The 288,358-nt window shown below is 34.1% G+C and overlaps 21 protein-coding genes, 1 long non-coding RNA gene and 2 other non-coding genes across 42 annotated transcripts; 19 read left to right on the top strand and 5 right to left on the bottom strand.

The window, feature by feature from the left end:
• Positions 1 to 23,145: 23,145 nt before the first annotated feature.
• Positions 23,146 to 29,384, bottom strand: LOC127071907 (histidine-rich glycoprotein-like). The gene is made up of 6 exons (XM_051011718.1): positions 29,071 to 29,384; positions 27,734 to 27,800; positions 27,403 to 27,624; positions 27,122 to 27,280; positions 23,450 to 23,674; positions 23,146 to 23,374 (listed from the first exon to the last, which is right to left on the bottom strand). Exons 1-6 carry the CDS (start codon positions 29,089 to 29,091, stop codon positions 23,199 to 23,201), a joined length of 870 nt encoding a protein of 289 aa, XP_050867675.1. The 5' UTR covers positions 29,092 to 29,384; the 3' UTR covers positions 23,146 to 23,198.
• Positions 29,385 to 31,038: 1,654 nt separating this feature from the next.
• On the bottom strand, positions 31,039 to 43,620 carry LOC127071774 (D-beta-hydroxybutyrate dehydrogenase, mitochondrial). Of its 3 annotated transcripts, none has more exons than XM_051011415.1 (6): positions 42,952 to 43,620; positions 34,848 to 35,068; positions 33,235 to 33,463; positions 32,277 to 32,429; positions 31,736 to 31,943; positions 31,039 to 31,361 (listed from the first exon to the last, which is right to left on the bottom strand). In XM_051011415.1, the coding sequence occupies exons 2-6, from the start codon at positions 35,052 to 35,054 to the stop codon at positions 31,205 to 31,207; spliced, it is 954 nt and encodes a 317-aa protein (XP_050867372.1). In that variant the 5' UTR covers positions 35,055 to 35,068; positions 42,952 to 43,620; the 3' UTR covers positions 31,039 to 31,204. The 3 variants fall into 3 exon arrangements, with proteins under 3 accessions (XP_050867372.1, XP_050867373.1, XP_050867374.1); XM_051011416.1 differs by having other exon boundaries at positions 43,331 to 43,619; XM_051011417.1 differs by lacking the exon at positions 42,952 to 43,620 and adding an exon at positions 34,195 to 34,310 and having other exon boundaries at positions 34,848 to 34,979.
• Positions 43,621 to 44,973: 1,353 nt separating this feature from the next.
• LOC127071777 (tRNA N(3)-methylcytidine methyltransferase METTL6) lies at positions 44,974 to 49,082 on the top strand. Of its 4 annotated transcripts, none has more exons than XM_051011421.1 (8): positions 44,983 to 46,142; positions 46,215 to 46,360; positions 46,431 to 46,574; positions 46,654 to 46,830; positions 47,024 to 47,087; positions 47,277 to 47,343; positions 47,548 to 47,609; positions 48,944 to 49,082. In XM_051011421.1, exons 1-4 carry the CDS (start codon positions 45,771 to 45,773, stop codon positions 46,808 to 46,810), a joined length of 819 nt encoding a protein of 272 aa, XP_050867378.1. In that variant the 5' UTR covers positions 44,983 to 45,770; the 3' UTR covers positions 46,811 to 46,830; positions 47,024 to 47,087; positions 47,277 to 47,343; positions 47,548 to 47,609; positions 48,944 to 49,082. The 4 variants fall into 4 exon arrangements, with proteins under 4 accessions (XP_050867379.1, XP_050867378.1, XP_050867377.1 ...); XM_051011420.1 differs by having other exon boundaries at positions 48,903 to 49,050; XM_051011419.1 differs by lacking the exon at positions 48,944 to 49,082 and adding an exon at positions 47,809 to 48,762.
• LOC127071917 (small nucleolar RNA snR60/Z15/Z230/Z193/J17) lies at positions 46,870 to 46,950 on the top strand. Its single transcript, XR_007785272.1, has one exon. It is a non-coding gene; the product is annotated as a small nucleolar RNA snR60/Z15/Z230/Z193/J17 (small nucleolar RNA).
• LOC127071916 (small nucleolar RNA snR60/Z15/Z230/Z193/J17) lies at positions 47,131 to 47,214 on the top strand. Its single transcript, XR_007785271.1, has one exon. It is a non-coding gene; the product is annotated as a small nucleolar RNA snR60/Z15/Z230/Z193/J17 (small nucleolar RNA).
• A 232-nt stretch (positions 49,083 to 49,314) lies between the features above and the next one.
• Positions 49,315 to 50,752, top strand: LOC127071784 (uncharacterized). The gene is made up of 2 exons (XM_051011433.1): positions 49,315 to 49,463; positions 50,125 to 50,752. Exons 1-2 carry the CDS (start codon positions 49,449 to 49,451, stop codon positions 50,503 to 50,505), a joined length of 396 nt encoding a protein of 131 aa, XP_050867390.1. The 5' UTR covers positions 49,315 to 49,448; the 3' UTR covers positions 50,506 to 50,752.
• Positions 50,753 to 50,904: 152 nt separating this feature from the next.
• LOC127071769 (uncharacterized) lies at positions 50,905 to 57,236 on the top strand. Of its 2 annotated transcripts, XM_051011407.1 has the most exons (4): positions 50,905 to 52,649; positions 52,855 to 53,944; positions 54,023 to 54,543; positions 54,659 to 57,236. In XM_051011407.1, the coding sequence occupies exons 1-4, from the start codon at positions 52,620 to 52,622 to the stop codon at positions 54,845 to 54,847; spliced, it is 1,830 nt and encodes a 609-aa protein (XP_050867364.1). In that variant the 5' UTR covers positions 50,905 to 52,619; the 3' UTR covers positions 54,848 to 57,236. The 2 variants fall into 2 exon arrangements, with proteins under 2 accessions (XP_050867364.1, XP_050867363.1); XM_051011406.1 differs by having other exon boundaries at positions 54,023 to 57,236.
• Positions 57,237 to 57,372: 136 nt separating this feature from the next.
• LOC127071771 (hornerin-like) lies at positions 57,373 to 63,078 on the top strand. Of its 3 annotated transcripts, none has more exons than XM_051011411.1 (5): positions 57,373 to 58,589; positions 58,924 to 59,112; positions 59,195 to 59,435; positions 59,656 to 60,148; positions 60,206 to 63,078. In XM_051011411.1, the coding sequence occupies exons 3-5, from the start codon at positions 59,424 to 59,426 to the stop codon at positions 61,144 to 61,146; spliced, it is 1,446 nt and encodes a 481-aa protein (XP_050867368.1). In that variant the 5' UTR covers positions 57,373 to 58,589; positions 58,924 to 59,112; positions 59,195 to 59,423; the 3' UTR covers positions 61,147 to 63,078. The 3 variants fall into 3 exon arrangements, with proteins under 3 accessions (XP_050867368.1, XP_050867369.1, XP_050867366.1); XM_051011412.1 differs by having other exon boundaries at positions 59,656 to 60,121; positions 60,206 to 62,861; XM_051011409.1 differs by having other exon boundaries at positions 59,656 to 63,078.
• A 124-nt stretch (positions 63,079 to 63,202) lies between these two features.
• LOC127071770 (uncharacterized) lies at positions 63,203 to 67,507 on the top strand. Its single transcript, XM_051011408.1, has 2 exons — positions 63,203 to 64,881; positions 65,112 to 67,507. The coding sequence occupies exons 1-2, from the start codon at positions 64,870 to 64,872 to the stop codon at positions 66,744 to 66,746; spliced, it is 1,647 nt and encodes a 548-aa protein (XP_050867365.1). The 5' UTR covers positions 63,203 to 64,869; the 3' UTR covers positions 66,747 to 67,507.
• Positions 67,508 to 70,463: 2,956 nt separating this feature from the next.
• On the top strand, positions 70,464 to 75,214 carry LOC127071772 (myb-like protein AA). Its single transcript, XM_051011413.1, has 7 exons — positions 70,464 to 71,538; positions 72,204 to 72,401; positions 72,476 to 72,722; positions 72,795 to 73,048; positions 73,617 to 74,042; positions 74,381 to 74,583; positions 74,755 to 75,214. The coding sequence occupies exons 1-7, from the start codon at positions 71,536 to 71,538 to the stop codon at positions 74,840 to 74,842; spliced, it is 1,419 nt and encodes a 472-aa protein (XP_050867370.1). The 5' UTR covers positions 70,464 to 71,535; the 3' UTR covers positions 74,843 to 75,214.
• Positions 75,215 to 76,666: 1,452 nt separating this feature from the next.
• LOC127071766 (uncharacterized) lies at positions 76,667 to 83,070 on the top strand. The gene is made up of 3 exons (XM_051011395.1): positions 76,667 to 76,805; positions 78,585 to 80,427; positions 80,500 to 83,070. The coding sequence occupies exons 1-3, from the start codon at positions 76,785 to 76,787 to the stop codon at positions 81,120 to 81,122; spliced, it is 2,487 nt and encodes an 828-aa protein (XP_050867352.1). The 5' UTR covers positions 76,667 to 76,784; the 3' UTR covers positions 81,123 to 83,070.
• A 150-nt stretch (positions 83,071 to 83,220) lies between these two features.
• On the top strand, positions 83,221 to 89,154 carry LOC127071764 (putative uncharacterized protein DDB_G0282133). The gene is made up of 2 exons (XM_051011391.1): positions 83,221 to 83,382; positions 84,429 to 89,154. The coding sequence occupies exons 1-2, from the start codon at positions 83,368 to 83,370 to the stop codon at positions 88,743 to 88,745; spliced, it is 4,332 nt and encodes a 1,443-aa protein (XP_050867348.1). The 5' UTR covers positions 83,221 to 83,367; the 3' UTR covers positions 88,746 to 89,154.
• An 876-nt stretch (positions 89,155 to 90,030) lies between these two features.
• LOC127071906 (uncharacterized) lies at positions 90,031 to 92,514 on the top strand. The gene is made up of 4 exons (XM_051011717.1): positions 90,031 to 90,084; positions 90,235 to 91,447; positions 91,530 to 91,985; positions 92,206 to 92,514. The coding sequence occupies exons 1-4, from the start codon at positions 90,031 to 90,033 to the stop codon at positions 92,499 to 92,501; spliced, it is 2,019 nt and encodes a 672-aa protein (XP_050867674.1). The 3' UTR covers positions 92,502 to 92,514.
• A 633-nt stretch (positions 92,515 to 93,147) lies between these two features.
• LOC127071778 (tol-Pal system protein TolA-like) lies at positions 93,148 to 94,530 on the top strand. The gene is made up of 5 exons (XM_051011424.1): positions 93,148 to 93,269; positions 93,373 to 93,612; positions 93,713 to 93,909; positions 93,988 to 94,225; positions 94,342 to 94,530. Exons 1-5 carry the CDS (start codon positions 93,252 to 93,254, stop codon positions 94,432 to 94,434), a joined length of 786 nt encoding a protein of 261 aa, XP_050867381.1. The 5' UTR covers positions 93,148 to 93,251; the 3' UTR covers positions 94,435 to 94,530.
• A 2,140-nt stretch (positions 94,531 to 96,670) lies between these two features.
• On the top strand, positions 96,671 to 98,222 carry LOC127071780 (uncharacterized). The gene is made up of 4 exons (XM_051011426.1): positions 96,671 to 96,761; positions 97,181 to 97,245; positions 97,368 to 97,627; positions 97,906 to 98,222. The coding sequence occupies exons 1-4, from the start codon at positions 96,744 to 96,746 to the stop codon at positions 98,220 to 98,222; spliced, it is 660 nt and encodes a 219-aa protein (XP_050867383.1). The 5' UTR covers positions 96,671 to 96,743.
• A 2,280-nt stretch (positions 98,223 to 100,502) lies between these two features.
• Positions 100,503 to 101,778, top strand: LOC127071779 (uncharacterized). The gene is made up of 3 exons (XM_051011425.1): positions 100,503 to 100,568; positions 100,918 to 101,329; positions 101,403 to 101,778. The coding sequence occupies exons 1-3, from the start codon at positions 100,557 to 100,559 to the stop codon at positions 101,702 to 101,704; spliced, it is 726 nt and encodes a 241-aa protein (XP_050867382.1). The 5' UTR covers positions 100,503 to 100,556; the 3' UTR covers positions 101,705 to 101,778.
• A 1,463-nt stretch (positions 101,779 to 103,241) lies between these two features.
• On the top strand, positions 103,242 to 104,551 carry LOC127071905 (uncharacterized). The gene is made up of 5 exons (XM_051011716.1): positions 103,242 to 103,250; positions 103,666 to 103,852; positions 103,920 to 104,027; positions 104,160 to 104,269; positions 104,363 to 104,551. The coding sequence occupies exons 1-5, from the start codon at positions 103,242 to 103,244 to the stop codon at positions 104,549 to 104,551; spliced, it is 603 nt and encodes a 200-aa protein (XP_050867673.1).
• A 4,209-nt stretch (positions 104,552 to 108,760) lies between these two features.
• Positions 108,761 to 109,702, top strand: LOC127071904 (uncharacterized). Its single transcript, XM_051011715.1, has 4 exons — positions 108,761 to 108,772; positions 108,937 to 109,063; positions 109,151 to 109,320; positions 109,562 to 109,702. Exons 1-4 carry the CDS (start codon positions 108,761 to 108,763, stop codon positions 109,700 to 109,702), a joined length of 450 nt encoding a protein of 149 aa, XP_050867672.1.
• Positions 109,703 to 111,060: 1,358 nt separating this feature from the next.
• LOC127071785 (MAGE-like protein 2) lies at positions 111,061 to 112,791 on the top strand. The gene is made up of 2 exons (XM_051011434.1): positions 111,061 to 112,236; positions 112,428 to 112,791. The coding sequence occupies exons 1-2, from the start codon at positions 111,967 to 111,969 to the stop codon at positions 112,569 to 112,571; spliced, it is 414 nt and encodes a 137-aa protein (XP_050867391.1). The 5' UTR covers positions 111,061 to 111,966; the 3' UTR covers positions 112,572 to 112,791.
• Positions 112,792 to 113,756: 965 nt separating this feature from the next.
• On the top strand, positions 113,757 to 115,118 carry LOC127071903 (uncharacterized). Its single transcript, XM_051011714.1, has 3 exons — positions 113,757 to 113,824; positions 114,086 to 114,629; positions 114,708 to 115,118. Exons 1-3 carry the CDS (start codon positions 113,810 to 113,812, stop codon positions 114,884 to 114,886), a joined length of 738 nt encoding a protein of 245 aa, XP_050867671.1. The 5' UTR covers positions 113,757 to 113,809; the 3' UTR covers positions 114,887 to 115,118.
• A 609-nt stretch (positions 115,119 to 115,727) lies between these two features.
• Positions 115,728 to 116,675, top strand: LOC127071781 (uncharacterized). Its single transcript, XM_051011427.1, has 3 exons — positions 115,728 to 115,900; positions 116,093 to 116,363; positions 116,475 to 116,675. The coding sequence occupies exons 1-3, from the start codon at positions 115,889 to 115,891 to the stop codon at positions 116,597 to 116,599; spliced, it is 408 nt and encodes a 135-aa protein (XP_050867384.1). The 5' UTR covers positions 115,728 to 115,888; the 3' UTR covers positions 116,600 to 116,675.
• On the bottom strand, positions 116,664 to 133,279 carry LOC127071765 (1-phosphatidylinositol 4,5-bisphosphate phosphodiesterase-like). 3 transcript variants are annotated; one of them, XM_051011393.1, is made up of 20 exons: positions 132,892 to 133,278; positions 126,662 to 126,716; positions 124,491 to 124,722; positions 124,242 to 124,301; positions 123,945 to 124,082; positions 123,317 to 123,396; positions 122,730 to 122,865; positions 122,387 to 122,487; positions 122,083 to 122,249; positions 121,628 to 121,838; positions 121,282 to 121,540; positions 120,873 to 121,073; positions 120,557 to 120,764; positions 120,312 to 120,469; positions 120,012 to 120,218; positions 119,541 to 119,913; positions 119,325 to 119,477; positions 119,049 to 119,226; positions 118,476 to 118,938; positions 116,664 to 118,302 (listed from the first exon to the last, which is right to left on the bottom strand). In XM_051011393.1, the coding sequence occupies exons 3-20, from the start codon at positions 124,659 to 124,661 to the stop codon at positions 118,234 to 118,236; spliced, it is 3,333 nt and encodes a 1,110-aa protein (XP_050867350.1). In that variant the 5' UTR covers positions 124,662 to 124,722; positions 126,662 to 126,716; positions 132,892 to 133,278; the 3' UTR covers positions 116,664 to 118,233. The 3 variants fall into 3 exon arrangements, with proteins under 3 accessions (XP_050867350.1, XP_050867351.1, XP_050867349.1); XM_051011394.1 differs by having other exon boundaries at positions 118,488 to 118,938; XM_051011392.1 differs by having other exon boundaries at positions 118,488 to 118,938; positions 120,312 to 120,764; positions 132,892 to 133,279.
• A 27,060-nt stretch (positions 133,280 to 160,339) lies between these two features.
• Positions 160,340 to 285,731, bottom strand: LOC127071768 (dopamine D2-like receptor). Of its 9 annotated transcripts, none has more exons than XM_051011398.1 (10): positions 285,426 to 285,731; positions 284,924 to 285,111; positions 283,897 to 284,818; positions 277,806 to 278,907; positions 173,291 to 173,403; positions 170,781 to 171,033; positions 170,289 to 170,389; positions 167,115 to 167,309; positions 165,016 to 165,512; positions 160,340 to 164,731 (listed from the first exon to the last, which is right to left on the bottom strand). In XM_051011398.1, exons 4-10 carry the CDS (start codon positions 278,670 to 278,672, stop codon positions 164,523 to 164,525), a joined length of 2,235 nt encoding a protein of 744 aa, XP_050867355.1. In that variant the 5' UTR covers positions 278,673 to 278,907; positions 283,897 to 284,818; positions 284,924 to 285,111; positions 285,426 to 285,731; the 3' UTR covers positions 160,340 to 164,522. The 9 variants fall into 9 exon arrangements, with proteins under 9 accessions (XP_050867355.1, XP_050867356.1, XP_050867357.1 ...); XM_051011399.1 differs by having other exon boundaries at positions 283,897 to 284,567; XM_051011400.1 differs by having other exon boundaries at positions 284,924 to 285,043.
• LOC127071788 (uncharacterized) lies at positions 215,770 to 253,258 on the bottom strand. The gene is made up of 3 exons (XR_007785223.1): positions 252,901 to 253,258; positions 217,287 to 217,437; positions 215,770 to 216,446 (listed from the first exon to the last, which is right to left on the bottom strand). It is a non-coding gene; the product is annotated as an uncharacterized LOC127071788 (long non-coding RNA).
• Positions 285,732 to 288,358: the final 2,627 nt, after the last annotated feature.

The raw sequence follows: 288,358 nt of genomic DNA, 5'->3' as shown, positions 1-288,358 counted from the left end.
AGGAAGATTCGTACTTTGTAATCTCAATTCTAAACGAAAGAGTACTACGTAGGTATTTATATACGTGTGTATGTATGTATGTATGTATGTATGTATCTCTATGTTCATGTATATACTATTGTATAGAGCTTTATAGAATCTGAAGACAAGACGAAAGGTCGATTATAATAACTCATAGCAGACGAGCATAGTAGCATTCGTTGGTCGCATAGAAATCTAGGACACAAACTCCCACACACTATATTTTCTCCTTTCTCTCTCACGCATACGCTCGTGCATTCGCACAAACAAAGAAAACGTATACATCTTGTCTGAAACGATTTTCCGTAGTAAATACAACGAAGGTATTATCTACATAATGATAATGTTGTAGCGACATTGACGTTTAAGCCCGTTAAATAGGCTTTGACTAAACGTTTGGAAAACGGAAAGCTGCTGAACGAGGACTCTCATCAAACGGTGAATTAAATCCGATTTAAACGGTAAATATTCTCTCCTTGATGGTTCGAGAAGACTATCAATCTTACGAGAACGTATTTCACTGTTTCAAATGGTAAGATCGTATTTTGAACGCGGATAGATACTTGGAAGATTCGTTAAGGGAACCCCGTTATTTTGGCTAGACGTTTTCCCGAAGAAGAACGGAAAGCTTTAAGATAGAATAAGGGCAAACACATCGGCGATGCGGCAAACGCCGATGCGGGGTTGGAGCTAATGCGTTAAGTTAAACTTACTTGAAAAGCACTCGGAACTTTGACTCATAAATAATCGTGGATTTTCTTTTTCTCTTTCTTTCTTTTTTTCTTTTCCTTTTTTCCTCCTTTTTTTCTCTCAAACCTTTCAAAGCTGTCGTATTGCGTTATCGTTAAAGATTGCTAGGTTCATTGTCTATCGTAATATTTTATTAAACGCGTTAGATCCATTCGTACGTTCTTTTCGAGAGCATCGAAATACTTCTCGTCTTACGTTGCATCTACGTTGACTGCACGCTTCGATTTCGTCGAAAAAATTTTAAAGAAATTGTTTCCCTTCTTTCTTTCTTTCTTTCCGAAACGCTAAAGAACGTTCGAATAATCTCGCGCAAACTATCTTCGCGCTGTAAAGTTGGTCGATGTAAATAGGTTAAAAAGAAAAATGAAAAGAAGATCAATCCGATTGGAAATTGCTTTTCTTTATTATCGTGCACTTTTATTTTCTACAAATCTCTAATCTTTCTGATCGAATGGAACTCAATCATGATTGAAATGGCAAACCGCGATATTACGTCCTTCACCCTCTACTTTTATTATATTCTCGCGATACCACAAGTTCCTTCGATATACAATGTTTATCGTTTCTGTCCGTTAATTGCATCGATAACTTTATCGACGTGTTCTCCGTTCGTCTCATAATAAACTAATTTCCATTTTCCATTCCACTTTTTTCTCGCAAAGATAAAACATTTCGATACTACTTTTTATACTCTTTGATTTTATTCCTTTCAAAGGTAAAGTTTTAATGCAATCGCATCAGAAATTATTCCGTAATCAATATTCTTTCTTACTTCACATGTTCGTCTCGGTGAGGGGCAAAAAAAAAAAAAAAGAAACGAAAAAAAAAAGTAAAAAAGAAAAAGATAGAAAAAGAAATGGGCTTGCTTTTATCCGTTCTCCTTGATTTTCTTCGTAAAAATCTTCAAAGATATTCATTCAACGTTTACGACTGTGTGATACGACTTGATAAAGCAATAAAGAAAATATGTAAAAGATACTTTTAGAATTCGGTCATCGTGCCCTTTGATATTTTACAAACGATTCACCTATCTACGTTCATAAATACGTACATGCATACATACATACATACATAGATACATACGCCAGTACATACATGCATGCATAAATAGAAAAAACATGAGTATCATGAAAGGAAGGACATTTTTTCCTGCTGGATAAAAAAAAAAAAAAAGAAAAAAGAAGAGGAGAAAAGGGAAAACGTTTTCTTTTGCTATACCGTACGCGTATTGGATATTCCCGGAGGACTCTTGCAAGTTGCAACGAACAGCGAAACGTTTGAGATCATCGTACCGGAAGTACAAAGCGCATGTGGCACAAGACCAATAGGAAGAAGAGAGGAAAAGAAAGAGAAAAAGAGAAAAAAATAAAGAGAGAGAAAGGAAAAGAGGAAGATGGAGAGGGAAAAAGAAAGAGTGCGAGAGAAAGAAAGAGTGGTCTCCTTAGTGGTATGAACATCGTACGCGTGACTGGAGTACCTCAACCGAGTTGGAAAGGAATTATGCTCGTGCCAAAGGTATAATATTAACGTAAACACGAAACGAAAGAAGGAAAAACTTCGTCTGCCACGTACATATATATATATACATATGTACGCATGTATGTATGTATATAGTAAGTCATTAAACTTCATCACGACATATAATTATAAAAAATAACAAGAAATATTCCGAGATAAGAAGAAACCAAAAGTATATACTTTAACGTCTGGACATTTTATTTAAACCAAACTGTTATTACATTAATTCAGTCTCACGAAAAGCATTCCCGTCTGGTATAACGGAAATTTTATAAAGTGGCTTTTCTTCGATAAGTAGAAAATAATGAATGATGACAAAAGGGAATACCTACTGAAAGTGTGGAATAAGAATATGGAGTAGAGTCTAACAATAAGTACGAGATAACTTCATTAGATTCTGAATATGAAAAGACTATAAGAGAAATATGAATTTTCATATTAAGCTCGAACAGTTCCATTTTAAATACATAATGTAATTCTCGCGTAATGCCGACCAATAAGAAGAAAATTCTCTTTCCGTTTCCCTTCTAATGTTATGTCAATTAACGAAGGAAGTTTGGCTAGCAAGAAAAAGAGAGAGAGAAAGTATGAATGAAAGAGTATTATGCATTATAGAAAGCCACTAATACCAGTCAGTTTTAAAATTTTCTCAAGCTACAAACGTCGAAAAAAAAAACTTGTAATGAATTTCTTACACGTTTGAAATTTATTCTCTTTATAATGAAAATTATATACCGACTTTGTATCTTTCTTTTTACATCGTATATTATTTTCTTTCTGACTTATAATTTGAAGATAACCAGAAAGATGTTACAAAAAGGTTTACAACGATTTTTCTATAGTACAATCGTGGAATGAGAATAAAAACGGATTTCCCAGAGGCGGTTTACTTATGCACTTGTCCCCTCACAAGTGTGCCAGTCACGTGCGCGCAGTTTGCGAACTTTAGTATACATTTGCGTTACCACTATTTCCTCGCGGACGTTTACGTTTCTACGCGGTTGAAACTCACGCGGGAAATGGAATACGGAAACGTCCAATGAATTCTTTCCACTTGTACGTTTTGCCAAAAGGAAAGGGAAATGCGTTCCAAATACTTTCTTCGAATTATACTGTTCTTTACGATTTGTACATCTTTTGATTTATTTACACGATCTTACTTTCTCCAATTCGAATTCATAGATAAATATCATACTTAAATTTCATTTGTTGTTTACGACGATACATATATTTTATTAAAAAAAAAAGAAGAAAGAAGAAGAAAAGATTTAAACAAAATAAAAGATATATGTCGGATCTTACGTAGATATTACCTTACGTTCGACTAAATAATATTCTTATAAGTCAGCAAAAGCAATGATAGATATCTTTCTAATATTGCGGGCTGAAAAATCTATCTTCGATAGAATCGGAAATTTATAGTTATCGAAAATCGCCATATGAATTTTCGCGGAAAGGTATATGTATATGTGTGTGTATATATATATATATATATATATATATATATATAGACATAATATATATATATATAGACAGGTAATATAAAATCCATGTATTTCAGAAGAATATAAGAATTGGAAAAACCTGAAGAAAGGGTGGATATCTATCTATCCGCCTATGCAGAAATTACATATTTTCGATGTAACATATCTCGCGATACTGCGATATAATGATACGTCAAAGAGTTATGGGAGTCTTTAAAAAAGAAAAAGAAGAAAACAGGGTGGGAGCGTTGACAAAAGAACGAAATATCGCGAATAGTCACGAAAGAACTTTGAATCTTGAAGATTTAATCAAATAGATGCTGAGATACCGTATACGACGTAATATCATGAATGTTTGATATTTGATTGGACCTAGAAGAACGGTATATTGATCTAATTCGTGAGATAAAAGACAGTTGATGTCAAACGTATTCCAAAATAAAAAAAGAAAAAAGTAGAAAAGAATGTACAGCTCGAACATATCTAACCAAAAGCGATGAAATCGTTAAACTTTTAATTATCTTCTTTTTATTAGCAGATCGTAATGAAACTCGAACAGAAATAGTCCGGATTTTCTCGGAACACGCTTCGCATCGTGCCCTTTCCTCGATGTCATACCACCCCACAAACTTCCTCTTTTCTCTCTTTTCATCTTTTATTTCTTGTCTCTCTCTTTCTTTCATTCTCTCTCTCTCCGTCCTTCTTTCGTTTATTCGATTTAATCCCCCAATATCTCACCGATCCACCTTCGATTTCTGATAGAAGTTTCGTCTACTCGTTTGAACCTTCTCTCTTTCTCTCTGTATTTTTTGTTTATTTCTTTTTCGTTCCTCTTCTTTTTCTTGTTTGTTCTTTCCTTTTGGTTTCCATTTTTTTTTCTTGCTTTACTTTTTCCTCATTTTTAAGCTCCCTGTCGAAAAATGCATCGTCGAAAGCACGAAACGATCGTTAGTAACGACTAATGAAATAATGAGCCGCCGTATGCACTTGCGTGGCAATTAGTATTAACCGTTGGAAGGTTCTCTTACGAGAACGTATCACTGACGTGACTTCCTCTTCCTCTCTCTCTCTCTCTCTCTCTCTCTATGCCCGTTCCTCTTTGAAAATAATTTAAAATATTTCGAACATCGTGTTACGTGAGCAAAAAGGATGAGAAAAGTCAATTAATTACTAACGTTAACTACCTGAAATTTGTTCCCGAGGGTAAAGCGATAATGCTATTCTCATTTTTACTTCGTTATATCTGATATAACATGAACATTTTTAATAAATATACTAATCCGTATTTTGCTAGAGATTTCAAAATGAAGAATATTATTACCTCCAAAGTCTTCAAATTCCTTTCTCCGTTTTATTAAAACTTCTCTGTTAGAAAAACAAGTATAAAACTTTATTCGGGTATGTCCAAACTTAATGAATAGAACACTCTCTTGTACTCTGACAATCTTTCAGTGATGACGAATAAATAAAATGTTAAGTTAAACAAAGCGACGTTGTGGAAAATGTTGAATCGTTTTCTCTTTTTGCCGTTTCGTCTGTCCACGTACGTATTCACGTACGCTATTCAACAGAGTTTAGTTTTCATTAAGCGATGTATTAAAATTATTTGACGTAGCAAAATTTTTTTATAAAAATGATATTCGTTTGATGTATTTTCCGTGATATTTTATCTCGTATTTCTTTATTCGAATTCACATAACTACGTAAAAGAATATAATAAACAATGTAGCAAACTACGCAAAGGAGATAATTTTGCACAATCCTTCTTACTCGCTTAACTATATCTAATAATAATAATACTTCAATAGAGAAAGGAGAACACAATACATTTTGAAGCTTCATTCAAGGCTCCTTTACCTTTCTATAAGGGCTTTGCTACGATTTGTAGTACGATAAGTGAAAATTAGAACGGAGAAACTCTTGGCGTGTTGTTGAAAATTTCACGACAAAAAGCATTTGAGGTATTGTTCGTAAAAGTAGGAATTTCGCGAGGTATGGTAACTCGTCGATTTCCACGTCTTTGGGTATAAGAATGAAAAGCGACAATTATCCAACATTGAATGACAAACTTGGATAACCTACTGAGTTGTTCCATTTGGTTGTTAATAACCTAAATGGTAAGAAAATGCTAGGTCGTTGTTATTGTTTGGAAAATTAGTATGTGGATATAACAAGCCACAGGAGTATGAAATGTCAGCGTAAATTCATCTGATAATAATGGCATCGAAGTCATACAATCGATAGTAAGCTCTTTGCTTATGTAGATAGGTACTGTGTAAGATAACAAGAGATGGAAGGGTGATCGATATATCGAAGCTCCGTTATAGCGAGCTGCCAACATCGTCGATTCCAGCTGTTGTTACTGTTGTACGGTTTAGTCGGTCTTCCCTTGATACGTTCAACGGACACACTTGCTGTTATAGTACGTGCGTGTGTGCGTGCGCATACTCGTGCGCATACTCGTGCGCTCGCGCGCACGGCTTAACGGCAGGCTTTTCATTAGGACGCGTGATTGATGATCCTCTATCGTACCGTGATATTATTTTGAGTAGGTGTGCGTACTACCAAGGTAGAAGCAAGCTCCCATTATCTGTCCTTTTAGTATAGAACAGAATCCTCTTTATCTTCGACCTACGAAAATTTCCTCCACCCCTTCCTTCCCTCCCTCTCACCCCGTTGCTTCCACCTTCTACCCGATCTTAACCATCTATTCTATTTTAACAGCCATTAGAAACCTCTTCTATTCATTTTTCCCTTTTCTTTTCTTCTTTCTCTCTTTTTCTATCTTTGCCAAAGCATCGGAACGTTTCGTTTGCATTTACGTTCGAACAATCAACACTGATGGAAGATACTTGAAAAAGGAATGGAAATATACTATTCACCGAACGTTGAAAATATCTACTTTTGATCCTGCTGATGGAAATGCAAGTATAATTCGTTTTCGTACCCGTCTATCCAATTTGCCTTTCGTTATTTATAACTCGCTTCGTATCGATATATTCATTTTTTAAGTTAGCTCGTACGAATTCATTGACCTTGGATAATAACATTAGAGAAAAAAGAAAAGATCGATGGATAAATGATTGAGTAAACTTGAACGACTGCCAAGCTCGTCGTAACTCTTAGCTTTTGTGATTGATTCCAAGACTTTATTCTAGCTCTTGGGATATGTGGAATCAAGCGTAAAAGTAGGAATGCTCGTTTAAAGAAATAGTACGGAAGTAAATTTATTTCTTCGACTATAAATCAAAATGATCGGCCGTGGATAAGAATTGAACGAGTTTTCGAAGGGGAATAACGTTAACCAAGTAACTTGCCGATTTATATGGTTAAGATAATATCTTAATCTCGACGAAAATGTTCTTGTAACATTTTCTTCCCTCGTTTTGATTCTCTAACGTTATTCTCTTGATTCGAAAATTTGTCTTATTCTTATCTAGAAAATTCGTGCTACGACTATCTTGCTAGGAAGAGGAAACGGACCGAAGTTTTACGCGCGAAAGCAAACGAAGTGGAATCGATCCGTTTCATGTTCGATAGGTCCAATGATGGACTCCTTACGTGCTTTACTAGATCGGAAATAAATCGGCCTGATACGAAAGTTCGAACGAACTTTACAATTCGAGCGTGCAACGGCTTTCAAATTAATTTTTCTTTTCAAATCCAATTTTTTTCTCTCTCTCTTTTTTATTATTATTTATTTTTTTCTTTTCCTTTATTTTACTCTTTGACGTAATAACGTGGAAAGGCCAACTAAAATTCCTTCGGTTACATGCTCGAATTATTCCCATGCATGGTCCTATCCCTCAAATGTTAGGTGCACCAACGGAAATTTGTAAAAGCCAAGGATAACTGGTTGCTGTCGAAAACAAGACCGAAAGCTCGTACGGTGGTTTAGCCAGGAAAGCCTTATGAAAGTGGATTCTCCGTGGGTAATCGGCTGTATGATTTATAGCAACCCAAAAGGTCTACCTTCATTTCTGGAATAGTCTAAGCCTTACCGATCCTAATAGGAGTCAATCGAATTCTCTTATAAGAATTCAATCGTTAAATTTGTTAGAATTTATTTTCGGAAAGCTAGTAGAATTCGTTAACTGACTTAACGCGATTTCATATCCTCAGATCTTTCTCTTTGTTTGTTTCTCTTTTTTGCTTCTTTAAATAAATTTTCGACAGTGAGTTCACGAAAGTCGTTCAAGAGTTATAATTTCTTTGCTAAGCTATTCATGATTTTAGATAGGAATTGAAGAGAGATACGAATGATGACAATACGGGTTGTTCAATAACGAAAGTCTGTCCAGCGATAGGATCGAAGGGCTCGAAGAACGATTTTTCAGAACGTCGACATTGAACGAGGACCGAACCTTTTAGCACGTCAATGTAAGAGTCGTCAAGTATATTCGACAGGGAGGCCGAGAACTCAGAGGCTCTCTCTCTCTCTCTCTTTCTTTTTTTTCTCTGTCTCTCAAAGTCCTGATGTATGGCAGCCTTGAAGTATGACTTTCGAAGCTCTCAGCCCAGAATCCGTTACTTCTCTAAAACTCGAAAGAGAGTTCGAGACTTCGCGAAAGACTTTTAGGTAGATACTCGTCTCTCTGCTAGCTTTATTATTACTTTATTTCCTATCTCCGTTTGTTTCCTCTCTTTTTCTTACTCTCATAGTTTCACAAATTTTCGTCTAGTACGAATGGTATCTCTAGACGAAATGGTATCTAGAGATCGATGGATCACAGTCTAGAAACAAAATGGATATTCTCGAAAATCTTTCCTTCAAACTTCGCGAACTTTAGTTTCGTACGATAAATTGTCCTTTAATGAAATAACATTTGTTTCTCTCGGAGGAATAATTTTTCTATCCAAGCGAATGCACCAGCTGTGTGATTCAACGTTGCAAATGTGTTCGAACTTTTTTGAGAGAGGGAGAAAAAGAGAGAGAGAGAGAGGGAAAGAATAGTGGTTAACCACGGAAAAGAAAGAAGGATATTCAACATTCTCAAAATAAAAGTTCCCGATTTTTCCAGGCAATTAGGAGTAAGATCGTATTTCTTTGAAAGAAAATAACATTTTCTCTTAGAAGGTATACTGTAATACTTTTCTTTATTTTCCTCTTTCCCTTTAAATCTTTGGATTTGACCTCCGACTGTTTAAACATCGATTTTACGATCTATGTGTTAGGGAGAGCTAAGACGAAATTTTTTCTCTTTATATATATATATATTTTTTTTTATATTACATATACGGTGGTCATTTTAACGCAAACCTCATTTTTACAAAAATCCGATTAAAAAAGTTCATGAATGAGAATTTAACAATTTATAACCGGCAATAAATTACAATAACAATAATTGGCAATATACTTTTTCTCTGTTCTTTTTTTTTTTTTTTTAACAAGAGCAAAATCAGCCAGACTTTTTAAAATGAAAATATTGTGATTTATAAAAGATCATGATAACTGTTACGAGGACCAACCTGTACATAATAAGCGTATATATTTATCTCTTGAAAAGTTCTCGAAATCTCGTCGAGAGATTTTATCCTTTTCATCGTCTTAGCGATCCGCTTGATTCGTTGAGAGTATCTCTAAATAAAAATACCTCTCATACGTTTGTTACTCTTTTTCTCCCGTTTTCTCGAAAACTAACAACAGTAGCGAACGGTACTTTTGTTCTTGGATATCTCGAGATTGTCCGTTGATTCGAAACCCCTTGAAAAATAGAAATGTAATATTTCGTTATTACGTTGGAAATTTTTTTCCAGGATTTCAATGCTACTAATGTTTGTTTCAAATAAAATTGTTTAAAATAGTTTCGTCGGTTTTTTCTTCGTCGTCGATAAATATTAAGCTCTGTCGAGCGATTACAATAGTAACAACGATTCGATTGAAACTGCTAGGAGCAAAAAGGGAACGGAGAAAAAGCAAGCATCGTACTACTTTTAGATATTTACTTGATATTAATAACGTTTTATATCGTATCGAATCGATTTACGAAACGGTGTTGAAACAGTAGCCGAACACAGTGTCCAGAGAAATACCGGTAGGAGTTAGTCCGATAACACTTGGCTATTATCGAGTGGTAATTGAATGGAAGATTAGAGTAATGGAAACGACGCAGGGTGTGTTACGATCGAAGCGACGCGATGAAGTGGTTTGTCTCGGTAAACTAGAATCGAGTATCGCTCAGAGGAGAGACGTAGCGATCGTTTCGATCGTATGTTTACGTTTACATTTACATTTTAATCTGCCGAATTAGTGTCGGATTAGTTCCTTACTCGCGTTAAGTGTCGATCGATCGAGTAGGATCTAGTATCAGGATAAAAAAAAAGTCTCCGAAAAAACGTTTTTATCATCGACAAAAAAGGAAGAAGAAAAACAAGAAGAAAAAAGAAAACAAAACAAAAAACCAGAATATTTCCAGGATAATTCCTCTGATTCTTTCAAGAAATAGAGTTAACGTTGTGCAATTTCGTTTGGATAAATCGTCAGTCAGCAAACGGATACGAATTAGCCTTCGCAATGGCAAATCTATGAATAATTCATATCCGCAATTTTCTTTGTTTCCATCTTCATCATTCTCCGGTCGAGTATCGATCCGTAGGAGAATTACGATCGATCCAATCCAATCCTCGCCATCTCTTCCCAACCCTCTTCATCGCCACTTGCTTCCTTTTTTCTTTTTGTCTCCTTTTTTCTCTCTTTCGCTTTCGCAATATCGTCGATTAATCGTCGTAATGTAACCTGAATTCTGGAAGATACGAACGAAAAAATGCTAAATAAGAAAAAGAAGTGTAAAAAGAGAAAGAGAGAGAGAGAGAGAGAGAGAGAAGAAACGAAGGAAAAACTGATGAGAAAATTACTTTTTAAACCGCGCTCGTCTTTCGCGCGGCAACTCGTTAGAAGCAATTGCAGTTCTTCTATCCTTACCTCCTCCTTTCCTTTCTATACATCTACTTCCTTCTTACATTTCGATTTCTTCCATCTCCTCTTAGTCTTCCAACTCTGGATTGGATCAATTCCATCCACGGAATACCACTTCTCACGTTTTCTAAGTATTTCATTTCCTAACTTTCCTCATCACTTTATTACATATTAGTTCGTTTACATTCGAACACGTATCTCAAGATATTCTCCGATGGATGATCAATTCTTACGATAAACTTTTGAAATAGTCAATTGATTCGATATCGTCGTGTTCGATAGAGTTTCTTTAAAGATAATATATACAGTGTTTATATACGTATGTATATTTATATATAGTAAACGTAGTCGTACGTTGAATTGAAGAATTATGCATTAATATCTATAAGGTTTTATTTCGATCGTTCATAAATTTCAAGTCACGTAGAAGGAATTATAAACTTAAAAGAACTTGAGAGAGAGAGAGAGAGACAGAAAGAACGCATATTTTTGGCATCGTGAAAAATGTTCGCGAAGCTTCATTCGTCGAATTCTAAATGAAAGATTCCTAGGATGAGCCGCTTTATCTCAGATACTCATTCTAACTACCAACGTATTCCGCTATCACCACTTATCCTTTGGTAAATTTCCAAACTTTCAACTTTTGCGAGAGACTCGCATGGAGTCGGCAAAGCGACTATCCAACTGCGGATTCTAACCGCAAATTACGCCATTCCACATTTCCTCAGGCTTCTCTCCTTGTTAGTCTTCTTACTCGTCTGGCAAAGCTCTTCTCGGTGATATGCTGAAATAAATCGGCATTTTAGTTAGTAAAAGTGTTACATCTATTTCTAATTTCTTAAAATTTATCTTTCGCTTTAGATTCTTTTTTTTGTTTTATAATTAACGAGTAGATAATCACGATGTCGAATATACGAGGAAATTTTTTATTTCAAGTAAATTAGAAAGATTTTTACGAAAAGAAAAAATCTTAAATTGATATAATTCGACATGATACAAAATACAAGAGGCATTAACAATAAGTCAAAGTGGAAAAAATATCGCGAGATAAAAGATTAGTTTCAAAGTTTCTCATCAAAAGAGCAATGTAGTAAAGCAATGTCGTAACAGTGCGAGGAATTTTGCTTTGAGAAAAGGTAGAAATTTAATAGGAATTAATTTGTTTCAATATACCGAGTGTTATACAAAGATACGACGGAGATACACGAAAATGCTTTCAGGCAAATGAAAAATAGGTGAGGTAACTATTTTTCGTAGTACGCTTGGTTTTTCCATTCAAGAAAAGCTTTAAAATCAAATGTGAAGCACGGGTTTAATATAACTGTACTTGAAAAGATATTACTTATTTTCTGAAGGACAATGCAAAGTACATATCGTAGTATTTTTTTATTTTCAACAATTCGATTCGATTAAACAAAAAACATTTTTTATGAATATTAATTCGATTAAATCTTTATTTATATTATTATTTGCCTGAAGCGATATAATTAAATTATAAAAGTCAATAAAACCTATTTGCTTGCAACTTTTAAACACAAAAGAAAAGAAAATTCCGATTTCGTGTTATTTAACAACTCGCACATTATTAACGCATTAATACGATTTGTTTTCTACCTTATTTAATTTTTGCTCCTTTCCTTCTTTTTATTAAAATCAAAAGTAAAAACAGTATTTTGGGATAATACGGAATACGAAAATTAAAACACAAAAGAGAGTCCAAATTACGAAACAAATCGTTAATTCCGTTGCATGAAAAAAAAATATACGCTATTTTTATGAGTTTAAAATAATCCTATGACCCTTGGAAATTCTTAAAAAGAATTCCAAACTAATTGCAAGCGAAAATAAAATTGTTCAATGTCGATGAACGACCGATTGAAATATAAATAGGGAAAAATTCCGTGACCCGAATAAAATCTAGTAAAAGATGCATCCACCCAATAAAATTCTATTTCTTTTTTCCTTTTTCCCTTTTTTTTCTCTAGACCCAAGTCTCACGTCGGCTTAATAAATATTGCAAGAGATAAGAGGCGTCGATAAAATTGGAACGTTGGCTCTCGTTCCCACGAAGAACGCGACGTTCCTTCGAAGTTCCACCATCGAACGTCGTTCCCTTGCATGTCGTTAGTCACAGTCTGAGAAGGAGCGGAAGGATACGGAGATTATGGCCTGCTGTTTGAAAAAACTTGACGTGCAACACCTTCCATGAGAGGGTATGTAGGTATGTGTGTATATGTGAGAGAGAGAGAGAGAGAGAAAAAAATTGAAATCGAATGGAGGCGGAGTCACGCAGGGGGTGTAAGACGACGTGATAAATGACGAATTGGATCTTTTAACGAGCCTAACGTGGCCGCTTTCAACGGTGCCGTTGAAAATTTCTTATCTTGACGTTTCTATGGTGGCGAGTTTGAAATCGATATTTCATTGTTAAATCAGATTGTTTCGTAGGAATATCTGTATCTTGTTATATGTTTTTCCAAAGAATTGAACACGCACACACGTAAATAGGGATGTAGTATTGAAAGGGCACATTGAATATTTCTTATCTCGAATGCTTTTTTTATCGGAACGACGTACTGAAATCTAAATGTCGATAAGACTCTTACAAATATGTATGTGTATTTTATTATTACCAATCGATATTCGTATAGAGAAGATTACGAAGAAAGGGGATTAGTAAAGAAAGAGAGAAAAAGAAAATCGTTGTAAAAAAGTTTCAAAGTACGAAAAGAAATTGTTATTACAAAACAAAGAAGCTTTGAAAACGTTTTATCATAACAGATTTGTTGATGTACATTATATCGAAGCATCTTCGTATGTTATCCGATTGCTTTCTTCACACTAGTATTTATATTTCATTATTACCGAGGGATCTTCAAAAATGAAATAACAAACAAAACAAAGGAAAGAATGACGACGTAAAAAAGGAAGAAAGTACTTAAAAAAACGATAACAAACAAAAACAAAAGGAAAGATCAGAAAAAATGGCGAAAAAAAAAAGAAAAGAAAAGAGACGAAAACAAAAACAAGAACAAAGAAGAGAAGATAAGATAAGAAAAAAATTATGCAAAATTTTTCTCTCAAATGGAATGACGTTGGAGAAAGAGAAGATTAATAAGTATCTTCCTCCGGACTTCTTAAATCCACCGTTTGAAACATAGCTACATATAGTGGTGCGATCACGATAAGGAAATTTCGGCCTGTAAATCTGCGGAAATCCCAGGGCGCGTGGCAGAAAGAGAGAGAGGGAGAGAGAGAGAGAGAGAGAGAGAGAGAGAGAGAGAGAGAGAAATGAAGAGAGTAGGAGTAGGAGAATAGGAGTGTGAGAGAAAGAGAGAGAGAGTTGGAGGGAGTCTACGCTCTCGCGGGAGTGTTTATCCAACGGGTGAGCTGCCTGAATCCAAGCACGAGTATAAGACGATCCGGTGGTGAAGAGAGTAGAGGGGAGAAGTGGTGCAGGCCTTATCTCCTATCGGATATCCGTGGAGTTCGGTGGCCAGGCTTGGCTAGCGGCCAAAATGGTAATGCAAACCTTGCAGCAGCCACAACGCTTGGGCTTCGACCGAATCACATTTCCCTGGTATTCACTTTTCGCTTTTCCTCTCAGCTCCTTCCTTCTGCACTGGTAACTAGGGCACGCGTGAGAGAGACAGAGAGAGAGAGAGTAAAGAGAGAGAAAAAAGAGAGAGGAAAAAGAGAGAGAAAGAAAAAGAGTAGAGAAGATTGAAAGAAGAAGAAAAAAAGAGCACCGTCGATGGCGGCGCATCCCATTCGTTCGGTCTCCGCGTGATAGCAAAAAGCATCCTTTTCACCCCGTTAATCATGCCGAAGGTAACGTGACGATCGATCGAAATCTCGACTAAATATCCGAGGAAACGAACGATTATTTTTTTAATATCAATAAAATAAACGAATTATATATTGCAAATTCAATATAGATTGATTATCGAGAGAACGTTCTATTAATATTTTAACAATTGGTCAAAATTGTCTGATTAACGAATATATTTATGTATGATGTACATATGCATATATGTGTGTGTGTGTGTGTGTGTGTGTATATATATATATATATATATATATATATATATATATATACCTATGTATTCCGCAAGCGCACAGATACAGATATGTTCGTGCGTATTTCGTTAACCGTATTCAATGGTCAGTGCTCGACGGATTTGAAAGAGATCGTAATTTGGAACAGGAACTTGTACACAAGGTCTTTCATTTTTTTCCCTCGAGAATCGAAAGTCGTATCTAGTGGCGATTCGAAGTACCTACCGTTCGTTACAAGCGTAAAAGCTAATGGCACGTGATCCGTACTGCTGGCTAACGGACGTACAAACGCTAAAAATCATGCCCAAATGAAAATGGTCGGCCGTCAATACGCGAATAACGCGAGAACTTTATTAACTCGCACTCGAGAGAAAATCGACAATGCTCTCTCTCTCTCTTTTTCTCTCTTTCTCTTTTTCTCTCTCTCTCACATGTACAAACATATACACGCACATATACATTATTTTCTGCCTATGCATTCGTATGACGCATACGCTGGCTCGATGCTATTTGATCCGAGCGAGGCTGCGTTTTTATTTCGAATTTCGAGAGTCGTCGATATCGCAATAATATCGCTTCGATGGCAGGCACCGGTAAATGGAAAAGAAATGGCAATTTTATTTGAAAAACTCATAAAACTCCTCAGTGCGAGCAATCCATAATATAAATATATTTCTCTATGTTGATCACTCTATGCTTTTCTACCAAAAAAAGAAAAGAGAGAGAGAGAAAATTAAAAAATTGATAAATTAATAAATTTATTATATGTCGAAAACAAAGAGAGGAAAAAAGAGGCAGAAAAACAGAGAGAAAGAGGGAGAGAGAAAGAGAGAAGATAAAATTGATCGATCCTTGCTAATACCTGCTAATCTTTATATTTAACTATATAAATTTATTTCAAAAGTATTATATTTCTTAGCCTTGCCTTTATTTTCATTTTCGAAGGATACTTTTATTCCCGCTAAAGGTACCCTTAAAAAGTATCTATTTTTCAAACATGATCTTCGCAAACGTTTTTCCAAAAATTCGAAAGAGTAAATCTCGTTAAAGGGAAAAAAAGAAAAATTTACCATAAAAAAGCCCTTGATTAGAAAAAAATGGACAAAAAATGCTGAGAATTCCACAGTGTAAATTCTGACAAACGCATAAACGATAGAAACCCCTTAAGCGAGATAATTCATTATTCACCATACATATCTCTCTACATTGATCACATCCTACGAGAGAAAAAAAGAATTTAAAAGATCTAAATAAACTTAACAAATTTAAATAACGAATTTAGAAGTAAGAGAGAAGAAAAGAGAGGGGACAAAAAAGAAAAAAAAAGAGAGAAAAAAGAGATAGAGAGAGAGAGAGAGAGAAAGAGAGAGAAAGCGTAAGATCGATAGATCTCTCACTTATACCCTTAATCCTCGTGGAAAAGCAAAAGGAGTCGGTGTCGTTGGAAAGAATGGAGTGGCAGGACGGAAATCGAGACCGAGGAAAGCGATCGTCGCGCGAAGTCTATATAGTGTTTGGAAAGTCGATAGAAACGGCTCCGGGAGAAAGAAAGAGGCGATAATTCGAGGATAGTGGAAAGGGTTGAGGGTAAGAAGAAAAGATAGTAGTAGTACTAGAAATAGTAGTAGTAGTAGTAGTAATAGTAATAGTAATAGTAAAACGCAAGGGTGGCGATGTCACACGTCAGAGGGTTCGCGTATACCTACGTTAGGATTTTTCGTATAAGACGACGAGTTGCTACGGTGCTCTTTCGACCGTCGACAGATGTATCTTGGCACGATACCAAGACTCTAATGGTATCCGGCAGCAACCGGGAGGAGGAACGGAATGGAGAGTATCGTCGAAATTATCGTTGCTCGAAGGACTTACTGGTGTGATAGCTACAGAACCGCCTGGCACCTTAACGACACGAGCGAGAAAGAATACGTACTTTTACTATCTCGTTCTCTCTCTCTCTCTCTCTCTCTCTCTCTTTTTTTGTCATTTTTTGCTCTTCTTTCTCTCTTTTTTTTTCCTTTTCTTTTTTTTCTCATCTTCATCTTTTCATTTCTTATCGAAAAATAAGACTTAATAAGAGCTGAGAAAAACTAGTCTTATTTTCTTTCTTCGATAACCCCAACGAATATCCGTTTAGTTAATAGAAATCGTCACGCGAATTGATTTTCTATATGAAAGAAATAATATTGTATGTATGTATGTATGTCGATTGGTCTTTCTTTACGATCCGGACACGTGTACTTACCAGCTTTTAACGATACTAAACGATACGAGGGAACGATAAGAAATCTCTCTAGAATATAGTCATTAAAAATGAAACAACCCCTCGACGATGGCTCAGCGAAATTCCAAAGAAGATGAGCACCATGGAAGATTTCGAAGCGAAATTTTATATTAGAGGGAAAGAAGAAAAAAAGGGGAAAGGAAGAAAAAAGAAAAGGAAAAAAAAGAAGAGGCAGGAAAAAAGAAAAGTATACGAAACTAGAGATTCTACGCGAAGTCTTCTTGTTTTATTATCCTTCTTTGTAAGTTTTCAAGTTTTACCATACGCGATTGCGTCTCTTTCAGAAAAGATCGGCGATGTCTCCCTTCCTTTTTCTCTTTCTTTCTTTCTTTCTTTCTTTCTTTCTTTCTTTCTTTCTTTTTCTTTCTCACAGAACTGCGGACACAAAGTGAAAGAAACAGACAGAAATGATCTTTTGTCGCGAGATAAACGGACCTAGCTACTTTCCTCAAGAGAACGACGAAGTTCCTTTATCGCGAGCACGAAAACAAATTTGTCAGCGCCAGATCGTAGTTTCCTACTGTCGTTTCACATTTCGAAGAAACGTCGAATAGGCGTAACTTTTTCTCTGTAACTTACTTTCTGTACTTTCTTGTATCATTCCGTGTATATACGTGTAGTGACTTAGTGAAACAAATGACGAGGGTGTATGAATATAAAAAAAAGAAAGATATTAGAACGTACGTATGTGTAATAAAAATGAAAGATGAATTTTTAGTCAGCGCTTATCATCGTCGGAGATTAGAGAATTGAGAGAAATACGAAATTGGAACAAGTTGAGCTTAAAAGTAAATATACATACATGCATAGATAATCTATGCATGTTTTAATATTCAATCTGAACAAGTTGATAATGATCTATGTTCCTTTAAAATATATAATAAATAATAAATATATGATACATTAACTATTCTTTCTTCGTCGTATCGAATACGTTAAAAATATGTGATCTTATTTCATACAAGTTCGAATTTCCTAAAGTTATTTAATCCGATGATCGAGAAAGTTTGCAAGGTACACCGTAAAGTACTCTTCCGCGGCTCTTACAAATACGTTTACGCAGGCAAAAGTTTCATCCCTTTTTTTCTCTCTCTCTCTCTCTCTTTCTCTCTCTCTCTCTCTCTCTCTCTCTCTCTTCCTTCTTCTCTTCTTCTTCTCTTCTTCTTCTTCTTCTTCCTCTTCTTCTTCTTCTTCTAAAAGCTTCACGGTGAAACGGGTTTTGGGTGAGGTAACGATTTTCTTCGATCCATGGATACACTTTGTTTTCTCAGAATGCAGTCCGACCGGCTAAAAGTTTCAAACTAGTTCGTTGTAAAGTTTCCGGCTGGGATAACGATCGACTCCAAGAGCCAAGGTTCTCTTTTATTAGAGGATCTCACGGTGGACGTAAAGTAGCACGCTCGCGAACTCCAATCGGACGGAAATCATGAATCTCTCTTATTAACCTAATTCTCTTAAGTTCTCTGACGTGGTATATATATATATATACATACATTAGTTATTATCATTGTTGTTATTATTTCGGTTAAGCCATGATCGCGTTTTCTTCCCTCGAGTGTTGCGAGTCTTTCTAAAAAGATCGCGTGACGCTTGGAAACCTTACAATTTTTCCTCTAATTCCTTTAACATTATCCTCCCATTGTAGTTTAGAGACAGATAGACACACACACACATACACACACAGAGAGAGAGAGAATGAATGAGAGACCGAAAGGAATAAAGAGAAAGATAGAGAAATAGATTCAAGTAGGAGTAAATAAGATGAAAGAAACTGTGAGAGTTTATTCCTCACACTTTCTACGTGCTTTAGACGTTTCGAACAAAATCCCGAGAATATAAGTTCCATGTTAGCTCGTCCGATAGTCCATTATTTCGCTCTGTCGGGCACGGAGCTGCAAAGGAGCACCGCCATCGCATTTCAAATCAGTACGGATATCCTCGTCTGGAGATGTTCGTCGGACGAACGAGAATCAAAGAGAAAGAGCAAGAGAACGATGGTAAAGAGAGAAGGATAGAAAGAGAGAGAAAGATAAAGATAGAGTGAGAGTGAGAGTGAGAACGAAAGAGAAAGAAAATGATGGAAGAGAGAGAGAGAGAGAGAGAAAGAGAGAGAGAGAGGCCAAGAGAGGTCCGCGAGTTTGGAATGCCTTGACAAAAAGACCATTATAAATTCCATTAATACCCCTTTCTCTCGCCCCTCTCTTGTGCATTCGAACGCTCCGGACTTTAATTATCCCGAGGGGACAGTCCGTCGACTTTCCATCCATCGCACCGAGTAAAGCGAAATGGAACGTTGAATTAAATAAGACTGGGTAAAGCGATTCTGAAGAATTCAAAAGTCTCGGCTCGTTTTTTTATTTACTTCTCCATTTTTTGTCCTTCTTAATTCTTTCTTTCGTATCTTGGTGGGATTTTTTTTCAATTATTGACTAGTAAACAACGATTTTTCATTGAGGATCGAGAGCGTCTTCGAATTCTCATCCGTTGTTTGTTCGTCACCATAGAGATCCTATTATTTTTTTTATTAAATTCTCGTTCGTTTACGTTGAGAATGTTCCCTAATCAATTACCAGCAATATATCTTTTAACCTCACGATATATTAGAAATATTTATCTTATATACGTCGATTTAACTACAAATTGGACGTAAAAAGGATCGAACCCTAAATAATTCATCCCTTTCAAGCTGTTACTACTGAAGTTAATGGTTGTTAGGATATCGCGTGCGAGATCGATTGATGGACAAGACTAGCAGAAGGTAGAGATATGTGTAGGTAGTAGACGGAAGTTAGTTGGTGTAAGGACGGAAGGAAATAGAGAGGAAGTTTCAACGATGACCGAAATAAACGGACGCGCCGATAAAATTACTATCGTCTCTCTCTCTCTCTCTCTCTCTCTCTCTCAGTCTGTCTCTCTATCTCACCCTCTCCCTCTCCTTCTCACTCTTTCAGACTCCTATAAAAGAGGAGCAATTTCGGGATCGTGTGTTTTTCTACACTGAGACGGTGTAGATGCTTTCATTTATCACTCTCCTCTTCTCCAGACGCAGAGAGACAGAGAGAGAGAGAGAGAGAGAGAGTTGGGGAGGGGGAAGATATGGTGGCAGCTGAAAGGTTGTGGAATTCTTTTTCGTCGTACGTGAGAACGTGTGAATGAACGTCGCGAGTGCTTGTTAGTAGTGTATGTGTTTATAAGAGAGGAAGAAAGAGGGAAGGAGAAAAAGAGATAAAGAGAGAGAGAAGGAGAGAGAGATAGATAGATCGGCCGACAGATAGATAAAGAACTTTATTAGGTACTCCAGACTAACGTAATCGTTAGGAGCTATGAAAAATATGATTGATTATGGTGGAAAGATGAATCGAGTTAAGCGAAGAACAGTATGAATGTGTTAACTTATCTGAAATAAGATATGCGATCCTTGTAATAAGTTGATGTTATTTCGTTGTTGTAATTAATGATGAAATTTAATATCAAAACGGATAAGAGAAAAAAAGAAAGAGAAGTAAATGATTTATTCTTAAGGAACTTAATTTAAATCGTATATAACAGACGTTCTGACGTTCGCGAATCGTTTCTAGTTTTTCTTTGATTTCTTATTCACGAAGAAAAAGCGAGGAAGTAATTTGTGGAAAATCCTTGAAAGTAGTTAAGTATCTATGTATTAGGCATTGGAACGCATGCGTATTGTAGATATGATCACGAGACTACGTCGTTGGTTCGCGAAAAGCTCGATTTTGAAACGATAAGGTAAATCGACGTTCCGTAAATTCGAGGTGAACGCATAGTGGGAAGCATAGGTGGGATAGGAGCGGTAGAGGGTATAAAATTGATATGAAAATATTAAATACAATGATACACGATACGAACGTAACGATAGAGAATTCATTTTATCGGTGGACATGTCGAAAAGCGTGAGCCATAAAAAAAGTTAGATACATTTTATTGAACGACAAAAGCAAATATCAAGAGACTACGATTTTTAATGGTCAGACATTTTTATTATTTTCTAATAAATCTTCGTTTGCCCCATTCTGACAGTTTCATATAAAGAGATCGAAAGAATGTTTATTAAAACACAAAAAAGAAATTACTATCAATAGGAAGGATTATTAAAAATTAATTTTCTATTGAATGTGATTCAATAGAAACTTGCTGAATGTCGGATTTTAATTACATTCGCTTTCATGGTCTTAGTAAGTAGCTTCCAATGAATGAAAGGGATGGAATTAGTTACAGAAGAAGTCACACGTTCTTGTAGATAAATATTTATTCTTCAAGGAGGTAATATATTGTATAGGTAACCCTCGAGAGATCCTTAGGGTTCGTTTATCAAAGCCACCTCTCAAGGATCTGCTTTTACCGATAACATCCAATACCGAACAAAGCATTTTCGTTGATTAGTTTCGTTGCTTAGTCGTCGTGAACAATATCTATGGAGTAGTTTCCTTTGCTACCAAGTCAAAGTCATCGTTCTATCGAATCAAACAAATCGTTTTAAAAAATAGAAAGGATAAGTACTAATAGTTATTTCTTTTCAATTACTTGTATTCCTTTCTGAAGTAGCCAGACTCATTCTCAATGGATAACGGATGAATCCCTTCGGTTACCTTTTATGTCACCATTTTTATTACCAATACTCTCTTCTACCTTCTATTATTGCATCGTCATCCTCACTGTTAAGACCATTATCGTATAGCTGTGTTACTGATGTCCCATCATATAAGAAATGTGAAGAGCCGAAAGGGATGATAAAAAGAGAGAAATAAATAGAACGTATGCTCACAAAAGATGAAGAAAAAAAAAAAGAAAGAGGAAAATAAGAAACCGAGCCAGTTATTTCCAAATTCAATGAATTCGAAAATATCATCTTTTCGAAATAAAATTATATCAGAGAAATTCGTGTAAATAGAACAAAAGTTATTAGTAATTTTTTTAATAGACTTGTATCGACGAATTGCAAAATTCGAATAACGATCTTTTCGAGGTAATGCTGCTTGTAAAAAAAAAGTAAATTGAAATTGTTCGTATTAAAAGAAAAAAAATATATATATATTAATCTATTGATAATTAAATCGGTAGAATCGTTGCTTTTATCAAAGTAGTGCATGAATAGTATCTCTATAGTACGTATTTCGAGATCCATCAGGAGTGTTCGTTAATCCTATAACGAAAGGTTTCACTTCGGCCCGATGTTCCGCGTCCACGAGAGAAATTCAATTTCTACTGTCCCCATACGGAAGATAGGAGGTTGCCCTGACCCGAATACGTGACCTAATACATCCGAACGGACTTACAATGTGCTTCACCTATTTTCTTTTCTTTCTTTTCGATCGAGTTTACCAAAGCGCACGCAACTTTTTCAGAAAATTTATTTCACGTTAAAGCTACTTTCCCATAGTAATCGATGATAGTTAATAAATCCTTCTACGATATATATCGTATACGTTAGAGTGTATCAATACAGAAGGGAGAAAGAGAGAGAGAGAGAGAGAAATAGGATTTTATCGAACAATATCCGAATGTTTAGACGAGATAGAGAAAGAAAAGAGAGCGACCTTTTACGCTGAATTTCAGAATTACCGACCCTTTTTCATCCAACTGCGATAAAGTCTGAGAAATTTATTGAAACGACACCGCGACGCATCGGCCTGTCCGATGTGTACGCGTCGTGATCGATAGAAATACTAGTGATGCTATATTTTTCTCTTCGATACCTTGACTACGCTGGTATTGAGATCGTTACGGGTACCATATTTTTGCAGATTCATCGTGGGACGTCGATCGTTTTTCTCTGAAATCACGGATGCGATTTTCTAGTCGGACTAAAAAAAAAAGAGTAAAAAGAAAGAAAAAAAGAAAGAAAGAAAAAAAAAGAAGAGAAAGAAAGAAACTTTGTTCGGTCTCTCATAAGATTCGGTATTTCGTGCGGTATTGTTTTCCATTAGAAAAAAAATCCGGATAAATCGGGACAGTTGAGTTTTAATTTGAATAACATATTAATTCTACGTCATATTTAACAATTATATAAGAATGTTTAATGTTAATTGCAATATTTAACAATTAAAATAAGAAGAAAGATTAAATCTAATAAATGTAGAATACTTTAAATAACGTTATATCATATTCCGTTCTTTTACTTTTTTTAACTTGGTTAATATTATTACTGACGTTAATATCCGTAACCGTGTTCATGACCATGACCACCATAAGTACCACCTTCGTGATTATTGCCACCAGTGTTGTGAACATGAGCGAAAAATCCTCCGTGAGGATCAGAATGATACTTAACGATTCTCGTATTACCACCTGGTTCTTTGATCGTATATTCGCCGATTACGTCTTTACCTGTTAAACGTATAGATCTTTTATAGATCTTGCCGTCAGAATAATATAAAATAATAGCCCTATAGAAATCATTACCGTCTCTGTGTTCTTTCTGTCCGTGATAATCCGCAGTATGATGATCCTCAATGCCATAAGAGAACTCGTATTTCGGATGAGCAACATAATCTATATGATGGCCGTGTTTACCATGAGATATAACTTCTTGACCAGGTCCTTTTACGGGTCCATAGAAATGTACGAAACTATGTGCGTGTCCGGGAAAAGCATTGCTGATCCCAACAAAGGCAAGAATGCCAAGAACTATAACAAACTATGGACGAAGATTGTTAAGTTATGTAGACGGCAACGTCAAATTTGATGAAATTGTTGTTCCTCGAAAATGTTGAAAATTGTTCGGATCCAACCAAGTCAAAACTTAAGTATAATATAAATTGTTAACGCATACTTGCTCGTTTACAAGTTCTACAAGAAACAAACGATCGTGAGAACTTAGACTTTAATTTATTTTTCTTTTGTATAAAGTATCAAATAGTAATAAATAATAAATGTGTTTTTCTTTGCACTTTGAAATTCTCAGGACGTCCAAGCGGTTAACTTAAATTCGTAAAATCTATTTAAGCGGACAAATGAACTCGTTAAACGTTATCGAGGAATAATAATTCATTAAGACAAAATTGTTCAACTACGAACCTTGAAAGCCATGTTGATTACCGATGTCGAGTAGGTCCCTAAACGTTGAATGATACGTTCGTCGATAATTCCGAGACTTTATATACCGTGTCCTGTCACCCGAGAGTTTCGACATTACGTCGCTATTTAACTATCGACAAAACGATGTATACACAATAATAGTATTGACTATTGCCGGTATGACATCGAAGTAGAAACGAAGAAGAAGAAAAAGAAGAAGAAAAAGAAAAAAACGAGATCATGGTACAGTCTACTTTCCTATGCATAAACCCGTCGCATTCCATCTATGGAAGAACATAATCGATTTTGCGCATATGGCCGGGCCAAATGGAATTTCAATTTGTGCCTTTCGATCGATACTCTCTTATACGCTCGGGCCCGAGACTTCTTGTTCTTCTATCGTAGTTCGAATAAAAACCACCGTGAATATTGAACCAAATAATGAAACTTTAGAAAGAAGAATCACGATCAAATCTTCATTTAAATACATTCCATAATGATCTTTATCTAATATCGTCGTATCGTTTCTCTTTTGACGTCGATTTAGAGAAAAAGAAGAAAAAAAAAAGAAGAAAAACTAAAAGAAAAAATACAACGAAGAAATTGATGCGTGGAATTCAAAAAATGACGAGAAGGAAAAGCGAAAAAAAGGAAAATACAATTAAATCCGGGTATACGTGTGAGCTTTTGCGCGTAAGTGTGAAATTTAGAAATTCCGAGGGAAAAAAATGCATGCTATTACGAAGCTGTCAACTTTGTTAACATTCCAACGAGAAAACGAGTTAAGACTCACTAGGGAGCATCTTCCTTCATTTTTTATCATTTTCATCGAATATTTAACAACGTCAGCAACAGCACCCAACAACGACAATGGCCAACGACTACGTCTACGGTGTCGATCCTCTTTACTTTTCGAAGTTGAACTTTTATTTTATTAATAGATATTTCCTTCCCTCGTGTCATACTCGTTTGATTAGTTCAGTGAACATGGTCTATCCCCATAGGAACATTTCTTTTTAATAATGCAACGATTTCTAAGTTCTATTAAGATAAACTGAAAACTATATGCATATAAGTGAAGTAAGGACTCGAAGAAAGTTTGACGTAATGTAACCACTTAATCTATTCAAGTCTGATCAATATTACCTATAATTAATTTTAATCGAGAAAGTTCTCCCCTCTGCAACTGAATTTTATTCCGATATGTGTGTGTGTGTGTGTGTATTAAGGCGTAAGGTATCTTTTAAAAAAATTAAAAAACTTTGGATATTACGATCGGTTTACAACCACGACGCGTTTCACCTTAATTTTCTCCCAACATAGAGAAACGTAAATATACACAACTTCGTACGATATAATCAACGAACGCGTAAATTTTCCGATTTACTAAGTGCACTCTGGTAGAGTGCATTTATCCAGACCGCCAAAATTCAGTATATCCCTCCTTTCGACGTCTCTAATGCAGATAGAACTATAAGTCATGATCGACTTGGTAAACTTGAGAGATTACGTAGATTGAAATGGAATCTCGAAATTTTCTTTGGAAAACGTGGGATATATTCCTAACGGTCTATTCGTATCCATTCGTTTGCTTTGCTTTACAGTCAACGACCTTATCGATCCAAAGCGTGCGTGGGCGTTACGTAACTCAGCTTCCATTCGTAAAATTGTAAAATCGTAAAATCGTATGCGGTTGACGGTACGAGCAAGATTCTTTTTATTAGAGAAAGAAAAAGAGAGAAAGAGAAAGAGAGAGAGAGAGAAAGAGAGAGAGAGAACGATAGAGTAGCTATAGAAGGATGCTGCGAATACTAGGAATAAGAAGACGAGGCAGCAAGTCTCTCAAGCAGAGACAATTTCATCACGCTCGACGATGCGCGAGAAATGCAGCGAATGCCGTGGCACATCGTGATTCTCGTTGCATCGACGTACGACGGGTTGCCATTCTCGATCGTTGCCCCTTTTCTCACTTTTATTCTATTTTTCGAGAAGTAACCGACTCGATCTGTGATCCGACTAATACGATTCTGCTCCACTTCCATTTTTCTATTTCGTCGTTGGTTGATATTAATTCTTCTTCTCCACCTCCTTCTCCTCCTCCTCCTCCTCCTCTTCCTCCTCCTCCTTCTACTTCTTCTTCTTCTTCTTCTTCTTCCTTTTCGGTTTTTTTTTTTTTCATTTTAATTCCACTCAAGGATCATCCTGGACCAGGGCTTAACTCGATTCCTCTCTCGTTAGACGTTGGATTGCTTTCCCCGGAAGAAGGTACCATCAGAGTTTCGTTGGCTATTTTCATCGAGTTTGTTTTGAGAGATAGTCTTCACCGTAGGACCAAAGTTTGTCGTCCTCATTCGATGGTCCGTTAGTTTTCTAATCCCGATGGTGAGTTTATTTGAGAACGGAAGTTTACTTTCGAAGTTTCTATAGATCACGGCCGTATAGATTATTTCATTCGTCGAACACTATTTTTGCATTTAGTCAATGATCCATGAGAGAAACGATTGCGGATTTTACAGATACTTTTTAGACGACACTTTTGCAATTGTTTCGCCAGAAACGATTTGTCGTTTTTAGGTGAGTAATCAAAGTGACACGATCCCTTTGCCGACTCGAAAGGATTTTCAAGGAATCATGGAAAAGGTGATCTGCGGAAATACCTTCTCGTTCTATGACAGAGGAAAGACAATCGGACAATTTGTCGCATTTTGTCAGCAAAATATCGGTCGAAAGAAGAGCTTACTTCATTGGAATTCGGTCTGGGATTCGTTGCACACCGTTCCCGTTGCAACGTGAGTAGCCAACAGATTGCGACGTTTCCTACCGAGAAAGGAAAGACGAATGATCTTCGGATTCGTCTACGAGGGAGATAAATCGTACAAAGAAATCTCTAAATTTGAAAAGAGAGAGAGAGAGAGAGAGAGAGAGAGAGAGAGAGAAATCGTTTTTACTCTATTAATAAATTAACATCCATGAGATATCATTAAATCAACAAAGACAATTTATTCCGACATATTAATTTACATCGAAAGTAATCAATAATTCAAGTCATCATTGATCATCGGTGTTTGTGTCCACCATAAGTACCACCGGAATGATCGTTTCCACCATGATTGTGAACTTCAGCAAAGAATCCACCATGAGGATCAGAATGATACTTGACAACTCTAACGTTACCGCCGGGTTCGTGTAGTTGGTATTCTCCTTCCACTTTCTTTCCTGTTATTGAAGTCATATTTTTATTACAGAAGAAAAAAGAAAGAGAAAAAGAAGAAACGATAAAACTTTCGATATACAGTATTTTTACGATACTGAAACGATAAACAACTCATCGTACGTACCATCCCTATGCTCGCTCTGATCATGATGATCCTTCGTATGATGATCTACAACTCCATAAGAGAATTTGTATTTTGGATGAGCTCTATAATCATGGTAATGATCACCATGCTTGTCCTTCCACGTTATCTCATCGTGATGACCCACTACCGGTCCGATAAAATGTTGATACGAATGGGCATGTCCATGGGAATCGCCATGATCTCCTCCCTTCTCCCCGTCGTCTGTTTGTCATTTCATATAAATATTACATATATGAAAATTGAAAATCATATTACAATTTTCTTTGTTCTCTCTCTCTCTCTTTCTCTCTTTTTTTATTCCTGATCGTACCATCGTGATGAACCTTCGGAACAGCCGCGACTACTGCGAATAAAAGACACAAGCACAGCATCGACATCTGCAAATACAAAAAATTAATGACAATAATAACAAACAATATAAAAAAGGATATCGTATTAATTATCGATTAAAAAAAAAAAAAAAAAAAACAAGAAGAGGACGAAGAGAACCAAAGAAAAACACTTCGGTAAAAGAAAAAGAAAAAAAAAAGAAAAAAGGAAAAAAAAGAAAAAATAAGAAAGAAAAAGAAAAGGAAAAAGAGAAAGGAAAAAGAGAAGAAAATCGTAACGAGTGGGAAGAAAATTTTGCATCTTCCTCTCTCTCCCTCTTGGAAATTAATTTTCATCAGGCAAGTCCGAGCTGTTAGGTATCGCGGTAATATGTAACAGAAAATTGCAAAGGATCTGGCGACGGCGGCTATGGGGCGATGGCGCGGCGACGACGTAGTCGTAGTCGCCATTATTCTTTCGCACGAATACGCGGCCACCGCGGAACGAAGTTGCGGAGACGCTTTTACAGCGCACATAAAGACCTCTAAAACACGCTGCGCTCGTACTTTACGGTCACGACTCCGCGTAATACTTTGTTCAGCGTTGGTACTCACGATTCGTTCTATGGAAACGGAGGAATGGGGAATGGTGAATGGGTAAGGGGGAAGAAAGGGGGTAGAAAGAAAGAGAAAAAGAAAGAAAGGAAGTAAGGAAGTAAGTAAGTAAGTAAAGAAGGAAGGGTGAAGAGGGGTTTCGAAAGAGAATTGGGATAGAAGGACGAAGGGAATAAGGACGATCCAGGAACGTCTTTTTATCGACGAGAAGAATTTTGCCCCAAGAGTAACTCTCGAAATCGAGATCGGTTCGTGGGCATTAAGCCCGACCTCATCTCCCCGATTTTCTTCTTTCTCTATTTTCGCATAGAGAATTTTTATCCTTTTCGGATTATTCTCTACCGCAAATTGTCTGCCCTTCCCTAGTCTAGGGACGAATCGCTTGTAGAATATTAATACGAATTTCTCTTAGTTTTCTTTTTCTTTTTTTCTCGAGACAGTAGATATAAGAGAAGTTCTTTATGGGATCCAATTTTTTTTCCTTCTCTTGCTATCATAACGCGTCGTATTTAATTAATGTCGGTGCGCGAAATAAAACTTCTTTTTTCTTTTTATTTCAATCGAACGTATCGCAATACATAAAATATGAAATTTTCACATCCAGCAATGGTACCTTCTCTTTTCTTTTCTTTTTGGTTCAAACGAATTTCGAATAATCTCTTTCGTCGTATAATGTTTTGCTTTTTGTTTGAAACGATCGCACGTTTCGAACGTTCGAACATACCTTTAGTTTGGTAAAGTCCATGAGTACTTCACTCACGAAAATCGACGATGAACTGTTTCTCCAGAACGAGAAGCGTGTTCGTTTTATAGCGACCCGAACTGACTGTTCCACTATAAACCACTAATTCGTTTGTTATACCCTGCGATCGGTTTCGGTGGTGCACACACAAGTAAGAAGAGGCGGGCCTGGTCTCTCGTACTAGTCGTTCGAATGATACTAATTCCACTAAAAGCACCGTTACGATCTCAATTTTCGTCATCGCCAGACACGAGCTGGTATATACCGCGACTTCATTTATAAAGAAAATTCCAAACCTTTTTTTTTTATTTTTTACGATACGCTCGATAGGATACCTAAAGAGAAGAGTAACGTACAGTTTATAACACCCGTTTTAATCAGCGAATCGATCGATCGATCGATCGTTTTATATCGTTAGAAAATAATGAAACAAGAAACGCGAACGAATTTGCATGTAATATGAATCTAGATTATAACGTTGTCTCTCGATCCTAAATCGAGAGGACAAATCGATCGTCCCTTACTTACTTTTAATAATTTTATTTTTATTCTAATGTTCATTATTGCGAAACAAAGGAGATGGGAATTTCATATTTCTCGAATTCGTGCCAACTGTTCGTTCTCGAAAACAGGAAACAAATCAATGTGTTTACATCCTGTCTCGACTCGTCGACTCACCATTCTCTATTTATCTCTCTTTCTCTATCTATCTATCTATCCGTCTATCTATCTTTTACTTTTCCCATCGACAAAAGATTATAACGTTAAAAATATCAACGAGTTATAAGTGAGAACACGTCGATATTTTTTCATTTGAAAAATCTCTCCCAGATTCCGATATAGTTATCTGATTATAACACTCTAGTTTATCGTATGACTTTTATTACAAACCATTCCCAATCCCAGAAATTATTTCAATCTAGAGGGACTACATAGTACTATGTATTTATATCATACTTTACCCGACGAAATTCGATGATAAATGTTAACGCCATAATATTAACGATGCGGAAACTGGCCTTTGTCACGAATAAAGCGGGATATCGTTACCGATACCCTTTAAATCGCTTTGACCTTTCAATTTTTTTTTTTCTTTTATTTTTTCGCGATCGTTTTAATCGTAATAATTATTGAAACGTATTTCGTCTGTTCCGATAAGCATATGTTTTATTCGACTACGTGCGATTTCATATCGTCGTCATTTATTTCTCATTTTTACATTCTTTTTTTTTCTTTCTTTTCTTTCCTTTGTTTTGTTTTATTTCTTTATTTTATTTTTTTTTCTCTTCATTATGACAGAAACATTCGCTTGATTATTTCGTAATGTAAATAAATCAAGTCGTATAAATAACCAATGTATAATCATATAGAAAAAGATGATGTTTTTAATGGGAAAGAAAAAAGATGTTACACAGATTTTCATCGTTGCCTTTTTATTATTGTTACATGGGCTACAAAACAAAAGTCGACGTTCTCACGTTACAAGAGCATTATGAATGTTCTTGTCACTTTTATTTCGTTAAAGTGACATAATCTTCGTGTTGCGCACTACGTCCGATTCTTATCCAGATTTTCTTATTTCAACGACAGAGAAAGTTTTAAACGAACTTTTTACTTCCTTCTACTATTTGTCAAGTGTACTTATATTTTTCTATCATCATCGACAGTTGAAAAACTATTTCGCGATAATTACGACATGGACCTCGATAAATAGACAAGTGAAATAAACAAAAGAACATTTTAACAAACTGTATGTATGTATGTGTGTGTGTGTGTGGGCACGTGTGTGTGTTACTTTTAAATATTACAGACACGTGTCTAGTGCAGATTTCACCGTATAGTAACGTCTGCGTGAAGAATATATAGTAAAGAAAAATTGTAGGAACGTGACAGGAGAGTAAAGAAGTTATAAAAACAACAGCGGGAGAGAGAGGAAGAAAAAGGAATAACTTTCTATGCTAGACATTTTTATTCTAAATTGTTTACAAAACTGTACAAATCGTTATTTAACAGTACTACAAAATTTACAGTCTATCGCTTTCATCTTGCGTAGAGAGAAAGAAATAGAAAAGATAGATCTTATATAAATAAAAACATTTCTTTCTTATTATAATATTTATCGCCAGAACAATTTGGTCTTTAAGCTCATATCGTACGAACTTAATGGACAGGGTGTCGTTAAGGCAGGTATTAGAGAGTTTTGAACCGAGTAATTCGATAAAGGTGCGATCCACGTTCCCTCGGAAGACGTAACACCCGATTCGACGTCGACCCTGTAAAAGAAGAAAAAAATAATGAAATAAAAAATTAAAGAGAGAGAGAGAGAGAAAGAAGGAAATGGGAAAGAAAAAGAAGGAGAAACAGGAAACATGATCTCATTAATATCATGACGTAAAAGAAATAAAAATGAGAGCAAAGATCTTTCCGATATAAACTAAATTATTATCATTATTATTATTATTACTATTATTATTATGATTATTTTTATTATTGATATTATTATTATTATTATTATTATTATTATTATTATTATTATTATTATTATTATTATTATTATTATTATTATTACTATAGTTTGCTTTTCGGAAAAATTCATATACTCGATATATGTTTGTATCTATGTAGATAATACTTGAGAAAGACTCACGTCTTGAGAACAGGCGATGCATAAAGGACGAGGGGATTCACGGGTGGTGGTTTGAGAAGCACGACGTCAACACCCGAAGAATGTAATTCGCTCTTTAATGCCGTAGCAGCCCCTTCCACAGCTTTACGAGAAGCAGTGAATGCTACCAACCCTGTTCCGGCTTTGCTAGCGTAGCTCGTCTCGGAATCACCCAGGAGAACGATGCGACCTTGCAAGTAAATATTCATTATGTTAATATGTCGTGCGCAACGAATAACCTATATCTATCTATATATATATATATATCAACGTATGTATGTATGTACAGATACATAGATCGTTGTTGTTCTTTCTTCGTTTTGGTTGAACGAGTAAATGAGAATCGTAAATAAGAATATCGTGCAAACGAGAAAAGAAAAAGAATGAGAAAGAAAGAGAGAGAGAGAGAGAAAGAGAGAGAATAATTGTAATATTGAGAACACGAAAAAAAAAGCAAAAGCTTATAGACGAATGACCTGATATTAAAAGCTCATGCCTAGTAAGTAGGGTAAACTGTAATAACCTCTTTTAACGCGCAGAAGAGGGATAAACACTCTGGCCGTTCTAAGGGGTGCGACCAGATTGTGTCGCAGCATAGATTCCCACGCTGAACTGGTTTGCTTTTCTATAGAACCCGGTAACGCCAAGCCACCGGTATGTATCACTGCCCAGAGACCTGGATCATAGTAGATTTAAGGCATTAATAAACTTCAAACTGTCTCTTATTCGTTAACGAAGAAAAAGTCTCGATTATTTTAATTTTTTACGAGGATTCTCTTGATTTTTCTTTTTTCTTTCTTTTTTTTCTTCGTCGATTAGAATACCGAGAGAGAGCGACAGAGAGAGAAAGGGAAACGAAATAGTACTCGGTGATTCAGTCGACAGACGCGCATTTCGACTTCGTTAGTTCCTCATTTTCTTTACCTTTTTTTTTTATTTTTTTTTTTCTTTCCCTTTTATTATTTCTACTGCGAACTTCAGGTCGTTCGACTAACGAGGTACTCCTTCTAAGCATGGAATCGAGAGAGAGAGAGAGAGAGGATGGGGGAGAAAGAGAGAGAGAGAGAAACGCTTTTTTATAAATAGTTTCATAATTAAGCAGATCAAACGAAATGTTCGTTTATGAATTACGAATTAGTTAATAAGACTTGTATTCTTCCCTCGACCTAAATAATAGTACACATAATAATACACGTCCAGTCTCTCCCTCGAGTATCATTATAAATTTCATCTTAATTAAGGTTCTTTATCAATATTTCAAATGATTCGTCACGGTGTAGTTTATCTTTTTGATTAAGTAATTTTTGAAAGTAACTATTAATAATTTAAAAAGATAATTACATATATATATTTTTTTTATCAGTTTTAAGTGAACTTTATGAAAGAGAAAAAGAAAGAAAAAGAAAAAGAAAGAGATTGCAGGAAAGCTATTCAATGACTAATTATAAAAAATAATATTAAATTGGAATCAAAACGCTTGCCATCTTCTCCAGCTGGAAGTTTCGCTCTGACGGCGTCCAAGGAAGCATGTAGACTGTCTTCCCTAGTTGGATCTAACTCCAATGGCACGATTTGTCCTCGAGTACGAAGTTGAATCTTATCGTTACTCGCGTCATTATTGTCCATTTCTTTTTCACGTTCTTGTTCTACCGCCTTTAAAATTTTTATGGATGGTGAATTTTCCAATGGATTTGGTAGACCAGCGAATACCTGAAATTTTTCAAGAATAGTTTCATCGAACGATTATCTTAATTTATTATTTATAACGAAATACGAACATTACATCGAACTTAGTACATTCGTAAACTGTTAAAAGTACAAGGACAAAAGCTTTCATAAAAAGAAATATTCCTCATCCCATCGTATCACCAAGATGCGAAAACTAAAGTTCGTATTAATTCGAAAGATCTAAATTCTAACGTTCTCACCAAGCTCGAGGACAATTACTTGCAACTTTGGCGACGTAGAACACGAGCGTTAATTATGCTAGAATCGTACGCTCGAGCTTTCTCACCTTGAATTTATCCTCCTTAGTCGTAGGGATAAATTATGAGCAATTCGTGGACTCTTGTTATCGTAAATCAAATTCAATGTGGGGAGTCGAAGTTACATGAAGTATTTCATTCGTAGAAATGGTGTAACTGTGTATATATATATATATATATATATATATATATATATATATACAATATAAAGAAAGTGAAATTTATTTACTACGTGAAAGGGTAGAAATAAATCGATATCATTATTTTCCTTCTCGTAATATACTGAAGTTAATTTCGAAGGAAGAAAGATGGTAACTAATTGAAATATTCACGTACACAAGGATAACGAGAAAAGACGTTGGATTAGACAGGATTCGAAGTAATTTAATATTAATCAACATAAAACGATTACTTTCGATGGATTAAATCTAATTACGGTGAGATAAAAATTTTTACCTTCGTAAATTTAATTGACATATTTTAAATTTCTGGCCAATATTTATTTTCCTTTTCTTCTTCTTTTTCTCTAAATCCTTCATTTCTTCTATTCAAATAAAATTATATCGATGAATCTTAAAAAGAAATGGAAAACGAATGAAAAAGAAAATATTTGACGAAATCGATAAAACAACGTGTACATTCGCAAGGAATTATAATACATACACACATCTGCCACGCAGATTCTAGCTGATAGTTAAAGTTAGGCTATTTTGCATGTATTTTACTTGGAAACTCACGTTACTACTCGTGAACGGTCCTTTCTCATTTAGACTCGTTCAACTTCGATCAACTCGCTTGGAGTTCAATTATCCAACACGATTCTCTAATTATTCAATATATTCCATTGGATGCGTATAATACCTATAGTTCTCTTCTGCTCTAAGAGATTGAAATTATATAACACAAGTAGGAAGAGAAGTTTTCGTGAATTTCATTTGAAATATTCATATTATATATATATATATATATATATATATATATATATATATATATATATATATTCAAATCCAACTTGAGAGCAGAGATTTTATAGTTCAACCAAGTATCACGATCTTGGTGTAACGTCAAGGTAATTTACATTGAACGCACGAGTACACGAGTATTATTACCTTGTAACCGGCTTCAGAGAGTGCAAGGGCAATCTGTAGACCCACGCACGTATCGCAGTTGGTTACGAGTACGTGACGTTTGTTTCGCAACTCGTATTCGTCTCCGGCATTTCTTGATTGTCGCATCAGATAAGCAAGTAGTGCAGCAGCTATAGAGCAAAGGGCTAAAATCTGAAGTGCCAAGATGGCGCCGGTTTCGACGTCCATCGCGATCTTATAATCTGTAAAAAAAAAAAGAGAAAAGAATAAACAAGAAAAGAAAAGAAAAGAAAACGAACGAACAAACAAACAAACAAACAAACAAACGAAAAAAAGAGAAAACAATCTTTCTTTTTCTTTTAAGAAATCTTTCGAAAGTATTGAAGGAACGAAGGGAATTCTTTGGAGAAATCGAGGTGAGCCGAGACTTGAGCCGAGACGTTGTCGATAAGTCGATCCTCGAATTTCCACGCCGCTGCCATTGCAGTTGCAGTTGCCGTTGCCGTTGCCGCCGTTCGTGCGCTTCGACGACTCGAGAAATGCACCGAAGAATTCGTTTTCTCGTGAAAAGTGAACGGGAGAGCCAGCGTCCTTTCTAAAAGCGTATCTTTCTGAGCATAACGAGGCTCAGCCGATCGACGACTCAGTCTAGCAACATTCTCGATTCTTCTCTCGATCCTTCTTACGTCGTACGGATCTCCTTCTTGAGATTATTCTCTTTTGAGATGGATACGTCGGAAAAATTGTCAGAGAAATAAAGAGATGGGGAAAAGAGAGAGAAAGACAGAGAGAGAGAGAGAGCGCGTAAAAATACGAACGAAAATCACATGGTCGAACGATTTAATAGATTTTCGGATCGTGTTGCGGTTAATGTGCTGAATTGATTAGCCGAAGGACGTTCTCACAGTAAAGGTATAAAGAGGTCTTCGTCCTTTCGTCTTCTCCGAAAGGTATATTCACCATTGAAAATTCGACAGTGGAATTTTGATTCCGGACGAAAAGTGAGAAAGAGAGCAAGTTGAAATCTCGTCGAGTGATCGACGACCATTTTCTCGATGTATATTCGATCGAGTGCATCTACTTTCAAATCACCCGTCCGTTTCTCGTGTCGATAATTTCATTCTCTTCTTTGTTGACTTTTCTACGGGGGAAAAAAATAAGGGAAGAAAGAAGAAAAAAGAAAAGGTAGAAAAAAGTTTGAGAAAAAGGAAAAAAGAAAAGAAAAAGAAGGGAAAAGGAAAAAACTAAAAGAAGAATCGAACTGGTTTCGTCGATTTTCCATGGACATTCTTGTGCCTTTTCTTTTTTTTTTTTTTCTTTTTTTTCTGTGTTTTTTTTTTTTTTACACGATAACATCGTGAATCGTTTTACCCGGCGAAACGTACCAAATGCATAGGGCGTTGACGTGCTTCGAGATTATCGAATTTGCGGAATATCTTCGGTTTCCGGTACATCGATCACGAGGGATAGCGACGTGGAAAAGCGAGAAACAATTTTGTTCGATGTCTTCGAAAGGATTGCTCGTTCCGATTAAAAAGAATATCTTCTGAAATGTTATACCAAATAGTTTTGTTCGATCAACCATAAAACGAGATACCTTGTTTAATTTTTCGAAATTTTACCTATTACTTTCAATATCGTTTTTTAGTAGTAATTCTATGTTATTAATCGATTGAAATGAAAATATTTATTTATCGTTAATCGTATAATAGAAAATTTCATTTAAAATCGAAGAGAACGGTTGTTTCCATTTCTTTTTTTCTTTTCTTTTCCTTTTTTCTTTTTTTTTTAACGTACAACAAAATATCGATTCAACGATAATTATACTCGGTGTAACGATAATACCACCAATGATGTCGCTTCTTTCAAGATCAATGATTAATAACGTGTCGAGGTAATAGTCCGGTATTAGCAAACGATGTTAATCGACGGTGAGAAATTTAATAGATTATTATCCAACCATATACCCCTCAACCTTACACACGCACACACACATATACACACACAAAATGCGGTAGTTATTAATATCGATAAGAAGTTGTAATCGATAGATCGAAAGTCTCGGGAAATGATCGACGATACGTAGTAAATGAGAATGGGGGAACGAGTCGAGTAAGGTTCTTAGTGAAAGTAGAAAAAAAAAAAAGTAAAATAAAAAAGAAAGAAAAAAGAAGAGTATGAACAGCCAGTGAAATTATTTTTCTATCGATTAATTGAATTTATCAATCGATAGAAACGTCTGTCGTGTCGTATTGGCACGAAGAAAACAAAACAAAAAATAAATAGAAAAAATAGAGAGAAAAATTAAAAATAGAAAGAAAAAAAATTCAAAGAGAAAAGATCGTCGTGGAACAAACAAAATTGAGCTTCATGGATTTTAACTTTAACAGGAGAACGCGTTTACTACAAATTGTCGCTTTGCCTTTTACAGAAAGAAAATTGACACGAATAAAGCGTTACCGGTATTTAATACGTTTCACTGGACACACCCGTAAACGAGATAGATATCGCCGTGGTACTCGACTACAAACGAAACCGCGTGAGCACCTGCCATCAAACCTCTTTGCGTGAAGAGTCGGACGCATACGGGCTACGCGCTTCGACGACCACAGTTAACTTTCTCTGGAATGTTGTTGCATCCAAAAGAAACCAAAGCGATACATGCTCGATCGTCTTCCCGACATCTTTTTATCTGCTTTTTTTCTTTTTTCTTTTTTTCTCTTTTCCTTTTTTTTTTCGTTTCTCTTTCCTCTTTACGCACCGTCAATCTGTTTTTCACTTCGAAAATTTCTTTATAATCAATTTGTATTACGCAATTAACGCGATTAATAATTATTTCTTAGATAATTGTTTCATCTATATTGATTATAAATGTTGATTTTATTTAAGGAAAGAATATCTTTTATAAAAACACTTGAATTTCATTCGTATTTAATTCGATTTTATTTTTATGCTATTATTATTATTATTTTTTTTTCTTTTTAATGAAATTTAGAGCGCCCGATATTAGTCGAGCTAGTACGTAAAGTATTAGAAGAGATTTCTAATGTGATAATAATTATGTTTCTATCTTTAAAATCTCGACTTAATAATCAAGCTGTATGACGGATTGCATAATCAACGTAATTAATATTATGTCGTAATTATTAGATATACCAAAAATTTCTGTTCATTGTATCTAAAAACTTTAATTTCATATAATTCATACAATAAAATTTCGATCTGATATATAACACGAATTTTAACGAAGTTACATTAGAGTATATTTTTTAAAGTAATGATTTACGTTATTATTATTATTATTATTATTATTATTATTATTATTATTATTATTATTATTATTATTATTATTATTATCGTCTCATAATTCATAAATTATTATCAGAAAAGAAAATAGGAAATAAAAGTACGATAGAATAAAGTTTCAATGAAAAATAACGTTTCAAGGTAAATGAGTGGCAATAAGAAATGATTGCGTAACCAAGCGTCTATGTCATCTCTCTAATCTCTGGTAAAGAGGCCACGTGACTAGACAAGAGTAGTATCGTGGTATAGATCGATCATCGAACAACGTTATGCGTGTTGTAGGCGTATGACGAAGTGGCTTCCTTTCCTATTCACCGAAGTGCACTTCCAGTTCTCCATGCATACGGAATCGCAAAAGTTTATTCACCCGTGCCAATTTCGAAAGGTATGGCTATATTACAGCAATGAGTTTTAGTAGGCGTTTTGATTCGTTCAAAGTATTCCAGTGACGACCTTAGACAACTGTTAGCTACTCATTTCTGAAGCGGATTTCTTCGTCGAGTTGGAAAGGCCACATTAACGGTTACTCGTTTCCAACAACTTGAACAGTTCTTTAAATATTATAGTACTAACAGCTGTTATACGAATTAATGAATGAATTATTTCTATAACTTATATATTTTTAAAGCAAATCTAATAACTATTACTTAAATATTTCAATCTACATAATCCGTTCCTATCTCTGAATTCGCAGAATTATTTAAATTTATTATTACGTTTAACTTTGAATTCGTGCATTCGTGCTTTTGTTGAAACTTGAAAGCATTTTGAATGATTGAGTTTCTCCAGAGGCATGAACATTTCGAAATTCGGAGAGGCACATCTTCTCGAATGTCGTTTACATTAAATTCATTTACTTCTTGAATGTTATATTAAATATTTCAACGTCAATTTAATCGAGAGAATTATTAGCAATAAACGCGATTTGGATCGTTGCAAATCGAGAAAGAATTTATTCTAATGATAATGGAAGGTTAATAAATATTCTACTCTACATATTTTCTCTTAGAAAAATCTTTTTTTTTCTCTTTTCTATCTTATTTTCTTTTTTTTTTCTTTTTCCTTTCATAATCTCTCTCCTCGATGTTATTTGCTCTTAGGCAAGAGAAATAGTTTTACATAATGCGTCGTCCTTCAATCAGAAACAACGTGATCATTTTGATGCAAAGCAATTCACGATGGTTCGCAATTTTCAATTTCTGATTTCTCTATCTTCTGTTATATTCAGAAAATTTGATATATACAAATATATATGTGTGTGTGTGTGTATATATATATATGAAAAAGGAAGGAGGAAGGAAGAAGACTCTACTAAGGGACAGAATATTTTGAAAATATTCCAAGTACAAGTGGATGAGCGTTCCTTTTACGAATACGTATATTTTATCATTCGTTGGTAGATGCTTAGGGGGCACAGAGCAAATGTTATTAAAGAGCATTACCGTCGCAAATATTGAGCGTTGTAGGAGCACCAGCGAGGAAACGAGCGAGTGTAAGCACTTAAATTACATTATGCTGAATTACCTCGGCCGTTCGTACGTATTCTGCCATGAAATTAACGGACTTCTTTTTCAATTCCGTACTAAGTAAAACCGCGGAAATGCATTCCGAGCTTTAACGGAGTCCGTTGATCAACCACGCGTTTCTTTTCGGCGTCGATTGTAAAAACTGGCCTTTCTAATTCCAAGTACCCCGATGGTATCTGCCTAACTATAATACTTTCGACTTTCCCAAACAGAGTATTTCCATTTGATGATAAGATTAATCCCTCTTAAATTTTGTTCGGACTCGAACGTTTCAAAAACGCGAGAGTTTTGGGAAATCTTTATCCTTAAAAATGAATCAGATTGAATAACGAGACGGCAAGTTTCAAATTAAATTTAAAACACGGAGATAGGCCTGGTCATTAAAGAAATTAATGCAAATCGCTAAGAATGGAAATAAAGATAACAAAATGACTGGAATTATCATCATCGGACAAATTTTATTTCGTAAGAAGAAATAAAATTTGATTTTATGGAATGAAATATTAATATTATGATAAAGATAAAATTATTTTTAATGAGACGAAAGAAAGAAGAAGAAGAAGCAGAAGAAATTTCTCAAAAAACGGAGAAAAGGAAAAAGAAAAAGAATAAAGAAAATAAAAACGACGGATTAACGTCAAATAAATTCGTTCTGCTGGAGAAATATTCTACGAAGTGAAAAAAATAAATTGCAGAATGAAATGTCAAGACATATAATAAAATAAATGTCAGAATATTGGGCGTTAAAAAAAAAAAAAAAAAAAAAAAGAGAAAGAAAAAGAAAATATCTTGTTTGCGAAGGATAGACGCGTGAAAAAAATATGAGGGAACATAATTAATATATGACGAAAGTATTTATCTAAGATACGAAAGAAAAATCGTTTCGTGGAACATATTAAATTTTTTTTTCCTGAACGGATCGATTCGAAGGTCAGACATTGAAGAGGCCCGACGTAATCGTTGGGAAGAATCGGGAACGCGTAAAAGAGAGTCGCTAGGTTCCGCTCAGAAGTGTACGGTACCGTTGTTGGCTGTTTCTGACCGCGAGTGACCGCGTGTAAAAGGTAAACAGTGCCGATAGAAGGTGTGTCGGTAAGAATTATTTGCATTATAGTTTGGCCATTCGAACGCGATGGACTTCAACGAAATAGCTTTCACGAGACTTATAGAGCTACGTCTACTTTTCTTTTTTTTTCTATTTCTCTTTTTTTTTTTTCTCTTTTTCATTCGCATTAGTTACCCGTACATTACTCGTAGATACATAACTATCTGCTATATGTATATATATATGTACTACATACGTGTCACTTTCACGTATTTTCTCACGCGTGTTTCTCGTTCTCTTAACGAGATAGATAGGCAACACTTCTCAAGAAAGAGACGCTCAAAGTCGCGAAAATTCTTTCAACATGAAAATCGCTCGGGGGCGTTCGACCTACTTGCTCATCGAGACGCGATCTTTATCATTTGAAATCCTTCGTGAAGCGAAGAAAGTTCTATCCGATCGAAAACGACTCTGATCGGAGAAAAGTACTAGCAGTAAAGATAAATGAGTTTTAAAAAATCAAGATAGAAAGATAGAAAGAAAGAGAAAGAGAGAGAGAGAGAGATAGATAGATAGATAGAGAAAGAGAAATTGTCAGAATGGCAAAAGTGGTCTCAGTTCGGTAGAAACTCGATTTTATCGAAATTATGCAAGCACGTTTAACCACCGTTTGATCTATCTTCTATCGAAGTACACTTAGTATTTAACCATTCGAAGAACTAAACCACGTCGAGGTGACGATATTGGCTCGCTTGAAATCGCTTAGAAAGTTCGAAAGAATTCAACCACTTTTCTTTCTAATCTAGAATGGTCGGAGAGAAGAAGCGAACGGTTTAACAAAAACGCTTTTCTCCATTAATCTTGAAAGCCTAAAAGAAAAAGAGGAAAGGAGAGAGAAAGAAAGAGAGAGAGAGAGAGAGGAGAAAAAGGGAGAGAGAGAGGGGGGATTCGTCACCAACGGAACTTTAGTATAGCTGTAGGGTATTTAAAAACGCATGAATGAACGAAACCAACGTTATTTACAGGTCTCTCCTCTATTCGTAACCAAAATGGCAGAAGAATTTTGAGTGCGCGAGAGTTCGTAGAAGGTATGCCGACTAGCGTTCATTTGCATGAACGATTCCTTTGTCTCGATTTCTTGCCAAGAAAGCTTCGTCCGTTTCCGCTTTGAAACCTTCGATTATACCTACTGGCGAAGCGCGACCAAGTACTTACTAACATACCACGAAAGTACATTCTACCAAGGATCTTTTAGATCGATTAATCCTCTCTGTCGAGCTTTTTCTCGTACCTAAAGTTACCGTGAAAAAGCAGTGGTATTTACGTTAAAGCGTCGACAAGATCGTTAAACTTCCTTGAACTTTCGTATATCTATTTTATTTTTATAAATTTTATTCCTGTTTTTTTTTTTCTCTTTTTTTTTCTTTTGCCTTTTCTTATTTTACTTCGTTTCAGCGAGAATTTATGAAAGAGAATGAAAGAAAAACGCATTTCGTGTCGTTTGAAATTTGAAAGGCGACAGGTGATTCTCTCCTACGTTAATTCGTGCTCCGATTAACAAGTAATAATTTTGAACGTTCCTATTGAGTAATCAGGGATGTATCTAAAACTCGTTAGAAAATAATATTAATTCATAGTGACCCACGGAAATTAATCTTTTTGGATCTCCATTGTTTTTAAACGCGTCGTAAATCAATTGTATGAATCTACATACGTCGCGTTATCACTGTAACGCGTCAGGCATCGTTACACGCGACGAACAAGCTTTGTACTTTCGGTTCCGGTTTACGATTCTTTCACGATACGATCCTCACTACGTGATAAACGCATATTTCCGCGAATAACAGTCCTACGAATTCTCCTCTTTTCTTTCAAACAATTCTGTTCTCGTAATAGCAGCCAATTTCAGAAAGAAGAGAGAGAAAAAAAGAAGGAATAAAAAAGGTTTAACAAATCCAGTCGAGATAGTCCCACGTGAAAATTACATTGCGTGTATCCATACATATCTAGCAACGTAAGCTATTCTAAAGAGACGATTATACGCGTTCCACTTACTATACGTTACAGCACAAACATGCCCGCATAATGAACCGAAGACTCAATTCATTTCAATAATAATATAACGATAGCTACGTGTCGTTGCGATGGGAACGATAAAGGGGAAAAAAGAGAAAGAAAAGAATACAAAATTAAATAAATACATTTTCCAGTGATATCGAATAAAAGGAAAATCAGTTTGAGGACTCACCTGTGAGTAGATGAAGTTGAGGTCAACAATGTCGCGACGACGATCCAAAGAAGAAAAAAAAACAAGAGGAGGAGGAGGAGGAGGAAGAGGAAAAAGAAGAAGAACAAAAAGAAGAAGAAAAAAAAGAAGAACAAGAACAAAAAGAACAAAAAGAAGAGGAGGAGGAGGAGAAGGAGAAGGAGGAGGAGGAGGAGGAGGAAGAGAAACAGATGGAAAAAAAAGAAGAATAGGAAGAAGAGGGAGAAGACGAAGAGGATGAAGAAAAAACAGAAGAAGAAAAAAACAAAACGATGATGAGATGAAACGTAGTACTCGCGAATTCGTACTGTGAGAGTTACGCTGAGAGCGGCGAGCCGCAGCGGGCCGCGTGCGCGTTTACCTGCTACACAACCGGCTTTCGAGAATTCCCGGTTGGAATGACCACGAGGAGGAACGGCGCGAACAGAGTAGACCTCTTCGAGCTTCGCGTGCCTACCTCGAGCCGCGAGTCGAGCTAGCCCGGCCCGGGGAAGGCATTCCGCGGCATCTTCGCACTCGCCGCCACTCGAGCCTCCACTAGTCACGTGGCTTGACTACGCCCAGATTGCTTCTCTCGTTTCTCTTTTGCGACTTTCAACAAAGATTCCTCCTTTCTTTCCTTCTGCCTCTCTCTCTCTCTCTCTCTCTCTCTGTTTTTTTCTCTTTCTTTTTTTCTCTTTTTCTGTCTCTCTCTCTCTCTCTTTCTCTCTCTCTCTCTCTCTTCTTTCTTCTTTTTATCTATTCTGACTCGTTCTACTCGTTCAATAATATATTTCTTTCAATCAGTAAATCTTTCCGCACTGTTAAAGGTTTCTTTGATGATTGGCATGAAAAGAGAGAAGACTATAATACCGTATTACTTTACGGTTCTAATCATTTTACGTTATATATCTATATTCTTTAGAATGAGTTTACAGACTTTTATGCGTGTTTATATATATATAAATTTCTTTTAACGTAATGAAAAATATATTATATTAACAAATGCGTCGTGGAAATATTCGTAAAATAATTGTCGTAAAATACGAAGTATGACTGAGCTAATGGAAAATCCTAGCTTTGACCTTTGGTTAAGCTTTTAATCTCTCTTGGAAGCCAAAAATCTTTGTGTTGTATTATTGAAAGGGAGACGTGTGCTTTTTTTTCCTGTTCTTTTCTATTCTTTTTCTTTTTTTTTTTTTTGGAAGTTTCTATGCTTTTATCATTCTCATTCAGTTTATTCGAGGATTATTACGTGATCTTTCGTGACAACGTAATACCAATCTTCTTTATTCTCCCAACGTGTTATGAAATGATTTGTAAGATAGATCGACGCTTCCCCTTTACAATACTTTATGCGATAGAAACTGTGGGATTTTCCTTGGAATACGATGCACACTCTGAAATCCATTCGATATTAATGACTGAATCTTATGAAACTTCTTTTTCTTTTCTTCTTTTCCTTTTTCTTCTTCTTCTTTCCTTTCTTCATTTCGTTCAATTAATCGGTTCTCTTGGCTTAACATCAAGGATTCGACATAACTAATCGCAATTTCCAATGACCTACTAACTCGGTTGGCGATTAATTTTTTTATCGACCTTGTCGCAGTACTTAGACCATCCTGCGCTTGAACGGAGATAGAACAGAAGTGACGAGTGCAAACCGTTTTAGTAGAATCTTTGTGAGTTTTAATCTGAGTTCTACATTTCCGAGCTACTTTTTTTTTTCAAGAAATCTGAAGTTCACGAATATTTATTTATTCATATAAGAGAGAGAAAAAGAGAGAGAGAAAGGAAGAGGGAAGTCTTTAAAGTATAGAAGTAGTTTACGGATTACGTCAGCTTAATAGAATCTCGCAAGTCTTATGGAAGAAATGCGCAATACATTTGCATACTTATTTTGCACTACTCGTGGCCTAAATCTGTGTTGTCTATCCTTTTATATTATCGAACTTTATATATGTATATATATATATATATATATATATATATATATTGCACATTTATATATACTCATATATATATATATACACATGTGCAATCTCGGTAACAAACTTGACTACGAAATTTTAGTCACGACTAACCCCTTTCAATACTGTGTCATTGTGAGTACTATATAGAGAAAGAAAATATTTGTTTCGTGCGGGAGCTGCATATTAAAGCATCGAATAAGTCCACTCGCGGAATTCATACTAACGAGCGCAACCACCTTACCTATATGTCCTCTATAACTCCGTAAGAGATACGCGTTAGTTAAAAAAAAGGCATTTGAAAATTTCTCGATCATATTTCTCATACCGATAGAATCGAAAAGAAAAAAAGCAAAACAATATAATCAAGCTTTAATCTCGACGCTTGATCAACAAATTTTATTTTCATGTTAAAAACTTTACTATTGTGATATATGACATTTGAAATAAAAAGTATTTCCTTTTTCGTTTGATTGTAATGTCGTATAAACTCAGTAAGTTGTAATAATTTATCGCAATTAATGTTTTCAAAGGAACAAATACGATGTTATTACGTTTAAGTGTAGTTGAAATTACGCGCGTTATGAATTTGGTTGATTAGTGGCAGCACCGTCGGTAGCCCCCCGACACTAGCGCCATCATAAGAAACGTAACAGCATTAAAGAAATCGTTCACTTCCTTTTCGAGCGTCAAGGTGAGAAGTTTTATCTTTATTTTTGTTTTATATCCTTGAACTGGTATCAATGATTCGTTTCACATTAAAAAAAGGATCCAATAGAGAATTCAAAGAATTATTTAGTATTTTTTCGTTGCTTTATAAATTCCATCATTGGTTCGACGAATTTAGTGAGAATGACTGAATCAAATTCGAATATTTTAACGGGCCACGTGGCGAAACGTCTTACACAAGAAGAAATCGATAAAATGAAAGCTCAAAATTCCCGAATGGTATCGGAATTTCGAGCTAATCAACTCGAGAGAGAAGCTAAAAAACATTGGGATCTTTTTTACAAACGAAATACAACTAGATTTTTTAAAGATCGTCATTGGACGACGAGAGAATTCAACGAATTGTTGGGTTTGGGTTCGATTGAGAATGAAAACGTTCTTTTGGAGATCGGCTGTGGAGTAGGCAATTTGATTTATCCTTTGTTAGAAGATGGATTGAAATTTAAAAAGATATTCGCTTGCGATTTGTCCACGAATGCGATAGAATTAATGAAGGTAGGAATTTTTATAAAAAAATACTTCACAACTTTTTTTCTTATTAGATATAAATATCATTTTTGTTTGCAGAGTCACTCGTTGTATGATTCTGAAAAAATGAAGGCTTTTCGAACAGATATTACAACAGATAATTGTTTCTTTGAAGTCGATCGTCCAGTTAATGCAGCAACATTGATTTTTGTTCTATCGGCTATACACCCTCAAAAATTTAAAATGTAAGTTATGCCATTTTGCATTTTTATATGATTAAAAATGCTTTTTCCATATTTTTGTAAATATTTCAAGTGTTGCGCAAAATATTTATAACGTACTCGATACCGGAGGGATATTGCTTTTCCGAGATTACGGTTTATACGATATGGCTCAATTGAGATTCAAACCTGGTCATAAAATTGCAGAGAATTTTTATATGCGTCTAGATGGAACGAGGTAAATAATTTTTTTTTAAGCTTATCTATTTCAAACATTCTACGGGTTAATATAGTTCCTATTTTATTTTATCGTACAGAACATATTATTTTTCGATAGAAGAAATATCTGAGATTTTTAAATCTGTCGGTTTTGAAATTTCAACATGTGAATACGTACAAAGAAGGACTGTGAATTTTAAAGAGAATATTGACGTTCCCAGAATTTTCGTACAAGCAAAATTGAAGAAAATTTGAGAGAGATTGTTATTATAAAGGTACCGTAATATATTTTAAATAATAATTTATTTTTTAAATATCCGTATCTTCATGATGATCTCATAGTTCAACTGAGACTTAATGAAGCTCGTTTCTTTCGCTCCTATCTGATACGTAATAAACTTATATTATCGTAAGCAACAATATCTTAAAAGTGACGTATTAATATGAAATATTTTTTACATTTTAAAGGGTCTATGGATGATCGTGGGGAACAAACCTGGCTTTATTAGAAGTTTAATTCTAATAATTTTTTGTAAGTCATTTTTTTCATGGATTAAAATATTTTTTATTGTTTTTTTATGTTCATGATGAACTCATAGTTCAACTGATATAAATTGAAGACCAAAATATTAGTTTTTCGCTCCTATCTGAAATAATCTCTATTTCTAAGTCAAATGAAAAATATTGTATGGACAACATTCATTATAAAATTTTATTTCAGGTCATTTGACGGAAGTATAGTTTAATAACATTCCATGTATCTTCACAAATAATTTTAGTAATATTATGTAAGTATTTATGAAATTAATTTTTTAATTCATAAGAAAAGTCATATCTTATTAAATTCTATTTTATGATGAGAATTTATAAATGCATTTTGAAATAGTAATGATATGCATTTTTCGTCACTACCGCTGAAAATAAAGTTCTATAGAATAAAGTAAAAACCTTTGAGAAACCATGACATTTATTGCATTTTTTATTTATTACAGGAGGAATAATAATTGATTTAATTTTTCAATCGATATTAAACGTAGGAAAGCAAACATCTAATGTAAGTTATCTATATGATTAATTTTTTTGTTACTATATAATAAGTAAACAAAGTATGATGAGAAATTGATTTTACTATTATGAAATTTTTCATGATTTTCTATTAGCTCTAGCTGAATATTACATAGAATTATGTTAATTACCTTATGACATATGATTTAATGAAAGAGTAATATAATTGTTTTTTTTTTTTTTTTTAGATTTACAATATAGATTTACTCTCGGAAAGAAGATTATTTTATTTCAAGGATTACATTTTTATAAATATGCTTTTATGATGTATTAAATATGACTAAAACGCATCGTTTTAGGTCACGATTTAAAGAAAGAATAAAACGTTATAAAAAATGTTTTTTGAAAATATATAATAAATAAAAGTTTCAAATGTATTTAATAGCAGAACTGCATATATATATATATATACTCACACATACATACAACCTTTTCATTACTCAATATAATATACAGTTAAAAGTTTAAAATTTTTTCAATAAAGAGGAGTTAAGCTACAGTCAGTAAAATTTTATTTTTAAGCATTTTATACGTGTTTTTTCGCTCGTTTTAGCGAATGCGTAAATAACGCGTTATTTTTGTGGAATCCGGGTATTAATTTTATGTGAAACTTTTTCGCTGAAATAATATAAATAACTATGTATATGTATATATATATATATATATGTATGATCTCATTAATCTCGATCTAAAATGACAAAAGAATTTAAATTGGTCTAAAACTATTTTGTTTATCGACGAAATTCGGCGAGAAATAAAGAATTCAGATTTTTACGATTACAGCGAAGAAAGCAAGATTGTGTGTGTGTGTGTGTGTGTGTGTGTGTATATATATATATAAAATAGATTGAAAAGCAATTTATTAAAATCATTTCATTTACATATAAGATCTTGTAACAAGACTGGTCCTACGATCTTGACATTATAACATTCGAACGAGTTTAATTTATTTTAAAAGTTATTCAATAAATAAGAAAATCCTTTTAATTTACATATTGAACAGGAGAACGAAAAATATCGAGTGCATAATTTGAAAACATTCCAGTTAATTTATTCGTTGAATTTAACAAAGTTCTCCAAGAAGATACATATATATATATACACAAATTTGGTAAAAGGATTGATCTTTCTGGATCTTTCCACTCGTTAATCTTTTTCAAAATTAAAGAAGAAAGAGAAAAGATCCTTTTACAAAATCTACAAAAATCGGATAAACAAATGATATTAGATAATTTGACAAAGACGTCATTTATGTTTATCGTCTTATGTTTATCGTTTGCAGAGTTCAGAGAACTTGAATTACAATAAAATCCTTGTGCGTAGGATCATCATTACGTGGGTATTGTAAAACGCTTTCCTCTGTATTTGGCCGAACGCCAAGGTCTCTCCTTTGAACAGTGTATCTCGCAACACGTGTATGTATGCCTTTGTACATGGGATGACTATGGAATCGTCGATAGGACACCATGATACCTTCGTTGGGATATGAAGAAAAAAAAGAAGTACGTACACGCAAATGTACGCACTAACGTATTGTTAGCCCATAGTTTCATGAGCGTAAACAATAGAACACTACCACGAGTAACCCTATCCTAAAGCGAGGACACCTTTATGCTTACGATATATTACATTAAACAAAGTTACGATAGGCATGCAGACATCTCACATCACGAACGATTCGTGCGTCCTCGTGCATTGATCAATCCGCGTATGACGTGGACAGGATGATCCGATCGAAGGTATATAAAGCTATCCACCAAAATGCAAGAGTATCATTCGGTCCCTGTACATCACAGCAGCCGATTCCTAAATCCTCAACGTAGACATCATGCAATATTTCGCCGTAAGTATCTCGGCATATCAATTTATATATCGAATAATTTAACTAAGTAATATCTTTTAATAGTAATGATATTTTTAATATTACTAATTAATATTGTTAAATATTATTATTAGTAATTTCTATATTAGTTATAACTGATCGACACAATGTTAATCTTATGGAAATATTCTACTCATCGAATGAGTAGTTATCGTCCAATGGTATTCAAAGATGATTTATAAAAGATTTCGATTAAGATTTAAACGGATAGAAAAATTAGATAAATTAATTAAATATTAATAAGCTTTGAACTTTTTTTTTCTTTTATGTGTTAGTTTACTTAAATACATTTTTATATATCGTTTATTATCCTTTAAGGTAGATTCCTCTTTATTGGAGATATTTATCTAAATCGATCGAGAATATAATAAACGATATATAGAAACGTATGATTTTTTATTTTTATTTAAAGATCAGACGGAACTTGAATTAAAGACAAATCTAATATACATATACGTAAGTATCTTTTGCAAGTGACGGATGATGTATTTCAACTTGTTTCTTTTTTAATCGATAATCTTCCTACTTTAACAAAAAAGAAAAAAAAGAGATGTTACGGTCACTTTTTACTTGTATCCAGTGAGAGCGTAAGCTAATTCTGAATTGTCTCTTTTTTTTCCAGACTGTTGCCTTCTTGGCTCTCTTTGCCGTTGCTCTGACGCAAGCGCAACCAGTCGAGCCTGAGAAGAAGATCGAGCCCATCGAAGCAGAAGAGAATGCTTATTTACAATTGGAACTAAGAAACAAGAGAGGTCTTACTCCAACGCAATCGCAATCAGTTGAATCTGAGAAGAAGATCGAGCCCGTTGAAGTAGAAGAAAATGCTGACTTACAATTGGAGCTACGAAATAAAAGAGGTCTTCTCTACAGCGCAGCTTACACAGCACCAGTTGCCTACACTGCTTATTCCGCACCTTACGCTTATGCTCCGAGTTATGCGTATCCTTACGCTTATTCTTATCGTACCTATCCTTACGTTTACAGCAGCCCCTACATCTTATAAATTGTCTCTACCCTTAAAATGAACACGCGCGATCGTTCGTGATTTCAAGAAATCTGGGAAATATGACTTAGGCAAGCTATAAAAATGTATGTATGTATATTATTTTATCCCCCTTTGGATTCTCTAATATAATTGGCGAGTAGACGTTTAATATTGTAACAATTAAATTTTAAGGAATTCGCCGAATTTTGATTATGTACATTAATTTTACTTCAAATACAGACGGTTATATTGATTTAATCGCAAACATTAATCCTTTTTTGTTTCATTCGAGAAATGAAATATTACGTATTTGTAATCTTTTTCTCGATTTTCTTTTTTTCTTTTTTTCAGCGACGATACATATCATTGCAAAGTGTTAGGGGTATTATTCGTTTGTTGTTAATCGTTTCAATTTTACATTTCGTTTTCATTTTCTTTTTCTTTCTTTTTTCTTCTTTTCCTTATCGAGTAAAAAAATAAGTTTTCGAGAGAAAGATATGGATTTGGAAGAAAAGAAAAGAAGAAAAAAAAAACTCTTCAGAAATATTTGAAAGAGCAAGATCGTAAAGAATCGATGTCACGCTACACTCTCGACAATATTAATTTGCGAGATTTTAACGGAACGCGTATCGCACGAATGCCTTGAGCATTAATAATTTATAATATTCATAGCTCGTGACTGTGTGGTAGAGTTCATTGGGCATGTATCTACGGTATTATCTTTAACACCAGAGAAACATAGCACGAACTATAATACAAGCGGAAACTCTGACGTCATGAGACAAACATTATTTCAAATAGCATTGCTACCGTCGAATCATCGATACTATCGTCAAGATGACGATGACATAACGAGAAGCTTTTATTCAAACGATAAAAAGATATTCGATTGTAATACGATATAAGCCGCGTTCTCGTTTTTAGAGAAAGAGGGTGAAAGTTTCGAGCGTGCTTAGCGAGTAACCTAATTACTATTTTAATTTTAATATACATTACAATACACACACAGACATACGTATATATATATATATATATATATATATATATATATATATACATCGACTTGCAATATTTTCTAATATATTACTTATCTTACAATTTTATATATGTATACGTGTATATATATATGCGTGTGTAGATGTATATTAAAAAGTAAGAATATTCATTCGCAAATACTTTCGAGAATCTTAATACTACTTTTGAAGAATTTTCGTAGACGTTCGAATAAAGTCGATATTCTTCGTTCGTTCGATTTACGCGTAATCTTTTGTTACACAATAAGAATAAATCCCTACGAATGGAGAACTTATTCCGTATTCTCCGAGACTTGAGACTCCGGGAGTACTTTCACTGGGACACTGAAAAGTCGCGCGTGATGAGAATCAGCCGAAATTGTTCGAATTCGCGGCACACGACCATGGAATATATTAGTCGATTTTTTCGATGGAAGTCGAGAGAAGATTATTTGTTTCCCATGTCATACATGTTTCTTATATATATATTTTTTCTCTCGATTAAAAGCCATTTAATCAGTATGTAACGTCTACCAAGTATGTATGAAGATTAATGAACGTTAGAAAGAAGTTCGTTCACAAGAACATTCTGTCTTCTATCTTCATTCTACTTTTAATCTCAGTTTTATTTCTATCATCGATTTACGTCAAACTTTTGCGTAGTTCAATTTTTCATTATGTTTTCGGTATAACAAGGAAAAATCTTTCCAGATTCTCTTTTAATTTGCTAAAATATATATACATATGTACATACACAATAATTATCTATCGCTCGTTTCAAAATAAGAATTTTGGTAGTTATATATAAAAAGACGAATCTATACCACATCGATATGTGTAACATCATGAATCCGTAACAGTATTGCTTAAGTTTCGATCGATGAAAGCCAGTAAGAAAGTCTATTGTAATTCGTGAATGGTCGCGACCCGACTGTATTTATATATGTGCAGGTATGGCTGTAGTTTTAGTCGGTGCGAGTCTGTTCATATCCTCATAAGAATTAGTTTCCCGACAACTGTCTAGCGATTAAATGTCGATAAGCCGATAACTACATTTCTTTGACCTTAAGAAGAATCAGGAGATAGCATAGTGCAGTGTGTCGAGTGTTAGAAAGGATTATGCTATTGTGGAAAATGCGATTCTCTTTGGTGAGGATATTTCCGTAAACTTCATTGCGAGTAACGTGTGAGATAATATGTGTATTATTATACAGAGTCAGTTTAGTATAGCTTTTTTCCTTTTTACGAATTGTTTAGAAATTAGAGTCACAAGTCATATCGTTGGGACATTAATCTATTAATTATAAATTTATATATTGATATATTTTACGTTACTTATTATAATATTTTTTAGGTAACATGTCTCCTCGTCATTGGATTATCATCACTGACGTATGCCGGAGATGCGGAAGAAAGTTCTGATATTACGAAATTAGAAGTAGTAGAATTGAGCGAAGCGGAAACCGATAGCGATGCAAAGGAATCCGACGTTCAAATAAAAAGAGATTCTGGATATTCGTATAATAGACCAAATACAAGATCCAGATTTCAGTCTGGTCAATCGGGATATCGAGGAAGAATCGTTACGAGGATTCCAAGTCAATTAAATAGGCCATTTAACAAATACGGTCCACCGAGTCATCAGAATTTGGGATTGTCCAAGCCCAATGTTCATGGGCAACAACATCGTGATAAATTTCAACATCATGGACAATCTTCTCAACATCGTCATCCGAATAATCAACATTCCAATAATTTCCCAAATCATGGCAATGGTTTATGGGATCAAGGTATACCAAGTCCTATAAGAAATTTGGATTTTGCCGAAGTCAGTCCTATAGCCAGTCAAAACAACGAACCATTTGGTTCGAACACAGCTAATTATTTGCCACCTAGAAATCAAAAATTGCCAGCTTATTCGCCAGCTGATAACTTTTCTCCGCAACATACAGTATCACCGTCGCAGAGTCATCTCGAAAGTCATAACGCAAATTTCCAAAATCAAAATGTCGTTCAATCGCAAGGAGGTCAGATATCCGATGCTGCTCTTTTTCTATCACAAAACGCACAAGCCTTGCAACAACTGTACGGTGCTGCGGCTACTAGCCAAGACTTTGCGCCAAATGCGAACGATTTCGTCGATCAAAATAATCAAATTCAGAATCCAAACGGTCAATTGCAACATTTCGAGAATACCTCACCAAATCCTCAAATCTTTCGAGGACCATTACCTTCTTACGCTTCGGGTACATTGAATCCTCAAGAGACACTTGAGCACATACAGTCGTTAGAAAAAGATAGATTGATCGCGCAGTTGCAACAAGCGTTGGCTCAATCCCAAGTCCAATCTTCCAGTACTGAAGTTAGATACGCGCAAAATCATGGCAATTATCCTCAGAATCAAGATCTCTTGGCTTCCATTGGTACGGAATTTCCACCGCTAGGTAAATCAACTACAAATAGAAACACGATAGCACTTGGTACAGGAAACATAGCCTTCAATCAATTACCTTTTCTACCAGGAACAACGACCGGTCCAATCAAATTTCCTTTAGGTTATGGTCTGACCACAACGACGACTCAATCACCGGGCACCAGCGCGACAACGACAATCGCAACTTCAACCGGACGTCCTATTCAGACTAACAAAGGCGATGGTACAACGCAGATCGGTGTAAACGTGCCTGTTCCTGCTCAACCTGGAACTGCGGTCGTAAATCCCATAGGATTCCCATTGTACGGCGGGTTCGTACCAACCTTCGTAGCAAATGTCCCTAGCTATGGAGTTTATGCTCCAGGCGCAGTGACTCCGATACAATCGTCAGGATCATCGTCTACTCACTTTGGAATACCTATTCCAACAGATCAAGGAAATAAAGGAATTCAACCTCAGCTACCTCCAAAGACACCACCGTCAGCTAGTCAACCTGGAGTTGTCACTTCAACGCCCGTTCAACCAGTACATCCGACTTCTCCTTTGCATCCTGTTGCTACACCCATTCATCCTATCCTCCCAGCAACTCCGACACACGTTCAACCTTCGGTAGGTACAACGCCCAATCAACATCCCACCTATGGCCTACAAACGCCCCTTGTCAATCCTTTGATATATAAACCGATAAAGCCTGTCTATCCTGTCTATTATTATTCAAATTTAGCTTATCAATTACAAAAACCGACACTGCCAACCTATCCGTGGAGTTATGCACCCTCGTACGTTTCTGCGAAACCTGCTCAAATATGGAAATGAGATGATGCTATATCCATTGAACTATACGCGACTCGTTCTCCCACGTCGTCGTGACTTGTTCACTCTCTCGAATACGAAAGAAAGAAAGAAAGAATGAATGAAAGAAAGAAATATAGAAAGGAAGAAAGAAAGTCAGCAAGAGTTCGGAAAACGAGACTTCGAGTAAATTTCTCGGAAATGAGAAGAAGCAACGAGATAAGATGAACGATCCGTAGAAATTTCATTTTAATGGGATGAAACTATAGTTGATTAATTATTAAGTAGAACATCGATTAGAGCTTCTTCGATGACACTGTTATCGATGATAGCTTATAAGTATCGAAATACGATACACTTTCCTTTGGACTCTCGAATAACGTTCGTGTTCCTTCTCCTATAACTCTCATGATATTCTCTAACGTTGGAGTCCATGTACATATATATATATATATACTCGCTCTTTATTTATTTGTTGAAATAAAAACATATCTTTTTTTTTCTTTCTATTTTCATTCATCCATCAGAGATAATATCTGCATATATATCGCATTCTATTATGCGACCGTCCCATAAAAATACATAAACTTTACCAGTTTATCTTTTTCGAGTTGACGATCCAGTTAGAAACTCGTTCGATTAATTCCCATATTTGTTTCTCTACGCATGCTTGTTTGAAAAAAAAAAACACAACAAAAAACGGAGAAAAACATCGTCGGAATTTTTTCTTTTTATCGTTTTTCTAAAGTTTTTAAATTGAAACGATCGTCGAACAAGGCCGAAATTCATGCGTGGAGATATATAATCAATTGTAACGATTTGAAACGGGCCGTTGCTTCGTCCGATGGAAAGTCGTAACGAGAAAATGTAGTGCGACCACTTCCGGTCGGTTGAATCGATACGAAAGAGAACTCTCACCGAAGTCGTGACGTCTTCATGATCACCGGTACAATCGACAGCACGATCGACGTTGCCTGGGTGCCCCGATCCTGACCTCGAAAGTCGTTCGATAATTCTAACCACGGTCAATGCGCGGACGGATTAGCTGAGTTATCCGAAGCATACATAATAAACCATTGGTATTGGCAGGTGTATCTAAGATGGGTTATCGATTTCGTAATCTTTCGGCGTGACTCTATGCAAGAGAAGATTCGCCGAACGATCGATTCATCCGATCAAGATAATAAAGAGAACATATTATCGTGTTCGTTCATCATGTTATAAGTCCATCATCATATTATAACGCTATTGTGTTGCAAAAATTATCATATATATATATATATATATATATATATATATATATATATATATCGTGCTTTTTTATTTGATCATTCAGAACACGTTTAGTAAAATATGTATTATAAGTATATTTAATTTGGATAAATTACCGTTAGATAATCGTAAGATATTACCAGTTTTATATATTTTTTCTTTTTTTTTCTTTTCTTTTTTTTTCGTAGCACAAGATACGAAAGGTTTAAAGGTCTAGTTCATTTCGTATCATAATATTCTTTTTTATTTTATTCAAACCCGTCTTCAACTCACTTTTCTTGGTGACCCGGATAATCTCGCAGGTTTTTTTTTTATTTCTTCTTCTTTTTCTCTTTTCCTTTTTTCTTCTTTTTTTCCCGTTACTTATATGTACGTAGATACTTTTACTGTTTCAACGATGGAAACCAGTCCGACGTAACAACCAATCCATTCGATCCCTTTTTTTTTTTTTTTTTTTTGAAACTCATCCTAAGATTCCTATTCGTTTGTTAGAGATTTTATAAGTTCGATCTAACTCCTACAAAGTACGGTTTCTCTCGTTTCGTGTTAACGACGATCGAAATCGGAGCACGGAATCGATCGGTCATCGATCGGATTTACGGGAGATTCGTGGAGATCGTAAAAGTTTTCGTGCGATTCGAGATTCAGCACGAGCAAACGATTCTCTTCCTTCATCTATTCGGGTGAAAGTAAAACGAAATGAATCGCTTGTTTTCAGATGGTTCCCGATGTTGTTAAGTTCGAACGAGAAGGGAAGGAGTAATTGGTGATATATATATATATATATAAAGAAGAATAGTTTCTGCATAAATTCACATTGATTATCTAACTTGTTATATATTTTTCTATATTTTCCTATATTTTCTTTTTGCATATAAATCCATATTTTATCATAATACTCGTTCATATTCTCTTTCTATTTTTTCTTTTTATTTTTCATTTCCTTGCTTTTTCTTCTTCATCTTGTTCGACTCTCCTCTGTTGTATGTTAATATCAAAAGTAAAAAGTTAAACAAGTACCAGAAGGTTTTTCTATTCACCATCCGTACATTTCACTTTCCAACCTCGGGAATCTACTTTCAGAAGACAGCGAGAGCAAAGAATGCGACTAGTATAAAAGCGAATCCTTTTACCTTACCTTTCATACAACCAAATACATCTACATACATGCAGCGTCAATTTTTTACCGGAGATGAGTTCTTTTTTATTTCTCTCTTTTTCTTTTTTTTTTTTTTTAACACAGCACAACAGAAAATAACATAACGTCGTATATTTCGCATACATAGACTTTTTAATAGCGTTCATTAATCAACCAAATGTGTAGTTGAAATCTTTCTTTCCGCTAGTGTCCATCGTTTATTTGTTTTTCTCTTTTTCCTTCTTTCTCTCTCTTTTATTTTTTTTCTTTTTCTTTTACAATTCATTTTTACGACTCTACATTGATTAAATCAATAACGTAATATAAGATACCTATCGTTTAACGTGGGAACGAAAATTCTAAAACTATTGTTGACTGTTCGTATTCGAATTCCTCTCTCGCTCTCTCTCTTTGTCTGTCTGTTTGTCTTTTTCTCTTTCTCTCTTTCTATCCTTCTCTTTACTATAGGATTCGCTTTATTATGGATAGCCGGAAATGACCGTAATGAGTTACGGAGGGAAATAAAAGCGACTGGTCTCGATCGTTATGATTCCTATTTTGAGCGAATTTACATTCAATTACACTTTCTAGGCAATAATCTACAGCGATTTTATTTCAATTTCGTTCAACGTTCGGTATATGAGAAAATTCATTTTCCTCGATGAGACGAATCGTCGAGATAGCATTTCCGATTCATAAAGCAATTTTATTGATATTGATTTTCTATATTTGTTGATTACAATACCATTGAATTATTAATTCTATAATGTTGATTACGATACTATTGAATTATTAATTCGTAATAATTAGAATTGATTACGATAACATTGATATATTAAAAGATATATATTTAATGACATTCATTGACGTAATATTATTATTGTATAAATCAACATGACAAATATCTATAGAAAAAGTGGTCTCAATATTCTCGACAATATTCTAGACGATTTAAACAATAAACTACTCTAAAGGCTTGTAATTTTTTAATTTAAAACTTATAAAAATGTCTCGAATGTTTTAAATCATCTAAGATCTTTTGATGTTTAAGATCGCTTGGAAATTTTTGGATCTATCTTGTATATACTGGAATGATAACATAGAAATATAAATAAATATATTTAATAATAGTAATAAATATCAATATAGGTATATATAAAAATATATGTTAAATTAATAAAGAAATAATTCATATATCAATAAGACGAAGTCTTCTCTATATAATGATCTTCTTAAAAATTCGATCGCGTAAGATAAAGTGGGTCGTATAAATGCTGGTTTTATGCACTTCTAGGAAGTCACCAGGATGCATCCATCCATCTTCTGAATGTTCGACGTAATTACATGCTTGAAAGATGAGCGAAGCGAACTCGCCGACGTTTAAAGTGCCTTCCACATATACACATACGTTTGACTTAGTAGATATTGCACCACGTGTCCAAGCGAGTCTCTCGTAATTAACAAGGATCTCAATTTGTTTTACGGAATATCACATACTTTTTTCTAAAATACGTATGATATAAGATGAAAGCCTTTCAAAAAGAAAAAAAAAAAAAAAACTGAAAATCTTTAATTAAAATAATGTATATACATATGTATGTATGTATGTATATTTAATAACGTGAATAAGTAAATTGTATATATATGTATATATATTATTTAATAAGTAAATGTATATATATGTATGTATATTTTTTTTCGAGTGGAAAAAAATGTTTGTGCCATGTTTCCTGATGTAAATAAGTATACTATTTCGTGCAAATCTTGACTTTTTTTTTTGGAATTAGATTAACATGAAACAAGGGACAAGGAAATAACTTTGCGAGAGTCGCATGACGAAATTTCCGGTTGCCGGAATCTTTGAAATCAGGAAGTCGAAGGATCGGCCTTTTCCTTGTTTCGACGGTCATTCACTCGTAGGAAGATTAGAACCTTTTTCCTACGATCGAAGTAAAACAATGGCCGATAAGAATCAAGTAAAATGACTTTTACCTGGCATGAAGGAATCGTAAGCTCCACTTCTTTCTTATGGCTTTTGTGCGTTTATTGCTTCTCTAGGATACCATCAGACTGAAAGCTTCACGTGCGACGAGATTCTCCTGCGCTCAGAATCAGCACGGAGAGACTTACCTTCACCTAGACCTTTCTTTCTCTCGTACGAGAGGGGATCCACATATAAAAGGTCTCTACTGGGTTGGCATGGCATCAGAAAGCACATTTCACTTAACCACTCGGTAGTCGGCTGACCACGAGAATTAGTTACAAGAATACCAACTTGACTAGTGATATGCGTTCGTTCGTAAGTTCATGTGTATATATAAATCGTATTTATGTAATTTTCTCATTTTATATTTGAAGAAATTACTTCACATAGAATCCACATTAAAAAAGAAGAAAATGAAAACAAACGGAAAAGAAATTTATCGATAATATGATGATAACACTTTGAATTCAATACAACAGTTATCTACTTATTAAAAAAATGCAAATTAACGTTGAAAATTATTTTCTATTTGCAGATACTTATGGGGCTATTTGCCCTTGCTTTTGCAAATGTCTCTTGTAGAGAGACAAGAGGTGAAAAGCCTCAAAGACCACATCGACCACCGTTAAAGGGTAAACGTGGAGTTAGTGACTATCCCTTAGGATATTCATCCGGGGGTCATTCCTATTCTTCACCCGTATACTCAGCTGTTGGATCTGGCTATAGTCTAGGTGGATCGTCAGGCTCTATTTCTCTTGGACATTCGGGTCTTCAAAGTTTGCAGAGTTTGGGAGTCGGTGGTGGTCATGGTCTAGGATATTCCAACTCTGGATTAGGATCTTCATTGGGATATGGAATGTCTGTTGGTTCTGGTTTGGGTCATGGTGGAGGTCTTCAAGGTCTCTCGAGTCACAGCTCTTATTCTTTGCCAAGTCTACCTAGCATCAACTTAGGATCAGGCGGTGGATCAAGCGAAGGACTCTTCACTCCTTCAAAGAACGGTCCGGTTACTTTTGGAATTCATGGAGGTAATTCGATTGGTGGCACTGCTTCGAGTACTTACTCTACACCAATTTATGCGTCAGGAGGTCAAGGACTCTCGGCTTATGGAAGCGGATCGAGCGGACTTTCCAGTCTTCCTTTAACGTTATCATCTCCTCACGGTTCTTCTTCCTACAATCTACCAACTGTAACCTTGCAATCGTCTGGTACTTCTACTGGCTACAGTCTCCCAGCAAATTCTCAACCTCATACGGTATCCGGAGGATTGGTCTTATCATCAGGATCCCATGGAGGTTCATCGGGCTATACTCTACCCGTATCATCGGGATCCTCCCATGGAATTTCTCTAAGCGGTCTATCTTCTGGCTCGCATGGTGGATCGTCCGGATATAGTCTCCCTATAAGTTCAGGATCTCACGGTATCTCTAGTTTGTCCAGTAATTCAGGCAGCATATCCGGTTACTCTCTAGCACCTGTATCCGCGTCATACAGCGCACCCAACTCTCACGTTAGCCTATCCATCGGTTCCTCCGACGGATCCTCTTACTCTCTCCCAGCATCCTCCGGATCTCATTCAGTTTCGGGATCCTCCAATTCCGGGTCATATTCAAGCTCTGGATATTCTCCAGCTTCTTCGGATGGTAGCTCTTATTCTTCCAGCGGAAGTACGAGTTACTCCAGTCCAAGTTCTAGTTATTCAAGCCCTAGCAGTAGTTATTCCAGTCCTAGTTCCAGTTATTCAAGCCAGAGCTCAAGCTATTCGAGTCCTAGTTCCAGTTACTCGAGTCCTAGTTCCAGTTACTCAAGTCCTAGTTCAAGTTATTCCGCTATTTCCAATGGTTATTCCTCGAGTTATTCCAGTCCATCTAATTCCTATGGTTCACCATCGGAATCTCATGGATCTTATTCGCATTTGAGCCCAAGATATATCAGTTATCCAGTGGGTAAAGCTTACGAAACTTTAACACCTGGCAGCTCGAAATATGATACAATTTCATATTCGAGTCCCAATGGAAAATATTAATAGATTGCGATATATAATAGGTATATATACATATATAATAGGTATATATACATCTTAGCATGATTAAATTAGATCCAACGAGAGATCTCACTCGACCATAATAACTGTTATATCTTGCCGCAGTGGTAGTAGATTGTAATCGTACATTGAAATCACGAAAAGAGAATCTTGATGCAGGTCGACTGTTAATATATTACCAAGTACGGAAGACCCAAGATTGCGAAGAATTGTAAACGTATTTATAATGATATCTATTATAATTAATAGTTTATTTAATGTATGTTTTTTTATTTATAATATCGTTGATAATTCACAGAACGTTATTGCAATTTTACATATATACAATGTCGACAACGTGATCCTTGTTGCATAGTTTTTTTTATATTATATATATATATATATATATATATATATAGACACACACACATACACACGTATATATTTTTTTCCTTTTTGTAATAAAAGCAGTTCCTTTGAAAATACCGAAAGAGTTGTTTATCGTTATTGTGAAAGTTCGAACGACACGTAATGATACTGAAATACGCTCATGCTCAGAGAGGACGGTAATAAAAATAATAAAAGAGTAACAAACGAAAAGAAAAAAAAAGAAAAGAGAAAAAAAAGGTCGTCCGGTAGTCATGAAAACGAGATCGCTTTTACTTCAAGGCCGAGCCAGCCAGTCCTCTACGTTTCGCAGAACGCCTTTCTAAATCTTTATTTTATTTTGGAAAGGCAATTCTTTATCGTTAGGCAAATCTTTATATGTACGTGTACAAAGAAGTTCACCTAATTTAAAGCCATCAAGATCCGTGATATCAAAATTGAAAGTTGATAATTTACTATTATTATTAAGGTCTTGCATGATATGTCAAACGAAATGACTATTCGTAAAAAATAATCAACTGTTCACGTAGAAAGTCATGTAAATGAAAAAAAATATATATATACATATATATATATATATGTGCACATATATATATTATAAAAAGACAAATTTATATAATTTAATGTCCTTAGAGATTGGTTTCGTATTCGCATTAAGTCGAATTACTTATTGATTTATGACACGACCATAAGAGATTTGACCCTGGAAAAGTATGAATGAGGAAAGCCAGGAAAACGAGGGACTTGCAGATAGAAGGAAATAACTTCAATGATAAGTCAGATTTAAGATGTCAGGAAGCGAAGTGAAAATGAAAAATTCATGATCTCATCGAGAAAAGGAGAGAGATCGAACGAGATATCGAAGGGGCAACGTTCGTACCGATACTCGACTAATGAATCTATCATTTTTCATATCGATTATTATTTTTTCACATCGATTTCGTTTCTTCGTTACTCTCTAAAGTGAAGTCAGAAAAAAAAAGAATTATATATTTTTTTTTAATTGACTTCCTTCCTTCAGACATCGCTCTATATCGTTTACGCTATTAAACGACCAATGACCAACTCGTTTTATTTCTCCAACGCCTTTCGTATTTTCACTTGGTAAATTATTTCTCTTTAATGGTCTCTCTTAACAGGTATACTACTACATAAACTAGCACCTACTCTTACTACCATCGAGTAATAACGCAAAAATAATATCACCGTATCTTAGTTAGTACATATAAGATTCTTTGGTTAATTAAGAATATTTTATCTAGATGAGTAGTTGAGAGAATAAAAATGTGAAATAAAGGAAAATGAAATAAAAAAGGAACGAAAAATAGAGTTTTCTCGTTTCTCTTTCAAAAATATCGGAGAGAACTTGTTATAAAAGAATTATGTTGACATTCATAAATCAATATATATATATATATATATATATATATATATACATATGTATATACAATATTTTCTCTTATCATTTATCTCTATCATAACAGAAATTTGTTTCGAAAGCGGCATCAAGTGAACTTAACACGTGTCACTCGTGTTATATTATACATGAACTTTTAAAACGTGACATATGCTCTTTGCGTATGCACCTGACCTAGTTTTTAAAGCCATGCTCGCATACAGTTTTATGGTCCAAGAGTTTAAAGTGAAATACGGTGACAGGAAAGAGAAAGATACGAGGCGAAACGTAGACGAGCCTAAGGCTCCTTTAGCCTTAGGCTATCGGTGTCGCGTTGCTGTTGTGATCGGTCATCCGTTAGACGTATATCGGGCTTTGCTCTTTTCTCTCTCTCTCTCTCTCTTTCTTTCTCTTTTTTTTTTATAACAGTAACAGAAAACAGAGTCGCTGAATGCACGTACGTGGAAAAAGCGTAAAAGAATTTCACTATTTTCCGAGTGGCCTTTCAAGACGGACGACATACTTGTCCCGCTTCACTCTCACGATCGTCCACTGTATTCTCTTATAAGCGAAGTAAAATTTCGCTCTTACTAGGAGATCGTAGATAGGGGCGTGATCGACGTAGCCGATCCGTCTTGCACGTGATTCACGACTTTCTTCGACAAACCAGTGTCTCGTTTAAAACGGCTTCGTTTTTAATTCTTTGTTTTACTACGTTAGGGAGATCTCGAGGAGATGAAGGTAAATGAAAATGGTTTAGGTGTTAAATGAAACGGTCGCTTTTTTTTAAAGTAGTGAATTCATGAGTGGACGTGGGAGTTTCGAAAAGATCAGCTCGACGAGAGATGCGTGGTTGTATCGATCGAGTTCTCTAACGAAGGCGTGGTCGGTACCTTCCGGTAATGATTCCCCCGTTAAAAAGAGAAAGAACAAGGGAAAGAGAAAGAGAAAGACGCACTCGCAGGTGAAAGTAAAGCAGACCGACACTTTGAAAGCCGATCTCTGCGAGGAGGGAACTGGAAAGGCTTGTCCGAGAGAGGCCTCTCGAAGGACAATCCACTTCCTCGATTTGCGATTTCTTTTCGATTATTCTTCTTTCGAACGATCGCCTTCTTCTTAAGCATTATTTTTCGTAGGATGTTTTATGGCGGAGGTCATCTGTCTTTGAATAAGTTAACGTCGCGTGCCAGAATACGAAATGGCCATACTCTCTTCTATTCTTTTCTTTCGTAAATGTTACCAGTTAGTAATTATGAGTTTTTAGTCGAGTCTCAGGAAGAAGTCGTGTCTTCCGTAAAAGAAAGCTTTCACGTACTCTTCTTTTCTCTCTCCCTCTCCCCCCCCCCTCTCTCTCTCTGTCACGTTTCCTCTCGATTCGTTGAGCCGGATCGACGAGCTCAAACAAGTACACGTGACTCGGGACAACGATTTGTCTGTCCCCTTTGGGCGACGACTACGACTTGCTCGAAGCTTGATTCTCCTCCTCCTCTTCCTTTTCCTCCTCCTCCTCCTCCTCTTTATCCTCTTTCTCCTCCTCCTCCTCCTCCTCCTCCTCCTCTTCCTCTTTCTCTTCTTCTTACAGCAGCTACGCTTATCGAGAAGGCATCCGATATATTTTCACTCTACCCGGGAATGGGGCGTATGCGTTGCTACGTATACGTATCACATATAAGACCAGAGAAAAGTTAAACTAGTTTTCGGGATTTTTCAAGCGGACGGGTATAAAGGAGAAATTCAATGTCTATCGATCCGTCATTAGTCTTCGAACTCTCGTGGTGATCTCATTCCTATAATATTGATAGGTGTTGGAAAAACAGGGGTCGGTTAATAGACCGTAAGATCGTAGCGAGATCTTCGATCGTGAATCGATAAGATCGATCGATCGAACATCAAGGTGTTCTCGTGTTAATCGACAGATTAATTTACTGTGGCACGTTACGACCATGGGATTATTGGTTGGTATTCATATGTTTCGTAATAATCATTATTGGATTTTTTCACGATACGATCTTTCAGATTTTCATTATTTCAAATATCTATTTATTTCTTTGTTTTTCTTAATTTTCATTCTTTATTTAATATGTTATTTCAATAAATGTAATATGTATATAATGTTCTTTAATTAAATGTAGTTTAAAATGCGTATTAAAATAAGATCGATACTTATCACTTTACGTTCTTTCAGATTCTCGTATTGTTATGTCCGATCGTTTTCGGGCAAACTCATCAAAAGAACAACGATCCGAACGACGAGCCCTTCTTGCCAATATTTCCAATATACCCTTACAACCCAAAGTTAATAAAAAGAGGAATTGACAAAGAAACGGAAACACAATTGACAGCTGAATTATACGCTCCGAAAGTAGATGCAAAAGATTCTTACACACCCAATTATAGTACTAATTATCAAAAGGATCCCTATTATCCTAATTACGATCCTTATCCGAAAACCTTCTCGTCGTCTTCGACGTCTTATTCTCCTTATTACAGTAATAATCCTCAGGCAACAACTCCTTCGTATTCGACTTTACCTTACAACATTTACAATACTTATACAAATCCCTACGTTTCTACTACGTCGCACTCTTCAATCCCATCAACGGCTTATTCTACTTCGTCTTATTCCACTACTGCTTATCCTTCTCCTTATCCTTCTAACTCATATACTGGAGCATCTTACCAACTTCCGCCGTACATTCCTGTTTCAAATTACTATTACCAACAGCCTTATTATTATCCCTCTTATTACGCTCCAGCTGTTTTCCCACCCCCACCACCACCTCCACTATATCCACATCCCGACTATTCTAAAGATTCAAATTCGGATAGCAAGGAAAATTACGAGAAGGATTCAAGGAAAAGTCAAAAGCCCAAAAAGGATGATAAAAATCAGGACACTTCCGATCAATACACGAACGATGGAAACTATATTTCCTCGAATTCGAACGATCTCGACAGTCAATCGAGTAGTTACAAAGTGGCCAATTCGTACAATCAATTGGAACAAACGAACGAACCTCGTGAAAAGCCATCCGGATCTGGGACATATAAAGTCATTAATATTAGGACACAACCGAGCGACACCGAATATTCGATAGCAGCGACTTACGCGAAAACTCAACAATTGGAACAGCTGATGAGACAAACTTTAGCGAAGTTGTTGGCCGAAAACGCAGCTCGGCAGGTTATTCGATATCCCACGTACGATAATAAACAAGATCATTTGATCAAGGCCAATGAGGTGTCTTATGGGAATTTAAACAATTACGATAACAATAATGCACAGAATTTTGTTTCTGGCACTAATACGATCGCGAAGACTGGCTTGAATTACGTCATTAATCCAAATACTTTTGGAAACTTTAATTCGGGATCAATCGTCCCTCGTCAAGTCCTTGATACGTCAACTACTTTAACTAGAAGTGCTAAATATCCAGACGATCAATATCTTCGTAAACCAATAACGTTAGTGTCTTTACAACAATCCCAAGGAACGTATATACCACCAAACAAATCTATTAAATCATCAACTCAATCGTCTAATTACGATAATTACGAGAACGAGGATATTCGAACTAATCAAAATTACGATAGTTCTTTGGACGATACCGAAGGAAAGCAGGAAGAAGGATATAGTCAAGGTCAAACAGCATCAGCTTACAAAACTCAAAATTTCGTTACCGTACAAACGCCACAAGCTTACAGTTATCAGTATGCGAGTTATCATCCTCAACAAACTACTAATCAACAGGGAACTCAGGTATACGACGATAACACCAGCGACGTAGAATTTGGAGCGAAGCAAAGTAATAAAGGATAAATATTGTTTATCTAGAATTTAATGAGGATATTAGATCGGAGCTTTTAGATATATAAGATAGTTGACAAGGGAGTACAAAGAAAAATGGTGCTATTATTTATTTCGACATATTGAATGGAACTTGTTTAATTTGGACTAGGGTTAGAACGAAAAAAACTCTTATCGGAAAGGATTTTGCAATTGAGTAAAAACAAAGTAATTCCGAGTGCTTATACGATATCATACGATATCTAACTTTCTCTGTTGATTATTTATCGAATATAATTATTCTAATTAAATCGAATGCACATGACGAACAGAGGTAAACGCGTTTAAGAGGTAAATATATAAATCATTTGCTAAAATATTATTATCGATAGATTTATTTACGCGATGATGTTCTTATGAGAGAACAAGTTTTTTGTGTCTAATTAAAAGAAAGGAGGCTCGTCATTCGCGTTGCACTCGCGTTGCATTCGCGTTGCATTCGCATCGTTATTTCCTCTCAACGAAATAAAAGAATTTACCGAACGTTTTATTAACGTAGAAAAAAATATCGGTTTTCACAAAAATAACGAGCCTGTATGGTTTCTTCCCCCCACTTATTTTCGACTTTTAATTTTAGATACACGTATTCACGTTGACCTATGACCTACTATTATCCCTATTTATATGCCTTTGGCGCTCGATGTATATTTAAGAGTATTTTGTTTTTCTTTCATAGTCATTAGCAATAAATCATTTGTTACCGTTCTTCTCGATGCTTTCTTCGTAACTTCCTTTCATTTCTTTTTCCCATTAGTTATACACACATCGTATATCGTTTTATACATTCACTTATTTTTCTTTTTTTTCTTTCATCAAAATAATCGAATAGAATCAAAAGAAAAATAAGCTAGATAGACCGGTGAGAATAATAAAGATAAAATAATATTTAGATTTAATCGTTATTTCGCATTATCAATTTGTAAAATAAATATAACATAAAAGTGAGAATCATCAGTGAGTCAGGAGTAAAATAGAAAGGAAGAAGAGATCTGGATCTTGGCAATTGATCGCTCGGGTGCGGCTCAATATAACAGTAATATGGAAAGGGGAAGTAAGGCCGCGATCTTACCATGAAAACTTTCCGGTAGAACGTATAGATCGTTTAGAATGTACATTATATATAGTACATACATAGATAAATACATACGTATGTACGTATATGCCTATGTATATCGTGGCAGGTGAGTGAGAGCGCTGGCTTTACTCTTCTAGTTATTATGTTTTATTTTTGCACATTCTCAAGTGGAGCGAATGTGTGTAAGTCTAAAATAAAATTGGATGGACCAAGCCTCTTACTTTCTCGGCTACTACTCTTCTGGACCTGATCTCGATCTCTTATAAATGTCTTTATACATATATCCAACCAACTCGAAAGCTTCCTTCTCTCTCTTTTTCTCTCTTTCTCTCTTTCACCGTTATTATTCATCCCTATTCATGAACAGTGCCAACAGACGTCAAACGGATTGGACCGACCGATTCTGTCGGTCGATCGTTACGATCGAATTGGAGAAAGTGAAAAGTTCTTTCGAAGTATCAAACCGTGAATTTCTTTTGTATGCGTAAGGACTATCGCGAACGCTTCGCACGAGGAAATAATACGGTTGAGTTCGCTATCGTTTAACGAACCTTTTAACGGGTAGTCTATTATATCCTATATATGTTACACCAGGATATGTAAATCACAAATTCTAACTATTCTTCACTTTTTCTCTTCTCGTGCTATCCATTTTCCCTTTTTTTTTTTTCCTTTTCTTTATCTCTTTTTTCACGTTTTTTTTTCTTTTTATATGCAATGTCATTCAATCGAACATGACAATTTTTCAGAGATTTCTCTTTTTCAGTCCGTTTTTTTCTTTCTCTTTTTTCCTTTCCCTCTATCTTTTTTTTTCTTTCTTTAAAAACTTTCAAAGCATTTCAGCGAAACTGGTAATTTTTGATCGCTAAAAAAATTTGAACGGATTGATCGACCCCTCGTCGAAAGGGTCGAGTTTTTCTATCTATCGTTTTTTACGTGTCTTCTTTTCTTTCCTCTCTTCGTCAATTAACTTTAATTCTTTTCAATTTTTTTCTTTTCCTATCACTCGCTTTTTCTACCAGAGTAACTTTATTTGATCAACCGTGAAAAATCCTTTCGATTAGTTTTTTTCAGTGTTGAAAATATATCGGTAAAAACTGCAATTTTTAGTCGTAACAACATTTTAACAGATATTGATAACGATTCTGAAAGATTAGACTTTCGTATGAATCTCCTTTGTTCCTTCGTTTTATATCCAATTATTTTTTTCAATTCTTTCTCCTCTTTCAGTATCATCATTCCCTTTTGATATCTTCTCTAGGTAAACGTTATTTAATTCAATCCGATTTTGTCTATCTTCTTTTTTCCTTTTTTCTTTTTTCAAAAAAAGAAAATGTTTAACAAATTGACCTCGGAAGATCAGACTTTGCACGATGTATGAATCTTTCTTCATTTTTTTTTCTCTTTTTTCTCTCGTCATTTTTCCTTCCTTTATTTTACATTTTCGAGGAGACACTAATCTGGAAAAATGGAAAGGCCGATCGTTTCTAAAGTTTTTCCATTTTTGTACGTTCCTTCGACGTTTGGTCCGAGAAAGTTTCCGTGATTAATCGGTGCTAATTCGGATCGTTACGTTCTATATAGAAGATTCCTTACACACGCCCATGATTTCGAGATAGAAAGTTGAGGGTCGTCGGTTTGAATTTACCGTCTTCCCTTTTTTGCCAGAAGGCTCTTTTACCTGAAATATCTTCGAGGGGTTCATCGATTTGCCTTCACGCGATACAACAAAGAATCTCTTTGACCGTTTTCATAGAGAGTGGTTTCGATCACGAGGCCTCCTTTCCTCTACTTTTCCTTTACCTTTCATTTCGTATCACGATAGTAGTACAAGTATCGATTTTTGCTTTACACACCATGAAAAACCTTTTTTTTTTATATCATCTAGCAGGCATCAATAATCGACAAAGTAAAAACTTTCAAATCGTGCCAATGTTAACAGTTCCGCACTGATTATTGTTATACTTAAATACGACGATCACGCTTCAGCCATTTATTAATCCAATTCTTCTCCGCTATTTATTATGTTTCAATTATGTCATGTTTCACTTAAATTGGCATTGATTTGAAAATGGGAAAAGGAAAAAGAAGAAAACAAAAAAAAAAAGAGAAATTGAAAATTTCGGACTCCTTAAAAAAGATCCATTGTAATAATCATTATCAAAGTTTTATTTTCTTGAAAGCTATAATAAGTTACTGCACTCGTGCATACGTTTGTTATAAGAAAAGTTATAATAATGATATCGTGAAACAATGATATCTCGACACTATTGTTTTATGAAAGTAGATATCGGCTTATTCGGTCTATTTCTTTCTGTATGACTTGAAATTACCCGGAGTGTATTATCGGAAGAGCAATTTTCGACAAAACACATAATAGCCATTTGCATACTATAACATTACTATCGATTGCTGTGTATTTTTTAGGTTAAACTCTGAGAAAATAAATCGACTTTTATTTTCTTTTCTTTTCATTTCTTTTTTCATTTCCTTTTTTTCTCTTTTTCTTTATCCTCCTCCCTTTACTTTTTTATACCCGAAAGTATAAATTTCCAGCGAAGTTACATTTAATTTAGTAGTAGCTCGTATATGTGTTTATCCGAATTACCGAATAAAGTGCGGAAGTACTCGTTTCATTAGCAAGTTAATGAACCGAATAGTCTAGCAGGATAATTAGAATGGTTTTATAGGGAAGAATACATTTAAGAACGATTTACACGGAGATTACGGCTAGCATATTACGAGAAGAGAGGGAGAAAGAGGTAACACCTTCGTACAAAATCGATTGGCTACATTGATCACTGTTCTTTATAATTAAAAAAAAAAAAAAAAAAAAAATAGGGCCAAGCAAAAGAGTGAGATGTAAAACGATCGCGTGTAGGTAATCGTTTTGACCGCACTTCCGTGCTCATGGAATAATTATAGATGGGTTTAAAATGTAGAGTTCTGTTGAACTTTACATAATTGTATTTTATTATGTGCTGATTTTACCTCTAGACGAATTAGATCGAAATTAATTCAAAGAAGATCGCGAAAGTGAGATGAGTCGTTATGAAAACGATCTAATTTAACCTCCTTTCTATTTTTTGTCCTCGCTCTTCTTATTCTTTCTTTCGTAGGATTTATCTCTCTGCTTATGAAGAAACAATATCTCGTTCTTTCTCTTTCCTTTTTATATTTTTTTATATTTTTTTTCAACGAAATTTATTCGTAACAGATCGAAAGTGAGATTGATCGGTATGAAAACGATATAATTTGATCTTCTTTCATACACACACACACACATGTATATGTATATACGTCTTTTTTCTTAATCTTCTTAGTATATTTCATTTCTTTTTTTTTTTAACGAATTCATATCCGGAAAAGAAAAATATCATTTTTTAAAAGTTGACAACCTTTCACTCGTATAAACGAAACCTCATCTCTTTCAAATGGTAAAAGACGAAATTCATTTCTTCGATCAGTTCTTTGCTTTTACTTCGATACACAGTTGCAGACTTTTGTATGTAGACTAAGCCGACACAGTTATCATACACACGATGTAATTCAGAGGTGAATTGTAGCTTGTCGGACTATGCAAGTGGTAGGGATAAAAGCTATATAAGCGAACGTAAGTCAGCATTGGTTTTATAGTAGAGCTAAGTTCTCTTTGTGTTGTGTGTGAACTTTTTCTAGCTCTTAAACATGGTAAGCTATAAATGCAACATATTAATGACCCTTTTAGTAATAATAAGTATTTAAGTTCTTAAGTAATAAGTTATTAATATTGTATAATACTATGTAAGTGAATTATTCTCGTCTAAAGACAAACATTTTTAACGAAATATTATTTTTTCTCTTTCTTTGTCCCGTCTCTTTTTTTCTCTTCAGCGTGCATTATTGTGCACCATAATAATAATAATGATAATAATAATAATAATAATAATAATAATAATAATAATAATAATAATAATAATAATAATAATAATAATAATAATAATTTGTGTCCAATGAAACTTCGTTTAAAATGAGAGCAAAACAAAAAGAAAAAATAAAAGGGAAAGACTTTTACTTACACGTACGTAAACGAATACACTTGTTCATGGGTTGTGTCTCCCCCTCCCCAGAGTAACCACTCTGGGCAGAGCAGTCTATATAAGAGTGGTCCATGTTGGATCTTTGACCCAGAACTTGACTTGCAGTGAAAGTGTCCCTGGTGCCGGAAAATTTTACCGGAAATCACAATGGTGAAAAAATTATAATAATAAATTTGTTCGCGTGACTATCATCGGGTGCTATTAATTTTATTTCAATGTAATGTAAATATATCCCATGTATATTCTCAATATTTTCTTTTATTCGTTTGATTATAGAAACTTTGTACGATACTTTACTTACTCTTCGTTGTTGCCAATGGTGAAAAAAAAATTAATTTGGAAGATATCGAGAGGGACAATCTCAAAGCCGAAAGTAGATCGAAGTCGGACGAAACGAAGTATTCGTTGAAGCCAGAAATAAATCAACAACATTATTCTACTTCCACTTATGTAACACCACAACCAGTTCCAAATGTAAAATTAATCGATTGTTACTGTTATCAGATTATTAATTATTGTTCTCAACAGAGATATATTAATCATCGTAGGTACCACCGGAAGAGTACAGACAATCTAACAAATATTCACCGAATGAAATAATTTATCAGCAAAGTAGTCAGCCATTGCAACAATACACCGAATATCAACAACAAACTGGCGTTGCATCGAAAAACCTTCCAACGATTTATAATTCTCAACAATCGATTTATCAGCCAGAAATTAACGTTGGTAATCAGGTGCAAAGTTTTCAACAAAAAGCTATAACGCATAAATTTATTAAAGGTCCGAACAAAGGTACGATAGGTATATCATTATTTTCATTTAGAAATGTTATAATTATCTATCTTTTGGTGCTTCTCGTTACAGAAAACTTTTACATAGATATTCCTATGGGGCATTTTTTATCCTATTATCCACACGTCGATCTGAGTAACTTAAATGGTGGAAAAATTCAACCCTCCTTTCAAGAATTAACGCAGGCCCAACAGATTTCGATTCCTTTTTATACTCCGTTATTGAGTCAGAAACAATTGATCACTCCGGTGAAGATGACTTATCAAATTTTACCACAATATACCTTAAGGCAACCTATTCCGGTATCAGCCACGTTATTCCCTAAGGTAATCATTCATTCTATAAGATAAAAGTCTTATAAAACATTGTAGACAAATTAAGATATATTTCTTATTTTATATTATATTGTGTTGGCCAATAATAGAGAAATTTTTAGTAATTTATATTTAACTAAATAACATTAGTAGCTTGCATTGAATATGTTTCTTATTTTGTATAGAAATAAATAATAAGCATTATTGTTTTTTATATTAGAAAAATGTTTCTTATCTTATATCTAAATAGATAATACTATATAGCCCTTTTTTTTTGATAAAATTTTTATTACTTTATATCTAACACCGCGGAGTATTTTCTTCACTGCAACACTTGTTAATATTCAATATCTGAATAAACAACACTAATATTTTTATACTGAAAATTCTAATACATCTTATTAGTCAGCCCATTACGTATGATTGATATTTCTAAGTACTAATTTTAATCACATCTACATACATACATACATATTTATATATTTCTATGTTATTAGATATAATTATATAAGATAATAATATGTTATATTTGATTTGTAATGTGTTAATAGGGAATTAAAATGATATCTTTGAATTATAGTTCTCGAAGGGTCCGATTTATGCATCGATTACTTCGAAGAAACCAATTGCACCTGTTTACGAACAGCCGGAACAATCATATACTCAAGGAAAACAATTGTTATACACGCAAGCTTACATTACTCAGTCACATTCACAACAACAACAACAACAACAACAACAACAACAACAACAACAGCAGCAGCAACATGTTTCTCCAGTAATATATAATCAAGGCAATACCCTATACACGCAAACGACGCCCCTTCAGGCAGATCTTTACGTTCGATCACCTATTTACGTACAAGATAATTCTCTTCATGGTCAAATAAATCAATACAGTGGCCAAACGGAGCAATCGTATCTTTCGTCAGCATCTGATCAACAACTGCCAAAGCAAATCTTGCGTCAAGAGGAAAGTCAAAGCGTTTCGCAAAATTACGTCAAGGTTCGTTAATCTAACTTTGGCAATACTCTAATAAATAGTTTCGATAGATAGTTACTCCAAAGGAAATAAAGATATTCTACTAATGAAAGATAGATCTTTCGGAATAAAAGTGTCGATGGAGAAAGCCCGACTACGACGGTATTAGTCTCCTTATATAACATGATTTATAGAAAGTTATAGATCAGATAAGAGACATCAAGATCAAATTTTAAAAGTGTACTTTTTGAGATAATTTTTGAACATGTAGTATATGATATTTAAAATAGAGTTTTAAATTAACTGTTGGAACTAGGACGATAATATTCGATAGGAATTTTATCGAATTGTTATTTTCATAGGTTCCCGATGAACCAAATACAGATTTTGTTCCACCGCAAATACCTCATCAGACTTTCAAACCAGATGTCACTCAATTGATACAAGTATCTTCGGAATCTGAAGAATCTCCGCAAATTAAAGAGCATGTCGTTAGTTCCGAACCACGATCGTTATTGGATACATATATTCCGAGTAATCTGATTGCTGCACAAGATTCGTCGAGGTAAGTTATGCGAAATGTTATTTAGATATATAATCTTTTTTTTCTTCTTTTTTTCTTTCATACGAATATCTTTCATCTCGTATTACATAGAAAAGTATATCAATTTGTGTTTTCGTTTCTTTCTTTATTTCTTTTTTTCTTTTCTTTTTTTCTTCACGTTGAATTCACCAGATACCGGGAGAGACCGTTGCACTTGGAAAGCGGCTTTCTTCCTTCGAAAACTAATTTTGTACAATACAAGAAACGTAAGACGCAATAATGGCGTATAGGATATAGGACCATCGAAAAAAAAAGTAATACATATTATACATAGATATATAAACGACTAACGAACTTCGAGGAGCATCTGATTTTTATGTTAAAGAAAAAGAAAAAAAAAACAGAAAAAGAAAATTAAAAAAAAGTTCGTTTGATGATACCTAATAAATAATTTTATCGTTTTATTACAACGAACGAAGCGATAATCTTTCGAAGATGTAATGGCTTGACATAAGAAGAAGCAACATCGTATCTAGTCCCTCATCGAAAATCACAATACGTGTAATTTTTGTATTCGCTTTACTTATTGTTTATACGTATGTATACGCCGTGCATTTGTTTGTCTTTTTTAAATAAAATATAATAAACTGATCCATATTGATTTATTTTTTCAAATTTATTTTACAATGTATTGCATCAGTACTTGTATATACATATTTTATAGGGTTAATAAAAACGAACGATCAATTAGAAAAATAATATCTGTTTTTTGTTTAATTATAATAACGAAAATATGTGTTGTGAAATTTTTAAGATATTGTAAGTATAATGTAATGGTATATTAACAGGGAAGGGTACACGAAACTTGCTAATTAGATCCATCCCTACAAAGTTTGCTCTGCCCTACAAAGATAGCCCTACCCTCTCAAAGTTCATCCTACGAACTAAACTTTTACCTTCTTTTTAGACGTACACGTTTAGTTTTTGAAGAGGAAGTTTGTAAAATCTCGTAGATTTTCGTAACAAATTTGTTTGGACTGAAAAGCTTAATTAAACAAGTAAAATTCATTTGTATATGTTAATTAAAGAGAGCTAATTTATATCTTGAAATGTCAGTCGACAAATTATCATATAGGATAAGTATTTACCTATGTACATACATAGATTCAACTGTGATGTTAATCGAGTAAGCTCTTCGACGCTCTGTCCTATTTTGTTTTACTTTTCAATAAGATTATGAAAGAGATAATTATCTATATGTCATACTAAATCTATTTTATTAGAGATAATATGTAATATTATTCGAAATACAGAAACGTAACGCCAATCAAATTTTGCATATTCGAAACATTATTGGATATTATGATCAAGATTCATTTGCGAAATTGTGCAAAGTGTACAATCGAATATATGATTACTGGTAGTAATTAATGAAGCACATTGCGAAATATCGGAAAATAATTACAGAAATGTCATTGTAATATACAGAGAATTGACAAGCTTAATTGAGTTTTCGATAAGGATTATCGAATGCAGCAATAGGAAATTATTAACGAACGTTATTAATGCATATATGAATATAATAATATTTATGCGATTGATTTACAGTGACAGCACGTCTGATCGGGAAAGCGGATATTGTGAAGACGAGTTAATGCTATATAAGCTTCTTTCCTATCTTTCTGTCGATATTCAATAATCCCTATATTTCCTCTTTCGTTCGATGCAAAATGTAACATTGCATCTGTCATCCCGATATATATCCTTATGACATATAACAAATATAAAAATTCGACAATATTTTTTTTTCTTTTTCAAAAATGTATGATTCGAGTTACGTAAACTGCAGAACTTTTTATTAAATTTATTATTACACTTTTTAATACTCTCAAATATATATCGAAAACATTTTTATTTATCTAATCGTAAATAATATACGTATATATATATATATATATATATATATATATATATATATATATATATATATATATCATATAGTTAAGATGTATATAATATGATGATAGATACGCTACTGGCAGGTGTCTCTCGCATGTATCGAACGTGAATAGCGGTCGTCTTTACCGTGGTGAAACTATAATGATGCTGTCCTTCTCGCTCACGAAGCGAGGGCATATAAGGTGGGATGCTGTGGCCTCCGCTTCATCAGTACCAAACAAACACACACGTCAAGTCCACCGTGCCAGTTAAGTTTGATCATCATGAGGCTTGATAATATACACGTAAGTGCTATATTATTTTTAAATTTATTTTCTATTGATATTTGTTTCAATTGGATACTTTACAACGGAGCTTTCTCTAATGTGTATTTTAATGAAGCGCCATTGAACCGAATTATTGCTTTAATATATCTCTTTAACTACATTTATATTATATATGTGTTATTCGTTAAAATTACCTTCGATGCACACATATACAACTCAACAGTGTTAATTTGTATATCTCTAAATGATTACTAATGAAATCAAATAGGTAACCTATATAATAAATCTAATAAAGCGCATTCGGCGAATCAGTTAAATTATTTGATTAACATTTATACATTTCGTACTCGAATTTCGATGTAATTTCGAGAGAGATAAATTGGAGTTCCGATTGATTCATTAAATTTATTCATTCTATTTATTTCATTCAACTTAGAGAAGGATCATGTATTTATTATCGATAATTTATTAATGAATATAAAATAGAGATAAAAGGATAAATCGTATAATTGCAACAGATACAAATAAGAGAGAATGATTTATAAAAATATTTTTTTTTCCTTTTTATTAGGACGATCTATAGATAGTAATTATGGTGAAAGTGTTTCTAATTTTCGTTCGTTCATGATATGTATATTAGTTCGGTTTAAAGATAACTCCCAGAAATATTGTAGTTCTTGAGTAAGTTAGTGAAAGTCCTTGAGAACAGAACGAGGATTCTTTGACACAAATTCGACGATACGTTTTGTTAGGTAACGCGTAAGATCACAGCAGACGGTCCGAAGGAAGCTAAAGTGAAACTCGCTTAAGGAACGTTTCATTCGTCGATCGAACGTAAAATTAAAAGATAGCAGGTGTCAATTCTTTACTCATTCATATTCGATATTTACAATTGTATTTTTTCGTTTCTCTTGCACAAGCATCAGGTATTTAGAAATCTGATATTTACTTAGAAAATTAGTGAATATTTTTTTTCTTGTGAAATTAAAATTCTTTTGGTATACTTAATGAATTGCCAATTATAAGCTATCAGAATCTCCAATATATTTATCGTGTAGTGTATATATATATATATATATATATATATATATATATATACCGGGAAAGAAAGTGGTGAAAATCGCAAATGCGACGCATGAAACCTGTTTCTTCTGGAGGTGACCTGTACGATGACCCTGAGTAAGACCCGGATGAAGTTCATGTCCTTTCTTTTCAAGGCCGTGGGCAAGTAGAGATCGCTGTAGCACACGTATAAAAGAACGGTACTATATCTTACGTTTTATCTTTAGGTTGTTTACGTATGGTTGGTTACAATGTAGTACAAAGAAAAAAGAAAAGAGAGAGAGAGAGAGAGAAAAAAATAGAAGATATCTGGAAGAATCTTCTATGAGCGCTTACGTATTAAATAGTGAAGTCCGGTGAAAGTAAGATTACCATTAGCAGAATATATCTCGCTGAGATCGATGACCATCGCTTCGTTAAAAGCGTGACGTTCTAATGAGAATTGAGACACTTAAAAGTAAAAATAGTAGACTGATATAACTGCCAATAAATATTTCTACATCGTGCTAGTGCGATGTAGAAAGATTTTGCGATTTAATTTTTCGAAAATTTATGGAATAAAAGGAAACGAGAGGTTTAAATATCCATTGTAATATATACGCACCTGGATTACTTACATACTTTTTTCTCATTTTCCAAATGAAAAAGAAAGGTTTATTTTAACATAGGAAAGTTTTGCTCGTTCAACTAGAATTCCTAGATTTCGCGGATATTAATCGTGATTTTCATTTTCAGATTTTTTCTTGCGTTCTTCTTACGCTCGGATTTTTTATCCTGTCGGAGTGTGCGAAAAGAAATCTGAAAGATACGTTGAACGAATTGGATGATATAAAGAAGAACGAAGAGGTTGTTGATGCAAAAAGCAAAGTACAAGATAGTACGGAGGATGATCCACCGCCTGAAAAAGAATTACCTATTTTGCCACCTTTGATTCTTTTGGATTTTAATAATGATACGATCGATGCTAATACGACGACCGAAGAAAAATCTAAACGTACGGTTAACAATGGATTGGGTTATGGATTTGAAAGAAATTCATTGTTTTCGGGAAAGACTAATTATTATTTTCCTGCTGGTAAATCTGGAACGACCGTAAGCATCGAAGAATCGATTAGTCCGTTTCTACCAAGAACGATAATCGAAAAATACATTCCAAATAATCACAATCTAAAGGAAACTAATGGATTTTCGAATTTACGAACATCTCAAACCAATTTCGGATCCAATACGAAAGTTCAAAAAGCTACAAATTATTATGACACGGTCGATTCGAATTATAGAGGAAAAACTGAAAGATTGCAATCTTCTACTCCATCTTCCGTTTCGTCGAGCACTCAACTACCACAGAATCATTTCGATTCGAAATCCTCGAGATATTTGCTTTCGAATTTGAATATTCCATCGTATCAGTCTACCAACTTCAATACAGATTTCAATGGACAAAGAGGAAATATATTTCGTCCAACTGTCCAAACTTACGTCGAACGAGGTCAAAACGTATTTCAACCGACCACTACATCTACTACACAAATCGATGACTCGCAAATATTTAGTGTGGACTATACTCCTCATCGATCTGCTGAACAGTCAGCAAGTTATTTCGGATTAAAACAGAATGATTTTCGAGGTATATCTTCTTCTTTGAGTCAATCCAATCGTCAATCTGTTAATTATAACGACGTTAATTCTCAGAATTATAACGAACAAAGACAAAATAAAATGGTCTCAACAACGCCAAGTTCATTTGACATAAATTCACAAAGTTACAGATACTTACAGAATATATTTAATCCTACTGCTAATCAACCGTTTTACAAAGGACAAAGACAAAATTTCGGAATTACGTCACAAGATTCATTGATTTCTAATATTCCAGACTTTAATAGAAACAATTATCGAATTTATAACGATCAACGACAGAACGATCGTGCTATATTTACGACACCGAGTTCGGTCGATGGAAATTACGAATTCGTCAAAAAATCCACGACTCTGGCTAATCTTCCAAGATATACGGTAGAAAATGGTGTACAATACGAGAATAAAATATTTTGGAAATATCCAGACGGTAGAATATCTCACGATCCACCAGCCACTTACGTAGAGACTTACATCGAAGACTCAACGATGAGTCCGAAAGTTTCGAAACTTCATGAAAGTTATGTTGAGACATCTACAGAAAATAGTGCCAATGCTCAAGGTCCAATACAGTTTCCAATATCACCGGAGTTACCCTCGCAAGAAAATCCATTTGTCTCGTCTGATTCTTTGTCTTCTAATTTATCGCATCAACAGGCATATAGAATTGGTTATCAGAATTTAGTTAGCCAAAGACCAAACGTATTGCTGGCGCAGAGAGCAAAGATGGAGCTTACAGCGGCCACAACTTCTTCATTTATAAACACAACACCTCTCTCGGTTACCAAAAGACCAACATTCTCGAATAAAAATAAGCAAGATCGTAATCATTTTTCATCGAGTTATATTACCACGGAAAAGCCAGTCTCGAGATATATGGTCGATGGACCAAACGCTGAATACGTCGATACTGCCGAATCCTCATTGAAAGTCAAGTCAGGTGAGTTGTCAGCTCACGTTTTAGCAAGGTACACAACGCGGGTTCAAAATTATTTGAAAAAAATATTTACAGCCAATCGGGATTCAGCGAGTAAGGCCAAGCAGAATAACAAGAATCTCAACGACTATAACAATCTTCAATATTCGGATCTTCTGAGCTACAATCCATCTATATCCCAATATATAAAGGATCCATCATCAATATTGAACGTTCGACCGACTTTCGTACAAGCTGGAAATTCTTTAGTACCTGTTATAATACTTAGAGTAGACGGAACACCACCGGTTCAACCTAAACCTACGTCCAACATCAATCTGAAAGCTCTTCTTCAAGAATATTTAATACAATATGCCAACAGTATAAAGGAATTAGCTCAGCCGACCAATTACGAACTTGGAGCGGAACAATTCAGTCAAACTCAACGTACGATTCAGGCGGGTAATCGTTTATTGCAATTAGCACGAGAAACGCAAAACGAGAACGACGATTCTTCTTCATTGCCGTCTTCTTCTTCTCCTTCTTCCTCCACCTTTCTTTCACAATCCTTTTATCCGGTTGCGAAAAATTACGAAGGAAATATATTTCTAACGCGAGAAGAGGAGACCCGTCCGATCGTTAAGTTCGGTGATCGTACTCATGTAAGACCAAAAACAAAAAGCGTTCAAATTATCGACGATCAGAGATATACCGCTTAGAATTTTCAATATTATATAAAATATGTTATCCGTACCTGATAACGAAATTATCGTGTCATAGTTATTAATATCTTTGATGAAAGAACATTAATTGAGATGCAATTGATTTCACGAGGAATAATAGCTTTTCGTGGAAGCGTTCTATAAAAAGAACAAAAAAAAAAAAAAGAAGAATAATGGAACTAATTCATTCGTTATTAGATTTTACTTTGATTTAGTATTTAACAAGGGATTGTGCAATATGGCCTCTATTCGTGTGTTACATTCCTGCAGATTAATTTAGATGGAATTGATAGAATAGTTAATCTAACAATCATTGTCTCCTATAATTAAACCAAATGACGAGTACGGGCCAATACTCGAATATTTGATGTACCTGTATATTGATTTATTTACGATTCTACGTTTGTACGATGAGTCTATTATATCGAATTTACATTCTTAAATTAAAACGAGGAAACAGGGATATAACACCAAACAGCGTCACTTCGAAAAGGTACCTTGTAAAAACTTAGCTAGTAAGAAGAAAGATTTCAAATATATGATGACAGTGGTTGCGAGTTATTATACGTTGTTTGTAAGAAAGTACATATCTTCATCTTCTTTTCCTTTTTTTTTAATCTTTTTTTTTTTTCTTTCCTTTTTTTTATCGTGAAAGTCACACCTCTCTCGCAATCTTCCTACTCACTTGACGTTAATAATTGCATGCGAATGAAAGGGACATGATTGAGAGATACTGCGGTAAGTATTATATTGAACATAATTAAGAATATTGAAATATTATAAATTACATGAAATAATTAAATAATTATATTCGAATTACAAGACAATCATTGATTGCGTGTGTATCCTTGAATTTTAACGAGAAGAAGTAAAGAAAAGAAAAGATCGTCGGCTAAATATTTTTGTGTGCAAGTTTTAACAAAAAAAGAAACAAAAAAAAGAAAAGACCTTTGTATGAATATTAAAAAAATTTCCAATTAAATTTCCAACAAAGTATATCCACATTAGGCTTATCTCATAATCGTATAAAATTATTCAACAAAAATTGTGCGTACGCGTAATTGCGAATAAATAATAGATATATCATTGGCATTCTTGTTAATTAAAATGTTATTTACCGCGTTTTATCATGCAGACAAGCAATTAACATTAATTGTCGACTTGGTGAAAGAAAAAAGAAGAAGGAATGTTCCAAGTTGGCAAGGTGATTGGTAGATTTTAATGCCACGTTTTCACAATAGCAAGAGCTACCCAAGATGATATCTCTAAGAATCTACGAAGCACGAATTAGCTAAAAGCAATTAGGTAGATAGAGTTTGTATCAAAGTCGAAGAAGTTCGTGCGAGTGTGAGCGCGCGCTCACAAGTTTTCACACTGACAAAAGAGAATTACCGTCTCTTTTGAATTACACTTAAACTATTAAAAATCCTTTCCATCGCATAGAACGTGTTGCATCGGGAGGAGCGCGTGCATCGAGCATAATGCGTGTGTTCTAGAGCGCATAAAACTATGAGTAGAAAAAGTACTGACCGTTTAACTTGTAAAAATTTTCTTTCAAACGTTTTTACATTTCGAAAAGGGACATATTAAGTTTTATCGATGAATAAACTTTAAAAAAAAAAGAAATTTTCTATGGCGATACTAATGTATTTAAGGAAAAAATTTTCACGATTATCGAAACAGAATCTTAGACGCTTAATTACATCCGTTCGTACGAAATTATATCATAAAGATTTTACACCACTGTTATAATTGGTTTCTATACGAAAGTATGGAAACTCGAGTTAAACGTCCGTTTGGTTAAAGACGATATCTCATAATTGAAACACACCTATTTCCGATCTTATTTCCGTGCTGTAATTTCTTTTCATCTGAAGAGTTTGACGTATATACACCATAATGTTTAGTACCCGTATCCGATATAAGAGAGGAATCGGACAACATTTTTCCAAGCGCGGTCGCGTGTCGCGAATGAAAGTATCCTCTGTGTACGGTGCTTCGTAGGATAATATTTAGAACGATATTTTTCACTTGGTTACCAGAGTGTATAAAGAAAATCGCGTATCTACTATGTGGCTCAGTTCTCGCGTGAAGCTTTACCTCGTAAGGTCCTTCTTCTCGAGTGTCTTATTTAAAGGAAGAGAACATCGATTTGTACTTCGAATACGTTGTGATAAGGTACCTTTGGAGTTTAGTTTATTATCTTTTGAATGGGAAGAAGCTACCACGAAGATCGCGGGAAATGTTTTTATATTATGTAAGTAAATAAAAAAAGAGAGAGAGAGAGAGAGAAAGAAAGTGTATCTGTGTATTTGTGTTATCATATTTTTTATTTGTTACTTTTTACGATCGAATTCTATGACATACACATTTTATGGTAAAATTAAATAGAAAATAAAGAGAATAGATAAGAAAAGTTGTACTCGACTGTTGTATTCGATTATTTGCATTGTAAAAGGACACGCGACAGTTATAATTGACTTTCTAAAAACTAATGAACATTCCGTCCAAGTAATTTCGTTCCCCGTTTGAGAAATAATTATCAATTGAAATAAAAACTCGTACTAGAATGGGGCGATACATGGAATGAGAACGGCGTGTAATTACGCTAAAGTGATACTTTTCTGCATAAAAAAAAGAAAGAAAAAGGAAAAAGAAAGAAAAAAAGAAAAAAGAGAGACAACAAAGAGAAAGAAGAAGAAGAAGAAGAAGAAGAATGAGAAAGAAAAAGAAAAAAAATGTCGATGATAATCTGAAAGAATATTTTTTTAAAGATATATATTCCACGCTTTCGGAAAGCGTTCTAAACGTATACTACGTAGAAAGTTGTTATATGTATCTCTCTCGGTAATCTAATTTATAAGGAACGAGCATCAACGCTGTGAAATGAATTCTTATGTTCGCAAATTGGTAGGAAAGTCTATGAAAGATTTGCTCCTGTGCACATCCAGTACTTGAACACATAGAGAACACGCACCGCTTTTAAACATTTTACTTTTACAGTCTCCTTTTATTTTCTGGGTCAAACCCTTGACTTTCCACTAATTCCCGTAGATGATCGTTCCATTGAATTATTATTTCAACGTACTTTCTTCTCTCTTCTTCCATATTTTTTCCTTTTTCTTCTTTCCTTTTATTCTTTTATCCCTTTTTCTTTTGCTCAATCGAACAATACAAACATTATGTCATCGTAAAAATGCTCGACAACATTTGCTTTCTTTCTTTTTTCTTTTTCTTTTTTCTATCTCTTTTGTTTTCAACATTCAACATCGTTCGATCTTCTGTATAAAATTTTTTCAACAGATCGTCGTATTGTTCCTGTGTTGGCCGAATGCGAGGGGAACTGACAATGTCGTATCTCAAGATGAAACCATCTACGATCAGATTGCCACAGCATCGGAAAATATAAGGACTATCGTTAAGACCGTTCCACCATCGATCGATACTTCCATTCATTATGAAAATTCAAATGGATTTATACCAATGACATCAGCCACTATTACATCTAAATATCATCAACGAGTCGAATTTATCCCATCAACGACGTACAATCCAATAAACCTGTTCGAGGATCAACAAGAAAATTCTACAACATCCGCTTTTCTCAATCGTGATATCAAAGGGAATCTTTTGAGAAATATTGAAAAGCTCGAAAGTGATTTAGTCGAATCACCGGAAGCAAGAATATTTCTCGATCTACCTCATTCAAGTACGAATCGTAGATCCTTTGAATTTCAAGACGATCAAAATACATTCGAATTGTTGAAAGTACATAACGATACACCGGCGGTAGCTAATTATAATGATTTTTACGAGAATATAGAAAACTTTGGTGAGGTAGATGATACCAACGAGGATGAAAATTTGTCGTTGATCAACGAAAACAAGAGCGATCGAAGAAAGAGAATTGGTAGTTATGCGACGAGTTATGGTACCATGAACGAACAAAGTGGCAAGACGGAGGACGTTTATGGTCGCTATCGTTCTTACGATGCCGCAAAAGATGAGAAAAGAACGAGTCAAATGCCAGAGAAAGTAACGAGTAATTACCATCAGCGCAATACCGTGAACTATAACGGTCATGGGCAGAGTACTAGCAGGCAAAAAATAACGGAGACATCAGCGGCCTCATCAAGGACGAACTATGAAGACAATGAATCGAATAAAAACAATGGAGATAATTATGATAATTTGGCATCGGCCTCGAATCTTTCAAAGAATCGACATAAGTTCACGAAACCTGTAGTGGTCGTTGAACCAAACCATTATCAGATCGAGTTGAACTTTGATAAACAGTCGAGCAATGCTCAGAGTACTCCGTCTACCGAAAATCATTTTAAACATTCCGATTCTATCGCTGCTGAATCGTCTAATGTGTATAATAGATATCATCAGGAAGCAAGAGGACGTAGTTACAATCGGGAAGACTCCAATGACGATTCCAATGATAGCATGGATTATATGGATTATACCGAGAAACCTGCAAGAGTACATAAAAGTAAAAGACGACCTTACAGCGTAGAAACATCGAGAAGATTACCCAAGGAACATCGTACTGTGATCGAAGACAGTATGGAGTCGGAGAATTACAGAAAAAGACCGAGTTCGACGAGATTGAGATCTCATCGACAACGTTCACAGTCAACGACTTGGACCAATGACAATAGAAATCGAAACGAAGACGATAGTACCGAGGAAAAAGTTCATGAATCCAGAATGCATGTTTCTAGTTCGCAGATAAAACAACAAAAGTCCCAGCAGCATTTGAAAACAAAGCCTAACAATGGATGGAGTCAGTTAGGACCGAACATCGAAATCTCTCATTCGAATGGGATCGAGATTAGCCCGATAGAAAAATCGAATCTCGTTATACCGGTTGGTCTTATGTCAATAGCTAACTTTGATCATGCCACCGCACTAGGTAACAGTCAAGGATTCGACGTATCCAACGTGCTTTATCAAAATCTTGTAACACCTACACCAATTGGTACAGTTAGCACAGCTACTACTCCTCTTCTCAGTTCGCATCAATCTAACGTCGGTCAGAACGTAGTGGCAACTTCAAACGTGCCAAGAACTTTAACGAATTTACCAAATATTCAGAACGTCGGAATATCTACACCGATACCGGATATCATAGTTGGTCAAAACAGTTATCAGAATCCCTCGCATACCGTGCTCGTTCCCCAAGCAAATCTACCAAACAAAATCCCGACAAATTCAAACGCTCAGCACGTTTCCAGTACTATAACTCCTATCTTTGCTCTGACGACTAGACTGACTCCAACTTTGCAAAGTCTACGTGTTCAAAATATACCGAATAACATCACTCCTCGACCTGGGTTTGCTACTACAACTCCTAGTTCTAATTTGCAACAAATTACTGTGAATCAAATGCAACAAGGCATTTCACATTTGATAGTTCCACAACCGACCGTTCAAACGTTATCTAATCTTCTCCAAGCACCGACACAAACTAATACTGAATATAACATACAAGTTAATCCTCATGGGCTTCAAGGTCAAAATGTTATTTCTCAAAATAACTTTCAAATACCTAATTATCCAATACATACTGCCACAACGCCGTCCCCTCAATTTCAACCTGTAACCAGAATAAATCTTATCACAACCGATACACAAAACAAAAAGACTTTTATCCCAGCCTCCGGTGGTAATATTTTAGCTTCTGCCAGTTTCACGGTAGGACAAAGTTCGCAAGTACCATCGCCCAACGATAATAATTATGCCCCTCAAACCAATTTCAGACCAATATTTCAAGATAATCCATATAGAGTAATAAAAGATGATAACAATATGCCAAAAGCAAAGACTTATCTACAAACTGCCAATTTAGTACCTTTCTATCATCCGGTTCCTCCTATGGATGAAACGAGTTTGAATCAACAAGCATCGCAGAGTGTACACAATATGAATTTTGTCTTACCTAGATTACAAGAACAAAATGCTCAATATCAAAACGTTTTACACCAATTGCAACTGCAATTACATCAAGGTCAATCTTTGAGAAATAATAAATTTGCAAATTATCCGTATCAAACCAGCGACACCGTAAGTAGTCAGACGATCAATAATGTCAACACGCTACCCGTTCCACAGAACAACAATTTTGCACATCTCCCAAAAGTTGGGACCAAAAACGTCGAGATTTTGAATCCGAATATTAAACCAAGTCCAATAGACACTACTATAATGCATCCTCTTCCCACTCTACATTATCCTATTATAACAACACCTATTCCAATTCTAAGCACAACACCGATATCATTGAATACACTTACTCCAAGTTATACCGACTCTTTGACAGATACAAGAGCTAATCAACAAAGTTCATCAACGATGGACATGAAAACATCACAGAATCAAGAAAAACCGATCTTCAATCCGATCAATTTCGTTCCTAACGTAGACGTTATAAAAAATCAAAATGTTCTAAATAGCAAATTGCAAAATCACGAGACACTTCAGCAACCTTTGAACTTGGTCCCTTTGATACCCGACGGAAATTTCTTTAAGCCATCGTTCGCAGCACAGAGTGAATTACTGACAAAACCAAAATTGACCACCGATTTAGAAAAATACGCGGAGGAAATGTTCAAGGAGTCATTGAGAACGATTTATAATTCTCAAAAGTGGAACAACGATAGAAAAGTTCAACCTTCGAATAATCAGACACACGTCGAGCCAAACGATATCGTGGCATTGAAAAATGAATTGATGAAATTGAAGGCAACGCTACCGACGGATACGAAACAAAATAAAGAAATTCTTGAAGCTTATCAGAGCGAGAACAAAATTCGAACGACCGAGGCAACAAAATTAACGAGTTCTGGAAATGATAAGAAAAAGCCAGATCCATTGTTAGCAACGTTAGAAGAACTGTTAAAAGCACAATCATCGGCAGAACCTACATACGCAAATAATCATGGACATCGACACAAACATAGTCGCAAACGACCATACTCGTCGAACACAAAACATTTAAGAGATTTTCTAACACCACCGAAACCAAGCTCGTTCCATTCGACGAGTCATTATCACGATAAACTCAGCAAGAAGAGACCTAGTTCCGCACCGCCTAGATATAGTCATCACTTTGACGGTCCCAGACACACGAAAATAAATGGGTTAAACCTGAAATCGATTAGTCCTGAAGCTTCGGCAAGTAATATTGATGGAGTACGCATTAGTCGTCCCGGTTATCCCGATTTCAGGAAAATTCCTTCAGTAGACGATTATCCAACATTTACAACCTCGACGCCAAATATTGATGATCTTAAAAAATTCATTAAGGAGCTTAAATCTTCGAGTTCAACAAACAAAAGTAACGAGTACGATATTAATCATCCTAGAATGCACAATCTTCTTGCTTTATTGATGAAGAACAAACAATTGCCATCGAGCAATAAACCAACTTATTTTCGCAATAGCGATCAATTGCGACAATTTTTCGAGGACGAGAAACGAAGGTTACAGGAACAATTTTACAACGATACTCTGAGAAGCTATTTGGAAAAGAATTCTGAAAATGTTTCACGTATGATGCCTAGGTCTAGTGTAATCGGTGCCGATAGAGTTTATGCGAATGCGGCCGCGTAAATCTAACGAAAAAATTTAATAGGTGAGAAATTTAAATTAGTCGATTCATGTAATTACGATGTCATATTTTTTACTCCAACGATATTGCGTTGCTTGTACTAATGTACAAACTATACGCCTAGAAGTTAAGTAGTTAAAATGTATTATTTTTTATAAGAAACAAAAAAAAAAACAAAAAAAAAACACACAGTTCATATTTTCTTTGTTTAAAGCTTACAAACGCATATATCACACATACATACAACGTTTTTTCTTTTAGTGTAATGTACTTGCGCGGTACATTATCTTTTAATGAAAATTTCTTTGCGGTTACTTATAACCATTCTTAAATATAGGAGTAATATGTACGTGTTCTGTTTGGTGAAAAACGATGATATCGTTATTGTAAATATTAATGTAAGAAAAAAAGGAAAATTATTAAACGTCATATAATTTATATAGATTAAACTGTTGACTATTTTTGTGTTCACAAATCATTCCCCTTCCAATCGTTCCGCATGGAAGCAACATTAATTTTCTTACTCCTATTCATGAGATTTTCTTTACCGCAGAATGTTTCATAATATTCAAGAGTTAACGTCAATTTGCTTGTTTATGATAATTTTCAAGAAATTTATAGTTGACGAGACAATTTTCCGTTTACGTACATATATTATCTATATGAATTAGATAAAAATATTATCAGAAAAATGTTGTTTTCGCGGATCCGTACTGATAGAAGATTTATATCAAATAAGATATATAAAAAATAAGAAATTAATAATGATGCATTTCCTTCCTAGGAACATTTTCCGTTTTGATGTGTACCTTATAGAGGTAATAAAATTATTAAAGCGTGTCCCATTTGACGTGCATCGAGGCATTAAATTCGCTTCCTGCTGCAGTGAAGGAACTATAATGTAATGTTCATGATTTATTACTTCCCTACGTTGCTGTAGAAAATGTATTAGGTGAAGGTGAAGGTGAGAAAGAAATTTGAGAAAAATACGTGAGAATTAATTATTAATGGAAACACAATCTTGTTATAAAAATGTCTTCTACAGATATTAAATATATAACTAGAAAAATAATAATATCAAAAAGTTTATCAAGAGAGAGAGAAAGAGAAAGAAAGACAATACAATAAAATCGAGACATACACTTGACGCCGTGGACCAGAGAGAAGTAAAGAAATTTACTTCAGTTTTTGTATCGATACTTTTTGTTAAATTTAGAAAAGAGGTAACCCATTCTGTTGTTTCGCATCACTAATCACAGAATATAAAAGAGGAATGAATGCCGGTCGATGCCAGTTAAGATCGATCTTTGGTATCAACTTGTACCTGTCAATAGATACCATGTTGGTAGGTGAATGGAATATTATTTTTATATCGAACAATTTTTTGTCGTAAAAACGAAATGTTTCATTTAATTCGTTTGCATTATCCTTATGATGAATTACTCGAATTAATTCTATATGTCGATTTAATAAATGTTCAAAATCTTGCAGATTTTATACGTCGTCATTTCGATAATTACGTTAACTTCGGCGTTAAACGTACCAAATTCGTCGGAAGAAACAAGAGAAAGGATACCAACGAAAGATATTAATGATCAAAAATCGCTTATCAACGAAGAAAGTATAAAATCGTTGACTCCTGATAATTACGTTCCGACGTCACGTTCTCAGACATTGGAGAGAGATCATTATTCGCAAGTACCGATCAATCAGAATTCAGCTACAGGTGGGTCGTTCTCGTCACCTTACCAAGCAAAACAACCTTTCGCGAGCACGGAACGTTTCTCAACTCCATACTTTGAACACGGTTTTGTTAATCCCGACGTTATAAAACCAACGTTACAACTGAGACCCATCGCATCATCTCAAATACAAAAATTACGAGAAACCAATACAAATTCGAACGACGATGATAACGATCGAAAGAAAATAATAGGAGGGATTTCTGGTGTTACGAATTATGACTATCCATTTTTGTCGAGCCAACAGAAATTCGTTCCATCATTCTCTGACATTGCCAACAATCAAAAAGAAATTCCTACCAATGACGTTCAACTACCTGTATACAGGACTCATTATCCAGGACCAAAAAACTCTGACTACGTTTTTACTACTTATACGCCAAGTCATCAAAGCGTATCTAATCTGGAAACGAAACTACATCAATATTTTCCAGAAAACGAAGCTACTACTACAACGAAGAAAATCACGTTGCCTGTTAAAAATTCTCAATATATGCCGGTATATCTGAGAACATTTGAAAACAAACCGGTGCTTTTAAATCACGATCTTAATTATCTACAACCAAATTTGAATTTTGGTTTCATCGGTGCAAAAGAGAAAACGATCGCGCAAGCAGCTAACAATATTTCACCTTTCCAATCGTCCATTTCGAGCTTTCAGGGCCAAGTGATTCCTATTCAGACGGCCAGCAGCACTCCACAATTTCCACAATACAAAGGTGCTGCTGTGGCAACCTATCCAGTTTCTCTCGATCTTGCAAAGATACCACGTACCTATGAGCCTCTTCGTACCCAACCACAATTACATTTTCAGAACGTGCTGGCTACACCTATTGTTAATCCTTATCAAAACGTGAATTTGAATTCGAAAGCTGCTGAGGAGATACGTGACGATGTTGAGATTATTAACAAGAAACCACCGCAACCACCTCGTAAAAATGACGAAGACGAATTCGATGATGGTTAGTATTTGATTTTTCTTTTTCTTTTCTTTTTCATTTCATTTACAATTAATTATTATATTTCTTCATATCGAATTACAAGGAGACAAAAGCGTCGAAGCTGAATACGGCCCAAATTATAATGACGAGGAAGTATACAGGTCTAAGAATACGAAGGAATCATCCTTGGAAAATGATTTTGTTCCGTCTAAGTCATTTCCTTTCAAGGAATACGACGAGAAATTCGGAAAAAATTTCAAGAAAAATAATAAAGACGATGAGGACGATAAGCCGAATTCCGACAAGTTTCAAAGTTACTCATCATCTGAGAACGACGAGGATGGACGTTCTTCCAAATATAGCGATGATTATGAATCATCGGAGGCTCGTCGTACTAATTACGAAAATGATGACGAAGATGAAGATGGAAATGAGAGATACGAGAGCGAACGAGAACCTGAAGAAGATCGGAAAGAAGAACCGAACAGAAGCAAATATTTTAGAATAGACTTTGAGAGAGAATTCGATGATATTTACAAAAAACCATTGACAAAGAATAGTAAGATATATTAATATTTATTTATTATAAATTATAATATCTGCGCGAATCGAAAGTTCCCAGCGGACTATAAAAATAAATTTTTTCTTTGTCGTATTCCAAAACTGCAAATCTTTTTGAAGAGAATATTAATCGATTTTTAAAATCGTCTAAGAATTTTCGACTCATCCTCTGTATATAATAGTAATTTTTAATTAATTGTTATAATTATTATTCGCAGAATATATTAACACGAAAGAAGTGCCCGAAGAAAAACGTCAAAAAAGCGGATTCAATCGTTACAAAGAAGAATCCGATGACGAAGAAAATAATTATCCGTTCAATTATAATCGAAAGAAGAATTATCGAAATTTAGATGACACAAGAAAAAGATCAACCGATATTTTATCAAATCCCAATCCGATTGGAAGAGAATTGACGAGTAATTACGGTGGATTTTACGTTCCGAGTATAGTTAATAGTAAAATTCGAACACTCAGCAACGAGAAAGTATTTCGCGATTTAACAGGAATCTAAAAGAGAAAATTAATATTGATTAATAGTAATAAACATAGTTTTGTACTTTTAAGTTCGCACATATGTTAGATTAAATTGTCTCGATTCGTTTGTACGATATATCATAATTATATATAGATATAGATATATATTTTTTCTTTTTTTTTCTATTTTTCTCTTTTATACGATAGACACAGGTCTCTCTCTCTTCTCTCTATCGTCTTGTTCCTAATAATTTATCGTCTTTATATACAAGAGAGTACATCGGTACCACGATAAGAGAGTAGTGTACATCGGTGAGTGGAATATTACCTGATATTCGTCAACGTCATTCTCACGAGGAAACAACATTAAATAATAAGACAAGCGAAATGCATTATCGATAAAAAAAAATCATTCTAACACAGTTCAAAATATACTTGTATCGTGCCGGAAATATCTTCAGGTTAGCTTCTATCGAGATGATTTCCTGAACTCGATGATACTAGATAATAATCTGGAATCACTGACTTCCAGGTTATAAGTGGTCTCGTACGCGGTGATAGTACGGCAGAGGAATCGAGATAGGAGAGGTGTTATTTAGACAATGAAGGCCTGTAATTGTAACCGCGTATCATCGAGAGTTACCTTTTATGTTGACTTAATCGTTTTAATTAATATTGTTATTACGTCGTCTATGCGTTCAAACATTCTCCCATCGATTTCGAACTCGTATATATACGAGGGATTCGATCGGAAAGGTATCAGTTCTTGCAACAGCATCCTCTCAAGATGAAGACCATCTCAATGGTAATAAAAATCATTACTTTATCTTATCGGTGTTTTTTGATCATTCAATTTGTTTTCTCTTTTCGAAAATTTATTAAAAATATCTTCGATCCATTCTGTTTAGATCGTTATTGTATTCACGTTGGCTATTGCCACGGAATCAATGGCAGACTCGAAAAAACAGAAACGTGGCGTAGCACTTTTTGGTCCACCCGGTTACGATGTTTTCGGTGTCGTGCCAGCTTATGGTACTACTTCTTGGGCACCGACCGGTTTCGGCAGTGTTCCATGGAATCCTCCAACTTCTCCTGACATTGCTCTTGCACAAATTCAAGCACAAGCGACCCATAACGTCGCCTTACAAGTACGAATTTCTTATTCGATTCAAAAAGAAAAAGAAAGTTGTAATTTGTATGAAAAAAGAATGTGTGTACTATTTGAAAAAATTATTATATTTTACGTAGACTCTGAAGGATCCATCCCCTGGAACACCAAGCATTGCTTATCCACCGGAAGTTATGAAAGCGATTCAGCAGGCTAAAGAAGCTAATCACAACGTGTTCGTAGCTCAACAAAGAGTGGCAGAGGCTAAAGAAGTTGCAGTGGTTCAACAAAAGATTGCACTTGGCAAAGAAGCCGCTGCCAGGGAAGCGGCTTTGAGGTTAATTAATTTTTGAGAAAAAGTTAAATATACAGCAAGAAGGAACGATTTGAGATGTTCCATTTACTTTTCATTTAGATCGCAAGAAATTTCATCGCACGCTCAAGAAGAAGCTAGAGCGAGCGCTAAGCAATTAGTAGCTGCGCAGCAGAGATTGGCAACCTTGAAAGATGCTGTGGCCGCTGCACAACGGGTTGCAGCTGCAAGGGAGGCTGCCGCGGCCGCGGCTATTCAGAGAAATGCCGCTGACACTGCAGCAGAATTGAGAAAACAAGATGTTGACAAACAAATCTCGCAGAGCGAGCAAGAAGCTAAGGTGGGAATAATTACCACAATATTTTTTTATTTAATTGCCATAAATATAGTAGATGCAATAACGAATATCATTAATACGGATAATCGATTCATTTTTCTTTTTCTTTTTTCTTATAGGAAAAAGACATTGTTGCGGCAAAGGAAAACGCCGTCGCTAACGCAGTAGAACACGCGGCATTTGAAAAGCCTGTACACCATCCTTGGGGTTAATGATACACTAGATTGTATAATTAAAAATGAAGCGCTAAATCAAAAATAGCAAATTTATATATACTCCTTGTTTATCGGTGATGGACACTTGTTTTATTTACTCATGTTTTGTACTTGTTATCAATATAGTTTGTTTGCAAAATAGTATTTGTTGTCTTATTCGTAATTACAATTTATTTTAATAATAGTTCATATGCATACGAAGATAGATATCTATTAGAAATTTATCATCCTTTGATCAGAAGATGTTAATTGCTCGAAGGGAGAGAATAAGGTCACTGCCCCTTTAATCAAACACGCATACGCCAATCGAAGTCATTGCTCTGAGTGTACAATATGATGTACTCTCTAGAGTACCGGCATCCTTTCACTTGCTTCTTTCCTGATCATACATAATTCTTCCTTTTTCCATCACAGGAACTTCTCACGGAACCCGCCCAATAATAACTTCTTAGCGGATGTAAAATCAACGGATAGGAAGTTTGCATTATTAGATAAAATTATAATGGCCATTTTAATGAAATATTCATCAAAAATTTCTCTTGACGACGAGGACGACATGGACGCGTATTATATATTGTAGAATATTTTTCAAAGATTTTAATAGATCGTTAAAGAATTGTTTCCTCTGAAAACATATATATATATTTCCTTTCCCTATTTCTTCCTCAATATGAAATCTTTGTCTTCCGAGAAACGATTTAGAGAATCGCTTTCGGCATGACATCGACCCAGTTTTACTCGGTGATAGTTAAATTTTACGGTCCTTATAGATCTCGATCTTCTGCGATCTCGATCTGTTTTCATATCGAAACAAAAAAAAAAAAAATAAAATACAGGATGTCAATTATCGAGCAACGGAATGAAAGTTGCCGAGGAGGAAACTTCCTTTTGGCAATGATATGATATAATCTTGGATTTACACTGAATACTGTAAATGCAAATACTAACTGCATAACATATTTATGTACATGATCATGATTTTAATCATTCAGCATCCTAACCATCAAGAATAGAATCGGATCGCAAGAGATGGTTGCTACTATAACGAGACGTCATGCTCCTCCACCTTTCACGTCGAACCGGATAATACTTTCATCGGAGTCGCTTAGCTTTTTTTTTTTCATCCTTTTTTCTATCTCCTGCGTTCTCCTTCACCCAATTTTATTTGCTTTCCTTTCGTATTGCGTGTTCTACTCTCACTGCACCAAGATTTAACCTGGTTTCAGCATTATACGCTACTCCGTGACAAGTACGAAGAGCAAGAAAGGGTACTTTCATAAACGTTTTTAGGAAGGATATATTTTTGCAATAATTCTCTATTATTTAAAGCAGTGGTTCTCCGATCGTACCAATTACTTTCTCGAAAACGTATTTAATCAGAAAGAAAAAAGAAAGAAAAAAAGGGTGTGACAAATGTTACGCCTTGTGCACGGTCGAGATCACGGTCACGATTTAATCGAATCTGTTGGACATTCGTCCTTTTTTTTCCCCCTTTATGTTTTTTCTTAATTTCGCGTGAAGTATCTTTATCTTGTAAAAAGAAACGAAGCTTTCCTTCGTAGCGATACGGTACGTTGGGATAGAGCGAATGAAAGGGATGTCCGGATCGAAAAGGAAATCACTTTCATCGGCTTTGTGGCCGTAATAGATTTTGTTCTCTAGCACATGGGCGTTCACCGCGTTCACCGGTCGTTCACCATCGAACGTACGGACGTTCGCTCTGCATTCAACGAGCATTCCTCGAGGGATCTGGTTGTTGAACGAGCAAGACGATTTTACTAGATAATTTTCTAACCATATAACTTCCCTAGAAACGTTATAAAAATTTATTTGTAATCTCTGCCTCGAAGGTACAATTTTTATTACTTCATTTGAACTCGCTCGTTCATTCAACATCTCTTCTTCTATTTCAAGTTCAATGTGATCGGTCGTGAACTTCCTATTAAATTTCTTTAAAGAGAGAAACGAGAGCCGGCACGTGTTGAATTTCATTATCTGCTATATCATACTTCTCGATTTACGAATAGGATATGGGTGCGTACGTGCAAGTCCGGTTTTCATACGAGAGATCCACTGTTTACTGTTAACTAGAAACGTAGAGGGAGGGAGAAAGCGTCTTGTGTATAAAAACGAACGATCAACCTCCGGCAACTTGCAGTATCCCTTACGTTCTTCGTACAAACGTTCAATCGTTTTAATTAAAAAAAAAAAAAAAAGGCCAAGAGAGAGAGAGAGAGAGAGAGAGAGAGAGAGAGAGAGAGAGAGAAATAGTCAAACAATACGGAAGAGAAAAGAAAAATCGAAAAATGTATTGTTTGCCATGTGTAAGTAAAGAGAGGAATGAAAAATATAAAAAAGAAAAAAGAAAGGAGGAAACACGAGAGAAATATGTCTGATAAATTTATTAACACCGTTTACAAGAGTATATTACATGGGATTTGAGAAAGCAGTGGATCGTTCTATCGAAATTCTTAATAAATCGAAAGTCTCGTGGACTTCGATAAGTAAACGTAGTATAGTCGTACAATCTCCTTCTCAACGATACATTCCGTATCATACACTCAACGGTATCGAGGTCAAACAACTCGTTGTAAAATCATAAGAAACATAATTTTTATCTCTATTTACTTCCGATAAAATACACGATATTCCTTTAAAAGATCTTTCTTGATTCGTGCCGAGCTACCCTCCTTTTTTTTCCTTTTTTTAGTATTCTCGACTAAAAACAAATTCTTTTTTTCAGCTCGTCGTTATAGGTTTGCTCACGAGGATTTGTTACACGGCCGCTGAATCTGGAGGATGGCAAGGGTGAGTAAAGAGGGAAAGAAAAAGAAAAAAGGAAATGAAAAAAACGAGAAAGGATAGATCTTCTAAACCCGTCATATAATTTACGCGTCGTACAATTTAATATGATGCATTATGACACACAGGATATCAACAAATTATGGTTTGAGTTACGGTGGACACGATGACATATCTCTTCACAATTCTTATGGAAATATTCATCAAGACGTAAGCTCTTACGGTTCTTACGACTCCTACGGAGGTGGAGGCCATGGCCTTAACTCGGGTCTCGATCATGGTCTGTACGAAGGTCATTCTCAACATCATTACGGCGTTCAGACAGTACCGATCAGCGAACACGTCGAGATTACGAAGCCAGTGCCGGTGCCGGTTGTAAAAAATATCGGTAAGTTCTTGTTCGTTTACTTTCCTCCTCGACTTTTTCTTTCTCCTTTCCTAATCGTGTAAATTACTATGTATCCATATAAATTTTTCAATGAGATAAAAAACAAAAATAAATAAACAAATAATACACAATGAAAAAAAAAAATATTCAGGTTACAATTTTTTATTCGTACCGTTCATTCTCATAATGTTCTATAATCAAATCGTGAAAATCGTTTTTTATTCGATTCTCTTATATTTTTTTTAATCTTTTTCTTTCATTTTCATTTTCATCCACAGGGGTACCGGTAGCTCAACCAGTTGCCATACCAGTTCCACGTCCGGTAGCAATTGGAATTCCTCAACCATATCCGGTACATGTACCGATTGCCAAACCAGTGGCCATACCGGTGGTAAAAACTGTCGCTGTACCTGTTGAGAAAAAGGTTCCGTATCCGGTGGAAAAAGTGATACCTGTGCCAGTCGAAAAAGCTGTACCGATTACTATTGAAAAGCATGTACCTGTACCTGTTGAAAAACCATATCCGATTCATATACCAATTTACAAACACATCTTCCATAGAATCAAGAGTCACGGTCATGGTTGGAGTCATTAGAAAACAAGAGAATCGAAAAGTGACATAAGCATTTTAAAATTATAAAAAGAGAAAAGAAAAAAAAGAAAGAAAAAAAATCAGTCTAGCATACACAAGGCAGATAAATATAATATATTACTTGTTGAGCTTTTTTGAGAGCTTGACATTGAAAAAAAAAAGAAGAAAAGACAAAAGCCTGCTTTCGAAGAAAGACTGCCATAAGTCATGCGACCCAAGGAACATATTTTGTTTCCTTCGATTTTTCGTCCTGAGCCAATTGCTCGAACACGGTCGCGAATAGTATTACATCCTATATTTATAATTTTTAATCGTTGTTACTTTGTTGTACAAAATAAAATATTAATTTTTACTGAAATCTTTGATCGAATATTATATCATTCATGATTTAACCCTTGACTCGTAGAAACGAATATATCGATGTAATCTATTATAAAATAAGAATTGAATTAATAATAAGATAAGAATTTGTATTAAGCAAGAGTTAACTAAGTACATTTAAAAGTAATTCAAATGATCATTCATTATTATACTTGAAAAAACAAAGAAAAAAAAGAAGGTTTACTTCATTTAAACATTCTTCATTAACACTTAATATTAGATCCTCGGTTAATTAATTCAGAAATTCTCTTCTTGTTCCAATCCAGCGAGTATGAAATAACAACATTTAATTCGTTCGCGATAAAAGAGGAAAAGAGAGTGAGAGTTTGAGGGAGGAGGCAGGGAATGGAAGAAGAAAGAGAGAGAGAGACGGAGACGGGTGAAAGACAGATACACTAGTTTTTATAGCTTCTGTGCTTAATCAAAGAAGTTATAAAGTTTTGATCATGAATCAGTGTTAATGGCCCCAGAGTTTTCTCGATTGTAATTAAAAGATTATCTCGTTGAATTTTTCGTTATGCTCTCTCCACATATTTTGTATGTTGATGAACATCGGCTATAAATGTATAGGAATCTAATGGAATTCTATTAAATGTGATAGAAATCGTATCGGTTCGATCACATGATGCAATCATACGACTTAATTATATTAATGACAAAAATCCTAAAATGACGTAATAATTAGTTATCGATCCGTAAATGTTACCTTATATATAATTATTAACGAGTATGACGTCATCCAGATTTGTCCTTAATTCGTTAAAGAGACTCTTTCATTTCTAAAAAAGTAATGATACGGTCCTTTGAATATTGCTCGATACTGCAAACTCAACGGGATGAGTGCGTAATGCTCTTTCGCCATATTTTACAGAGAGATTCGCCGCGTAAATGTAATTTATGCACGTAAAAGCTTCTAAAAGCTTACTGGCCTTCCCAGTGCATCGTAGAGAAATTAATTACACGAGAGGTATCGTGTCTATACGTATTTCGACGATGTCCGTGTCCATTTGTAAAGAATATATAATCGTGGAATATAAGTAAGAGAAAAGAGTTAATCCATCTTTGCAAACTAACTTATCATAATATCTAATGTGAGAAACTGACAAGTGAGATGGTGAGCGGTCGTTGATGAGATCTTATGACAGATACTTTCATATAATTTTTTCTATTTTTCTCTCTTTCTCCCCCTCTCTCTCTCTCCCTCTACGAATCTCTCAAGAATGAATATTTCTCTACCACATTGCATTGAAAAAAACGAGTTTTCGTTACGGTTTGTCAATTTAAAAATTATTCTCTTTTTCATACTATCCTTTTACTCCTTTCACATACGTTCTCTGTTCGTTGTCTAGTAAGTATAATAATACACGGATAGATTGCCGTACGTGAAAACTGAATTTATAGATAAGAATTCATATCTATAGTTAAATCGATATATATATTTTACAGAAAAATATCTTATCACGAATATTATATATTTATGATCAACGTTGACAAAATGTTCGATAGCTATGGTATATATTATACGTATATATTATACGTATAAATGAACGTATGTAAGATTAGATCAAAGGGTTCCAAACGAATCGTTTCTACGTACTGACGTAACGTAGTGGGACTATAAAGGTGTAGCAAATCTAAGATGAAATTCACGAAGGTTCGTAATAGATGGACGCTCACCCTCCTGACTGTATAAATAATGACCGGATTGTAAACGAATAGAGAATTCTCTCAAGTAGTCAATAATTTTAACGTGCTCGGCGAAGCGTTTACTGTAAAACAATTGTACCGCCTAAATGGGATTCCAGGCACGCTGAGCCAAGACTAAATTACATCGTCGACAGTGAAAGGCTCCATGGTATATTAAGACGAGCAATGGTCGAAGATGTATCAGTCTCAGTAAGAAATCTCTTCTACCAACAGCCGTCGGTGCATTTGCCGAAAGACACGCGTTCGATCATGAATAGAATCGTGAGTAGTAGAGACATGACAAAACTAGAAGGAGAAACCAAGGGCACAGATCTTACAATTAATTCGGAAAGGAAACGAGAATTAGAAATTAGAAAAATAATAAGTAATACTTATATATGAAATTTCTAGGATTTCTCTTGTATTATCGGTGAAAGAAACCGGAAATTATCTAAAAAAAAAGAACAGAAAAAAAGAAAAAGAAAAAGAAAAAGAAAAGGAAAAGAAACAAAAGTTCGACAGACACATAGAATACATTTATCTTTTTTTCCCCTTTGATTATGCGCGTGTTTAGAAATATATTTCGATTAGGATGCAGGTATTCTTAACTTGAACTTAACCTTCGTCGCAGGTATTACTTTCACTGTTGTCCTTGGCCGCGGCCGCACCGGTAATCGTCGATCAACGTTATAACCATGAGGATTTAATGCGGATAGTAAGACATTTGCAAAATATCAAGAGATCGGATCACGAGAGTTTTGGGAGTTCCGGAGATGGTGGTAGCTATGGTGGTGGTGACTATTCCGGCGGTCACGGAGGTGGTGGTTTTGAAGCTTCCGCTGGACAATTCGAGTCCGGTGGAGGTCATTTAGACGGAGGACATCAGGATTATTCTTCTTTCGGTGGATATGGTGGACATGGTGGTGACGAGGGTGGTCATGGAATTTCTTTAGATGGCGGACATAATTTTGTTCACAGCGTTCCAGTTTCAGAACACGTTGAAGTTACCAAACCAGTAGCTGTGCCGGTTGTCAAGGAGATAGGTAAGTACAACAGATATAACAAACCATAAATTAAAAAAGATAAAAATTATATCTAACATTTATTTGATTGTAGGTATACCAGTGCCACAACCAATAAAAATTGGTGTTCCCCACCCAGTTGCTATCGGAGTTCCACAACCATACCCAGTAGCAGTACCCGTATCAAAACCAGTACCAATTCAAATTGTGAAAACGGTAGCTGTACCCGTCGAAAAAAAGGTTCCATATCCCGTAGAAAAACATATACCTGTGCCCGTGGAGAAGCCAGTTCCCATAACGATCGAAAAACATGTGCCAGTTCCCGTGGTCAAGCCCTATCCCATCAGGATTCCTGTTTATAAAACTATCTACCATCATGCGAAGAAGGGTCATTAAAATGGAATAACGGAGTGTCCTTTCGTCCTTGAAAAATTTATGGGCACTCCCAACAGCCAAGATGGCGGAAAAGATGTCCATTAGAAATACGTAAGGAAGTGGATAAGGAATAAATTTCGTTATCTCTTCTTTTCGAATTTTTTACACGACATCTATTTTTTGTTATTATTATTATTTTTTTATATTGTATATAAACAAATATCCATGTAAGTATTGCCGAGTGCATTAATTATGCGCTCATCCTCTCGGCAATGCATTGTTACGATTACGTTATTTTTTGTACCTCGTTGTTTTTTTTTCTTTCCTTTTTTTTCTCTTTTTGTTTATTTTTCAATAAATTACATACAAAATATCAAGATGTTCTACCGTATTCTCATATCTCAGTGAAAGTCCCATCCAGGTGAACGTATTCCTTCTATAGAATCGCCTCTCTGCGTGGTATTTTTTTCTTTTTGGAGAAAATAGAGGCATCGTAGAAAATATAATATCCTAAGTTTATTTCGTCCTAGCACAACACTCGTTCCAGCAAAGACATTGAAATTTCTCTCGTAATTAAGTCATTGTCCTTGAAAATAACGAATGCGTTAACTGTTAAAAACTGTCAATTATATATCATTACGATTATTAATTATATATCTTTGATTTAATCATTCGATCCTTTTGAACTGTCAACATGTCATTCCTCATAAGACGATTACACGATAATTTAATGATTATTATTCCTACCTAATTCTATACACATAATACGTTTGTTCGAATATCGGATTTATAGAAATATTATAGCAATACGAGTTAATACTTTTTAATGGTATATATTTAATATAATATAACGACGAATGAAATGTCAATTTAATTTTGCAAAATGCACACTACCATCTCTATTATCTTTCATTTCCCGTAGAAGAGGTGAACGTGATGTATACGCGTACACCGCACGCCAAGAAACATAATTGCGGCTTTCACTGGAAATTTCAATATATTTGCCACGGATTCCATGGAAAGCGAATGCCGACCGAGCTAATCCAACCGTTGGAAATAAGATCAACGTAATCGCTCGATGCAAATGAGGCGTGACCATATCTATCTAATACAACCGAAAGGAGACAACTATAGCGTCCTTAGCCTTCTCATCATCCACATTATTGAGGTCATGTTAACGAACTTATAATAACTGATGGAAAATCCATTATCCTTATTTTTTCTCTCTCTTTTTTTCTTTTTTTTTTCTACGCTTTCTTTTTGGTATAATACATTTCTAAAGACGTAGATCTCCACGGTGCACTTTAATACTATATTTAGAAAGTTTTTTATTTATTTTTTTTCTTTCTTTTTTTTTATTATTTTTTTTTAAATTCTTTATCAACGATTTGTAAACTTTACGGAATTATTTGCAAATGTTATTAATCATTTAGTAATTAGAAATTCGAACGAAGATCTGACGCAGATCTGGGTAAAAGACGGAAATGAAATGTTACGTAAATTCCTTGGAGAAAAAAAAGAAAAAAGAAAAGAAAAAGTGTCTAACAATGTAACTGCGATGGTGTTAGTACAAATCGAGTAGCGCAGTTACAGTGAAGGTGAAGAATAGTGGGGTATTCGTCAGTCTGATGGCAAGAGGTAGGTATATAAAGTGACACTTAAAGAATTTATCACGAGTGAACTTATTCCCTCAGAACAGGCATAGATGCGTTTACTTGACAAAAGATGATTAGGATCGTACGTAAAAATGAGTGTTATTTCAATGATATTTTTAAATCTTATAACAATGCTAAGTCCTATAATAAATATTGTGTCATTAATAAAACGTTAAATAATTCATGTAAAAATACAAAAAAAATAGAAACAAAGAATATTATTTCAAGCAACAAGTGCACATAATTTTTACAATATGAAGAAAGAGCATAATTTTATTATAGAAAGAAATAATAGTGATTAGAAGTGATCCTGTGTTGTTTGTTTAGAGGGTTTTCATTTTGTTCGCCATCGTTGGCTGTTCTCATGGTTCTGGATTAAGTTTAGACGGTCTATCTCTTGGTGATCATAATGCTGGCCTTGATTTAGGAAGTCACACCGGAGGTAGTCTTACTCTCGGAGAAATTTCACTGCATCATGAAGACGAATTACCGGGAATAGATTTAGGTGAAACGGGTCTGACAGTATTCTCAAAGGCCATCGATCGTGCAAAAAAATAATCTTTGTTAATCATTGTTGCTAGGAGGTCACTCGGGTGACTGGGATTCTGGCATTTCCCTTGGAAGTCACGGAGGTTATGGGGGTTATGGTGGTCATGGAGGTCACTTCGTTACTTCCGTTAAGCACATTGGCACGTACAACAAGTGGCATCGATGAAATATTTCTTTTTTATTTTCTTATTTCCTTTATCTTTTTTACTTTTATTTTGTTTTTATTTTACCGAAAGAAACAGTAGCAAATAATGTCCAATTATTATTTCTAGGAGTACCAGTAGTAAAAGACATACCAATAAAAATTCCTAAACTCACGGTACAAACGGAACCGCAGCCTTATCCTGTGAACGTTTTTGTTTCAAAACCTGTACCTTACGAAGTAAGTTTTTAAACGTTATATTAATTAACCACATTTATATCTAAGTATGTCTAACAATTTATATGACTATTATTTCTTCCATAAAATTTGCAGGTAGTGAAGCCAGTGATTACGAAAGTTGAGAAGAAAGTTCCAACTCCGGTCGAGAAGATAATACCTTATAAAATAGAAAAACCGGTACCTTTCAAAGTATACAAACATATTCCTGTACCAGTTCCAAAGCCAATACCGATCAAAATACCGATCTATAAGACGATAATACACAAATCTGGACATCACTAGTTCCTGCCATTTCAATCGATCAAATTTATATATTTTTCTTGATTTATTTTCCTTTTTCACGTGGAACGAACGTAGAAATTTATTGTTATATGTAAATAAATTGTTGTCTGTATTAAAAGTCAAATTTTCTTATTTATACGTTATTATTACTTCTCAACATCACAAAACAGAATAGATGGAAGCAAATGTTTCTTCGTTGTGGAACGCAAATGGAAATTTGATGTTCTCAGTCGCTTTTATTGCTAATAAGATTAAGTTGATAGTAACAAGCCCAGCGAGAAATTAGCCCTTCTCGTCTTGAAGGAAAATGTCTTGGTAATTAAGTGAATCTTCCTTCTAGTGGGTATTATTACTCAATGCCGGAAGATTGTGTCCTTGTCTGAGATAATTATAGAATGCTATTTGTTCAAAGTTATAAGACAAATTCCTTAAGGGAAATGGAATTGTAAACTTTAATGCGGAGCATTTCAAAGTTGAGATAGAAAATGAATCGAGAAACTTTATGAATAATTTATGAATAATGAGTTAGTGGGAATTTTTTTAAGAAAAATCTCTGACAAAAGATTATTGTTTATTATTAATGATCGATTTATTACGATGTTTATTATCGATCCAATTATCGCATTCGATTATCAATCATGTCATTTATTTCATTTATTGACAAATTGACACGCGTTTATATGAGAGAAAATTATGAAAATAAATTATGGAAACTTGCCAATAGTTATATAATATTATACATTAAAGGAAGGAAGTAAAAGTTTCTTCTGACGAAGGCATGAATTAATGAGAGAAGAAAAGTTCGACCATTTTACCTTTCACTTCATCCAAGATAACAATCAGTCTTCAAAACTAAAGCAGAGTAAGCAGGATCATGCCAACGATCTTCTTTTCGAAATCGTCAAAATGTCGATGGCCTTTAACTATAGTCTTCTACACGTGTCTAAGTACTTAGAGCGAGCGAATGACCGGAAGAAATATCGTTCCTTTCGAATTCATAAAACACTCTTGTTGTATAACAAACGTTTAGAATGTAGGCGCTCTGATTCGTATCAGTCAGTAAATTATCGATATACATATACGACAAACAAAAAAGTAACTAAAGTAAAAGTCTTTTAAAAGTTGAAGAATAAGTGTAATAGGATTTCTTTGTAAAAGGTCTTAACATAACTTTCTTACGACTTCTTTCGTTCGTTCGTTGACAGTTAATTAATGAGAATTCATTAATTAAAAAAAATTTTTATACAGTTACAAACTTTTATTCTTTTTTTTTTATAGGAAAACATTATATTTATTTATTAAATACTGTGTGCCAAATTATTAATATTTATTAAATATTCAGATAAATAATAATTTCAATTTTTAATTTGGAAAACTTTATTTAACTAACGCATATATATTTATATAATTAAAATTAATAGTAATTAAAATTAATAATATGTATTTATTCAATGTATTCTTTCGAAAATAATAAAAGAAAAGTAATCGGATTTCTTTTCAAAGGAGGTAACACTATGTTTATACGATTTCTTTAGTCCTTTCATTGATACATAATAATACTAGAAGAAGGAGATACCTTCGAAAAAAGATGTCGGGGCGAAAGTAAACTTTAAATTCAATTTCCTCTTCCGACAATTACGATCACGAAACTCTGAATGCGAATGAGAAGGGATTAAGCAATCCTTTCAAAAATGTTTCCTTTCTAAAATATCAATTAACTCGTGTTCATGAATTCAACTGATGAATTCAATTGATGTCTTTTTTCTTTCTTTTTTTTTTTTTTTCTTAAAGAAACAGCGAAATAATTTGACATGAAAAACAGACGGAGAAAGCAAACACACTTCACGCTCGTGTATATCGATCATTTCTCTAATAAGAAGGAAAACAAAAGAAATAAGGAGAAGTAAAGATGATCCGCATTCTTTTCTTTGAATTTAAAAATGTACGAGAAAATATTAAAATTGCAATTATTAGCGTTCTTATATAATTTCGTGCCAATGCTCTAAAGGAATGTTTCACTAGATATCATGTGGGTTTACATGACGTGTGTCTATGCAAGTACGTATACAAGTTAATATCTATTAACGTAAAAAGTTTGAAGTAAAAATGAAAAAGGAATAGAAAGGAAAGATGTGGTAAAAGAAGTTTACAGGGAAAGTAAAATTCTAACTTCGGTCTAACTCTCGAGAACTATTATACGTGTTATTAACTTTAAAAATGTGAAGAGAAGTTGAAAAAAAACTCATTGCTCCCAAGTATATAATATAATATATAATATATGCCGACATAGTTAATTTTTAAATTATAGTTCTCTTGATTCCTTTTATTTGAAAATATTCGTTCAATTTTTTCGAACAAATACCAAAAAATATAACAATGAAAAAATTGTATAACGAAGTTTCTTACAAAAAGTAACGATGTTAAAATACATATACGTAACGATGGATAAATATTGTATATTTTCATCTAGAATATAGTGTTCGAGTTATAACAAATCTAAAAAAAAAAAAAATATTCATATAGGAAATAACAGAACCTTTCGAATCGAACGAAATCCGAGACAAACTTTCCATGGCGAAATGATAGTTCGGGGGCATCGAGCCGTTCATCCAAGAATATAACTACTATAAGTTATCTAGCTCCTGTCGTTTCAGACTTCCGATTTCTCTCTCTTTTCCTTTCGTTTCGTGTATCATATTAAGAAAATATCAAAATGAACAGTATCGAAATTATAGTGCTTATTTCTAATCTCATATCCCGAGTTAATTAAAAACCCTGATAACTAAATATATTTTGAAAAAAAATCTTTTACCATTTCGCAGTCTATTTTGAACGAAATAACGTCTACCAGAAACTTTCATTTCGTTGTAACATACCGAAAAATTGAATCGAACGACGTTGTTCGAAAAGGAGAACGTCTACCTCACGTTCACTTCCGGTAAATTTCAGAGTTACGCAGAGTTAAGTTGCATTGCGGTACATGATTGTGGTTTAGCAGTATACTGCGAGAGTAAACGGAGATCGAATATGCATTTGAAATGGTTTAGCTTGTGAAGAAGGCAGCTTTCGTTTATAGGGAATTTTTTGTCGGTCTTATTGTAATTCCTCTTGGCGTTCTATAGCAATATATTTATATTATTATCGATGGAACATAAGCTTCTCGGTTCTTACCGTTCACCGTGAAATTAATCTATATTGAGCGAATCGAATGAAACATTTCGATGCTTCCTGTACATGCAGGAAATCGACTATGTAATGATGAATTTATAGATCATTTATAAAATACAGATCTATAGCCTTTCCGAACGAATTTTTTTTTTTAGATAAAGAAGAAAAAGAACCATTTCGAATGCACATTTTAAATGAGAAACCATTCGATCGAAAATCCTTATTTAAAATTGTCGTATTTTTTCATTTTTCTTCTTTTTCTCCTTTTTTTTATTGACTTCGATCCTATTCCTCTTAAAGAATTTTTCACTATATGCCAAAATGAAAAGAAAACATCCCTTTTTCGCTATCGGAGAAGATGATTTTCTTCGGACGGTTGAACGAGCTTACCGGGAATACGGTTATGACAGCCTACGAACGAAGAGAGAAACGAGTAGAATATAATCCTATTTCTTACAAGTGATTTTCTCGTACGAACGAACGAGACGGATACTCATCACTTTCTGTGATTGTAAAAACTCGAATATTCGCCCAGCAGCATCTAGATATATTCATGATTTTTATTTACGTCATTCGAACGTGCTTTTTTTTATTTTTTTTCTCCTTTTTTATACTTGTTTTTCTATGCAACTCTCATGATTTAATTTAGACAAGTTAATTCTATTTATCACGAAATAAATAAATCGACTAAAATATTTTCAATAGTGAAGTTTCGATTATTAAGATCCTTCCGCGTATTTTTTCTTCTCAAGGACGTTACAATCCTTTCTCAAAGTCAGAACGTGGGATCGGCTCTTGACATCACTATAGCAAGACGAAAGTTAAAGACATGCTTCTAGTAGTGGTAACACGAACTTGTCGTTCCTCCCACCCTCTTCGTTTGGAGCCCTCCGAGAGGGCGATACTCCGTCCCGTAAGATTTTAGTGAAAGGTGGTGGAATCTACCATAGTATATAAGCACGCTATTCGAACCCTGTGAACACTCGACGTTTCATTTCTACCGTTCGATACCCTTTCTTCTAATCGATTCTATTTTACAACATGAATTCGATTGTAAGATATTTGGAAAAAAATTATTATTATTAAAATAAAAAATATTTACGCAAAAAATGATAATTAATATTATTAATAATAGTATCGTATATAATAAGACAGTATGATAATTAATAACAAGAATGAAATATATACAAACATGTTTTCTTTTCATTTTTTTTCAGATCATCTTCTTGGCTTTGATGTCATTGATCGGCTCGTCCTTCGCCGGACATTACGAAGAAGATCATGGTAGTTCGACTTACGAAGAAAAATCTAAACCAGTTGAAATACCGATTTATAAAAAATATGGTAAGATTGGAGACACTGTAAAATCATTTTTATTTTCGTTCTATAAGACTCATACAAGTCTTTCTTATCGTTTGAAATCTTTTGCAGCTATTCCAATACCTCATCCTGTACCAGTAGAAATCCCTCAAGAAATCAAAGTACCTATACCACAACCCTATAAAGTACCGGTTGAAATTCCTCAACCTTATCCTGTTGAAGTTGTCAAGCATGTTGAAGTTCCTGTCGAAAAACCAGAACCATATGTTGTTGAAAAACACGTAAGTATGTTTTTTATTCAGTTGTACTTCTTCAGGAATTATACCGATTAACTATTTAATAATTAATCAATTTTAGATTAAAAGAAAATATTAGATTCATGTAATATCAATCTTGATAATGTACATGGTGTAAGTCGAAGTCACTGGTTTTTTTACTTCTTCTTCTTTTTTTTTTTTAATGCTGACATAACTTCTAAACGAGCATGAAAGCTATAACGGCACATTATATCTTCATTTTTAGGTCCCTTACGTCGTGGAAAAGCCGTATCCAGTTTACGTTGAGAAGAAATTTCCTGTTCCCGTGGCGAAGCCGTATCCTGTCCACGTTCCAATCTACAAGCATGTTTTCCACCACACGTCGAAGGGCAAGGGATGGCACTAAAAAAAGAAGATAGGAAAAAAAACGATTCTGTCTGCTCGGAGAACGTTAATCAATATAATAATTTAAGGACGTCGTTAATTTATTATGAGTGTCTTTAGAGAAAACGTTTTCTCCATGAGACGAAATCAGCGCGATATTTCTTTCGCGTTGTTACGATTATTAATTTTGTTACTTGTTTTTTTATACATATGCTTTGTTAAGTTTTTTCTTCTTTCCTATATATATTTTTTTTAAAAAAGATGAGTACGAGTTTACCAAACATAAAAAAAAAGAGAGAAAAAGGAAAAGAAAGAATCATTGAAAATAAATCGATACTATCAACAACAAAAATAATTTACCTTCATTCGACTTTTCAACATTCGAAATATTAACTATCAATGATCGAGAAAAAAAGAATGATCTATGGATTGTAATGTGTACCACATAAAAAAGCTTTGAAACTTCCAAATTCTTTCTTCTGGAATTAATCTTCTTCCTCTTTCATTCATCCTGGAAACAGAGAAAAATAGTAGGAAGCTGGACGCGTTATCCGGTATTTAATTTCCTCGTTTGTTCATAGTTACGATTTAACTTTGAAAACAAACCAGCAGCTGCATGATCTCGATTCACCATAACAAGCTTGACGGCCTGGTCTGACTCGACGAGACGTTAGCGCGTTCCTTGCGCAGATGTGTGAAACCACTTTTACTTGGGATGCACTTTCACTGTTCCGCTCCGTGATACAGGATAGAATCACCGACGATTCGAATCTCGAGATCGACTGTTCACCTAGCCACACCCCTTGCACGATCTTACCTTTCAAAAATATATAGATAAAATAAATGTTTCAATGTAAGCGTATTTCGTCTTTTATTCTTCTCCCTTTCTTCCTTTCTCCCCTCTCATTCCTTCCTTCTCTCTCTCTCTCTTCCTCTCTCTTTGTTTATTTTATCTAATATCGACACGAAGAACGTGAAATAATTCGATCCAACTTTCTTCTAATTTTCTCATTTCGATGTCCTTTAATCATGAATTTCTTTTTACATATATATATATATATATATATATATATATATATATATATATACATACATACATGTGTGTGTATGTCTGTTGAATCATTCATCGTTCAAATTAGTTAAATTATATTTGAAAAGATCTATTGTGGAATATTCGATGAGTTTGAATTCTGTATTTTTACGTTTCGCTGAACTTTATGACCTTTTGAAAATCCAGATAATACTACATTTACATGCATATACGTTATTGTCTTTCTCTTTCCCCATACCCATCGATATTTAAATATTTTCTCGTTAATATATATTCGATAGTAAGGGAATTATTCACAGATCGTTAATCAAGAAAATTAGACCGTGACATTATGTTACACTGTTTCAGTTAATTCGTTCTCTTTCACGTTTCTATCGACGAGAGAGACCGATTATGATAACTTTGATAACTTTTATTAAAAAATATACCCAACAGAGAGAGAGAGAGAGAGAGAGAGAGAGAGAGAGAGAGAGAGAGAGAGAGAGAGAGAGAGAGAGAGAGAGAGAGAGAGAAAGAGAAGAATAGAGATCGACTCTCTCCTTTTTAACTTTCAATATATTTTATCATAATAAAATCGTTTATCATAAGTAAAATGAAAACATAATTTTCTTTTTATATTTTTCTTTTTCTTTTTAATATATTAACATTACTTTTGGTTTTCCAACGATTTGATTTCTTTTTGTTTTTTTCTTGACGATGATCTATATGAAACTGATGAACCAACTTTCATTTACTTTTGATTGATATGCATAAATAATAATAGGTTTTAGTATGATAAATGCAATACAGAACGTTGCACCTAACAATCCACACTCCGAGTCACGGTTACATTTGTACAGACGTATGATGGACAGCTCTACACTCACCCAAGCAGTCGAGCACCCGAGCGAGCATCAACTGTTGTAATGAAGAGAAGGGAGAAAGTTGCATCGGTATATAAACTCTTGGCCGTGACTTTGAAAGTACCAAAGAGACGGTGAAACATACAGTGAACGGATTTGCGGGAGTGCTACCTTCGCGCAAGTCATTTGGAAAGATGAAACTTTTCGTGAGTAATCAAATCTAATTTTCGATAATAAATTCAATTATATCAATTATCAATAATTAATAAATACTTGATATTGAAAGAAATTTATTAATAGTGAGTCATCGTAATCTTTTAAATTTACAAGTATTCATTAATAATTATAATTTTTCATTGATAATATATCTTTGCGAATTAGATTTTAGCCAGTATGGTGGTTGCTGTTTGGGCCGGTTACGATGAAGACCATGGTGGTTCTACCTATCACGAAACTTCTAAAACCGTGGAAATACCGATCTATAAGAAGTACGCTATACCGATTCCACACCCAGTACCAGTTGCTATACCACAGCAGATTAAAGTACCGATACCACAACCGTATCAGGTACAGGTACCAGTACCACATCCGGTGCCTGTGGAAGTAGTTAAACACGTTGAGATTCCTGTAGAAAAGCCTGAACCATACGTGGTTGAAAAGAAGGTAAGTGTTGATCGATGGGTAAACGTTTCAGAGAACACAGTTTACTGTAATTTCTACTTTATCGACTTTGATTTTATATATATATATATATATATATATATATATTACTTTCGATCCTTACTTTTCTTCGTCTAATTGAAAGTCCGCAAGGTCCATATATGTATGCATGAATTAAAAGAAACTCTTTTTAGGTACCATACGTAGTCGAGAAGCCTTATGCAGTAACAGTCGAGAAACATTTTCCAGTACCGATACCAAAACCATATCCGGTCCATGTGCCAGTTTATAAGCATGTTTTCCATCATCAAAGTAAAGGACATGGTTGGAAACATTGACGTGAAGGGGCACGTAAACTGGACAAATTTATTGCCAAAAAGGATATGTTAATTAAATTAAAGAAAAAAAAAGAAGATTAAAAATAGCCTTACGCGTTACTCGAGTAACTTATAGTTCAAAATATATTTAATAAGTGTTACGTTTTGTAAATAATGATTTTACTTGTTTTCTATACAATGTATCTTTGTTTCTTTGTTAAATAAAAATTGTTTAGTTGTACGGGTCGTTAGGTGATCACTTTCCTCCCTCGGGTGACATGAGCGTTTAAGCCAGATCGCTTGGATGACTGAAAGGATTCGAAAGTACGAAGCTTAATTGTGGGTTTACCAAGGCGTTTAGCGAACTGCATTCTACCGCTGCAACATTACCTTTTTTAATCCAAGAATCATTTACTTGTGAGATACGGACTGACCCCGTTAACTGTAAGATTGAAAACAAAAGAACTGCCGCGGCTAGCATCTTTATCGAGAGATGATCATTAATTCAATTGAACATGGCGATTGTTTCTTTATTTTTTCTTCTACTTCTTTTTTCTTTTTTTTTTTAAACACAGCTTTTATAACCGTTTCATAACGTGGTTATAACTCACGGCGATTGTAAAGACAACGTCATTGATCACTTCGTAATTTATTAGCTCAATAGGCCCGAGGCAAAGAACAGTATTATAAGGTTCTCTACCTTAAGGATAAAAAAAGAAATAAGAAAAAAGGAAAAGAAAAAAAATCGTCCAATAGAAAAAGATCCTTAGCTTTTACTCGAAAATGCGGATACGTTGTTCCAACCATCGGATTATCGTCATGATCGTTACCTTCGGGCTATACCTCGAGCGATCTTCGACTCCTACCTGTGCACGCCAATTTTAAATGGTTTTGTCCCTGTGTCGTAAACCATCGCCGGTATAGAACGTCAACTACTCGGTCGTACCCGAGGTATGTACGTACATATATACATATATACATACGTTCCTTACGAGAGCCGCAGAATTTATTCAGGAAATACCGGGGCGCGAGCAATTGCATCATTACAGGGCATGAGCACAGAACAACTGCTTTTTACGCCGCTTAAGGGAATCTCAATCGACTTCGGTCAACAAGAAACTTGTGCCGCCTGACTCGAGCAAAAGTTTATAAAACAGGCAAGTACCAACGACGCGCTTTTAGTTTCGTTCAGAACATTCATTCTATCGGTCATCTTATACTAACTATTTGAAGAATATAAAAAGAAGACAAAGTTAATCATGCTGAGGTTACTGGTAAGCGAAACGCATCAGAGAAACGCTTTTCTCCTTGACGCTTTTCTCTAACTCGACGATATAATCTACTTTGGCACGAGGGAAACTTCGCACGCTTCTGCATATTTTTATTAGACCGGACTCTTTTTAAAAGAGAAATCTTGTCACCCTGCTCGCCCCGACTGCTCGTTATATGTTTCATATTTATATAGAAAACGATACCTGAAGCAAGAAAATCGTTCTTTTTTTTTCTTAGTATATATATTCCTTTCTAATCTTTAGATACCATGCCTGTTATGGCTGGCGAGCGTTCGTTCGCACAGCGTTCATATGGACATGATGGATTCTGGTACAATGGATTCTTCATTGTCCAAATTGAAAAGGGGCTACGTTCAAGACCCTTGTCCACCGCAGTACCATCTTCCCGCATATCATCAACCAGCTGTTCTCGTAAAAGCCTATGAACAGCCTAGTTATCCGAAAAAGGAAGTGACAGTTCATCAAGCACCGCCTCATATACAGTATATCTCAAGTCATCAACCGAGTTACACAATTATTCCGAAACAATCGGTGACTTACGTGAAGCCGCAGGTAGTAAATTATCAACCCGTTCATGCACCATCGTATACGGTTCATCCGGTTCAATCGGTCGTCAAACCATGGATGCCATCGTATTCACCGCCTAAAGTGATTTACCAAAAGCCGATGTATTCTTATGCCCCGGTTTATCAAAAGCCGATGTACGAGATGCCGAAAATTTATTTGAAAAAATACGAAGTACCAGCGGTACAAACTCAGGTGGTTTATCAAAAGCCAGGCGTTGTTTATCAAAAACCAGCTGTTTCAGGCTATGTATATCAAAAACCAGCTGTTTCAGGCTATGTATATCAAAAACCAGCCCCACATCCTATTTCCTACATTCCACCACCGCAACCTAAAGTTATCCACATACAGGCAGCGCCAGTCTCTTACGTGAAAATTGCTCAACCGCCTCCAATGGTACACCCACCCGTCTATCTTCCACCTGCTCCAGTTCATCCACCCCCAGCTATTGTCAAAATAGCGAAACCTATGTGCGACTGAAATCACAGGGATCACACGAAGCCGAGAGAAAAACTAATTTAATCGCCATCGATTCTCTTAACCATCATGGAGTAAGAGAGACAGCCTAGCTCGCAAGAAACAACGAGATATTTCCTAATCGAAATAGATCAAACCTACCGAGCTACAATTAACTGCCATAATGAGCCGCCTTTCTCGATCGTAATTTAGTAAAAATGCACTTTTGTAATGTCTACACTCTACCAATAAATAATCTGTCTTACGTAATTGCGACAATATTAAGTTTTATCATATCCCACGCTCGCGCTTTAAAATAGCCCATTATTCTTCGAACATCCTCCTCTCGTCTGTTGAATCTGGCAAATTTTCTAACTATCTCTCTTACGAAATCACTCGAGTTTTTTAATTTTTTCCTAAGCATGCCAGAGTAACCGTGTAACTTAAGTATCTCACTCCAGCAACCTGGCGTATATCTATCTTACTTATTCACGAGATAAAAGAAACTTCTTTGGAAATGAAAACTGTGTAAACTCTAGGAACTGTTCAAAGAATATTTTAAAGTTAGACGTGGTTATTATCTATACTCCTAGGAAATCAATGATACGATAGAAAACTAATTATGTGTACGGTTTCTAAGAGATTTCGACGAATCCTCCGCGTTGTTTCATCATACATTTGTAACGCTACGCAGTAGATTGCACAATGGCTTCGGCAACTAAGGTTCAATCTACGTTTTGAAACCATACATCGTACGTACACGTTGTTTAGCTCTCTAGACCAAATCTCAACCTTCCCATACCCACGTATATAACTCGAGACCATGAAACCGATGTATCCTGTCCTAGAGAAGATACGCCATGGAGTACTGCTGATTATAAACATCCGCTCGTACTTAGCATGGATATTCGCATCAGATATTTCGACATTTCTTTCGGGGAAACCGAGTATAAAACTAACGTTGCTTCTTCAGTTAGCACAGTAGAAATAGCGAGTCTGTTCAACGAGTAAATTACCTTAACAGCTATGAAACATTTTGTGAGTTTGTCTTAATTTTTCTCGTAAAAAGAATCTTCTTTTTTCTTATTCTTTTTTTCTTCACTTTTCTTTTTTTTTTTTTACTTTTTATTTTCGTTCGAAGAATGTAAAAAATTCGAGTAATCGCTGAAAACGTTGACGTAATTTTCAATGCCTTTTTTTTCTTTTTTTTTCCTGCTTTGTTCCATTCAGTTGTATATCGTGGCAATAGCCATGTGTGACGCTGCGAGAATACCACGTCAATTAGAGTACGAACATTTTCCGAATTTTCGAGCGATTTATCACGGGCATGGTGCAACCAGCTATCAAAACGTACACGTCGATAATTACGGAGATGTGTCACTTTCATCGGATTACGCGGACGGAGTGAGTGATTTGGGTTTGACAGAGCATCATGATACGGATATCGTCCCAATTTTAGAACATGCGAATGAATTGGGACACGTTGGTGAATCAAATGCGGGTAAATAATAATGCTGTCAGTGCATTCATATCACAAATTTCCTAAAAAAAAATATAATAATAATAATAATATATATATATATATATGTATGTATTAATTGGTTACTTGTAGAAGTTGCAATTTTCGATGGAATCTTATCACCGGCCTATCACAGTTTAGAAACGGCAGATCATTCATATTACGACGAACACTATGACAGTCATTATGACGATCATATTGGAGGACATTACGAATAAAAACTTGTTAGTTGTTTCATAGATATTGTTGATAACTATTGATGACAATAAACGATTTATGATATTTGACTATTAATCTCTTTTATTTTGTCTTTATAGATATATATATTTTCCTTTTTTTTTCTTTTTCATTTCTTTTTTCTTTTTCATTTTTGTTATACATATACGTACGTATATGTGTCGTTGTACGTACTTAAGTAACGTACAAACGAATCTTACACAGAAGTACGCATATATGTACGTATAAATTAGTATAACAACTTATATTTAAATAACGTTATATTATAATGAAAACAACGACGTGGTATTTGTGATTTTCGTTATGCTAGGCTCCGATTTAAAGCTATTTACAGTGATATTTGGCTCACGATTTGTTCACCCACTTTGGACCAAGAGATAAATTTTTCTGAAAAAGATGAACGATTTTCGCAAAGTGGTATATATATATATATATACATATATATATATATATATACACATATATATATTAATATAGGTATTTTTATTATTATACGCATTCAGTCCGAAGAAATTACTCCAAGGAGCTGTTATTTAATACTCTATTATTCGCCGATATATTTATATATTTTTATCGACTATTTTCTTCTTCAATGAAAGTTTCATCTCAACATTAGAATCATATTGTTTATATGGTCGTGATATCATCACAGTTAAAGACTGTAGCATTATTTCGACATTTAGGCATAAAGAGATACGTGCATCCATGCGAGATTTTTTTTCTCGCATATACGCACGTTCAATAGAATCTGACAATAGCCTCGACAATCAAAAAATATCTGGTTCAATAAATTCAATGGTGTGTTAGTTTGAACGGCCTGGTTGTTACATCACGTTGTTATAGTATATATATATATATATATATATATATATATATATATACTCTCTTTTTATATTATATATCGTTATTGTATTTCTTTCATGTACCTTATATTGTACCATGACATATATATACATATAAAATACTTATACATATACATACCTACGTGTATATATATATATATATATATATATATATATATATATATATGTACATATATACACATAAATGTATATGTATAGAATATTTTATACTTATAACATACCATAGGAGAATTTGACTAGATCACTTTAGTTGTATTGACTCTCTTATTATCCTAAATAGTTTGCTCGCGCAGCGACGGACATAATGCGGAGGTACAAGATATATATATATATATATATATATATATATATATATATATTATATATACACATATATATATGTATATATATACATATACTGCTTTTTCTTTTTTTTCTCTTCTGTATTCTTTTTTGCTTATTTGCTTGTTTATCTTTTATCTTCTTTTTTTGTAATTTTTTTTTGTTCCGTTTTTTATAAAAAAATATTCAGAACGATTAACTAGGTACGTTAGATTTGATTAACTTGACGTTTTCGTATCTTTCAGCGTTCTTGGACTTACGTATGAACGACGAAAGATTCGTGAACGACAACTAATGAGGCTTGATCCCAATTCCAATTATAATTACTGATACCGCGTATCCCATAGTTAAGAGGTCTTAAAAGGATGTTCGTCCCTTGTGGACGGTGTCTCGTGACTTGGAGCAGTCGTTGAAAGGAAATCGAAAAGGAATCACGCGTAAAATTCGGTCTTCGGTCCCAATTCATATTCCATTTCTTCGTTCTTATACATATCCATGATCTGTAAAAGAAAAGAAGATAAAGAAAAAAAAGATCATGCTTTCGTATACTACGAATATTTTTCTTTCTTTTTTTTTTTTATATCTAACATAGCGTTGAACGTTGAACTTTTGATAATAATATTAAAATAATATGCCCGAATAATATACGATTATCGTAATCTGATCACTATACCTCGTCCCTTACCGCATTCATATCTTTCTGCAGCTCCTCCAATTGCTTCTCGTGTATGACCTTTAACTTCTCCTTCTCCCTGTTCTGTATCATCTGCGCTATCTTTCGTTCTTCCATGAATTTCTTTGTATTGTTCTGTTGTTTCTCCCTAAGTCTGCCTTCTTTGATACCTCGTGTCTTCAAGGTTTTATCATTCATCACCTCTCTCATACTCTCGACCGATAACTTAGCCTGTCTCGTATTCATCTCTTTAATCTCACGCTCGTGTCTTGCCGTCAGCTGTTTCTGTTGTGTTACCTGAGCTGTCATACATAATTTCCTTAATTGCATACGACGTTCTTCGAGATGAACTCGTACTAGATCACGTTCCTCGCGACGTTGTCTATCAGCTAATCGTGACCATTGGCTTGTTTGCTCGTTCACGGCTTGTCGTATGATAGGATCTCTCGATAATTCTGCTTTGCTAAATAACAAAAAGAAAACTTTTTTCTTTATCGAATTAAAATTATTGCTAAGGGGTGTATAATAGCTTCGGACTCTTCTATTGAAAAAGGAAAATATTCGAAGGCTTACTTTTTCCCTTTGATTATCTTTTCTATCGCAACACAATGTTGCTTTTGTACGGACATCTTTTCCTTCTGGTGCCTCTTCTTTAAAGATTCCAATTCCTTTTGTTGCTTTCTCAAAACCTTTTGATAACCTTTCTCTAACCTCAAGGATTCTACCGTGATCGGATCGAATTTTATTTCCTCTGTGTAAAACACAATTGACGATTATTGATCCATCGAAAATTCAATTTTAAAAGTGAAGTAAGACGTGGTTTCTATATTTTTTCTTTTCTCTGATTACCTCTAGGCTTCGCAGCTTCTTGATGCTTAGTAGGCATAGAATTTGAGCTACTTTTACTGTCACTCTCCTCGATTCCAAGCCCGCGCATTTTATTTTGCGACATGCTTTCAGTTTTCTTGAAAGCTCGGGGTGCAGTTAAAGCGTCCATAAATTCTATGAGAGTAAGAGACATCGATATAAAAGTGAAAATCAATCATGAATTATCTACCGTCTCACCTTGAAAACCATCCGGTACGTAGATCTTTATTTCTATATTGCAAAAGAGCATAGGCAGAGACATAGGAAAGTTTGCTTCGGTGCGTAAAGAGATATGACGGTAGCCAGATTGCAAACCGTCTAAAGGAACTATTCTTTGGCCAAGAAGTTTTCCGTTTGATTCGTCATAGACGGCAAATCTTAGAGCGGCCAAATCCGGTAATACAACTTTTCTAAAGAGGAAAGGCTCCTCGTTGTATACCGGATTGAGGCCATTCGCTGGTACGACTCTTGTACGGAATTCTTTTCTTATCGTGTCGGTTGGTAAACCATACATTTCTACTTCGACGTAGGTACCAACCTTTTTGTCCGAAAGGAACTGGCCCGCTATTACCTGACACAAAAAAGATTTTTTACGTAGATATGATAGAGCGCTACACACACACACACACATATGTATGTATACTTGAGGAATCATTAACGATACTTTACCTGTACGCTACATTGTATAGCGATTACACCATCCACTGGACTTTCGGCAAACGGATCGAAACTTCTATCAGCACGTCTCATGAAATCCGGCTTGAGGAGATATCCAGAGGACCCATTATATTCGAACTTGCCCTGGTTTAGTTGCATTGGCAGATCCGCCGTTTGAAAGTTCAGTGACACCATTTGACAACCGGCGTTCCAGAAGACCTAGTTTGGAACAATCGATCGATCGACCGAAAAGACTAGTTCAACGATTCTTTTCTATTCCCTGTACAGGGAATGCTTATGGTTCAACATTACCTGTGGCATGTAATTCGAGGAATCCGCACGAGTACCTTTTGGATATATCCGACTCATTTGCCGTTTATTATAATTTACGAATTCGATGGCGGATGTCTTTAGATAGTTCAGTCCAGCCGTTTCCGCGAAGGAAGACATATTATGGTGAATGTTCTTTTCTGTACAAGACACATATATCCTTTTGTAGGAATAAAATTTCTTTATAAAATCGATATAAAGATCGTAATAATCAATAACGAACGTACGTTCGGCGACGTCAAAACCCGGAAACTTTATAGGCTGAGCGTAATTGACCATGGAAGATAGCCACGGATGAACGTTCGTCGTACTTCCGGTATAAGGTTGAGCCACAGCCAGTTCCAAGCTTTCGCCGAGACCAGCTGGACCGCTGCCAGACTGCTGTTGTTGAACGCCTGTTGTCGATGACGTCATTGAATCCGTCGAAGTTTCATCCTGAAGATCAAGGCGGAAACGTTATTATCCGCATAGTTCGAGTATGGCCATCGAACAAGGTCAAATTTCGATCGTCTTATCTCTTCATTTATTATAAAGTACTTTTACCTTCGAAGGTTGCTGTTCAACGACTGCAGCTACGACAGGTGGCGCACTTGCATCCTCTTTAATCTCATCTTCGATCACAAATTGCCCTTGTTTGAACAGTTCGAGTTCTTGCTTCTCTACTTCTGGCTTGAGACGTTTATTTTTAATCAGTATCTTACGCTTCAACATGTTAGGCGATGGCAATGGTATCCCCGGTTCCAGCTGTTTTACGACATAGTACATGATTATTATATGTTTGACAGCTGATCTTTATCGGCCGATGAAATTTTATCGGACCGATAATCATCGATGTAATATTTACGATCACCGAGTACTTCATGAATATTCATATTTTCAACTATATAAGATTATTTCTCAGTAAAATGTTTTTCTTTTTTTTTTTCTTTTCCTTGATTCAAAATGAACTTACGGCAAAATCCTTAAGGGGTTCCTTTAATAGTAGGTCTCCAAGTATCTCATCGCAATACTTGGCTAATTTGTATTGCTGTTTCTTACTACAGTGATTCTCAAAGCTGAGTATTACTGGATATTCAGATGTTACGAAGGCTGTATCTCTTACAGCATATATGACGTCTTTGAAGAGTATGTCAGTACACATCGCTTTACCATGAGTTATTATTGGCTCCTCGTCTTCTCCCTTTCCATCCCAGCAATCCAATTCGACGCATCTTTCGTGAAAACAAATCGATTAATATCACATGAAATGAAATTTATTTGTCGAGATTTATGAAATTTATTTTCGAGATATAACTTGCCTGCAACCAGCAAGCAACACTTGTCTGTACATCTCGACGCTACTCTTTCCACCAAACTGACGACCACTCAGGTACGTGTTATGGCTCGAATTGATATAATAATGCGCCAGTGGTTGGTCCATGTCCATATATACGTCTAATCTGTCTAGAAACACCGGTGCATTCTCATCCGACATCAGGTATCTTATGAAGCCGTCCTTCGTCATCGTTTCTGAAAGGACGTGATTGTTTCTGAAAGGATGCCGTTTCGAAGGTATAAACTAATTCGAAATATAGTGAATGGTGATAGATATTTTAGAGTGTTAAAGAATCTCTAGAAAATACAAGCAGAGATAAATAGAGAGAAATAGATAAGTAGATAGATACATAGATAGAGAAAGAAACAGACAGATAAAAAAGAAATAAAAAGATTGTAATGAACAAATTTCTAGAGAATGTTCTTTTTTTCGGCTTACTTTGATTTCGGGCAGTTTCATTCTGCTCGTAATCGTTGATAATTTCTAACGCTCGTTTCTCGTCGTAAAGAGGATAAAGAATCTCGTTTAAGGTCGGATCACGTTGTTTCTCGTTGAGAAAGGTAATCAACTGTTCGAGGTTTATCGTGTCTGCCTTTCCTTGTGTTCTGAAATTTCCCGAATAAATAATCGTTAGCAGGGAACTCATTCGCGTAATCTCATCGTTGATTATTTGAATTGTGCAATGCACAGAATATCGTTACCGAGAATTGTTCCTCTTTCCGAGGAAATATTTCTTACTCACATCGATTGAAAGAGCTCCTCTATATCGTTCCTCGGGCATATTTTATGATAAAGAGCGTAAAATGCATCGAAGGTAAAGTCGTCCGGCTCTATAACGTCATTCTGAAAGGTAAAAGGAAGACACTTTATTGCGGCTATAAATTAATATATATATATGCTCTACCTTCTTTCTACTCATATAGAGATGTATATGCATATACATACATACATACATACATACATACATACATACATACATACATACATACATACATATATATATATATATATATATATATATATATATATATATATATATCTTGAAACATAAAAATTTTCCATTTTGAAAGATAGGTGATAAATACCTTGCCGCTTGGTAGATTTAAATCAGAGAGACATTGATAGACAAGCTTCTCAGTTTTTCCAGACGCAAAAGTCCTCGCGACCACTCTCACCGGAACTTTTCCATTTGGATCGACCAACATTCTGAGTCGCATCCAACTAAAACAGGACAAAAAAGGATCGTTCATCTTCTCACTGAAGTTTAAAAAAGGCGAGAGAGAGAGAGAGAGAGAGAGAGAGAGAGAGAGACAGAGAGCTACTTTACAAAAGCATTGGATAATTTTGTCAAAGTAAATTCACAAAGGTGAATTTTTCAATTGGACATTCCTTTTTAATGGAAGAACCTAATACCAACGAATGAATATTTACCGGAAAAGAGGAAGGAAGATCTTCAGAGGGAATTGTCGTCTCTCTTTAGTGGGGAATCCTTTTATCGCGTCTACGTACGTACATACATACTTATATAACTTATATAGGTATATCGTCTGCGTAAAAGCTTCGAGACTAATTGTTTCGTGACGCAGAACGAAGAAGCTACCTTTGTTTACGCTCTACGTGCGTATCGTTCGAAACGCTTTTTAACCGAATGCAATTTTATTGGCAAACTTACTGTTTCTTCAGGCATGTCAGCGGACAAAAGTTGTTGGCTTTCACGTTGTGCGTAATCGATCGTACACCGTCCAACCATACCTATCACGGCAAATAAAACATATACACATGTAACTATTAGATGAATCTGTTGAATTTTTTCTTTCTTTCTTTCTTTCTTTTTTTTCTTCTTCTTTTTCATTTATTATTATTATCATTATCGAATTATACTCATGTTTTCTTTATCTTTTTCTTTTTTCTTTCATTTTTTTCTTTCCTTCGTATATCCATCAACATGTACTTACTAACATTGCAAGCGATAATAGACGATAATTGGTGAAACGGAATACTGAATAACATTTTATCACGATCATTTAAAAGTCATTTAATGTCAATGAAATGTATCGGATGTAAATGGTCAGTCATATCGTGCATAATGATCGAGTATACATATATGGAAAAAAACAAGAAAGAAAGAATAAGAAAGAGAAAAAAGGGGAAACGAAAAAATAAAAAAATAAAAAGAAAGAATAGAAAACACATAACGTCGCCACGTGCCACGATGTATACTTATACAAAATTGTCAGCTCCATTATGCGATATAAAAGTTAACGAGCTCGTGGCGGTACTGTTATCGTAATCAGCGTTACCTTGGCGGTCGTGGCATCCGGACAAACGACGTGCTGATAATTGATGTTGGTGTAATCGACGCCCGAACAGATGGTCAAACTTTTTTCATCTAGTAGCTCACCGTGTTTGGAAACTAATTTATCATACAGCTTTGGATCCTTTAACAAGAGTTAAGTACATACGTTTTTCATACGTAACCTCGTAAAAATAATTTGCATCGTACATTTAAGAAAATGTTTAAGAAGTATTCTTTTCGTACGAATAAAATAATTAAAAGAAATAATTAGAGAAAGATTGTTCTGAATTATTTGATTTACCTTTGGCACTCCACCAGCACGAATATCGCTCACTTGACACAGTTCTAATACATCACCGTCCTAAAGAGGAAATGAAAGAAGATAATCTCGTCATTTGAAGAAAAAACATACTTAAGGAAAGACGTATCAAGACAAAAGGAAAAAGAGAAAAAACGGAAAGAAGTATTAAACAAATACAAAATATATAATGTAGTTGAAAAGAAATGACAAGACATATGTAGGTACATATAATGGAAACGAATACATCACCTTTCCTTCGCTCTGCCAATAAATAAAGAAACCGTACACGTCGACCTTGAACATACAGTTCATCTCAAGCTCCGTATTGTCCTTCTCCTCGGACCATCGATCAAAGACGCATCCATTACGAAGCGCTTCCGGCACTTCGATCTGCCAGTTGAATTCGAATCTCTTCGTCATCTTTCCCTGTACTCTCCTTCCAAGTTAAAGACCGGATCTTAGTTCTTCCCTCGAATGGATTCTGACGAAAGATCGAAGACGATACCATAAAATCTTTCGTTAGCTCGTTTATCTTTTATTCTTTCAACGTTTAACTTGTATAACAGTAATCGATTGAAAAATTTTCAAATATGTACTTATATCTGTAAAAAACGCGATAAATTATTTCTAAAATTAAACATCACTTTTTTCTTGCGTTTCTTCTTCCTCTTTTTTTCTTTTTGCGATGGTACGATCGTTAAAAAAAAAAAAAAAGGAAAAGAAACTTTTTCAAACCAAGATCGATCGATTATCTCGTACTAATGCGCGATAATTTCAACGATCTTACGTAATAAGACGATAAAAATAAAATAAAAATAAGCGATAAAAAGAAAAAAAAAGAAGAAAAAAACGAAAAGGAAGAAAAAGCATGCAGCCAGCCATACGTTCGTTACCGCGTTTTATTATCTGAAAATGCATTCGACGATGTGTACAAGGTGTAGCAATCTTGTAACTCACGACCCCGATAGATATTCACATGTATACATATGTCATCCCTTAATGATATTTTATGAAACTCAATCGGGCATTAACCCCGTTCTAAAGAAAATGCGAGACACACTCGAGTTTCTTAGCCAGTCTCGACTTATCATCTCTCGTCGAGCTTCTTTTTCTCTTTTTTCTTCTTCCTCTTCTTCTTCTTCTTCTTCTTTTTCTTTTTATTTTTCTCATCGATCTCATATACACGACCACATACATGACCCCCCAAGACACACACACACACACACGTTGTCATTCGCAAACTCGACTTTTTCTTTACTCGCTTACGAGGACAAGAACGAGTAAACGTATAACGCATGAACCTTGTTAATATTCCAAGAGGAACGTTTTGCTTAAGTTATTCCTTTTATGCGAGGTCATAGTCAGGGAGCTGACCTCTCCGAGGTATAGCGAGTTTTACGAACGAGCCTTTTCTTCTTATTCACGTCGTTTGGCGAGAACCTTTATTCCCGAGAAATCGAATCATGTAAACATACACATGCATACATACATACATACAGGCATGCATACGTACACACATACGTAGGTACACACGTATACAGATCTCCATGAGGATTATCCAGGAATATAATTCGAAGATTCGCAACACGTGTGTTTCCTCTTTTCACTGAAAATTCCAACACCGACGCGAAACCTCTCCGTACGAAATAGAATTAGACGAAGCGGAAAGCTTTCCAGGCTTCAAAGCGATTCGATATTGATAACGGTCTAGAAACCAAGAGAGAGATCGCCCAGATCTGCATAGGATGTTATTATTTTAGGCAGTACACGACACACCGACACTCGGTGTGCTACGTCAAAGCCTAAGCTATCTTTTTTCTTTTTTTTCCTGTTTTTTTGCTTTTTTTTCTCTCTTTCTTTACTAGCATCGTTGCACCGATTGACCTTTACTAACTTCATGCACTAACTAAGCGGAACTAACGAAAGGAAATGCCAGCTATAGGTGTTGGGACGATGTTCGTAGGAGTTATCCATGTTTCTTATTCTTTTCGTTCTTTTTATTTCATTTTTTTTCTTTCAGTAATAATGAATCCACAAGAACGAAAAAGTGATTATCATCTTATGTCAGATTCAATATAGGATATATAAGATTTGTTTGAGAATCGCATCAAAAAAATTTTTTTTCTTCCTTTTTTCTTTTTTAATTATACCGTCGAGCAAACAATTAATCACGTTCCATTGTTCGAATGTAAAAAGGGAGAATGAAAAAAAAAGGTAGTGCCATTGAGAACTATGAAAAAGCTTGCAACGTGTCAGATTGTAGAACAAGTCGTTCAAATTTCAGCACTCAATTTAGGAAAGTATTGCAGTTGAAGGGGAGGGAGGGAAGACCTTCCAGTTTATGTGGCACTTTTATCTCTAGGGGTGCATAAAAGAATCTCAGGGAGCGGAGCTTATGAAAGCGAGCTAAGCAAACTTACGACGTTAAGAGCGTCTCTTCCGGGCCGGGTTGCTCATTTTATTTTCCCTCGGTACCTACGACACGAAAGATCGAATATAAACTTAATGCATTTTACACACACACACGCACGTACAGACACACATATACACAGAAAGACACACGGATATGACGCTGGTACGCTCGCGCGCTTGCTCGCGAAGATTAAACCTCAAGGTCTCTCTTTCTCTTCCGCACACACTCGTACTCATATATATATACGTACACTCACATTCACGCATAGATACCTTTGAAATTTCGCTTTATATATAGATTCTCAGATTTTGCTGAATTTTCAATCGTAAATGCTTATTTGACAGTTACAGTCAAATAGTTTATACGAAAATATCATGTACCGTTTATTCAGTCCTGTCTTTAATAAAATCAATGATCCGGGAAATTCGCTTGCTCTTTGATTCGCATATTCAATATATATATCATATGTATATAGATAATATATCTGTACATGTATATATATTTATATATACACACACGTATACATACGTAAATACATAGATTCGATTTCAAAAGCATCGAATTATACAACGTTTAATGGAAATACACGAATATCTAAACAAAACTGAAAAAATAACACGAAATCGACGTTACTTTCTATAATTAAAGTGGAACACGAATGTGTCGTGATGAAAACACGATCAAGATATCTAATGAACTACGTATTTTCTACGATTAACACGTCAACACAGCTGTCAACGATCATCGCTTATTTGCTCGTATATTCGTATGACCGAGCAGAGTTAGATGGCTAATAGAAGAAAAGAAAAAGAAAAAAAATAGAAATATAATGCTTGCCGTGTATTGCTTAGTATTATTCGAACTATCTATCTATCTGTCTTTTCGTTTCTTCGACTAAGTGTCTATTAAAAGATCGGCACGCACGACACTAACTTATGCGAGTCTTTCTAGCTCGCTTTGTAATCGTTAAACTAGCTATCGATGCATGAGTTTATCGTACACGGACATCCCGAATTCTTATCTCTATCCAGTGTCTTATCTTAATTGGTATACTAAAAAGAAAAAAAAAAAAAAACAGAGAGAAGAAAAAAGAAAAAGAAAAAAGAAACGAGAAAAGAAATATACGCTCACGTACATACACACACACATATATATATGTACACATACGTATGCATAGATATTACATACATGCATACCATATACATATCTTACGTTTTCCCGTGCAAACATTAATTTGATTTGACGTAACTCGTTTGCCGAATAAGAATCGTTGAAACAAAGGTAATTATAACAACGTCCGGTCGTATCTTTTCGCGAATATATTCTATCGAATGGCGATTGATCGATCGAGTACGACAGAATATATATTTAGAAAGCGTCAATCGAAGTTACGTACGTTCTATCTTCCATTTGATTTTTTTCTCTTTTTCTCTCTCTCTCTTTATCTCTATCCTTTTTCTTTTCTTTATTTTTTTTTCTTCATCTAATCGATTAAAAGAAACTATTAGAATTTATTTTCTTTGACAATTATTTCTCGAACGTTATATATATACATGTATATAGTTGTCCTTTGATAGGAAGAAAACTAGTTTTTATAGACAAGATTGAAATTAGAGACATTGCAAAAAGGTACTCTTCTCGTTTGATACTTTATCCTTGATAAAAATGATTATCCTCGTGAACGCTTTTATACTAAGAGAAATCATTCCTTGTTATTTTCTTCGTAGAAACGCCTCTTCCTTTCGGCTATTAATCTTTATCAAAAGGAACTACCACTACTAGTACTATTATTACTAAGTCGACAGTAGCCAGAGGCGTTTATCAAACGATCATCTCAAAGGTTTTAAGAAAGAGCAAGAGGAAGAGAGAACAGAAAGATAGATACAGAGATAGAGAGATAGAGAAAGAAATAAAAAGAGAAAAATGTTCCCGTTCACGTAAATGCTCTGATGATGACGTTTCACCGAGTGGCATCTTTCTAATGGTTGGCCATTAACGAGAAATTATTTTCTCCTAACGTACGAAAATAAGTTACGCGCTAAATTTGTCTGTCAATATCTTTCTTCTACGCTTTCTAAGAATAGTCGAACGTATAAGTAGGCTGTTATGTTGATCGTAAAGAACGGAATGTCAAGAGTTTACGATAAGCTTGGAGAAATGTGAAAGTATGTGTTTATCACTGACATATATATATATATATATATATATATATATATATATATATATACACACACAATATTATCTATATAATGTACATATATGTATTTAATATGTTTCAGCCAAACATAATATTTGCGATAATCATTTCGCGCCTATCGGACTATGTGTGTCTCTTAGATTTGATTTTCATTTGAAACTATATACGTATGATCGAAAACAGCTGATTTTACGTAAATCCGTGATCATAATATCGTAGAGTTCGTGCCATGGCACGATCTTACGTCTTTCAAACCGAAACCTTGTGTACACGAAAAGTGTAAACAGATGAGCAGCACCGTGCTACGAAAATAATGTATCCATACGAGCGACGTGTCTCGTGCTAGCTTTATGCTTTTATCTCTTCATTGCTCAACGAATAGATTTTTGGCTGCTTCGCCCGACAAACGAATTATTCCCACGATTGTATTAACGACGCGTCATAACGATGAAGGATTCTAGTACCTTGCCGAGAGCTCAAGTGCGTGGAATAATTATTCGCGCACACAAGGACTTTTTTTTCATTTCTCTTTTTTACTTTTTATTTTTTCTTTTTTTTTCTACGTCAGCCTGGAAAATGGCAAAACTTTTTTTCAAGTGAAAATAATGTGCCATCGCGAGAAAAATGAAAAAAGAGAGGGAGGAGAAGATAAATAAAAAAAAAGAGAAAATAAGAAAATAAAAAATAATTGTCGCACGCAAGTAAACCTTGTATTACTTTTTTCTTTTCTTTTTTGTTGTTGTAGTCTTATTTCTAGTTAACCGCTCATGTAACTTTGTAACTGCACATGCACTTATAAAATATTGTTTAATTAAACGAATTCATTGCTACTTCATATGCAGTAATATGCAAGTAAAAAGAGAACTTTCACGCGCAAGTAGTATGTAGTATGCAATATGTAGTATATAGTATCTTTTTTTTCTTCTTTTTCCTTTTTCGGCTCCATTTCTATCGTATTTAAGCCTTATGTGACTATTTGAAATTGTATACTCCAGTAGTGTAACGCATAATTCCGCCGTCAAAACATTCGTTTTTATTTCATATCTAAAAATAAGTAGAAAAAGAGTTTATACATGCAAGTAGACTTTATTTTTTCTTCTTTTTTCTTTTCTTTTTTTTCTGTAGCTCTATTTCTATTGTACTTAATTCTTATGTGACTTTAAAGTTGCATACTCAAATGTAAAAAATATACGCATAATTTTGCCGTCAAAACATACATTTTTATTTTATATTCAAAAAAAAAATAAAAGAAAAAGAACTTTTACACGCGCAAGTAGACATCATTTTTTTTATTAACCTTATTTTTGTCATACTTAAACTTCATGTAACTTTGAAATTGCATACTCGAATAATGTATGCATAATTCTACCGTCGAAACACTCGTTTTTATTTCGTATTCAAGAATAAGTAAAAATAGAATCTCCGCGCGCGGAAATTTATTTTAATTATTTACAAAAATAATTTACTTGTAATTTTCTATTATATTGAAAAAAAATATTATAGTATTAGTTATACGGTATTAAATTTTTTTCGTTGAAGTGAAAAGAAAATTAGGTTACATAGAAGGTAAACTTTCGTGTACTTAGTCAATTCGAATGGATGGGTGAGCGCCCTAGGATCGTCAATCAATAATTATGTAACTTCCCGTAAGCTACGAAGGATGAACGTAACGTAACACGTTTGACGCGACATTGACCGCTCAATTACTTAATACCTTTAATGGCCACTTAACGAAGAATGGAGAAGAAACGAGGGTTGTTACCCGCTGTGCTTTCATCATGAGCAGATCAAAAGCTTCGCGCTATGTTGAATGCTCGATGTTTTACGTTAGTTTTTTAAAAAGATCGATAGATCATCTATTCGATTTATAAACTTCGGATTATGATTTATCACGATATGTATCTTCACGTTTCAATGTTTATTAAGCAATGAATATTAATGCAACAGAGAGATCAATTTTTTTTCTTTTTTCAGATAATAAGTAGATAAAACCTGGCAAGACACGCCTCCATTATCAATGTTTCAACTCCGAACGCTCATTAGCGAATGATTATTATTGTTATTATCATTATTATCATGTTGTTATGTACCAAACAAGAAACATTACACAACCACACTGAGAGTTTAGTTTTATGTGCTCAATGTATGTGTCCCTAATTGATTTCGTTCCCTTCTCTAATTGATAAACTAATTAACGTACTAATTAAATTTCATGAATTTTCATTTCATTTAAATGCGCTTACGCCTCGTAAAATGTAGAAATAGTTCTTTTCCTTTCTATCATTAAACCATAAAAGCTATTTCGATTCTTACAAAGAAACGAACAGAAAAGAAAAATGGAAAGATTTAAGTTAACGACTCGAAATAACGAGCTCGGGGAGACCACCTATGGTTCTAACTGCTTTTTCTCGTTAACAAGAGTTTACCTTCTCAACTCGCCATGAAAATAGAAGATACCGAATGAAAAATGATGTTTCCGACGAGACATGTGTTTCAATGATCGACAAAAGTTTCACTTTCTCGTATCTTCGAAAAAAACAAAAAAAGAAAAAAAGTTAAATGAATCGAATGTGATATCGAGTAGACGCAGCGCTTGCGACTTTTCCTTGACCTCGAAAATCCTACAGGAAGACTTCGAAGTCAGGGTCGTCTATTCCGCTCGTCTTCCAACCTGCTTCAGCCCCTTCTCCCTCCGACCACCCTTCTCTCTCTTTCTCTCTCTCTCATTCTCTCTCTCTCTCTCTTTCTGTCTCTCCTTCTCACCCAATTGTTCTCTTTCACCTCGAACCACCTTCCCATAGTCATACAGAAATCCTTCGAGGTTCGTCACGACTGCTAATCAGTATTTCTATCTTTATTTTTTTCTCTTTCTTTCTTTCTCTCTCTCCCTCTCTCTCTCTCTCTCTCTTTCTCATTCTTTCATTTTCCCTTCTACTTTAAGTAATTCAGTCATGACACGTATGTTGAGCACGTATGAAACTAAGTACGTAAGTATGAGTATACCTACATTGAAGTTGTGTACGACAGAGCCACGCGTACTAGCTACGTATTTGAAAGAAAGAGAGAGAGAGAGAGAGAGAGAGAAGAGAGAAGAGAAAGAGGGACAGAAAGAGAGAGGGACAGAAAAAGAGAGGGACAGGAAGAGAGGGGGAGAGAATGAAAGAAAGAGAGAGACAATGTTCCATGCTTAGTACGCGGGCGCTTTTGTGAACATGGTATTACTTTGAGAAAATAAGGAGGGAGAATGGTTGGTGATTAAGGAAAAAGAAAGAAAATAGAGGGAGAGAGAAAGAGAGAGAAAGAGTAATAGGTGGGGGCAAAGGACGGCAGCGTGTTACACCGTTGACAATACGCCGACTCGCGAGGTGTCTTTCCTTTAATTAGACGTCACTCTTCCGACTAATGAGAACGATTTAAAGTTCACGTAGGAATTACAATTCCTATTACGAACCTTGTCGATCTCCGAAAGTGGATTTACGTAAAAGATACGTAATAATAATAATAATGATGATGATAATAATAATAATAATAATAATAATAATAATAATAATAATAATAATAATAATAATGATAATGATAATTATAATAATGATAATAATGATAATAATAATAATAATGATAATAATGAAAACTTGTTTTCTATTTTTTTCTATATTAAAAACCTCACTTGGCGATAACAAATGAAATGTAAAGTGAAAATATAACGAGTTATATTATTTCGATAACATTGAAAGTTAATGTTAGAAGACGTAAGACGATTAGATTATCGAATAAGAGGGAGAAAAAGGAGCGGTTCATCGTAGTTGATGCTGCGTATAAGCGTGCTTACGAATGCACGCACATACGTATATATATATATATATATATATATATATATATATATATATACACATATATATCCACGTATGTACATTATACACACATTATATATACATATACATATACATACACAAATCTAAGAAAGGGAAAGGCACTCGTATAAAGGTACACACACACACAACTAAGTTCCAAATAGGTGCACCGTGGCTTAGAAGTCTTACCGTTTGATCCGATCTCCTTAATGAGAGAAATTACCGGTCGGACCCGGGCAGTTGTAACGATCGGATTAATCGTTCCATTCTTTCCTTTTTTTCTTTTTTCTCTCCTCCTCCTCCTCCTCCTCTTCTTGTTCTTCTTCTTATAATTATTATTCGTATTCTTCTTTTTTTTTTTCCTTCTTTTTTTTCTCTGACCGAAGCTTCGATGCTTCGTTGAACTCTTCTTCAAGTTTCCTCTCTACTCGAAAATCTATCTACTCGATGATAATAGGCTTGTCTCTCTTCGGAGTCGTATGACCAGAACAGAGGACAACGCAAGAGAACGCTCCGCTAACCGGACGCCTTCCAGGCGCGGTGGAAGGAACTGACGATGCGGCACCGTCTGTTGACGGGCGAGACACTCGCCTGGCTCGATACCGTCTTTTTCTCCTGCGCGCATGTGCCGTTCCAATGGCTTTGGCGCTACGTTTTTCTTTTAGCGAGCTCGGTCGATAAACCAGATCGCGAATGAGTTATCTCTTTAACAAACTTCTCACGAAAAATTGCACGATATATATTTCATCGAATAACGTTGTATTCTTCTCGTTATGTCAAAAAAAGGGAAGGAAAAGAATTTATAACAAATCGAATACTTTCTTTTTTGCTATATATATGTGTGTGTGTTTCTGTGATATCATATATAAAATCGATTAACACGAAGATTTATAACCGAGGATATATTATCTGCAATTGATAAAGAAGAAACAACAGTTTTTTACTGTCTAAACATTTTTACCATTCGTTGGATAGAATTATATTACCGTTCATCGATAACGGAGGAATCTATTTTTTTCCTTTCGCAAAATTCTCTTCTTTAAGAAGCTCCGTCGAGATGTTAGAATGATACATTCTTTTTATTATGTTTTAATTTTAGTATGTAAGTGAAAAAAAAAGACAAAGAAAAGGATAAATTGAATATATTACTGGCAACTTGTGCGATTATAAAAATTGTATGAATAATAAAACTAGAAATACTATTGCACCAAGATGTTTACGATGTTATATTTCATTGATGCCTTCTCTAGAGTGCTTCCATTTTAGATGTTAGTAAAAGCCAAAATCTATTCCCTTTGGTCTCTTATGCTCTGTGATCAAGCTAGCGTTTCCTTTTTGCGAGAAGGATCATACGAAGCTCGAAAAGATGGAGAATCGATTTTTATCATCATCATCATCATTAAACAACGTCGTATCGCATGTTTTGTTTTAATATGTATAAGATGGCATACTTCGAGTATCTTACTTGGACTAGTTCGTTTTCTACTTTAAATGCAAACTGCCGAAGCTTTTTATCCGTCCTTAAATAACTTTAAAAAAAGTTTTATGAGTCTTCTATCAAGAAGTGGAACTCTTACTTTCGAAGCTCGGTAATAACTTTGAAGTATTTAAAAAGATTTCTATAATCCTAATTAATTCGATCGATTAAAACTGAAAAAAATTTTTTTTCTTAACTATATATATATATATATATATATATATATATATATATATATATATATATCAATGATACAAATACACACAAACATATATAAATTCTATATATTTCATACATTATGTTACATGGAAATTGAATTTGAATGTCTATCTAATCGATATCTTCCTTTTGAAGTAACAAGATTCATTCAGAGAGAAGGTTCACTTGAATCTACGCCTTGGGTGATATTGCAGTATACAGCTAGATATATTTTACGCTCCAAAAAGCATACTAATTGCTGGACGTACGTACTATACGTACCTACGTACCACACGTACGAAACATCGAGGAGATGATATCAAATGGATGTGAATCTTCTATATTTTCAATTCGATCCTAAACTCTCCTCATCAAGATTCCCGTTGAAATAATTAAAATGAAAAATTATCGATCAAAGAGTTGGAATAGATCGAGAGATTACTTTATATTAAATCGTTAAAATGATAACCTCGATCTTAATTTATTTTTAATAATGGTTCAACACGCCAGTTAAAGCCTTTCCTTTTCTGTAATAAGTCTCTATAATTAAAATTTCACAAAATCACTCAAGCAAGACTAATAAATTAACTTCTTTTTATTTGCTCTCTCTTTTTTCTTTCTCCTATATGCATATATGCACACGTGAATACATACGTAAATAAATACGATGAAATATTTAAGTATTTACGTGATAAGTGTCCTGTTTTCTTTCATTACAGATGCAGTTGGAATTATAAAAAATAGAAGATAAAAAAGTAACACGGGATTGTGTAAACAATAATTATTCCGCATGAGCGGATTAAAAAAACAAGAAAAAAAGAAAGGGAAGTAATTTCTGCTGGTTTTCACTCGTTAAATTTTCTACTATCCATCTGTTTTCAAAAGTCAATATACAGTGGGAAACTAGTTGTAAATCAGTATACCTTACTAAGAGAGAATATCTTTAAAAGAGACGCATGAGAAGGGTTAAAAAAGGCGAGATGTTAAGCACTCTTCTTTTTTTTTCGCATAAGCGAACAGGAGGGTGCGAAAACGAAACCCTCGTCTTGAATATGCACGAACATTTCCCTCTTTCAAGTTCCTATCTTCATTTTTATCTTTATTTCTATCTCTATCTCCTTTTCTTTCACATGCGTCCAGTTTCTCGTCTTCATTCCTTTACATTTTGTTCTTTTACCCTTAACCCTTCTTTCTCCCATCGTACTCTGTTCACTTTTTCCTCTCTCTCCCTTTTCTTTTTCTCTTTCTTTCTCTTTTGCTTCGGATACGAAATTAACTAACATTCCGACAGGCTTTTGATGTCGGCGGAGTGGTTCTGACCAGCAGGATTCAATTGGTTCTACTTCCCGCGCATTCCACGCACATCTACTCAGTCTCTCTATATATATTGTACTTATATATGTAGGTATATAGGTATGTATGTACTTGGTATACAACTATCGAATTCTCGAATTTCTAACTTATGAATCTATTTTTCTCTTCCTCTTTCCATTTCTTTTTCTTTCTCTCTCTATCTCTATATCTTCTTTTCTTTCTGCGAGATAAATTCTGTAATGTACGTATAAAATTGTTTATCTACTTTGAAAAAGATCAAAAGAAACGTCCATATTTCTTTTTCTCACTTTTAAAGTATTTTGAAGAAATTTTATTTCATATAAAACTCTTGAGAGAGAGAGAGGTAGAGAGAGAAAGAGAGAGAGGGAGAGGGAGAGAGAGAGAGAGAGAGAGAGAAGGTATTTAAAAATCCTCGTTTCTCTCTCCATCCTAAATTATATGCAATATTTATATTATACAATCGTGGTTGAGTACATTCGAAAAATGAATGACAAGTAACGTACTTCCAAACCAGTTCGAAACTGTATTTCTATTGAAATTCTTGATAGTTTCTAGTAAACTATTTTTCATTTCTATAGGTCTACAAACAGATCTATAGACAAAGAGATTCGTTTTTAACGGATGGACGAACGAGAAATTTTTCATGCAATTTGACCGAGCACATTTATTTTATTCAGCTCTGATCGAACATACGGTACGTGATAAAGCTATGTACGACGAAGCGAAGTGACACGTAGAATTTCAATAAAATATTTCAATATACAAAAAAGGTTTCTTTATTTTCTGACCGATATAATTTTTAATAATGCTTTATAATTAAATTATAAAAAGAATAAAACACATATACATAATGTAATATGAATATAATATAAATTAATAATTAATAAAATGCATATACATATGTATGTATATAAGAATTATTTATAAAAATTTTGTTCTACTTAAGCATTCATCGAGCAATTTTGAAATATTCGACTTGGAATAAGTTAGTATTGGGAAATGAAAAGCTCTAAAATTAGAGACCTCGCATACGATGCTCGTATAGAATACCAATAGTTTGATAAAGCCGTGAATCGTTATTGCTGCTATTCCTTTGTCGTGAATGTGCTTCTTGAAAATTATAGGTATAAATATAATACCAAGGAAGCACTTACATGGACCCTTCTTCCTTCCTATGGCGATTGTAGATTTAGCACGGATTTTCGCTGAGGGACGAACGCGCGTGCGTTATCAATTTTTTGTTGATTTATATCCTAGACGTTTCCTAAAGAAAATTCACGTTTGCGAGTGAAAAAATGTTTTTGCCATGACTCACTTCGAGAAATCTTTCCAAAATTCTTTACAAAACGTCATAGAAAATAAATCGTTTACGTTGTGAAGAATCTACTATAACAGTATTCGTTAAATATCGTACATACTGTACATCTTTACCTATCGTTTCGCGAACACACCATCGAGAACATAAATCTATAAGAGCGATTGATTTAAAAGAGAGAGAGAGAGAGAGAGAGAGAGAGAGAGAGAGAGAGAGAGAGAGAGAGAGAGAGAGCTACTATTTGATATTCATCGTGCAAACCCTAAAATACGAGCTTTCGAAAGCATTCGGTAATATCCGTCGTAGTAAGCCGGGTGGGTGTCCGTGTGGTCGACTATAACCGTATCATAACTTTGCTTTCAGAGCGCCTGACTGTCCTGGCATTGACATGCTCGAATAAAATCACCAATCTGATTTAAAGCCGATCAGAGTTTCGTAAGCTAAAAGAATACATACATAAGTTATTAATAACGACGAAGCTTCCGATGATTCTTCGTAGAAAGAACTTCAAAAGAAAGAGAAAAAAAAAGCAAAGAAAAAACAAAAATTTCTATATAGCTCAGTCAAGAAATGTTTATGATTCGTTCTTTTTATAATCCCTTTCTGTCTTCTTCTTTTCGTTTCAATCCTGATTCTTATAACATTTTAATATTTCCAAATATGTCTACGTTTATTTACCGTATTACGTATTCGTAACAATTTAATATAAAAATTTATTAGTCATATCGGTATGAGCAAAATAACACAGCTGTTTCTAAAGAACGTTTCGCAATGCCTCGTAAATTTCATTTCAAGCAACTCGATGACATAGAAACGAGAAATTCGCGTTGTCGTTTTCAGATGGTGTTTCCTATACCTATGGTAAACACTGAGAGAGATAGAGAGAGAGAGAGAGAGAGAGAGAGTTGGGAAAGGGAAGTCGCACTCCGTTTAACACCGGCAGATATCTACGCGTAGTATTTTCGTAACGCACGGTTACACCAATACACGCTTAAATGGATTCCGAGGGTAGCATCGTTTTACATGTTAAAGTCCTTACTGTATAGGGATGGAGGGGGTGTATGGAATATCATAAATGCCAACATTGAATATTGCGTGTGTTATCATAATATTAACTCTTGGTTTTCATGGAAAGCTACAAAAGAATGCATTTTATATAGCATATCTTTCTCTCTCTCTCTTTTTCTCACACACTTTCTTTCTTTTTTTCTTTCTCTCTCTCTCTCTTTTCTTCCAAGGTAGGAATCCAATTCTGTCGTTTCTATTCCGGTAGCGTTGCATACCGAACGCTGTGATTTATGATTTTCTTGGCTAACGTGAGAAAATTGTTCGCTCGTTGGAATTTTGAAGAAAATCTTCGAATCATCGGAAGAACGATTTCCGAACGAAGCCGATAAAATCTATGGAATCGTCCGTACGTAATCTGTACGAATTTATGAGTTGTTAAGTGATCTCTCTCGCGAGGAAAAGCATTTTCTTCTGACATTAAGATTTTCCTTGATATTAAGTCGTTATTGGTAACGTCGAAGAGTTTATACTATAAATGAATGTTTATATACAAACAACTTTGCCGAATGAAAACAAAGTAGAGATAACCGAAAATTTACGTAGACGGGTTTCTACTATGAAAGAATGTTTGTAAATAACCGATAGTAAAAACAAAATACATACTGAAAAATTTACGTTTCTACTATAAAAAAATGTTTACACGCGAAGAAAACTTTTTCGAATGAAGATAATAAAATATGGCAATGTTTTTTGATTACGGAAACGTTAACTTCTCAAATGTTCACGGACAAATGGAAATTTTATATAAACTTCTCGTACAATTTTTAACTATGTATCGTTTATAAATTATAAAAAGTACAAAAGGCGATCGTTTAAAACAATTACGTAAATAACTAGTGGTAAAACAACTATCGTATTTACGGAAAATTTATTTCTTCGAATATCACAGAGTACGAGGCCAGAGTGGTTCCATTAAGGTCTCTAGAAGGGGCTCCAAGTCGGTGCATTATTAGGCGCGAGCATGACAAGAAGTATCTTATATAGGGTGAACGCGTATTCACAAAGATGCTCGATTTTATCCAGTTTCAAGTAAATGCTTTATATTTCTTACTTTTCTTACCGGTGAAAGAGTCCGACCTTTGGATATATGAAGCCATTTATTTTCTATTACCCTATCCTTCTATCTTCCTATCTTATAGTAAAACGAATCTGTTATGTCGATTTATAAATATACAAAGTTGTTTTATATAAAAAAAAAGAAACCAAAGAGAGAGAGAGAGAGAGAGAGAGAGAGAGAGAGAGAGAGAGAGAGAGAGAAAATCAATAAATATTTTATTACGAGATAAAACCTAATTAATTTATAACGAACTATTTCGTGTATTATTTCGGATTACTTATAAATTAATTAAATTAATATCGTTAATAAATTACGATGATTATCGATATATTTGATGAAATTGACGACTGAACCAGATCTATTGATTACATTTGGTTCTGCATACGATCGATAATAAAGAGAAGCATTTTCAGCGGATCGTAGAATAGTACGTTGGACGTTCCATGTACGCCAGGTTCGTACTTGTTGCTAATATGACGTTATTAGTGGGTGCTCTCGTGGTTCACGTAGCCTGGCATATCTAACGCACGTATCAACGTCAATCCCGAAAACGCATTCTCATTGTGTCGGGTTCGATAATCTTCTAACGAAAAGCGAGCACTACGTCTATCGTATAGAAGGTATTTCACTTTAAAGCTTTCCTCCTATATTCGTGCTTTATACGACTACGAAAAGTACAAAATTCAATTGAAATGAAAAAAAAGATTCGGATGGAATATTTCAAAATTTAGATGGGAACTTACGGGCAAGATAATTTTATTTCAAAACGACCAAATAGTTTATTGTTTTACAGTTCCCTTATACCACAAAGAATATACTCTAGGGTATTCTTAAAACTGCAAAGGTTACGTTTCGAATGGTAAGATGATATCCCAGAGAAACTTGATTTTCTCATTGCGTTGTTTCTTGCTTCTGGATAATAGTAGGACGATTATATCTCTTCGTTTTCAAAGCGACTCACGTGTAACCCCATGAGATTCGACGGGTAAGCAAAGTCGACAACAACTTCTATCAGGCTTCTCTTTGATATCGATCGTTAGATTCTCATGGCTTTTCCCTTTCAACACATGCACACACACAACTATACATTTTATCTCAATTACCAAAGTCCAATTATCGGAACATTAAGAACCACGAATCGTACGTATGTAACTGCGATGAGCGATGCAAGAAAAGAGGCTTTTCCCAAGGATATAACTAAGGATTCCATGAGAAATTATGTTAAATCATACTATATATGAACTTCAAATAGTATATGTAAGTTTGGTCCCAGGTGCTAAACTTTCCCAATGATCAAGCTCAGCTATCCCCAAGGAAATTCTCACTACACATCGGTATCTCACTTTGTCTAATGCTATCATTGCCATTGTTGATTGATGAGATTAAACATTTTCAATGTTATCAACTAACGGATTCATTCTATTCAATTTATATGGATTCGTTGATGCGAAGTGACCACACTGATCGATAAGAAAATAATTTTGGGAATAACGATCATCGATTATATTGAATAAACGAGCTATTGAGCTCTTTTCTCTTATTTTTTTTTTCTTTATTTTAATTGGATGTGCGCGTTTGCTCGTGCGAACGTGTGTGCGTGTGCGTATGTAGAGTACCCTATTTAATTTTTTTTCTAAATAACATTTTAAAAGCGTAGCTATATTCATGGCAAACGAATCTGAATAAATAGACGAGGCTATTAAAAAACGCTTTCTCGCATCGTCGCTCTCGCAGCATGCTGTTTTTCGTAGCGAACACACGTGAATTGACCCGAATGCAACTGTATCAAAGCAAGCGAGGGTGATCACTTTTTCACATTCCGACGCGTATTGGTCAGTATGCGCTACGCTTATATCGGATAGACAATGTAGAAAGGTAGGGAAATCGATATGCGAGAGCTGAAAGAAAACTTTGTGATTTTGTTTTAACTATAGATTTTAATAGTATCTGTAGTAATAGTATTCTTTCATTTTTTTTTATCTTCTTTTGTTCACTTTTATTTATTTTTCGTTATTTTTTTTATTTCTTTTTTTTTTTTTAACAAATCTTACATCGTTCATGACGAGTCTGATGAGTTAATATCAACATTTAATATACACTTACAACATATTGTATAATTATATAAATTTGGAATATTTAAAAAAAGAAATATTATTCGTTAGATACTTAGATATACATTTTAATAATTATATTAAATGATATTTATATGTAATTTTTTTTTGTTTTGTTAATTTACATCACTGTAAATAAAGATTCAAAATTTTTCTGAATTTTTTATAGTTTTTTTTTTTATAGTTGGTTACGAAATAGAAATTGTGCAATATAGAAATAATGTATAATACTTTTACGAGCTTGCAACTTCCTAGTTTTTCCGTGCTCTGTAACGTGACAATTGTATAACTAAGGTAACGCTACAAGAAATTTATATAAGCCCCAACATTTATTTCTTCCATTTATACGCAAATCTAGGACAAAATCTTGGACGGGTCCAAGCGTTTGTGCGATTTGCATGCGAAGAGATTTTACGTTAAATTCTCTCAAACTAAGCACAAGCTTAACGTTGTTTCACTGTACGATAATATTCACTATAATTGCGACGTTACAAAGTTTTTATTTTAATTAAAGCTTCTAATTTTCCTTTTGATAATTTCATAAGAATTCTTAAACATTTTCTTTTAATGAACGTATTGTATTTGAATTCGTTGTGATATGAAATACCGATTAAAAAAAAAAAAAACACATGCACACACACATTCGAAATAACACCAATTTATAATACGAAACAAGAAACGTGAAAAAAAACACGATCTCTGGCTAAAAAAAGAAAAAAGGTAAAAAAAAAAAAGAAAAAAATCACACAATTTGGATATAACATTTTTCTCTTCTATGTGCACAGAGAGACTTGGACTTTGCCACCGAGTTTTTTTTATTCTGATCTCATTTATTTCATAGAACAATTCAGGTATATGAGTGGTACCATAAGAGATACTGCCTAGGTAATTAACCGTCGTAAAACGAAATTGGCCGGTCGAACTAGAACGGAAGCTAGGTGAACGAGATAGAGTCGAGCTTGGCAAATCGATTATTAAATCGGCGGGAAAATAGTTTGAGTCGTTAGTTAATAGAGAGATAAAAAGAAATAGTTAAGAAATACACATACACACACATATATATATACATAAAGAAGTCATCGTTCTTGAAAGAGAAAATAGAATTTAAAAACGTTGACCATATGACCATGTTGATATATAGTATGCAAGGAAGTCAAGTTGTACAGGTTTACAAATCGGTATCACACGAGTCTTGTATAGACGTATAAGTGAATGTTATTATCCTTGCTTGGAAAGTGGTTTGATCGATCATCGAACTTGAACTTGTTTACCAAGAATCCATGAAAAAAAAGGAAAGGTGTCTCGCTTTTCCAATCTGGTTCTTATATACCTTTCTTTGCTTCCTGAGTAGCAGGTATGTATATCCCAAACGTGTCGCATGCTCTCAAAATATCGTCAAGAAAATAGTGAAAATCCAGAAACGATCTACACGCACAAACATACAGATACACATATATTGACTTCTTGCGTTCGTTGCCTCCATTTCGATAAAAAAATCTTTTTTCAAAAATATTATTTAAGAGTATCCGTATTTAAGCTAACTATAATTCATATCGACATGAATGATTTTGATAATTTTTTTTTCTCAATTTAACGTCTTAATTAAATTTTTAACCAATCGATTCAACAAAAACTTACTCGCGTTTTAACTTTTACGACGAGATTATACCGATATCCAAGGGAATCGAAGTTGTTCCACGTTGAAAAGTATTCCATCGATAAAATTAACGGCTCCTACGTGAAACCGCAACGAAATGTTCGAATAATGAATTATGTTTAAGTGGATTTGTTTGCTAGTTCATGCTTGTTCAAGATCTTTACTCCCACGAGATATGATTTATACAGGCAAATTTATATGAAAAAAGATTTATAATTCCGAGAAGTATATTTGAGAAAAAGAAGAGCTTTCAATAGCAATGTAAAGTCAATTTGATCGAGATTTTTAACATCATACGATTTAATAATTCCAATATTTATTTTTCATAATTATTATAGTCTCTTAAAAAGTTTTATCACGTCTAATAGATACTAGAATCTAATAAATATATTTTTAAGAAGTTTGGAATGTTTATTGCCACATCGTAAATCTTTGAAACGACAGAACTTTGCGATTTTACAAAATAAAGAAAGATAAAATATTCTATCGTAATCGACCGATTGCTTTACTTCGATTTCGTATATATGTATATATTCATATATATACAGAATAGACCAAAAAATTCTAAATGGACTTATGTAATTTTAGAAATCGATTATTCTTTTTCGAGATATTTCAAGTTTGTAGTTTTGCAATTCCAAAAAGAAAAAAAGAGAAAAAAGAGAAATTAGCTTAAAAAATCTGAAAAAGGGTAAACGATTTTTAAAATCATGTAGAAATTTTTTGTCTATTTTTTATATAGCATAAAAGAATTATTTTCTAATTTTCGACGAGTTTTCGAGCTTTGGATTTTGAAAATTCGATTACAATGTCGAAAATAATATTTTACAAGAGGAAAAACTTGAAATAGCTCTGATGAAATATGAACGTTGTTTGGTATCATTGATTGGCAAATACTTCTTTCCACTATTTAATTACTAAATATCACATGTGTTCGTATTTATTGGTGAGTTCTGATCAGCTGAATCATACGGGATGCCTGTTTGGGGTGAAAGTTTACGCAACCGGATCAACTTTTCTTTCCGTCTCATAAACTCGTCCCGTCGAGAAACGTCGATGCACTTGATAGTAAATTCACGTTCAAGAGAAAGGATGGGAAGAACGACCACAGCTGATACACATTTTGAAGGATACCGTTTATCTCTTCAAAAACTGACACATCTTGAGATACGATCATGAAAGCTTTTAATTATTGACAAATTAATAGAAAATTCCCATTTGACGAAACGTTAAAAAGTAAACGTAAAATTAAAAAAGAATTAAAATTTTTATCTCTAGTATTGATCTTTACTTTCTGTGCGTATAATGTGTATATATTAGTATAAAATATGTTTTCCAGACAATAAAGGAAAAGAAAAAAAAATACTGAACAAACTCATGAACATTAAATACGGACTGACTGCTCATGCATACATTCCGCTTTTATACTCGTGAAAGGGTAAAATTTTGTATGAGAGGAAACATTTTGAAAATAAATTTTCAAAATTAATCCAGGGAATGTTCTAAATGTCGAACGATTTAAAAAAGTGATTTCACGCTAGACGAGGTATATCTCGGAAATTCTTTTTAAAAAGGGCAATATACCAGGAAAGAAATAACATTGGATATATATATATATGTATGTATTTATATATATATATATATACATATATATATATATATATATATATATATTATGTGTATGTATAAACATGGAAGTTCGTACCTACATACAGTATAAAATCAAATTCATCGTAACGTAACCCGCATCCGTAGAAATCAATTTTCAATAATTCATTTCATTTCTTCCGCCAGTGTTTCCCCTCCCTGTGGAATTTTATCAGTACGAAAAGTAAATTAAACTTTCTACCGCTAACACGATGAGCAGGGCGAATTAAATCCCAGAAAGAGGATATTTTCATCATCGTTGATCGGAATAGCGAGAAATAGGGAGAAATTTACAGCGTATTATCGGCTAAAATGTATAGATATATACCTAACTGTATACATATTTGTGTTACAAGATTAAATGCACACTTCGAAATCAATCAACTGAGCTAAGAATTCTTGGAGAATTTACATTCTGACGAAGTCCCGGAAAATTATCAAAGCGCTTCTCTCCTCCTCTTTTAACTTTCTCCGATCGAAGTAATTTATTATCCGATACTTAAGTCTATGAAAGAGAGGGAGATTGACGCTTAGAATCCCTAGAAGAGAAAAGAAGGGATCATCATCGATATTTTCCTGGTTCGTGGTTTTAACCTTCGACATTACATCGACATGAGAAAACTAACTTTTCCATAAATTTTCAGATCACTAGTATCGTCCAATAATGATTTATGAATCTACACATGTCCGCAAAATGTCGCGTTAATAAATGGATTTCACTTCCGAACAAGTTCCGAACCAATTATACGAGCGACTTTATTAAACGCTACCCCCGTACAACGTGAGTCCAACTTTGCGAAGCCGACATTAATTATTTTAACAGTCTCCCGAAGTTCGAAGCCGCGAGCGGCTGTGCATTATTTTTGTTATAAACGATGGCTTTTATTCCTCTTTACGATTCATTCTCCTAACTATTCCAACGACGAAATTTTGTTCCCTCATTTTTCATTTCTAACCGAACGGAACTAACCTGTTTCTTATATTTATTTCGATGATAATTAAGACTTTTCTTCCTTTTTTTTTTCTTCTCCCTCGAATTACGAATTTCAATATTTTATTTTCTTCTCGTACGTATCTATAACACGATTGCATTCAACATTCATCGATCATGTCATTCACGAATAAGATAACATATAAAACGTACTTTCATATTTACGTTGCTTTTTTTCCTATCAATTTTCTATCTACCACTGACATAAATATTTGAGAATAAATTCACCCTCGGTACTAAATTGTAATCCGCATTAATTTCGTTTTTGACAACGTAGAACACGCGGCTTATGAGGAAAAAAAAACCGAGGTAGAGTTTTTCTCTTCCTCGTTTCTCCTACTCTTCTTTCTTTTTTCTCTTTTTCTTCTTCTTTTTCTACTCGGTTCCTTCCTTCCTTCCTTCCTTCCTTCCTTTTCCTACAATCTCTTCATCGCGTAGCATATTAAGCCAGGAATATTACGTAGCTTCGTTCCTCCCACACAGATGTGGATACTGTTCGATGCGAGTATATTTGTATGGTACCTACTCTCAAGGGACGTACCTCGACTGGACCGTATTTCTATCCACGCTGAAGACCGGTGAATGTCACGATATTAGCACAAACATTAACTCCCAGTGTATTCGTGTATGGTTATACCTATATCTTGTACCACGAAAGCCAGGATTAGAAGGAATAGGTTACTAGGCAGGATTATTGAGTCTATTCCAACGTGGACATATGGGTTAGTATCTATCTGACGTCAGTATATCGACCGTAGGCGTTAACGATAACAGCAATAACGTTTTCGTTGCCAAGTGTCCGCGGATTTTGAAACGCGGATATCGTTTAGTTCAATGGGATTAGAATGCTATCCTTTTATCGTTCCTAGAAAAGCCCATAAACATCTACCACGCATATCGATATTTATTACCTTATTTTACCTACGTTATATTATATATATATATGTATGTATGTATGTATATTTGGAGGCAAGCGATCAATGTTTAATACAACCAATAAATATTTTTTCTTTGTATTCGTGTTGCATTTCAAATTATTGGAACTGCTTTGGATTTCATGTAATCTATAAATATAAACGCGTTTATATAAGTTACCCCAATAGCTTCGGAATTGTTAGTGGGTACTTGGCACGTATCTTGTCCTTTGAACCGTATCTTCATGAATACGTAATCTCCTGTAATAGACGTCTTTTGATCATCCCACAACATATGATCATTATAATCTGTGTATTACCAGCTGTTCCTGGCACGCTCACAATATATTCTATATAATTCGATATACTTACATATAGATAGATATACATAATATATATATTTTTTATTTGTCACTACCATCGTTATATTCGCGCGTATTTGTCAGTACGATTGCTAAATTCTCTAACAGAGCAAGTATTAATATTTATTCGTCTATCGATTCATCGATTATCGATCGAATAATGCTCATCGAAACATGGTCTTGCTCTTCTCGAAATTAATACACATAATGCTTTCAATACGTGTCAAGAGAGATCAAGAAGATTTACAATTATCGATATCGATGCCCGAATATTTCGCTTGTTGGTAAGAATATTTCAACGAATACAGCAAACGATTCTCTAGAGCCATAAACTTACGATATTTCGTATCTTTGACACGTCGAAAGAATCGGCCATCGTTCGAGCGACGAAAACTACCGTGAAAATTTTTGAAGCGTCACCGAGCGTACTGATTTCATCTTCGTCCTCATCCACCTTTCATACCCCATCCAACACCACCCTTTTCCGTTCCTACGTTCCTACATCAACCCTTTCCATTTCCCAAACCGGATATCCAATTTCGCTAAGGGTAGCAAAATTTTCGTCAAAAATCACGTCGACTTCGCTTTATTTGATAAAATAGAAATGGCTGAGTCAGACTAAACTCGTCTGATCCTAATAGAGAACCACAAATATTCACGGTACGTTATGTCACTGAAACATCCCTTTGAATCGTTTGCTCTTGTTTTAGCTCGAGGGGAAGATGTCGACAAAGGGTTGTGTAATTCCTATTATCGTCCTAACACATTGGCTTCCTTAAAACTTCTAGGGTATACTACCGGCTTACACGTTTGTTGCATTTTCACGCTGGGAGAGAGAGGGATGGGGGTTGCTGGAGTGGGGGGTAGTGACTGAGAGAGGGATCTTCCGCAAGCTCTTCAAGATGATTTCTCGTTGTCGTCGTGGGTAGCTTCAAGAGCAACGAGTTGCAAGTTGTTAAAGGCTTTAACAGCTTAAAAGAGGAATATATGGAAAATATGAGAGAACTGTTGTACTCGCACACTATTCTATACCGGGTAACACGATCGATCGTACCGCCATTATCAACGCCATTGTCGCTCTTCTGTCTCTCTCTCTCTCTCTCTTTCTCTCTCACATATATATAGAATACACGTACACATACACACACTTGTTCACTCTCATTCTCTATTCCTCTCTCTCCAATAACGAACACCCGCGAAGTTTGGGGCTAAACCAGTGATCAGGTCATGTCGGTCAAGTCGTTAAACGTTCTAGACGTTCTTGCTAGATTTCCTTCGAAACAAGCTTGCAATTTCCCTAGGACTATGTACGTATGTATAGACCTATCTTGTGTTCTTGATTCCCTGAAATAAAGTTTTCTTCGAACGATATAAACAACTTGATATTATTTATATACAACGAAACTATCGATATATGGTGTATACGGTGGAAGCAAAAAAAATCGTTGACTCATTGGCACGGAATGTTTCTCGGTAAAAATAAAGAAAATATTATTATAAGAAAGAAAAGAAAGTTAGATAGACGTAGACGCAGAGAGAGAGAGGGAGAGAGAGAGAGAGAGAGAGAGAGAGAGAGAGAGACAGGGATAAAAGAAAAAAAAATGGTAAAAGTATAAATTTAGAACGAGAGAAATTTCGCACGTTATTCGACAATCCGAAAAGTGTTTCATTCCGTGGTTGCACAAGTACGATATCCTTTTATGTCTTTCTATATATGTATATATAAACCTAACTATACACATAATGGTATATTTCGTCGTAGTCGCAGTAATATTGCCGTGTTAAAAAAATTTTTATGCGAACTTTGCCACGGCGATTCCCTTTACGTGATTCAATTAAGTTTCTCGTTGAATCGGCTGCACCGCAATTAAGCTTCGCTGGTGTCGGTGCTCTTCTCGTAATGTTAAAGCCACAGCACCAAACCATATATATTTCACTATATTTTGATATTTAAATGAAAGCCATATATATATATATATATATATATATATATACATCATATATACATCATATATATATATATGTCTTCTTTGAGTTTCGATGAGTTAGCTGAGTACGTATGCAGACGTTACGATGGCAACAGAAACGAGAGATACAAGTAAAACCCGTAACGTAACATCCCTTTCGTTCCTCGAATCACTCTTTGACTTTAATGAAAAGTGACGTTGGATAAATCGTTGATAAGATATCGATAAAATAAAGAAAATATTCATCGAACATCTGTTTTCATTAACTTCGACATTTTTTATAACTTTACGAATTTCTTCTACGCTAAACGAAATTTTTTTAACACATTAAATATTACGAGAATAATCGCTGAACGGTATTCAATTTTACAAACCTTTAAAAACTAAAAACGTTTATTAAATTATAATTATTCTAATATATTTTCTAATCACAGTAAAGTTTAAGCGGAATATTACGATGATTCATGCCCTTGTTTTTCTTATATTTGTCGTTTGACGGTCACCTTGCTAATTGTATCTTCGAGTATGAATGAATAAATATATTTGTATATATATAAGAAAAAAGAACAAGAAGAAAAAAAAAGAAAACTTTCGATCTAACTTAAATGATGGATGAGAATCGGGACGAATCGACTCGCTTGAAATTTCTTAATGAATGTCGCAACAGCATCGATCTCTCAACGTTATCACGTTGAAATAGTAGCTATCCCAGTATAAATGATGATACTTTCGAAAGTTTATTTCGCAGTTATAAATGAGCATTGCGAAACAATCCCCACCACTCAAAAAGTTGTTCGATAAATGCGATGATATTTATTGTGAGACAAATATCTATATGTATCTACGTTATCGTAAAACCGATAGAAAAGACGATAATGTCTTCGATATTTCTGTTCTTCCTTAAAATTATAATAGTTTCGTTATAGAGCCATTCTTTCGAGTTAACATCAACGACTTTAAAAAGTACCTATTTGTTTCGTTTCTAACAAAAATCGAAGGTCACCTATTCTAAAATGGAATATTCCAGCAAACTAGAAGTTAAGAAAAAGCAATAGATGATCTTGACTTACCAGTATCGAAGTCAATGTACGAAGGCAGTCAATAATAGCACACCAGTCAATTTCATTCCGGAAGGAGAAGCTTCTTACCTTTCATCTGTGTCACTATTTCCTGTTCGTAAAAAAGAAACAAAAAAGATAGAAGAGAATAGATATTATCATGTTTTACAAATACTATAATATATGAAAGTTATTTGATTTTCAAGAGCATCAATTTTTTGTTAAAACGTAATGTAATATATATATATATATATATATATATATATATATAAATGTAATTATATATCACTAGATATGAAGAAAAATTGAATTGGAACGAAATTAAAGTTAAGTTTTATCTTTCCTAATAAACATTAATTTATGATTAATATATATTACTAACATATATTATTCTTAACATATAATATTCTTAACATGTATGATTAAAATAATATAGATATAATATCCATATGTATATCAGTTGAAACGAAGAAAATTTAATACGTGCTAAGCTATGAGCTTACCTTTATTCTCCTACGGTCTGATTACGACTGATGGAGCTAAGCGTAACATAAAGGACAAAGTACAGAAGAAACAAAAACATAGAGGTCGCATTACTTCGTATAAATCTATATTAGAGATGACTCACCAAAGAATATTGTATATAAACATATACGTACATACATTCGTGTGTACACTTTTATGTTATTATACTTATTGAATCTTTATCATCAATAGGAAAAAAAAATGTAAACATGTACGCTAATACGTTCGTCGATAATATTGAAAGTAACAATTTTACTCTGTATATTTTAAAATTCGAATATATATGTTAACCATTTGTATAAACGTTTTTAAAACACAATCGTAGCTTATTTTACGCGATAAAAAAAGATTGATAAAAAAAGAATCTTTATCCTGTTCATACGAAATCGTTTGACGCGCTATTAACTTAATAGCATCTCCTTCTTGACTTAATACAAAGAAAGAGCTCGTCGTACATTTCAAAAGAAAAAAAAAAAAAAGAAAAGGAAAGTGCGAAGGAAAACTTTTCAAATTACTAGAATCCAGTTGACGTTTTCGAGCGACACGTTTCCGATTCGCGGTTCGAAACTTTTTCCCTTTATTGTACCCCTTTACCATTCATTTCCTTTTCTCAAAGACACTATTGAATTTTCACGGTGTAACTTTGAAGAAACTTTCTGGAAAAAAATGAGAAGAAAAAGAAAAAACGTTATCTTTCCATTTGCATGGTCGATCGTCGATTTAAAAGATACAAAGTACGAGATACAAAGTATAATAGCAAAAAGATCTCTTAAGAATTTTGAACGGTTTAAACAATTAGAATTTTTAGGGAGAGACGATTAAATATCTTTATCTACCAACATACGTAGTCGCTGCGGGATAAGATTGTTATTCTAGAAAGAGAGAAAAAGGAGAAAGGAGCAAGACGCGTCCGAGACGTTGTAGATCAAGTTAGAAACTGGATTTGGAAGAAGCTTGGAAGTGGAGAAGTACTATTTGCTCTCTTCTCGAATGGATATATAAAGAAAGTCGATTCTTTCGATCACTGGCAGTTTTCATCCGGTGATCGCAACGCTTAAGAGTATCGTTGGTTGGTCGATATAAGATAAAGAAAAAGAAGAGGCAGAAAAAAGGGAAAAAGAAAGACCAAAAGAAAGAAAAAAAAGAAAAGAAGAGAAGAGAAAAAAAGAGAGAAGAAAAAAAAGAGAAAAAAAATTCTCAATGAAGGGTTACAAGAAAAGTTTGGTGAGTGGTGATCGTCGTAATAAGAACTGTGAGTGTCCAACCATGGTTTCTGATCTTCTGTCTTTATCTCTCAGATGTTCATCGTGGCCAGCGTGGTGGCGTTCGTCGATGCGTTTAAAAACGGAAGATCCATCTACGAGAGGAACTTCCCGACGTATCAAGGACCTCGTCAGCATCCACCCTATCACGAACAGCACCGACCCTTTCGAGAACAACCATTTGGCCAATCGATCCGTACCTATCGTCAACCTACATCCTATCGAGAGCAATCGCCATTCCGAGATTATTCGAGCTTAAAAACTTTTCCAAGTTATCGCGTATCACCTTTCCAAAATTCACAATCATCATCGTCGTCGTCGTCGTCGTCGTCATTGTCGTCCTTTGGTCATCCAAGTTCCTCTCAGATCACTCGGGCTTCCTTTGGAAACGAACATATATTTCATAATGAATATTTCGAGAATCGATCACCTTCCTTCCAGTCAACTCGAAATTACTTTCCAAGCGAGCTTCGACATTCGCCTACATGGATCACGTCCTATCGTTCGGGACCTTACGAGAAGACGGTAGACACGTACGAAGAACTCGAGAAAGAAACTCGGCAACGTTTGCCCTTCGACGAGTCTTCCAATTACTTGAAATACGGTTAGTTCTTAGTTAACCTTAGGAAAACGTTTTATAGTTAAAGGCTAGTTCGAATTTAACTTCTATATTTAGAGATTTCAGACTTCGAAGTTCGAAGTTACATGTTAGTTTCCGTAACAGAGTTTAACGTAAGCGATCCTCTTAATGTTATGCGAGTATTAAGTCTTTCAATTATTTTCTCTAATAGTTCCGTTCGAAAGTTCTCATCTCGTCACGGGAGATCAAAAATTTTTCAAAACGAATTACCTTGGGAACGAAGTTACTTCGTGAAGTATGTTTCCTTTTTTTTTCCTTCCTTTTTTTACCATTAGCAATAACAAAGTTTTTCGTTTCGTTTAAAAAGGAAATCATGGTCTTGGTTTCGCATCGGTACCCGCTGCTTTCGATGAAAATACTTTACCATTGGACACGGAAACATCTACGACGTTGTCAACGACACTGACTGCTACCCACAAGCCATTAGCGGAAGATACTGTCTCTACCACTACGCAAACTATTCCCGAACTTCACTCCTCCTCAACCACAGAGCCGAAAATCGTAGCAAAGTCGGCTACGACGATTACAACAACGTCGAAACCAAACGTTGAGTTGAACACGGTAAGTGAATTCGTTTGGTTCGATTCGCGATCGTTTATATACTCTCGGAAATATATTTTCCAAAATCGAATTAAGAGTTCTTTCGCTATTTCTCCAAGTCTATCATTTTCTTTTTTATCTATAAAGTTATCGATATCGAATAATGATACAACGATTTGATACATATCGACGAAAGTGAAGCTATAATTTAAGTTCATCGTCGATTTGATAATTTAGTTCTTGTAGAATCACATCGTTTTATTTGTTCACTTTCTTTTTCCTTTTTTCTTTCTTTTTTTTGGCTTTTACTTTTATTCTCACTAGTGGAGTAAAAATCGATAGAACGTTTCTTTCGTTATGACGTAAAATAGAAAAGGGAAAAAGAAAATATCGTAGCACGGTTCGTGCATTAAATTATTCTGAAAAAAAGAAAAAAAAAAGAAGAAAGAAAAAACAACAAAATTGGAAAAAAGAAAAGACTTAATGCCCCATATTATTTATAATCAAAGATAATGAAAACAAATGATTGTTATTCAAGCGAATGATTAAAAGTGTAAATAAAAAAATGTAATTACATTTCAGCTCGGTAACGCGGCATCCGGTACGACAAATATTTTACTTCCTACGATGCCTTCGATATCAGCAACGCCAAAGCAATACTCATCCGATGATACTCGTATCCTGATGACCCTGACCACCGTTTCAAACACATCCAACGCGGTCACAGAATCTCCCGTAGGTTCTTTCGATGGAAAGTAAGTAATAGCAATGTCAAGATTTATTGTTCGCTTCGGTGCCTTACGACGCGACCTCGTTGTCATCTAAGAAGATCATTTATATCTTGCATTGGTACTTTAGCAAAAACTTGAAAAAACATCGTCCTTGGTGAAAATTCGACGTTAAATGTATCTCCATTTTTTATATTTTCAGTTCCATCATTCCAAGCAACAAACAGACGTCTGCGATAAACCCGTCTCCAATGTTCATTCCTAACTTTCAAAATGGATTTTACAAGAACGTGAAGGATCGATTAAACGATCTATCGAAGAGCAACGTTCAACAGAGTCTATTAGATTTACCATCCACTTTAAAAAATGCCAATCAAGATAACGCGTTTCTTGCTTTACCCAATTTGAAAAGTGACAATTATCAAGACGTAGTCAATCTATCTGCCATTCAACAGGATGGTATTCAAGATACGTTGTTAAACTTACAAAACTCTTGGAAGAATACTTTGGAAAAGAGCGTTTTAAATATACAAAACAGCCCGACTAGTAGCATTCCGAGTTCACTCTTAAATTATTTATTGTCGAGAGAACCAAAAAGTAACGTACAGAGTGCCATGTTAAACTACATCTTACCAACCGAATCGAGATTAACTTTAAAGGATAACGTTCAGAGCAAGATACTTGATTACAATATGCCAGAGGAGTCTGCGAAGGAAATGTTAAAAAATAATTTGCAAAATACGTATTTGGATTATTTATTGCAAGGAGAAGCGAAACGTAGTTTATCGTTTCAGCCATTACAGTCTGGGGCTTTCAATTACGTCCCAATGACAATGCCTACGGAACAAAAGATAACTATGCCGATTAGCACGTTATCTTCTATCTCTCATCCTATGGAAAATATAAATTATATTCCTACGATGACGCCTTATTTGAATTTAGATTCTACAACGTCGCCACGGTTAACACTGGGTACGAAATTTTTTATCGAAACTTTTTTTCCTTTTCCTTTTCTTTTTCTATTTTTTTTCCACTTTTTCGTATACTCAAATCTTTTACGAATTTTCTCTTGTTTACCTATTGATCGTGTTATTTGACATTTAAAGAAGCATAATTCCTTCTTTCACGAAGATTCCAACCATCCAGAAAGTTTGTCAGGGAGTCTACAAGGAAGTCTCTCCGCAAGTATTCCCAACAGTATACCTGGAAGCATACCTGCTAGCATTTCTGCGGCTATGCCCGGTACCATATCAACCGGCATACCTACGAACATTCCTACTACGATGGAGTTTGCACAAACTTTCCAACAACCGACTCAAATTCGTCCTTTACAAACAAGTGTCACACCTTATTCCGGTAATGCCTCCTTCAAAATTGGCCTCCTTTAAGGCTAAGAGAAATTTCATGCAATAATTTCACTTGTTATATATCCTATTCATCTATATTTAACCGTATACGAACGATATTTTGTAGGGATGCAGTTGCAGCTGGGTGGATTCGGTGGAATAGATTATGGTCTTCGCTCGAGTAGTCCTGAGGCAAGACCAATGGAGCTTGGCATTGCAAAAGTGGGCTTGAGTGTGCGAGAATTTCCGAGGCCGCAGAATCCCACATTCGCAAAGGTGAATCCACAGAGTGTAATCGCTTGTAAACAATACGTAGCAATCCATCTTAAAAGAGCACATTTGTCGGTGCTTTGTCACGATAGATTTTCTAGACATTTTCGAACTAAACGACCTCGATATATCAATGAGAATTTCACCAAGATTTACGAGAGTTTATCAGTTTTCGACTATAATCGAATATTTAAATAACGATAATAATTATTTTGCACGATTAGATAATATTAACGAAAACTCTCTCTCTCTCTATATATATATATATATATATATATCTGGTGTAACTCTATTTTTCTATACTAACCGAGACCGAAAAAGTCTTCCATAAAGATTTAATCTTCCCTTTCACTTTCTCTTTTTCTTTTTTCCTTTTCAAGTGACATTGAAAAAGAAATTCATTGAATGTACCCGCATAAATCGCAAGCCAGTGCCGTGTAGTTACGTGGCGTATCTCACAGAGATTCTCGTACTTTTTCGTAAGGATTCTTTAAGCTCGTGAAATCTTTCTCTCCCTACTCCATATATATATATATATATATATATATATATATATATATATATATATACACACTCACATACACTTCTATTCTTTTCTTTTTCGTTCGTCATACCCTAAAATAACGGGCGTAAGGTAAAGCGATATCGTGAAATTTACGTGAACGATAAGACACGTCTAACGCTGTGACAATCATGTATTATTCACATACATACATACGAGAAGTGAACGGCGTACTTTTGAACACACTGAATAATTTTCTCCAAGCTAAAGTTTTCCTTTAGCTACGCAGAGTCCATCTGTTTTCTCAAAGTCGCATCGAAGTTTCTCCTTGAAGGCGTAGACACCCTTCTACCGAACTTTTTCAGATATTCCGCTTTCTCACAGAAGAGTTTGTTCATTATTATTCGAAAGCTTCCCTACGAATGTTCGATCCCTTTTTCAGCTTTTTCCTTTCTCTCGTTCTAAAGGATAATAAAGTTATCGAGAGAAGATATTCCCTTTAAACCGCAGCTTGATTCGTAAACTTTTGGAATCCGAGATTTCGTCGATATCGAACCAACGTTTAAACCTAAACGTTGGCTACGAAAAGAGTACAATATTTCCTGTCTGGGTTTCGTTGATATCGGTATTCATTAAAAAATGTGCGATAAATCGCACGTAACTCTCCGATATTTTCTATCTCTCTGTCGAAGGTTGAGAATCGTCTGGCTTCCCACCAAACGTATTTCGATTTTTCCCTTGGTCTTGCTAAAAAAGAAGATGAAAAAGAAAAAGAAGGAGAAGAAGAAAAAAAATTTTTAGGGGAATCGAAGCTTAAACGATTTAGCAAAGCAGACTACCCGGGTAACAAGATCTCATTAACAGAGTCACGTTGAAGAGCAAAATACTCGTGTTAAGGCTGGTTCTTCCCTAGAAAACTCCAACTAGTTACTCGTGTAATTAGAATTTTACGTCTGGGATGGTTCCTTTTTTTTCTTTTTTTTTGTGACTGCCATCCATCGAAAAAAGAAAAAAAAGAGATTGGTAAAATATTTACCTTCGAATATTTTCTTTTATTTGACATTATTCTTCGATCGAATCGTCTTTCTGGATGTTCATCTCTCTGTTTTTTTTCTCTATTTTTTTTTTACTTTTCTTATTCCTTTCGTACGAAACTGGAGTGGGGATGCATGACGAGTAAGTACGAGGATGAGGATGGGGAAGGAGGAATGGTGGGATTGGTTGGTTGCTTGGGAAAAAGATATTCTTGAATTTCTTGTTGGACTATAAATTTCTGAAAAATTTACTCGAAGGACGATTCGATGACATTGTTTTTTTGTTCGAAAGGCAGAGCCGCAGGTGTTCCTTCCGCCAAAAAGAAATAAAACTTTCGAGAAGGAGAAAGGTAAAGCAATGTACGAATATCCGGACTATATATATATATATATATATATATATATATATATATGTATGTATGTAGATACATATATGCATAGATGTATATATAGGCATACATACCTCTTTTTCTTCGTCCTCATCTTTTTTCCCTTCTGACCCTTTTCCTACTTTCTTATTCTCATCGATTCCTCTCGTCTCGCATTTGTAAGAGACAAAAACCAACGAAGAATCCGTAGAATCCTTCCTTCCTACGATATTCGCGATTATTTCCCCTTTTTCCCCCATTTTACAGTTCCCATTAATTGCGAAGGATTACGTTAAGAGCCGAGCGCGCGACATCAATTGAGAAAATTGAGTACAGTCGTAAGTCTTAAAGGTGGCGTAGTAATGCTTACAGATAAAATCCAAGAGAGAAAGAGAGAGAAAGAGAGAGAAATTCTCTTCAATTCCTTCAATTTCAATTCTTTTTCTTTTTTACTTTACATTCTCGCCACATTTCTTTTTTACTCCTCTTTCTTTCTTTTCTCTTTTTTTTTGTCACAAAAAAAGAAAATCACTTAACAAAAATTATCAATTCATTTCTATCGGATTAACGCAAAACGAAAATATTTACTCCAATTTAATTAATGCGAATGGTTTTATTTCAGATTGGATTTGGACAAAGTTTTTGGTAGTTTTTTGTTGATATCACGTTGCATGGGATTGCACATTTTAAAAATCTATACCATCGAGGAAAGAGGTATATACTTTCGTTCGGGTTCACTTCCAGTCGTAGTTTACTTGTGACCCCAATCCCCGGATGAAACTGCCAAAGGACAACCCTCTTTCCCTAGAACTTGGAAAGCTCCCAGGACTTGGACTACGCGCCTTCATTATATTCCATAGGGTTTCCTTCTCCTATCCATCTTTCCACTGCGTATTCCCACACGTTAAATCGTTATAAGAGGCTGTTATGTCATAATTTAAATATTAAGTATATTATTATTATTTTATTATTATTATTATTATTATTTCATTATTATTATTGTTATTGTTACCGTTATTATTATTATATGATTAGATTATTTAAGGGGTGTATCGTGCCAGATAAGTAATAAAATTTTTACAGAAAAAAATTGCATGTGCATTTGCTTTTCTTTTTTTCTTCTGTTTTTTTCTTTTTCCTATTTTTTTTGCACTTCGTTTTCAAGTTTTTTCGCGACGGTGGAACGCAAAGTCTTCCTTTTTTTATATTTGCTTTCGTTCTTATTTTTATTTTTTTTATTCTTTCTTTTGTTTCTCATTCTTTTTTTCTTTTTTTTTAATCGTTCAACATGGAAAGAGATGCTTCTCTCTTTTTCCTGCTTGAAAACATCAATTATATGGTTGAAGAAGCGTAGCAGTTTCTTGCAGACAACTCCAATAACCGGGAAACGTCTGGTGAAATCAAGCACTTAATTACGTTCCAAGGAAAATAATAGCGGTCTGTAGGGATGCTCTTTTGTTAATTTTTTCCTTTTTTTTTCCTTTTTTCCTTTTCTCTTTCTCTCTTTCTCTCTTTCTCTTTCTATCTCTTTCTCTCTCTCTTTACGTTAGCCACAACAATTTATGTGCAATATACATGCACATGTATTTTCTTCGTGATACTTTGAAAACACGTTGATATAATCCTTTTAAGATCCTCGTAACTATTTCTAATATATTTTCCAACCTCGATCGTGCTATAGTAAAGTAATATCTGAAATTTCTCCGTTGTTCTTTCGGCTATTCTTAACTTAAGTACAAGTAAAAGAATTCGACAAGTTAAATTCTTGGAAAATCTCTATGGAAGATTTCTTTACACCGTACGTACAAGATGCGTCGAAAGTTCTTAAGTAATTTTAAAAACAAAATTATTCATTTTCACGACTTCTTCGATTAATCCCTTTCGACGGATCCTACTATTACAAGCTTAAAAACATTTTTCTTTACATAATTTGCAAAAACAAACTTATACTAAAAGATTACGAGAAGAAAAGAAAAATTATAATTGACATTTGCAAATCAATAAAAAAATTTTCAAAACATCCTGTAAATAATGTAATACGAATGGAGATAAAGAGAAAAAGTTATGAATGAAAAAGACAAGAAAAAGTTATGGTAAAGAAAAAACGAAGACATTTTACATAAGATAAATCAATAAAAATTGTTGTCAAGTGTTGCATCGGAAAAACACAAATAAATGCATTCGTTTTTCGAAAGCAAATTGTTGGGCGAAGTTGGAATATCGTTTTTCGCAACGAAGAAGATGAGAGAAAGTTTCCTCGTGTAGTTTTAAAGTGTATGTGGTTGGGGATAGAAAGAGATGGAAGGGTGGGTGAGATGGAGAGAGGTTTTTTCTTCTTTCCTATGAATGAATCATAGAAAAGGAAGCAAGAAGCAAACAAGTTCCTTCCCATTTTCGTATCTTCTTGTCTTTCTTCTCTTCCCGCATTAGAATACGAGGAAGAACTTTAAATATAGAACAAAACTCGAAAGAATCGAACTTTATCACAAATAACCGCACAAAACATTTAAACGATATCGATCTTTCGAAAGTACGAAGAGATCGGATGTGATAAAATAAACGTTACTCGAGTTACGAGCAAGAAAGCTTATACTTATACTTACCGTTTCAAGTTAAAGGCTATTTGGGATATCGGATAGCATTATCTAGGTGCTGAAAGTGATATTGTTATATATACATACACATATATATATATATATATATATATATATATATATATATATACACACTACGTATATACAATTTTTTTCTTACGTCCTTTTTCATTTATACTTTAATTTATTTACTTTTAACAAGTGCTTTTTAGCGTGTGTCCTCGAATATAGGTATTCTTTTTCCATGTATATATCTATGTATGTACGCATGTATGTATGTATGCATGTATGTATGTATGTATATATGTACTTACAAGTTCGTGTAACTTTTTTTGACGATCGTCTATATGTACTTATGTTTATCTTCTTCTTTTCTTTTCTTTTTTTTTCGATAATACGTGTATAATTGCGCTTATTTCGCGTCGCACGAGTAATCGTATTGCCTTCGATACACACACACCCACACACACACACACACACATAAACATACACACAGAGCTTTATTATTTTAAATACCTTTTTATTACACCTTTTGATTTTATTTCAGCAAAAATCATAAATCGTCCCTCTTATAATCTATGCCCTGTATAGACCATTGTTAGATAATATTAATTAAGAAATTCATAGGAAAACTTTTTGCATCCTTCACTTTTGCTGATACATTATGCATTTTCTCCCTCTCTCTCTCTTCTTCTCACACTCATAGACACACACACACACACACACATATACACATATTCTTTCTCTCATTCTCTCTCTCTCTCTCTCTCTCTCTCTCTCTCTCTCTCTCTCTTTGTCATTCATTCTTTCTCGATGTGCAACGTTGAGTCGCCTTAAATCTATTTCATCGATTAAGTACGATCATCGGTATCGATCTAGGGAATTTCCGTGACTTCCGGGCTTAATAGAGAATCGTCAGAAATACCCACGTTACTTTTTATTAATTATATACTTTATTTTTCTTATTTCATCTACTCTCTCTCCCTCTCTCTTTCTTTTCTTTTGGTTTGATTCTCGCATGCTATTCTTACTCGCTTCAATTTCGTCGATTTAAAGACATATTTACATTGAATATACCAACACAGTAAAATTCACAATTCCATTGTCTCTGTCCCTTTCTCTCTCAATAATTATTATACTTAAATACTATTTTTTTTGTTTTTTTTTTGCACACGATTATGTTCACTTGTTTGCTTATATGTGCATGTTCTGCGTGTATGTCCGCGCGTGTATGAACGTATACATATAGGTGGTTATTTATTTACAAGAAAAGGGAACTAATTAGGTTAGAAAAATACAACGATCTTACTCAGAATTGTAAGAAATTTTCTAACGTCTCTTCGAGAAATGTTACACAACTATAACACAAGACTAGGCTTATATTTTCCTTCGTTTCTTTCTCTCGGAAAAATACTCTTTAATTACCCTTCCAGTTTTCTTTTCCTTCTTCTTCTCCTTCTTTTACTTTTTTAATTCATTCGTAAGAGAAATAAATATTATAGTATTATATTCGCTGCAAATAAATTTGTTGCTTGCAGTTTGATCGACAAATCTAATTACTAATTGAGAAATTGGAAAAGCTTTATTGTTTTTCTAGGTTTTTAATAAAAATGAATAAAACTGAATTTCATACGATTCGACGTCGTTTCAATAACCATCGATCTTGGTACATATATATATATATATATATATATATATATATATATATATATACACACATACACCTTTTTGTGATATATGATAAAAAATGAAAACGATCATATCGTACATCGATTTAATTTACTTCTCTTTTATTAAGCAAATACGGTACACCTCTACCGTTCGTATCAATGATAAATTTCTTTTTCTCCTCTTCTATCGCTGGACGATGTCTTTCAAATTTTTTCTATTTTTCATCTGTATTTTTCATATCGCATGACTGCTCGTACTTCTTTTTGTCAATGTTCGTGAGAGAAACAGAGGGAGAGAGAGAGAGAGAGAGAGAGAGAGTCAGAAACACAAACGGATTTCACTATTCCGACATAGAAATGCACTTCCATTGGCTTCTGCTTCTCTTGTCAGCGACACCAAAAGCAAAACCACAGAAACTTCACTAATTAATAAGCTATCGATGGCGAAAAATGGCGTGAGATTTACGTGCGAACTATGATCCCGAGAAGGAGAGATATTTCAGGGAGAGAAAAAAAGTAGAAAAAAGAACGAATATAAGGAAGAAAAAATGTTTGAAATCTGTAGAGAAAGGTGAGAACGAGATTTAAATGAGTTTCTTTAAATCGTACACCTTCGAATTAACTTAACTTTGAGAAGATTATTTTTTTTGATTATTTCATTTTGATTAATTTTCCTTAAATTTAATATTGGTTCATTTAATTTGAAATCGATTGTGAATTAAAAAAATTAGGATAGATATGTGTACTATATCAATTAATCATCAATCAATATAAATCATCGAAGATCAATATTTATGATTTTTGTAATTTTAAACTTGATAATTTAAAGTATACAGAAATTTAGTAAAAAATTCGTCAACTTTTTATGTATTTCATAAATCTGATATTAATGATGAATTGGAGAAATGAATTAGGATATCAAAGTCAATATGAATTTTTAAAAGACAATACTTACGATTTCTTTAACTAAAAATAATTTAAAATAAATAAAATTTTAATATAAAAAATTTGCATAAAAATAGAATAATAACTTTGATTTAAAATCCTTCAAATCGAAGGATTAAATTGCAAATCTGGCTTTAACCTTTCTCAATGAAATTTGTTTTTGTAATCATTGAATCATAATGAAATTGTTGAATTGTAGGTAAATCAATCTTAGCTCGCACGGTTTCGAACGCCAGAAAACGCGATCTTTTTTATCGTATTGCGTCCAATGTGGCACCCACTACGTTTAATTATTTTCTACGATATATTTACAAATTTACACGATTAGATTTGGCGTTAGAAGCTTAGTTAGTTGGAAAATGAACGGAGTAGAAAGCTTTTTTCGATTGTTGACGTTATTGCGATAAAACGTGACACGCGCGAAATGCATCCTAAATCGGCCGAACGTATACACTTATTTACTCCTAATCTTTTTATCGTAACTCATTTTCTTTCTCTTTTTTCTTATAACTTTTCACAATAAATATCCATTTCGCGATCAACCTTCGTACGTAGATGTATGTATATGCGCGTGTATGCGTGTGCGTGCGTATGTATGTACGTGTTTGAGTAAAAAGGTCCTTCGAGAGTCGATAGAACGAACAGATAACACTGTGTAATTTCGTACTAACACACTGATATGTTTTGAAAAATTCGATCGCAAGGAATGTTCGTAATTTTTTTCTTCTTTTTCTTTTCCTCATCTTCTTTTTCTTCTTCTTCCTTGTTTTATTTGATTTTCTATTTTTTCTTTTACTTTTTTTTTTTTTTTTATTATCTTCATTCTCACAACGCAAATCAAAGATGCGAAGATGATTTTCGATCGACGAAAATGTATGTATAGGTAAAGAGCTCGAAATATTTGTCTTTCGTCGATTTCTTTTTTCTTTTTTCTTTTCCCTTTTTCTTTTTTCTTCTTTTCTTTTTTTTATAGACGTAATCTCGTGCTCACGCGAATATATATCCACAGAAATGACATAATACTTTGGAATCACAAATACGATTCGCAATAACATTCGAGTACGTCCGCATGTAAGTACGTGTTCGTGGAATGTAGTATCAGAATCGGTATATGCATAGAGTTGTTTACACAATTTAGGTATAGAAATACACCGAGTCGTCGAATTTTAATCGAGCACGAATATGTTTTGTGAGAGAGCGTGTGTGTGTGTGTTTCGACTATAATATATCTCGTCGTAAATCTCTCGGCGTATCTTTTATTTCTTTTTTGTCGTTTTTTTTTTGTCGATTTCTTTTTTCTTTTAATCTCTTTTTTCTTCTTTTTTTTTCTTTTTCTTTTCTTTTTTTCCTCCGTTTCTTGGCTGAGACTCAAGCGTCAGAGAGCCAAAAAAATATTGCTAAATTTTAGGTAACTAGTATAGTAATACTGTCACGGCTCGTACTCGGATATATCTACGAAAAATGTAGGTATACTTATAATAAACATTCGTACAACAAATATATCCTCCGTTAATAAATCCCCTCCCCCCGCCCCACCCACCCCCCGACTTGGATCCGTTTACTTTTATCTTCTTACATATCTACCGTTCAACGGAAAATGGAGCACATCAAAAAGAAAATGATATCGTCGAAGGAAAAACGTTTTCTCTCGAGCGACGCAGTACTATTATGTATATATTCGAACTAACGACCATATCCGAAAGAGTCCTTCGAAAGGTCGTTTTATACCTTTACTATATATATATATATATATATATATATATATATATATGTATATTTTTTTTTCTTTGTACAATAGTAGCGTATCTTAATATACTAAGATCATTAGCTCATTCATTTAAACATCATCGCACGATCACAACTTTCCAAACAATTCCGCTGCAATTCAGGTTATCCCAAGACGAGTGCTCATTGAAATAAAAAAATATAAAAAAAATTAGAAGAACAAACAAGTTGAAAGGAAAATTAAAAAAAAAGTAATAAAAAAACGAAAAATCAATGGGATGCTCGCTTTGAGAGTCCTTAATCTTAGCTCAAACGAGAACAAACGACATATCGGTGAAATTTAGGCGACGTATCGAGTAATAACACGTCCTACCTAAAATTTATTACATCAATCATTTCCCATCCGTTCATATTCGGAAATTTGATGATTCACGTTTTATCGAATAGATATTACGTTAATAAACGCGATGTTTATAGGTTTTTTTGCTATCTCGTAGCGTTTTTGTTTCGGGACTTAAAGACGCATAAGTTTGCCGAAGGCCTTTCGGAATTCGGGGTTGAAGACGGTGTAAATAACGGGATTGACGAAACTGTTCATGTAACCGAGCCACGAAGTGATAATGAAGGCCGTGACACCTGGTTGACAATCCATTGCCAACTTGTCGCACATTGCGTCCATGATGTTGCACGTGAAGAAAGGTACCCAGCAAATCAGGAAGGCGCCTGTAATCGTTACGAAAAAGAAAAGAAAAAAAGATAGCACAGCTAATGAGAAAAAAAAATTAGGATCAATTGTAAATGAAAATTGATCGATGCATAGATATATGCATATCTACTTTGTAACTTTTTTTTAAAGAAAATGATCGACCAGAAATAATCGGTCTAGATAAAAACGTGATAACGAGTTATTCAAGCAAGTATAGAGTTTTCGCCCACGTAAATGTAATATCGATAAGTTGTTAACCTTATACAACAAGAATCATGAATGTATACGTGAAACTTCTTACCCAAAACAATAGCTAGAGTCTTGGTGGCCTTGCGTTCCTTCTTGGCCGAACTTTTTTCCCTCTTTTTCTTGCTAGCCTTGTTAGCCTTGTATATCGCGAACTTCGAACTAGAACTAGCGTTTTTCTTATCCTTTTTACTGCCTGACGCGGTACCGGATAGAACGTTGGAAGTTTTACCGAACTGAAGAGGAAGCAAAGATCCGGTACTTTTGAGCCTTTTGAGTTCTTGCTTGGTAGCATCGTTTCCGTTCTTCTTTCGATCTGTTTGTGATCCTTGAACGCTAGTTGCGGCTGCTGATCCAGGTCTCGCCGATGGAGGAGGAGAGGATGACGTTGAGGATGATGGAGCCGAAGTGATCCGCGGATTTGGACTTGGACTCGAATTCGTTTCGGTTGGCTCGTGAATCATCGTACTACTCGCAGCACCGTCGTAACCCGAATTTCTTCGACCGTTCGATTCGCCCAGCTGTGCTTGCGCCACCGCGCTGAAACGACAACTATCATTCGAGTATCAGAAACCTCTGGATAGTTAATCTCGTTAATCATGTGACAAGGACGAATATTTCTCGATTTGTTCTTTGTTCTTTTCCTTTTTTTCTTTCTTTTTCCTTTCCTTTTCTTTTCTTCTTTCTCTCCTTTTTTTTCTATAGCGATTTTAAATAGCCTTGAGTATTGGATTTAATTTCTATATAGAAGGAGAAGTAGAGGTAGAGAAATAGTGAGAGAGCTTTCATCGCCATTTCTCTCTTTCTCTCTCTCTCTCTCTCTCTCTCTCTATCTATCTATCTCTCTCTATATCTCTTGTGATTACCTCGAGAATCCGAGGATTACTATCTACCAGCAACCACTTTCGATTAAATGCCTAACCTTGTAGATCCAGACCTTTAAACCAGAATCTTGAAAACGGGAACTAAGTAAGTGATACTCTCGCTTACGGTCACTATCCAAGTACAAAGCATCGAATTTTCAACATTGTTCAGGGAAAGTAGAGGAATTGTAGAGAATCGAACGTCCCGTATTTTTCAATCCATTGTATTACTTCTATCGGTTAACTTTACTTCTTCTTTCTCATTCGAATATACCACGAAAAGAAGAGGATCGATAGAAGGTAGCCGAGTTAAACGACGAACGAGATTCTCTCTTCTCCGACGACGGAAGTCGTTTGACCAAAGGAGAACGAAAGGAGAGTTAGAAAATTAGTAGGTGGGTAAAGTTCTCGATCACTTTTCTACGATCCTCTCATTATTATACTCCTTTGTACGTAGTTTACGGAGAATACGAGAAAGAGAGAGAGAGAAAGAAAGAAATGAAAAAAAAAAAGAATTAAAAAATAAAATACAGTGAGAATCGATTAATTAATAAAAGCAGTCAATGGCGAGGAAAAGCTGAAAATATATCGAGTTATACTACTTTCTCGAAGGAGGTTTGACTAGGTTGACGTGAGTACTAGAAATGTAATTATTTTAAGGACCTTCGGTTTCTCTTATCCCTTTAATACAAAGAGGGTAATCCCTGCTTTCCGCTTTTCGACGAGATGACCCAGCGAAACTTGTTTACCAAACTTCGGTTTCACCGCGATATATAAGTCGCAACCGAGGAGAAATATCCGACTGTAACTGAAAATTACATTAAGGAACTCGTTCAAGTTCGTCGAAAACTTCGACAACAACATTACAGTTTCCCGATAGTAACCCGACGAATTTTTCTATTGTTAAGATTGATAAGAGTCGATTAGAAAAGTGCAGATTTTATTCGTCTCGTCGATTTCAGAAACATGCTCTTTAACTCCTTTTCATCACGACATAATAATAATCGATCTCTAATTATAAAATACAATCTCTAAATTTTCTCGAAATATTCTACAATCTCGATTCGGAGAAAGCTCAGAAAAAAGAATCAAAACATATTAAATAGAAATTAATAGGAAGAACGAAAAGAAAAAAAAGAAAAAATAATAATTATATCGCGATAAAGAATTGTATTAAAAAAAAAGAAAAGAAAACGAACGTATTATAGAATACTTATTAGAGAAAATATTCGACCTTGATGGAGATAATAAAACTGGTATGAGAATAATGATATAAAATCGATTTCCTTACGCTGCTTCTTCGACGACAGTAGCCAAGAAGAACTCGGTGCTCTTATCGTTGGAGATGACCACGACTGGATCTAGAGGCGTCTCATCTTCGTCCTCGTTGCTTCCGGAAGCGGTGTTCGTTGGCTCCTCCATGCCGGGAGCCACTAAGGCGGCTGCCCCCAACGCCGTCTCGGCGAACCTTGCCACAGAATACCCACTACGTGATCTTAGTCAAAAGCCTTCTAGAAAAGCTTCTACACTTATCATGCTTTCCTTTTTTTCCATCGTTCTGCCAGCGTCGAGTCATCACCAAGAAAGAGAGACAGAGAGAGAGAGAGAGAGAGAGAGAGAGAGAGAGAGAGAGAGAGAGAGAGAGAGAGAGAGAGAGAGAGAGAGAGAGAGAGAGAGAGAGCGAAACAGAGATAGAGATAGAGATAGAGAAAGATACACATACAGCGGCTAAACTAGAAAAGGACATCTATCATGCTATCCTATGAAGAACCTCTTCTCGTTCCAACACGTTAAACGCGACCTTCTTTCTCAGCGAAAACGATTTCACGTTTACGACTTTTCCGACGAAGATATGAAATGAAATAACCCCTGTTAACTCATGCCTACAGTCAGCTCAAGAAAAGATGCTGATGATGATGGTACATATACGTTTTGGACCGACATAAAATACATAGATATTTTCTTGATTTTCTAATCCTATTTTTTGTTTGTCGCGTGCAGATAGAAGAGAGGAAGTATCTCGTACTGATTTCTCTCAGATAAATTTGTAAATCTAATAAGGATTAAAAAGGATCGAAAAGAATCTTCGTTCGTAGTTTCTGTCATAACTTTTAAGAAAATCGCTCTGTTATACCTAGTATGCACCTAGCCGAAGCTAATAAACTTTTTCATTGAGTTACTAAGCCCGGTCTATCTCTATCAAGATCGAGTCGAAGAAAAGTTGGAAACATTTAAGTTAATGGATGATAAAAGCAGTTATTCAAGAAACGTTTTGCTAATATCCAGAATCGTTAACGTTTAATACCAAAACGGAAAGCTATCTTTGTTATTTACGACCTGTATATTTTTGGATTCCATGTAGCAAGATAGAGGAAGAGAGAGAGATAAAGAGAAAGAGAAAGAGAAAGAGAGAGAGAGAGAGAAAGAGAGATAAGTGAAAAGAGAAAGCAGCAAAAGCAACATTAAAAGCGTGACAGAGGCAACCATCCCACGGAGGTTTCCGCGGTCGATGAAATTTATTTCCAAGTAGGAAAACGTAGATCGCTTGCCTTTCGTAGATAACGCCGCGAGGGATGCAAGGAACTCGTGATCTCCGAAAATGCGCTTAACACTCGGTGCCCGGGCAAAGACGATGCTCGTCGTAAGTTTTGTTAAGTACCATAGAGGTCGAGCCTGGATGCCGACCTAAATTTCGTTTCATACCGAAATGGGAACAACGTCGATAAGGCTAGATCGTCGAACGGTAGACAATTTTGTTAAGGATAATCTATGTGTATATGTGTGTATGTATATATGTGTCTATGAAAGAGAGAGAGAGAGAGAGAGGGAGAGAGAGAGAGAGAATGTGGCAAGGATTAACGCGGAACTGAGATTATGTTCGATACATAGAACCCATGGGGAAAGACGAAGTTAGAGAGGCAAAATGTGGCCGACGATGTAAACACCTAAGTCCAATTTATCGATAGCACTCTCTATCTCCTAACAAACGCGAGCTACGGAACGAAACCATAAATAATAACGAACGGATCCTATCGAGACATCGGTAATTAATTCCATGAACGTCGCACGATAACGCTTTGATGTTAGATCCTTCTCTCTGTTAAATAGGTATAGATAACGGTATCAACCTACTCTTAAGTAGTTTTACATGATTAAGTATGAACAATGGAGTTACGTGTATCTTACTTTGCGAATGTGCATACGCCCACTAAGCTGGTGATTTTTCAGAAGATAGGGAAGGCTTTCCCAACCTGTCATACGAATTTGCAACGAATGACTTAAGTGTCTCGTTCAAACGAACAAGATTTAATGTATTATAATCTTCTTAACATTGCTCGACGACGTTTACTACGTTCTTCTTTCTTTTCTTTTTTTTCCTTTTTTTTTCTGGAACTTGTCATTGATAAGTGGATGTAGATTAAAGAAAAAAGAAAAAAAATTTATATATATTGCATTTGCTGACGTGTATACGTTTTACGAGCATCGACGATAGCCAAAGAAGAACAAAAAGAAGAAGAAGAAGAAGAAGAAGAAGAAGAAGAAGGAGAAGAAGAAGAAGTAGAAGAAGAACGAATATATTTTACGATCCCCGTCAGGAAAAAAAAAACTTCATAAACGTATAGATGAAATCCTTGATGCGATTCAAGCAAAAACTACAAGATAATTCTCGAAAGAAAAAAAAAGAAGAATATTTCTTTTCTATGAAATATTCGATGCTATTTACTCGTAAGCCAACTTAATGAATCGAAACGTACTCGCTGTTGTAAAGTGTCAAGGGAAATGAAAAAACACGCGAGATAGCGAGATAGCCAGACGAGCTCTGCCCTTACTATACGGAGTTTCACCACGCGACCCTCGGCGCGGATCTAAATCCTCTGTAAAAAATCACCTCGAATTTAAGTGAGATATTCCAACGTGCTTTATTTATTTATTTCTTTTTTCTTCCCTTTTCTTTTTATCTTCGTGTTTGATTTTTTTTCTTTTTTTTTATCTTTGATTTTTTTTTCTTTTTCTCTTTTTGCCTTTCGCTCTTTTCAACGATTTCGAAAGCGTTTCGTAATCGAGACGATTATCCCCGCGTGAATTATTTTCTAAATTCTTCTCGTCATTTCTAATCGTACCCTATTCATTTATGCTCTGCGTGCAAAAGCGTGCGTGCGAAGGATGCTGCTCTGTAAGCTCTTTACACAAAAGTAAGTATTATAAATTTCGTGGAAAAATTTATTTATTATATCGAAGAAAGATTGTATTATTATTCGAGATGAACATTTTAATAAATTTTTGTTGACGCGTATTGTTTACGTCCAAACGCGAACAATGAAAATTCTAAGATCTCGAGATCGATAGTATACTCTACGAGATCGATATTTTCGACGAATTTCGCAATACTATTCGATGATTTACTTTAGTTCGCATAAATGCGATACGATAGATCGCGCGATACGAAATACAAACGTTTACTCACCTCCGGGTGTTTGCAATGTTCTCTATAATACTGCCCGGCTTTATTTCTCCCAGATTTGGTTTTCGATTAGCTCGAGCTTTTCTCGCTCTATTTCGTAGACCCTGAAAATGATTTCACAATAGTATAATTTAATACCGGTAACTGCAATGAAATAGAATAGATCGTTTATAAATAAATATATACGCAAATATTCTATTACACTAATTCGAAGTAATTAGAATCGTTTAACTGGCGGACATCGTTGATACGTTTTGATGATGCATTTTAAAAAAAGAAACGATACTATTTAATCAACGAAATTATCTAATCAACGAAGCAATATTATTTCACGAGAAACCACAAAGTATAATCGGCAACGGCCACGATAAAGACTATTAATTGAATCTATCTACGTGATCGTCCAAATAAAATATATACGTAGAAAAATATGCGTTTGCGTCTGTGTAAACAGAGAAAGAGGAGAGATAGAAAGATAAAGACAAGACAAGATACCTTAAATATGTTATAATAGAGAAACACCATAATGATGCAGGGTATGTAGAAGCTGGATAGGCTCGAGTAGATGATGAAGTCCGTATTATAGAAGAGGCATTGGTCTGGTAACCGATTGGGAGTGTTATTCAAGCCAAGAACAATCGGGCTACCGATCGCGGCCGATATCGCCCAGACCAACAGTATCGTCAACCACACTCTTCTATTGTTCCTGTGTTTGGCATACTTTATCGGCTGCGTCACCGCTATATATCTGCAATTCAAATTTCTTTCGAGAACGATTCTCTCGGTTGATATTACGATACCGTTACACGGATTTACGAAAGTTGCGATGAGAAAGTTCAATGACCTTTCCAATGAAGAACAAGATCCTTTTTCATTTTTCTCTTCTTTTTTTGTTTTGTCTTTTCTTTTCTTTTTTCTTTGTTTTACATCTCGCAATGGATTTACATATTTTTATTTTATAAAGGACCTATGTCGAGTTATAATCGATGAATAATGCCAGTTAAAAATTGTTAACTTTAATATATATATAGCGTTAATGGTACATCGATAAATGGCAATTTTCATGTGGCGAAAGTCGATAACGAATACGTAGAGTACTCGTTAATATTTAATCGTTAATCCAAGTATTGTCGCTGAGTAAAATTCGCGTTTCGAAATAAAAAAATGAGAGAGAGAAAGGGAGAGAGAGAGAGAGAGAGAGAGAGAGAGAGAGAGAGAGAGAGAGAGAGAGAGAGAGAGAGTGAGTAAATACAAAAGCACGTGTAACTTTTAATCAGCATGTATGAGACATTAACGTGTCACTAGTAATTCAATGTATCGAACATTCCAAATTGAAATTACATTGTAAAAACAAGTATAAAGCCATACGATTTAATGACATACCGTTGCTAAAAGCTTTTGGAATAGTCGGTTTATTCGATTCGACGATAGGTAAAAACGTACTAACATAATTCGAAAAGGATTACTTTCATTCGCGGTAAGCTTTCGTTATTCCGTTAAAAAAAAAAAAAAATAAATGATATTAAAGCCTTATTATGTACATGATACTTTCATAATATCGATCTAATAAATAAATATGTAATATTCTCGAATAAAGTATGAAATATAATTGATATATATTGAAAATATAATTATGATGATAAATCCATGAACTACATCGCGAAACGATAACAATTTATACTGTATAAAAGTACATATTCTATATATATATACATACATACATCGACATTGCAAAATTTCCTTAGTTATATTAAATTTTAGTCAGAATTCCACGAATTTTCGAAAGCATTATTACGTTTCAAATAGTAATAGACAATATCAAATATTAACAAAGCAACGATTCCAATATCGTTATTTTTAACGAATACTATTATGTTGGATAATATAATCGGGGGAGCTTACATATGTATATCAAAAAGTCTCATTGCGGAAGATCGATCGAGCTTTATAATGCACGTTCGTCCGCCTCGTTAATAACTATCTCACGCGTGCCCATATCGTATCGTATCGTCGAAATTGATAATATATCGAAGGATTCTCTCTCGTTATTCACATCCATAATTCAATTTATCCAGACTGAACCAGACAGAGCTCTCTCGAGATAAACGTCGAGTCCAAAGTCTACCGTCTATAAATTGCCATCCTTTTTCTCTTACCCTCTCTCCCTCTCCCACCCTCTCCCACCCCATTTCATCCCTCACAACTCTCACAACTCTGCTATACTTTTTGTTTTCCTTATTTCGTCGCTTTAAACTACCCTTTTCACTCCTCTATCAATTTTTTCGACACATCCAATCTCGACGTAAAGGTTTCGATTTCAAGCTAAAAATCGGATCGATTATAAAAATAGCTTTGGGAGTTTCGTTTACGTTCGAATTTGACGAGTAGATACGTATCATAAGTAGTCAACGACGACATCTCGAAAAATCTACGTTATTGGATATCGATGATGGCGTTCAAACGATAAGCGAGAGTAAATAAATACGTATTTTTTACGTTTCTTTTTTCTTTCTTTTTCTTTTTTTGCAAAAAGAAAGAGAAAAAGGAGAGAAGAAAAGAAAACAAGATGAAACAGAATGGAAGTAATGAAAAGAAAAATAAAAAAATATGTTCACACCATTGAAACGTAAGCCGATCAATTTTTATATCACCTATACACTTTTCTTTCTTTTTTTCTTTTTTTTTCTCGAGATCCATATTTACTTCTACATTTATCTCTTTATTCGTCGCACGTAAATCGCGGGGAACGTACAGCGTTCCTTTCTCTTTTTCCTTTTTTTCTTTTTTTTTTTTGTTCCTTCTCCTCCTTCTCCTTCTCCTCCTTCTCCTCCTCCTCATCCGCCTCCCCTCGTAGCATGGCTAATTCCAAGCTTGTTTGGAAACAAATCATCGCGAAATCGTTCGTTCCGATGAATGCAAATTTTGTTCTACGCGAATTGGGAATAACAATTTCAGAGAGTGAGTCTGTTATTATATTTGTCATGAAATAACGATAAATCTCACACCTGTCTATGGAGATCGCTACCAAATTGAAGATAGAACTCGTACTGCAGGTAACGTCCATCGCAATGTAGAAGTCGCAAACGAAGCCTGGCAAACTCCACAAGCCCGAGTTTACCTGCAATATAGAAGTTCGGTTAGTAAACTGAAATCTTTGATATCCGGTTAAATGAAAAGAGCTTGGAAGTTTATAAACCGTCGTCTGGTGTATAAGAGTTTCCAAGTGCTTTAGCAAAGAAGGAAATGTCTTACATGTTTTTCCAAATAACCGAATATAAAAATAACTATTTCTAGAAATAAGTATTTTGCTTATGAAGAGGAATTCGGAAAAAGTAAATACAAGAAAAAAATAATAATAATAATGATAATAATAATAACAAAAACAAAAAATGATGTGCGAGAATTTTAGAGAGATCGGCATTTTTTCAGAAGAATTTTTTAAGAATTTGTTTCGAAAAGATTGAAACTATTTCGGAAATATTCTCATTCGAAAAAAAAAGAAAGAAAAACAAGAATTTGTGAAAGATTGGAAATAGAAATTTTTTCCTAGGGAAAAAAGGAACGAGAAGTTTTTTACACAAGATCGGAAATAGAAACTTTTTTCTCTTGTAAAAAAAAAGAAGAAAGAAAACACTTTTATACATGTATATATGGAAATAGGTAAAATAAAATTATTTGCTCGCTCTCGATCCTATTAATAGATTTTTCATGTCGCAAACGCGTCTACATCAGGTGCCGAATAACATCGACTCGTCATCTTTTACGTGTGTAGTGTGTTCCGGACGGAAAATTTATTTTCAAATTGTTCAAGTCACGATCCGGAAAATCGATTGTGAAATCGCTGGTGCGTAACCATCATGCCTACGCAACAACCTACACGTTATGTTCCACATTGGTTTTTATTAAAACAATTTCAATTATTCCATGAAATAAATAATAATTTCTATTAAATAACCAAGTTTCTTTTTTTATTTTGTCTACTATATTACACATACTTTTTATATAAAATGACAAAAATATTATTTCTTACTCTTGACGTATATATACGTTAGTACGTGCGTAGTTTATTGATTTTCGAAGAGCTTATTATAGAAAATAATATACTTGGATTATAAAGAACAACGAAGTAAGTAGATGTAACGCGTAAGTAATGTAAACTACTGTCTCCTTATTTTTCTTTTCTTTTTTCTTTCTTATTTCGTTAAAATTTACGTAGCATTATTATTTCATCGATTTTTAATTAAAAGACGTTTAATTACCTGTCATACTATGACGAACGATATTTTCTTCATAATTAACGTCGGTACTCTGTCGTTACCTCGAGTGACTCTGTTCGATTGAATTCAATTCAGAAAGTCTTTCTAAGGATCGTTGAGAATGTATTAGTGTTCTTTTGTCTTCGTATTCGTCGAAGACATGAAGTAGCTAGCAAATTGGCCATTATTCTCTACATCTCGTTCTCCTTAAAACACTGAAGGTAGAATCTTTCGATTCTCTTTCTCTCTCTCTCTCTCTCTCTCTCTCTCTCTCTCTCTCTCTGTTCCCTCCCACTGTCGTACGAATACATTCAACTTTATCTCGCAATTTAGTTCAATTTAAATCTTCCTTTGTTTCCGTATATATGTATGTACGTAGCATAGCCAACGTGACAGTGAGCTTACTTAACTCCTACTCTGATTTATACTAACTTAACATTGCTATCGTACGAGTAAGTTTATATACTGTAAGGAAGCATATATTACTAGGCCTCTGCTATATTTTCACGTAGTAACATATTCTGTTTGTATTGTATTTCACCTCAACGAAATTACACCGTCGCTTTTGAAAATTTACGTATACGTTAGACCGTACCTACATATATATAATCCACAAGTTAGTATTACAGCTCTAAATTCCTTTACTACGTGTATCTAATTGTTACATACGATATTACATACGTATTTATACATTTCTTTGAAATAATAAAATTACACATTTTACGTGAACGTGAAAAAGGAAAAGGAAATAATAAAAGTTCGAACATATTATAATAATCACCATGTTATTTTTCATTACTCCTTTTTATTATTACTTCTGTTATTTTATTTAAATCGCCAGCTTCGAGAAAAGTTTAGAAAAATAACGTGCTGTCGTCAAAGAGAAAAAAGGATATTTTTCTCGCTCGTGTATACAGGGGTATATATATATGTACGTATGTATGTACGTTTCGCTCGACAATTGAAACGTGTTTCACGACCACTTCCTCCAGAATGCATACATATTTTGCGTAATTCTTTTTGGAACATTGCTCTCAATTTTTTTTTTCTTTTTTCTTTCTTTGTCCTTTTTCCTTTTTTTTTAATTTCCTTCTCCATGAGGCGATATATGTACGCGTCAATGACGTTCACGACCGAATAAAAAGTTTCCTTTTATTTTCGCGTTAAGTACCAGACGCTTTTGACAAAAAAAAATTATACTCGAAGTTTCGACTCTAGGTGATGGACTGTCGCCAGTTTTAACCACTTTTGATTGGCTATCCACGTTTTATAGCTTAACGAGGGAAACGAGTTGATCGCGTGGATTTACGAGTACGACGACGTCCTCGTTAATTATGTTCTCGTTACTGCCATGACCCGAGGCGAAGTATACAAGCTGACGTGGCTGCTGTCTACGTCAGTTGAGATTTTAGGACAAAATCAAGCGACGTATGTTAGCGAGGATATTACCGAAAATATAACCGACTGGTAGAAGAACGACGTTAGCTAGAGCGAATAGCATGTTTAAGTATCTTGTGCTGTCCCCTGGGATACATACTTTTCTCTCTCTTTCTCTCTCTATTACATACACACTATCTCTCTCACTCCTCATACGATAATTATACCATGTAACGTAGCTAAAGCATCGTTGGCAACGTTGTCCGTTTAGAAAATATACAGGAGTATGAATCCCTTCGTCGACAAGGGAGACGAAGCTATCGAGCGACGAATAATCTAACCATGCTTCGTTTAACGTATTAGGGGAGAAACTGCAACGCCATAAACTTCTAGCTAAAAAACTTTACTCGACGTTAGATAAAACACAATAGAGATACCTGTTCTCTCTCTCTCTCTTTCTTCTTTCATTTTTTTTCTTCTTTTCTCTTTCTTTTTTTTCTCCTTTTTTCTTTCTTCCTTTTTTTCTAATCCTTTTTATTTATTTATTTATTTATCTTCTTTTTTCTTTGTTTTCTGTATTTATATTTGAAACAGGCCTCCTTCTCTTCGATCGCCTTGATACGGTACGGTGTACGGTAACAAACGTAGAAGGGATTAGGTCGGAATAGAATGGAAGGGAGTTAGAGATAGGCTCGACGTAGAAGCATTCGAACAATAGAAACATCCGAGTCCAACGAGTTGTCCCGATATTCCTAGCGTAAGCACCACTAGCCTAGAGAATCACTCTTCCGTCCAAGTCGACTATCAATGGGGAGAGATTAATTGCAGACACACACAGTAGGTGTCACTCCGTGCCTGTAATTAATTCGAATACAATGCTATTCCGATACGGAGAAACAACAACAACAACAACATCAACAACAACATCAACATCAACAACAACAACAACAACAACAACAATGATGATGACAACAATGAAAACAACGACAACAAGGAACGCGGTTGAGAGACGAACAACACAGTTAGAAGGTTTTCCCTTGAATTTGCGCTCTTGATAGCACTTCTACTAATCGAGCACTCTCTCTTTCTCCTTCTCTCTCTTTCTCTCTCTCTCTCTCTCTCTCTCTCTCTGTCGCTTCATCATTCTTGTCTCATTCTCGGTTTCTCTCTTGGAACAGTTTCTCAGAGGGAAACCGTTGTCTAATCAATTCGATCTACTCGATATAACGTATTGGATCGTTGCGCATAACGTGATCGAGTACTTAGTTATATGTAACACTGTTTACAAGCAGAATGCATTTGGGCACTAAGGATATGCAGGTAGATGCACTAAACACCAATACAAACTCACACGCATGTGAGTTACGTACTTGACTACGCTCGAGTACTCAGTATCGAGTGCTTAACCGATACTGGTACTCCTGTTAATTTTACAGAAGACGCCGCCTGGCATAGTCCACGTATCTTCACGTTGCTTCTACCTGTCTATCTATCTATCTATCTATCTATCTATCTATGTATATATGTAGTATATGTATGTTGTACCAGTACAAAGTATTAATCGAATATTTAACGAAAATTTCAAAGAGAAATTTTAAAGGAGAAATTTTATCTCAAGATTTCCATTTCAAATCGTTCGAAAAATACTATATATATATATAAAGTCTTGATTCAACGCGAATTATATTTCAATATTGATCATTGATTGTCTAAGTAATGAAAAAATGATTATTCTTAACAATACTTTACAAATTTTCTAAAGTGTTACACTTTCAATAGTAGCACGTAGTAATTCATCAAGAAGGACTGGTTAAAGTGCTCTCAATCCTTTAATAGCGAAGAGAAGGAAACGTCCTGGTTATAAAACGCGTTCAGCATTACCAGCTTCAATATTCATAGTTAAACGTATTGCACAGGAGACATCGTCTAATTCAAAGCTTTATATCGTGGAAAGAGTGAACATCGCATCTGTCAAGGAAATAAAGTTTGGAATAAAATTTATTGTTCGTATTTTTGATGGATATTTTTCTTCGATGGTATTATCAATCAGAGTCGTATTGTGTTCATTCCGTGCTATTGAAATTTTTTATCTATATATACATATATGCGTATATATGCAGGTGCGCGTTCGATGTATATCTTATATTCGCGAAACGTAAAGATCGTACGAGGAAAAAAGAAAATGTCTCTCGAAGAATCGCTCGTTGAAACGTAAAAAATTTCTGCGTTGATCGAATTGTTCGTTTCTTCGTCGTTTACTTTTTGCTTTCTTCTTTATTTTTTTTTCTTTTTTTCTTTACCCTTTTTTTAATTTTTCTTTTTTAATTTTTTTTTAATTATAATAATATGGACTTAATGCAAGATATATATAAAAAAAAAATTATATTCGGACATTTATTGACTTTGACTTAGATCATCGAAATTCTCGTTATTAGTAAGGACCACGTTAGATATATCGAATATCGTGTCGTGCGTTTAAACGGATAGCAGCGCCGCTATTAATTCTCGTATCGAGCGGCTGTAGTACACCGAGCGACTCATCCCTCGTAATCCAATGACGAGCGATATAGGAACGTGCTACGGGATCGTAGAAATGGGATGCTGTTGCTAAAATTGATTTGGTATTGATATAATCGTGGAGGAGTGAAATAGGGACACGAAGGTGGAAGAAGAGGAGGGGTTGTTGATTGAATAATTCATTGATATATTAATAATTAATTTGAATATAGTATTTCCTTGTAGTCAAACTCTATAAAAAAACTTACTGTATACTAAGAAGTGAAGAAAGAGAAAAAAAACATTACAAATAAATATATTATATTGGAAGTAATATTATTATATATTAAAATGCAATTGCAATATATATATTGCGTAATCTAATTGCAATAGTAGTTGATATGTATATACATATATGATATAGTCCAATTATAGTAGTTGTTTGCATGCATCCAAATTAAATTAATATACAATGTACGATCCAATTTTAATAATATATAATGTAATACGACCGGCAGAAAAAGAGTAAACGAGTAAATAGTAACTTTAAAGATTATATATATACAGAAAAGAATAAGAAGAGAAAGAGTAAGAAAAAAAAGAAGAGAGAGATAAAAATAAAAAAGAAAAGAGAAATACTAAGTTTTAATGGTCAATGGAGTAGTTCGAAGAGAAAGAGAGAGAGAGAGAAAAAATCGAGAGAACAACGAGACGAAGAAGGGATAACTTGACGGAGGGTAAGTTCTCGGCCATTTCAAGGGATGATCGATCGAGAGAAGTAGTCCAAGTTACGCCTCGGCTTCTCGATCCTATTGCCGGCCAGTTAATTGCATTCGAGTTCCTTCGGCCTTCCTTGAAGGATCGACGAGGACTACAGGTGTTTCTTCTTCCGAATAAAGGAATCCTCCATCTCCTTTCCTCTTGTCTCTCAACCAATTCCTCGAGATCCAATCGGTACTTTTACTCTCGCACTTGGAACCTCGAGAATGCGCTCTTAAACGAGCATGGAAAAGTTTTAACTTCGTAGCACTTACGACGAATGTTACGACAGTTCGAAAATTTCAATCGTTAAACCATCGACGTCCCTGCCGTTTCAAACTTTCTCATTGCCAGGACGATCTCTTACAAAAAAAAAATGTAGCGACTTATCGATTAATGAAATTCGATGTAAATATAAAAAACGAAATCGTGTTGGATTTCCAATTTCTTTTTCTTTCTTCTTTTATTTCTCTGTCTCGCTTTTTCTTTCTTTTTCTTTTACATTCTGATTAACAGCTATCAAATTTTGTTTGGCGAAAGCGTGACTTGAGAATTTTTTGCAATTCGTCGAAGGGTTTCTGAAACCATACTTTAATATCTTCATCTCTATTCTCGATTTATTGTTTTTTTTCCATCCTCCATCTCTCCTACTCCCCCCCCCCTCAATCCTCCAAAGAAAATATTATCCATTCGTGATATCCTTTATAACGCTTTTAATCGATCCAATAATAATAATTCCAATGGAAAACTTGAAATGCTTCGAGAAGCTAAAGTTCTCTTCTGTGGGTGTTACGGAAGCAATCAATTTTGGAAGTAGAATCTCTAGAGAGTGTGAGGTGTCTTGAGGTACGCCGAAATGACATTAAAAAGCCATTACCGAAGGTGATGGAAAGTCTTGTATCCGCAAATCGAGAGCTTTTTGATTGACGATTCGCCTAAAGTATCTACGCACGGAAAATTTTGGAAATCTTTATCGACGTCTAATCGATTTTAATTGCCAAATGAATAATTTTCCAACCGAACTTTTCTCATTTACATCGATTTCTCTCGAATACTAAGACACAAAAACTTAGAAAGAAAATCTTTATTTTAATCACGGGAAAGCCTATACGTGATACGAATAATTTCTTCCATCCGTTTCTTCTTCCTTTTTCTTTTTTCTTTCTTTTTTTCTTTTCTTCTTTTTCCTCTCTCTCTCTCTCACCCCTACCCTCAGCTTCTTTACGAGAAAAACATTACAGAGAAAGTTTTACAACTCGACAAAAAAATTTAGTTAATTTTAACAGTAAGATCAATATTTACGCCTTTCCTTATCGTTAATAGAAATGAATTCTAATTGTTCGCTGTTCTACATTAGTAGAAAATCATTGTAAAAGCAAACGTATCCTTCTCCAGTTAAATCTAAAAGGCAGAATTTATATTTGCTATTAGCAAATCTCGAATTAAACATTCTTTTCTCTATCCTCGATCACGAGTTTTATCATTCGACTCGAAGATAAAAGTCTTCTACGAAAAATGTTAAAGCATTTGGAAACAGGTAATGCTTTGTCAGTTACCAAGGGATAGATTTAGGAAATACGATTTTGTAGAGGGCCGCATTGCAGCAAACTCTGTGTTAATTAACGAGTTCCCAGGATACTTATAAAGGATTAAATATATTTGCCTTGTTTGTTCAAACTATTTTAAAACGAAAGACTTTCGAAAATAATGCAATTACAATATCTGCGAATTTTTTTACATGCTCTATTTCTCTGTTTCCATTGGTTTCTCTAGCGATCGATCGATTCCCAAAGAAAACAGATGTGCATTGTTTTATTTTACGATCAGGTTTTCTTCGTTACCATTTTCAACGTGCTTCGTATACCTAGACAAATATATTCAGTATATACGTTTGGAGAAAACGAAATATATTCTGAATGCGTTCGAACATAACCGCATGGATGCGGCTCGTTGTCTCAACACGTCTCCCTTCGTCATTCAATCACATTTAATATAACACATACCCGCACACACACACATACACATATATAAATATTGTTTGTGTGTGTTTTTACGATAAAGAGAATCGGTTCGAAATGGTTTTAGTATCGAGTTAATTTAAACTACCTCCAATCTTGATATCCTTTTATACCCAAAGTTTTCCGATTTAACCATCAGAGATTTTTATTATGTCCCAGTTTTCAATGTGTTCCGAACATCTCTTTCCCATTTTCTCGATCCTCCTAGAAACATCCACTTACGCTTTTTCCATTTCCTCTCTTTCAGAGAGAAAAGATCTCTTTCATGAGAAAGAAAGCTCTGTTTTTCTCACGAAAGTTAAGCTCCCCAGACATACAGGATTCTATTAGAGATCTATCCATCTATCGTATTTTCATGGCACAAAGCGAGAAACGGTCAGGACCGTTTCTTTGTCATCAACGGTATTCATTTTCAAGAACCATCGCATTTCTAGACTTCTCCTCTTCTTTTTCTTTTTCTTCTTCTTCGATCTATCTCGATATTACGTGTTCTCAAGGACGCGGTTTATAACGGAAAAGGAAATAAAAAAAAAAAGAAAAAAGAAATAAAAAGGATTGCAGTCTGCCTCGAAAGCTTTTTCCTTTGGCTTTATTTTTTCTCCGTTGGTTTATATGATAAAAACAAAAGTAACGTCTTATGCATCTTTATAATTCCCTTTATCCTAATTGCCTTTTCATGAAAGGTCATCTCTCCTTCCTTTTAATTTCACGATACATTCTTGCCTCATACGATCGCAAGAACTGTATGTCCTTTCTGTCCTTTCCCACTATCTGACTCCAGCTTACGTATTAGTTAATTCCATAGAACTGACATCAGTATTCATATCGTGAACTTTGGTCGAAACTCTATGCTCAAATGCAAGAGAACAGATATATAGTTCCATACGTAGAGATCTCTCTCTCTCTCTCTCTCTCTCTCTTTCTCTCTGTGTCTGACGATGATCTTACTTGGAATATATCGGATCAAATCTACTTTTGATAATAGTCCTAACAAAGAGGATACTATTATTACTCACGATTATAGGATACTCTAAGTACGACCTTCACGTTCGATGGGAAATACCGAACGACACGTTCGAATATTCGTTAGCACGTGTAAGAGGAGCCACAGAGTAATTCAAGTAATTCGTAGCTTGAGTTACGACAGGAAACTCGTTTTCGTCGTCGTCGTCATCGTCGTCGTCGTCGTCGTCGTCGTCGTCGTCGTGGGGGCAGAGTTAAGGGGCAGAAGAGGGAGAGAGGAAGGGTGTGGAGGAATTGGAGAGACACAAGTCCACGATACCGACACGTAGAGTTAGGACTTGAGTTACCTAAGATGGGATTAAATTTACTTATTCGCCTAACGCACACGTGTCTGATGTCTCGCCCGAGAAGACAAAGTAGTTAAGTCGTATCGAGTATTCGCATTCGTCTCTATACATGTGTGTACGCGTTGTTCGTATCTGTATGCGAAATGGTTCTACGTATATCTATATCTACGGTTGTAAGAAACCCATCGAGAAACTCAGTTGGTGGCCCTGGCTTCGAGATATATATACATACATACATATATACATACCTATGTTAACTTGGCGCGAATCCAGACGGTCACAAAGCTTTTGCATAGTTCGTTCTGCCATGACGGAAGATAGTCATTGTTAGATAATACGGAAATTCTACGTTTCTACGTTATTTCTCGAAGGTTCAATAAGAATCTCTCGATATTATCTCAATCGCGATATTTCGAGACGATCAAAAGAATTCTCCAATCTTTTTTCTCTTTTTTTTCTCTCCCCTTCCCCTCTCTCCACACCCCCACCATTTCAAAGAAATCTTCTTCGAGATATAACTACTGAATATTTAGAATGAAAATAAACCGAACGTGTCCTAAATTTTTTACGAGGTTCTATTAATCAAAATCGCGAATCATTAGATCGGAGAGATTTTTTCGAACAAGAAGAAAAAAAATCATTATAATCCTTCGATATCAATCAAGATCTTATTTACAATTTTCAACTTGGATCGATGGGAAATTAATTCGAGAAATTGGATTAGAGAGACATGAAGTAAGAAGCGTTACGAGATTCAATCGCCGGAATACTCTTGCATTATGCAACGAAATGCATGCGTAGAATGTATTCAGGACCGAGAGGAAGAGCCTGGAGAATCGATGAGAGACCCTCTTAAACAAATACAAATGCGAAGCAGCTCATTACACATAGAGGAAGGGGAGGGTCAGATACACATCGACTAACGGAATGTTATGCATGTTAACATTCGAGTTGATCATTATAATCTGCATTGATAATCACAACAGTCTATTATCTCGCTTTGATGATCGCATCGGCTAATTGTATTTCCAACGTTCTAAAAGCGAATTTCTAAATTTCTAATCACCTTCGCTCGTCTATTAACTGAACCGTTTCACATAACACAGTTGAAATCCTTAGACAAGTTAAATAATAGTGTCTACGAAACTCGAAGACCTTGCCCATGTCTGTGCATTTCTTCGCGAACGTAATTAGGGTAATTTTGGTTAGGGTACATGCAATTTATACCGAACGTGCACTTTCGTTGCGGTACGAGCCAGCTGGCAGCCGTCGGTGCCTTTAATGTATTCCGTTCTCAAAATAAGTCGTACCGTTTAAACTTTACCACCTTTGTTTTTAAGTTTTCTATCCATCGAAATAACCTATTTACTAGAACAAACGTCTTATTCAATTATTGAATGAACACCGACGAAAAAACATTTCTAATTCTACGTTCGATACGGTTTTTTCGAGCTAAAGATATAAACTACTGATATACTATATTATATAGTAATAGTATTATATTCTGTACAGTATTAATGTTAACATATTATAATATATTAATATACTCTCTCTTTTCAATATATTATATTAACACTATATGTATATATATTATTATTACTAATATCTAACTTGAATAACGATCTAAACCAGAAATTTAAATACAAAATGCCAAACAATAATTATAAATTTAAAAACTCCCATAGACTGACGAAAGTTATAGTGATACTAAAATATCTAAAGATAAAATTTATCTTTAAAATACTAAAATTACGATCTAATTAGCAATTTCATTGAATCTTAAAAAAGCTAACGAGCTAAATCGATTTTTCGGATGATTATTAAAGCTTTTTTTCTTTTTTTTTTTGAATCACGAAATTATAAAACCAAGATAAAGGATAGATGAAGTCTGTAAAAGTCATGTTAAATCCATGTTAAGGATCGTTAACGATATATAGACCGTCGTCAAACGAAACGACAGCTCAGCGGATATTATTTGTTCGGATCAATCTTTAACCCGGAACTCCGTGGGGAATTTCGAATGCTGATATGCAAGAAAGATCAATCGAGAAAAATCGTGTAACGAGATCCATTTGACACGTTCAAATGTCAACGTTATATCGAAATGAATTATTCGAAAATTATGCAGTCTTCTTCTTCTGCCATCTTTTACTCTATGTATGAATGTATGTATGTATTATATGTATGCATGCATGTATGTATATATTTATGTATTTTTAGTACTCTTCCATAGTCAGTTATCTTTCTACATATAAATGCAATATAAACATAACGTAGAAATTTATAGTAGATAGAGTCGAGAAAAGGCAAATAAAGAGGAATAGAAAAAGAAAAAACAAAATAACAGAAAGAGATTAGGCTAGATACTGTAGATCCCATTCATCAAGTCGTTGATCGTGTTCCATTGCAAACTTCCTTTCTCTTCATTTAACTTTGCCTCTGACTCGGTCAGAGCTTCCGCCTCTTATCCGAATTTAAATCGAACGAGTATACGAGTTCACGAAGGTTTACAGTTAGAGTTTTACAGTTTTCATTTGGTATTACTTCCAAACCGGGGAAAGGTTTAAGAGAAGGGAAGGTATCATGATTCGATCGCAATTTCTTTAAATGAAAAACTCCTAAGGGAAAATCAAAGAATTTCAATTGTTTTAGCGATTATCCAAGTAAATTCTTAGCGCTTCTTAATTCGTTGACAAAGTCGTAAAACAAAAGGTTTGACGTTAAAAAAGAAACAATAAAAAAAAAGAAAAGAAATGTCCATCCAAGTAGGAACGAATTACTCGGGGATGAAATTCCAATCATTTCGTAAAGATTGGATCGAGTGATAAGGGAGAGAGAGAGAGAGAGTTCGTATGTGTATTAGAAAGAGATAGAAACAGAGATAAGAATAGAAACAGAGAGAGAAAGAGAGAGAGAGAGGGAGAGAGAGAAAGAGAGTGAGAGAGAGATACGAATCCGCAATTACCGGATTCGAAAGTGCTTATCGCAAAGCCACTATGGCGTTTGTCTGATTTAACTTGAGACACGTACAGCAAAACGAGTTGCGTATTCTCGTTGATCCAGGCGTTAACCAACGAATTCAAACCCGAACGACTTTGGAACGTGATGAACGAGAATGAACGTGACGAAAATGAAAGAACCAAAGACTTAGATGAGACGTGAGAAACTGAGAAAAGTAAGTAAGTCTTACTACTAGAAAAGTGAACAAAATCTTTTCTATAGTTGCCAATTTCGAATCCTTCTCGAATTGATTGAATTGAAGTCGAATGAATCTCGATTCATTGATTTTAAAATCAACTATCCTATGAAATTTCCTTCCAACATATATATCTCCTCGAATCGATAAGAAAATTCGTTTCTTGAAAATCAACTCTTAGTTGTTAGTAAATTAAACTTAATTACTCATTAAGAATTACTTTTAAAGTTAATACTCCATTACAAGTGTAGAGGAGCCAACCTATTCGATTCAAGTTTTCGATATTGAACTAACTTTTCCGTTGTTCTCCAGCGATAATTCGATCCGCTATTACGCGCGCTATCGCAATTCGAGAGACGATACGACAGCGACACTCTCCAACTTGAAATTCCATTAAAGGCTGCTGAGTGTCGTAATTGAAGGACCTCACCATGGATCCTTGTATCTTCTTGGAAATTGAGACGTGTACGTCAACGTACTTTCTCTATCCTCGTTCGCCTTGTAACACGTTCTGCTTCACAACAGACAACTCTGTGAAACCTTATATATATATATATGTATGTATGTATGTATGTATGTACGTATGTATATAGAGTGTGGTTAAAAGTTCCTAAATAATTTTAAAAAACAATTAATCTCTTTTTTTGCTTAGCTTTTTTGCTAGTAAAATTTCACCTCACCTACAAGGCTAAAAAAACTTTCTAAAAAGATTAATTCATGTTTAATGTCACCAAGAATTTTCGATCAACCTTCAATTGAATTGATTAATTGTTACAATTATTTAGATACTTCCAAATTAAGAGATGTCATTTCCGTGATAGAATATATGAGAAAAGAATTAAATAACATATACACAATATATATAAATATCTTGACCAAGATTGATCGAGAATATCGTCGAATTCTCAAATATTGTGTTTAGTTCGAGAACACTATGAATGATACTAAGTAATACTATGAATGATACGAATGAATATTCTTTAAGGACTTTGTGGAATTTCGTTTTTGAAGGTCGAGAGACAGGAAGAAAAAGTTTTATTAGAGGAGTAAGAAGACGAATGAGGAAATAAAAAAGCTTCCCTAGGATACTACAGTCCGTGACATTGAATTTGACTTATGACTCGTAATATCGATTGGGTTAGAGTTAGACAGACAGAGAGAGAGAGAGAGAGAGAGAGAGAGAGAGAGCAACTTCTCCTTACGGTTTTTTCGTATTACCATACTTTCGTGTCTCATTACTGTGAAGTTCCTGGTACTTTCTTTGAATAAACTTTTTGCTCGTGAAACTTTTAATAGAAAGGTGCGTTTAACGTTTTTACTGCTTCTTCTTCTTCTTCTTTTTCTTCTTCTTTTTCTTATTCTTCTTTTTCTCACAGATTTTAATCTCGAGGAAAGATTCGACGACCGAAAACGCGTTCTGTACATAGACGTCCTCAAGCTCCTCGTTCTCATCATTTATTTTATTTTTCGACTATTCTTTGTCATCTTTTTGACGTCTTCTTCTCTCTCTCTCTCTCTCTCTCTCTTTATATATATATTTTTTTATACGTATAAATGTGTCTCTCTATTTCTTTCTTTTTCGTTTTCTCTTTCTCTCTATTTTCTGTCATTATTTATCGTTTATGACACATATCCTCAAATACTATCACAAATATTATGTAAACGAGAAATATTTTGTCGTTAGAATGTGAGAAATCAGATAACATGAGTGTGAATTTTAACAAACTCTAATTTATAGTCATTAATAAATATATTTATATATATGAATGTATGTATGTGTATATATTTATTTATAATCCCAAGGTAAAAGGGATTTTGGAAAACACTCTATACTCGTGTCGCTAATTGAATACAGAAATTGATTACTCGAAATATAATACAAAACATACGCACCTCGTCCTTCATTTATTTACAAAACTGTTCTGGATTAATCAGGTCAATATGTTTTATGATGTTAACATCGTTTTAAAATGTCTCGTAAAGCTTTTCTCGCATAGAACATATCGTTCGAATAAAAAGGTAAGGAAAAAAGAAATACACGAGGCCACGAGCGAAAATATTTTCATTTTCTCGGCTAAATCTCGCACAGCATTTGATTTGAAAGAAAAAGTAGTCGGGATGCAGCGTTCGCGCTCTGCTACGCGATATTTATTGGCATCGTGCAGAAATTTTTTAATACACGAAGCGTAAGATAGAAAATGTGTGCCCCTCGTACGTGACATCTTGCGTGTTACATAATAAAGTATATTACTATATATATATATACACAGACACACATATATAGGCTTATATATATATATGTGTATGTGGGTGTACAGTGTACCAGTTTTAATCTTGTAGAAAGAGGAATACATTAGACGAGTTTTACTGAATTCGTTTGGGATATTAAATATAACACTATTACCAAATATGTTATCTTGAAAATTACAAATAAATTAAATATGTAGGATATGCGGATTGCAGTACGTGACGCTATTTCTACAGAAATTCATTTAACTACCTTTGGCAAATAGTAGGCACGTTTTATCAATTTTAATACGAGATCGTATTCCCCGTCACACGTTTTGCCCGCGGTAATAAATTCAATTTGACTTCGGTCCGTGTACGTCCATGAAAATTCAATTGGTTCGATAAACGCGAAATCGCCATCGCAAAGCAGAATTTCATTGAATCTCGAATTACTTTCTCTGAATTGTCACCGTGCAATGAAGTCTATAACAGGAGTAATCATATCACGGTAGTTAGGCGCATATAATAGATCGAATATTTTCGTTTCCTCGAAATAATCCAAGACAGTTCTGATCAAATCAGTATACTTTCAATACGAAAGAGAAGAAATCCAATCGTCTATATACATATGTATATGTACATACGTACGTATATATATATATACATATATATATATGTACGTGCGTGTGTGCATGCATGAATACATGCATACATACATTTTCAGCTACATTTCTCCGAGCTTTTTCATGAGAAAAGAAGATTATGAAATGAGTTCACGCTCAACCGAACTCGGTGATATTTTATGTCCGAAGATTATCATAGAAAGGTCATTTTAAATCTTCTCGAGGACGATAAATTTTTCTGATTACTTCACAAACGTATGATTTCGGCTATATAACATATTAGATGGTCTTTTATTTTTTTTTTCTTCCTCCATTCTTTTTTCTTCTTCTTCTTTTTGTCAAGATCGTTTCATTTGAAAGCCACCAACTACTAGCTACCGTATATAAAACACAGAATGACGGAGAGAGATGAACGAGGGATTTTTAGCAGTCTATTCTCACAGTAACTTGATAGGATAGCTAAAGCTATAGGCAAAAGGCTAAGGGAGCCAACGAAAGAATCGTGTCCCTTCCGCCATTGGCTCGATCGTTCCGGATAATCCATTCGCTCGAGAATACTGCGAGGCTTCTATTTCTCGGTGCAAAGAAGACCGATATTTCGTTTTCTACTGACGGAAATAAAGAAGGTCGGAAAGTTCCTAGGAAGACAAATGATGAAAATCGTGACGCAAGTCGAAGATCAAGCGTTATTTTCATCTTTCGTTTTCCGCCGTTACTATCGCGGAAGTTCGAGGAAAGATAAGTGATCGTTCTTTACGATTGAGATATATGTTTTTTCCTTTTTTCTTTTTTAAATGTACGTATTCTTCCTATAATTTAAAACTTCGAAAAAAAACTATCTTCTTTTTCATTCGAAAATATCAAGGAACCTTCGGGGAACTTGTTCGATAGGAACAATTCTTGTTCTAAATAAATTGCAATCGATCATTATGAATTACCTACTTACTTTATTTCTTTTCTTTTTCTTTTCTTTTTCTTTTTTTTTTTCTTTTCTTTATCCTCGATCATCGTCAGAAAGAAAGAAGAAAACTTTCCAAGTTCGAGTAAACTCTTACAAAATAACGAACTTCTCTTTCTTTCTCATTCTCTTTCTTTTTATCCATCTATCTATCTGTCTCGCTCTCCTTTAGTTTGAACATAAAAAAAAAAAAAAAAGAGAGGAGACGTACGAAGTACTCGCGCTTTCTTAAGAATTTTAAACTTGTGGAACACTTTGGCGGTTTGAATGCTTGGATGTTTCCTGTCTGAAAGTTGAGCTTTTGTGAAGATTTTATGAACATTTTACGAATATCGGGAGGACGGTAAAATTACTATCCCACGGTTATCATCAAGAATTATACGGTACGTTGATCTTTTTCATTCTGATCTTTTATGTATTTCAACTGATTCGCCGTTTTATTTTATAATTTCAGAAATTTTATTAACCTTTTCTATTATGTTCTTAAACTATTCAGATATTTCTTATAGAGATAAGACAAATGCGAGGATATTTTTTTTTCTTTCTAATTTAATTTTTCAATTCGATTTCTCATTGATTTCTTTCCATACACTTTTGGATCTAAAAAGATCGAGAGAAGTTTTCGTTCTCGTCGTTTCAATATCTGCTTCCTTTACTAGAGAGACGCGCGTGTCTGGAATTAATTGATTTTCTTACTCTCGAAGGAGAATTTTAATGTCGACTTTCTTGGCCTTCATCGATAAGTTCGAAGGGACGAAAATATATTTCTTTCACGGATAATGACGCAACGTGAAAAATGTGAAAAATATCCTCGAAGATCTGCCTAATAATTATTATTATTGCAAGAATTTCCTTTTATTATATCCTGTTTTATTATTCGAGTCGACATAATTAAAGAAATAATTATCTACTATGTCAATGGATGCTCCGTTGACATATTATATTCATTCGTTCGTGACAAAGAAGTCATTCGTTGTATTATTTATAAATAATTATCCAATTAAATTGAATTATAGCTGCTAATCTTGATTGATGAAAATTTATAAGGACAGGTGCTGTCGACCAAAGGTTCAAAAATTTCATTAATAAAAAGGGATGCTTTTTCCATGCCAAATTTACCTTTTCTTTTTTACTATTACAAACGACCCTCTCGTCTTTACTTATCTCTTTTCTTTTTCTTCTGTTTGTTTTTTTTTCTTTTTTTTTATTTCTTTCTTCTTTTCTTTCTTTTCCTTTATTCTTTTTTTATTTTTATTTTTTTTTTATTACAGAACAAACCACAAAATCGTACGCTCGTTTTCCTCCGCGCTGTTCTACGAAAGACTGCTAACGAGCGTCCAGTGTAAAAAAAAAAAAACAAAAAGAAAAAAAAAAGAAAAGAAAGAAACATTACTGGCAAACAAATTGGATCGATGGAGTACGATACGTAACGATATCAACGATAAAACGTGAATGTGTATTTAAGGAACGAATCTTTTTTGCATCATTTAAACTAATTGCAAATAAGACGAGAAAGATCTTGAGCGGAAATTGGAAATATATATATTTATGATTTAAGTTATAAGTTTAAAGTAATATTAGAAATATGTGTATATATATATGTATATATATTTACGATGAAGTAATGATACTAAAGAAGAAAAAAAAAATTGAGAAAACAAGGAATGAGACGGAAGAATTTAATGATTTTATCGGATTTAAACGATTTACGTGCTTGCCATTATTTCACCTCTAACCCATTCAACTTGACGATATATGCGCAGAATGAAATTAGACTAACCGAACGAACAAGTTTAAACCACGGGATGCGTTAGCGATCGATGGTAGCAATAGATTCGAGTCGGTTTGGCGTAAAGCTGTAAATACATGGGAAATTCGAAGAGTACGAGATTATAGAAATTAATAGGATTATATCAAATGAATATTGCCCGTCGAAATAAATTAGTAAAGATCACGTCTGATAACGTTGGATTACGTAACATCATTAAAAACTAATCGATCATGAAAAATACTTATCATTATAACGTAATTATAAATATAATTATAAATATAAATATAAATATAAATATAATTATGAATATAATATAATTATAATATTTATACTAATAATTTTAAATTGCGTACGCTAAACATAGAGATTGATGTTCCCTTTTATTTTTTATCCTTTTTATTTTTTTTTTATTTCTTTTTGTTTTTATTTCTTATAATTATTTTTTTTATTTTTTCTTTTTTTTATTTTTTCGAGGGTACGTCTTCGTCGAGAAACGCTCGTAATTGGTATCGTTTAAATCAAACCAAAAACAAAACCATTGAAATATCGTTCTATCTGAACTGACTTTCGATGTACGAGAAAATCGATACAAATTTCGTCACGACGCCTCGTATTTTATCGGTTCTTGGCAGACTGTACCGACAAATTTATAACGGCTAGTTTCGTTTTATTTTTTTCGAGGTGAAATAATACCAACGTGTATATGTACATACATAAATACATACATACATACATACATACATATATTTCTGAATGAAGTATAGTCAACGGATGTAATTTTAAAATATCGCTTAATTATGAACATGACATTCTAACAAGTACAAATTTCTTACTGTATACTTACAATTTCGATTTTTTTTCTACCTAATAAAGATGTCACTCGACAAAAATTAGAACCAACAAAAAGGAAGAAAGTGTCACAATTTCACTTTATAATGAAATTGTTAGAATTTAGAGAATGTACATACGTGACATTCCAACATGTGCAATTACTCATTCACGCAATCGGATCTAATTGCAATTCAGAAGTGAAATATTTCTAATCACTTTAAGCGTGAATTATTGGACACAGCATGAAAGTCAATTTATTTTATTTTATTTTTTTTCTAAATTAACGATCCCCATTCCCGAACCATCCAATCTAAATCTTGAACATTGAGTTATCTGGAACGGAAACAATATTACGTTTTTTTTGAATGTCGTTCTTGTTGTTGTTGTTTTAAAAGACATACTATCGTTCGTCCTTGCAGCAGTAAAAACGCAATTTTCACATACACTGGAACCTATATCCCTTCGATATTGCTTCATTCTGATATCGTATTTTCCTCGAGATATCACCTAATATATGTCTTGTTTCCTACAATATACATCAACACACTTTCATCGTCCTTGCAAAACTTTAATAGTTGTTTATCTTCAATTTTTACAGGTTTACACACCTCCTTCACTTCAACGATCTATTCTTTGTTTGTTTATTTCTTTTTCTATTACTATTATATAATATCGTCACTACAAAATATCAAATATTTATCCCTTCTTCAACAGTTTTATTCAACTCCATTAATGGTCAATTAATTAATACGTTTTATTCGAGACCACTTGTTGAATTCGACCGTGTCGATAATATATTCTATAGACACCTGAAAGTTCATAATCAACACGTTTTTATTAAGCCCTTTTTCTATCTTATATATATGAATAAAAAAAAATGAAAAAGGAGAAGAAAGAAAGGAAAAAAAATAAACGAAAGGGAAAGAAAAAAGAAAGCCTTTCGATATCACCTGTCTCCGTACACTTTTATTCTGATTATTTTTTTTCTCTTTTTCTTTTCCTGTTCCTTTTTCATCTCTTTTCTCTCGTCTTTCTCTCCTTATGTTAACTTCACTCCCAGAAGACCGAGCGCTTAACAAAATGGAGGACACAGTGGCACATCTGCAATTTGAGATAACGTTAAAGAGAGTAGACTAATACGAGAACCATAGATAAAGAGAGAAAGCGAGAAAGAGACGAGTTCGTTAGAGGCAACCGTATATTATCAATTTTTACGGACCATTCTCCTTGGTGCGCACGAGTAATCGTCCTCATTAGGGTAAAACGATGCAGTATCCGTGGTCACGTACCGCCAACCACGCGGAATAAAAACGCTTTCATAAATTGGAGGCCATTCGCGCGGACAATTCTGTACGGATCTCTATTTTAAAAGAGATTCTCGCCCACAAAGGTGCACGCTCTCATTCTTTCTTTCTTTCTTTCTCTCTCTCTCTCTCTCTCTCTCTCTCTCTGTTTCTTTCCCTTTATTTTTCTCTCTCTTTCTCTTTTTCCCTCTTATTCGCTCCCCTAACAAATTGCTCTCCTACTCGCGAAGAAGTTTCGCTCAAGGCAATATTCGTTCTATCATTTTTCTTCGACTATCAGTGAGATATAAGGGCCGAATTGCTTGGAGAAATAATTCTATTCAATTTCAATCATCGACGACGGGCGGACGCATAAAAATTTTTCATTTTAACATTCTCTTTGGAGAGAAAAAAAATTTTTTTCTCTCGATTTTTCATCGATTCTGACAATTTATTAATTTGCCTAGGTATTATCTTTTTAATTAAGCGAATTTTTTTTCTTTTTTTTTTCAATGGAAAACGAAACGAAATGGATTTTATTTATGTATTTATTCATGGTTTATTTTTTTTTTTAATTTTGAAGATCAATAATGCAAATATAATGGATTATCGTTACATAATCGCGAAAATAATGGTAATTATAGTCTAGCTAATTAACTGCCCTTATCCAGATCATAAATCTCGGATTAGAGAACATCGTTTAATGCTATCGTCCGAGGCTAATCTACTCATAGTTAAAACTGCAGGATACATCGTATTCGTGCATGTGTATATGTGTGTATGTAGGGTTTACATTTTCCATTGAAAATATCCAAAGTTTTTTAAATAATACGAAATACCTATTGTATTTTTCCATAAGAATAGATAATTGAATTATAACAAATATTATACAAACATTATTTTAATAAGAAATGATCTTATTTAGAAATGAACTTTTCTTGAGAATTATCTCAGGAAATACAATACAAAGTCGAAAAGGGGTAAATGAAAGTTCGAAGGACAATCGAGATGTCTTTGTTTAGTAAAACTTAACGTTGGGTTCAACTTAACGTTCCTTTCGGGCTCTTGGCAAAAGGATCTATTTTCCAGTGAAAGATGCAAGTGCCTTTGTAAAACTCGCAGAGACGTTCGAACTTGCTCATCCGGCAAAGTCTTGGTCTTTGTATCCATGTGCCGCTTACCAATTTAAGAACGTTAGTACGCGATTAAAATGCTTTTAATTGCACCTTCATCCGTTTTCTGTAATTTCATTCGCCGCTTACTAACTGTGATGCTAGTGGCAATAACAATTAAGAATAATTGTTCCTGATGGTACGTGAACGTTACGATATTCTTTATGTTTTGATATTCATTTTCTTTATTTTTCTATTTCGTTTTCTTATTTTTTGTTCCATTACTTTTTATTTTTATTCTTATATTTTCTATCTCTGTTTCGAAACTTTGAATTAAAATACTCAAATAAACCTGAGACATTTTCTAATTATTCGTCCAAAATCATATCGAAAAATTTGGAATATTACGTGACATTTTGAAGGATGAAAATCAATTTTGCAACCACAGCGATACGTAAGGCTCGATTCGCTAGACGATATGAATAAACAATAGAGGTTTTACATAATACATGTGTCATGGGAGAGAACTTCCAAACTATTCGGCTTCATAAATAAAGCTCTCCGGAAAGTTCTAATATCAGCGAGTCGGGAAAGTATCCTTTGTGTTATAGAATAGATAGGAGACCAATTAAATGATGTCTTCTTAAACTGAATTTTTTAATCAGTCAAAAGGAAAGCTCTTTAAACAGCCATTATCATTCATTATCGATCATAATTATCTATTTACATTTATATCTCTTTCCCGTTTATAAATACGATCCTCTTAATTTTTCAAAATTCCCATCGTAATTAATAAACTTCATTTCTTCGTAATTATTAAACTTATTTTTATTTCATATAAGTAGATAAGAATGACCTCTGATATAATAAAAAATTTTATTTCGTTCGTTTCGCTTAAAATTTCTTTAACATGGTTAGTTCCCAACAATAAGATCTCTGTTTGTTCGGTGCCACGCTTTTCTAACTGGGCAAAGCTATTAGAGGATATTCATTTCGCGTATTTCGAGAATGTCTTGTTAAGCGGCATTCAACGTTTATAAGATACCGTTGGTGGAAGAGAGATGGAGAGGGAAACGGTGAAGAAAGCTGGAAAGGAGGGATGGGATGTTCTAATAACGAGAAGCAGACCTGGAATAAGGGTAAAACAGAGACAGAGAGAAAGAGAGAGAACGCCTAGGATAGAGTTTCTACAGTAGATGCAGAAGCAATTTCTGAAGGTGCAGTGAATGGTCCGGAGTACGGCTTCAATGGCAAATATTATGTTAAATCTCTCGTGAATGGGACAATACCAACTGGGCTATCCTATTATCAAGGTCTTAAACCAGAGTATATAAGATATATCATATTGGAAGTATATTGTTACGTCTTTTGCGCACAGTTAGGCTTGTCATAAAAGGGACTGGATGGACTCCTTTGGGAAATTCGTACGTTACTTGTCGCTCGGCTTTACCAATGAAAAATTTATCTCTGGACCGACTTCGACCGACTTCATCTCCACCATAGAGAGTTAAGAACGAACACGAAAAACGTTTCGGTGAAGCGAACTTTTCTTACCTTAGGACGTATGATCCCCTTTTCCTTCGCTTTAACCATAAAAATAGCTTTCGAATGAACACCGTGTGAGTTATTTCTTTTTTCGAAAATACGAATGTCATTCGAGATGGACACATTTTTTTCTTTTTTTTTTTTCGTTCCTTTTTATTTTTTCAATTTTTTTTCTTCTTTTCCTTTTTTTATTCCTTTTGTTTTGTTTTTGGTCACTTCCTCGGCGTTTGTCATTTGACTAATCACATATGTTGTTTTGGTAAATTTTCGGACTTTGAATCGAAACTGTTCGAAAGAGAAATGATTATTATTCATTTGCTATTTCATCGTTTATTTCATGGAATATAATTATTCTACGCTTTCTATATCCTAAAACGTTCGATAAAGCGAATTGGCAATGCTAAAGAGTGGGAATAATTAATAAGCAAGAGTTTCATCATCGCTCAAATTTTCATCTTCATCATGATATTTATCATGAAGTTCTACGAGACACACACTTTATTTGAAATATAACATTCTAATAGGGTTATAAAATTATTGCGGCTTTCCGAAAACCATTGTGATTCGAAATAATTCTGAAATTATCAATGACGTTCTGCAAATGAATATACTTTATGAATTTTTTTTTTCTTTTGTATAATTTCAGAATAGCCATGGAATACAATGAATTTATCTCGCTTATACATAAAAAATGTTTTAGATAAATATATTCCACTTTTACTTCTCCGTATAATTAGTTACTTTTAAATACTGTTATATTTGTCGAAATCCAATAAAATAGATATATACTACATACCGAGAAATAGTACCCTAGTGAGCTATTGAAGAGGATCTCACAAAGAGATCAGCGAACGTCGTGAAAGCTAATTTGCAAGTCGAAGGAAGCTCGAAGAAGCACAAGAGAGATAGACATAGACAGAGTCAGAGAGAGAGAGAGAGAGAGAGAGAGAGAGAGAGAGAGATAGAGAGAGAATGTTAAATAGTGTAATGCTCGCAAAGACAAAGTTGCTTAGTTATAGTGGTTGTCGTCGTAGAACGAGTCACCGATAATCATTAGTGACTCTAATTACGTACGTCGAAGAAGAAAGAAAATTATTTAAAAAGACAGGAATGAATTATTATCTACGTGTGAAAAATATTCCTCGTGCATATTAATTCATTCACGATTCCTTTTCTTTTTTCCCATCCCATAAATTCTTTCATTCCGTATAAGAAGAACGTACGATAGAGAAAAGAAATTCCAACCGTATTAATATAATAACGAATAATTTCCAATCTATTTCACTAAAAATTAAGTCGAGCGTGTCGTTAATTAAATAAAAGTAAGAATTCTCATGGCACAAGCGAGATATTAGCTCGCCAACGAACGTAGTAAGCTAAAGAATAAGGATTATCCTTCCTTAAATGAGCGCCGAGCAAAAATAGAACCCCTGTACATTTTCGCGTACTTCCTTTTAAATCCCTCTGTAATTAAGCCTCGTTAAAATAAAATCGTTTACCCCTTTCTTCTTCTTTTTTCTTCTTTTTCCTTTTTTTCGAATGATTCCTTTTTCCTTTTTTTCCTCGAAAAAGAAAAAAAATTCCCTATAGCAAAGGTTCCCGATCGATCGTTAATAATTCGTTGCGCCCGAATGGCGAGTCTTTCTTTTTTCTTCCTTTTTCTTTTTTGGTTTCTCGTTCTCTCTTGTTTTGTTTTTTCACTCTGTTTTTTTCTTCTTCTTTTTTCGTTTCTTTTTTTTTTTTAAATTCATAAAAAATGTACCCCGCACTACGGTACACAAAAGCCAAAAAGTCATTCCGGTGAAATGAGTAACACATTCTGTTATTAGATCTTGAATAAATAAAGGCAAAAGCGACTCGTCTGAGGCTTCGTTTAAATCATTCAAGAGTACAGAGTAACGATACGAAGGAAGCACGACACGAATCCGCATATACACACACTCTACATCATACGCAACCTTTTGTCATATGATACTCCCATTACTCGTTACACAACCCTACTAGCATACGAGACTGGATCCTGGTTTCAATCAAAATTATAACGTCGTTGTCTGGAGCAATATCTACCTCATGGAATACCTTAACGCAACTCTCCTTCCCTTTGTGGTATATCTTAGGAAATTCTCGGAAATATTTCAGTCGCTTATTTTAAAAGAAATTATCCTATTTAGCATTAAGAATTCTAATTAAATCCAAATTGTTGTGTTAAATTTCGTTTTGAAAAATTTCTCTTCCCTCGCGTTTTCAATTTGCTAATTCTTCCTGCTTTTTAACGAAGAACAATGACGATTTGTCGTTCTTATCAGATTAATTAATTATACAGGTAGATAATATGTTCGTATACGAGCCACTCGTATCTTATTTTTTCATCTTTTACCTTCATTCTGTTAAGCAACTCTACAATATTTCTCAGTTTTTGATTTTACGTCTCACAAATGTACTAATTATACGGTTGAATATCGTCGTAATCAAAGAAAATTGTACTCACCACGCAACTCACGCAATTCACTACTGTTACAATGTAGCTTTCATTTCCTTCTTTATTTTTTTTCCTTCTTTTTTTCCCTTCCTTTTCTATTCGATTGCTTTACCTTTCCGAAACTGTTCGTTCTCGAACAACGATTACGAATAAATTTTAATCGATTTTCGATCAAATTAATCTACTAACTCGAGTAATATTGGAAATACACGTATATACAACAAGGTTAGACCGAGAACGAAAAGCTTTCATTCTATTTTTCTGATAAATATGTCGAAACTATGTTTTCCATTTGAATTTATGAGGATGGTTATACCAACTAACGACCTGTCGAAACTGTAAGTAGAACTTACAGCCGAGTCTAATTAGATGCCATTACGAATAATTAATGGAATTACACCAGAGACATTTCTGTTAAAGTGGATAACATTTTTACCATGTATCTGTTAATACTCTATCGTTCTTCATTTTTATTATCATCATTGAAATACGAAGGTATGATTGAAGACGATGAATTATGACGTAGGATAGCGAAGAAAGGAAGAACCACGATGAAAAAGAGAGAGAGAGAGAGAAAGAGAGAGAAAGACATACAACTGATTTATTATACTTCAAGATATACTATATTTGAGTGTGCACTTTGCTAACCATAGAAAATAGAAATTGTATAAAAGCAAAGAAAAACACACAAGATAGATAAGTAGCTTTCTCTCTCTCTCTCTCTCTCTCTTTTTCTCTCTCTGTCTATCTAAAAGGAATGTTCAAGAAATGTCTGTTTTAAATTAAAGAATAAAATTGCCAACCGTGCACTGTAAATCCAAGCGACGTTATACCGAAAGAAACGAGCAGTTCGGGAAATTAAAAGTGAAACGATGTAGAGACAAGAAAAAAAGAAATAATGCGAGTACTTTGCGAAACATAGCGAAAAAGAGAAAGGAAAAAGGAAGAAAGCTGGATAGAAGGGAAATGAACCTTAGAAAAGAAGACACACGCGATTGTCTAAGTAAAGAATTTTTTACGAGGAAACTTAGAATAGTAGAGGAGATAAATAGTGCATAACCAGTAGATAGTTAATTCTTATAAAAGACTTTAGATCGTTCGATTAAACTTTAAAGTTTAACGTCAACGATTGCTATTCGAATTCCGTGCTTTTACTTCGAATAAAATGTTCATGAAAAAGTCGTAGACGTATCGTAAATATGCAGACTCGAATACGAAAAGAGAGAGAGAGAGAGAGAGAGAGAGAGAAGTTCACATAATTTATACAGTTCGTAGTCGTGCCAAACAGAGTTTGTTGTAGAAAGCATCCGCACGATGATTCCGCAGATCTGCAGAGTCTACCGCATTTCGGCGTATCGTCTTATCGTGGATTCCTTCCACGTAACTCGTCGAAATTTAACTTATATATGGAAACTTTCGTATAAGTATATACAAACTTAGATATTAGGACTAATGAAAATTTATTACATAAGTAATATTTATCACATTAACAGAAAATTTGTAATACGACCAGATATTTAATTAGTAGATTATTATTTAAAAAAAAAAGAAAGATGAATGAGAAAAAGACGTGCGTATAACGATCGATGATTTTCAATCAATATCACTTATTCTTTATTTTCATTCATTCATTCATTCATTCATTTTTTTTTCTTTTTTTTTTTTAATTAATGTGATCAGAAAAGAAGATAAAAGAAAAGCCCATTACCTATGAACTATAATGTGAATTCTCAAAGTTTCGATCTCTCGAAATTCACATGTTCAAACGACAGAACCTCAGAGAAAATACAAAACGTTAGTAAGTACTTTCGTTTGAAAAACACTTTCAACTCATGCAGCGCAAGGAAGTAAGTTTTAATTAAAAGCTTCTACGCTTTTCCTAACTTCAAAGCCGAGTTCAGTACGGCTAGCTCGGCTAACGTTTGCGTGTCCTCGCGCTCGTTAGTAATTCGCTAGATAAACCGCACGCATTCGCTGGATATATTAATTTTCAAAGTATTATTTCTTTTCTTTCGAATATTTACCTGTTAGAAGGAACCACTGATACGATTTTTAGCAGCGAAGATTCAAATTTATAAATTCTAAAATATAATTTATACAAAAGAAACGAGTATCTTAAAAACAAATAAACTTTTTATTGAATTTTTCCACATTGAACGCTTAAATTAAGTATCTAAAATACCCCGTTTAATTCTCCACTGATTGTTTCCCGCCTCTCGAAAGAATGGCTTTCCTATTAATCGTACAGAAACGTGCACTCCGAGCAAATTTTTCATTCGTTCAAATGGAATCACACTCGACTATAATTCCACGTCCGTGGATCCACGTAGATCGCGTCGATGCAAATGAGTCGGGTCGTCACAGCGACCGCAAAAGAGTTCGAAATGGAAATACGATTTGCAATCGGACCGAGTAATTTTTCCAATTTAAATCTAATTCTCCGTCAGGTAAAGCTAGATATCTACCAAGTTATGTATGTAAATGTATATATATATATATATATATATATATATATATATATTTGTTATAAAAGAAGCTCGACGTCACACCGAATCAACAGCAATCTCAATTACTTAGCTATTAACGTAAATCCGTGTTTCTTCGAATTTACCAAAAAAAAAAGGAAAAGAAAAAGAAAAAAAGAAAAAAGAAGAGAAAAAGAAGAAGAAGAGATAAAACGAGATAAATAAACAGATAAAAAGTATCTCACATCGAGAGTAATTCTCATCGAGATCTCACACTCGATGAGTTTCTTACGTCTCATCGTTTTCGATATACTGACTCTCGATATGACGAAGCGGTACGATAAATGTAGACATTGCACTCGTTCCCTGAAAACGAAATAGTTTTCATCTCTCTTGCACTCGGTCTGCTTTTCCGGCTCCAAAAAGACACACAAACATAGATATAGAGATATACTGAAAATAGAACGGAAGGAATTCACGGAAACGGATGGTAGTGCCTTCATAGATGAAGAACAGAGAGAGATAGAGGGAGAGCTAGAGAGAAAGAGACAGACATAGAGATAGATAGATAGATATATATATATATATATATATAGAGAGAGAGAGGGAGAGAGAGAGAAAGAGAGAAAGAGAAAAGCATGAGAGAAAAGAAAAAGAAAGAGAAAAGTTTTCCTAGCAGGGTTTGCGGACGCAAGGATTGGTGGAGTTGACGACGTTTACAATCGGTAGCACGAATTCTGTTAAATTGGTTTTCGATGACCAGCTCACGGAGAGGATACGGTACGGTACGGTGGAGAGGACATTATTGAACGGAGTACCGTGGAAAGGGATAAAGAAAAGAAATAAGATAGAGAGATAGAAGTACTGTGGAAAACGTAAAAAGAGGAAAAAGTAAAAGTGCTCGCGAGCACGAGAGAGAGAGAAAGAGAGAGAGAAAGAGACATAGAGAGACAGAGAAGGAAAGAGAGAGGGAGAGAAAAAGTGAAGAAAGTATAGACGGAAGTCTTGGCCAAAGAGGAAATAAAACGCAGTCACGAAGGAGCAAAAGAATGAAAATAAAAGGAAAGATTTCGAGTACCTGGAAAGATACGTCCGGAAGTTCGGTCAAATGCTTTGGAATTCAAGCGACGAATTTTCTTCTGATGCATCTCTATCTCTCTTTTCTTATCCCTTTATCTCTCTCTCTTTCTTGTATTTCACGCGTTTTTGCGTTCCCATGGCATTTGGAAGAATTTCTGCTTTACTTTGAAAAAGAAACGAATAGAAAGGAAAAGTGACAAATAAAGAGTTGAATACGAGAGAGAGAGAGAGAGAGAGAAAGAGATGCTACAATTTGATCTTTCATAGGCAAAGTCGACGACGTCCTGGCACACTTTTATCATGAAAATGTGACGCGTTTCTTTTCTCCATAGTCGATATCGCTTATTCTTTCGTAAGAAAGAATGGGAGAGAGTGGGAGAGAGAAAGGAAAAGAAATACAGACAGACAGAGAAAGTGAGAGAAAGAAAGAAAGAAAAAGAGAAAGAGATAGAGAAAGGGAAAGAGAAAGAGAGTGAAGAAATTTTTACTCCTTTTACCGAGAGCAATACAATACTATTCTCCAAAGGTATGCTTCCTCGAAGTGTACAACTTGCGTCATTCCTTTTCAAGATCGAATCCTTCAAGTGCATACTTCGTGAATTTTCAAATATTCCTTCTTGCCTCCTTTTCATCTCTAAGCAAACCAAGCAGGAATACGAATGGCAACGTTTCGACAATTTGTCCAAAAACCACGTAGGACGTTTCTCTTTCTTTCTTTTTTTCTTGTTTCTATTTTTTCCTCTCTGTTCTATTGTTTTTCTTTTTTTCATTCTTTTTTTTTTATATATTTTTTTCCGGCGAGTGGTTTGGCTGGTGGGAGGGAGAAAAATGGTAAAAGAGAAGAGAAGTTCTTTTTCGAGATTTTAAAATGCAAGCTGATAAAAATTGTACACGTCTATCAATTTAAAATAGGGTCGTGTTGATTTTACGTATTCATCTCTAATATCACATTCTCTAGGCATTTCTTTTTTTGCTTTTTTTTTTCTTCTAACTGTTTGGTCGATCTAAAATCTTGGTCGCGAATGAAACGTTCTATTTTATTCTTTTTGAGAAGAGAAAGAAACGAAAAAGAAAAAAGCAATAGCGTTGCAAAGAACATGGCTGCAAGCACAAGGACCACAAGGTTTCTTTTTCTTTCCTGTCCTTTACACATTCTCTTTCTCTCTCTCCCTCTGTCTCTCTCTCTCTCTCTCTCTCTCTCTCTCTCTCTCTCTTCCTCTCTCTTTCTCTTCTTCTCTTCGGCAAAGAAACGTCGTTACTCGTAGCCGAGGGAAATTGCCATCTACGCCAGGCGTGCAGGTCCTTAATTAAAAGTCCTCGTTTACTGTGTTACTCCTTTACTAGGCGAGAAGATTCTCCACGTCCACGGGAAAGAAAATGAGTGCTAGTGTTAAATTTTTACTTGATAGATCGTACCCTCGTCATTCGCTAGATATTTTATCTACGCGCTAAAAACCTGCCAAACTTATTTTTTCTTATTTTGTTTTTCGTTGTTTCTTTTTTTTCGTTTTGATATAGCTATACAGCTCGTGTAATACCCAGAAGAATATTTATCCTTATTTTGTTAAATCATTTTTCGACACGTACGTATACCGGTATATGATCCTTCGATAAATTTTCGCGTGAGAAATTTGTACCATGTATTTTATCGATATAAAAGAAAAGAAAGAAAATTCGTGTTAAACTAATGGTGATCCAATAGTCAAGCTCTTCGATACATTTTCCAAATTGAACAGATACACGACAGTTCGCATCTCGTGACCACGACTACGCAAACTGTGGGCAAGTAAATTTACGGAACAATACGTATCCTCGTTTCAGTCTTGCGAAAGTGATTTTCCCTGAAGTAATGGCTTTAAAACATGCCACTCGCACGACGTTCTTACAAAATGAAATACGTTCTTACCAAGGTAGGTTCGATCAATCGTAATTTATTCCGAAGTTTCTAAAAGTATATTACCTGTGATATTTCACGCACGTTTTGTTGCAAATATTATAATAAAGGAGAATCGAGTCTGTTTTGTACGTTATGAATGTTTCATAAATTAACACGTGTTTTCGATATATCGAATAATATTTAATAATTCTTAATTTCGTAATAATACGATAAATGATGAATTGACCGTACGAATCATGTTTGTTAATGTTAACCCTCGACTGAAAATGCATATCACGACGAGTACGACGACCCACCTTTAAGCTTGTTATTTACGTGCTCGCCTTACTTTATAGAGCTTCTATATGCAGAGATATTATATATATATATATATATATATATATATATATATATTCTTGCATTCGCGAAATAGTAACATGTATCTATAGATAGGTACCTCGTAGATACATATGTACGGTACGAAGGATGACACGCGTGTGTTAGCTTCGAGAAGCGTAGACCGTGTGTGCCGCCATGAAACCGTACACCCATTAGAGCCACTTTAAACGTAGATTAGTATTCCACCACACAGTGTTCGCTTTTCAAGTGCTTTGTGCGAGCACATACGTGCTTGCTAATAAAAAAGAAAAAAAAGAGAGGTAGATAGATAGATAAAGATAAAGAGAGAGAAAGAGAGAGAGGGGAGAAAAAAAAGAAGAAAAAATGAGAAAAAAAGTGAAAATAAAAATGGATATGACCAAGCGTTTTATAGCAGAATATGTGATACCTTTAGAAAAATTTTTACCAAAGTAATAATTATTTGAAATTATTTTATATTCCTCTGTCTGTTTGTTAATAGAGGAAAAAAAATTGGGAAGAGGTTAATTATGATTTTATACATATGAAAAGGAAAAGAAAATAGAAAGATAGAGAAAAATAAATACAAATAAAAATTCGAAAAATATCTCAATATTTATGGTATAACATAAACTATATATATATATTCTCCGTTGAGAGTATGTACAAATTGACGAAAGTATTCGCTAAGATATATGCTCGTTTCGACGTATAGTAACATAGATCGCGGAAATAGCTTCGTTCTATGTTGGACGAGTGCTCGGTAAACTAACCTACCCTTCCTTCGTTACGTTGGAATGTTATTTGCCCGGATGTACGAATCTCATTAGAGCTCAATAGTTTTAGATATGTATGTATGCATCTGCGAACCACGAGTTAAAGGCACGAATCTTCTCCCATAAAATTAAGATATATATATATATATACATGTATATATATATACACATACACACACACACACATATATATATACAAATAAATGTGTGTGTGAATTCTCACCAAACGCGTAGAGAAATAACGCGAATATTAATAAAAATCGTTAAAGAGAGCTGGCTCTTCAATTTAACATTAACGACCCTTCCCTGGATGTTCACTGAAGGGTACAAAATTGCCAGGGGTGATATTTTAGACAAAACTCGATTAGTAGCTGGAAATTCTCTGCCGGCGTCTCTACCATTATTGTAAAAGCCACGGTGGGAAAGTACCTGCGACGATAGGAACTAGCTATGCGTTTAATCAACGTGCGTTGGAACTCGAAACGGGGCCAATACATCTACATACATCTATACATCTTTCCCAAGGTCTATATACATTTGCTTGTTCAGTTGGCATCGTGTACAAGCCAATCGAATTGTATACGTGAAATAAAAAAAAAAAGAAAGAAAATAAAGAGAAAGAGAAAAAATAAAGAGATAAATAAAACAAGAAAAAAAAAATACGGAGAGATAGAGATTGGAAAAACGAATCTATGCATGTGTATATATGTGAGAGAAAGAGAGATAGAGATAAAAAAAATTACAGAAAAGTATATCGCACCCGAATGATGGAATTACTCGTATCCCGATTTAAAAGTCGCTCATGGCCGCCACGGCGTCAATGTTTTGCTTTCGTTCCTTTCCAACCCTTCTCCCCTTTCTCTTTCTCTCTCTTTCACTTCCTGCCTTGGTGTAAGACGACCTACCGCCTCTCCCATTAGTGAAAGTTAATTAACGCCGGACGCCTTGCCTCGTCGTTTAAAGTAGCACCTTGAAAGGAGCCATTTGTCCGTTCTTCTTTATTTTTATTCATGCTGCTTCTATATTGCTCTGCCTCTTTTTTTGACCTCTCTCTTTTCTTATTCTTCTCTCTCTCTCTCTCTCTCTCTTTCTATATATATATATTTTCTACTTTTCCAGATATAATATATTCGTACTAATCCGAACCTTCAACAAAAGATTATAACTCTTCGCATCTTGCTGTTAATCTTTCTAATACAACTGGCTTATAATTAAGTAGCTTATAGTTAACGAACTCAATCTATTCTCGCTTTATTTCTCTCTCTCTCTCTCTCTCTCTCTCTCTCTCTCTATCTATATTTTTATTTATTTTTTACTTCTCCACAAATAATATATATTTGTATTAATTTGCATCTTCTGCAGAATATTGTCCTTTATATCTTAGCCTTTCTCAGAAACTGGCTTATAATTAATTAGCTTATAATTAACGAGCTCTATCTATGCATTATTAACGATTTCTCTCTCTCTCTCTCTCTCTTTCTCTCTTCCTCTCTCTCTATCTATATCTTTCTCTCTCGTTATTAGAAACTATCTACTTGAATGGAAACTCCGAGAGGTATGCTACCGGCTTAAGCGGTAATTACCATTCATCAATTATCGAGATTCGAAGCTCAGATTCCAGGCATTGAAGGCAAAACTGGACGTATCTTCTCTCTATTTCTATCTCTCTCTCTCTATCTATCTATTTATCTATCTAACATACTTGCTTGCTCATTGATTTCAATTCGTTCTTTGTAAAGTTCCAATTGAGATTCATAATTGAATGATTCATGTATAACACTCTCTAATTAACTAGCAAGTAATAGTCACATTGGAATCGATTACGAAATAAAAAAAAAAGGAAAAAGAAAAAGTCGATTCATCGACAATCGTATAGTCGTATATTGTATCCTATCATAAAACACGTTCAACAAGTTGACCTCAACGCACTGAATTTATAGAGTAAAGAAGAGAAAGAGAGATAAATGATTCTAAAGTATATATATATATATATATATATATATATATATATATATACGCGTGAATGTGTGTATGTGTGTGTGTATGTATATACCTATATATGAATCACTTTTATTTTACTTAAATATTACTATACTCGCTGTTTGGAAATTGGCTTAATATCAAAGTTTTAACGTAAGTTCTTTATTAAGTAATCAATTTTGACGTAATTGTGGTAGAATGGAAAGCTAAGTAACCAAACATAAAACCTTAATAACGAAAATTCAATGGTAAAGCTGCTATTCGAATATTGCAACTTTCAAGAAATAGGATTTTACAATTCCGCTTGCCCGACTCCGATATTCTTCGGGTATCAACAGCTGGTATATTTCCCGGACGTCTTGCTTACGGTCAAATAAAATTAAATAATAGTTGATGTGCTTCAAGTTAAATGCTATTTAAATCTAATTAACTTGAATGAATTGTTTTCTTTTTTATGATTTTTTTTTTTTTCACGAACGTAGTTAAGTACGCATAAGTAAGTACTTTGCTTTTTGTTTTATCTATAATTTTTTTTTTTTCTATGATAGTCGACAAACGACAATTTTTTCTTTTTTTTCCTCTTCTTTTTTTTCTTCTTTTCTTTCGCGATCTCTTAGCAAGTTTTACCATCCATATATTGTAAAGTAGAGCAAACGGAAACAAGTTTTACGAAAAATTTGTCTACGTCAAATATCATTTGATATTCTATATACTTCTCGAGGAAAGCAATTCGCAACTCGATTCGTAAATCAAAGTCGAACGCGTCGAACGAACTTCTCTCTCTCTCTCTCTCTCACTCACTCACTCACTCTCTTGTAAATAATTCCGAAACTTTGAGTTTCTCTCCCCGCAGGTGTAGTCTTACTTACATCCGTCTTTGATACTCGATGAAATTAGTTGTCACCCTTTGAAACAAGCTAACGTTCTTCCCCCTTTTCCATTTAAGATTCTATCGAACTATCTTACCGAACTATACCGTCAAATACGAATCTCTTTCTTCTATCTCTTTCTACACACACACACACATACTTCTCTTGATCTTAGAATAGATGAATCGTTCTTTATCTTACATTCAATCAGAAACTTCGAAGAGGAATGATTAATGCGATTTACTCGATTTAAAATGAAATCTTTATTAAAATACTTTAGTTCTTTTTAAATCTTCTTTCTTTCCTTTCTTTCTTTTTTCTTTCTTTCTTTCTTCCTTTTTTTCTCCTTTTTTATAACAATATACGTGTAAAATACAAACGATAGGAATGAATATATTTTTCGATGTGTTGCACTTAACAAAAATACAGTGGATATCATGACATTTGATGTCTACAGATAGACACACCTTCGCGTTACTCTTGTTTACGAAAGGATTCGTGCTTCGTTTACATGGCACACTGTTAATATGTACACTCATTTACCTCGTCTACCGATGCAGGAACGTGTGATTGACCGTGTAAACGTTCGACCAAGTCTTCCGCAGCTTCCTCAAAGTAACGCTGGAAGGGGTATAAGCGTTGTCGAAAGATAGTTACTTCGATAAACTCAAACTTAACGTTCATCCAAAATTATGTTCACTCTAGATTTTATATCTATCCGTAATTATTAAAAATAAAATCTGTGAAATCGTGCCGAACGTGTACAACTTTATAAATCTATTTTTATTTTTGCTTTTTTGCGAAAACAGATGTTATATATTAATAATGTGATCTTTAAATATATATATATATATATATATATATATATATATATAAATGTTAAGTATATAATGTATACAAAATACGTATAGTATCAGTAAAATAATATTTAAAATTATATCTAGGTTTACACACACCTAACGAAAGATTAACCGAACATGGCGAGCATTTCAAGTGGCAATCGGATGGCACGATACTCTCGCAAACAGCGTGAATTCGGGTCACGTGCCTATTTACGTTGCTCTATGACTCGTGGTTTCGATAAACCGCACTCCAGGACACGTACGTCACTTTGAACGTGGTATTCGTGACGGGTTTCGTACCGCGTGTGTCACATGGTTATACAATATTCCTCACAGCTTGCTAACGGAACACCAACGAAGGTAAAAGGGCTTGTAGAAGGACCCTATCTCTATGTATGTCCTTCGGACTATTTCAATTTAATAGTCAAGATTTCATTCGTTCGCGAGCAAGAAGGGATGTGCAACGAGGAATATTCTATCGAGTTAATATCAAAACATCAAGGGAATATACGACCTCGATATATACGGTTAATTGCTAACGTAATGGTTAGGAAGATCAAGGGAGAGAGAAAGAGAGAGAGGTAAAAAGAAAAAAAGGAACTAATAAGTATCGGAATCCTCCTTTTACGTCGTCCAACTGGTTCGTTACGATCGATAAAGCTATAGTAACGAGACTAAATTCTCGGTAATACCTCCATGATAATACCAATTAAACAGACTTTCGAAATATTGACTTCAATTCTCTTTCAACCTGATTTTCTTTCGCGTTTAAACAAATAACATATAGTATAAAATCTATATTTAACGATTGACGATTGATTTTATTAGAATAATAAAAAAATAAAAATAAAAAAGAAACATTAAACAATACGACTTCTGTATGATGTGATAGACGAACATCAGCAAGCGAATCAAAATAGATTGACCGTGAAGTAATCGATCGGATATTTTACAATACACTAATAGGATATATATATATATATATATATATATATATATATATATATCGGATATATGTATAACATTGTTATTTTAAAATACAAAAGAATGTTGAGAAAAAAGGATTTCAAAAGTTTTTATTTAATAATACTACATGTGCCATTATAAATTTCATTATTCATTAAATAAAATTGTACAGATCATTTTTGGATATCCTGTATATATCTGTGATGTACTTTTTCTAAGACAGTATGTATATATAAACGACGAGTTTTCCTGATTGCTTTACTTCTTTTTCTCAATCGTCTTCGTAGAAACGAGAACGAATCGAAAGGTCCCGATTGCTAACGAGGTTTTGTTGAATTTAATTACATCGCCATCGACTCGGAGTAGGACGATTCTTTACTTTGCTTTCTCTCTCTCTCTCTCTCTCTTTCTTCTTGTCTCCCTCTCTCTTTCTCTTTCTTTTTCTATCTTCCTCTCTTTCTCTCTTTCTCTCTTTCCTCGTCTATCTTTCTCTACGATATCATCGTTCCCATCTGCCATACCCTTTTCTTCTCTCCACACTTTACTACCCCTCTAATACCTTGCGACCACGTTATCACCACATCAGACTACCTACTACTTTTCTCCCTTTCCCGAGACACGTAATAACGTTATAATACTCTACCATGGTCTTATAGCTAACTTTTTTTTCATCTGCCAAAAACAAAAGTGACCATTTTTCTTGTCGAATAAATATTTCTATCTATTTTATTTATTTACTTATTCATTTATTTTCTTTCTGTTTTATCTCTATTTTTTTATATTTTTACTTTTTTTATTTTTTTTTTTTTATTTTCTTTTTCTTCTTTAGATGTCGATGATTTTCATTTTAACGAGAGAAAAATAGTGATGTTACGAGAATTCGTAACAAAAAAAAGCGCTTGCAGGTAATAAAAAAAAGAAAACTAAAATGAACTTTTCATTTATACGAATCGAATATCATTTATATATATATGATATATATGTTGATATATATGGCTAGATATTTTTTTTTCATTCGTATTCAAAGTTCCAATCGATAGAAATTCTAACTATTTCTAATAAAATATTACTTTACAAAAGGATAATTTAGACCTTACCAAAAGCATAACAGCTGACAGCGAAATGGATTAGCAAGCAAGTGATCCGCTTATTACTATTAGAGATGTAAGCTCGAATTTCCGGAAAACGCCGCAAGCGGTAATTTCCGGTGCCGGATGCAGAGTTGATTATATCCATCTATACTTGTGTATATCTCTACGGAAACGTTAGGAAACGTAAACCATGAAGACAGAAAGAAAGAAAAAAATAAAGAACTAAAGAAAGAAAGAAATTAAGAACGAAGGAAATCCTAGAAAATATCTGCAGGAGACGTAAAGAAAATTACGATAATCTCCTTGCATTAACAAAGTTAAAAATTTATTTTGTATTATTTCTTTCATTTTTGCAACAGAAGAAAATTTATTCTTAATCCGTTTGAAAGAGAAAAAGAGAGTGAGAGAGAGAGAAAGAGAAAGAGAGAAAGATGATTAATCGAAACGAGAGTAAAACAGATGCTGAGATTATAGTCGTCACTCTTCTCGTTTACTTCTCCTATCTGTCGGCAACAGTTAAATTAAATACACTAGCTTAAACATGCTCCCAGTTCACAAGCTTAATTACTACTTCGTAGTCTGTGAGATACTTGTTGACCAGCTTTGTAAGTACATCACTCCGCCTTACTTCGTTAACACCACCGGAACCGCATTGTTATCTACGAGATATCACTTGAGTTTTACTTTGTTGATATTAAAAAAAAGAAAAAAGAAATTAGAGCATTTTTCATCTTCGAAAGAACGAAACAAAAAAGAATTCAGGATGAGCTTTCCAATTAAATTGGCCCCTCTTACAAATAAATATACAATTTCTATTTATAGAAAAATATATGTCGGGAGAAAAATGATTTACTGTTAATTAAAAAAATGTATTACATCGTCGAATAAATGTATTTACTTTTTCTACTTTTAACGACGATGAAAACAAAGAAAAGAAAGAAATAAAAAATTATATTTTCCTTTCAATCTATCCTAAAAAATTATATTTTCCTTTCAATCTCTTCTATCCGATTTTTTCGTAGGATAAATTTTTTCTCTTCCAAATCCGATATATTGAAAATGATAGTTTGCTTTGTTTGCTTAAACCCTTTGCTTTGTTTGACCGATAAACTATAAACACATCTCTCTGTCGAATATAACGAAGTGAAAAATAGACTAAGCAATCTAGACCAGAATCGGGTTTTCAGTTTACGGATTATAACGGAACGACGACCTATTGTTTTGTAATTTTAAAGGATTTTCACGTTTGCAATCAGAGAGATTCAATTTGATACAATATACATTTTTCATAGTCTTCATAGAAACTTGTCTATAGACACACATATGTATATATATATATATTCTATTGTCTATTTAAATTGTATAAAATACAATAGGATCTAATATAATTTGAGAGAGTATCGATCTGTATAATACCTTTTAAACGATACGAAAGTAAATCGATCGAGTATTATAACATTTATGAAAAATATTATCCTACATGATTATTCGAAACCGATTATATCTATGGAGATTTAATCAATTTTCTAATAGGAAATGTAATGCCACGTTAACTCGCATTATAATTCTCTATTGGGAATAATAGATTACATTATTTTAATCGATTTCATTCGAAAACTGACTGTGGTCATCGTTAGAGTTCCCACGTTCTAGCAAACGATCATGAAACGAGTCGAACGAAATTAACGTCGAACCGAACGACATATTCCCTTGCTAATCGGAAACAGGTTTGCTGTTTCAAAGCTCTAAGTGAGGAAACTCGAACCTTTGTCCCCTTATCCATAAGCTCCTTTCATTAACCGAGTGAAACTTTGTCCGCTTCTTAAGACGATAAAATAAGAGATTAATAAGTCTAGTAGCGTAAGAAAACATAATTGCGAAAGAGAGAGAGAGAGAGAGTAAGAGAAAAAGAGAGAGAGAGAAAGAGAGAGATCGATTTAAACGATACAGTAAGAACGATCTCAAATTAGGATATTTTATTTTTTTTCATATCATTTTGAAACATGGTAACTTTTGAATCTTTCTTCTCTTATCAATTTTTTTTTTATTTTTCATACGTTAATTTTTTTCTCAATGAATAAATTGCTACGAAAGACACATTTATTTTCTTTAACAATTGCATTTTAAAATAAAACGAATCGACCATTGAAGCTTTCATTGATCTCTCGCCCGCAGAAATTTCTTGATAAATCGATATGTATGTATAACACGAGTACATAAAGGAAATTTATCGGATAAATTTGTTCGACCGCAACTACAAGTACATGACCAATTTTCTCCTTTTCCTTCTTGGAATAAGTCAGTATTGGTTAAACCATTTAAAGTCCTTCGAGTACATACATATGTAAAAGTATCATATACGTAACTGGATTTTAAATGAATCCGAATGCAAGAAGTCTTGTTCAATTTTAACGTAACCCGATGAAATTGTATAATATTACGATCAGTTATCCGATTATGCAAAAATATTGTTAGCAAGTTATATAAATGTATTTTCTCATTCGATCAAATAAATGAAAACAATACGCATGGTAATCACCTTTTATCTAAATGAAGTTTCGCAATTTTCTGCAAAGAATTTTTTTTCTCTTTCTCTCTCTGTTTCTCTCCCTCTCTCTCTCTTTCTCTACATATATATATATGTATATATATATATATATATGTATATATAAATGTTTGTATATATGTATAAGTATATGTATATCGTTGCAACAACTTTGATGTTTAGGAGTTAACTGTGACACGGGATTAAACTTGACCCGAACTAACTTTCATATCAGCCGACATGGACACGATAGTAGCACTAAACAAAAGTTTATATCTTTTCTTTTTTCTTTTTTCTTTTTTCGGAATCGCAAATGTGTCGATAATTTAAGAGAGAAAATAAAAGAGAGAGAAAGTGTGTATATATTCTACTGGAAATAGAACTGTAAAAAATTAATTAACGAAACGACAAAATTTCATCTTCCTAATAATCGATAAAATAAACTCTGAAATTTTTTAAAAGTTAGGAATTTATTTAACGCGAATTTTTTTATTGCAATTTTCTCGACGGGGGGGAATAAGACGATGTATAACGCGTCTTTATAAAGGTTTCTTTTTTTTTATTACTAAAACGAGCAAAATGGAGAGAAGAAAAAAGATAATAAAGAAGTCAGTTGATAATCGATGAAATATGAGCCGACAAAGTTAAGCCAATCTTCTCACCACTTTCTGTCTCGACCCCCTGCTGTTATACTCTCTCTCTCTCTCTCTCTCTCTCTCTCTCTCTCTCTCTCTGCTTCTCTCTCCCTTTCTATCTCTGGCCTCTTGATAAACACATAAATATATTAAATGTTACCGGTGATTAAAAATTCAGAAAACGGCAAAGTTTCATTAAATCTTTCTCGATAAATTATCTGCTAACATTTTGGTTGCCTTAAATAGAAACAAAAAAGAAAAAGAAAGCAAAAGAAAAAAAGAAAAAAAAATATTTACATACAATATCAATTATATAAAATTAAATATAATAAATGAAATGCAAAGGAAAGGAAAATTAATGGTTAAAAATGTTATATATATTTATTTTAATTATTTAAAATTGAAAGAGATAATTTTTGTTTTATCATAAAGACTTGTAGGAATTTATCTAGACAGTCGAATTAGCTGTTAGAATTCTAAAGAAGAAGTTATGAATTATGAATTTCACTGACTTCAAAACGATACCTCTGCAATCCAGCGAAGTGAGAGATGAAAGCAGAGAAGAGAAGAGAAGAGAAGAGAAGAGAAGAGAAGAGAAGAGAAGAGAAGAGAAGAGAAGAGAAGAGAAGAGAAGAGAAGGAACGAACGTCTCTCGTGGATTAGCTTTGTCCGCGTTCTCCTTCCAACGACTTTCTCGATTTCGTCGGCAAGAAATGCGTGAAGCATCCTTCTCGCTGGAGTTTCTGAAAGCTTATACGGCACTTGTTGTTTATTTCGCCATTTTATCGCAAAACAAACAATAGCGAGTCTCTTTTCTCCCTTCACAATGTTTTTCTACGTCAACCTATCTATAATACTTATATCGTTATAAGAAAAAATACTAATATTTCACCCTTTAGATCAACAAAGTAACACTCGTATGTGTTAAATCTTTCAGGTGGAAGAAGAAAAAAGAAAAAAGAAAAAAGGAAATATTAAGTAAGCAAGTATTTTTTAAGTTGGTATGGAATTAAAGATGAAAAAAAATTTTTTTTTGGGATCATTTATGATAAAAATAAATATTACGAGAAGAAAGCTGAAGTTATGACCTTTAAAATGATCTTTGTTTGACCTCTCTACGTTGTTTCGTTTAGAAGATATTCGCCTTTTAAAGTGGACTTTCGTAAGTAAATAAAAAACAGCTGTTTCATTCATTGATCTATCGACGTAGTACGAGGTCTTGGATTTAAATCGTATTTCGCTGGAAAAAACAAACGAAGACGAGTTCTTTCCATATATGGAATATACTACTACTCCATATATGGATATACTATTCCATATATGGATATAATTCTTGGAATTAAATTGGGTCAACTAGTAAACCGGTTTTTTTACTACCACTTTTACTCAAGCATTACTCACACATACATACATACGAACTTCTTTCGTTTATACAAGAATTATAATTCTCATCTTTAAATACGAATATCTCCTGAACGAGAAGTCCTAAAAGCATGAAACAAATATTGTTTTAAAGGGTAAAATTTAATCTACACCCTCGTACACTTTAAACATTTTTAATTTGAAAGTTGTTGTCAAAAAAAATTATTAAAAAATGTCAAAGTAAAAAATATTTTTTTTAAATAAAAACTTTAAATATTAAAAAAATTCTGTTGTTACTATTATTCGTAATGTTCTTTTTTCTTCTTGATTTGCGAGGTTTCTAAAAGGGTAAAAAAAATATTTTTCTTAATAAATTTGTTAGTAAATCGATTTGCAATGAAATTTGACAAATATAATATTTCTTTCGGTACTCTTTGACGTACAGAATCGCTTATAACTTGTTCCAACTATCTTAAAAAGAGATACGATACAATCGTAATATAGGACAACCCTGGAATATTCTTATCTCAACGTATTCTAGCTGCTCCTATCGCTCTCTTGTTCGCCTCATTAATTTCAAAAGGGATTCGTGAAATCTTTATCACGTCCTCTCACATTCTCTCATTTTTGTGAAAATGTTACATAAAAGCTTTCGTCAATTGTTCGTAAACGTTCTTGCTATATCCTTTATCTAAATTAGAAAATAATAAGGAAGAAAATTTAACAAATATTTTGCATACGAAATAAATATCGAAATAAAAATTTTAAGATGAATGAATTAGATCGGTATTGTAAAAAAAAAGAAATAATGAAAGAACTTATAAAATAGTAAAAAAAAAGTATCATTCTTTTACTTCATCATTGTAATTCTAAACGAAACGCAGGTATATTAAAATCCTTAAATTAAAATGCCTTTGTAAAACTATACTTAAGATTTTTTTAAAATAAGTGTCCTTTAACTCTTAGGTTTTATTCGGGTTTCACAAAGACTCGTTTTCTTCTTTTTTCTTTTTTTCATAACTCCACTGAAACGGACGACGTAAAAAATAGGTTTCTTGTTTCCACTCTGCTAAACTATTTAAAAAAAAGAAATATATATATATATATAAGTAGAAAATTATTATTTCTTATATGCTCGTATCATCTCGTGTTATTTTTCAGGGATAATAACCACAATAAACTGTAGTAAATATTTTCTATTAGTAATGTCGTCATAACACGCAACGTAGAGGAAACAAAACTTTAACTTTGTCTTCTTTTTCTTCTTTTCCTCCTTTGAAAGAGACCGATGGTAGAAACTACAAGCGTTTCTCTGTCGAATTTAATTTAAAAATTAATTTTACCTTGCTTTGGCTCACGATACATCATTTTACTATCACGTACCGGCTCGTTTCTTTCTTTTTTTTCTTTTATTTTCTTTTTTTGTTATTCGTTACCCGTATTGGTTGTGAAATTAATTAAAACGTCGTGTTTTTCGAAATATGACAAACAACATTCTAAAGAGAAATAGAGAGAATGGAGATTATACTCGAGAAGATTATAAATAAATTAAAACGATATTTACTTTTTTTCAGTATTTAACAATCTCTAACAGAATTTTGTATTACGCAGAAATTATGTAAATTACGCAGTAATATAAAAGTTATGATATTATATATACTTAAAAAAAAAAGAAGAAACGTGCATTCAGAATGTTAGGATAACTATTAATGAAATGAAATTTAATTTTAATCGATAAAATGGAAAGAAACTTTAACATAAACGCACACACACATATATATACATAATATAAAATATATACGCACATATATATATATATAATCATATAAATATATACATATATGATTCTAAAAATTATATAGCATTATATAGGATTAATGTTAATCGTTTTAAAAATCACATTATTCTACTTACATAATTACGAAAAGAAGGAAGCGAGACAGATCGAATTCGTAGTTGACGCACCAACAGCAGAAGACGGAATGATTGTGCTAGGACGATAGGTACGCATATACGAGAAGGTCACGAGTAAACAAAGAGATATGTGGATCTTGTCTGCGTCACACTAAGTAAGATAAACGAGATAAGTAAACACTATTAGATCATCACGTACCTTCTATATTATTCTTGTTATCAAACGTTTAAAATAATTTAAATCTTCTATACTATTTCGATTAATCAGTATTTTTCATACCTTAATTGAAAATCAGTATAAAAATAATTATTATTCTAACATTTACATATATATGTACATACATACATCATACATATATATATATATTTATACACACACACACACACACACACACACACACACACACACATATATATATATATGAAACAACAATTATAAAGATAAAATGAAAGAAAAGAACGAAAGAATCGTTGATGTCATGACTTTAATTCGATTTTCGTGTTCAAATGCTTGGTGAGAAGCCCTTAAGCTCGCAGGAAAGAAGCCAACTGGGACGCAATAAAATTTCTCAATGACGTAAAGACGTGAACCTAAGTGGCTAAGTTCTTACCCATTGGAAATAAGATATCTTTCTTTTTCCTTTTTTTTTCACTCTTTTCATCTTTCTTTTTTTCCTCTTTTCTTTTTCATTTTTCTTTCCTTTTTTCTTTTAATTTTATTTCACTTCACGTAAAAAGGTTATATGCGTTGAAACGTACGAACGAATCTCGTTTTAATTTTTCATTTCTCTCTATCTCTCTTTCCCTTTACCTACTCTTTTCTAACGAGCGTAATCGGTTACAAGTACTACGTATTATCTTCGAAAAAGTACTATGTACTATAAAGAAGAAAAACTTTGATCCGGTTGTTGTCTAGAATTCAAAAGGTTTTATAATGATTCGTTCGGTATTAAACTTCGAAAAAATATATAAAGGTAATTGATTCTCATTATAAACGTTGTTACATCGTTAGAAAGAAAATGAAAGAAAGATTTTTCTTTTTAAATCGTTACAAACGTAGATATATATACGTATGTATGATCGTTACCTTGATCTATACTAGGTATCTTCTATTTCCTTTTATTTTTTATTTTTTATTTTCTTTTTTTTTCAAAAGATAGAAGAGTCCTTTGGGACGATCAATATGATTTCTCTGGTCAGCTTTCACGTGTCTCGTTCACACACTAGCTTCGCACGAGCACTTTTCGATAAAAGCTTCGGAATCATGTTGGTCCGGCGAAGCGCTTCTGATTCGATCGCTCGATCTTTCCAAGTCCTTCGATCGATCTCTACGATCCATTTAGTTCGATTTTATAGACCACTCGAAGGATACCATCGAATAGTACTCGCTCTCGATTTCGTTCTCGAAAACTTGTTCGAAAACTTTTTCTCTGTTGGAATTTTATATGTCAAATTCAATCAAATATATAAATAATATCGAAATTAAACAAAAGTATGTTAAGTATATATCGTTTTAAGACAGCTCGATATACGAACTTATATTAACTTTAGATTCTTTATATACACGTTGTGTCAATTAAAAAATCTTAATATCAATTTCTAAAAAAAAAAAAAAAAAAAATTATAAAAAATGATACAAAACGAAATCTTATACTATTTTCCTACATCGATTCGATTGCAACAAACATCTCGTTAAAAAAAAAAGTAAAAGAAAAACCCAAGAAACGAATCATAGAATAGATCTAATACATAGCGATCAAACGTTCTTGTTGTCCATATCTAACATTTTTAATTTCCCATAATATGTAAGCTAGATTTAATAAAAAAAATATATAACTTTTCGAACCTAGGTATCATTAACTTTTTATCCATCAACCTACCATGTAATTCTCATAATGTAATTTGAATTTGAATACTCGACTTCTGCTCCTTATTGGACCTTTCCCTTTTCTCGAACTAGATAGAGGAGACACGCACGAACGCATCTCCTTTCGTGCCCTTCTCAAGTCGAACTTTTGACCGTTTCGATGTCAAAGGATAAGGTCCTTACGTGACCGGACTCGAAATTTAACTTTTCTTCCTTTCCCCTTTACTGATCATCCTTTTCTCTCTCTCTCTCTCTCTCTCTTTCCTTCTCTCTCTTTATCTAAGCCTCCTTTCTCTTCGTTTGCGTCCTCTTTCCTACCGAAAGCCGTTCGAAATGGGAATCGTGAGAGAAGGGTGGAGCTATTTTATGCGCGACGCATGCGTAAACCGTTGCAGGAAATAAGCTACCACTTTGAACGAACTTTCAGACATTAAGGGCACGTCTTTAACGTAACGCCTTCACTCTCATAAATCTTTCAAATTGAACTTTTCGAATTCTATCGAATCATTATCCCGATCTCGTGCGATCAAGCGCAGGCTACCTTTCGATCTACGGATTTCTCGTTTACGAAAGAAGATGAAAAAATAAAAAAAAAAAAGAAGGGAGAAAAGGCTTCGGAAAATGTCAAGGACCGAAAAAGACGAGGTAAATGATCGAATCATCTTTTGTGCTTTTTGTTTCTTCTTCTTCTTTTTTCGCAGAGGTTTTTTTCTTCATCTTCTTTTTCAAAGCAACACGTACTACATCGTTTATTTTACCATTACTTGAACAAGTACCCTAAGGTTGTGTCTGGTCTATCAAGGATAAAGCAATAAAAATTCACGAGGATTTTGTCTGGTCGGAATAGCCAAGCCTAGTGGCACGCACTCGACGATTCCGTCCTTAAGAAAAAAGAAAGGAGAGAGAGAGAGAGAGAGAGAGAGAGAGAGAGAGAGAGAGAAGAAGAGACAGCTATTTTAGTGGCACCGGCTTCTCTTCGAACTTTTTACGAGCTCCTTTCAGAGCCTTCGTCTTATCGACGACCCTTCTCCTTCGATCGAATAATTTCTGGAGAAATACACTTACCTTATATAACTATGTATAATAAGTTACATCTCCGAAGGGAAGAAAATCAGACGTTCGTAAAATAGTATGAAAGAAAAAGTGAAAAGTTAGCCTTAGAGAGATCGGATACGTATATACCTACATATATACATATATATATATATATATATATATATATATATATATATATATATATATACACATACGTATATACACATATATCGAAATGGTGAAGAAAAAGTACGAAATCTCGTGTACTCAAGAAGAAAAAACGAGATGTACCGAACATCCCCAAGTGAAAATATCTCTTTCCCTCTCTCTCTCTTTCTCTCTTATTCTTTCTTCCTTTCTTTCTTTTTCTTTTTCTTTCTGTATAAATACAGTACCTACTTCGCGGTGTATCCTCGCACGAACCACTTCGCAAATTATGTGCAAAGATCCGCAGGGTTGCTCGTTCTCCATGATTTTCCCTTTTATATCCTCTTCCCTCTCCTTTTTTTCTCGTTTACGCCATATCGTATAGTCTCGTACGAGGACGCAAACATACTTGTTCGTTGCCAAGTTCGTTCGTTATACCAGAGATAAACAGGGCCTCTTACTCGACAACAAGTGCCTTGCAAAGTCGTCAGGTTTACAAATAACCCCTTTCCCTTGCTATCTCTCACCAACTCTTCAACCTTTACCCGTGACCCCTTTTAAACATTCTACGCGTTACCGCATGGATCTGCATTTACTTGCGCACAACTTCATGGGAAAAAATCTCTACTTCGTCTTCTTCTTTTTCTATCTTTTTTCTCTCTTTTTTTTTCCTTTTTTTTTTAGGATAAGCTATTTATTCAAAGACGTTTCTTTACGTTGCTTGAGCTCTCTTTACGACATTTCTACAAGCAGCGTTAAGAGGGTACAAGATTAAGCTGTAAAAATTCCATGTCTCCGATTTCTACAAAGCTATTGGTCTGCTATTTCTCGTGGGTGTTCCTCGAACAAAGAATTCCGACAAAAGATAAAGGAAGGTACAAAGAGAGAGAGAGAGAGGATGATAGTGATAGTTATTTCTCATTTTACATTGAAAAAAAAAATAAAGAAAAAAGAATAAACAACGTGTAAGGATTATTAAAAGAATTTTTTTCTTTTAATTATTTATCATTTATATTACAAGGGATATATGCACATGCACTTTTACTTTATCAGTTTTATTTATTTTTTTCTTTATTTCTTTATTTCTTTCTTTCATTCTTATCTTTCTTCCTTTGTTTCGTTTGCGAATAAGAAAAGAAAATATAAGGATGAACATTTCTAATACGTTCAAATTTGTTTCAAGTGCCATGGGAATGCATACACACGTGCATACATATAGTACACGTGTAGATGCATACAGATGTGTAAATTCTTCCTTTTTCCGTCTATTCAGCATCATTCTTTTTCAACCTTTGCAGCCACATACATACGAATCTATCGCGAAATTAGATTTCCTGTCCGGCTTCCGCGATTTCGTCGGACGTTGGATAGAAACGACGAAGGCAAAGAGAAGCGATATACGTTTGCCTTTTTCCAAGTTGCCCACCTTTCCTCACCCTGTCCTTTACAAGAGTACCGTAAATTTCCGCTTCTCCGCGTCGAAGATCGCCCTAGAAACGCGGATATTGAGACGAATGTCGTTTGCAAGCATGGCAGAGGAAAACCACTAAACGAAGAAGGACAGCTACAGAGAGAGAAAAAGAGAGAGAGAGAGAGATACAGGCCAAGATGAATAAAAAAGTGTCGGAAATTTGCTTCAAGCGAATTCCTTTAATTCAATACCCGTTAGTTTACCATCAAAGTCATGATTTTCAGAAAATTGAATGAATATCGAAATTTTATTCAAAATATATCATATATACAGATATTTATATATGTATGTGAAACGCGATTGAATGAAATTTAACATGTTAAAATTTAAGATAGACGTAATAATAGATCGATTTATAAATAAATATTTTGTTCGTCGTAATAAATGTTAGTTATTGGGTTAATAAATAAATCGGAAGAAATAAAAGCACTTTTACGCATAATTACGTCCGCGAGTTTATGAATTAATTTTAAAAAGCTTTTTAGTCATGGGTAATATATTTTTGTTTTTGTGATAATGAAAATTTTGTAAGTAAATATAATATTATATATATATATATTTACTCGTAATAACTGCACTTAGAATTCGTCAGTTAATATTGATAAGCTTTTACTCGTAACTACAATTATTTGTTGATTAATCAAATCTTATATAACCGATCTTATATTATCAAAAAAGAAAAAAGAAAAAGATAAAAAAGAAATAGAAAATATGTTAGTAGCAAACAATTTGAGTACGCTTTAGTAAAGGCCAGCGTGTTCTAAATCGATAAGTTTTTCATCGTAAGTCAAGGATTTATTCTTTTTTACTTCGATGAGCCAAGAAGAAAACAAGTTTTTCGATCAGCATTATCAAAGTTGGAAAATCGTTTAACGTCGATCGTCGTGAAGTATCGAGATTTTCTTTTTAAAAAATTTCTTTTCGTTTTTATCTTCGTTTCTATATAAGTTGGTACGTTACGTACCTTAGAGATTTATAAAAGGAAAATGGAAGAAGTTAGTATTGATTTGGATTATCATTAACGACCTTTGTCTGAAAAATATGCCCTCGATTATCGTTTTAATTAAATCGATGAATCCATTTCAACTAGGACGATTCCACTTGGCCGAGCAATCCCTTAAGTATAAGTAATCGACGATGGGAGGGTTAAATCTTCTTATGGAAAAGAAATCTCTTCGGTAACTCTTCGCGCCTTGGTGGCAAGGAAGCTAAGGTCTTCATCTTTCTTCGAGGAACTCTTGCATAACTTCAAGATAAACTTCTACTCCATAAATTATTTCAAGAATATGCGTTATGTTTAAAGAGTATGTTCTGGATGCGTTAATCTCAGTTTGCGAATAAGGGTTGAATTTCTCGAGAAGTAGAGATCATCCTTACGACGACGTTAAATAACCAGATGATTGTATAGTATACGAAGATACTATAATGATGAAATCATTTAAAATGACTTCTCGAAATGTATTGTTATTGTTATGTTATATGATTGTGTTTTTGTTTATTTTCTTGTTTATTTTTTTTTTGCCTTCATTTTCGACGACATAAAATCTCTATATGTTATTATTTAAAATCGGAATTTATTTAATTATAATTTAAATTAAAATTTTAAAATCCTTTTGTGCAACCGTTCATAATTATAATAAACTACAGAACGATGAGAAGTTACTGGGTAAATTAGAGGCTCGAAAATAATGATTTCCGTGCCGAGAAACAAACAGAAAATTCTCATTAACAATAAATTTGCTCGAATGGTAAATATAATTATAGAAAAAGGAGATGCGTGATAATCAAATAATAAAATCTTATAAGGTAATAAATGTTCTAACGAAAATAAAGTTTTACTATCAACGATAAAATTATTATAGACAATTAAAAATTAAAATTTTATATTAACGAAGTAATAAAGCGACATTTGTTATAGTTATTACACATTTCATTTCAATATTTTTTTCATTACACGTGGAAGAAATTTTACTATAAAAATGTTTATAATTATAGTCGGATAATTATATCATACCACGTAAAACTATTAAACTTGAAGTTGCGAGTTGGTTGAAATTTCGTAAAGAGGATTTAATGTATCACGCATATTACGTACATACATTAGGACAAATTTAGGGACTAATTAGATGAAATTTCTCATCTAGTATCGATGCTTTGATATGCTTCCTTCAAGAGGATCGATGCTTAAAGGTAACCGACTCTAAGACATATGATTTACTTTTGGCGAAGTATCTTGTTATTCTCATAAGGGAAAAGCTTCATCGATCATGGGTTCCCATTTCTAATGGTAATTCTGCCAGCAACATCAATATCATCGGAAAGCTTTTTAAAGGTAGAAATTGACCATCGATAAAATCAAACATTGTACATCGACAGTTCTTATCGATCATAATAACCATTGATCATCATAAACATTGAAAAATATTTATTAATAAATATATTCAAAAGATAACACAATCGAATTAATTACAAAACGAGAGAAGATCATTCGAAGATACTACGGGAATAATTTTTATGAAGGAAGTACCAAATTAGCAGATCTCAGTTAGAAATCCTTAGGGATTTAGTAAAATTTTTACTGGATAAATAATTCATTGACGTTATCTTTTCTTTCTATAACTCGAAGCAAAAAAAGAAGAAAGAGAAAGAGAGAGAAAGAGAGAGAGAGAGAGAGAGAGAGAGAAGAAAATAAAAGTACTTATCACGTAAATCTGGAGCACATGAATGATAATGGATGTGATGTAACATAACTTTTCCTGATATCGTGTATATGAAATATTCAAGTCGGCGTTTAAAAGACAAAAACAAGAAAAAGAAAAGAAGAGAAAAGAAGAGAAAAGAAAAGAAAAAGAAAAAGAAAGAAAAAGAAGGAAAAATGATTCTTATCGATTATCGACACATGAATTTATTTAAGTTATAAGGAAAGTCATATACTTATATACTTCGAAGATAAGTATTATGAAAAAGTTGTTTCGAGGACGCGGTAAAGAATGATCATACCATGTAGAAGGATGCAAAGGAAACATGCAAAGAAGCATGCAGCAATCTTTAGGGGATTCTCAAGGATGGCCATCAGGTAAGTAAGTAAGTAGGTAGGTAGGTAGATAGGTTGGTAGTGCTTGGCACAGTAACCTGGAAGGCTTTACCAGTAGATAAAGTTTGTTGGTAGGACGACCGGCGAGCAAAAGTCGCTTGATATTTTATTCATAGACGAACTTATGTCATAAAAGCAATCCTGCGTCCTCGCTTCTCCTCCTTCTTCTACTTCTTCTACTTCTACTTCTACTTCTACTTCTACTTCTTCTTCTTCTTCTTCTACTTCTTCTTCTTCTTCTTCTTCTTCTTCTTCTTCTTCTTTTACTTGTTCTTCTTATTCTACCACATCCATTCTTTCTTTTTCATATTTTTTTTTCACCCTTTTTTTCTCTCTTTCGTTTTTTCTTCCTTTCTTTGATCCTCACGAAAAGAAACGCGGATACCTGGTAATAGTATAAAGAAAGTATAAAGAATAAGAACAGACTATTATTTTTATAACAAAAAAGAAGAGAAAACGAATACCAACGAAAATATTTCTCTTTTCTTTTCGCATGTAATATTAATCTGTTACTTTTTCGATCACATGGGTAGAAAAAGAGGGGAGACAGAGAGAAAGAAGAAAAGAAAAATAACATAGTACGAAAGTACGCTTTTCTATGTTTTCTTATCGCTGTAATACTTCCTTTTTGCATTACAAGAATGATAAGATGCATTTGTTATTCAATGAAAAATCCTATACGATAATAACGACCTTGTTGTTGCAAGTGCCCGAGAAAGGATATTTAGACCTATAATTATTCACTCTCGTTTATACACGGTTGGTCGTTTTAATATATTATTAGAAATAATGTTAAAAAGAATGATATCTTTTTACGTTATTACAGAATTGATTGGTTGATTGAAATACACATAACTCAAGTCGTTCAAACGAACGATCTCATGAAAGTTTTCGATCATCGACGTTGATAGAGATTTAAAATAATAAACATAGACAAGACATTTATCATACTTCTTTTTAGATATACAGTTATTCTTGATAAAAAGAGATTTATTAAAACTTTTCGACCTATAGTTATATTAGAGTAGGTTATATTTACTTTACTGGAAGATAAACCATGAGATTTGCGATACTCCAGTTGAAAACTTTCTATATACGTATATAGGTTATCACAATAATTTTATATTATTACAGATAATATCTAAAATTATTATCATTACATATTATGTTGTACGTTTACATAAATAACGTTACTCATCGCGTGTGATACACGTTCGATCGTTCTCCATTTCTTTTTTGTTCCCTTATTTCGAGTGATATTTGATCGGAGGAAATCTTTCGGAAGTGTCCCATATCCGAAAGTTTGGACGTAGCTTTATGGGGAAAGGACGGTTCTGAACCGTGGTCCAAATGTCAAGCAATGTGGCGCCAATCGTACCAAATCGTGCCAATAATCGTGGCTATTTTTGATCCCCCTTGGTCCTTACCATTCCCCCGCGTAGAGTCGACGCACACCGGTGCTACGAAAATGGGAATAGGGGTGAAAAGGAGGAGGGAGTAGGGAAGCCGGTGGTGGCGGTGGTGGTGATGGTGATGGTGATGGCGATGGTGATGGTGGTGGTGGTGGTGGTGGTGGTGATAGTGGTGGTGGTGGTGGCGGTATCGGCCGTGGCGAGGAGGAGGGAGTGAGGAAGGGATGGTTGGCTCGCTCGTACTACAGAATTAACAGCGACCCAAAGGCAGCTGCATCTGACGCTTGATTGATCGAGAATGTGTCAACTTCACGTTACAGTACGACGCGTCAACGCCTCGGACCTGGTATGAGCTCGACATAACTGAATTATATTCGACAATCCAGTAGCCGAAGTACGTGAACTCTAAGCGCAAGACGATCGAAGTTTACCATCGATCTTTCTCCCTCATGTATTCGCGTTCGAGTTTCGAAATTTCAATTATTCTCAAGATCAAATGTAACATCGATGCAAGAGTTAGATATAGAAGGTTTAGTTTATATACTAAAGGTTCTTAGGATTATCGAAGAAGTTAAACTACACGCGCACTACTGTCCGATAACAGGATTTACCTGTAGTTATGTAATTCTCCCGGAGATCACCGGTATTAACCCCATAAAGCAATAGCCATTTATCATTCCCACACGTTAGCTAGATATAAGTGGATGAGCGATTAGCGTAGACCAGGAATGGATTTACCCTGTGGTTACAACCAAATCCAATACTACCAACAACGCGTTGAACAACGTTAAATACGGTCACATATCTGACTACGCATTGTGCCAACTAGCTTTCGAGGCTACCCTTTGAGAATAGCACTGGAGGTTTGCTATGGAGGTTTGTTGGTGTCAACTACGCGATACGAGTTGCGTTGTGAACTCGAATTCGCGGTCAATGATTTGTTAGTGTAATTATCGTCCTCTCTGCTTCAAGCTCTTATTAAAGAATTTTCTTTCGGTTTCGGAGAAATCCAGATTACTCCTGGGACGTATCATTATTCAGCAGTTAATTACGATGCAGTTCATTAGCCGACTAATTTAGAAGAACATTATCTCGATGCAATATCTTATTTATCATACCTAAATATCTGTACAGTTTCGTTGCTCCTACACACATATATAGAAATATTACCTGTTATTTATGATTTTCGTCGCGCACTGCCAACATATATTACCCATAATTGGACATAGATATACAGTCACAAGGGCTTTATAGTTTCATCAATGTCATCCTATCGTTCCGTGCCTTTCAGCTGGTCTAACCAAACCGCTACATTTACTACTAGCACAGTCGAGTTTTGTTACCTTGTAACATTGTTTAAGCCTTGTGCATTAACCGCTTAACCGCATCGATAATCGCTCGGACATATTATTTCCTCGGAAACAAACCGTCCGATAAATAATTATGCAATCGTCCTTGCAAGCGAACACGTGAAAAGAAAGAACGAAAAAAAAAGAAATCCTCGGAGGGACGATCGTTAGGAAAGATATTTTTTCCTTTCTTGCCATTTCTCTCTCTTATCAATTAATGATACACAATTATGTTAATGCTTATAATTGATCGTAGAAAAGAGATAAAAAAGAAAAAAGAGAGGAGAAGAAAAAGGAAATATAAAAATTGTTCATTCGCAAACAAAAATATTCTTATTGTTAAGAAAGCAACAAAGAAATATGAAAATGATACTGTTACGCTAATATAATCCAAGTAAGGATGGACTATTTTTCTTATTAAATGTACAAAGTTGTAATAAATATTTCATAGGTAGAGAAGAAAGGGGAATATTCTTTCGACTGCCTGCTCGAGACAATATAAAGAAAAATAATGCAGGCAGGTACCTAACGTCCAAGGCGTGAATTCAACTGAGACAGGGCGGCGAAGATAATAAATTTCTCTCGGGCGCACTTTAATACGGCGTAACAAGAGAGGCGGTGCGCACTCGTAAATTGTAATCAGTTTAATGCGGCTTGCGTGTTAGTTACGAAACGAGTCCGCAAAGTGCAACGTCGTCGCTCAGCGGGGTCGCAGCTCTTACATAGAATGGACCAACGATGCTTGCTTACGATCACGAGAATAGAGGAAGATCGATCGATTCTTCTATAGATCATTTCGACTCGGTTACAATATATATGCACATGTATATAGATGTACATATAAACATATATACATATGTATGTTCGTGAGCAAGTACAATATATATATATATATATATATATATATATATGTATATATATGTATATTCGAATATGAAATCCATTTTCTCTAGATCATAATTTATCATCGCAAGCTCGAAGCTAGATATATAAATGTCCGTCGATACTACGTTTTTCTTTTTTCCTTTTATTACTATTATTATTTATGAACATCGAATTACACACCGTGGGTCGTTTGAACGTCATAAAGTAACAGTTCTGCGAATCCATAAGCTATTAACGTCATTGAGAATGGATATTACGTTCGAACGCGTGCTCGTCGAATAGGAAATTATAAGCTCTCGTACATCGCTTAACTCAAAATAAAGGTGTCATGCATCAATTTGAAAAGGACGAATTTCATAGATGCTACGTTATCATGCTTAAAAACGTATTATCGATTTCAACCCTCGACGTCGATGTATATTTTCGATCGTGCGCAGTTAAAACAGCTTTAAACGCGTGCGTGCGCATACGCGGTCAAACTCTTCTATCCTTCTTTTTCCATCCTCTTCCTCTCTCTCTCTCTCTTTCCTCTCTCCCTTTTCCTCCCCCCCTCTCTCTCTCTCTCTCTTTTATTTTAACCTCCTTATTTTACTTCCTTTCCACGAAAATCAGGATTCATCGTTATTCCGTTCACACGTGCTATAATCGAGTTTTCGAGCTGGCACTTTTGCTACGTGAAACGACACACTCGGTCTAATCTCTTCGTCATTTTTTTCCCACCTCTCCTTTTCTTTTCTTCTTTTTTTTTCCTTGCTTTTCTTTTTTCTTTCGTTTTTCTTATTATTCTTATATCACGTGTTCATGTCCCACGTTCCAATCGACCCTTCAATTTTTCGATACCGAGTTTCTTCCTTCCTTCCTTCCTTTCTCCCTCCTTTCTTTCCTTCCTTCCTTTTTTTCTTTTTTTTTCCTTCTTTCCACTTTTTTCATCCTGTTTTACACCATTCGCATGAATCTTACACGAATTTCAAGCTCGTTTCTCGTGTCCATCGAAGATGGAACAAGAGAATTCATTCGGATCTCGATTGGAGACCCTCCGGAGAATTTCTTTCTCTATTTCTCTCTCTCTCTTTCTCCTTCTCTCTTTCTCTTTCTCTTTTTCCCATTATTCCTCTTTCTCTGTCTTTCTCTCTCTCTCTCTCTCTCTCAACTCACATACCGAGTTAATCTTGAAAAGGTTTTATCTACGTTCACGATTTATGCTTTATCTCATCTAATTTCCGATTTCATCAGAACGATCCAAGATCATATTTAGTACGAAAAAGTTCATAATTCCGTGAGATAATTTTATAATGAACTATTAATCAAATACATTCCAAAAGAAAAACAAGGGACAGATCTTTATCAATTATTGTTAGGAAATAAAAATGCATTTAACGATTAATGTATCGTTGAAAGGATTCTAATTGTATACACATATATGCGCACACACGCAAGAAGTGTGTGAACCAAATAGAGATGGAAATAAAGATAGATAGAGATAGGAAGAGAGAGAGAGAGAGAGAGAGAGAGAGAGAGAGAGAGAGAGAGAAATCATTTACAATCATTTACAAGCATTGAAACGCACTAAATCTGATCCGCATAAAATTATAGTCTCATGACTTCGAATACGTAATTGAATTACTAAACAGTTCGCGTATATTATCTCCATGCAACCGACTAATCTTTTTGTCTCTATTTCTTTCATTATGAATTTTTTTATACTTATGAATATGGAGAAATTTGTCGTAGCCCTATTTTTATGACATAGTAACAACTACGAACTATCATTCGATATCTCGATATCTCGAGGGAAGACGAAAGGAGAATCTCTTTTATACTTGTCTTTACGACTAAAACCAATTTTACGACTATACCACTATCTAGGGTAAACACACGTACACTAAACATAAGAGAAAGATTGAGAGTACTTTCCAAGGATATGTTCAATCCGTTCGAAAGGTTCGATCGTAAAGAGATAAAAGGATGATGTAAAAATTAATTGAATAAATTTGATCACATGCGAGTTTGAATTTCATCGTTTATAAGAAAGATGACTTACTTATTTTCAAAGAGAACGACAAGAATAAAATATTAAATGGATCGAAGAAAAATATAGAAAAATATTTTTAATTTATAATACATCGTTTATGTGCCTACATATGTGTGCCAGAGAAAAAAAGAGAGAGAGAGAGAGAGAAAGAAATAGAGAAAAATAAGGTCAAATCGTAGAAAATATAATGACTCCATTTCGAGAAGTAAGAATACTTTGAAGTTGGTAGAAACAGTTTCGAAAGAAAATGATAGCACGAAAAGGTAGTTTCGCGCGAACGCCGGGAAAAGAAACTAGAAAGAACATTAGAGAGTAGGAAGAAAATAACAGGAGGAGAATCCGTAAGCGTCATGTAATTTATGGTTTCGACGGGCTACGGGTGACGGGCAAAGAAAAGTTTCTCTATCTTAACTTTGCCTCTCTTTCTTTCTGTTTTTCTTGTTCTTCTTCCTTGTCTTTTTCTTTTTCTTTTACTTTTCCTTTCCTTTTTTTTCCAAACAAGAGATGATAAGAAAACCGATCGTGAGAACGATTTTGCTACTTCCGCTACTTTGGCGCGAGCTCTTCTTCGTTTTCTTTTATTTCGATACATCGAGAAAAATATCCGAGAAAGAACAAAGAGTTATTAGCTTCTTCTTATCTACCTACCTTCAGAGATTTTTTCGTTCGTATACACATACACACACATATATATATATATACATGTACGTATGACGTACATAGGTTTTGTCACACAGCACGATGGCACAGTTCCTTGGCAATAAATCAAATACAATGCTGGACCACCACCGACGTCTTTCGAGGCAAGAAAATCTCGAGCAAGTTAGATATTTCATCTAAAGAAAATTGTGACAATAAATGTTTCATGTATGATTTCCTAACTTGATACAATTTTCGTTGTAATAAAAGAAACCATTATACAAAATGGAGTATCGATCGATCTATAAATTGTTTCATTCCTTTTGTCGATATATCCCTATGTAAGAGTAATTTCTACAATTCGTCGTTGATAAACTCGTTCATCTGTTTTCATTATTTCTTTCTTTCTTTCTCTTTTTCCTTCTCTTTTTTTTGTTTTTCTTTTTTCTTTGCTCATTCTCGCCAATTTCATTCTCTGAATTTTATCTTACATATATGTATAGAAGTCTTTAGGTTCCCGCAGACGAACGCAACTGCGAAATAAACTTTCGTAGAATGTGCTTTAATATCTCACCGAAATTTAGTTAGATAACAGACTTTACGTTTATATCTATTTTCTAACGCGAATAATATTCGTCGTAATTAACTAAGTTTATCCTTCATATTTTTCCCCTCTACGTTATTTCGTTTGGCACATTACACGTTTTGAACTCGTTTCACAAATCTAATATTTTATTCTCGTCCGAGACATACGTTTTTTATGTTCACAACACGAATGTCTGTATACTTTACTCTCTCTCTCTGTCTCTCTGTCTGTCTGTCTGATGTTCCAGTTCTTTTGAATTCTTGAAAATAACCACGGTTAATGTACTCGTTCCATAATGTTATGAATGAATTATTTGGAATTAAATTACGCGATGCGCGTAGATCATTAAAAAAAAAAAAATTCTAAAGTACATTCAAGTCGACCAAAATTATCTTTTTTAATATCTTTATTCGCGGAAATTTTTCTTCTCGACGTTCTTTTATTGAAAGAGAAAGAGAGAGAGAAAGAAATAAAAAATATTATAATATAAAATTTCCTTTATGATGTACTTGACATTTTTTCGAGCTATTGACGAATCGAACGAGAGAAGTGACGATACGATAAAGTAGAAATCACCAACAGCTGACTGCTACTTTTCTGTTATTTCATTGTTTTTATTGTTTCCGTTTCATGAAAATATCCGTCCAAAATCTTTTCCTTGGAAAAACGATTGAAGTTTCAAAGCAGTGATTTTACGTGACTGTGTACATTGAAAAAGACAGACGCGGAAATGCGCTCACATACACCTATACTCACACATACAGATACACATACATGTTTACGCACGAGCAAGACTACAGAGAAAGAACTGTCTCCTTTTAAGATGAATTTCGCATCGTTAAAGAACACGAAGAAAGTGAACACAGAGAATGTATGCGCTTTTCAGAAGACATTTCAGTCGTTAAAGAAAAACGTGGTTGAAACGTTCGAGCCTGAGGCTATCTATTTAGTTTCTCTTATCTTATAAACGTTATTACGTATAAGGATAATTTTAAAAAGAGATTTATATATAAATGACATTTAATAGATAAACTATCGACGATTATTGTCCTCCCAAAATCATTCCGAAATCTTGCAAATTCTTTCTTCCTTTATTTTAACTTAATTTTCTTCGGAAATCTTATGAAATAATGACATTCTTTTTTTTTTTAATTTAATCGTCTTCTTACAAAAAGTAATGAAATTTATAGCATATGAAAAAAATCAATTAATCAATGAATTAAAAGAAACAATTAGTTTGGATTCTCAGAATTGTAAATTGATAAATTTAAATATTTTAAAATTACAAATATTAAATCAGAATTCGATCGTCGAAATGAAACGAATCGATTTTCATTTTCCTTCGAGAATCAATTAAAATTTTACAAGAGAATCGAACGATTTCTTATTTTCGAAGATCCGATATAATATGAGTACACCCTCGGTTAGTTAAACTATATATCCTCTTTTCCTTTTCTTTATTCTATCTGCTTTCTCTAACGAAACAGAATCTTCCTTTAGCGTACACATTGATACAATATAAACTCAGAAGTTTCATTTATATCCAATTACATTTCTTCCCAAAAATCAATCAAGTATTGTTTGCCGATATAATGAAATGTAAATTTATAATAAAAAATATATATATACATATATATTACCGAATTGCATTAAATAATCGTAAATAAATATTTTTCAAATTCTATTCATGTTCCCTATGATATTACTTGTCTATTAAATCGTGATATACATATATTAAAACATCGATCTCATTGAAGAGAAGAACATTGGCCTCTTCGATATTCTATACGATCATATTAATTACTACTTGTTTAATTACCTTTCATAATTATTATCGCAGAAGTATTAATTTTCCATAATGATTCAAATCCTAATTGAAATATATGAATGAGAAAAAAGAGAGAAAGAAAAATTATATACATATATTTACATATAAATGGTTTTTTATTAAAGTATCAAGATCGATTATGTCCGATAAATTTTCTTTGAAGAGGAAGTCGATTCTTTTGATATTTTTATCTTCTCACGTTCAAGTCGATTCGAATCGATGGATAGGAAAAGCTAACACTGTAGTACACACACATATACACATATATATCATCTAGAGAAACGCAATTTCACAAACTGCTAACGAAGTACGGCCAATCCTGTACGATACCTAGAGTAGGTATATGTATGTACATATATATCTTCTGTGTGCTCGTATACGTGATAAAGAGAAAGAGAAAGAGAAAGAGAAAGAGAAAGAGAAAGAGAAAGGAAAAGAAAAAGGGACAGAGAAAGAGAGAGAAAAAGAGAAACCAAAAGAGATAGAAAGCTGCTGAGTAACGAGATTTTTCACGAGACACGTCTGCCCTGTTTACGCGGAGTCTCCTCATCTTGGACGAATGGACGGTGGCACGTGACCGCGGTGATTACGGGATTTCACGACAAAATGATGTTGATTTAAAAAAAAAAAACAAAAAAAAAAACAAAACAAAAAATAAAACGAAAATTTTCACGTTAATTCGACTGACATTATACAGGTGTGTATATATATATATGTATGTATATATGTATGTATATATGCATACATACAATATATAGGCATACGAATATAGCATGTCCAGGATCGAAATTGAGTGGCAGCGTTCATCGCAAAATAATCTCACGTATTAACGTAAACGATCGTTAGGTATACCTACCGTCATTACTACTATAAATCGTATTTTTTTGGCCATTTCCATAATGCGATATTCATGAGACAGGATTTAAAATTGACATCACATGCCGCTTCGCATTGTCCCATCTCCACCCACCAATCGTCGTCGGTACGATTTTCTGATAGGCATACTCAATGGACTTTCGTCAATTATAGAGCTTTAATATTCCAATTACGTCTACGCGCTTGGACGATCATTAGAGAAAGAGAAAGATTGAATGAGAATGAATGAAATGTGAGAATGAAAATAGAGTTCTCTCGTTTTTATCATCACGACTAACGTGATCTGGATTCGTCAATGTCGTTGCAACAGACAAAGGAATTAGAATATAACAAAAAAGAAAAATAAAGAAACAAAAAAAAAGAGAAAAAAGAAAGGAGAAACAATAGGAGACCCAAAAAAATGAATGCGCTGAACCGAAACATTGTTCGAATTTTCTATTTTCGTAGGTGTTAGGTGTAAAAAAGGAAAAACTACAAAAAAAGAAAAAGAATAAAAAATAAAGATAAAGTGATACGAGTTTTTGTTTCGATATCGTGAAAATCGGTCTTCCTCTTTCTTTTTTATCTCTCTCTCTCTCTCTCTCTCTCTCTCTCTCTCTCTATATATATATATATATATATATATATATATATATATATATATATACACACATACACACGTTAAAAGTAACAACTGGGAACTACTACTGTTGCTACAACGAATAAGCTTCAGAATGAAAAGCTGGAATCAGCTACGCTCGTCGTTATGAATAGGAGCCTAACTAGAAGCGACTTCGTACTACGCAATACTAATGCACTAATTGGAGTCGATTAAGTCAGGCACGCATAAGCGTGCGATATCAGTGAGATATGAAACTGAAAACCAGCAATCAACGTGACTCGTGCGAACTACGCGTTTATTTGATCTTTACATACACATATCTACACATTCGAACACATGTATGTAATGTTTATATATGTCTATAATATTTTCCCTTTCATAAAATTTATTTACATTTATTTACGATAAAACATGTATTCAAAAAGATATTACATATCATTTTAAATAAAATATATCTACGAGTATCAATAATATTACTATACAGAGATCAAACGTTTACACGTATCAATGATCGTACATGAGAAATCATAGGTAGTTCCTTTTGCTTGGATTACGATTAATACGGTAATAGAGGATCAAAACTCATGTTTATCTTTAGCAAGCATTAACACGCTACAATGACTTAGCCAATGAATGTGTTAGAACCTTCGAAAACACATTGAAAGACCGATCCTTCTACACGTTTAATAGTATCGATCGTGAATACGTTTTCCTGAACCTTGGATTAAATTATACCTAATTATATCTAACCTAAAGGAAAACTTCGAGAAAGGCTATTATATAGTAAATATATGTATATAGATATATAACATTCAAAATTTTATCATGTACAAAAAATATTTCTACTTAACATATCTGATATAAAATAGAAATATTTCTAATTTATTTTATGTAATAATATTATTCGTACATTTCCATTCATATCTCTAACGATACAGATAAAATCAAAGAAATATATTCATTAATATGCAAATCTGACAGATTAACGTCATACTAATTTATAACTTGACATACATTATACAGTTTGCTTGATCATATTCGTAATCGAAAACAAAGCAATAGTTCCTTAATCCAACCATAAGCATATTGTTCGAATCTCTTTCGTCATTTCGCTATGTATTATTCGATGATTCGTAATACATTTCCCAAAACGATGATCGAATTAGATCAATGGATGTTTTACGTAGACGTAAACGACCGATGGACAGTTCGAGATCGCTCAAATTGTATATGCACGTACACTCACTCTCAGTATGTTTATCGTCGCATTGATACGCTCGTGTGTATACGTCTCTTAAACAAACAAATGCATTTTCAGTCTGTTCAAATGACACGTTATTATGTGATTATCTCAAATACCATTAGAAAACTATTCTAATTCAAATCTACGATACCATTAGAATCGTCTATAACATTATGACCGTATTTGTTTAATGACAAATATTGAAATATTCAGAGTTTAAGAAAAATTATAAATTACTTCAAGATTTTTTATCTTTTTATCTTCTTTTTGTTTCTCTCCCACTCTTCCTCTCTCTTTCTCTCTCTTTTTTTACTATAATTTCATAAACTTTCGTTTTAAAGCTTTTTGTTTTATCGACGTTCCAAGTAAACTGTCCAGAATTCATAAAGCATTATATATCCAGGTAATCCTCCATCCAGCATATTCCTTTTCTTTTTCCCATTTTTCTTCACAAATTCCAATAAAGCGTTTCGTTTCGCTTATCTTGATCTCTTTCCCGTAATTTCCCTTCGTTTTCTTTCTGCGTGAAAGATTTTCTTCTTTTATCACAAAGAACCAAGCCATAGACGCAAATCTTTCAAACCTGCTTGCACTTTCCAAGAGTTTCATATTTTTCAGTCTTTCCTATTCCTCTTTTCTCTCTCTCTCTCTCTTTCTCTTTCTTTTCCATTTTATTTCCGATATGTTTTTTTGCTATTTCATTAAAATCGTATATTTCAACTTATCCTTTCCTTTACATTCTCTTATTTCTTTTCATGAAATATCATAGGTATATCCACTTTTACAACTCTTTCATCATCCGTCTTACTCCATTTCTCATAATCTCTATCTTACACAACTCTTCTGTTTCCTTTTTATTATTATTATCGTATCTCAAAAAAAAAAAAGAAAAAAAAAGAAACGAATCTTTTATTTCCTGTCCAATTTTCTCCTGAGATTCACGTTTGCACGTCCTTTTGACACGAAAACAAAATGGAAATGGTCTTGTAGCTGAAACAGCTGGGCTTGGCTCATCTCCTTCAACCCCCTCATCCCCTCTCTCTCTCTGTCTCTCTCTCTCTCTCTCTTTGTGAGTCTCATTTCATCTCACTCGCTTTCTCGCTTCACGCGCAGGAGATCAAAGTTGAGGGTCAGAGCAACTCGACGTTAGAGCGAAACTAACGGTGGCTCTTCTGGTGACCCGCGAAAACGGCTATCGGTTTAATTACATCTCGAGATGGCAATTACGCGGACCAATTTGGAAGGTAATTTGAAATGTAATTGTCAGCCAAACCAAATGCTTCTTGGATTTGCCATTCTCAGCATTTACTTTATGCCGATCTTCTTGCGCAGAATTTTCTTCTTGAATAAACGTATCCTGTATATATATGTATGTGTATGTATATGTGTATATATATATATATATATATATATATATATATATATAACCCCTTATACCGATCGTAAATCAAACGGGTCTTGCAAATGAATTCGATACTTTAACCGGTGAAGTAGAAACGACAAGCACAAAGTTTCGCGCGGAAAGTTAATCGTAAGACTTCCCCAGAGAGAAAAGCCCCTTCCATCGTAATTACTTTACAAATAACTTTTCATCAGCCGATATCTAGCACATTTCAAAAGGTATTTTCGATTATGTCGAAACTACGTAAAGGATTATTAATCGAAAACCTTGTGCACCGGGTTTCGACGTTTTATCGATTGCTTTCTGCAACGAGTTTGTGCGTATCGACTGACTGAATTCCATTTTACATGTATCCACATGCATACATATATGCATACATATGTATCTATGTATGCAGGTGTATATACACCATTTTGATTGCATATCGAAGAGCTATGAATTTTCACACGGTCCATAGAAAATACCAGAGTGAAACAGATGAGATCTTTTATACGTTTGTCACTATATGCCCGAAATAGTTCAACGAAAGTTCATTTCGAATCGTTCGGAAACAACAACGATCAAAGAAAATTTATGATAACGTATAGCTAATTACGTTTCGTTAGAAAAAGACCAGAGGAAAAACTCTCGTTAGAAGTATTTTCCTGTTAACGCGTAACTGAAGCCTTAGTAACTCGTAAAATCGAAAATTAACTGGAACTTTTAAATGCTACTACTATCCAAATATAGTGGTTTCTAAGGTGATAATTACAAAGGATAAATTGAATAGTTACTCTTGTACTTTAATCCATACCTAGGCTAACGTTATACCTCGAAGGATTAATTTTCGAAGGATTCGTATGTCGACACTCTGCCATTCTTGTTAACCACGACGAAGGATAGAAAGAGCTTGAAAGATCGGAAGACTTCGTCTAACAACAGCAAGTAAGATTAATGGCTACAGTCGTTACCCCCTCTAAGGAACACTGATTAGAACTCAATTACAAGCTATTATTCCACGATTTCGATCTTCTCTCACTTTCTCAAATAAATTTTATCTTTTCTCAAGGAAACCGAGAATACTCTCTTTAACTTCTATTTTCGAACTTAACTCACCTCTCCCCCTACTCACCCCTATCTCACCCCTACTCTTCCTACAATCTTCCATTATATCACAGTAGATAATAATAATGTGATATCGATTTTAAATCTTGAATATGTCACTGGAATAAAATAAATGACTTTTCTTCTAATCGTAAAATACCTTCGTCTTTCTAAATCTTTTTCTATTGAGATCTTTGATATATAAGAGAGATTGTACAGTATATATATATATATATATATATATATATATATATATATATTACTGTGAGAAATTACCTTGTGGAATCTTATAACGTGTCGCATTAAGTCGTTAATATATGTCTAGACTAGAGAGAGTATGCAGAATGTCCTATGGTTTTGTTAACTCTGAGTTATATCGCACAAAAGAGAAATATTACTATCGGTCTTTGTTCACTTTGTCTTTAGCTGGTATTACTAAGAACTAGGCATCTGTTAAGTGCTATTCTCAATGTTTAAGAAAATAAATGTAGGTATATTACACATCGAATAGAAATATTTTGCCTATTTCAATTTAATGTTACGTATCATATATTATGAGAGAATAAGATAGAAACGACAATAAAATATATGCAAATGGTTGAATTGAGAAAAGAAGGGTAAAGAATAAAAGAAACCCGTGGTCGTTTCTCACTCTCCTAGGTATACACTGTACCTATCGTTCTCGAGGGAAATCTTTCTGAAACTAATCCCCCAGATCAATGTAAACCTAAACAATTATACTATTTTTCTATGTTCAATAATGAAAACGAGAAAAAGGTTTCGAGATCCTTCGAGAAATTTATGAGATGAATAAGTAATAATTACAATTATGTCAAACATATTTCCAATACCTAATTCGATAGAAATCCAAAAGCGATACCTTTTTTTTCTTTACGATAGGTGTTACTGAAAAAAAAATTTCCGAATTATAACGCGTCGAGGGAAAAACGTTAAAATGTTTTTATGTTACGAAATTGTTCGATGGAAAATTTTTTTTATAAATACTTATTTTTTAGAAATACTTATTAATTAATACATATATAAAAAAAAGAATGATATTAATGATATTAATGACGATTGGAATGATAATAATTAAATTCATTTGAGTTACTATCGAAATCTGATCTTCTTTTCTCTTTCATTCTGATAATGAAAGAAGATGAACGAAACGTAGTAGTAGTAAATATTCTTGATAAATCCTATCTCAAAAAAGGTTCCTCTCCCTAAAACGCCCGCAGGAATTTCAAAGACACGCCAGAATTCTGTTCGACCACAAACGTCCTCTCTCGATTTCACGCGTTAGCTTCGCCATCGAATACGATTTTCTTGAGAAAAAGGTGCAGCGTTTCTGTACGTGATCCAACCATAGAAGGTAGAAAACGTTTGAGAAAGGAGATCGACGAGCTCGATGTAATCGGATTTTGAGATAAGTCCGTTTGATTTCTTCTTTCACCCAGCGGAACCATCCAACTAGAATGAAGTTCGCTATGCTCTTTGTACCCTTCAATTCGGTCGTTCCGAAACATCGATCTCTCTTTCTGTCTCTCTTTCTGTCTGTTTATCTCTCTTTCTCTCTCTTTTTCTCTCTCTTTGTTCGTCTTTGAATTCACGATATTTAAAGTAAACTTTATTTACGAAGTATATACTGAATATTATCTCTAAATTAATATTTAATTACGATAAATAAAGAATCAATTCGAATTAACGACTTAACAATCGATACGATCTGACAAAATCTTTCTTAGATCGTTTCGCAATAACAAGAAATGTTCGCGTTCACAGAAAATTGTTTCTTTGAAGTTTTACGAACGGTATTCCATTAAAAATTGTATAAATATTACGCATCGGGTCATTTTTAGCAACGTCAAAAAATCCGCTTGTATTCGACCATGTAAAAGGAATATAACGTAACCACGAAAATTCAAAATATGTACGATCTCGATTTCACAAACGTTTCCAAACATTCTCAAATTGCGGTGAAAATTTATTTGGAAACCGCATTCGACAAATGCAGTTCGATATTTCTACGTTAATTATTACAGATACATATGTGCGTTGACCCGAAAGTATGGCGGGCAATGTTTCATGTTGGATGAGTATTGAAACAACATTTCTAATATACACACAAAATAACACAAATAGACGTGTAAGCGCATGGAGAATATACAGAAACGATATATTAAACGTTTAATAAGAAATTTCTTTCGAAGAAAATTCCGAAATATTTTTGTATCTCTGGATACGTGTATATATATATATACACACACATCTGTGTAGTGTGGAATAGTTCTCGAAAAAGAAATAAACAAGATGTCGTCGAATATCGACGAGATAGAAAAGCTGCCGCAAGTCGAACTTTCACGAGCTCTTCAACAGAGACGTAAACGTGAAAGCTCGCATGTCTCATGTCTTTACTCGTTCTTGTCATGAGAACACACCCTTCTTTCGACTTTGTTGACGCTATTGCCCTTTTCTCTCGTACGACGAGACGACACATGACTTTTTTCATTACGTGTCTTCGACCTTTAGAAATACACACACACACACATATGTATTTATATACTTTATTCTCGACAAACAACATTTTTACGAGCACTCAATCGAAAAACTACGTTCAATAAAAACGAGAAAAAATAAATAAATCAATCAAAAAACAACAAAGATAAATATCTACTACTTTATTATTATTAACAAAACACTTGGTGTAATTTTCGCTAATAAATATTTAATTTATCAAAAGGAAAATTTAACAAACAAGCTTACAAAATCTATTCAAACATTTCCTTTCTACGAGAGCACATGGATCCAACAAAGCGTACTATGGTGCATTATACTCGTATAATGAACTCACCTAAACGTTCGTAGCACATACTAGGATAGATCGCTTTGAACTAGATCTTTCCTTGAGATACGTTTACTGTTATTGAAGGCCAAAGTAAAAGGGAATCGCTTAGGTTCTAGTAGATTCTGGAGATCTAGACTGAAATATATTCTGGAAAACTATCCTCGAGGCTATATCTTATCGACGTAAGAAATATCAAACGCTTGTGTCATGCACTTTACTTAGATCTATGTTTCCCTTCGCAAAATGCATTTTATGTTTGACGATATGAAAGATAGATAAAAATACGAACGACTTATACAGAGAGAGAGAGAGAGAGATAGAGAGAGAGAGAGAGAGAGAGAGAGAGAAAGTGAAAGAAATTATTTTTCGAAACGACGACGTTCGATAAGAAACGAGATATAGAGAAAAAAGAGACAGAAGGTATATGGTGGAAAAAAGGCCCAAAATGTAGAGACGCGCGCCCTCTTTTCTTTCCTTTGGTAAAATCTATTGTTTGAGTAAATTCGTCCGACCGTATCTTTCCCTTAATGCTTCCGTGAATGTCGAAGATGCGACCGCTTGGAAATGCGCGTTCAACTGTATCAGGTGCTTGTTATGTTCCACTCCATCACCTTCACATACACTATTACTATTATTATCACTATAATTATTGTCATAACAATTCTTACTGCTAAGCGATCGATCTATTATTCATAATCTTAATATCAAAATATACGATTTTATTTCTAATAATTACAATAATTAAATAAATTATAATTATTGTAGACAATATACAATATTATTAATACGTTATAATTATTATAGTAATTTCTTTTTTTAATCTTAAACACAAATGCACATCCGAATTATTATTGGTCATGTAATGTTAAAAATTGATCGAAGAAAAAAAAAGAAAAGAAAAAAACCAAGATTACAAGGAGTCACGTTAAATTCCACAAGAAAATTTTATTGGAAAACTCGTTACTTTCGAGAATCGATTTGTTCGACCGTAACATTCTGCCTCGCCGAACCGTTTCAGTTACTCGGCTAGTAGCTTACTTTGTACTAATTGCAACGAGAAAGTAAGAACACTCGAGGGAAGTGAGATACTTCGGAGGAGTTACCATCCAATGAAATCGCGACACGCGACGCCCCTTCAAAGAACTTCTAATCGTCTTAGCAGTAAATTCGAAATGTGCAATTCCCATCTATAATAATAGTTCAGTAAAGCAACTTATCGGGTTCGTATAAAATAGAAGAATATATAAAACTCGAGAGGAAGAGAGTAGATGCCATTAACGCAACCAACGTGATAAAAATATATTTCTTCGATAATATCTTTTGATTTGATCTTTTTCATATATATGTGTGTGTGTGTGTGTGAGTGTGTGCATATGTATATTAAACAAAAAAAAAGAACAAAGAAGAATAGAAAAGTATTCAAACGATATAATCAAATATCGCCGTAGGAATGTAATAAATCTAGAACCAGTTCAATATTAAAAAGAATTGTGCAACAGTCAGTAAACGAAGCTAGAGATATAAAGAAATATAGAGGAAGAAAGAATAAAAAAATTAACAAAAATTTCACAGAATTATTATGAAAAAACAAAATGCAGATATATGTACATATATATATATATATGCGTGTGTGTGTAGGTGTGTGCGTGTACAAAAAAAAAAGAAATAAAAGAAGAAGAAAATAAATAAAAACAAAACGAGAAAAAAAGAAAAATGATACAAACACGATTACGCGTGCGTTTTCTCCGAATGCATCGTTTTGATAAAACGATTTCGCGTTTGGTGGTACGCTCGGCTCGTTTGTTAGGCCGCTCGAACAAACTGCTATCATCGTTTATTCGGCCATTAATCATCCCGAGAGCAGCTGCGAGGCTAGGTTTTAGTAACGGCTGCTGCCTTTGTGGCTTCGATAAGGAAACCTTGAAGGTTTGAAATCCACCGAAAACACTTTGCGAAATTCTCTTGTTTTCTTCTATTTCACAAAACATATCAACTTTTCCACATGCTGAACGTTAACATTTACGGTGAGATCGACGAATGGAATTTTTTCTCTTTCTCTCTCTCTCTCTCTCTCTCTCTCTCTCTATATATATATATATATATATATATATATATATATATATATCCATCTAAAGAAAGAAAGAAAGCAAGGGAACAACGAGAGAGACAGACAGAGAGAGAGAAAGAGAAAAAAAAGGAAAAAAAAATTCTCTCCACTGTGCTCGACGTAGAAATAATACTGATAATCGAGTTCGATAGCTCGATGGTGAATCTTTTCGCAACAGAAGTTCAACGTGAGCGAGAGAGAGAAATAAAAAAAGAGAAAAAAAGAGAGAGGGAGAGAGAGAGAAGAATTCGCATAGCTCTATTGTATCGCTCGTACAATGGAATATCCTCTATACACACATACATATGTGTGTATATAATGTGTATGTGTGTGTGTGTGAGTGTGTGTATATATATATATATATATATATACACACGTATATAGCTCGACAAAAATACGTAGAGAAGAATCAAACGAATCTATTTAACGAGAAAGGCATCGCGATCGAGCTGCCTCTGGAAATCATTCCGTTTTATTAAATCACCCTTGCGTAACAGTGAAAATGCAAATTTCTTTTCGTTTTCACGTTAACTTTGTACGAAGTAAATAAAATGAAAAAAGGAGAAAAAACTCTCGAGAAGGAAATAACGTAATGGAATGAAAGAATTCTCGGTGTGTCCTGTGATACCAAAGGAGAAATCTAGAAAATGTTTAAGAGAAAAAGAATAAAAGAAAAGGAAAAAGAAACAAACACAAAGAAACGTTTAATTTCATTTGACAGCTTATTGAAATTTCAAAGAAGGAGATACCTTCTACTCTCTAAAAAATTCATCGTTTAAAATGAAATGTGACAAAGCACTCGGTGAACGAAAATTTGTTCATATGTCGGTAGTGTACACGGTGATCTTTGAAGCGTATATCATTTCTTTGAATTCGGATAATAAAACTACCGGGAAATATTAAACGCGCGCAACATACCCCTGAATGTACAACACATGGTGGAATACAGTTTTACGGTATTTCACGCAACATGTCGTTTCGAACTATGGCACCCATGACGACAGCCTGGTGATACGATTTCGCTGAACTCGCACTGAAATAGGGGAAGTAGAAAGTCAACGAGAAAGACGTATCTAGCGTTTATTTTTTTTCCTTTTCTTTTCTTTTCTTTTTTCAAACTTTTTTTTCTTTTTACTTTTTACTTTCATATACCGCAATATCTCGGTGATTCTTATTCAACGAGAACGTTTATTGTTCTCAACAGAAACGCTACGAAAACCAACGATTTTTCCTGACCTAACGAGCTGTCTTCTTATTTATAACTTTTCAAATAACCACGTCCTTCGTCTCAAATCTTACTTAGACTTTTGATCCTACGAAAAATGATAGTATTTTATATATAAAAAAAAAGGAGAAGAGAAAAAGATCATAAAACGTGTAAAATGTATGTATATTACATTATAGATTCAACATGTTATTATTAATATTATTTTATCTCCGATACTTCTGTATGGAAATTTCGAAACGTAATATCATTTTTCTTTCTTATCTTAAAGATTATTAATTGTACGGGAAGACAGACGGCTCCTAAAGTATAATAAAATATAAAAGATTTAATTAATAAAGATCGAAGGATATCGTTTCATTTCCAATACTGTTATCAAAAATTTTCTATTTATATATTGCACTCATATTTTCAAACTTTATAAATTTTTAATCGTACGAAATAAGACGAATAATAAAATATTAAAAACGTATATTAAATCATACGATCCAGCTTCGTTACTTTATTTTTTATATTCAACACACGTCTTATAAAATCTTACGAATTGTTAATTATATGAGAGAAGATGAATGAAGTTTTAAAAAGGAACAATGAAACGTAAAATAAATGCAAATATGTTTTTGTAAATCGTTTTTAAATTCACGTTGAAAGGACGAACGTGTGAAAACAATTAAAAAAAAAAGGAAAAAAAACACACACACAACACAAGGGAAAAAATGAAGAAAAGAGAAGAAGAAGAAAGAAAAAGAAAAAGGAAAAAAATCTAAGAGAGAAAAATAAAAATGAAATTCAGAATAAAAGAAATGGAGTATGGGGCTTGAGAAAAATATGCGGTCGTTTGGCTACTACTACTGGACGTTGGTAGCATTTTTTGTTAAAGCGAAACAAAGGTATAGGTGAACAATTCTTGTGTAAACGAACATAGCGCTACGATTCTCTGGATGAAACCACGCGCACACGCCTTCGAACGAAACTCCTCTCTATGTAAAATTCAGCGAACTCAATTTCTCCTCTCGTTCTACGACCGAGTGAGTTTTCTGTCTCCTCTATCTCTCTGTCTATCCTTTTCCATCTCTCTTTCTGTCTCTCCCCCTCTCTCTTGCCGTATGTGTCGGCTCTTTGCAATTCCCTTTTTCGAATACACTTTTTCGGTCGGTATGTCGTGCAATTCGGCTTCCCACCTTTTTAGTACAATCATCTTTCTCCCCTTTTTTCTCTAATTTAGCTTCTTTATCTCAAGCACAATAAAAATATACATTCTGCACTTTGAATTTTTCTATTTGGAATATTTAATATTTATTCTCGAGTGTCTTGTTGTTGCATTAAAGAAAATTTTAAAAGAACGGAAAGATATATCCAAAAAAAAAGAGAAAGAAAGAGAGAAAGAGAGAAATTCACGAAAGATCACAATCGCATTGGAAAGATTTGCCCGATGATCCAACCTTATCGACTTACTGTTAGTATTGTAGTTTCGTTCAGGTTTACCACGTTGATTATATTTCCTTTCGTTTTTCTGGTCGAATTGTCAATCATTCGACAGATTTTTCATGTTTTCCTATCTAACCAACGAAGCATGATCGTCGCATGTCCCATAAAAGGGGAATACTTGGGGAAACAGGGAGAGGGTTAATCCCGAAGGATTACGTCATCGAACTGTCGACCGATTGAAATCGGATTACATCACGTGCGAGTACGATGCTTTATCGAAAATGCCTCTCTCGTGTTGAATTCCATGGTATTTAGGTGTCTATATCTATAGATATATCAATCGTTTTATGGGTCGATCGGCGCTCGATAAGATTTCTATGGTCGCGTTATAAGAATTATATAAAGATTTTATTTTATTATTCCATTTTCTTTACGATTGAAACATTTTCTAACATGAAAACGTTTCAATATAGTTTAAGTTCCGATCAAATAAGATCGATAAAATGATTATTTTAAATTAAGATTAATGGATATCGTTTTCCGAATAATTCTAACATTTTACTACTGTCTTTTTTCATCGACAATTTTACAGAATGAATCTCTTTTTTTTTTCTTTTACGTATCGATTGTAGTTATCTTTTCAGAACCACGATAGGAAGAAATAAACTCAGTTGGAAAGAGAAAAAGCTTGGTTCTCTGGATAAAAAAAAAAAGAGGGGTCGAAATAGGGATTGTTGGGGGATTGTTAAACTGCCCGTGGGCTGCACGTTGCGCAGAGAGTAAATCGCTTCGAAATGCTTTATGACGGTGCTAAGGAATGAAAGGATCAAAGAAAGAAGAAATCTTCTTCGACGATCTAGCAAAGGCGTGTCCGAAAACGTGATTTTATTCGATCGACGAGTTTTATTTTATTTCGTTTTATTTTTTCTTCTTTTTCTTCTTCTTCTTTCATTTTTCTTTTTCTTTTTTTTTCTTTTTCCTTTTTGATACCATACAATAAAGAATGATTTCATTTAATTCGAATAAATCAACAAGGTTTATGTACGTCTCGTTCCTCGTTCGAACGACAAACTATAATCTAACCGAACGTTATGTAAATTGAATTCGATTTTGTGGAGACAGCAAACTCTCGGTAATATTAGCAGAAGTTGTCGAGAATGGTTGCGATTGACCTCGACCGTTAATCCCCCATCGTAACGATTACGTTTTATTACCCTTTTTAGAAGATTATCAAGTTCGAGTTAGGTTCATATTAAACGTGAGTTATATTTCATCCGAGTATTATCAATGATTTCTAACTCATTCGTTATATGAAAGATAATTTCGTATTAATGTTACCCTGACTTATTGAAATTTTCAAGCGATATTCAATTCACATACTTGAAACGAAATTTCTCTGAATTTGTCTTGACGTTTTCAATATAATTTTTTAATTATAATGCTAATTATAATACACTATATATATATATATATATATATATATATATATATATATATAACTAATAACGAGTATGTACCATATTTCGTGAACAAAATTAATCATTTTGTTGCTGGCGAACAAATGAAAAAAAAGCCAAAAAAAGAAGATTGAAAAAAACAAGAGAGAAAAAAAAAGATAAAGCCAACTTTTGCGAAACTAAGTGAAACATTTCGTCGCCAATTACGTTTTAAATCAATAAAATTTAATAAACATTTTCACTTGGAATTCGTTAAGCCGCAATAAATTTTTCGAAACTCCGATACTCTTTCATCTACATACATCTACAATATAATACGCAACTTCCGTATAGAGGAATTTATTTATTTTTTTTTATAAAATACATCGTTTAAAACTTATATAAAAACGAATGTATGTAACGTCTCTAATACATATCTACTTATTGTATCCACTGTGTTATTAATTACGATAAAATAAACGATCAGACGGTAAAACTGTGAAATACAAGAAAATACGTTTTCGTTTGCTCGTACTCGAACTATTATAAATAACATATTTATAATAGTTCAAGAGTATCGTTAACGTCGTACGCGTCAACCGCGATAACGTTATATGTAGTTTTACCTGACGTACGAGAGTTTCGGTTCAACAATGCAGAGAATTCAACAAGTATCGAGCCACGTGCCAGTTTACTCGACATCTCCTCTTTGTTCATATATGTTATCGTATGGAACACCAACGAATTCGTGAATTCGTTCTCGGATTCTCCGTTTTCGTGGTCTCGGTGGAGCGTACGCGTTTATCCAGTCGTTAGTTGTCTGGTTAATCGAGCGAATAACATCTTCACGTATGTAACTATGTAAATTTCTAACGAAATTCTATTACTTCTCTGGTAAAGAAGATATAATGCTTTCTTTGTTAATTAAATTATTCTTAATAGTTAAAATTATATAATCAGATACGCTCTCTCCTTCTTTCTCTCTTTCTCTCTATTTCTCTTTGCTATTATGAGAAAGAGCTATGAGAAATATTATTAGTTGAAACGTTAGAAATAATTGTACGTCAAATTAATTAAACCCTTTTCCAGAAAAATTATGGTATTATTTATATTAATATTTGATTATATTCTAATATTCATTATATTATATTAAATATAATTTTAACTTATAAACTTTAGATAGGAAGTAATCAGTGTGATCTGATAATCGAATACTTGGAAATAAAGTTTCTCTCTGAAATAAAGATTCTTTGATAAACGTAGATGATAAACGTAGAACGTGTCTGAGGCATATTAACTTTGACGTATTCGTACAACTTCAAATCTTTAAAAGTTATAACTTTAACCTCAGTAATTACAATTAATTCAAGTATGTAATAGGCAATTCTAACTAACGGATATATCGAATCGCGGTGTCTAGACTTAAAAGCGCAACAAGTGTAACGTCGGAGGTGGCGGAGACGGCCTTTCGCTCTGGCAAAGCGGTTACGAGTGGTTGCTCTCGTGGCTGCTGCACTAGTAGCTGAAGTAGCCCTCCCTTTTGCTCGTTTCGAATAAAAAATGAGGGTATTTCGTTTGCGAAGTGTCTTTGAAATACCGTTTGCTTGAGAGACTTCTTTGGAAAATCAGCGGTTTCATTACGCTAAAACGTTGTTTTCTTAACGAATTCTCTTTACCGAGGATTGAATAGAAATTTTAACAAGAGAAAAATAAAGATCAAAACTTTATATTAAAACTATCGAACCATATGAAACGACAAATTTTAAGATTCGTCAAAAAGAAATGTTTATTTATTATAGTAAAATTAAATAAAAAATGACGAATAAATAAAAAAAGAATAGATCGATCTTAAGGTATAATACTTTTCGCGTACATCTAAATCTTCTCTCTATTCTCTGGAAGATATACAAAAGTAATATTAGACGAAAAAAAAGTTATGATTTCTTTTTTTTCTATCGTAAAAAAATAAGAGACAAACTTCCTATTTCTTGCTCCCTAAAATGATAATCGTTAAGGTTCTGCTAAATTGCAAGAATCGCTGAAGGTGCTGAGCTACAATCGCCGAGGGTGTGTCAGTAAGGGTCCGAAGTATGGCTTTTACAAAGCTTTCTCAAGCTGCCTTCACTCCTCCTCGCATTCCTTTCGTTCATGGCTCCTGTCGCGCAGGACTGAAAGTTGAGACGGGGGATCCAAGAATGGCGCAAATTGGCACGATATCTGTGCTAACAAGCGCGTAATCAGGTCGGCTCAAGAAGCACCCTCGTAGTATTATATTTCTACTTTGTGACATTCGAAACGAGTCGTCATAAAAATCAATTTAAAAATGGTTCGATACGGATCTAAAATCGATCTAGTCTAGTATTAATTAATCGTCATACACAATTTGAAAATATTTCCTATATAAAATATCGCGTCGATTTAAAAATGATTCGAAATCGACTTGATTAATAACAGTTTATAGTTTAAAAATTGTTCATTCATTTATATCGTAGAAGAAAAAATATTTATTTGCTATTGGTTTATAATTCCTTGACATACGAGCAGAGAAAGAGAATGGAGAAGAGAGAGAGAGAGAGAGAGAGAGAGAGAGAGAGAGAGTGAGGCAGGGAGATACCGTTAATCTGGAAAAAAATGTCGTAGTTTGATAAATGCGCGGTCATAGGGTTGCGAGTTGGTCGACGATGAATATTCGTCATCGGAACGTTTCGTCGCGCTTGTATATATGTTTCACGATTGAATGAACATTTCGGTCACTTGGTCATTTTCAACGGCACCAAAAGCGCGAGGAATTCTCTGAATCGATCAAAGTGTTCGTTCGTTAACCGGAGATGTAATTGCTCGGCCGTCCCTCAAAATCTGGATTTTATTTACATATCCTTTCGATACTACAACTTGTCCCATTGATTTTTTTATCGCGAACCATATACATTGACTTTTAATTTAAAATAATTCTTCTTTTTTTTATGACTAAGAAAAATAAAAATATATAAAAATACCATGTCTCAAAACCTTATGGGTCATCCTATATGAAAAGAAAAAAAAATAAATTTTTTCGTCCTATTGAATTTTCTAATACTTAACAATTATATATATTTCTTTGTACATGTCACACCGTATTAAATATATGTCGTGTCAGTCTGCAACTACATCGAACGTTCGAAGAAGTCGTATAACTTGATTATGCAATTAAAACTCTCATAAACGCGAACGCCTCGCGAGTTTTACGATAGTTAAACGATGCGTGTGAATATAATCTAATACACGTGATAAGCGAGTCGACGTCAATTTCCTTTTCTATGTCGAGCAAATGCACGAGAACATAAATAACAAAGATGACGATAAAGGTGAAAATTTAACGAATAATAAAATGAATTTTTCCTTTTTCTTTTTCCTTTTTTTTTCTTGTACTTCTTTCTATATGATACCTCATAAACTTATCAAAAAGTAAAAAAATTAACGCGTCGTATAATATTATATATATATATATATGTATATACTTGTTTTTTTTTTTTTTTTTTTAATCGTAGATATAATATCGTTCACAAATCTCGAAATTACTTGCTGCAATTGTAAACAAAAATATACGGAATTATTTTATGAGATAATAAATGCTTTCGTGTATGCTTTTATTTTTTCAGTATCATTGTAATAAAATTAACGATAACGAAATTAACGTGTATTTCATATATATCTACACATATATATATATCTACATATATATATATATATATATATATATATATATATATATATATATATATACTACATATATATACTATGGAAATAAAATGATAAAAGAATAAATGTTTTAAAGAGGTATCTCGCTTGAAAAAATAAAAATTGTTTATTTCCTTAAGCGAAAATAAAATTTTTTTCCTGCCTAGTCGAGATTTTGATTTTGAAAAGTGAATCTATCTTACGGGAAAACATTTTCAACGTTTGATTTATCTATTTTTTTCTTTCCTCTTCTTTTTCTCTTTTTTTTTTTTATCTCTTCCATCTCGTTTCTCCAACCGAAGAATCAACCAAAATGTCTTAGACTTCTTGGCCCGTGTTTTCTGACAATCTCGTGTGTTTGCCGACTCTATGATATTCGATATTCTCTCATGGGAGTTATGATGAAAGCGTAAGGGGACCGACCGTACAAACGTTTATTCGTGAGAGATCCAACTTATCTACTATCGCCAAATACCAGCTGCCTTACGTCTTACGATTTCTTCAGGGATTTTTCCTTTGTCTGTTTCTCTTATTTTTGCCGACTTCTTTCGAACACTCATAAACCACGAAAAGAAAGTATCGGTGTAAAAATTAATTACGTTCTATTTTCATTCATATAACAAAATTATTAAGTACGTACTATGTATATATATATTTTTTTTCTTTTTTCTTCGAGAGTAACGAAAATCATAAAAATAAATCTATTAATTCAGCGTCGCATATCTCTTTGTCTTTATACTACAAGGTTACTTTTGTAAACATTTAGAAACTCCTCGATGATCGTCTATATATATAGATATATTTTCTTTCTTCTTTGTCCTTGAAGAGTAATGAAAATTATAAAAATGAATCTATTAATCGAGCGTCGCACATCTCTTTGTCTTTATACTACAAGGTTACTTTTGTAAACATTTAGAAACTCCTTGATGACCGTCTGTTTCACTAAATCGTTTCCTACAATTTCCTAAACTTACATTAATTCTAACTTCAAGGACGATAGATTAAACTAGGAGAATTGATGAACGATCGACGATTTTCTATATTCATTCGCCATTATAAACGTCCTATTACAACGAAACTAATATTGCAGTTGCAGACATTGACTACACGGATTATCGTTTTCTCTTCATTCAGCATAATTAGATATATATCGACGTGAAACTTTGTATTGTTATAGTTGAAACGCTTTGCTAATATTGGACTAAACTGAACGTGAATTCTCGTACGCTTATTAATACGCAGTATATATATATATATATATATATATATATATATATATATATATAGAAATTGAATGTAATATTACCTGAATTTATATCTTGGAATTTTTCTACTCACAAATGTAAATGAACTTCTCTTCTGTCGGGAGATCCTTCCTCTTTGGTTGTTCCCGTTGAACTAAATTCGAAGGACGTACTAAGATTGTATTTAATACTCTTTGTAAATGTATATATATGAGAATAAAGTTCTACGTAAATACACGAACAAAGTAAACAAGGTCAAAATCGATATCTATATATTTACATTTACTCATTAACCTTTACATGACTCAGTGATTGTTATGAACGTTATCTAAGACGTACAAATTTTTTCTTTCAAAGACTTGGATAGAAATTATATAAAAATAATTTCTTTGTAATCGACTGAGAGGAAAGATAAATGAATATATTTAATCTTGAAAAACAATTTTGTTATATCATTTTAAAAAGTATAGAAAAAGACAAAATATATCTTTTAATATCTCGAATAACTTAAATCACTTTTATAATTATTTTAGACATAGAAATTAATTCGATACCATCAGATAGAACGTTTCGTAACTCTGTTCTAAATTATAAAAATTCTTTTTTGCATCGTATAATTGAATCACGGTATCAATCTTAATTTAAAAAAATATATATCTATATATGTGGATACATTTTTATTAGAATAAAAAAATAAATATATTTATGTATTAAATATAAATATTTATATTTAAATTGAATATGATAATTTCTGTCTTTTCTTTTCTTTATTACTTTTAATAGAAATAAATAATCTAGTTAAAATGTAAGGTATTATATAGATGTATAATGTCCTTTAAAGAAATACATATCTATTACGTTTTATTAATTCTTTGTCTCTTGTTGATTCTAAAGATTCTGAATCTTTCTTTCACAATCTTACTAGCTATAAAAGTTTTTAATTAAATTTCCCTCGACATAAACTTCGCCATGTTAATTCTCGAAAAAGTTATTCAATCGTAGTTATTCGAATTGTACTTCGTAATTTGTCTCCTATCACGAGGATTATTTCTATTTCTTTATTTTTTCTTTTTTCTTTCAGCTTTGTAGTCCTCGTACACGACTTTGCTTTTCTTCAATTCGTTTCTTTTCGAAGATCGTATTTTCAGTTGGAAAGCTAGTGAACAATGAGAAAATTTGTTTTATCGAATGAACCGTACATGGTACAAGTAGTTACACACAAAGTGTACCACAAATTCTATCGTTTCTACCTGAAGTTACAATGGAATGGAAAACGAATGGATGTACAAAGAGGAAAAACGAGGTAGAGAGAAAGAAAGAAAAGGAAAAAGTCAAGGGAAAGAGTTGGAAAACGATAAGAGAAGAAATAAGGAAATAAAAAACGGCAAAGAGAAAAGATAAAACAAGTACCTGTTTCTTTCGCAGTAAATGTGAAAAAGCTGTTAAAAAGAGAAATCGCAATTACATGATGCTTTCGATACGAAATACTTAAAAAGGAATGTCATTATCGAAAAGTATCGACGATACTTCTGTTAGTTCTAGGAACGCGTTTGATATTTAATTCACGATAAATTGAAAATAAGTATCATTGTAAATTCAGACAATATATAGTTAATTGTAAAAAGTATCTGTCCCATGTAAATCGTCTTTGAAATTAATTTCGAGAAATGTCGAGAGAAATATGTTCTTTTTTGCTTCTTATATTCGCATTTAAGTCGTCATTCAACTGTACAAAAATATCTCATATCAGTTTTTACGTTTCTCTCGTATCATTTACTTTCGGTCGTGTATTAAAGTTTCTTTCCCAAAATGTCTCTCGAAATATTCAATATATAAAAAGCAAGTCACGGAGAGTGATGCTAAAGAGGTAGAAGGATATCGAGGTAGAGAAAAATACGAAAAATTTTCTTTCTTCGCACTTCGATAAATTTATGTCGCTCGACAGCACGTCGTTACGTCATTCTGTCGAATGACGAAGAATGCTCGCCGTTAAGAAACGTTCCCAAGTGGTTCGCAAAAAATGACGAGAAGCCAACACGTCATAAAGCATAAAGCTTTGTGATTTAAAAAACGAAAACCAAGTAAATATCTCGATCGTGTCCTCTCCAACGAAATAATTTTTGCATAATTTCATCGATTCTTTTTTTCTTTTCTTTTTTTCGCCTTCTTTTTTCCTCTCTTTTTTTCTCAAATAAAAATATAAAATCGTTTGAAAGAGAGGAACATCGAAAAACGTTAAACGTTGAGACATGTCCCAATTATATCTATTATTTTTACAAAAGATTTATAATAAAGATCTATTTTAATATTAAAATTTTAATTTAATAATAATTAATTCAATTAATTTTCAATTTATTTATTAATTAACTTAACTCAATATTTAAATTTGAATTTTTCTTTTGGGAACTGTATCAAATCAATTTTTTTAATTAAATTTTTGTTTGATTTCATAAACTATTTTTGCGGTGTAAGAATTCCTCATGCATGTGCATGTAATATATATACATATTCATGTATGTATATATATATATATATATGTATATATACACACATATATATACACATGGAAGTATTTCGTCGTAGCATCAAATTATGCATGCGCGCACAACCAAACCTGCAAGTCCTTCGTTTATATTTGTGAACCCTTTGAATTCACGTATTTCGCAAAAAGTCGTAGCCTCCTCAACCCAAAGGATGTTCTCGTGGAAGCGTTTCGAATTCGTGCTGAGAAGAAAAATATCTGGATGAAGGAAAAGATAAATATGAAGAAAAAAAGAAAAAAAAGAGAAAGGAAAAGAAAGTATTTTACATTTTGAAAGTACAGAAAATCTTTCTACCCCTTTTTCTTTCTGTTTCCCACAAAATAACTGTGATTCGTTTTTCAACGAAATTCCCCATAATGATTAGAAAATGGCGATCTAACAAATTCCCATTTTCTGGACAAAGAATAATTTTCAAGAATAATACTTTTAATAATTATTCCGATATGATTATAATATTTAAAAGAATTTGTATTATTTTAAACGGTCACACGTTTGTGCGATAGAACGATATTTATAAAAAGTATATAATCTAAAAATCTAACGATATCGTCGTGCGATCAAACGATAATCTTTAACTATAATATTTATAATAATTATTGTAATAAATTTCATTCGACAATTAGAATTTTTATTATTTCACGTTTAAACGAAATATATCTTTTATACGAAATAACAAACTATCCAAAAAAAAGGGATAAAAAGAATAAAAAGATTAAAAAAACCCGTAGAAAAAAAGTAAAACTAAAAAAGCAATTTCATTCAAAGATGAAAAAGAATATTAAATAAAAATTTATAAACCAAGAAGAAGATGAGAAAATTGTGTGAACGGATAAATGTACGAACAGTCCAACGTGATATCGTATATCGTATACATGGTGTACGTATTTAGTTTCTAACGAAGTGTACAGCTATGTCGCTAAAGCCGCAAAACGTTGGTACTGAGAACCTTGTAACGAAGTGGTCGGGTTCAACTAAAAGTTTCGTCAAAAGGGAATCGCGACGTCATTGGCTTTCTAATAACGTATACGTTAAATCCAATCGATTTGGATTATATTTAACTCTCATACTTTTATGCTACATGCTTTTTCGTTTCTATAATATATAGATACGTAAGTGGAGTTATAATCATAAAATAGTTAGATATATCTGTATATATATACATACATGTATATGACAGCTAACACAGGTTTGATTTTTGCATGCTTTATAAAGTAGGAATATGGAAAATGACGATCACTATGTTTCTTGGGCATTCCTGAAACGTAACGGAAACCACAAGAGATACGGTCACGTTGTTGAACTTCTCTGGAATGGCATTAGGTGGCATTAGAGATCGGGTTGGTTTAATCCGTGACGGATGAATCACGGCTCTCTTGAATCCGCTTTCAGAGAAGTCCATGAAAAAGGTGCACGTTGGGAATCTCTAACGAGGTGAAAACATCGTAGATACTTTGTTAAAAATCTCCTCAAAATGTTAATTACTTTGTTACGCAGACCGAAATATATATATACATATATACATATACTTTTCTTTTTCACAATAAAAGCTTCGTTAAATCCCTGCGATTTAATATTTTTTTTTCCATGTCTTCAACACAATTACTCAAAATTATCTTATTATTAGTAAAGTAAAAATTATTTTATTACTTATACTCAAATATATAGATTATTTTTTATATATCAAATAATTTGTATACATCTACTGATATAGATTTATAATTTATATTGATATACTTTGTGAATGAAAATGCATAGTACAGTATAGCATACTTATAAATAATACACTATACTGTTGTACTACTTATATTATTACTATTTAGTATATTTTATACTGTTTATATACCTTTTATAGATATATTTTCAAAGATATCAAGTAACAATTATGAAACGAAAAATATTTTGCGACAAAAAAAGAAATGAAAAAAAAAATATATAAAATTGATCAAATACAGAAATATAAATGTGTCACTTCTGAATAACATGACATTGTACAGGATTAATAAAAGAGTGAATTTTTTTCTCTCTCTTCCTCTTTTTTTCTTTTTTTTTTTTCTCACCACGCACGAATCACATTTAATTAACGTAAAAGATACGATCTTTCATAAAGATTATTTGTATCATACACAACGTACGTACGATTCGATTTCATTTTCATCATTTTTCTGAAAAGAGGTTTAAGGAATAACATCGAAAAAGTTTTTTGAAGGCTCGGCAAGAAGCATATCGAGAAGCGTCAGCGTAAAAATGTTCTTAAGGATCTTACGATGTCCAAGTGTCTTAAAACTCTATTCTCTACCTCTAACATTCCCATTAAAAAGTTTTTCAGCAGTTTACGCGAAAATGATAATGCGATTGTCTCTACGTTCACCTACGAATTCAACCCATTCTCGTCTTCCTCATCGACAAAAGTACTTCAAATGCGAAAATTGAAAATAAAAAAGAGAAAAGAAAATTAAAAAAAAAGAAGAATTAAAAAGAAGCCCTTCTCGTTTTTGCCATATCGAATTATACTTTCTGTCGATTTATCTAAAATCATTCCTTTATCAAATTTCCTCACTTCTCCTTTTTTTTCTCTTTCATATCCAGGCACGTATTTTTAATCACGTTTACAACAGCATCGTGCCAAATTTCAACCTGATACTTTCTCACTTTTCAAATTTTTAAACTCGCTCTATCGAGTGATCACGAACAAAACGAGACGGCTTTTTCATATTCGTTTTTCACGGTTTTACACGTTGCACCGGTCGTACGTACGTATGTGCGTGCGTGAGTGCGTATGTGCATGTGGGTATTTTTTTTTCTTTTTTTTCTCTTTCCCCCTCACCCCTATATCTGTTCACATTTCATTCGTGCGACATGTTCGGACATTCGACGAATTTAATCTGAACGGTACTATTGATTTGCTCGGGCAAAAAACTTTTCTATCACACGTATTTAATGAGATTAACACTCCGTTATTAAGAATATAAAAATAAAAATAAAAAACGCTACAAACTAACTAAAAGGATTTCAATATTTCACATATTTTTTTAAAACGAGACCAAGGCACATGCGTTATAAAAAAAAAAAAAAAGAAAAGAAAAACCAAGAAAGAAGAAAAGAAAAAAAATCAAGATAAAACGTTACTATTCCATCTGATAATCTTCGATAAAGATTTCATTAAGAAATTCCTGTATAAAAACGTTGAAAATACTCTATGTAATAGAGATAGATGTTATGATAGGTCCAACGAACCAATTTTCTATGTAAAATGAGTAGGTAATGGGAAAAAAAAAGGATAAAGTCTTCTCGCGTCCTTCGCCAAGGACCTATGATAAAGAGAAGATGTCCTTTGAAAGGGAAGAGGACGTGTGCGAGCACAAGGCTTCCTTTTTTCTTCGGTAGTTGCGAACACTTCCCGTGGGAGCCCTTTTGACATCGGCTCGGAATCTCTTTGATCCCGTAGGCGGAACTCTACCATCAACAGGTGAGCGAGACACTCTCTCTCAACACAGCTACACGTTGTATATAACGAAGAAGTCGGTAAGGGACGACCCGTTGAATAGGCAAACTTCGACGTGTCAAGTTATTTTTATCATCATCCTGGAAAATAACAATGGACCCTTATCGAGATAATGTATGTGTCATCTTACCAATTTACCGAAGACCAAACCTATCTATACCCCACCAAGGTATTCATTTTTTTCCATTTTTTTCCTTTTCCCTTAGGGTTTTACCATATTTTTATAATGATTCAAGTACCAATTATAGGCTTTTTATTAATGATAATTATCGATCTATGTATTATATAAAAAAAATTTTATTAGTATGTATGTATATATGGTCAAGTGTTTAGATAAAATAACTTGGACGTGTCAAGTTATTTTTATCGTCGTTCATCCTGGAAAAAAAACAATGGACCCTCATCGGGATAATGTTTGTTTAATCTTATTAATTTACCGAAGACCAAACCTATCTATATCTTTCCGAGGTATTCATACTTCGTATGTTTTATCTTTATCTCTTTTTTTTTCTTTTCCCTCAGGAATAGCATTACTTTTATAATGAGAACTGAATATCTACATACCTTGAATATATTGATATGAATTTCTTGATAATATTTATTGATCGTTCTTATTGATCAATGCATTATAATAAAATTTTACGATAAATATATAATCTATTGCTTAGTAAATATATATGATCGAATTATGATTAATAATTATAATATTTTATTATAATATAATATTTTGTTATAATATATGCCATAATATGTTATAATATATGATCAAATTAGTATAATTATTAGTCATCATTCACATATATTGATCATAATAATGATTATAATTATTAATTCAAAATTACTTTACGAATGAAAGAGATAAAAATAATTATTAATGACGTTTTCCTATTGTCATCGATAATTAAATAAATAAATGTTTCAAAATATTCGATAAATCAGATCAATCGATTTTTATGATGGAAACCAAGTTTCGATTATAACGATGGACGTACATTTTTTTTTCCTTTCATCTCTCTTTTTTTTTTTTTTAACTTCGTTCAGAATCTACATTCAAGAAACTTCATTCGCCGCGTGAAGCTCGAAGCTCGAAACCAAATTATTTCCTGTCCTCGAAGTCGAAGGGTCTCGTAAATAAACGACGATTTATATCCCTGGAGAGCGAAAGCAGTAAAACTCGATAAGTCAGTAGTACCCTTCGTGAGGGCGTATCCCGTGACAAAAGGTTCGCGATTAGATCGATCCAAATAATTTTCTTTTTTTTTCTTATTCGTAACTGACCACACAAGTCTCATAAATAACTATGTTTTTCGATCATCACGTTTTATATCACGATATTCTTTTATAATCTCGAATCTTTTCTCTCTTCTTTTCTTCTTTTTTTTCTTTCCGAAACACATCAAACTGTCATTAACTTATAATATATTCTTAATCTTTTTTTTTTCCTTTGTTCTTTTCTCTTCTAAGTCTAGACCAGAATATTAAATTTCACGATAAGATAGGACCGTTCGATTATCGAGATTTAATTAGTCGATCGGTCGAAGTCTAGCGAGTTTTACTGAGGTGTATATACTAGAACGTATCTGAGAGTTTTCGTAAAATGTTTTTCCATCCATCAGAGGTCAAAGTTTACCAAGTACTTCTTACCGTAGGAAAGCTATTTGGTGACTCATTCATCATACGAAAAGCGTTATCAGCAAAAATGCACGAGAAAGTATAATGAACGTTTACATTTCTTACTGTGGTGCAGTCATTTTACTTTCTTCTTTTTTCTTATGAATTTTTCTCATTAATTTTACTTAACTATTATTATTATTTTTTTCCGATAACACACACATATATATATTTATACATTATCATTTAAAAAAAAAGGTATACATATATTTTATTTCGTAAATAAAATGCAATTATTTCTACTTTTAGACTGAAAACAAAAGACTTAACTTGCTCTCACGAGTTCAGACAAATGGAATTCGAAAGCTATATAGTTAGGAGTCGAAAGCAACTAAGACCGTAGCGAATTGAGACAGTAAATCTAACAAGTTTCACGATTACCACTCGTCTATCCCCCAACAAAAGTGAAAAACAAAACCGAAATGGTCTGTTGGACATCGTTGGTCGAGAGAAAAAGGAATAGACTGATGTGAAAGAAGAAGAAGAGAGAGAGAGAAGAAAAAAAGAGAAAAAAGAAATAGAAAAAATAAGAAAAAAGACAAATGCTAAGGGTCAAGAAGCGAAGTGGACACATTTCCAATGGGAAAAGAATCACCGAGCGAGCAGTTTCGAATTTTTATCCGAAAGTTAATGTTACGGTCTTTTGGTCAAACTAGATTATAGACTACTTCGTGAAATAAGAATTTTATCAAGGTCGTAAGATCTCGAGAAAACGTTATTAACGATGATTTCTTCTTTCTCTGGTAAAAAACCTTTAGCTTTCAGAAACCCAAACAAGATAATGCAGAAAGTTTCGATTTGAACGTTCGTACATTCCGAGTGCTACTTTGGCTTTGTTCCAACATAAAAGCCACGATAATGAGAAGGGTTGTCCTCTGGTTCGTCGTAGTTGTTTCGAAACTGGGTCGATGTATTTTTCCCTCCGCCTTAAAATAAAAAAAAAGAAAAAATAAAAAAAGAAGAAAGAAGGAATACAAGAGACAAGAAGGAAACAAAAGAGGAGAAGAAAAAAAAAGAAGAAAAAAAAAAGGAAGTAGAGAATAAACATCATAAAAGATCATAATTAGTATATATACAATATATATACATATATATATATATAGATATGTACATATATTCAGTTCGTTCTCCCACCAGTTTTTCGTCTCATTCCCATAAATATAATAAAGATCGTCTTTGCTTTTGTTCTTATGTTATAGCCTTATCCTAGGGTAATTGGTGGAGGGCAGGACGGTAGACGTGAGTAACGCGAGCGTGAAATAGAGATACAAAGGGTGTTTTGTAAGAGGCGAGATGCGAAAGGTCTATGCCGTTAAAGCTTACGCGATTATGCTAAAATATTTATTCTACCATAAAGTATTAGCCAAGTCGAGCCGTCTAGGTGTACTGTGTCATTCTACAAATAAGTATACGTGTATATATATATATGTTCATACGTACGTACACATATACGTATGTGTGTTTGAGTATGTGTAATATATATATATATATATATATATATATATATATATATATATGTATATATATAAATATGTAGCGAACGAGCAACACTACGTGTGCTCGATAGCGCAAGAATATTTTGTAAAATTAGACGCGCATTGATCGACGACATCCACGTGCTATCACGTTCACCTTCCCTCGAAAATATTCCGAAGAGAAAACTCTACCTACCCTCGGTCTACCCATATATGTATATGTGTACGTACCTACCCTACGTTCGACGACCGATCCAATAACGTTCGAGTCACAAACGCCATATATGTATAAGGCATATCAATAATTTTCACGAAAACTTCCCTAAGGCCTTTTTAAAGATTTCCCTTTAATCTTTTTTGCCAAGAAAAACTTTTACCTTGGCAAAAGTGAAGATACAATGTACCTTCCTATTTCTAACTTTTCATCGTTCGCAAACAATCGCGAAAACGTACTTTGCCGCTTTCTTTTTTACCTGTTTGTTGTTTCAAAGTAACAAGAAAATACAGAAGACTTATTAAAAAAATTCTTTTATATTTTCTTCCTAATTTTCTTCCGGAAAATAATTTTTTTTCTTTTTTTGTCAAAACATTTCGTACTTATTTCTTCCCCCTCCCCACACACATACACACGCGCTCGAAAATATACATGAAAATTTCTTCTTTCACCGTTGCGAATTCAACTGGAAATAGTATAACGACCAATTAGCACGCGAATATATCTACTCGCATTACGGTAAATCTAGTTCCAACCTTTAAGTAGCTTTCGCCCTTAACGCATTGTGGTTTTCCTATAGTATCACACCGCCAAAGCTCATTGTTGCTATTCCAGTTTGGAGAAACTCCGAAACCTTTCTCTATGTTATGCTTCCGACTACGAGACTTTCTCTCTTTCTCTCTCTCTCTCTCTCTCTCTTTCTCTGTAGTTTAATGTGTTTCTTGTACTCGGAAAATAAATAATTAAGAATACCTAACTACATACATCTATAGAGAAAAACAACGAGACATTTATGATTTCGGAATATTGATCAGCTCTTTTTGAAAATAGATTCAAGTTTTTTTCTTTTATGAGACACTTACTTTATTTTTTTTTATTATAACAGATAATAATAATAATAATAATAATAATAATAATAATAATAATAATAATAATAATAATAATAATAATAATAATAATCGATCGTATTAACTCGTTGACCTAATTAGCCATCGAAAAGAATGGTCGAACTACGAAAATATCTTTTCGCGGTTAGACCGAACGTCAAAAGCTATTTTAAATGACGCGTATTTAACGTTAAACGCGTGGCTATTTGATTTTATGATTCATGAGAACGACATAGGATCTTCCGTTGTAAGTATCGCTGCTTGAAAATAATTGATAGCCACGAATGAAACGACCTCGTTAATGCTAAGCTCGAAGATTTACTACAAAGGATGTCTCCACGAACGGTGTGATTTATATAAACGATATCACGATACTATACGGGTAACTATAAAACTTATTTATACGTTATGTCATTCTTTAGAAATTATATGAACATTTCAAATGTCAAAATAATTCAGTTAATAATCATTAATGTCAAACTATAATTTATTTCTTAACCAAATACAAAATTCTCGCGAAAAAACAAGTTTCGAGTCGTCACGTACGCATCGTTCTTTTAAATAGAGATCCTTCGTGATGCGAACGTTCGACGAAAAAGAAAGAAAGAAATAGAAAAAAAAAGAAAAGAAAAGAACAACGAAGGATATAAAAACTTATATCCAATTGATACAGTTTTTTTGATACGTGAAATGATTAAAAGCTCTCGAAGCTGTTAACAGCCTCATATGCAATCGATACTCTAAATTACGGCTCTATATGAAAAGAGCGTATAGATCATCAAAGGAAAAATTGACGAGTTTTACGTCGTTGGTTATATTAATCGATAGTAATCGCGTGAAATCGATAACACCGTAGCGATGAAACGTAATAAGATGGAAATAAAGTGAGACCGTACGATGGAAGTGTCGGCAATAGATAGGATAAAAGAGAAAAATGAAAGGAAAAAAAAAGAGAGAAAAGAAGAAAAAGGAAAAGAGAAAAAAGGGGGAAGAAAAAAAATTCAAACGAAAGTTTCTATCGACGAGAATCAACGGGTTAACACGCAAACGAGCCATTCTGGTCGCCATGTTGCAATTAGCGAGTTAAAGAGTAATTACGCGTCGGTCTGCTCGTCACCGTAGCTACTACTATACTCATCATCGTCGACGACACGATTATCCGTCGTTAATGACTACCACACTTTACTACTACCACCACTAAATCATCATCAGTATGTGGCGTATATGCTTATCGTACTCGCATAACACGCTAGATGAGACCGAGACCGAGAGAGAGGGAGAGAAAGAGAGAAGGGGAGAGAGAGATAGAGATAGAGATAGATGTCTATTATACGTAGATAGACGTATTCTCTCGCTTTAGTTCCTCATCTCTAGCTAGAAGAAACCAACCGGTTGGAGCGTGAAAGTGATAGATCTAATGAGTTCTCGCTGAGTCTTCCTGTAGATTGAACATCTCATGCGTGAACTCTTCCCTCTTAGATCTACTCTACTATTTCATCGCGCAAGAACCACTTTCCACGTCTCTCGCTTTTTGCCGCATTGAGAGAAAATCCAATGCGCTATGTCGGTCGTTTAAATTTACAGGAACCTTATCCTACGTAACGTATCCTGTCATTCTGTTATATAAAAAAATGTATATATATACATATATATAAAAAGAGAAAAGTGATTGAGCAGCTCGTCCGAAACATATCGTTCAATTTAAAATATTCTCTTGATTTTGAATCGATTTATTATATCGACCTGATAATTAATTATAAGATGAATCTTTTTATATCTATTAATTTCAGCCAACATTTCGATACGGTCTGCGTTGCATATATCAGTTAATATCCTTTATATTATATTTTATCGAACCATACGCACAGCGTGTAACGAGTTCGCTTCATTGCACCCGGTTATCGAATGGATCAATAATGTCTCGTAAATTGAGACTTTGCGTAAAATTTCGAGAGAATAATGAAAATATTATTTATGTTGATGTATATTTTAAATGAGAATACACACACACACACACACACATATATATATATATATATTGAAATTTTAAAAAACACGTGTGATATTTGTATATATCATTCTTTTTCTGCTTCCCTAATTTTTTTTCTATTTTTTTTTTTAATAGAAACTTTTCCAAAAATATTCTTGGAGGATAGAAAAATCTCGTCTAAGAAGATAAAAAAAGTAGAATAAATCAAAGTTTGTTATTAGAAAAGAGAAGAGAATAATGCTTTCGACGTAGTGCCTCTCGTGATTGTTCGTCCTGCGGAACGAACAAATGCGGCCTTAAGTGCGATGAAGAAATTCTCGGGGAAATTACTCACTCTTTCCATGGGCACTTCGTAAATCGGCTGGGAAATCATTCGCGAACAGGACTGACAAATGAATCTACCGGTAATGGTATGGTCGGATCAATTTGAAATAAAAAAAAAGAATAAAAAAGAAAGAAAAAAGGATTCAATTCGCCTGAACGACTCAATCACAATGTTCTATTCTCTTGTCCATTTCCTTTAATCCTTCCTATTATGAAAGTTCTAACCAATGAGGTTAGATCATTCATACGAATTAATGGACCTTATGATATATATATATATATATATATATATATATATATATATATATATATAAATAATTCCAACATACGTGAATAGATAAAAAAGGAAAATAACTAATATTAGAAAGAAAAAATAGAGAAAAAAATGAAGGAAGGAAAGAGGAAAAAATATAATAAAGGTAAAAGTAGGCTTCCAAATAATCTTACAAGGTATATCCGTAGCGATAATACTACACCATATGTATATATATATATATGATAAAACGTTGATGTTGAATTTTAAGATACGTATGATGATACGGAAAATATACGAGTAGAAGCGTATTTCCGTATAGCCCCTTAGCGTCTAACTCGACCAAGCGCAAGTAGTAAAGGTGCACGACTAAACGTCCCTTGAATATCGTCTATGAAAGATCGACAACGAGCGAGCATAACGTCGGGGGTGCGATAATAATTTCCAGTGGCATAGGCACTGTAATATCATATCTAATATGTTTCGACGGGGATGCACACTTTTTTCTTTGTGTGTTACTCTTTTTATACGTACGTATATAAATATTTTTTTTAATCTAATTTTTATAAATAATTTGTTAAAACTAACTCGCCTGTAACAATATATACATATTGATATTTTCATTAAAAACAACTCGTTTATGTGAACAACGAATATCAATTATTTACAAAACAATCTGTATAATATAAGAATATATAATAAATAAAATTACGTGTAATGACAAACTACTAACAGTTCGTTTACTTTCAGTGCATATCCACTTATTTTCATCCCCCTTTATTTCTTTTTCCCTTTTTTTCCCCGTGTAAATAAATTTCATCCCTTACGTGTCTACGTTCTTCGTTCTACGTTCTACGTGTTATTCACGAACACTTTCAACTTCACGCAGTGGAAAGTAAAAATCTTCGAACGTCTCCGTTTCTTCCGTTTCTTCTTTCGCTGTTCGTAAACTTTTACGAGAGAGACTCTCCCACACTTCTCTTTCCGCAAATTTAATTCGAACGAAGCGTCCGCGTCGTTGGCACCGCGACGGTAGAATATAACGTCGGCTTTAATGCATTTGCCGTGGAGAATTTCAGAGCATGGAATTTCCTTTCCCCTTCCCTCCTCACCCTCTCTACCTCGCTGCCACCCACTCCCACTCTTCTCAGCAACGTTTCAGCATCGAGCGTTCAACGTCGACGCATATATATCTATCTATACATATGCATATATATATGCGCTCGTGCACGCATATATACGTACGCGTACACCACAAGGTAGGTATATTTTATCAGCAATACTTTCGCCAAAAGAAAAAAAAATGAAGGAAAAAAAAAGAAAATAAAAAAAGGAAAAAAACAGAGAGAGAGAGAGAAAGAGAGAGAGAGAGAAGAAAGAAGAGCGAAAACGAATAAAAAAAGCAAGTCGCTTTTCCTCGCAGTGACAGCCACGACACAGGCCCTTTTCATCGCAACTCCGTCGACCCTTTGTCCGTGATCCATCCTCCTGTGCATTAATTACCACGTGTTCGTTCCAAAAAGACGACTGCTTATACGCGTCATGTGTGCAACCATATGTGTGCTCCAGTTAATGTTTTTTCTACTGTCTGTCTGTCTTACTAGAGAAAGAGAGAGATAAAGAGAGGGAGAATAAGAGAGAAGGAGAGAGAAAGGAAGAGAGAGAGAGAAGGATTAACGCTTTTCCAGAGATTACATTTTTTTTAGGTCGACAGAGAATACCTTTTTCCACGATAACGATAAAATTAGCAAGATGAATATGAAATCTATATGTTCATCGAACTTGAAAATCGATAATTCGAAGATCGTTGACAGAGAAAGAGGTACAGAGAGCGAGAGAGAGAGAGAGAGAAAGTGAAATGTGTTCACACCGATAACGAACGTTCCTTTCGTTCGCACTTGAAGAATATAAGTAACGTATCGAAGAAAAGTCCTTTTAAGATTTCTCAAACGAATTTCGATTATTCCCCGTCTAGGGATAAAGAAACGACCGCCCTTCTTGGACTCGAATAGGGAATCCATTTCCATTGAACACGCCCACGTTCGAACGAACGGTATCTCAACTTTCGACTTTAATGGAATCCCTAAGAGTTGCCTTTGTCGATTTTCTCCGATAGGAGTGCCAAGGGAAAGGGTGCCAAGTACCCTGTTCTCGGTTGAACACCAGACGGTACCGAATAACTCGGATAAAGTTTCGATTTCTCGTGTTAAGAAGGAAAAAAAAAACAAAACGAAACAAAACAAAAAGAGAATTCGGATATACACATTCGTATATAATCGAGTCTACATTTCTAATACATAGACATCATCCATAAAACAAATACAAATAAAGTCCCTATTTTGCCTTGATAATCCGTATTAAGTGTAATGATAAATATAATATATTAAGTAAATATAAGAGAGATTATATTAAGTATAATGATAAGTATAATATATTGAGCAAATATGAAGTATAATATAAGAGAGATTTAGCATAAAGATTGTCATAGTATGGTTCCGTGTACAATAACAATGAAGATATGCTCTCAAAGATGATGCGTGTAATATCGAGCGATAATGCTCAAATTTATAGAAAGAGAGAAAGTGTACGTGTGTGTGTGTATATTTAATATTCTGCTTCGTTCAGCCAAATGCGTTTTATTTACGCCAAACTAAAAACGAGCAAAAAGAGATAAGGCACTCTCCAGTTTCGAAGGGTATACGATTTTCAGGAGATTAAACAAATCGAGAAAGGGAAATATTCGACGGGACAATCTTCTAAGAGAACAAAAAAGGAGAGAGAAAGAGAAAGAGAGAAACTATAAGGGATGAATAATTATTTTTTCTCAACTACACTTCCAATTGAATTTATCCGATTTTTTTTTCACCCCAAATCCGTCGCAGGCCCCAGGCCGTCCCTATTTCACGCGTTTGCCCTCTCCCTCTTAGTCGAGAAAAAAAGAAAAAAATATCAAGGCAACATGGCTGCGAAAAAAGGAAAAATAGGGTTTAACATTGCACATTGCGCCAGCGTATCAGATCAATCGAAGAGTCGATAAATCACGTGCCACAACGTCGACGTTTAATTTCATATTATCTATCGAATTCTCGGTTCTGGTCGTTACTTCGTCGAACTCGGCAACGCGTTAATAGGCACGATTTTTTTATCGCTAGCAGCCTGTCATTTATTTTATTATTCCTTCGAGAATATAATAGCACGAGGAAAGGAAAAGTAAAATAAGGGAACAAAAAATTGGGGTCGGCATTCGTGATCATCGAAAAAATAGGGGAGGGAGAGGGGTGTGATTGGATAAGAGAAAAATGAAGAAAAACATGAAAAGAATGAAAAAAAAAGGAGAAAGAAAAACGGATAACGTTGGCTATTCAATCCGACGCCATCGTTAGTGTCCACAAATCCAAGAAGGATTTATATACTTACATATACGTGTGTATAAAAATATATATATATCCATATAGATTTTTTTTTATTTATTATGTCGAGGGATGCACAGGCATCTCTTGATCGATGCCGATGCGGGTTTCAAAAAATACCTTTGAAAAATAGCATGCCATGAACAAAGCGCCCTCTCGTTTGATTCATTTCCTCGTTGGTCGAAATTTATGCGCCCAAATACGGATTAGCCCCTTCCTACCCCTTCCCTCGTCTCACCCCTTCTTCATCGAATAGTCTTCTTTCAAGGACAAAGTCTCCTCGCCTCGCTTAGGCCAGACAGACTAGTCATGAGTTATGTCATAAATTTCGACGATATGATTTTTCTATTTTTCAACGTACGTTTTCAAGGAAAAGAAATTTTTTCTATTTTCGATATAAAACGATATATCACGATTCTAATTATTTCTCGATCGAATAATCGAAATGCTTTTAATTCAATCAACTCAAACGTATCTTCCATGTTGGTTACTATTATTATCTATCAGGAAAAGGAGGTACCTATTTGCCGAAATAATTATTTAACGTTAACGTAACGAAGTTTATGCAGGGAATAGCATGTTCGCTTGAAAAGCCTAATTCACGTTGTAACATCCAAAAGCTCTATATAAATGCCGATACGGTAGGAGGTCACGTAATCTAGATAGATGAATTCGTTGAGAGAATTCAATTACAAGTTAGTTAATGGCTCCACCCGTTTACTGTGGACACCATATAGGTTTAGACATCAAATACCTCAAGACAAAACGATTTTATTAATCCGTCTCTTCAATCACTTTGCTTTGTCCTCTTCGAAAACTTCAACCTTTCGACTTTTTTCTTTCTTTTTTTTCGTTTTTCCTTTGCTTTATTTTTTTGTTCTTTTCGTTTCCCTCCATTTATCTTTTTCTTCCTCTTCTTGAGTCATCAAAATCGAAGGGGGAAGAAAAAAGAAAAGAGAAAATAAAAAGAAAGAAACGAAGTAACTTTTACTTTCCTTTCTTTATCTATTATTCTTTCTTTATCTATATACCGAATGAAAAACGAACGTACACGATCCTCCTAACTCCAGTCGATCCATTAACAGTCCCCCTACGTTTCCCGCCGTAGAAAATGCCGAAAACTCTTGTAAAGGATGGACCGGGGCTGCACGAAGCGTGAAATAGTCCGTATATAAATCTTGGAGTTTTTCTTTAGCGTGGTAGACAGAACGGTTCCTATGTCCTTCCTATTGGCAAAAGCATTGATAATACGAATATCGAAATCGTTCTATACGATACACGATTCTTAACGGCAGGAAATTCGAAAAGGGAAACGTAACCTCCTGTACGAGTAGGTGCAGTACGATAAGCCGAGCTTTGAAATCAATTTGACTTGACCCTTAAACGGTACACGATAAACTCTGTACGCTAAGCTATACATATATACGTGTAATATATATATATATATATATATATATATATGTATGTGTGTGTGTGTGTGTGTATAGATCGAATCACCATCGGTCCGTGCTAGCTCTGATGTACATGCTTGTCACCGATTTATCAAGGAGATAGTAATCGAATTTCTACGTAAACCATTAAGGGATATATAGGAGGTTAGCTTACACATATGATATATGACAAATATTTCTCTCTGGTAATAACAAGTACAGATATAAGATACCTATCATCTAGACAATTTGCTACCCTTCGACCCTTCGAGAGACATGGATCAACGAAAATGGTGTATAACGACGTTTAGCCTCTTTCATGATTCATTTCGGGCACCTACCTCACTTCACAAGATTGTCTTCGAAAACGATTAACAACTACTTCCGCATTCTCCAACCATCCTTTACTTCTACACGATAATAAAGATCTTTTGGATATCTCGTCGTACGATTATAACGAAGAAGAGATGAGAGAAATATGCGATCTTTTTGGAAAATAAATTTGAGATATTACAAGAATTTAAATATAAATTCAAGAGGACAATTTAATTCTTAGTTTAAGATTATCGTAATTTCAAAATTGTATATATATATATATATATATATATATATATATATATATATAAAGTCGACTGAATTACGATTAAAAGAAGAAAAGAAAGAAAAAGAAAATTGATCGCAGGTGATACGTATCGATTTTCGTCGACGAAAGAATGCTACTACCTTGTAACTGCAAATCCTTAATCTCTTGCAAATCAAATCATTCTCTGTCCGCTTTTGAAAAGTTTGCTATTCTCACGAAGTAATCCTCTTTTTATAGGCGTAGTGTCAAGACTCCACAGGTGCTTGGCAAGTTCTCAAAGATCCGGAGTTTAACGACCGTCTTTACGTATAGTTACAGATATACAGAAAGAGAAAGGTGAGATATAATGAAAGTAAAACAGAAAAAAAAAGAAAAATAAAGAAAAAAAAGGAAAACAAAATCAAACAAAATCAGAAATTCTAAAGTTAAAAATATAAAATTTCGACGTATGGATTATTACGGCACAGGGATTGGAGAGCAAAGAAACGGAAATGAAAGTGATAATGGAAAAAGGGAAGGAGAAAAAATCGATGGGTAAAGGTGTAAAAGAAAAGGAGTATGAGAGGGAAAGGAGGATAAGAGGAAAAGGAGACTCGATGGTCGAGGATGTGTGCGTTTGGCGTGAAGAGTACCGTCCTTCGCCTATAACGCGATGATTTATCGCGAGTGCACACTTCCTTACGCGTTCTCGGCAGTGCCCTTTTTTGTCTGTTGGTCCGATCTCAAACTGGAATGCATGAGAGTTTTCTTCATCGGGCACGGATTTATGCATCGTTTACCAACTCGACTAGAGACAGCTACTTTAATCATATTTATAACTCGTAGGAGCCGTGCTGTTGTCCGTGTTTTCTATCGATCGTTCTTCCTACGAGAAAAAAAGAAAGAAAGAAAAAAAAAGCAAAAATAAAAAGGCCGAAAAAAAAAACTAGAAAGAACAAAGGTGCTTACTTGAAACGCCGACGATTTGTAAGAGAATTTTTTTTTGTTATGAAAAAAAGAAGAGAGAGAGAAAAAAGAAAAAAGAACGAAAGAGAGAGAGAGAGAGAGAGAGAGAGAGAGAGAGAGAGAGAAAGAAAGAATTGCACTACGACCTAAACCTTTTCTCCTCTCAAGGACGTAACTTTTTCCTTCTCTTATCTTTTCGACGCTGGTACGGAATCCCTTAAGAAAAAAAAAGGTAAAGAAAAGGAAAGAAAAAAGAAAAAAAAGTGATCGCGTTCGCCCTCTCGAAAAAGTTATTAATATTCATATATGGCTTGAAAATTGTTGGCAAGTTTTAGCGCGATTCCAAGGATGACGATGAGAACGACACGACGATACAACGAGCTAAACTCGTGTCTACACAGGCAAAGGCACAGTCAAAAGTAGTAACGTAACCCTCGACACGCTTGGCCCAAAGTAATAAGCTTGCATGCGATCGAGTGGGTGATCTCCGTTATTAACATAGACCTTGCCCCAGAGCGATTTGCTATCCTCTCTCTCTCTCTCTCTCTCTCTCTCTCTCTCTCTCTCTTACTCTAACTCTGGCCTATTCTAACCTACTACTCGCTTTAACTCGCTCGGATCGAGACCACCCTCGATAGCTCGAGTGCCTATCGTTCACCGAGGAATAGGGTATAGACTTAACTCGAAATTACCTGTGGTCACGCTCTCCTGTTACAACCAAATGCTTCTCTCTCTCTCTCTCTTTCTCTCTTTCACACACTCTCTCTTTCTCAAATTTTTCTATTTTGCTCTTTTTCTTGATCTTTTTCTCTTTTCGCTTTCTTTTTCTATTCTCCGTCTCTCTTTTTTCCTTACTCTCAACGTTTCCTTTCTTTCCTCCTTAACTTCATCTTACGTATGTAATGTATATATGTATTGTACCATGGTTAAATGCCAATAACTCCTTTGTTAGTGTTAGGATCGATAAGAAAAAGCAACGTAACTTGCCTCAAAGCCATTCAACTGTCAGAAGACGAGTTAGAATAGAGATACACCCTTGTCTAAGGGAAACTCGGAAAGGAAACGTGTGAAATTTACCCTTGTCTTCGTATTCTCTTTCTCTATGTGTGTCTCTCTCTTTCTCTCTTTTTCTCCCTCTCTTTCTGTTATTTTATTCTCGTAGTCACGTACTAGTATTCGCTCTTTCGACACCCAACAAGTCATTTTTGTCGATAGAAAAGAATAGACCATCAAAAAACATTTTTATCGCTATTCAAATCTCGATTCCCTTCGACTGAAATAAATTTTCTTTTTTGCGAGAACCAATTAACAACAATTTTTTATCAAATACGTATCGTTAGAACGATTAAAAATACGAGAAAAATATTTATCAGACTTTGTAATTATCTAATCTCTTTTGTCATATTTTCTCATTAAAGTTCATACCAAACGTGCCAGAAATCTTTTTCAACGGCTTGTGACACGAAAGAACTTGAAATGAAAAGAAAAGAAAAGAAAAAGAAGAAGAAAGAAAAAGAAAAAAGAAAAGGGAAAAAGGCAACGCAAGTCTTGAAAATATTCTACTGGAATTCTAGGCACGAACTCGCCTAGGAGTATCAATTTCTCTTCTAGTGTTAAAGTAAAAATCCTTGGCACAAAGAAGAACAGTCAAGGGGTATGAGGGTCTGGGGGTGAGCAGGGTGGGAGGATGTGGGTGAGGGGTGGCGAGAATGGGCTGAGGGGTTTAGAAAAGGCGAACAAGTTAAAACGGAAGGAGAAACGTTATCGTGAAGGATCAAGTGCTAGCAACTTTCGAGTTAAAAGAACTGAAAAATGCTCGCATCAGGTTGCAAAATAAAAATGCCAAGAAATTCTTTTAATCGGCGTTGATCTAATAATGCTCGGCACTAAACTTCTTTTTTAGAAGGTCGGGTCAAACGATTTCTTCGTTGCTTTCAAAATCTTAATACTATAATATTGCCGATAGTATAGTATAGTCACGACGTGAAACCTTGCACGAAACTTTGCTATGAAATTATTTTGCATGAAGACACTCGAGAAAAAAAAAGAAAGAAAATAAGAAAGAGAAAAGGGAAGGAAAAAAGAAAAGAGAAAAGGAACGAGGAAGAGAAAAGAAACATGAAGAAGAGAAGAAAAGGAAAAGGAAGAAGGGGAAAAAATAAAAAAGAAAAAGGAAAGATGAGCAGCGATAAAATCGTTTTGCGATATAAAATATGCAAAGACATTAGTCATTTCTCAAGCTTATGCTAAAAGTCCAGGACAACGTAGGAGTCAGTACTACTGACAGGAAGAGACTAAAGTGCTCCAACCAAACAGGACGCTTAGGTCGTGGCATTATCGTCGTGGTGCATTACTTGCACGAATGTGTCGGTAAATCGTTTAATGCGAAACTCGTGAACGACCGGTTAAGCGGACGAAAGGAGGTTTTAGCACGTTCCATCTTGTTTACATTCGACCAGAGAGAGAGAGAGAGAGAGAGAGAGAGAGAGAGAGAGAGAGAGAGAGAGAGAAGAGAGAGAGAGAGAGAGAGAGAGATAAAGAGAGAGAATCTCGATTTTATCCTTTGAATGTATGTAGGTGCCCATAAACGACACCAGTGTTCGATACGTGAAAATAGTACGGAAAAGGAAAAGGGATTATCGATGCCTCATTGGAATACCTAGTTCCCTGTATTCGGCTATTTTCTCCAAAGTATTTGCTCGTTACTTTGATGCATTAACATCGACAAATATTTCGTTACTTTTTTATTTTATTTACTTGTTTTTCTTTTTCCAAAGTTTTTTCTTTTATTTTCTTTCTCTTTTCTCTTTTCGTTGACCATTGCGCGAGAGCCCTTTCTGTTCTCGACGTAACGAAACATTTAACATTTAGGATAGACACATGTTTTAAAAATGAATATAAAAATTTCACGGATACTTATTTGAAAAAAAAAAGAAAAAAAAAAGAAAATTGAAATTTAATTCAACGATAATGAAATATATATAATCGGGAATTTTTTAGATATTGAAGATCTTTATATCGATCATCGTGAAAGAAATATAATAATAAAATTATTTATCATATTGTAGTAAAAAGAAAAAGGAAAAAATAAAATAGAGGGAAAGAAAAAAAAATTTAATACACAGATCGATATAATATCTATGAAATTATTTCGAACGAAAATAAAGGACAGATACTGTGCTGATAGGAAATTCAACGACAAAGAGAACGCGCGAGCAACTTTAATTAACTAATCCTACTACTATCGATTCGATCTAAGCACGTGTTCGTCCGCTCGTTCGGTCGCATACTCGTGTACGAAGTCATCGAGATATCGACGAGCAACGACACTGAGTAATTTATAAAGCCATATTCGCGAGCTACGCGGCTGTGTTAGAAAATTCTTCTTAACGCAAGAGACGACGATAGAGTTCTCTCTCTTTCTCTCTCTCTCTCTCTCACGTGCCGAAGCTAAACGTAATTATTTAAAGCTTAATGTTCCATTATTTTCCATTCTTTTCCATTCCCGTCGACAAAGAAAACGAGAAAGGAAAGAAAAAATAACAAGAAGGAAAAAGAAAAAAAGAAAGAAAGAAAGAAAGAAAGAAAATTGTTGGTCTAGTTGAAAATTGAAACCGGACAATTACTTCGTTCGACAAATTGCCTCCATTCTATGCTCGTAAATGGCCATTCGAGTCTATGTACCAATTGATTTCCTACGTATTTTATGCGGCATGAACTGCGGGTGCTACGCGAATACGCCTTACAAAACGTAACCATAGAACCAACTATTATCAAAAGCGTTTTCAACTAGTAACGTCGGACGTGGCTGATTATATATTTCATCGCGATCAAATAATAAACTTGGCGTCGTTTAAATTGCATCTTATAAAGAATTAAGATGTCATTGAAGAAAGAGAGAAAGAGAGAGAAGTGCTTTTTAACTTTTCCTTTACGATTCAATTTTTTACCATATTTACAAAAAAAAAAAGAAAAAAAGAAAGAAATATCTATATAACGAAAATTGTCATAATACTATTAATAGGATTATATTCTAATAAGTATAACTCATAATTAAAAAGTATCAAATATTTTGTATGTATAAAATAGGAATTAAGAATTTTTAACGATGAAATGAAAGATAACTAAGTTGGATATAGTCTGACATTAAATTTATATGGCTTTATACGGCATGAATTTTATGTATGTACAATTATTACTCATGTACGGGTATGTAGAATCTATATTCAACGTATATATTATATATATACATATGTGTGCGTGTACATATATATATATATATGTGCATTTTAGTTATGTATGGAAATACATACGAAGGAATGTTTAACAAGGTTTAACAACGTTTAATTCGTATAGGCCCTTCATCCATTAGTCGTGATGCCGTAATCATGTAATTATTATTTCGAAGGCGAAGTTATATCAACGAGAAATGTCGAGAAACGGCAATGGAACGTTTTGATTTATGTACCGTGAACAACGATGCATGTTACTGCACCCACTACCATTCTCGAGAATGATTGTAACGAATATAATTTCGAGCATGTAAACCTGTCAGAACTATGACACGCGATTTCGTGTCATATTATGCTTCCTCTTTCCATCTTTTATGATAAGAGAAAATAATGTTAAAATTTGCAAAAGTTATTAAAAGTATATTTATTACTGCGGGATCTTCGTTTTCTCGTTTTACTTTTCTTCTTTTTCTTTTCTTTTTGCTTTTTCCTTTTTTTTTCTCTTTTTTTTTCTTCTTTTTTTCTTTTTTTTTGACAGCTTTACGAGACAAATTACAAAATATTCCTTTGGAAAATAAATATTCTCGAAATTTTCACTACTTTGTATCCAAATAAAAAGTACTATGCGTTCAGTTCTATTTACTAAAAATTCTGATGTAATATAGTATGAATGGTAAGTACGAATGGTAAGTATATATATATAAATATTTTTACTTTCCAATATTTCCAACTGAAAATTTCATAGAAAATGTCGACATTATTTATTGACCACGTTATTTCTTGATCGTAAAGCTGTTACACTTTTCTCTCCCAACGCCGTTCCTACAATTTTTTTCATCAAGTGGTATCTTTGGAAAAAGAAGACGAACTTAAAGAAAATTCGATTCAACTTTTCTTAGGATCTTCGGCCGCAAGGCTATTACGTTGTACCGTTATACGATATTAATTTCGTTTATCTTCTTTCGCAGTTTAAATATCTGCCATTTTAGTATACTCGGACGGTATTCTATCTAAAAATAGGTCACCTAGCGAGGAGGTAGTAATTAGTTCGACTCTATAGTCGAGTTTTCAACGACACCCGCTCGTGAGATCGTTCGAACTAGCTTAATTAACTAATCCTGTTTTCATTTGATTCACCCAATCAAACGAAGCAGGTGGCCTTAACGAAAGCATCGTTTCTTCGTTCTATCCGAGACAACTCGTGGTTTCTACTCCAGTCCGAAATGGAATCTAACGCTTTTCCGATTCGATCGGTCTCCGTATACCGACATGGTAGACACGATAGGTACGTACTAACATATGTACTTACATACACACGGATAGTCCTACTCGTCTCGCTTTCGCTTTGGTTAAACGAATTATAGGGGTTAATGGATATCGATGTTTAAACCATCGTCTTCGTAGAAAGCGAGGCAATTTAATACGTACTATCTTTAAAACGCGAATAAATGCGATTTAAACGGAGAAGGTTGAGAGAACTTGATCGATAAATAATCATTAATACTCACCATTACGTAGACGGCAAAGGGCATGACGAGAACCGCGACGAGGAGATCGGCGACCGCAAGGCTGACGATGAAATAATTGGTGACGGTCTGAAGTGCTTTCTCTCTTACAACCGCCAAGATAACTAGGACATTGCCGAAGAGGGTGAGACACGGTACGATAACCAGTATCAGAGCCCACCAATTGCTGGGATTGGATTTTTCGGCACTGGTATCGCATTCTGTGTCATTCCCAGACACGATCGAAGACGTGCAATTAACGGTAGCACTTAAATTCATACTACCACCGCCGTCATAATAGGCCGTCAGATTCGCGAACGCGGTATAATTTAATCGATTTATGTAATCATTTAGATCGTCGAAGACGAATAGATCCGATATGAGGGTGTAATTATCGACGAGGGTAGAACTCGAAGAAGGCGATGAACCGTTCGACGAAGATGCAAAACTCGCCGTCGTTGTTGGCGTCTGGGTGTCGTCGAACCAACCGGTTGACTCAACGACAACCCCCGTTGCCGTTCCTCCACTCGCCGTAGCGGTTCCGCTTGCAGCCGTAGCTGCAGCGTCGGTCTCGTTTCTCGACATGTCGAACGCACGTTCCAGGATCGTCTCGAACGCGATCTCGTACTCGTCGCGAGTGCTCGTTCTCGTCGTCGTTATCGTTGCCGTCGTAACCGTCGTGCCTGAACTCGTCGTAGTAGTCGACGTATTCCTCGTCGGCACTACCACACCCCTTACACTATTACCGATCTTCGTGCTCGACGTACCCACCTCCCCCTCTACCCCACTACTTATCACCGACTCCCTCGACGATAGCTTTCGAACGATCGACCGAAACAACGAACCGTCGTCGTCCCTTCCACCTTCCATTCTGCTACCCCCAAACCGATCACGAGATCTTTGATCTTCCCGCCATTTTCTGCTCTCTTTCCTCGTCCTCGTCCTCGTCCTTTTTCTCTTCCTCCTCCTCGTCTTCTTCCACTTCTTTCTCCTCCTTCTCCTCTCCACACCTCCAACAAATCTTACCCTCGCTTCCACGATTTATTCTCGCCACAACGAGCACCGAGACGACTTCCTACTTCCTACTTTCTTCTCTTCGTCATTTCTGCAACAAGACAAGAAATACTATCATTAATCGGCCATCCTGTTCTCGATTCCTCTTTTCTTTTGCATCTCTTCTCTCTCTCTCTCTCTCTCTCTCTCTCTCTCTCTCTCTCTCTCTTTCTCTCTCCGTCTCTCTCCTACATAAGTACACTTGCACTTATCCTTTGTCGAAGTTCTCTCAAATGTTCCTTCCGATACAAATGGCAGGATTTCCTCGAGAGACCAAATCCTCACTGTTATTCATACATACTACTTCGCCTATCTAACTGATACCGAAATATTCCAGCAAGTATCTAAGATACTTCTTATGCAAATCGTTCCTTCAGAATCTTTTACATTATCATGATAGCGAACGATTATGTATATATATATAGGAACTTTACCAAATACGTTATCGCTGATATTGACTCAAAAAGATGATCAAATTTCGAAACAATCGATCATTCGATAAGGAAAGATTTGAAAATCGTATAGGTTTCGATTGGGAAATTAAGATAGTAACAACAGAGCTACTTCTATTACATGGAACATTGAGTTCACCTACGTAGTAACACTTTTCTTTCGTGATAAAAGAATCGAAGACACAAAAATAGGGAAAGGGCGACTTGACGGATGAATAGTCACCGTAACATTTCTTTCGTTCAAAAGGAGAAACCTTTTCGAAGAAATTTCTTCCGATAAAGAAAGAAAGAAAGTGAGTGAAAGAGAGAGAAAGAGAGAGAGAAAGAGAGAAAGAAAGAAACGAATGGGAGATTTTTTCTGAACCCTCTTAACAATCAAAATCATCGCCTTATACCCATGTGCTGATCTATCCATTTTTTATCGATTTTATCTCTTTCAACCATTTCCTCCCTTCACTCCTCACTCAATACGTCATTTGTGGAAACAAAAATACTAAAGTATTTTGAAAATTGATCGTTCTTCCGTTTCAACGAAAAATGTATCTACAAAAATATACGAGAGTTGTACGTGATACACAAGAAAAAAAGAGAAGAAAAAGAAAAAAGAAATAAATAAACGATCGTAGGACGATACAGCAAGCAAGTCAAGCAAGCAAGCAGGCTAGCTTTTTCCTAGCGTTTATCGACATTCCCTTTCCCCTTCGACGCACATCATTTCGTCGTTCAGCATTTTCCTTAACTCAGGTACGTGTTGTAAACCTTTCTACCAAACCTCCCCCTTCACAGGTAACCCTACGGAAGAGGAGAGATTGAATTTTATCGCGAGAAACGTTCACGCGGCACCAATGTCCCACAAGATTTCATAGGTTAGAAAAAAAAATAAATAAAATAAAATAAAATTGCAATACCAATTCTGATTTTCTATCTCACGATTCCACCTCGTAAATTCTCACAAATAAAAATTTCATTGATTTCCTTTCCGTTCATAAAGATCTTCGAATCGGATAATTTATTCGATAGGGTAAAAATTAGAATTATGAACGAATAAAATACTTTGACTATCGTTAAAATTTGGAAAACTATATCGGGGACGAACTTAACCGGCAGACTTTCAAACTGCTCGTTAAATTTAATAAATTCCTATTCAGGCAGCCTGAGGTCTTTGAAAGTTTCTTGAATTAATAAGACGCGGACGCGCGGACGCACGGACTCGCGTATTACGGTCTTGGAATATTAAGAAAGTTAATGTATCTCACGCGTCCATCATTTATTAGCTTAAGAAGATTATTATTATTCGACGAAAGTAACTCGTTATCCATAGAGAAACGTTATAACTCTATAATTTCTTTCATTATTCCCTTATAAATTTTTCTATTTCCTTCTGAATAGGAAATATATTAGTCAAATTCACCTTGTAACGGTATTGCTTAGAAATTGTCGTAGATTTAAGTATATTTCACTGTGTTTTATACTAGATACATACATTTTCATCAATCACGTTCACGTTCCTTTATTCGTTTCTTTTCTGTCTCGATATAACCCGTATCAATCAAAAAAAAAAAATAATAATAAAAAAGAAAAAAAAAGACATACTGGTGTCGCCCAAGCTAACAAACAATCAACCTTTATTTTTTTATTTTAAATCACATCACTAATTTAATATCTTTCAACGAGAAGAAAGCAAAAAAAAAATAAAGAAAAAAAATTTAATCGTGATACGATTAACTTAATGTGCAATGAATTTATATACGTAATATCGTTGGGACCTTGTCCTTTATAATTCATATTTCTGCTTTACCCTTCTCTTAATTGAGGATCGGATATTTTGAATCATTCCCAAGAAAATGACCTAAGAAAGGATTTGCTGATGGAAAGAGTTAGAACGATCGACTACCTGACGTCATTTCTCCTTTATAATTAGAAATAACGATGTACGATCGAATTTATTTTTCTATACTAATCGATTTCTCTCCTATACCGAAATGATACCTCTATTGCTCGTGCTATAAGTTACGAACTTTTACCAATATCGAACTAACCCCCATGCCGTTATAACTTCCATCTCTCTCTCTCTCTCTCTCTCTCTCTCTCTCTCTCTCTGATTTGCTTTCCTATAAAAATTCCATCCACGAACGATATTACTTTGCTCGATTAGAAATCTACCAATGACCGAACTATTTTTCATTCACACACAAATACATACACATATACACGATTATATAGTATAGCAAGAAATTAGAAAAATAAAATTTAGTTTTGAGAAAATAAATTTTCCGAAACTCCCGATCGAAGCTCTGAAAACTGTAGTTATAGTTAACAATAAGAGTTGATATCCCTTTGTCCTATTCTTTTCTCGCTCTCTTTATCTTTTCTTTTTGTTTTCTATTTCTTTTCAAAGATGCAATTGAAGCGCGTAAGATGGATTATCGTAGCTGCAGCTGCAATGGAGAAAAGTGGAAGACGATATATCTGTCATAAAGAAAAAAGATCTTGGGCTGTGCTAACGCAGAAAGAATGACTTTGATGAATTGTTGAAAAATAATTTTGTTAGTTATTGATCCATGGCTCTTGTTTGAATCTCGTTTAGAAATATTGTAAATTAATTATTGTTTTTATTAGATTATAAATATCTTTAATGATTGTCCGCGAAATATTAAAAAAAAAAGAGGATAATCATTATCCGATTATTGCATTTTAATTGATAAAAAAAAAGAATAAAAAAGAAAGGAAAAAAAAAGGAAATATAGAACACCAACACATTGAATGTAATATGGCTTAAAGCGATTTTAACTTGTGTATCTTCTACATCTTTTTTGTCGAAATGCATTTCGTACTCGAGTTTCGTGTGCAACAGGTACCTAATACATGCTTTATTAATAATCTTACATTCTAGTAATTCCGGATATATCAAACATGATATCACTTTAACAAGTTAGTCATGTAAATGCTGTATATCAAATAATTACGAAATGATTTACAAAGAGGAAATCTAGAATTATAATATTTATTATTCATAAATTATTAAGTTGAAATTTCTCCGTGTTTCATTAAGTTAATATATGTTAAAATAAACACATAACAAAAAAAATGAAACTCAACATGAAAGTAATATACATACTCAAACATGTAGTTTATATGTAAGTTATATTTGACTTAGAAACTAATATCCATATATACCAACGAAGATACGATTTATTTATTAGATCGATCTATCGGTAAGATGAACGTTCGAACGAGCACGGTTAGAACGTAAATGACTGTATAAATCTTGAAAAAATATATCTCATGAAGATATTCTTAAACTTTAATTTCTAGAAAAATTATAATAATCGATTATTCCAATAAATAAAAATACTAAATAATCGTTATTATTATAAACGATATTAAATGATAAAAAAGATTTATAAAAGAAAAGTTTCACCATCTACTTCGTCTGTATCTCCAACTACAAATTTCTCGTATGTACAGACATATATATATATATATATATATATATATATATATATATATATATATATATATATATACATAGTATATACATACATATATCTCTATTCGTGCATCTTGTATAATATCTATTCCCTAAGCGTGCTTAACTCTAATATTAGCTAGAGCATGGCTCGGACCAAATTCGTAAGGTCAAAATGTTAAGGCGTTAAGAATGGCTTGTCGTGACGTAGCAAGGAACCGTATAAATGGCCCTACATAAATATTCGAATCTTGCGAATGGGATAAAATAAAAAACTAAGAGTCTTTCTGAAAGCCGCTAACATCGAAGATTAGTCTTCCATGTTTCTTAAAATCCAATTTCGAAAGAAACGAGACGAACTCCCGAAGAAACGGAAACACTTGGAAGGAAAATTTACAGGACACTTCTTTCTTCTCTCGCAATTCACTTTGCGAGGGTGTCTTCTTTCCTTCATTTTTCTTTCTTTCGTTTCTTTTCTTTTTCGGAAAAGGAAGAAGAAGGAGAAGAAGAAGAAGAAGGAAGTGTCTTAGCACGTTCATTCGTACAGAGAAGAAGCTAACAAAAATAACTTCTCGAATGGCTATTGAAGATAGAAAAAATATATATATATATAAAAAAGAAGAGAGAGAAAAGAGAAAGAGAGAGAAAAATATGAATTCAAAAGTCAAAAGAATCGAAATTCTGATGTTCGAGTTAAAAAAACTTTGGATCAGAAAAGTCGAATCCATCCTTTCCCCTCTTACGGGGTTTATATCTTTGCGCAGGCTTCATCCTTCCCTCAATTCCCCTCTTCTATTTTCTAACACTCTTTCTCTCTTTAAACCCATTCCTCTCTCCCTCCTCCCCTCTCTCTCTTTCCCTTCCTCCTTCTTTTTTACGGTCTTTATAGTGATTAATGTACACGCAACGAACGAATAAATCTAGGACGACCTTTTCGAAAGGATCATGCTTTAATTATTATCGACGTTCGAGGTCGAACTCTTTCTCTCTCTCTCTCTCTCTTTCTTTCTTTCTCTCTCTTTCTCTATCTCTCCTTAGCAATTCAAATCGCACGTGCTACAGTCCTACGCGATTTTACCTTAGCCTCGAAAAGGTAGCTCAAGGAAAAGGAAGTACTTACCATCGATCATCATCGAAGCGCGTATTCCCTAGACGCAAGTCCTCTTCGAGACGAAACTTTCTCTGTCGCTGCTGAGAGTCGTTCCTTGACCTTCGTTCGTAGATAGCAGCATTCTCACGAGGAAACACGTAAAAAAAGGAAAACAAAAAGAAAAAAGAAAAAGGAGGAAGCGAAAAGGAAGGGAGGGAGAGAGAGAGAGAAAAGAAGAAAAAAAAGAGAAAAAAAGAAAAGCTCAAAGTCGTCTATCGTACTTAATACGTTCTAATCATGGACGACAGTCGACGACAAGAATAATTTTTCATTTCTTTTCGATGAAATTTCGAAGCCATTTGGGTCTTTCGAAAATCGATGCAACGTCGGCCGTCCATACTGGGAGGGGGGAGGGAGAAAGCTTTTTTCTATGCTTTTTCCCTCCACGTTTTTCTTTCTTTTCCTTTTTTCTTTTCTTTTTCTTTTTCTTTTTTCTTTTTGTTTTTCAATTTTCCCTCTCCCTAACGTACGACCATAAACGACCTTTGATTTTCTTCTTTAAGGAAAGAGAGAATAAAACGATAAGAATGGTAAGGTACACTCGTAGGAAACCTTGGATTCACCGTAAGAGCACCGTTCAACGTCACGATAAAAGAAGAAAATCGTCCCTAAGCTCTGCCATTCATCCCTCTGAATACTCTCTATATATATATAAATATATGTGTGTGTATGTATGTATGTATGTATGTATGCTATAAATCGATTCAATATTTTCCTATTCTTCGATCGAAATCGTGAAACGTTTTAAATCGTGTTTAGTCAATTTCACATGAAAAACTTTTAACAGGAAGGCACACTTTTCTTCCTCTTCTCTTTCTTCTTTCCTTCACTTTTTCTCTCTCTTTTTCTTCATTCAATGAGATCCACGATCGAATGATCCAACAACTACCGGCTAGGAAAACGTCGCCGGACGACGACATTAATTCGATCTTTCTTCGTTTCCCAATTCGATCCTTGAAATTGGAACGATTCGAGATTTCCTCATAGGAAATTCTACCTTCACTGATTCTGGGAGAAAACCTTCGTGAGGTTTACGAAGCGACGGTATGACGGAGTGCATCCGATAGACCGAAACGTCGACGAGAATGTTCGGCATTTTGTAACGATCAGTTGTTCTCTAATTCGGAATCCCATTCTCCCGTTACTGTTCTAATTTTCTTTATTTTCCCTCCGACATTACGTTCCCTACCGTGAAACGAGTTCCTTTTTCGAAATACTTAACAACAAAACTCTTTCGTTCCGATTGAAGAAAAAAGAAAGAAATAAAAAAAAAAAGAAAATAAATGAATCTAGGAAAAAAAAGAAAGAAAAAAGAAAGAGAAAAAGTTTACAACGATCGACACGACACTAATAAAATGCAATAATTATTTTTCCAAAAGAATAAATATATGTATGTACGTATACATATATGTATATGTATATATTCGATAGATTAAACAATAAAAGACGAAACTTTTTGGAAGTAATCCAGCAAGGTATAGTTTCTACACTCGAAGTACCTGTGGATTCCACCTTCAATAGTGATGATCGTGAGATCAGGCTTTTACGATATGTATATAATATATAAATATATATACATAATATATATACATATATATATAATATAAACCTAAAGAAACCGCTATGATTTTATCTTTTATATATTACAATATACAAGAATTTCTCTATCGCAACGAAGATCACGAATTGTCTCTCGTTGTTTTATCGTCCTTATATGTCCAATTTTACTCGCTTATCTCGAACCGGAGAAGCGGCAGTTTCGGGCCACGTCGGTGAACGAACGGCGAGCGACTGGCTGTCTGCTCGAGTTTCCACACCAGCTCGAATCCCGAAGACTCGCCGCGCGCTCGAGAGGGGTTGTAAGTGCGGAAAGGAGGGAGCTTTCCTCCCTACATCTACTCTCTCTCTCTCTCTTTCCCTCTCTCCCTCTTTCTCTCTCTCTCTCTCTCTCTCTTTCTCTCTCTATGTATATATATATTCTCCTCAACCCTCTCGCGCACCCACCGCGCACGCTGCCTCCGACCAACCCCTAATTCTCGACCGTACCAACGTACCACCTCCCTTCTCCTCTCTCTCTCTCTCTCTCTCCTCTTTCTCCTCCTCTTCCTCCTTCTCCTCTTCCACCCAACCAGCCGCTCCACGATCCTTTCCTTTTCCGCTCGCTATACCAAAGCCTTGAGAACATGCTGACGCCAACTAGCCCGATGCAACGAGACCCTTAATTATCAATTACTATGTCTACCACCCCAGCTGTCTAGCCTTATCATTGTTTCGACACGACTCTTTTTCCTATTCCTATTCACAATATCAAATCATTGCCTTTGATGTTTCCCTGAAACGACGACTGATCTCTGAAACGTTTCGTTTTATTAACGCTATTTTAATTTCGTACAACTTTGTGATTAATTGTAATATTAAATTTTAGTTTCGTTTTGTCGACACGGGATTTATTGTTACTTCTTTTCTTTTCTTTTCTTTCTTTTTTTTCTCTTTTTCTTTTTATTCTTTTTTTTTTGTTGTTGTCTCTTTCAAATATTCATTTTATAATTAGTATAATATAATTATACTTCTCATATTGTATGTGTAATTTGGTTCTACGCGCGACGACAAATTGGGTCAACTCGTCCCGAGGATTTAACTTTAAACCCGTGATAAAAGAATAAATAAATTATTTGTTTCGGAGTACAATCAGAAAAGCATTATACTTCTCTGAGTTATACTTTTTACAATTTATTATATTTATCAAACATTTTTTTTTGTCATCTCTTATAAAAACTTTTACGTCAAATAAATGTTATATATTCACGTAGGTGAATCCTCGTAACAAGTTAAGAGATTACTATCGTGGCTTTTGAGTTTGACAAAATTGTAAATTATTCTATAAGCTAACGTTAAGAAACTTGTAGGAATTTTGATAAACGCCTCTTGATACTCTGTTTACAAAGTATCGGACGAAAGCGAGAGCTGTTTGTTGCCTTGGAAGTGATCGAGTACTTTAACTTTGTCTTTAACTTTAACTTTAACATTGTCAACTGCTTTTCCATGCGTCTAGTCTACTGTCCTCCAGATAGAACGGTTAGTCGATCTAAACTCTGAACCTTCGTACAACTCAAAGTCGCATCAGGTAGCCAACGAGAAGAAGGGTCACGTTAAAGGGTTGTCTTCCTAACAGTAGAGAATTCCTATAAAGACACTAAGAAATAGTTTATTCGAAAGGACAAATTTTTCCTTAAAAATATTCATTCTAATCTGACCTTGCTTTAATATCCTTGATAACTAAATTCACTTATTAAAAAAAATTATTTTTATTATCGTTGCTAAAGAAATTATTCGTTTATCTAATCGATTTTTTTGACTACGTAAAACGTGAATGATAATTGTAATTTATCTCTAACAAAATTAAAATGAAAACTATTTTCTTACATTTGATTGATTCGTCAAATCACAAAGATATTTTTTCTATCTTCTGACAAAAGAAAAAAAGAAAAAGAAAATGTCAATAGCATAAAACGTAGCTAAATTTTCTCTATCCGAAGAATTATTTTTTTCATACGAAAATAATGTAAAAAATTATTAGTCACCTATTTAATTGGCTTATCATATTATGAGAAGAGGTCCTTCTGTCTTCTGTTTCTAGACAAGAACAGTAGATGCCCCAAGGATGTCTCGTGGGACACCCTAAGGATGTAGGGAATGATAAGCGGTTTCGCGACAATAGCTTCGTGAATACCAAAGGCGTGTGCACACAAGGTATCTCGGGATACTGAAACGTATGTAATGCGTTATAGAGATGTCTGTGCTACTCATGAACACATGAACTAAATCTTATTCCATCAAAATAATGCTTTTCGTAAGAAATTTTTATCGTTTAATCGATCAAGAATATCCAATTGAATTCGATCCAATCGATCTGAATATTTTTTCTTCTTTTTTCCCCCTAAATACCACTTTACTCTAGAATGACCCGATGGATCCAACTGGAATGGATCCAATTCATGCAAATATATTTTTTTCTTTAAATCTACTTTGAATTTCTGACATTTATATTCGTAACACAAGCGCGCCATTGTATACCACGATATTCCTATTCCGTCGAACGATCAAGACGATACTTGTCCATTAGACTTCACCATTCAATTTCACGCTAGTTTCCAGCTTTTACATCGTAGGATAGTCTATTTGCCTATTTTGTCCGCTCCTTCCTTGAGTGATAGTTCGGTGAGATGGATAGACGACGAAACGAACAGCTTAGATGAAGAATTCTTTGCTTTTTCGAGAAACAGGAATAAGAAATAGGAGAAAAGAAAAAGGCAAAGAGAAAAATAGAAAGAGAGAGAGAGAGAGAAACAGTAGAATTCGATACAAGGAAAGAATTTCATTTTGGAACAGATCGGAAACTGTACTACCTTAGGATATATATCTCTCTGTCTTT

This window comes from Vespula vulgaris, chromosome 23, assembly GCF_905475345.1.
Source record: "Vespula vulgaris chromosome 23, iyVesVulg1.1, whole genome shotgun sequence".
NCBI classification, from domain to species: Eukaryota; Metazoa; Arthropoda; class Insecta; order Hymenoptera; family Vespidae; genus Vespula; species Vespula vulgaris.
This window is presented reverse-complemented; position numbering and strand designations above follow the sequence as displayed.

Excerpts from the sequence above, each read along its gene's own strand:
- LOC127071907 (XM_051011718.1), bottom strand. The coding sequence starts at position 29,091 with ATGGACTTTACCAAACTAAAG. Across the intron at positions 27,625-27,733 it reads TCCGAAGGTTCATCACGATG|ACGACGGGGAGAAGGGAGGA; the intron begins GTACGATCAGGA and ends AATGACAAACAG. Across the intron at positions 23,675-27,121 it reads TGGTGGACACAAACACCGAT|TTCTTGGCATTCTTGCCTTT; the intron begins GATCAATGATGA and ends AGTTTGTTATAG.
- LOC127071774 (XM_051011415.1), bottom strand. The coding sequence starts at position 35,054 with ATGGACGTCGAAACCGGCGCCATCTTGGCACTTCAGATTTTAGCCCTT. Across the intron at positions 32,430-33,234 it reads ACTTCCAGCTGGAGAAGATG|GTCTCTGGGCAGTGATACAT; the intron begins GCAAGCGTTTTG and ends ACTATGATCCAG. Across the intron at positions 31,944-32,276 it reads TCTTCTGCGCGTTAAAAGAG|GTCGCATCGTTCTCCTGGGT; the intron begins GTTATTACAGTT and ends TTTACTTGCAAG.
- LOC127071777 (XM_051011421.1), top strand. The coding sequence starts at position 45,771 with ATGACTGAATCAAATTCGAATATTTTAACGGGCCACGTGGCGAAACGT. Across the intron at positions 46,143-46,214 it reads ATGCGATAGAATTAATGAAG|AGTCACTCGTTGTATGATTC; the intron begins GTAGGAATTTTT and ends TTTTGTTTGCAG. Across the intron at positions 46,361-46,430 it reads CACCCTCAAAAATTTAAAAT|TGTTGCGCAAAATATTTATA; the intron begins GTAAGTTATGCC and ends AAATATTTCAAG.
- LOC127071769 (XM_051011406.1), top strand. The coding sequence starts at position 52,620 with ATGCTATTGTGGAAAATGCGATTCTCTTTG. Across the intron at positions 52,650-52,854 it reads GGAAAATGCGATTCTCTTTG|GTAACATGTCTCCTCGTCAT; the intron begins GTGAGGATATTT and ends AATATTTTTTAG. Across the intron at positions 53,945-54,022 it reads TACGGAATTTCCACCGCTAG|GAACAACGACCGGTCCAATC; the intron begins GTAAATCAACTA and ends CTTTTCTACCAG.
- LOC127071772 (XM_051011413.1), top strand. Across the intron at positions 72,402-72,475 it reads CACCACAACCAGTTCCAAAT|GTACCACCGGAAGAGTACAG; the intron begins GTAAAATTAATC and ends TAATCATCGTAG. Across the intron at positions 72,723-72,794 it reads TATTAAAGGTCCGAACAAAG|AAAACTTTTACATAGATATT; the intron begins GTACGATAGGTA and ends TTCTCGTTACAG.
- LOC127071766 (XM_051011395.1), top strand. The coding sequence starts at position 76,785 with ATGAGGCTTGATAATATACAC. Across the intron at positions 76,806-78,584 it reads TGAGGCTTGATAATATACAC|ATTTTTTCTTGCGTTCTTCT; the intron begins GTAAGTGCTATA and ends TTTCATTTTCAG. Across the intron at positions 80,428-80,499 it reads CTCATTGAAAGTCAAGTCAG|CCAATCGGGATTCAGCGAGT; the intron begins GTGAGTTGTCAG and ends AAATATTTACAG.
- LOC127071906 (XM_051011717.1), top strand. The coding sequence starts at position 90,031 with ATGCCAGTTAAGATCGATCTTTGGTATCAACTTGTACCTGTCAATAGA. Across the intron at positions 90,085-90,234 it reads TACCTGTCAATAGATACCAT|ATTTTATACGTCGTCATTTC; the intron begins GTTGGTAGGTGA and ends AAAATCTTGCAG. Across the intron at positions 91,986-92,205 it reads AAAACCATTGACAAAGAATA|AATATATTAACACGAAAGAA; the intron begins GTAAGATATATT and ends TATTATTCGCAG.
- LOC127071778 (XM_051011424.1), top strand. Across the intron at positions 93,613-93,712 it reads CCCATAACGTCGCCTTACAA|ACTCTGAAGGATCCATCCCC; the intron begins GTACGAATTTCT and ends TATTTTACGTAG. Across the intron at positions 93,910-93,987 it reads GCCAGGGAAGCGGCTTTGAG|ATCGCAAGAAATTTCATCGC; the intron begins GTTAATTAATTT and ends CTTTTCATTTAG.
- LOC127071780 (XM_051011426.1), top strand. Across the intron at positions 97,246-97,367 it reads GAATCTGGAGGATGGCAAGG|GATATCAACAAATTATGGTT; the intron begins GTGAGTAAAGAG and ends TATGACACACAG. Across the intron at positions 97,628-97,905 it reads GCCGGTTGTAAAAAATATCG|GGGTACCGGTAGCTCAACCA; the intron begins GTAAGTTCTTGT and ends TTTCATCCACAG.
- LOC127071779 (XM_051011425.1), top strand. Across the intron at positions 101,330-101,402 it reads GCCGGTTGTCAAGGAGATAG|GTATACCAGTGCCACAACCA; the intron begins GTAAGTACAACA and ends ATTTGATTGTAG.
- LOC127071905 (XM_051011716.1), top strand. Across the intron at positions 104,028-104,159 it reads TACTTCCGTTAAGCACATTG|GAGTACCAGTAGTAAAAGAC; the intron begins GCACGTACAACA and ends TATTATTTCTAG. Across the intron at positions 104,270-104,362 it reads CAAAACCTGTACCTTACGAA|GTAGTGAAGCCAGTGATTAC; the intron begins GTAAGTTTTTAA and ends TAAAATTTGCAG.
- LOC127071904 (XM_051011715.1), top strand. Across the intron at positions 109,064-109,150 it reads ACCGATTTATAAAAAATATG|CTATTCCAATACCTCATCCT; the intron begins GTAAGATTGGAG and ends AATCTTTTGCAG. Across the intron at positions 109,321-109,561 it reads CATATGTTGTTGAAAAACAC|GTCCCTTACGTCGTGGAAAA; the intron begins GTAAGTATGTTT and ends CTTCATTTTTAG.
- LOC127071785 (XM_051011434.1), top strand. The coding sequence starts at position 111,967 with ATGGTGGTTGCTGTTTGGGCCGGTTACGATGAAGACCATGGTGGTTCT. Across the intron at positions 112,237-112,427 it reads CATACGTGGTTGAAAAGAAG|GTACCATACGTAGTCGAGAA; the intron begins GTAAGTGTTGAT and ends AACTCTTTTTAG.
- LOC127071903 (XM_051011714.1), top strand. Across the intron at positions 114,630-114,707 it reads TCAAAAGCCAGGCGTTGTTT|ATCCTATTTCCTACATTCCA; the intron begins ATCAAAAACCAG and ends AACCAGCCCCAC.
- LOC127071781 (XM_051011427.1), top strand. Across the intron at positions 116,364-116,474 it reads CGTTGGTGAATCAAATGCGG|AAGTTGCAATTTTCGATGGA; the intron begins GTAAATAATAAT and ends GGTTACTTGTAG.
- LOC127071765 (XM_051011392.1), bottom strand. The coding sequence starts at position 124,661 with ATGACGAAGAGATTCGAATTCAACTGGCAGATCGAAGTGCCGGAAGCG. Across the intron at positions 121,839-122,082 it reads TGAAACTGCCCGAAATCAAA|AAACGATGACGAAGGACGGC; the intron begins GTAAGCCGAAAA and ends ACGTCCTTTCAG. Across the intron at positions 121,074-121,281 it reads AACCCCTTAAGGATTTTGCC|CTGGAACCGGGGATACCATT; the intron begins GTAAGTTCATTT and ends GTCGTAAAACAG.
- LOC127071768 (XM_051011398.1), bottom strand. The coding sequence starts at position 278,672 with ATGGAAGGTGGAAGGGACGACGACGGTTCGTTGTTTCGGTCGATCGTT. Across the intron at positions 170,390-170,780 it reads TCTATTATAACATATTTAAG|GGTCTACGAAATAGAGCGAG; the intron begins GTATCTTGTCTT and ends AATCATTTTCAG. Across the intron at positions 167,310-170,288 it reads AACATTGCAAACACCCGGAG|TGGGTATTCTGTGGCAAGGT; the intron begins GTGAGTAAACGT and ends AAGATCACGTAG.